The following is a 285,779-nucleotide window of genomic DNA, read 5'->3' on the forward strand; positions in this document are numbered from 1 at the left end:
GATCAACATGGACGACTCTAATTCGCGGGTTCACTCGTCCAGTGCACAAAAAACGAACTCATGATAGTGGGGGAGGTAGTTTAGGAGAAATTTTACGTGGGGAAGGATTACATAATTTCGTTATTAATTTTGTAAAATATTAAATTATTATTAATTTGAATATTATGTTATAATTATTTTTTCTATTTTTAAGAAAATTAAATTTTATTAAACAATTTCATTATTTTAACTATTTAAAATCTAGTTATATTACATATCATTAATTAAAATATTTAAATAATATATAAAATATTTAAAATTTGTGATATTTGAATTTTATTTCTATTAAAGTTATCATATAATATTAAATATTTTGTTATATAATCATTTTATTTTTAATATTTTGTTATTTAAGATATTTAGTTCTTGAAATATTTAAATAATATTTTATTTTTTACCATCAAATTTTTATTATTTGAATAACATTTAAATTGAATAATCCAGAAAACCCTAATTTATATTGTTAGTACATAATTTCGTGATGTATTTTTGTAAAAACATAAAATTATTCGTAATTTTAATATTATAATTATTTTTTTGTATTTTTAAAAATATTTTAAAGCTATTTTTAAGTGCATATTTTAAAAATAAGGGCGTATTTTTTAAGCCCAAATTTCGAACTTTCATTTAAGTGCTTACAATAAGCACTTATTCATTTTTTTCTTCCAAAATAGTCCCTAGTTGAATTTTAAAATATCACTTATAAAACTATCCCTACATGAATTTTATAAATGTACTTTTACAAAAGTACTTCTGTAAAAGTGCATTTGTAAAAATACTTTCATACAAGTACTTTTATAAAAGTGCTTTCGTGCAATTTGAAAGAAAATGAAGGACAAAATAGTAAAAAAATGCTTATTTAAGTGTTTATTGGAGAAATAGACCACCAAACACAAAATATGAAATAAGTGATTATTTTTTAAAATACGCACTTGAAAAAGTTGGGTACCAATTGCAAATAAGTGCTTATTCGAATAAGCACTTGTTTTTAAGCATTTATTCAAAGCACTTATTTTTAACATAAACACTCCCAAACATGGCCTTAGTATGTTGAACATGCCAACATAGGGCAAATACAATCCTGCATGGGTCGAATTCGAATATAAATTGATCTGATCTGCCATGACCCAATTCGAGAGTTATGAAATATTGTATATTATATACTATTTACATATTATATATGTATATTCTATATATTACTTATATAAATATATATCATATATTATATTACATCATCAAGTTTTTTATTACAATTCTAATTGAATCATATCCGAATAAGATATCTGATAATATATTCAAATTCGGATTAGTTGGGTTTTCTTAATGGATCGGATCAGATATACCCTTACCAAATCTGATCCAATTCGTTTGTTGCCCTACCGACCCAACATAAAATATTGATGACCTCGAGGACCTGATAGGGTTTATAATTTTTAAACCCAAAATCGAACCGACTAGTTCTCGAGACAATTGGAATGAACCCTTTTAACCCGATTATACATATATATATATAGAGAGAGATATTATATTATATATAATTTATTTAATATATTATACATTATACATTATACATTATATATGCATATGTATTATTATGTATATAGCTTGGGTTGGATTTGAATTAGTTTGGGATAGGGTGGAACAGGCTCCAAACCGGTTATATTTAGGACACTATATCAGGGCCTAAAAATGACCAATTGGGTCCAATTCCTGGAACCAGCACCAATCCAAGACACTTTAACAAATTTACTCATAATGGTTGCACATCGACAAAAAAGAAAGGCTCAGTTTGGAAACATTACAAATACAAATATGTACATAAATATATACAAAATAATATAAAATACAATGCTTTACACTATACATATTGGTAATTGTACTCCTTCCAAAATGGTTAAGAAACAAAAATTGTGATGGACACTTTTATGCCCAAATCTATTAATGAGTATTCCACATGAAAAGGGCTTCATGTGTATTTTTATTATATATATATGCATATATATATTTTTTTATAATTTTATCATATATGTATGTTTGAAGTAGTAAATTTGATAGATAATAAATAAGATAATATTAATTAAATATATTTGACTTACTCAGATATAAATAAATTAATATTTTCTATTATTTTTATTAAGATTATAGTATCAAAATTTAAAGTTTAAGTTATTATTTGAATAAATAATATAGTTATAGTTATTTTATTTAACAAAAATAATTTAATTTATTATTGTATCTTTTGATGGCATTTTTTCTATCTAGCCCCTGCGAAGCAGGGGTTCCCCGCTAGTATTTCATTAAAAAACAAGAATCGATAGAGCCAGAGATTTGACGTGGAGAATCGATAGAGAGAAGAGGAGGAGAATTGATAGAGACGTGAAGGAGAGGGTAAAGAGAGAAAGTGAGAGAAAATCGAGATAGAGAGATGAATTGAGAGACAAGAAACAGAAGAGAGGGAGAAGGGGAAAAAATACGACAGAAAATTAGACTATGCCCGTCACTCGAGCCAAAGAGCATAGCACGTGTCAACCTCTGGATGTCAACGTCCGTTTGCAATCCAAATCCGATTCAAATCCCGTGTAATCCGGCAGTAAGATTTGATATATAAACGAATCAAACCAAATTTACTATACCGTTTCGATCCGATCCGTTTGCAACCAGCAGCCCTACCAATGGAATGTTTCTATTTTCGATGGAGGTTTTTCTATCGACATTTAAGAAATTTAGAGCATTCCAATCAATCAAATGGGTTCCGAAATCCGAACATGACTCCAGCTCCAGGAATTGAACTTCTCTTCATTTCATAACTACCCGCGCACCGCTAAGAAAATGTTGCCAATGCATTAAATTCTTGATGAATTCGAGCTTTTCTGGGCAACGGCTCGAGGCCGAACATGGGCGAGGGGTTGCAATAAAGATATTCCAGGCCAAGATGACACTCGAATGCTTCTTTTTTTCATTTATTTTGTTTACCTTACTTCTCTTCTCCTCTCAAGTGGGGAGGGAAGACAACACAGCAAGAGAGGCAAGATTTCTCTCTACGTCTATGGTTCCTGGTTTCCTCATTTCCTGGATATTCGATCTCTCTCTCTTTCTCTCTCCCCGTCATCATATTCTTGTCGAGATATCCGATTAGACAGGGTTTTAAATTGGATATGATTTTCTGTATTTCAATCAATTTTCTCGTCAGTGGGAGTATCTTCTTTCAGGACGATAGTGTGATCAGAATCGAGGTAATATTTCTTTGTTTCCTGCGCTTTATTTTGAATTTATTGCTTTTAATTGCTGGTTTATTTGAAAGTAGTTTAGATTTATTGCGTAACGAATGAATGGATGCCTTTCCAATTTACATATGGGATCTCTTTTGGAAGTTTCTGACTCAGTAGGGCATCCTGTGGTTTTCTTTTGTTGGCTTCTTGAATACATTTCTCAGATTTTCCTTTTTTATAGCGTGGAAGTTAACTTATCCTAACTACTAATGTTTTCCTTCGTGCTTTACTTTACTCCTTATTCTTAACAAGGAAACCTATTCGTCTTATAAATATCTCTCTGAAATGCAGTTTCCTTTTGAGTCTCTATCATATTTATCTTGTGTTTAGCAGAACTTCTAAACTTGAAAGGAACTTAACTATATTTAGTTAACACATGAGATGATGTACAGTAGGGAAACAGAAACAAACAACCACAAAGCTACATAGGAAGAGATCTATCATTATAAAGAAATTCCAAACGAGAACTAGATTTGGCTAGGCCCTTTGCAGTTGTGCTTTGTTACTTCGGAATCCATTACAAAATTATAACCACAGAATTCAGAGTATCCCTGGTTTCAATTTGATAATGTGCCGGTTTCCAAGGGTCAGCTTCTTCCTCACTTGGACATTTGATAGTGTTTGCTTTGTTTCCTCCAATGCTTAGACGACAGATGGCCAAATCTCTAGCATTAGTGAGAGCAAACGGGTTTCAGACCTTGCAGAGTTGGCAATCCCAATTGGTCGACTAAAAGTCCAATAGATGCTTCCATCCCAATTTATAATTACTCCTTCAATTTCAGCAACACTCAGATTACCGAAAACACTTCTATTGAAATTAAGACCCATCACCTCTTCCTCCAGGTTACTTGGGACCCAAGGGAGAGTCTGGGGCATAAGAGAGGGGAATGCCAAGTTCACCACATTTCTATGCAACTCATTAACTGAGATACTTCAAAAGACTGTGACTTGGTAACCCACAAAAAGCATTTGTGAGTAATTGTGAGAAATCGAGTCCAACTAAGATTTGGCCATATTTTCAAATACCTGGTATTTCTTTCTTCCCAGTTCCCTCACTCATCATATCAGAAGAACATGACTAATTGTTTGCCAAAAGATATTACCTCTTTTGCTAAGTCCTTTGCCTTGTCATTGTCACAAGAAGTTTTGTAATTAGCTCAAGAATAACCCAACAATACCCAATTTGGTTGAGGAAATGGTGCCAACTTTTTATAGTTTCCTGACAATGGAGAATGAGGTGATCCATAGATTCCCCATCACTAAGACATAAACTGCAAGTCAGTGAAGAAAGAAATAACTTGCCTTTGTTCTTTCGGATAAAGTCACAAGTGTTTATTCTCTTCACACTTGCATTCTTTGTCTCTAGGATGGGAATCATCTGGGCATCTTCTCCTTCATTGCTCTGGCACTAGGAAAGTTTGGTATCATTTCTTAAACTTGGTTGGTTGTGGTTGGGTTTCCCTTGAACGTATTGTTGACTTTTTCTCACAATGGCAAGGGAGAGGCCTGAGGCCTTGGTAGGAGAGGAAAAGTCCATTGGGAAACAATAATAGCTTATGCGGTGATGTGGGGGGAATGTGAGGAAAGCAATAGCCACATATTTGATAATAAGAGTCAATCTCTCAAAGACTTAACTTCCCATATTTTTCACTAATGTAATTTGTGGGCTATTAATTGTGAGACTTTTAGAGGAATTTCACTGAATGAACTACATAGAAATGTGTATAGTGTTCTACTTCCCCTCTTAGTAATAATTGCGTCCGGGACATTTCCTTTAGATTGGAGTGGGTGCTGAAATTAAACTTTGAAGGAAGTGCTGATAGTAACATGGGAATAGATGCATTAGGTGTAATGGGGGTTAGGGAGGGCAATACTTGCTGGGCATTTAATGGATTGATTAGGACAGTTGGGTCCATAAAAGCTGGGGTGAGGGCAGTTGTCATTGGAATTCACATAACAAGAGACTTGGGCATCTCATTCCTTACCATCATTTGAGGTGATTATGCAAATACAATCGAAGGGCTAAGAGAGAAGGGTGGTCTACTAAAATCCCAACATATGCTACCATCCCAACTTCTAATTACTCTTTCAATTTCAGCAACACTCGGATTACCAAAAGCACTTCTAACAAAATTAAGATTCCTCACCCCTTCCTCCAGGTTACTTAGACCCAAGGGAGAGTTAGGGACATAGGATAGGAGAATGCCAAGTTCACCGCATTTCTATGCAACTCATTAACTGAGATACCTTCAAAAGACTATAAGTTTGTAACCCACAAAAAGCACTTGTGAGTAATGTGAGAAATCAAGTCCAACTAAGATTTGGCCATATTTTCAAATACCTGGTATTTTTTTCCTTCCCAATTCCCACACTCATCATATCGCAAGAACACGACTAACTGTTTGCCAAAAGATATTACCTCTTTTGCTAAGTCCTTTGCCTTGTCATTGTCACAAGAAGTTTTGCAATTAGCTCAGGAATAACCCAATTATGCCCAATTAGGTTGAGGAAATGTTGCCAACTTTTTCTAGTTTCCTGACAATGGAGAATGAGGTGATCCATAGGTTCCCCATCACTAAGACAAAAACTTCAAGTTAGTGGAGAAAGAAATAACTTGCCTTTGTTCTTTTGGATAAAGTCACAAGTATTTATTCTCTTTACACTTGCATTCTTTGTCTCTAGGATGGGAATCATCTGGGCATCTCCTCCTTCATTGCTTTGGAACTAGGAATGTTTGGTATCATTTCTTAAACTTGGTTGGTTGTGGTTGGGTTTCCCTTGAACGTATTGCTGACTTTTTCTCACAATGGCAAGGGAGAGGCCTGAGGCTTTGGTAGGAGAGGAAAAGTTTATTGGGAAACAATAATAGCTCATGTGGTGATGTGGGGGGAATGGGAATAAAGCAATAGCTGCATATTTGATAATAAGGGTCAATCTCTCAAAGACTTAACTTCCCATATTTTTGACCAATGTAATTTGTCGGCTATTAATTTTGAGACTTTCAGAGGAATTTATTTGAATGAACTTCATAGAAATGTGTACAGTGTTTTACTTTCCCTCTTAGTAATAATTGCCTCCGAGACATTTCCTTTAGATTGGGGGTGATTATGCAAATACAATCAAGTGGCTAAGAGAGAAGGGTGGTGTACTACAAGCCCAACAAATGCTACCATCCCATCTTCTAATTTCTCCTTCAATTTCAGCAACACTCAGATTACTGAAAGCACTTCTATCAAAATTAAGACTCATCACCTCTTCCTCCAGGTTACTTGGGACCCAAGGGGAGAGTAAGTTCACCACATTGCTATGCAACTCATTAACTGAGATTCTTCAAAAGACTGACTTGGTAACCCACAAAAAGCATTTGTGAGTAATTGTGAGAAATCAAGTCCAACTAAGATTTGGCCATATTTTCAAATACCTGGTATTTTTTTCTTCCTAGTTCCCACACTCATCATATCACAAGCACATGACTAATTGTTTGCCAAAAGATATTACCTCTTTTACTAAGTCCTTTGCCTTGTCATTGTCACAAGAAGTTTTGTAATTAGCTCAAGAATAACCCAACAATACCCAATTTGGTTGAGGAAATGGTGCGAACTTTTTCTAGTTTTCTAACTTTGGAGAACGAGGTGATCCATAGATTCTCCATCACTAAGACATAAACTGCAAGTCAGTGGAGAAATAAATAACTTGCCTTTGTTCTTTTGGATAAAGTCACAAGTGTTTATTCTCTTCACACTTGCATTGTTTGTTTACAGGATGGGAATCAGCTGGGCATCTTCTCTTTCATTGCTCTGGAACTAGGAAAGTTTGGTGTCATTTCTTAAATTTGGTTGGTTGTGGTTGGGTTTCCCTTGAACATATTGCTGACTTTTGTTGCAATGGCAAGGGAGAGGCCTGAGGCCTTGGTAGGAGAGGAAAAGTCTATTGGGAAACAATAATAGCTCATGTGGTGGTGTGGGTGGAATAGGAGGAAAGCAATAGCCAGATATTTGATAATAACGGTAAATATCTTAAAGACTTAACTTCCCATATTTTTACCAATGTAATTTGTGCGCTATTAATTCTGAGACTTTCAAATGAATTTCTTTGAATGAACTACATAGAAATGTGTATAATGTTCTACTTCCCCTCTTAGTAATATTTTCCCCGACACATCTCCTTTAGATTGGAGTGGGTGCTGAAATTAATCTTTGATGGAAGTGTTGCTGGTAACATGTGTGTAGTTAGAATAGGAGTAATGGGGGTTAGGGAGGGCAATATTTGCTGGGCATTTAGTGGACCGATTAGGATAGTTGGCTTCATAAAAGCTGAGGTGATGGAAGTTCTCATTGGAATTCACATAACCAGAGACTTGGGCATCTCAGTCCTAACCATTGGAGGTGATTCTGCAAACACAATCAAGTCGCTAAGAGAGAAGGGTGGTGTGTCTTAGTGTTTGGCCCATTATCTTACTGAAGCAACAAGTGACTTCTTTGCTCTAATGATTACAAATCTGTTGTGGATTGATTGATTCCTAGGGAATTGAATTTAATAACAGATGGCCTTGCAAAATTTGGTGCACCTTTAAACTATTTGTATAGTGATCAGCATTTCTCTTTGTAATTTCTGAGGGGAGTTCGTTTGCTCTCTATTTCTGCTGTTCGTTTCATCATGTACTCTCTTTTTTTGCAATAAAAACTATCTTTTCTCAAAAGCATGCTTCCCACACAAAAAATTTATACTCTAGGGGGAATGTTGGAAACCTAAATCTTCTTGCTAGGAAATTGGGGAGTTTTATACTCTTCAGCAGTTAGGGCCTTAAAAAAGGACTTAATTGAGAACTTTCCATGTTGGTGAAGGGTCCAGTTTTGGTCTATGGTCAAAACTGGGCATTGTTAAAGATGATGTTTAGTTTTGTTTTAGTTGTTTGTGTTTGATGTAATTTTCCACTTTTAGTAGTATCTCTTCAAGTTTACCTTTTGTACTGTTGCATTTTTTTCTTTTACTAAAATTTTATCTTACTATAAAAATATAAATTAGGTATGAAGGGGAGAGAAAACAATGTGTAGACTACGGTAGTGTTTGCTAGTGGTTAAGCTAGGGGCTGAAGGCTGAATTTTTGAAAAATTGCCAATTTGAAAAACCCATATATCCAGGGTTATCATTGACATCTAATAAACACCCTGGAGTAAAGTTGTCACCCTAACATTATGTTCTCAGCATGTAGCAATAAGGATGGTATTCATTGCTCAGAACTTTAATCTTCAAATTTGGATTTTTTTAGCATGAAATGAAGTCCTAGTTCAGCCATTATCAAACACCATCTTAGGTTATGTTAGAGGCATCAAAGGTGGAGTACCAAAAGGTTTTGGTGAAGGCTGAGGAAATGTAGAAAACTTAGAAAACTATAATAGCCTTAAGAAAGAAGTTAAAAATAAAGTGAATGAAGCTAAAAACTTAAGGCATATGAACTCTATCATAAATTGGGCATTAAAGTGGGAGAAAATGGAATTTATAAACTAGCAAAGATGAGAGAAAGAAAACTAGAAATGCTAGAGATTTAAATGATGTTAGAGGAATCAAAGAGGTAGACTAAAGAGTCTTGTCTTGATAAAAGATGAGGAAACTAAGGAAAGATGGAAAAACTATTTTGGAAAATTACTCAATGAGAACATGTAAAGGGTGCTAACTTCTAATGAAGGAGGGTATTTAGTAACTATAATAGTACTAAAAATAACGTATACCTCCATAAAATTAGAATCACCAAAGTGAAGGAGGCATTAAACAAGATGAAGGAAAAGGTGTTAGGATATGATGGTAGAAGAGGTATGGGTGAGTCAGGGTTATTATGGCTAAATGAACTATTTCATGATATAATGAAAGCAAAAAAGATGCCAAATGAATGGAGAAGGGGCACTATGATGCCTATATTTAAAACAAAGAAACAGACAAAGTTGTAACAATTGTAGTAGGATTAAACTCATGAGCCATGCTAAAAAAATTAGGGTGAGAATAATTGAACAAGGTTACAACATGAAAAAGGTATATTGAAATTCCAATTTGGGTTTAATGACAAGGAGATCAACCATTGAAGCCATCTTTCTATTGAGATGATTGTAGAAAGGCTGAGGGAGAAGAAGTGAGATCTTCATATGGTATTCGTTGATCTAGATAAAGCATATGATAAGACCCAATAATTAATTATGTGGACCTAATTAATTATATAAATGAAGATCCAATAATTAATTATGTGGACCTAATTAATTATATAAATGAAGACCCAATAATTAATTATGTGGACCTAATTAATTATATAAATGAAGACCCAATAATTAATGTTGGAACACTTGTGGGAGAGACATTAAATTTCATAATTATGGTGGGTCTTCGCCAATGTTTAACACTTACTACTTATTTATTTGCACTAGTCATGGATGAATTGACTAATCATATTACATATTTAGGAGGAGATACCATTGTTCTTATTGTTTGTTGATGGAAATATTAATCGATGAAATTAATGAAGGATTAAATACAAAATTAGGTTTATGGACAAATACCTTATAAACAAGAGGTTTTAAACTAAGTATGACTAAAATAGGATATATGCAATGTAAATTTAATGATAATAGGGTTGAAAATCAGGGTACACTTTAGATCCTGAGGGGGATGTCACCCATAGAATTAGAGCAGGATGGGTAAAATGGAGGGGTGCATCTTGGGTTTTATGTGAAGGTGAATGCTACTTAGGCTAAAATTATTATTTTTTTGATAAATGAAGAAATTTTATTAGAAAGTGTATAGATAGGTACAAGTGTCCCATGGAGAGGCTCGAGCTGTGACCTCTCCAAGGCATTAAAAACAAAAGCGTACTACAGAGATGCCCAATACAATTGTTCCCTGTTTGCCCCTTGCTTGGCTAAGCTATCAGCCATAGTATTTGTTGATCTTCCCACCCAACATATTCTAATACACAGACTTCTGAAATTAAGATACAATACTTTCCATAGCAAAGTAGTTTACAATACTTCCCAAAATAAGGATGGTCTAGCTCCCTGTTTGGCTAATACAGCTGCCAACCCATTAGCTTCCCTTTTAACCCAATTGAAAGAAGAGTTGAATCTCTTTGCAAGTTGGTTAATCTGTCCAAAGGTGAATCTTAGCTTCTAAGGTGCCGACTCAATTTGCTTTGCCCATGTTATAATCAGAGGTGAGTCTCCTTCAATTTCCAGTTCTCTTGCCCCCAGTTGTTCTGTAAGCTTCAGTCCTTGCCATAGAGTTTTTGATTAAGTTTGGATTGAGTCTGCAAACCCGATTGGTCCTGAGAACAAGGCCAACACTACTCCATGATGGTCTCAAAAGACTTGCCCTACTCCTGCTCTTCTTGGGTTGCCAAAGGAACTCCAATTGAAGTTTAGTTTTAGTTTATTTGTCCCTGGTGGTTTCCACTCCACTCTTATAGTTTCTCTATGTGGTTCTGAGAGTGCCACTTCTGTCCAATTTCTTAAGAAGTCGTCCGTGGGAATACCTTTGAACAAATCCAAGGTTTTGACCCAATGTACCGATCTGATTTTGATGGCTTCAATCACCTCCGCTAAGGATTTAATTTTTCCATAGAAGATCCTCTGATTTCTCTCTTCCCAAATCGGCCAAACCACAACATCACATACGGTCTTCCACATGCATCTTCCCCTTTTCTTATGCTGTCTTAGGAAGGTTGGGTTGAATAGACTCACTATGTCTTGTGCGGGTCCATCTGCATCCAAAGAGAGAACTGAAATAGTCCCAAATAGCAGAAACATATGAGCAGGAGAGCAGTGAGAGAGAACACACACATGAGGAGAAAGGCACATGTTTGGCCTTCTTTTCTGGAGCACGTCAAAGGTGTTTACCTTCCCTAGAAACATTTCCCAACAAAGAGCTTGTACTTTAGGAGGAATTGGTTTACACCAAATTTCTCTTATAGGAAAGCCCCCTCCGGCTGGCCGATTGAGCAAGTAAGTTGAAGAAAGAAGAATAGGAGAATAAACAATCTGATGCTGGATGCCAAATTCTATTCTCATGGCTACCTTGGTCCAGGTAGACCACTTCCAACTTTGAAAAAAGGACAAGGAGAGAATCAAACTCATTATCTCTCAACTCCCTTCTAAACCCTAAATCCCAGTTTAACCCAGATTCTGAGGGTGTAGCTACCCTTGCTATTGGTTCAGCCTTTAGGTTTGACAGAGAGTAGAGATTAGGGAATTGCAAGCTAAGAAGTTGGTTTCCAAGCCAAAGGTCTTCCTAGAATAAGGCTTTATCCCCACACCCAACATCAAGGCGAATGAAGTTGGAAAACAAAGGTAAGATGTCATTGATTGCTTTCCAAGGGGAGTTGGAAGCTACATTAGCTGCTACTTTTGCATCCCAACCATTAGCTGTTGTGCCATGAATGCTTTCAATGACCCTGTGCCATAGTCTATCTTCCTCACGGGGGAACCTCCATAACCATTTTCCTAGTAGGGCTGTATTCCTCTTCACTAAATTCCCAACCCCTAGTCCTCTTCACTAAGTTCCTAAAGGTGGACAAGAAGTAAGTGGGCAAGTTTGCTCAGGTGGACTTAATCAAGGTAATCCTTCCCCACAAAGAGATGTAATTTCTTTTCCACATGGCTAATTTCTTGGTGAATCTTTCTAGACAGATTTCTAAAAGCCCTCATGTTTTGGGTTGCCACCCAAAGGCAAACCAAGGTACTCCAATGGTCACCTTTTCACCTCACACCCAAGTAGTTGTGCCACTGGTTGGATTTCACCCTCCTCCATATTAACTCCTACCATGCACTTTTTCCCCATTTAATCTTTAACTTCGAGGTCCTTCGAAATTCTTCCACTAGCATTTTCAAATTCCTCAAGCTATAATCATCAGCCTCCTCACAGAAGGTGATAATATCATCTACAAATTGCAGGTGAGTTACCACCACCTTAGATCTCCCTACCCTCCAACCTTTGATAAGACCTTCTAGATCAGCCTTTATGATTTGCCTACATAGAACCTCAGCCACAAAGGTGAATAAGAAGGGAGAGAGAGGATCTCCTTGCTTAATTCCTCTTTTTGCTGGTACGAAATCTTTTACCACTACATTGATTAGGATAGAGAAATGCACCGAACTAAGACAAACCTTTGGTCCATTTTCTCCATCTTTCTCCCAAACCACTTTTCTCTAACAAACATAAGAGGAAAGGCCAATCCACCATATCGTATGCTTTCTCCAAGTCCAGTTTACAAATAATGCCCTGCCCTCCCTGCTTTATCTTTGATGCCACACACTCATTTGCAATTAGGATTTGGTCCACAATTTGTCTCCCTGCAACAAAGGCCCCTTGGTTTTGGGAAAATACTAAGGGTAAAGCATCCTTTAACCTTTTTGCCAACACTTTTGCAATGATTTTGTAAAGGCTACCAGTAAGACTTATAGGTCTGTAATCCTTGGGGGTTCTAGCATCTTTTTTCTTGGGAATTAATGCTAGGAAAGTAGCATTTGCTCCCGGTGAGATTTTCCCTCTATGATGAAATTCTGTGAATACAACCATTAAGTCATCCTTTATGATTTCCTAGCAATCCTGATAGAAAGCCATTGAGAAACCATCAGGCCCCGGGCCTTTTGACCTTTCCATATTGAAGACTATTTTGTGGACCTCATCTTCACTGAAGGATCTTTCCATGAATGCAGCTTTATGAGCCAACACCTTGTCCCAACTCAAGTTCATCTAAATCCATAGATCTTTCTTCTAGGGTGGCAAAGATAGGTTTAAAATGATCCACAAAGCATTTTTCAATTTCCTCTGAATTTAAAATCCAACCATCACTCACCACACTTGAGATAATATTCTTCTTTCTTCTCCCATTTGCCAAAGAATGAAAAAATTTTGAATTTCCATCTCCGTCCATTAACCACTTGCACCTTAATTTTTGCCTCCAAGAGATTTCTTCCTTCCTTAGAATTTCCTCTAGCTGCACTTTCAATTTCCACTTTTCAGATCTGTCTTCCAAACTACACTCTCTTTGGGCCTCTTTTTGGTTTATTTCCTCAATCCTTTTGGCAATCTTGTCTTTATTTTCTTCTGATCTCCCAAATTCTTCTATATTCAATACACAGACTTCTTATTAGCGACTTGAATTTGTTAATTTCATTCCTAAAACACAACACCACCGACTTTGGTTTTTGTAACCACCCCACAACCACCTTGGAATCTCCTATTATTAGATATTCCACTCCTAGCTGCACTACAAACTGAACCCCTTGAAGGGCAGCTTATAATTCTACCCTAGTGGAGTCCCCCACTCCTAAGGGGCCTGAGTATAATATAACCACACTTCAGGGGGAGTTCCCAACTCAAACACAACATCTTCTTAAGGAAGGAGGAGCTTGCCACTACTGTACAACTCCTCCAAAGATCATCAAAGGAAAATTGATGAAAAAGATCCAGAGATTTCATCCACAAGATGGCTCTATACAAGACACACTCCTTCAGTTCTTGTGGGCTTCTCTCCTTCTCTTGGAAAATCCTTGTGTTCCTTTCTTCCCACACTGTCCATATTAGGCTAAAAGGAAAATTCTATAAAACATTTTAAGGCCAACAATGTTATTGGAGAGGAATCTTGGGCAATAGGGGTGGACACAGTTTGAGATTTTCACGAGCTATTTTTTTTTTGATCGATAACAGGAAGTATTTCATTAATAAGAGATTAAAATACAATGGAGGGGAGATAAAATATCTTAGCTCTCCTAGGGATCAGAAGAGAAAAAACAGTTACAATTGAGCCCAGAAAATAGAATTCCTATGCACCCCTTGCCTAGCTAAACTGTCAACGAAGGAGTTGGAACTTCTCTTTACCCAAATTCATTTTACATCAATGTCCTTAGTCAACCACTTAAACTTCCTCTTCTCATTGTTGTAGTCCCAAAGCCCAATCTTGTCTTCCTTTAACCAGCCCATTACTATCTCAGAATCACCTTCTATGACCAACTTATTGATATTCAGGTCCCTTGCTCTTTTTACCCCTTCCATGACTGCCATTACCTCAACCCTAAGGGAGTCGTCCACTCCAATTGGACCAGAAAAGCTATTCAATCTAGTGGCTCACAGGCAAGTTCAAGCCGAATTCCAACTCAATCTTTAACTTGAATTGAGCTTGAGATCAAACTTAAGCTTTGTGTTTTTTTTTTTCAGTGAGCCTTGAATAGCTGGATATTTGGATCAGCTTGCTCAAGGTCCCCCCCCCCCCCCCCCCCAAATGGGCAGTCAAGAAACAACACCTAAAAAATGAGCATGTAGTAGAAAATGATTATAAGTGCTCATAATTTAACAATAGATATGACACTGAACAGAATGGAATGGTGAAACAGGATTCATGTTGTCAACCCCACATGGTTGGTACAAGGATTAGATGCTAATGATGATCTGTGTATGTTGATTAATTTCTCTTCTTTTTTTAAGGGATAAATAACTTGTGCACTGGGTGGATAACAGCCAATTTTTTTATGATTGTTTTGAACTACTACTTTTTGTCTGAATCTATGTGATTTCATCAATTGTTTACGTATTGTTTAAATTTAGGTTATATTTAGTTGTTTACATATTATACATCATGGCATTTTTATTTCTTGATCATGGCTGCTTTCAGATTGAAATATTTGATTGCCTTTCTTGGATAATCTGATGTCAATTTATAGTCCTCTTATTTTCTGGAATTTGTTTAATTGTTTGCCTTTTTTTCTTCAGTTGTGCATATAGTTCTTGAACTTGATAGCTTGTCTAACTTTTGAGCATTATTCTTGGTTGTGGAATTGGATATCTTTTGCTTTTCCTATTAGTGTATAGATTTCCTTGGACTCAATGGAATATACACTTAGAATGGGGGGAATGGCTGCCATAGTGAGAATTTTGGAAACTAGAAGTTTCTCAAAAATTTTGACAGGTACCATAGGAAACCTTGTACTTGGATACCTATGTTTCTAAGAGTATGTTTTGTGTGGTTTCTTTCTGTAACATGAAAATGATTGTCACAAAAAACTATCAGCTGCCTAATACATATACTACTTACAAAGACCAAGCTATCACAGCCAGCAAGCTAAGACCATGTTAGTGGAAAATTTTTTTAGTATAATTTTTCACATAACATAATTCACCTAATTAGACTAATAGCTGGGCTTTTTGATATTTGGGTAAGTCCCATTCAGGAAATCATGTAGATGTTCCTTTATTTACATCTCTACTAAGGGAAAAGAAAACCTCTTAGTTATAGCTAAAATGTACAAGTGAATAGACTAAACTAAGATGGATTTTCCTACAGAATTTTCCTTTGAAAATTCTGGTATATATTCCCTCTTTATTTGAGATAAAACTAGCATATATAAATAAATAAGTAAACTTTTTTATATGTATAACAAGAAAATAGGGATTATAAGTAGCTATATTTCATGAATAAGGTTGTAGATGGCCATTTAAATAATGGTTATGTGCATTATCATGGTCTGGGGAACCATAATCAGGCAAGTTGTTTTTTTTTAACTAGGTTGTAGATGGTTTTATCTCCTCACACAAAGTAATGATTTTATAGGTTAGTATGTTGTGAGGAACCATAATCAGTTAAATTTCATGAACAAGGCTGTAGATGGTTCTCCCTCACATTAAGTAATGATTTTATAGGTTAATATGGTGTGAGGAACCATAATCAGCCAAGTTTAATGAACAAGGCTGTAGATGGTTGTCTCCCTCACGTATGATTAAATGTGAGACAAGGAGAGAAAGAGAAAAAAAAATAACAATAAAGAAAGAAAGGGTGAAAGAAGAAGAAAATACATAGTTCTCATGAAGGAAGTTGTAGGAGTACCATAGTGAAGAGGTGGAGGAAAACTTCAATCCCTACCATCCACTTTCTCATTTTCTTCTTTTTCTTCACACCACAATCTTCTCCTCTTTCTCCTCTTGTTTGTCTCTTATTGTTGGAAATTCTATTAATAGAATATCATTAGCCAAAAAAAATGGCATTAACCCTCCCTCCTCCTACAAGGAGAGGGGTTTATATAGAGGGAGGTGGTTAGGTAACTCCCCACCCCTCTCTTCTTAAGGTGCCAAGTGTGTCACCCCACTTAAAATGGGTTAAGGAGGAAAGGAAACCTCTTCCCTCCTAGGGTAATGTATGTCACCCCAATTAAAGTGGTTAAAGGAGGGAAAATAACTCCTTCCTAGGGTGACATGGTCACACCACTTAAAGTGGCTAGAGGAGGGAAAAGAGTCTTCTCTTCCTAGGGGGACATGTGTCACCCCACTTCAAGTGGCTAGAGGAGGGAAAAGAGTCTTCTCTTCCTAGGGTGACATGTGTCACCCCACTTCAAGTGGCTAAAGGAGGGAAAATAGTTCTCTTGTTAGGATAGGACAAGTGGCATCCCGTTTATAAATAAGTGGGACACCTCATAAGATTATTAATTAATATAAATTTAATTCTTTTAGGGTTTGTCCCATTAAATGGGCTCTACTGTAGGCCCATTAAATGCCTACTGCATTATAAATAAGGCCCAATTAATTTAGGGTATGTTGTTCATTAAAATGGATTGCATACCCCTTTTTTTCCATAAATTATTTCAGCCCACCCATAGGAATGATTGGGCTTAAAAGATCAAGTTGGAAAGAAAGCCCTTTTTCCTTCTTTTAAGCCGTGAGTGGGAGTATCTTAATAACCTGCTCCTAGTTCAGCAAAATTAATGACTTAACAATGCCTCCTTGAGCACTATGGGCTCAAGAATAACTTGAGGTTACAGTGTTCAAGCCATTTCTTTTTAAAATTGATTGGATTAGATTCTTACAAGTTAGGCTTAATTAGGACTTAAATCTGGTAAAATATGTTGTAAGCCCCTTCAATTGCAAAAGAAATGGGCCTACACATTTATTGTGAGGATTTCCTTTCTTTTTAGTATCTTTTTTTGGTAATTGAAGCGTGATTTTATTAACAAGATGTGAACACTATTACGGGTGTGGCTACTCAAACCAGAGGGAGATGATGGAGTTGCCACCTAAATTTTTGTAAAATGGGAATTTAGGAAAATTTGAGATTTTTCAAGAAAAACAAATGTTTTCTTGGTGAGTCATAACCCGATTGGAATAGAGATTCTTAGGGTTCAAGGACCAAGGTTCAGTGTGGGAAGGTGTTAGGCACCCCACACACGCCTAGCTAAACCAGCCTCTACTTCACCAATGTTTCAAGGAAAATTAAAAAAAAAAATGGGCTTCAAATTTTAGCACACATGCACACTTGCCAAAGCACAAAGAATGAGAGATGAGAATTACCCAAAAGAAAGCTAACAACAAAATGATCAAAGTGAGGGAATGAAATAAATTTAAGCATTAAAGATTGACAAATGAAACAATGCTGAAAAGACTAATGGATTGCATTACTAAGTTTGATCCTAAAGCTGCTAAATGTATATTCCTTGGTTATGCACATAATCAAAAGAGATATTTCTGCTATGATCCTAGTCTTGGCTCTCGGTTTGTGTCCATGGATGTTACCTTTTTTGAGGATGTCCCTTATTATCCAGGTGTTGCTTCTTAGGGGGAGAATAATGAGAAGGATAGTCCTTGTCCTGAAGTTCCTCTACCTATTCCTATTCTTGAAGGAGAGTTGTGTAATGAGGGTACTAGTCAGAGGTGTAGGGAGTTGAGAGTTTACCATAGGAGGTGGAGGCATGTTGATTTTGGTGCTCATAATCAATCCAGGCCAATTCCTCTCTCCTCGGCAGTTCCGGATTCAGTTATTTCTCCCTCCTTGCCTGTTGATACATCACCCTCACCTTCTGATCCCCTACCCCCTCCAGATGATCTTGATCTTCCCATTGTAGTCCGCAAGGGAAAGCGTCTGTGCACTTCATCTACTGCTCATTGCATATCTCAATTTATCACCTATGATCATCTTTCACAATCCTATAGGTCCTTGGCATCTATCTCTGCTATACGAATTCCTAGGTCTATCTAGGAAGCTCTTGCAATACCTGAGTGGAAGAATGCAATGGAGGAATATATGGGTGCTTTCATTAAAAATAAGACCTGGGAGCTAATTGACAAGCCAGAGGGGAAGAAACTAGTTGGGTGCAGATGGGTGTTCACTGTGAAGCATAATGTAGATGGCTCAGTTGAAAGGTATAAGGCTCGGCTAGTTGCAAAGGGGTATACTCAGACTTATGGCATTGACTACCTAGAAACCTTTGTACCTGTTGCCAAGATGGACACCATTAGAGTTCTACTATCCCTTGCAACAAATTTTCCATGGCCTCTGTTCCAACTAGATGTCAAGAATGTTTTCCTTAATGGAGACTTGCAGGAAGAGATGTATATGGAGCTACCTCCTGGGTTTTATGATGAAGCTATAGGGAAGAAAATTTGCAAATTGCAAAAGGCTCTATATGGTTTAAAGCAATCTCCAAGAGCCTAGTTTGATATATTTAGATCGGCTCTTGAATGGTTTGGCTATGTATAGGCCCACTCCGATCACACTCTATTCATTAAGAGAAATGGTGCTTCTCTCACCCTTCTTATAGTGTATGTTGACGACATTGTTGCTGGTTGTGATGTTGATGAGATTGATTCTCTCAAATTACTTAATGAGGAATTTGAAGTGAAAGACCTTGGTGATCTGCGATATTTCTTGGGAAATTGAAGTGGCCCTCTCTAGACATGGTATCTTCATTTCATAGAGGAAATATGTCCTTGATCTCCTCGAGGACATTGGGAAACTAGGGGTTAAACTAGCAGACACACCTATTGAATTGAATCATAAGATAAGCGTCGAAGGGGGTGAGCCTCTTGAGGACAAAGCAATGTACCAACGACTAGTCAGAAAACTCCTTTATCTATGTCTCACTTGTCCTGACATCTCCCATGCAGTTAGTGTTGTCAGCCGATACATGCATTCTCCTAGAACCACTCATCTATTGGTTGTGGAAAGAATCCTTGCTTGAAGAAATGGCCAAGTCATGGAATACTCTTTAAAAATAATGGTCATATGAAAATCGAGGTGTATACTGATGCTGATTGGGCCGGATGTGTTGATGGTAGAAGATCGACTTCAGGGTATTGTGCTTTTGTTGGAGGTAACATTGTGTCATGGCGTAGCGAGAGGCGAAATGTTGTTGCCCGTTCAAGTGTTGAGGCAGAGTACAGGTCCATGGCCCATGGTGTAACTGAAGTATTTGGCTGAGATTCCTTCTTGAGGAACTAGGGATCGAGTATGGGAAACCACTGATGTTGTATTGTGATAACTAAGCTGCTATCAATATTGCTCATAATCCCTTCCAGCATGACAAAACTAAACATATTGAGGTTGACCATCATTTCATCTGCGAGAAAGTTGCTTCTCAAGATGTTTGCTTGCCCTATGTCACCTCTGATATGCAGCTTGCTGATCTCTTCACCAAAGCAGTCACCAAAGTCAAATTGGAATCAGATTTGTGCAAGTTGGGAATGATGAATATTTATTCCTAACTTGAGGGGGAGTGTAGTGATACAGTGGACCAGACCTGATATTTTTATGTGTGGTCCCATAATCAGTCTTTTATTTCTTATTTTTGGCTTTATGCTTGTTTTCTTGTACTGTTATAGGTAGCAGGGCAGTTTTGTCCTTTTACCTAATGTTATGTTAAACATATAAATAATACTGCTTAGGGCAGCAGTAAGTGATTTTCGCCCATTCCTCTCTTGCTCTTCTTCTATTCTCTTTTCTCTTATTCTCTCTTCTTCTTCCTATCGATTTCTGATTTTCTCTTCTTCCTAGAAGTTCTGCTAACAGCAGTAACTTCAAGTTAGTCTACAGTCCATCGTGGCAGGATCATATGGAGTACCTTCACAACACTCTAACTCTTCTATGTAAGCACCAGCTTTATGCGAAAACCAGCAAGTGCTCTTTCGGTCAGACCCATTTCCAGTACTTAGGCCACATCATAGAGGGCGGAAGAGTCTATACAGACCCAGAAGAAAAAGTCAAGTGCATGGTTAACTAGGCCGGGGCCCACATCTCTGAAGTCCTTACATGGGTTTTTGGATCTGATTGGCCTACTACAGGCGGTTTATTCAGGGATATGGCACCCTTGCAGCACCTTTAACACAACCATTGAAGAAGAATACGTTTGAGTGGAACCCCCAAGTTGAGCAAGCGTTTCAGTCCCTTGAACAGGTGGTTACCTCTCCCCCCCACTTTAATTCTGCCAGATTTTTCTAGAGAGTTTAATTATTGAAACTAATGCTTCAGGTCATGGTGTGGGTGCTGTATTGATGCAAGGAGGTCAGCTGGTCGCTTATTTCAGCAAGGCTTTGTCACAGCAGGCCCAGTCCAAGTCCAATTATGAAAAAGAGTTGATGGCTACTGTGCTTGCCATCCAAAAGTGGCGGGCTTTACTTGTTGGGCTGAAGGTTCACAGTCAGGACAGACCACGGAAGCATCCGACATCTGTTGGATCAGCGTATTCTCAACCTGGAATAGCAGCGATGGGCTTACAAACTACTGGGGTATGATTTCCAATATAGAGTATAAACCGGATTCAGCTAACTCAGTGGCTAACACCCTGTCCCGAGGTGCGGAATTATTGGGTCTCTCCCAACCTACTTATCCTCTGCTATATCAGATAAAGGCAGGGGCTCATCGAGACCCAATTCTGTCACAGATCCGCTCCAAGTGGGAACTATATCCAGCTTCAGTGCCTGGGTATACCATATGGATTCTACTCTATTTTACAAGAGGAGGTTAGTTGTGGCATCACCCTATGTTCATTATGGGGATTTGCTACGTATTTTCCATGACTCTGCATTAGGGGGTCATTCCGGAGTATTGCATACCTAGAAGAGGCTGTCCAATCATTATTATTGGAGAGGAATGAAGTCCATGGTCCAATAGTATGTGGCCCAATGCTCCATCTGCCAGCAACAAAAACATAGTACTCAACTTCCTGCAGGCCTGTTACAACTTCTCCCCATACCGGACAGGGTTTGGAACGAAATAACCATGGATTTTATCACTGGGCTACCTAAGTTTCAAGGGAAATCTGTTATACCAGTTGAGGTGGACAGATTGAGCAAGTATGCCCATTTTGTAGCTCTCCCACATCCGTACACAGCATGATGGTGGCCAGAGCCTATGTTCAGGAGGTAGCCAAGCTACATGGCACCCCCAACTCTATACTCACTGATAGGGACCCATTGTTCATGAGTCATTTCTGGGAAGCTTACTTCCAAGCTCAAGGGGTTTGAATGTTGCACGCAACTAGTTACCATATTCAAACTGATGGACAGTCTGAAGTGGTCAACCGCTGTCTGGAAACCTATTTACGGTGTTTCATAGGTGACAGGCCTGAATAGTGGACTACATGGCTCCCATGGGCTGAATTCTGGTATAACACCTCCTTCCAGGTATCGGCAGGTACTACTCCATTTAAAATCCTTTATGGGCGCGGTCCTCCCATTGTGTTACCCTATGATAAGGGATCTATTGTTGTAGCTGAAGTAGAAGAATAGCTCTCCACTAGAGACAAGGTGCTCAAGGACCTGAAGTTATACCTGCAGGAAGCCCAACATCGCATGAAGCTATCCTATGACGAAAAAAAACAGAGAGAATTGGAGTTTCAGGTTGGAGCCCTTGTTTACCTTAAGCTTCAGCCATATAGACAAATTTCTGTGGCATCTCAACCCCAGCAGAAACTAGCACCATGCTACTTTGGACCATTTAAGGTAGCTGAGAGGGTGGACAGGTGGCCTATAGGTTGGATCTACCGGTTGGTTCCAAATTGCACCCAGTGTTCCATGTGAGTTTGCTGAAACCATGCCTATCCCCTTCATCCAGAGTTGACAGTTCTCTACCTCAGTTCTCAAACGAAGGGTCTCTCTTGCTGGAACCCCAGTCTGTGCATGGCTTCAAATGGGTGACACCTGGTTTTAAAGAAGGTCCAACAAGCTCTGGTTAAGTGGAAGAACCTTCCTGTTGAAGATCCAACATGGGAGGACATCTCAAGACTGCAGCTACAATTCCCTGACTTCAACCTTGAGGACAAGGTTGATTCTGAAGCGGGTGGGGTTGATAGGATCCTGGACCAGCACAACAGTATGCAAACAACAACCAAAGCCCAGGCCCAGCAGCCTCCATGTCTGATCACCGAAGGCAGCAACTCAGGAAGAGTATTCCGTGTAGTCCAGCCCATCAAGTTCGTCTACACCAGGAGGCCGCATCAGCATAACTAACTCGACAGTCCCATGTGCATGGAGGTAGCTTGACAGTAACCTGTTTTGATTCAATATAAATAGCATGAAAAGCCCTATGAATGCATGGAAAATATCCGAATCACTTTTTCTTCTTCAACCTCTCTTCTTCTTCTTCTTCTCTCTACTATTCCATTTCAGGAGGAAGAGCTCCCTCGAAGAAGCTCAATAGAAGTGTTCTTATCAGCTTCCTTCCGTTCGTAAAGTATTCCAAGAGAGCAAAAAAAGCATCCTTTGGCATTCTTCTACATTCCACCACATATCTTCTCCCTGATTCTACTAGTCTCTCCTTCCAATAAGTCTGTTTACCCTTGGAAGCTGCCTCAGACACAAACGTACTGCCCCGTTTGGTTGGAAAAAGATCTAGCCGCCAAAAGATGTCTCCCCGAAAAGACGTGTGAAGCCCGTTTTGAGCTATTTTCGGGAAGCTCTAAATGGAGCTTTTCATATTTTTTCTTTGCATCTTTGCGTGGGAAGACGCACCTTAACCAAACGGACTTCAAGCTGCTAAGATCTTAATGCAAAAGTTCACATTTTCCTTTGGCTGGCAGGTCTGTGGGAAGATCTTTCAAAAAGGACTTGCCAAACAACACCGTAGTAAGCCACTTTACCGTCTCTATACCTTCTACCATGACTATTGCCTTCTTAGCTTCCCTTATCTTAACACTGCAAGAACCTTTCATCCTTAATTCTTTGAACAGAAATTCCTTTGCTTCTATCTTCAAATTTTTTCTACATCTCTTAGTCTCCTTGAAGCTTCAGATTGGTGGATGCTACTAGTGGAGCTCATTGGTCCCCCTCTAAAGGCCTCCATGAACTTCTCAGCTCCTACACTTCCTTGGTTACAGGAACTTTTTTGTGTTGTTGTTAGAACCAGTAAAGGTTAGCATTAAAGCTTTAAAAAGTATCACGATGAATAAATGAATTTCAAAGATTAATTGAGATCAAGGTTCTGATGATCTCAAAGTGTAGATCATCATATAGAACCTATCAATAATTAAAATCAAGATCAAGAATTTTAAGAACCTATCGAAGCGCAGATCATCATATAGAAAGAATTTTTGAAACAAACTATTAAAATCAATTATAGGTTCTTCACTAGTATCCAGAAAATTAGCATACCCAATTATTTGGCTGTTGCTCTGGATGATGTGATTGTAAATTTTTGCAAATCAAATGACATCCTAGTGTACAAAGGAGACCCTGATGAAGGTATTGATTCTATTGCAAGGACGGGTTACAGAGTTCTATTGCAAGGTATTGATTTCCTTTCTTCACACAATATGCTGTCTCAGGCAGTCAGGCTTGAAGTTCCGTATCTTGAGAGAGTTCTTGCAGCTGGGTTACAGAGTTCTCCTTTCTGATGTTGATATTATATACTTGCAGAACCCATTTGATCATCTTTCGGGATTCAGATGGGTCTATGACTGATGGCTATAATAACATGACTGTCTTTGACGAACCCGCCATGGGTTGGGCTGATATGCACATACCATGTGAATATGGGTTTACAATTCTGTCTTGTTTTATATAAGGCCCACGATTCAAAAAGTATACACGTAGGCCAGTTTGATTTCACCTTTCAAGAGCTCCGTGAATTATGTCTGCCCATTTCCACTGGGTTTATTTCCACTATGAATTTTGATTTCTCGGCCGTAATAACTGATTTCTTGTTTTCATTTAGTTATGCAGGGACAGAAAAGGATGAGTATGTTGTTTTGTATTTCTGGATATAGATGAGTGTTCCCTGTAATGTGGTGTAATGTACTTCAATAGTCTTGTATTAGGTGAGCCCTAGTGCATCTACTTGAGCATGTCAACTAGAAGTTTGCTTTATCTGAATGTCCACCATACACACACCATCCATTTTATATGTTAACTTTAAACAGAAAAAAGTAGCTGAGTTTTACAGTCCACATTGTAGGTGAAGCATGTTTCATCTCCTCAGGGATCCTAAAAGTATGTACCGAGTATTTACCTACAAATTTCCAGACATGGTCTTAGTGAAAACCAAATGAAATTAGGATTTAATGATTTCAACATTTATGCATAAAGCCAAATGATTTCAACCATGGTTTTTAAAAACGAACCGGTGACCGAACCGGTCAGGGGTCCGGTTACCGGTTTGAACGGTCCGACTGTTCGACCCAAACGGCCAACATGTTCTGACAAAAAATAAAAATTTTTAAAAAATTGGAAACGGTCAAAACCATCTAACGGTTAACTGGCCTTTTCAGTGGTTTAATGACCAAAATCAACGGTTTTGGAGGAAAAAGCGGTTTTGGAGAAAAATGGAACCAATCAGGTAACCGATTCCCAGTTTTTATGATCTGACCGTCCGATCCAGTCCAATTTTGAAAACAGTGATTTCAACATTCCTGCGAACCAAACAGGGCCTTATTTTACAGAACTCTTTTATTCCTCACCCTATAGGCAAGAAGGGACCCATGCTTGATTTTATCTTATAGAGTCACATTTATGGTTCCGGTCCTGACATCTTGCTCCATATTTCTTACGTTGTGCGCGAAGATAGAGCTTTTCCTGTATTCAGAACCAATGTAATCAACCCTAATATTATATTAGGGTAAATTGCTCCCCTGAAATTTATGATTGTTGCAGAAATATCCCTTGAAGTTGGGTAAATTGCTCCCATTTGTCAGAATCATCTAACATGAGTCACGGAAATGTCAATTGCCATTACCAAATTTTAGGAGAGATTTCAGTAATGGTCATAAACTTGAGTGAGAGGTTTCAGCAATTTACCCATTATATTGTTATATTTTTCATATTTTTTATTTTCTCGTCGTCTATGTGTTTTTTTAATCCTTGTCAATTGCCATTACAATATAAAAGTGCTTTTATAAAACCAAAACCGAATAGAAACCTTTTGATTAATCGGTTGATCAATTTGGTTTATCGGTTCGTTTAACCATCGGTTTTCTATATTGATTAACTGAAATCAAACTGATACCTTCAATTATTTTAAAACATCAAATTGAAATTAAACCAATCAATTTTTTGATTCGGTTTTGATCGATTTTTTTTTTTTATCAATTCGACTTTTTAGTTTTCTTCTCACTCCTAGCCCTGCGTATCAGCTGGTTGACACTGATCATAACTTAGAACCCGTTAAGACATGGTATTATAGTCTAACCTTTTTTATTTGAGAAAATATATGATACCAGATAACAACGGGGAGAACGGAATAATGAAGTTTGGAGATTAAAAATGCCCTCCTAAGGTTAGAGTTTGGGGCTTGTTCAGTTGCTTGCAAAGGCTTATAAGCTAGGAATTACCAACATCAATGTGGCAGAAGCTCGGGTCCCGTGGGAGGCCCATAACATAGCTCTCAACTTCAAGCACTTTCCGATCACTTTGGAGGGTGATTCGAAATTGATTATTTCTTGCCTCAACCAGACCATTCAAACCTGATGGAGTGCAATCCGGTCGGTCCTAGCTGTCAACGATCTTGCCTCTGACTGGAGCAAAAGGTGCCTGAAACGGGGAAGAAAGCGAGTATCTCTGGGGAGGAACCCGGTGAGAGTGCTCCGAAGCTCAAGTTAGTATTCTTTCAAAGGCAAGATAAGAAACCAGATGGCGCAAAGTTATCACGTACCTTCCTTCTTGGGGGGAAGAGGGCCTTTTATAACCACTTCGCGCACTCATTCCCAAGCTCCTGTCAAGTCGGGTATCATTACCTCTGCACTTCTGCCAGTTCGGGTGTCATCACCTCTGCTGGGGCAGACAACCGCCACTGCTCTCTTTGTCGGAGTCGTCTCTGTGACTGGAGGTGGCGGTGGCAGGTGGTCGTTGAAGTGCGGCTGTCAAGCGTCAGATCCTAAGTCAGTCAGGTGCGTCGCCTCAGGATACGGACTCCTTTGGTGTCAGGTACGGTTGTTCAGTTCGGCGTCTTGAGTTCGGATGGAAGTGTGGCCTGAGCTGCCCTGGGGTGGGCCAGTTCGAGTTGTTGCCCTCTGCGCTCCTCGTAAGGCTCGGGGTCAAAGGGAGAGTTCGGGCTCCTTTTGGGGAGCTCGGACCGCTGGTTCCTCCTCTCAGAGCTCACGCCTTGAGCGTACTGCTGTACCGAGTTGTTGCTTCTGCCAGGTCACTATCGGTTGCTTCCACGTGTTGGGTGGTCAAGAGGTCGGGCCAAATCTTCATCAAAACCCATGGACAATGAGGAACATTATTTCAAGTTGCCTGGAGCTGAAGAACGAATTCAACAGAGGTCTCACCTACAAACACGTGTTTCGAGAGGAAAATCAAGCTGCAGATTAGGTAATCTTCCTTGGGCTTTTATCTTTCATTTGTTTTGCTGATTTGCGGGAACGCGCTACTCCCATCTTGTGTAGCCCTCTCATTGCATAATAATAAAAAAAAAGACATGGTATAGAAAAAGCTTTGAACAATCAAAGCATCCTGTGAATTTTGATAAATACCCTTGATCAAGGTTCAAAATATCGATAAGCCCGATACGTCGGTAGTGGCATATTGGGCAGTATCGATAGTTTTTTTTTTCTTGAATATGATTCAGATGGGCTGGTTTAAGATTCATCCACCCTTTGAATCGGTCAAAACCCCAAAACACCCCTTATTGGGGCATATTAGGGAGCCTTCGATACGATACATATCGGCTGATACAGCCCCATACTTATCGATACTTTGAACCTTACCCTTGATTGGTCATCATTTTTATGATACTAATTGATTCGTGTATGTTTTTCCAGGTCCAGTTTTATAGTCTAACCCTTTTCGTTTTTAAGTAAATGTGTGAATGATTTCATCTAGCTGAGGTCAGATTTGCTCCTTAAAGAAACACTCCTGGCACCAAACCTCGCAAAAACATTTAGTTGTGTATTGGGAATATCTTCTGTAATCTGTCCATATACTTTGCCATTCATGTGAAGATGTTCTCAATGCATGGCAGTGATGTGATATTTGAGGAGTAAATCCTAATTCATTAAGGATGCATTTGGGATGATTTTTAATAAGCATTTATATGACATTTTTATTTATAAAAAGCCAAAATCACTAAAAAAAAAAGATATTTAGTGATAAAAAAGGCCTAAAAGGCAACTTTTTTGGTCATAAAGATCCTGTTAGAAGAAAAGAAGAAAATTTTAGGATTAAGTACACTGTAACCCAAATACCCAATGCAGAATTCTGATTGACAACCCCCATAAGTCTATTAGTAGACCCCTTATAAACCTCATCCTGCTTATAAATTTGGTATCAATTCACAGTCAGGATTTATCCCCTTGTCCTCAAGGTTCAAAGTATCAATACCGGTATATCGGCAGTATTGTATCGTTACTTAGAAACACACAAAACACTTTATTTTTTAGGTTTTTTTTTTAAACATTGGTTTTTGGGAAGCTAAAAATAGGTTCTTTTATTAAAAAAAAGGTGGGATTCCCGAAATATTGTTTTTTCAAATCTTGGTTGTACAGGTGTTTCGGGGTGTATTTTGGAGCGTATCATATCGATAGTTTGAGTCTTGCCTGTACGGTGAGACTAAAAAGTTCTGACAGTGACTCCCAAAAATTTTTGACACGTGAATTTTGATTTGTTTTAATTTTAGCGATAAAATGGCAATTCGGTAATTTTCTTCATGTGGAAGCGGACATAGCAATATAGGCTATATATATAGCATACCTTTCCTGGACGATTATCTGCCATGCATGGTGTGGCATACATGATACACCTCGTCTGGACACCGTCGATCGAGTACATGAAATGGGATCCAGTATTCAGAGGTATAACGAATATCTACTATATTTGGTTTTCGAATTTGATATATACGAAAGAGATTGTAAAAAAGTTCACATCGGCGCCCTAGCACATCTCCATCATGTATAGGAATATCTTCTTATGAGATGTTTTCATTTAAGGGTGAGTATGAATCAGTTTGGTTTCATGGTAAACCTGAATAGTTTCAGTTTTTTGGGAATTAGAACCTATTCTACAAATGTCGATTTTAGGGTCAATTCTGGCCTTGTCGCCTTAGCAGGGTCTAATTCTAGGGTCTATCTTATAAATTATCATAATATGTTAATATATGATACAAAATTTATTTTTATAAATATTAGATTATGTATATACATTCAAATATTAAATGAACAGGGATTCAGGTAAACCCTTAGACATTGGAACTGACCTGAATAGGGATTGGTTCAACGCCAATTGGAGGTCTATATTACATTCGGTTTCAAATTTGATGGAAAAAAAAAATAAAGAAAGAAGCAAACAAATAAGAGAAAGGATTAGTGGGCGCCAATATAGAAGAGAATTTAGAATACCCGGGAAAACTATATGGTTCGTAAGCCGTCTTATCTGTTCGAAAATCCAATTTGTGGCTCCGGTCTCACTAAACCCACTATCTTCGTCTTCTCTTGTGAATTCAATATATATATTTTTTTCTCTATTAAATATATAATTTTGTCTCATTTGCTTCTTAAGTATGAAATCTCTATTGTTCATCTCCCTCTCTGAAACTTCTTCTGTGTTCATCTCATTCTTATTCCAATTTCCAACTCCTACGGTCCTACCCCAGACACCCTACCCCCCCTCTCTCTGTTGTGTTTGTTTTTGTCTGAGTTTTGGTCTTTGAAATTTGAATCCAGTACAAAAGCTTATAACAATCACTAGTTCGATGTTTCGGATGATAAACCATTTTCAGTAGTTGGATGTAGTGGAAAGTGGAAACGATTTATTTTCTTGTATTTTCTTTTTTCAGTTCTCTTGTTTGGTTTCGTCAGCTGTAAGTCTATTTCCCGCCTTCTCTGCTTCCGAGATTTCTGGCTGAATAAGTGTGATTTCTATTATCAGCGATTTTGATCTGAATTGTTGTTTGTTCAATGGGGTAGAGAGCTTCTATTCATTTCAATTCCGTCACAAGGCTTCTCTTAATCAGAAGAAACAATCTCATTTCGCCCGGTTCACTCTTTTAACTGATGCATTAAAATGGAGAAATTTTCTTATAGAGATCATCAAGTGTTAGGTCATAATAGTCCACGGAAATCGTTTGGAAACCTTGGCTCGTCGCCAAAGATCCCATTGGCAAATTCAGAAGTTGATTTTAATGACGTATTTGGTGGCCCTCCGAGGCGTTCTTCAGTCCATGAGACGCGGTACAGCTTTAGTGAAACTCTGGATTCCTATGCATTTAGAAGAGGTGGGGAAGGCGCATTTGGCTCTCGCAATTCATGGTCTCTGGGTGAGAAACCGGTGTTTGGCGAGGACGTTGCGAGCCGCAGGAGGTACCCAAGTGGTGACTTCTTTGATGACATATTCAGAGGTGACGGGTCTTCAAGCTCCACTCCTAGAAAGCCAGATCGGGATCCCTTCTCTTCCACCCCGGCTTCTAGGATCCTGAGTCCAGCCCGCCCCTTGCCACCCAAATCTGATCTTTTTGGAGCTTCATCCTTCCCTGCACAACTCAGGTTTTTCTCTCCACATAGTCTCTTCTGCTAAATTGAAGTTAACACAAAACCACCTCCAACAGTCAGAAACTATAAGTCATCACGTTTCTATATTGCAATGTCAAATCAATTTCATTGCAACCCAGTAGTAACCGATTTTGCATTTTAAAAGCTAAACTATAAAGATACGCATCTGAATTTTTGAGTGGTTAGATGGAAAAGGAAAAGATAGCATATGGATTCACTTTGGTATAATAGTGAACTCCCTCAGCTTTTTCCTAAGAAAAAAAGATGATACTATTGCAATTTGCAACCTTAAAAAGTTAACATCATATCTTCAAAAGGGTGGTATGGTTCCAGAACCATACCAATCTTTTTTCATTTAATGACATTTTTTTTTTGGAACCACACAATGCAAAAGAGGCTGTTCTGTTCATGGTTCATTTTTTTTTGATGAATAATAATAAATTTATTGATTCAGAAACAAATTTAGAGTGAGTTCATACATCATCCCAGCGAGAGGCGCGAGCTGCAGCTCCTCCTTGAAACTTACAAGTAAACTAGGAAAGAAAAACAAGAATCACAACTGAGCCCAAAATAATTCTTCCCTATTTACCCCTTGCTTAGCTAACATATCTGACAAAGTATTTGCTGATCTCCCCACCCACTGTATAGTGACCAACATATTTCTTGTCAACCAACTAAATTTCTTCATTTCATTCTTGTATCGCCACATAGCCTCTTCAGAATTTTTCAACCAACCCACCACCACTTTGGAGTCCCCCTCAATTATTAGTTGTTATACCCCCAGCTGGTTTGCAAATTGCACCCCTTGTACAACAGCCAAGAGTTCTGCCCTGATGGAGTTCCCAAATCCCAAGGGACCTGAGTAAAGCAACAAAATCTCTCCCTTCGCATTTCTCAAAGCACCCCCCATTCCAGATAAACCTGGATTACCCATACTACTTCCATCAAAGTTCAACTTTAGTGAGCCTTCGGATGGAGGAGACCAGCTTGTAATTGATTTGTCCTTTAGAAATGAACACCTCGCTACTGCTGACCAATTTCTCCAGAGGTCATTAAAGGAGAATTGATGAAAGATTTCCAAGGTCTTCAGCCAATGTATTGCCCTATTTAACACACAGTCTTTCAAATCCTGGCTGTTCGTTTCCTTTTCTTGAAAGATTCTAAGATTTCTTTCTTCCCAAAGAGTCCAAATCAAAGCAGCACGAGCACATCTCCACATAATTCTCCCTATTTTTGTAGGCCAATAAAAGGTAGAATGGTTGAAGAGCATGTAAACTTCTGCTGGTAGACTCCAACTACCCCCAAACAACGAAAGTAGCCAAGCCCAAAGGTCTGATAAAATTGAGGAATTGAGGAAGGGTGTTGTGAATAGCCTTCCAAGGTGCTGCAAGGTTAACTTGCCTCGATACACCAGCATCCCATCCATTCTCTGACCTCCCATGAATGCTTCCCACCACCTCATGCCATAATCTCTCTCTTTCCAAAGGCCATCGCCATAACCATTTCCCTAACAGGGTTTGATTTTTTCTAGTTACCCTCCCAAGTCCCAAACCCCCATCTTTTTTACTTCTGCACACAATTTCCCAATTAACCAAGTGATCATTTTTTTCTTGTCCCGGCTCCCATAAGAAATCTCTCATCAACTTCTCTAGTTTCCTAGCTTCCCTAACTGGTATCCTAAAAACAGACAAATAATAGGTAGGTAAGTTAGCCAAGGTAGCTCTTATTAGGGTAATTCTCCCTCCTAAAGAGATATAATTCCTCTTCCATGAGGCTAATCTTTTTTCAAACTTTTCTATCACTGGGGTCCAAAATCTACTCTCCCTAGGATTTGCCCCTAAAGGAAGCCCTAAATATGACATAGGCCAAACAGAAGTGGAACACTCAAGACACTCCGCAATAGCCTCGACCTCCCCTACCTCCAAATTTATACCCACTATGCAGCTCTTTTCCAGATTTATTCTCAAGTTAGAGATACTTTCAAAACCTTTTATTAGCTCTTTTAGGTTTGCTACCTTTTCGCTAAGACCTCCTTCACAAAAGATCATTAGGTCATCTGCAAACTGAAGGTGGGTGATGGAACTTGGTGTCTCCCTATTCTCCAACCCCTAATGGCATCTTTGCTGTCAGCCTTAGTAATGATCCTACTAATCACATCAGCTACTAAGGTAAAAAGGAAGGGTGAGAGTGGATTCCCTTGCCTGACACCCCTGCAAGCTGGAAAAAAGTCCCTCACCATACCATTTACCAGAATAGAGTAGTGACAAGTACTAATACACCCAAAGATCCAATTACACCACTTGTCCCCAAACCCACAAATTTGCATAACCTCTAATAGAAACTTCCAGTCCACCAAATCATAGGCCTTTTCAAGATCCAATTTACGAATAAATCCTCTCTTATTAGACCTTTTCATTTCCTCCACACACTCATTCGCAATTAAGATCTGATCTGTTATTTGTCGCCCTTGAATGAAAGCCCCCTGTGTTTCACTAATGATAGAAGGGAGGACTATTTTGATCCTCAATGAGAGCACTTTAGCCAGAATTTTATAGATGCTTGTCACCACACTAATAGGCCTAAAATCTTTTGGGTGGTTGGTATCAATCTTCTTAGGTATCAGGGCCAAAAAGGTGGCATTAATTCCAGGGCTTATAGTGTGATTTCTGCAAATTCCTTAAAGACTTCAACTAAATCCTCTTTCACCACCTCCCAACGGTCTTGATCAAAGCCCATCGTATAGCCATCTGGACCCGGAGCCTTGGATCTATCCATTAGAAAAACAACTTTCTTAATCTCTTCTTCCTCGAAATCCCTTTCCAGCCACCTTGCCACTCCATCCTCAATTCTTGGCCAATCCACCATTTCCATGACTGCTCTCTCACTCAAAGGTCTTCTATAAATCGATTTGAAGTGGTCCACAAATTTTCTTGCTACGTCATCCTGGTTGGTAATTACCTCCTCTCCTATCTCTAGCTTGGTCACAAGATTCTTTCTTCGTCTCCCATTTGTCAAATCATGGAAGAATCTAGTGTTCCCATCGCCTTCCTTAATCCACTTGTGTCTAGATTTTTGTCTCCAACTGATTTCTTCCCTCAATAACACCTCTTCCAAATCCTTTTTCAATTGTCTCCTTAACACTGTGTCTTCCTCGGTCAGCCCATTTTGAGATTCCTTTACATCCAAGTTCTCTATGTGAGACATTAGGCACAATTTTTGCTCCTCAATTCCACCAAACTGATCTCTATTCCACTCTTTTATTTTGGCTCTCAGCCTTTTTAATTTCTTATGGAACTTGATCTCCTTCCATCTTACCCCCCTCTCCTCCTCACCCCACCATTCCTTCACTTTTTTCACAAAATCTGGATGGGTGAGCCACATATTTTCGAATCTAAAAGGTTTGGGTCCTATAGAAAATGACTCAATACCTATTTGGATAGGACAATGATCGGAGGTGACCCTGGGTAACGCTTTAGCAACCAAGTTTTCCAAACTATTCTCCCAGGCAAGGTTAAATAAGAATCTGTCCAGCTTCGAACACAAAGGGGTCCTGAAGGTTGGACCAAGTGTAATTGGCTTGCAACAGAGGTATTTCCTTCAATTCACATTCTTCAATAAAACCATTAAATTTCCTCATGCTTGTTGAAATTACCTATTGGGGATTACTGGTTTCATCAGAGAATCTAATGCCATTAAAATCCCCGCCCAGGCACCAAGGACCATCCCATAGCCCCTTGATTGCATATAGTTCCTTCCACATCTCATTCCTCTCTCTATAGGAATTAGGGCCATAAACATTGGTTAAGACCCATACACACCCATTCTCTACATTCTTACACTTAACGGAAACTGAGAATCTGCCTATCAATTCTTCCACTACTTCCACCACATCCTCCCTCCATAGTGTTACAATCCCCCCCGAGGCTCCCCAAGAAGGAGACAAGCTCCAACCTAAACCTCTAGATCTCCAAAAACTCCTCACCCATCTCCCATCTAATTCCATCAATTTGGATTCTTGTAACAGCACAATATTGGGTTTTTCCCTCCGGAGTAGGTCTTTGATCACCCTTCTCTTTCTTGCACTCCCTAACCCTCTTACATTCCAGCTAATAGTTTTCATCGAGACAACATAGCAAAAAACCCATGAAAAGGCCATAGTCTCCTCATTTTAGGCCCTTCCTCCTATCCCCTCTACCATTGAATTCTAAATCCCCCTCAATGTCTGAAATTAGCCTTTCCACTTCAGATCTTTTTTTCTTATTTGTTCCTTTTTTCCCTCCCTTCCTAATATAACAATCATCCTTTTTCTTTTCTCCATCCTTTCCAGCCAATGTCTGAGGAAGAATTTGACCCTGCTCACACTTATTTTGGCTACAACATCTTTCTAAGAGTCCTTCCTTTTTTTTTTCCCTCCATCATTGTACAAATCATCTCCCAAATTCTGTCCGCCTCCCCCTTACTACTTCCTTCCAACACCCTCTCTCCTTCTTCCACTATCACCCTCTCTCTTGCATCAGAACCTCCTGGATGGGAAGTTGGGATATCTGTTACAGGCATAACAAACAAGTCAGTACCTATAAAAGAATTGACACCCATACCTGGTAGGACGGGGGTAGGACTAGAAACATTGGAATTGAAGTGCTGACAGGCGACAAATGGTTTTAAGGCCTTTCCCTTTTTTGGACAAGGTTGTGAAGTAGACATAGTGAAAGAATCACTTCCTGACGACCTACCCACTTGGAAAACCTTTCTCAGTGTTTCCGACACTGGAATACCCACATCCATCCTCACGGCCGATTCTTGTCCCTCTCCACCAACATCCTGTAATTCATTAGACTCAGGGTCAGCTCCCTTGACGAAGGGAGGAGGAGTTTTCACAACTTTAGAACCATTTTCTTCACCATTTCTAGTCTTCCCGCCACCTACCTCTTCAGTCTCTTCCTCTAAAAACAACAGCTCTGTATGCAAACTTTCTATTTCAAGTAACTCATTGTTGCTTTTCGGAGACAGACTTCCCAAACTTAACGTTTCGTCTCTATCAGAATCGTCACTGCTGTTTTGTTCACACAACCAATCTTCAGACCCTGTTCTGTTCAAATCACTAGGCTTCATGTATCTCGGGTTGCGCCTATCTGGTGAAAGACGGTTCGCCAGGTTGGATGGAACCCACTGTAGAGAGCTTCGAGACTGAGAGTCTTAGTGCTTACTTAAAGTGTCCCTCGGCCCAACTGTCTTGTAATGGGCCTTGGGCTCAAGATTATAGGAACCCAACTTTAAGACCTTTACTTGAGTTGCCTTCTCCAGCCCACCACAAAAGGGATCCACTCGATTGGGCCCATTTTCTAATTCTTTTCGTCCCACGTGACCTCTTAAAAAGTCACGCCCCCTTGTTTTATTGGTTGAGCCAGCAACCTTCCCTGTCTGAGGTTGCTTGTTCAGCCCTCTCCCTTTCGCCAATGGTAAGTTTTTGTCTGTTTCCCCTGACACCACCTGCGCAAAGGATCTGCCATTCGTCATATCCTTATCTTGCTTTCTCCAGGTTTGACCTCCCAACTGCCCCAAAACTTTTTGGCTTCCCAGAACTTGTTGGCCCTTTTTAGTGAAACATTCCTTCCCATTTGAATTACCCAATCTCACAGGTCCACGTAGTGCTTTTTCTTCCTCCTTCTCCCCTCCTACCATACGGGCCTCCTTCCACAGCCTTGCTTCAATGGAGGAAGCTAACCACACAGAGACAAAGCTCCCCTCTATTCGTACCTCTATCTTTCGTGGAATGTCTTTTGGCTTCACACCACTTAACAGGATTGCTACTGAGTAAAGATCACCCCAGAAAGCTCCTTTCAAGATTCCTCCACACAATACAGCTATAGACTCTGCTATTTCTTGTTTCCATAGATGAAATGGCAAGCCTATTACACGCATCACCACACCATCTTCGACAAAAAAATCCTTGGAGTTGGATGTTGGATTCCATTTAAAGACTGTGAATGATCCGAAATCAGCCTGAACATTGATAGCTGATATTTCCAAATCATTCTCTAATGGATCTAGGATGGCTTTACAGCTATCAAAGGGGGTTACTATGAAGACACTCTTCAGCTTCAACCTGGTTGCCAGTAAATCAGCTACCCTCCAATCATTAACCTTTTCCTTGGCTTGTATCACAAACTTACTATCCCACTCCTCTCTCTCTAGACCTCCCACCATTCTGCATTGGCCTTTTGTTTTTGCCATGACCACTGGCCCTTGTTCTACCCTGCTGTTGCTGAGATATGCCTTCTCCTCCCTTATGGAGGCATTTTTACCATTTGCTACTCTTTGGACTAAGAACTCTTTGAGCAACCAGTCAACTTCCCCCCAACCTTGGTTCTGTTTTCCTGCTGGTAGACACACCAGTTGCCTTCGTCCCTTACCAAAAAATTCAGCCAAAGCTATGAAGAAACCTTTTCTATTCCTCTTACATTCAACAACATATCTTCTCCCTTCTAATGTACTAAAGTCCTGCCAGTTTATCTGCTTACCTTTTGAACAGGCTCCAGCTATGAACTCTCTTAGCCACTCGATCACTTCTAATCCTTCCAGCAATATTGTACCCTTTTTCGCTTCCCTTACCCTCAGGCTTACCTTCCCCTTGATTCTCATCTCTTCGAACATGAGATTTTTTGCTTCTATCCTCAAGGATCTTCTCCACTGACCTGCCTGCACGAACTCCATTGTTGCTCTTTTGAAACCCTCCCAAGATTCTCTCCCTCCCTCCTTCCCTCCCTCCCTCTCTCCCTCCCTTTGTAGGTCAATCATATGATATTCTGCAATATCTTTAGGTTTGGAGAGAGAACATTTTAAAGCCCCTAGTAGGAGGCTTTGCAACTATTGAAATGATATCACAAGAAAATTGGCACAAGAATGTTTCGTTCATGGTTCATTTTTTTGAACCACTATATGTGAGCATTGGTTGTATGATTCATGCGTACATGTACTTTCATTATCTACTCTTGATTGTACAGCATAATCAAATAGAGACATTATGGCTGGAGCCATATTGGTGTGTGGGACACACCATATAACTGCCATGCCATGCTTACATCAGAAAACCATGTTTTCTAGTTGAGAAAGCTATAGAAAGTTGAGTTAAAAAAAGCCATTTTGTTGGTTCTGGAACCATGGTTGCTTGTTCCAGAACCAGCAATAGCTTACAAATAAGGTACAGAACACTGGTTGTGTTTGTGAACCAGATGAAACATGAACACAGTTTCAATAGTAAAAACTAAAAAGTATGTGGTTATTATTAATTCATCTGGTTTTTCCAGAATTTTAAGTTAGTACCATTAAAACTCCGCTAGTGTGAGCCTGTCTTTGACTGCTGGCCCTGGCCCCAAGCCCAGATGGAGGAGGGTTGTGTTAGGTTGGCAGCCAGCATTAAAGCTTTTGCCAACCCCTTGTGGACATGGAGTAGCCAACCCCATACAGTTAGGACAAGGCTTAGTTGAGCTGAGTTGAGTTATAGTATACTGTATATGTAAACATTAGCATCAGTATCTTTTATGGGAAAAGTATTTCAAAATAAGCAAATTGATTTTGCTATGAAGAAAACTCTAAGCATTTCATTTTTTTTAACGATGAAAATTCTTTACAGTCTACCTTATTTAACTTTCCTGATTTAGATGCTACTTTTTATCTCAAGGCCTGAGCTAATGCTTTGTTTAGTTCTTTAAACTGGATTTCTACGCAGATAGCTACCTTCTAATTATATAATGCATTGCTTTCTTTATTTACAAAAAAATTCTAGTTTTGAAGTTTTCCTTGACTACAACTTATAAAATTTCCAGCCTCCCTCCACGATTGGCCAAAGGGATGGACTTTCCAGCATTCAACACCAATCCCAGTCGTAGTCCACAGAGAAACAATGATGGTGCTTTGAGTATTGCTCTTCCATCTCCCCAAAGTGCTTTCATGCCAAGAGTTTCAAATCAAGCAATCCAAGATAACCCAAAAAATGATGCCCGACCTTCTTATCGCCAAAGCCCTTTATCATATGAGTTCTCTTTTAACAAAGAAGGGTCATTGAAAGCTGCTAAGTCTGATAACGAGGACATGGGAGGCATCAAGGAAAAGGATTTGGGTAGTACACAACTTAATAACGACAGCAGCCAATTTCACTTCTCTATATACAAATGGGCAAGTAAAGGAGTACCATTAGTTACTCCACTTAGGGGACTAAATGGTTCAATGCCAAAAAGGAAGGGGAAAGGTGAAAGTAGTTCAAGCTCAAAAGAGAAAGGTGACAATGAAAGCAATTCAGGCTCAATCGAAAGGGGCAACAATGAGAGTAGCTCAAGCTTGGTTGACAGTGACAAAAGTGAGAGTATGATAAATGAATCATCTGCATCAATTTTGCAAGGTGTTGGATTTCTGCTTCCTGAGGAAAGAATGTCAACAGTGGCTAGCTCCTCTCAGATGGGACTTGAAGACCAAAAGAATGGTTCACTTGATGGTACACTTACCAAAGATCGAACAGATTCATTTAGAATTTCTGTTAAACTTGGATTAAAACCCCTTGATAGTCTTGAAAGTATTACCACAGAAATTCCTGGTAGTTTTGTTCATAATGCAAAAAAGGAAATAGAACCTGGTTCAGGTTTGTATGGTTCTCTGTCTGAAATTGGTCCATTTCAGAACACGGAGAAAGAGATAAATGGTTCTGCACATGAATCTTGCAAACCTGAGTTAGTACCATTATGTCCCCTGCTCTATGAAAATTCTTCTGGACAAGGTAATGCCTGTAACATTTAGTGAAATTATATTATTGCGAATGGTGTACTTGTAAAGTTCTTTTAGCACTTAATCTATTTTATTGTTTGTAGGAACGGTCAGTGAGATAGGAGCAGCAAAAGCCAACGTTACATCATCTGTAAATGTTGATGATGGGAAAATCCTAAAGAAACATGATAGCAAAAGAAACATCTTCAATATTGCCGCTAACTCTAGCTTGCAAGATTCATCTATAGATTCAGAAGAAAAACGTGGTGGAAAGAGTGTCAAGGGAAAAGTCAAAGAATTTGTGAAAATTTTCAGTCGTGAGGCTTCTTCAAAATCCACAACTGATATTGACATGCAAGGTCAGATCTCTAGATGGAAAGAAATCAATACATGTAAAGCAGAAGAAAAAGTAAGTAACCATGCAACCAAGACAGATGGGAAAGTGAACATAAGGAACAAGGAAAAACCATCAACAGAAACTTTTTTCATGGTATGTAACTCCAATTCCTATTTTGATCTACTAGAATTAATTATATTTACAGTCAAAAAACATTTTCTGTACTCTCATTTCTAATCAAATGAATGTGGAAAGTTATTGAATTCAAATATTTGTTCCAGGTGGATCAAGCTCTGAAACAGTCAGAGAATCCGGACATTGAAATAGACACTGACATTCATAAATTTCATCATACTTCCTCTGAAAGGAACAATAGCTCAGCATCATTATCAGGTCAATTTCATTTCTTTAGAATTTTAACATACAAGAAATTTTTGTTTTCAAGAATAGTTATTTTGTCTTTTAGCTGGATGTTAGTCTCAAAACTATCAAGTACCTATCAAAAAAAGATTGTAAACCTATTAAGAAGATGGTAAGCTTATGCTTAAGAAGGTGTACAAGGGCCATTACCCAATGTTGGTACTGGCCATTCAGGATATTGAGAGGGTTGGACTGGATACAGGCCTAACCTTTGGTATTTCTTTTTTGCACAAAGTTGCTGCTCTTTGACTTGAAACTCCATTCTCATGATTGTTAACCTTGGTATATTTTGTACACTTTTATAACCTACATTGAGGAATAGTGTCAAGGACTCAAAATTTTAAAGCTGTAAGCCTGTAATATTGGTTGATGTATTAGAGTCACATTACTGTCATAGTCCTTGAGTTTACCTATTCCAAAAGGAGGTTATGAAACTTTAAGTATTAATTTATTTGATTGATCATTAGGGCATAAACTGCTTAATTCATCTATATGTTTTCTCAGAATCTATACCTGCAGGTTTTGAGGCCGCACTTGCTCATATGGAGGAATCTCATTGTGAATATCTCCATGGAAACTGTCTGGTATGTGTATCTTCTATTCGAGAGTGATATATAGCTTTTGTCACTGGTTGCCATAGATTAATCTTTTTGTCTGTTAAAACCTGAAATTTCATAGCAATAATATGTTGTCAGATTTTATCTAAATATTAATAGGGGAAATCTTGACGTTTTATATTCCATTGCTGAAACACAGGGCAAGAACAATGCTAGTGACTTGCCTTCTGATGAATTTTCATCCACTGAATAGTTAGTTAGCTTGATTCTATGAACAGGGAGAAGATTTGTCTCTTGACAAGAGCAAACAACAACTTGTTGAATATCAAGAAGAGATCCAAGTAATGCAGAAATACATTATAATCTTCTTTAAATAAATAAAGGATGTAATATGTTGTTTACTAGATGGCATTACTTGATTTATGCAGGTTTCAGATGCTAGAATACAAGAGTGGTCAAATGGGAAGGAAGGAAATATTCGTTCACTGTTATCAACCCTACAATATGTATGCTTCTAGGCCAAAATCTGTTAACTATCTCTGTTGTCAAACTTCTGTGAATGTTCTTGTCTTTTCTTACATTTTATTTTGTGCACAAAGTCCCTTTACAGTGTTTATTTTGGTCCCAAGCATTACTGAAAGCTTCTAAGGAATTTTGACATCAGACTACTAACTTCTTTACTTCAGTGGGGACTGGGGTAGGGGTGCTCAGGGTTCGGTTAACTGAACTGGTACCACTGGTTTTTGGAAAATCAAGAACTGAAACCGAACTGAAGCCAATCAGTTAACCTGGTTGATTGGTTCGGTTCATTGGTTTTTTGTTTTTTTTGATATTTATAATATATATTATAAATAAATATATAAACATATAATAAAAATACTAGAAATGCATTATACACACACACACTGGTTGGTTTGGTTAGCCGAAACTTTCAGTTCAACTTCATCGGTTTGGTTTGGTTTTTTTTCCCTTTTTGGTTTTTTATGATCACCCCTAGATTGGGGAGCTCTTCTAAATTAGGCTCTTGGTGGGGTCTGTGGTGTACACTTGTCGCCCATTGGTGTTGCTTAAGATAATGTAATTGATAAATATTTCAAACTTTACGAAATTGCATATTAGAGTGTAAATAAAAGAATAAGCTTGGTATACTTCATTACATTGTAGTTCTACTTTTCTAGATGAGACGAGTAAATGTGGTTTGGTAATTGGTTGGTGGTTATTATGAAATTGTTGGCTTATGTCCACTTTTTTTTTTTTTTAAAAAAAAACAAATCATGTTGTTGAATTCTTGTGCATAAATGGTCAAATAAGAATTGAGTTTTTTTTTTTTCCTTAATTTCCTTTAGGAAATTTAGGGGATCCACCAGAAGTTCATGAAATACAAGCCTACAGTGTGAGGCTTCATGTATAGGGTCCACATATGTTAAGGGAGTTAAATTTGTCAATGAGCTGTTTTCCTACTGGGTGGTGAGTTGAACAGGCCTTCCTATCAGATTGGAATCCAGTTTGTTCCAGTCTGATAAATTTAAAAGAACTAAAATTAAAAAAAAAAAGTAAATAATTAAACATATAAAATGTATACATAACATTTTAATGATAAGAAAAAAGAAAATAACTTATGCTGAAATAAACCTAAATCTATAGATTATACTTTTTTAGCATACACAGATGCATATGCATATATGCGCACGTGTATATGGAAAAAGATTCTCTGATCAAGTCAAGTGAGAGCTCCATGATAAGGGATGGGGATAGGAACATAGTGACTCCCTTTGAGTTGTTGCCATGCACAAGTTTTTTTGGGCCATTTTAGACTTCATTAAATGATCCAACTAGCAAGCAAACCCACTTCAGAGATAACTGCTGTAATAATGAAGGTTCCACCTATCAGATTTCCTCAAGCCAAAAAGTGACCTAGTTGAATGATTGGAACCTTCCAATCTATTCCCTTCTCTTGGATGGTCAATAGTTAGAAGTGCAGTGACTACGAGTGTTAGAATTCAAGTGGTCAAAGTTGATCTAAAATTTCCATTTTCTAGTATTGGGACTAATTCATGGAACAAATAAAATGGCAGTTCTAAATCTCCTAGTTGTGTCATATGTGCCATTCATTGTTTATGTTTGCACTATATATATATTTTGATTGGAAACGGTAACTTCATTAAATAACTTTAAAATAACTTTCCAGATTTAAGTACAACTGTCAACCCCTAAGTAGGTGTTGAGCCCCAGTTATCTTTCTTACAAAACTGCCCAGAACATACTCTCCCTCACAGTCCCTTGTTTAGCCAAAGATGTACATTAGTCCTCTAATATCAAGATTAAACTTAGTGATTAGCAGAATAAAACAGGTATGAATAACTGTACAGGAGAAGAAGATGGTGAAGAGAAGAGGTAAGAGAAGAAGGAGTCGAATCATTCTCCATTCTCCTCTAACCCTATTTTATTAAGATCTAAAAAATTGATGATGACAAGAATGCCCTTAAGTGGGCGGCCAACTTGGCAGTTACATAAAGAAAAATAAAACAAGAATAAATAACAAGCTCATTAAGTGTGGCCCATCAACATAAAATAAAAGATATTACAAGAGAGGCTGTTAGGGCCCATTCGGCCCAGTCTCTTTACACTCCCCCTCAAGCTAAGCATAGATGTCAATCATGCCCAACTTGCTTATATAGTGTGCCAATTTCCCCCTTGGAACTCCCTTGGTCAAGATATCAGCCAGTTGCTCTTCTGATGTGATGAATGGTAAACAAACTTCTCCTGAAGAGACTCTTTCCCTTATGAAATGCCTATCAACCTCAATGTGCTTAGTTTTGTCATGTTGAACAGGATTATGTGCAATGTTGATAGCAACTTGGTTGTCACAATAGAGCATCATTGGTTTCTCGTAGTCCACCCCCAATTCCTCTAGAAGGGATCGTAGCCATAGTAATTCTGACACACCATGAGCCATTGCCCTGTATTCTACTTTGAGGATCTAGCAACTACTAATTGTTTCTTACTCTAAGACACAATATTCCCAACAACTAGAGCATAATAACCAAAGGTGGACCTTCTGTTATCAATACATCCTGCCCAATCTGCATCAGTAAAAGCTTCCAGCTTCATGTGACCATGCTTAGCAAATAGAACACCTTTCCCTGGAGTACCTTTCAAGTAGCACAGAACCCTTTCTGCAGCAGCTAGATGAGTATCTCTGGGAGAATGCATAAATTGACTAATAACACTTACTGCATAAGAAATATCTGGCCGAGTCATGCAAAGGTATAACAACTTCCCAAGCAGTCTCTGAAACACTCCCTTATCAGGCAAAGGTTCACCATCTGTGGCAGAAAGCTTATGATTAGGATCAATGGGAGTGGAGATGGGTTTAGCGCCAAGTTTACCAGTTTCAGCAAGAAGATCAATGACACATTTGCGTTGAGATATGAAGATACCATCCTTAGATCGAGCAACTTCAATGCCCAAGAAATACCGAAGATCTCCCAAGTCTTTGATTTCAAATTAAGAGTTGAGAAATCCTTTTAGTTTGCTGGCCTCTTCAATGTCATTACCCGTAACTACAATGTCATCAACATAAACAATCAAGAAGGTCACTAGAGAGTCATTTCTCTTTAAGAACAGTGTATGATCAGATTGTGTTTGAATGTAGCCAAAGGAGACAAGAGCAGCCCGAAATCTCTCAAACCAAGCCTGAGGAGATTGTTTGAGACCAGAAATAGATTTATGTAGTTTACACACCTTGCCTTTCATTTCTTTCCCATACACTCCTGGAGGTAGAGACATATAGACCTCTTCATGTAGGTCTCCATTCAAGAAGGCATTTTTAACGTCAAACTGGTGTAGGGGCCAGTCAAAAGTAGTTGCTAGAGAAAGTAAAACCCTGACTGAAGTCATCTTAGCTACAGGAGCAAATGTCTCAAGATAGTCAATGCCATACATTTGGGTGTAACCCTTAGCAACCAACCGAGCCTTAAACCTCTCAACAGAGTCATCAGAGTGATACTTAATGGTAAATACCCATTTACAACTCACTGGTTCCTTCCCTTCCGGCAAGTCCACAATATCCTAGGTATGGTTCTTATGCAATGCATCAAGTTTAGTCATCATAGCATCCCTCCATTTAGCTTGAGATAATGCTTCCGGTACAGACCTGGGTATCACATGGGAAGAAACAGAGGCAAGAAAGGAGTAGTAGGAAGGGGAGAGAAGGCTGTAAGATAAGTTTTTGGAGATACAGTGGGCTGTACACTTCCGCTTGCCCTTGCGAAGAGCAATAGGAAAGTCAAGGTTTGGGACAGTCAGAGATGGGTCAGTAGAGGGCTGACCTGTTTCCTCAGGAATGATGGGAGTGGAAAAATGCTCTTCTGAAGGAGTGGAAACAACCTGCACATGTCTGAATCTCTGCCTTTGGTACCACCTTTGGAGAGCAGGAGTAGAAGCAGGAGGAGCAGGGATATCAGAGGTAGGTCCAGTGGAAGAGGTGGACACCCCATGATCGGACTCACAAGGGATGGGAAGAGGAACAGCTGGAGACATAGAAAAGGGCTCATCAGATTTCTCCCCCTTAGGAGGAATACTAAAGAAGGGAGTCAACTCGGCAAAGGTGACATCCCGAGATACAAAACGGGTGCCACGAATTGGATCAAAACAACAATAACCCTTCTGTGTGGAAGCATATCCCAGAAACACACACTTATGAGCCTTAGGTTCAAACTTGTGCCTTTGGTGACTATGAATATGCACATAGCAAGTACATCCAAACACGGAGAGGAAGAGAAAAGAGATCCTCATCCGGGAAGAGAAGACTAAAAGGAGTTTTGAAGCCAAGGACCTGGGAGGGCATACGGTTGATCAGAAAGGTAGCAGTAAGAACATCATCTCCCCAAAACTTTACAGGAACATGGGATGCAAACAAGAGGGATTTGGCAACCTCAACCACATGCATGTTCTTTCTTTCCGCCACCCCATTTTGTTGTGGAGTGTAGGAACAAGAACTTTGATGAATAACCCCAAAAGTTTCAAGATAGGTGGAGAGGGTTCTCTCAAAATACTCCTTAGCATTGTCAGAGCGGAATATTTTGATACGAGTATTAAACTAGGTGATGATGAGTTCATGAAAATTTTTCACAATAGCTGGTACTTCATCATTGGATTTCATGAGATAAATCCAAGTGTAACGCGAATAATCATCAATAAAAAGGATAAAGTACCTGTAACCCCCCATGGTTGGCATGTGATATGGCCCCCACACATCAGAGTGAACAATATGGAAAGGAGAAAGTGATATTTTATTGCTAATTGAATACGAATGTCTACAATGCTTTGCCAGCTCACATGATTCACAATGAAGACTCGATAAAGACACTCCTTTAAACTTTAAACATATCTGGGAACAGATGACTCAAAGCAGAAAAAGACAAGTGACCAAACCGAAAATGACATAATAAAATTTTGTTAACAGACTCTGACACGACTGACTCTAAGGCAACTCCATGAGGTGGTCCCAAAGCTTGATCCGGTGTGTCCAGCAAGTATATTCCGTTCGCCTCATGGCCACTCCCAATCATCCTCTGAGACTGCAGGTCCTGAAAAACACAATGAGTGGGAAAGAGGGTTATGTTGCAATTCATGGACTTTGTTAAGCTACTAACAGATAAGAGGTTTGTGTTAAGCTTAGGGACATGAAGAACAGAAGATAAGAACAAGGTGTCAGAGGTCTTTATATCACCTTTACTAGAGATGGGGGCAAGGGATATTTTCTCTTTCCCAGAGAGAAGGTGATATGAGCAAAAAAGGTTAGATAGACTGGTCATATGGTCTGATGCACCGGAATCGATAATCCAAGGGCTTTTATGATTACCTGAAATTGAAGCATGATTTGCAGAAGCACGAGTACCTGAGTGAGAAAAAGCCGATGAAGATGATGTACTGTTAGAAGGGTGAGATGAAGAAACTGTAGCTTCCAGGTGATTTAGGAGCCTCCCATACTTCTCAAAATCCAGCTTCATTGCAGCCAACTGGTCAATGGTTGATTTCTCTTCACTCTCCTTACTTCCCCCTTCAGGTACTGTAGCAGCATTAGCAGTCTTGGGTTTTCCCACCTGATTGCCCTTCTTAGGGTTATTATTGTTCTTAAACCTATCAGGGAGAAGTCCAGGATGAAGCTTCCAGCAGGTGTCCTTTGTATGCCGTGGTTTCTTGCAATATTCACACACCTGCTCTCTTTTCTCAGTAGGGCCCTTTGGTTTCATTCCCGCATGTGCAAAATGTTCTGTAGGTGGACTCTGCAACTGAACCTACCGCCTACTCTCCTCACTACTTATCATAGCATATGCCTGTGAAAGAGTAACCTCATCCCTAGCCAAAATATCCTGTCTGATAATATCAAACTCAGGGTTAAGTCTAGTGAGAAACTCAAACACCCTATTTCTCTCTACCAACTTTCTATACATTCCAGCATCCTTTTTACTCTCCCATACCACTGTCTCCATAACATCAATTTCCTGCCATAGGGATTTTAGTATAGAGTAGTAGATTGCTACACTCTTCCCCCCCTGTCTCAGGTTTTTCACATCACTTTTCAATTTGTACGCTCTGGCTACATTCAGTTTTTGTGAATAGGTCTCAGTTACACTGTCCCATATCTCCTTAGCCGAAGACATCCAGAGATAGTGCTGGCTTATATGGGGTTGCATGGAGTTGACTAACCATCCCATAACAATATAGTTCTCTTGCATCCATTTTTCAAATTCAGGGTCAGTCTCTTCAGGTTTCACCTTATTGCCTGTGAGATACCCGAGTTTTCCTCTACTACAAACATAGATTTTTATAGACTATACCCGAGCAAGATAGTTCGTCCCATCTAGCTTAATTGTGGTAGCACCAGTCAAAACGGAATCTACTGAGGCAGGTCCAGAAACCGACACCTGCTTGAACTCACTTCCGTATGTCTCCATTAATCAAACGGAAATCAAAGAACAGAAATTTTGACTATGTAAACTTTCTTGAAGTCAAACCAGAACTCGAGTGCTTGAAAAACTAGGGTTTTGCTCCGTCCAGCAGATGGGAGGAAGAGAGAAGATGCTGCCGCACCTACCAGACTAACCCAAACTCTTCCAAACCTGAACCGCCCTCCTTTAGAAGTCACAAGACACCTTCCAAGCACAGAGCGCCACACCCGAGCTTCACCTTTCCTGGTAACCTCGAAAATCTCTAGTCGGCTAGGGTTTCGGGCAGTAGCAGAACAACATCACTTCTTCGCAAAATCTAGCCAGAACTAAACTCTCCAAACCCTTCTACCAACTAGGCAAGTGATTCTCTATACTATAGAGAACCTATCTCTCCATACACTCTTGATTTTAGAGTGTATAGGAACGAAGAAAAAGAAGGAAGAGGAACTAAACCCGCTCTGATACCAAGATGTAAATTAGTCCTCTAATATCAAGATTAAACTTAGTGATTAGCAGAATAAAACAGGTCTGAATAACTGTACAGGAGAAAAAGATGGCAAAGAGAAGAGGTAAGAGAAGAAGGAGTCGAATCATTCTCCATTCTTCTCTAACCCTATTTTATTAAGATCTAAAATTTTGATGATGACAAGAATGCCCTGAAGTGGGCGGCCAGCTTGGCAGTTACATAAAGAAAAATAAAACAAGAATAAATAACAGGCCCATTAAGTGTGGCCCATCAACATAAAATAAAAGATATTACAAGAGAGGCTGTTAGGGCCCATTCGGCCCAGTCTCTTTACAGCCAACGTGTCAGCTAAACCATTAGCTGATCTCCTTGTCCATTTGAAGCATGCACCGATCTCCCTTGTTGTACTGTGGATTTCCCTTATGGGCTGTCTATAAATCCAGGCTCCCAACTTACCAGATTGCAGCCACTCGATCAACAATTTAGAGTTTCCCTCAATCTCAATTTGGTGTAACCCCAACTGTTTTGCATATCTTACACCTTGAAGCAAGGCCATCACCTCCGCTCTCAATGAGTCCCCCACTCCTATTGGTCCTGAGAACAAAGCCACAATTCTGCCATTTTCATCTCTGAAAACTCCTCCTCTACCTGAAGGGCCCGGGTTACCTCTTGAACTCCCATCAAAATTCAATTTCACTCTTTGTTGTGTTGGTGGGGACCACAATTCCTGCACAATAGGTTTCATTGCACTATATTCAATCTGAACAAATTTCCTCGTTGCATTTTCTACCAATACTAGTTTCTTAGCCAGTGAGTCCTTTTTTTTCCTGGATTTTTTAGGACAGGAATTAGTTTCTTCTGCTCAGTTTAACTTGATTCATGGCCATAAAAGCTGCACTTTAATGTGCTTTCTTTCGTATCTTTCATTATACCATAAAGTAGGTGGAATAATTTCACATTGTTAACGTAGTTCAGGAGAGAATATGTTCTAACAGTTATTTTTCTCTCAAATGATATATGCACAGGTTCTTTGGCCAGAGAGTGGATGGAAGCCTGTTCCCCTTGTCGATATAATCGAAGGAAATGCTGTGAAGCGAGCCTATCAAAAAGCATTACTTTGTCTACACCCTGATAAACTACAGCAGAAGGGTGTTGCATTGCATAAAAAATATATTGCTGAAAAAGTCTTTGACATCCTGCAGGTAAGCAGAATAGTTTACCCTCAGATAGCACAAGTATCAGGGCCAATGATTTCTTTGCTGTATCTCAGTTAGGCAGTGATATCGCAGGGAAATGGAAATTCATCCATGCTCACTCAGTTTTCTTTCAATTGGGGGGTACAAGCATTCTTGCACCGGGACTCCCTTTGGGAGATTTTCTGCACAAACAAGCTGATCAATTAGAGTACCCTAACAGATGGTGGCTGGATGATTTGGGTGACATGGTGCATCACATATTTGCACCATTCTGTGATTATAGAGGCAATGCTTTTTTTTTTTCACAAGCAAAGCCATAGATCAGGGTACCCCCAATAAACTAATAAGATGTGTGTCTAAAAAGTATACAAATCAGTTTAGGCTGTTGATATTTTTCGCCCGCATAACATTACCAAGCACAAGGTTGTCCAGGTCCTTTAGTTCCCAAGTTCATAGAATATCCAAATTCATAAATTACACTAATCTGCATTCTATCTTCCAGATTTACTATTCACTTCTAAATTCCAAGGTGTCACTATAAAAGCATTCATGATACTATATTTTAAACTCTCCTATGCCTGTCAAAGAGTACAAAGATACCTTTATTAACAGAGATACAAGGTAAAGCATAATTCTCTTGGTTGAATGTGTGTAAATTATAATTGCTGTTTTAAGCATACTAATGGAAGCATAGATGTAAGTGTTTCTGATGCACCATCTGGTGGGTTCTTTCTAGGAAATGAAAGTCATCATGATCTGATGATTATAACAATCTGATCTACCACTCTCTATTGAAGGTAAAAAAGAGAAAAAAGAAAAAAAAAATCTGTCAACCATTTTTAGGAATACACTGATTGGATAGTTTAGCATCGAGTCAATTTGCTCCTGTTCTTTTTTTTTTTTTTTGCTGTTCTCCATTGGATGGCAGGTCCTGAAACTCCACACTGGCTTTTCATATATATATATTTTTTTTTATTTATTGCTAACATTGAGAATTCTATTGATAGTGAGAAAAGAATAAAAAGATCATTACCCAATGTTAGTCCCAGCTATCTGGGGTCTTGGGAGGGGTAGACTGGATACTATCTTAACCTTTTGCTTAAAGTGGTAAAAGTTGAATAATGACTCGTGAATAACAAAGGTGATTCTAATTGTCACTACAGGAAGCATGGAATCATTTTAACTCACTTGGATCGTTCTGATTGTGGAATCTTCACTGGCCATCTACCTCTAATCTACAAAACAAAACTCTGGTGTTCACTCTCACTCAGTGGTGGTGACTGTATTTTTCAAGGTCTGTTAGTATGGTTAAAAGTGTACCTATTTCCCTCTTGGTAAATTGATTGATTTGTTGCATAATATAACTACTGTATATAGTTATATATGATTGATTCTTGAAAGCTTTCATATATTGTAGTGTACTTTACTTTTTTGATCATCACCATCCAAGCCTTATCCCAACTGTATGGGGTTGGCTTTTTTGATAATAAGGCTGTGTTTGGTTGCAGTGCAATTTTATTTGCACTAGTACAAATGCATGGGGGTGCATTGTGATTTGTAACCCAAACCAACCTTCAACCTTCATTCACCTGTTTTTTCTTTTCTATCTCAATCCAAGGACCCAAATAGAAAAAAGAATTCACTCTTACACCAAGAACACCTTTTTTTCTCTCAATGTCTCTTCTTCTAGAAGAGCACACACACACACACATACTCTCTCTCTCTCTCTCTCTCTCTCTCTCATACATATATTGAAATTAGACCTGTTCACAGGCCAGGCTTTGGGCCTGACTTTACACTGTTGGGCTTGGGCTTCGAGCTGGGCAAAGTTTGGCAAAAGCCAAGCCTAAGGCCCATGAACAGATCTAATTGATATATACCTAAAGGGGGACCACACCCACTGTTATCCAATCTAATGGTTGAAAAGTAAGACACAAACCCAACAGAACATGCATCACTACCACCATAACCCCATTAAGCTGCTAACTACAAGTCTACCGTATATCACCTTGCTCTTATGAGCTATGAGGACCAAAGCTGCATTGCAATAAAAAATGTAGTCTCAATTAGTAGGTGCAATCAAAACACTATACAAGGTATCATTTGGGAGATCACATCTGCTATGACCACCATTGCAGACACAATATCCCTTTGTTTAAATTCAAAACACCATGTGATCTGCCTTTTTGTTTTCAGTCATTGACTTGTCCATGTTTGATTGGGTGATTGCAAGTGCTGCGACTGATCAGAACTTGTCAGTTAGAGCCATTTGACACCCTGTTTTTTCCATTTAATCCCCTTTTGACACCCTATAAGTTGTACTAATTGCAGCTAAACGTGTGGCTAATGGGCACATGTTGATGCAACGCACTTTACTGAATTCTGACTTGTTTAGAGATTAGGGTTCAGTGGGGCTATCTTTTTACTTAGTGCCCGAAATACATACTAGTACTCCTATTAAATGATTTTGTTTGATCGTTGGAGAGACTTACTTTCATGCTTCTACTAGGTACTGGTGGCAATTGGGCGGGTTGGGTTGGCTTTGGTTTGGGTTGAGTTTCAACCCAACCCATTTAACCTGCCAACCCGTTAATGACCCAGTTATATCTTATTAAATGGGTTGGGTTCAACCCAAACCCGCTTTAACCCAATCCAACCCGCCCAAACCCATTAATCTTATATTTATGTACTTAAAACAAAAAACTAATTCCTTTTTAACAAATAAGTTAGTCATAGCTTAGTGGTAATAGTAGTTGCTATTTACACAAGTGGTGAAGGTTCAAATCACATTACATGCATGTTATTTTTATACAAGCAGTAAAGCCATTTAACTATGTTCGGGTTTCGGATTTGACGAACCATATAGGTTCAAACTGGTCAGACCAACTTGAACTATCTAATTGGATTGTCTTCGAGGTAATCACATCAAGTTCAGGAGTGGTTGAACTGTTTAGATCCAGATCAGTTCGGTTGAACTAGACCCCACCCAAACCGGTTCAGTCTGGTAGAACAAAAACTTGATCGGACCGGTACTAGTTCAGTTCGGTCGGGCCAAACCCCGACCGGGCCGATTCAATCCAATCGGACTAGACCAGACCAGTTTAGTCAATGGTGGATTGACTTGGGTTGGCTCATATTAGTTTTGTGCATGGGTTTGGGGCCGAACCGATTGGCCCAAAGCGGGTCAAAAGAAGTAAATCAAACCATACTAGATTCGGGTCGGGTTCAACGGATATGAACTAAACTGGACGATCCAAAGCAGACGAAGCGAGCAGGGTGGTTTAGGGTTCGGACCCCACCCAGTTCGATCTATTTTGGATTCAGGTCGGCCTGGATCAGTTTGTACCGGCTCGAGCCATACTATGTGAATAATGGTTGGACCGGACGACCCAAGCTGGGCAAAGCAAGCGGTACCAAGCCATCCTGTCCAAGGTTTAGTTCGGATTCAGGTTGACCCGGATCAGTATATGTTGGACCGGGTCAGATTGCATTGAACTGGTTCGGACTTGGGTCGAATTGATTTGGATTTATGTTGGGTGAAGTGTGTTGATTCAAGACAAAACTAAATTTAGTCAATAATTAATAGAAAATTAATGTATTAATTATAAATTATTTAATTCAAATGAAGAAAATAAAAAAAATGCTAAGAAATTAATACTAATGTTTGTAATGGTTAACCCAATGGTTATTCACAACCCAACCCATTTAAATGGGCGGGTTGGGTGACGAGTTGATCACACAACCCGCCAAGTAAATGGGCAGGTTGGATGAAAAATTGCCACCCCTACTACTAGGTGATCTTTTAGTTTTTGTTTTGTACGCATAATTGTGAAGCTGATATGGAAGTACTTCCGTTCTTCCACCAGGAGTATTTCCCCTTCAGATGATATGCGAGTCTTGTTTTATTTTCTATTCTCAGTGGTTCACATTGTTCAGAGGAAAGGCAATAGAGAAAAAGAAAAGCATAAAACTGTGGAATGCATGTCTGAATGGGTCATAACCATTGTCGGCTGCCTGTCTGAGAAGCTGAGGCCCAATTAATCAATTGGATCCTGTCCCTGAATCTTGGCCCAAAAATGAGTTTGAACTCCATTGGTAGTGCTGACCGTCTTTATGCAGTCATATTACACCCGTATGCCACATAAAGCAACTTTTCTTTCTTTTTTGAAAACCTTTAGACTAATTCCATTATTCAACCAATAAAATCAATTAAATTCCTCCAAGATATGCTTGGTTAAATCAGGTTAGGAGGGTTCAGTATCCATTCAGTACAAACAGTAAAGTTAAAAAACTGACGGGCTAGGGTGTGAACTACCCCTGTTACAAGAGCGAGAAACGTATCTGAAGGTAACTGAACCTATCATTCATCCGTCTCCTGCAATCTGAGATCAAAGCTTGGATCCACCAAGGGACAGCAGGAGATTGACGATCCTTAGATTCTTTACCCATAAAAGAAAAAAAAAAAACTAACAAAGAACGAGAGATTGACGATCTGTATTCTGTAGGGTATCATTTGATGCATCGAATTTTCCTTGATCATTATGATGATTGATGTCAAACCCGGACTTGATCGTAGCTTAGGGATGCAATTTGGGTCGGGTCGGGTTGGCATTTTGTTAAATTTTCAATGGGCCCGAACCCAGCGTCGTTGAAATTCAAGTTGGGCTACCTGACTTGCAGCCCTACTGACAAGCTCCATCCACATTGGGTTAGGAAGGTCTTTTGTGGTAAGTGTTTTTAGCTTGTTTTCTTTTTACCCTTAATGGATATATTCAATAGATATTTTCTTTAACAAATACTTGAGGACAATAAAAAGTAAATTTCTTTTTCCATCCCTTTCCCATTTCTCCTTAGCCTCCGACTGTCAGCAGTCCAAATTTCATCTGTATTGATGGGAAGGCATGGAAATACAAACGAGTAAACGACAAAGTGCAAGTTCTCGTTCACTTCTGATTCAGATTTTGCTTTGCTTTGCTTTGTTTGCTTGAAGGAGCAAAATGGGGAGCAAAACAATTTGTGATTCCCGTTTTATTTGGGAGAGAATGGATGTGAGAAGAAGAGGATGTGCACAATTAGGGGTGTCAATGGACTGGTTTTGGGTTGGACTCTGTCTAAATCATAATCCATTTGGATGGATTGGACGGACCAATATGACATATTAGATTAGACTTGGTCTATCCATAATGAATTTATATTGGATTGAGCCAATATCTGGTCTATTGATAGAAAATAAGAACATAAGTATCAATGGACTAGGTTTGAGTTGAAACCAATCTAAATTAACAGGAATTTGAACAGATTAGACAGTCTCTGGACTAATCCAAAATGATTCAAAATGTTCATTAGACTGGATTGAACCAGGTCCATTTGTAATGGATTCACATTAGACTGGACCGGATTGGTCCAATTGACACCCCTGTAGCACAATCTATATAGCCAATTAATATAAATAAGACTAAAAATGCACAATTTGCATCACCAATTAACATATAAATAAGACTAAAAAAATACACAATTTGCATCTGATTTGAATTTCAATTTAACATACAAACAAATAAGCCTTGAGAGACGCAAGGAAGCCAATCTCCTTCCTGCTATTATAAATCTGTGTTAGCAGTAGCAGACAGCTTTGCTACACGCTGCTTAGCTGCACGTGCGATGCGCCACAGGCAGTGGGCCCTGCAAATCGATGCATGAAAGACGAGATTTTAATGGGGTCCACTACCTCTACGGCACATTCTGCAAATAATATAAAATAAAAATAAAATAAAGGGGGTGATTCGTGATTGATGGAGTGTTTGGCTTAGAGGAGAGAATGGTCTCGAATGATCCCACATTGATCCTTACTGGATCCTACTTTTACCTAACTATTTAATATCAAGCACATGATCTCATATTTAAATAAGTCATTAGCAACATTAAATCTTGAATCCTTTGCTTCAAGGATACGACAGCTCTACCGAAGGCTCCAATGATGCCTATAAAAAAATAGTTTGAATCCTTTTGATCATTTTCTTTTGGTGCAGCAGTTCTATTCTATGCTCCCTGATTCTCCAATGGCTGATGATAATTCCTTCCAATGTATTGCTTTCTAATACTGAAATCTAAATCCATACCCATACCCAGCTTTGTAGCTTTGTAGGAATGTCAATGAGCACCAATGGGTCGAACCTGGAGCGGGCCGATGTAAATGGGCTGAAATCCATTGGCTGGTTCAACTTGTTGTCAGGTTTGTGTTTGGTTTTGATATAAGTGAGTTTATAGTTTATACCCGATGAGCAATACAATGATGCTGATCGAACATATGAATTCAAGGGGAAGGGCAGGCAAACTTATGTCGTGTTTGGTTGCAGTGCAATTTTATTTGCATTAGTGAAAAAAAATGCAAACTTTGGTTTAATTTTTGTTTTGGGTTTTACTTTATTCTGTTTTACGTCTTATTTTACTTTATTTTTAATGCAATCAAACAAAGTAAGGTAAAACTTGAAACAAAAATAAATCAAAACTTGCAGTCAAATCATTTACACTACCATAATTTTGCATCAGTTCAAATGAATTTACACTGCAACCACACACAGCCTTAATGTTGCGTTAAGATAAAGTTCAGGATTTGGGCTCTGGGACTTAAAAATGTTTTAGCTTCAGATTGTAATGTTTTCAAAAGAAACTCTTACTAAATGCTCAAAATATTTTTTGGTTTAAATTTATTTTTCCCAACACAAATCTTAAAAAACAAAAGTTGATCCAAATGGAGCTTTATTTTTTATTTTGAAATTCGTTACACTTGTATGCAAGGATTAAAATATTAAAAATTCATATCCGTGTATTCAAAATTTCAAATATGTACAAGATATTGAAACATTTAAAACTTTAAAATATTAGGTGGACCTTCTAATACCTACTAATACCAAAAGAGTTAAATAAAAAAATAAAAAAACCAATGATATGCACCAATACCCACTTGAGGATATCGGGCCTGTTGATTATTTTTTATCTTTGCTTGTGTGATGTTTATTACAATGTAATGTATCCACCAATTGGATCCGGGCTGGGTATGCAGGATGTCCAGGTAATTGGGTATCCATTTACGGCTCTGATAAATGTATGGTCGCTTTGACATGATTACCCCTGATTAAGACACATTACGAGCAAATTTAACCAATAGAAAGCGTCCATTGAGTTAAATAAATGATGGGTACAAGTGGGACTCCAATAAGCCATAAAGTCTCTCTTGCTGATTCTTTTCCCCCTTTTTTGGGGGTAGAGGCCTTTAGTTGAATTAAAATCCAAAATTTCCCTTTCTCTTGTGTCTATCTTGCATACCAACCAAAAGTTATATTGACTCAACATATTTGACACCCTTAAGAAACTAAGAAAGAGAGTTACAAGTAAAACACACACAGACACACACTATGTGATTAGCATTTTTCATTAGGTTATGTTTGTTTCCCCATGAAGTGAACACAATTTTTTCACCCAAAAAAGAATAAAAATTTTGGGCCCCATTTGTTTTTCGTTAAGTTATTTATTCAGGTAAATGCACTTATTCAGGTAAGTATTATTTAAGAAAAACTTACCCAGGTAAATGCATTTACTCATGTTCTTTAATTTCTCATGTAAATACGGCAATGGTCATTTTAACCATAAAAATCTATTATTAAAAACATTTTTTTCCCATTCAAGTGTTGGCAGTAGGTGGAAAAGTTATTCACCACCTAGAAGATGGCAAGAAAATAAATTTTCTCTGATCTCTACATAAATCTGATAAAAGAAAATAGATTTCTTGAGATATCAAAATCCTATTGACCAATTTTCCCTCTTTCAAAATCCAAAGAAAGAACACCCCCTTGGAAACCAAATATCCCAGCTATCATTTCTTCTTAAAAACCTTCATTTTTCTTGTTATATACAAAACAATTCAAGAGTGGAAATTAAAACAAAGTTCACGTTATAAGGGAGCAAAATCATTTTTTATGGTCAATTTGGAATGAGTACAAATACAAATATGTATACTGTACAGTGCAAATGCATATAAAATACAAGATTTTACAATCTACATATTTATATTTATACTCTTTCAAACTGAGCATTAAGAGTTTTTTTATTTGTATTTATAGCACAGATGGAGTAAAATGAAACCTGAAACAGTTAAATAAGAACTGCAGTAAAAATGGAGCAACATTTACAATATTTTTATTTATAAATACAAATAAAATTGCAGAGATAAGAAGTTCCCTGCACGAGGGAGAAATATTCACCGGTTGATTGGTGACAGCTGACGGGAATCTAGTAGGTATGAAGTAGATTCCATTCTTCTCTGTCAGAAAGCTCCCTTCCCCCCTCGTGTGAGGGGCCCTTATTAAATCGCTATCCTACTTCCAAACCTCGTGACAATCTACCCATTCAGCGTTTGGCTAGTGGCAAAAATCTGAATTCTCAATTCTGAACCCATTTTTACTTCTGTTTCATTTCATACACTTGAGCCAAAAGATTGTCTGCTCTGTTTCGTTTTTATTTTATTTTATTTTTTGAAGAAAAAATGTAACCCACAACCACAATAGTACAAAGCACACGGCCCGCAGCTTGAGCCAAACGAGGCATGAGAAGACCCAGACGACAACGAATGCAGTATTAAAATCAAGTTTGCCAGCACATAAAAGTTCGCAAGAGGTTGAGCTTAACATTGTCGTTTCTGATTTGCCGTACCAGGAAATCATGGCGCTCTGTTCTCTATATATACTTCGGCATCTTCCTCCAGTTTTTGTTATTATATTTATTTATTTGAATCACAAATCACAAATCACCAAACCAAACATGAGTACAAATTTGTCCACCCCATCTCTAAAATAATCAAGCAATTTGATCCCTTACTGTTCTTGCTTACATGGAATACTATATATGTTTATTACATACTCCCATTATCCCATATCATGTTTCTGATTTTTCGTTCATCCCCCGGCCTCAAGTTGATTCAACTTGCATCAATCTTCTCAAGCTCATCTCAAAATGTAAATGTTCCAGGTTCTACGCCATGGAGGCTTGAACCAAAATCTATGATAAATCTATATCCATATTTAGTATGTGTTTGGAATCGTGGATGTTTATTAATTAAATGTTTTGTATTTGATTTACTTGAAAAAATTAAAAAAAAGCAAAGACGAATTTGTTTTTTAATACTTAGGTGTCTTATAAACGAAAGTCTACTTTTACAAGTCCCTCTGTGTACAGATTTACATAATGGGAGAAATAATGAAGTGGCATATATGTACCGGTGTTTATTCGATAAATGTCCACGATTTCAAACACACGCTTAATGTTTTTCTCCACATATCTAAACACATTTCTCTCCTTTTTTTTTCCTGTATTTCATTTGTTTATTTTCTTTGTCTTCTTCTTTATTCAAAATTTAAATCTCCAAATAGCCCCATGTCCGATTTATTCCAACCTTTATCCTATCCATGGGCCTTTTGTTAGGGGGAAATCAGGTCTGAGTTTGGCTTGTAGTTTAGCTACTACCCTGTTGTCATGGTGGTGTTCTCCAATATAAATTGTTTCTTTATTTATTTGTTGTTGTGAGTTTCAAAACAAAACAAAACCAATTGGTTATTAAAAGAAAATAAAAAGTACAGAAATCATGTTCTTGATTATATATGTGTTTTCTTGTTTTCAAAACACAAATTGAAAACATGTTCTTGGATTTAAGATCTAAATAACATATTTTCATTTGATTATTTAATATCATGTTCTATAAATCGGGAATGGATAGACTCAAGACAAAATCATGCATGCCGTGCTATGCATTCTATCATGAGTTGAACACTGATATGCTCACTTGTGATAGGTTCCCCAGCTCGAGCTTGGTGTTTATGATTTTGTCTTCAGTCATTTTAGACTCCCATAAATTATATAGTTTCTATTTTTTATACTACTAGACAGTTGGATTGGGAGTTCTGATCTCGAATTCTGTTAGCACGAGTAGAGATAAAAAGGTATCATTACTACAGTCATCTGTTGTGTTCTCCCACAAACGCAGGCGTGGACTGTTATGCTTTGGAAGGACAAACTCCGCTTTTTATCTCTATCTCTTTGTTTATGGAGCAGCATTCAATGAAAAATTGAAAAGACCCACCACATACATATACATCCCTTTTAATTTTAACCATTAGATTGATTTAATTTCAAACGATATCAACACCAGTATGTGGTAGGAGACTCTGACACTCACTAAGGCCCCATTCGTTTTTACTTGATGACTATAAGTAGTTTATTGGGCAAATGTTTTCTATCCAAAAGCAATGTTTTGAAAATTGACCGGGAATTAGAATCATTTTGACCATCAGTTCTGAGTTGGTGGTTCGACTGTCTGATTTGAATGGATAGTTCATTTCAAATTAGAAATTAAAAAAATTAAAATAAGAAATAGCCAAAAAACCGTTATTTAGGTTGAATGGTTTGATAGATCTCATTTGGGTCAGTGGATCGCTGATCAAGTCAATGTTTTTTGGCCTTAAAGGTGAAAAAGAACCGATTGCCTGAATGGTTTTTAGGCCAAACAATTTGAAACTTTTACTTATAATGGAACCAGTATAATAGCATATGAATGAGAGAATGGTGGTCAATTACCTGAGACCAAATCAGCCCCCCACAACGTCCCACAGCACATCCCCGCCATGTATTAGTAACATCTTCCGATGATAATATCTGGAATGATGATATCATCATCTATCAAGAGATGTTCTCAATACACGACGGAGATGTACCGTGGGCTGATTTGAACTCCAATTACCTGATTGACCAAACTTATCCGTTAAAATACCGGCAAATGAATAGAGCCTAATAACTTGAGTTGAGAGTTGAACTCACTATCAACCCAACATCAACATCAATGTTGAGTTGTTGACCCTAATTTGAATAACACTGACCAAATGATTCCCAAGAAAAAGAGATGAAATAAAAAGAGTGAGACACAAAGAAACAGTTCTTGAGAAATGGTTTTCCTTTATGGCCCGTTATGTAGGTAAATTTGTAAACCTGAAGCTGTTCTTCAATCAAACCAACTGAATGCTAAATGCTGAACGCTGGAAACATCACAGAACAACTACTACGAACTTGAGATGATGGCCCCATAAAACTCCATTTGTCTTTCGGCTGAATTTTGTTGTTTTGTAACAGCAGCAGACAAACTGCAAGCAAGGCGCCAAGGCCGTTTGCTGTGAGTCTTGAGAGTCTGGGATATCCCATAGGCACGAGCGTGGGTCCCCTTGCAAAAGTTCATGTCTTGTCAATGTCAATCCCCCCCCCCCCCCCGGTCCCTTTCTCGAGATTCTTACTCGCATCTTGCTATTGATGTACTTTGGACATAAATTTCTCTTTAACTACGACATTGCCATTTGTGGTTTATTTTGCCCCCTATTTCATTAATGGACAATTACTAAATTGTCCATCTTAGATTCAATCAACCGAAAATGACGAAAGTAAGCATACTAAAGCATGGGCTATTGTGTTTTCAAACCCCTGCTGCCGAAGATGAGAGAGATATTGGGTAAGAGAAAGACGAGAGAAATGGATAAGAGATAGAATTTAGAAAACAACTAAGTTGAAAGAGCAAAATAGTCTCATAATCATAAAATAAGATAAGTATTTTGGGATTTTAAAAATGTTTAATCCTGCATGTAACAATTACATATGGCTCTTTTTGAAAAGAATACAAATATAAAAATATAGTATAAATACATATAAAATATAAAATTTTGCACTCTATATATTTGTATTTATACTCCTTTTAAATTAAGCCTAAGAATCTGTTTGTGGAATTAATGAAATGTTAATAGTGGGGATTAAGTGTTAGAATCGTGAAGTATAAGGTTTTTCTTTCCTAATTTTTTCAAAACAAAGTTTGGAGGGACTAACTATCACTACTCCCTAAGTATAGGGTGGGTTCTTGTGAAGAATTGGAAATGTTTTGGTTAAATTACAAGCTTCACGAGAAATAAAAACAGAGGAAGAAAAAGAGAAAAGGAGGAAAAAAAAAAAAGAAGAAGAGAGGGTTGCGATACTTGCTACAATGGCCATCACTCATTGCCGTCATTTCTCTCTCTTAAATTTTCTTTGATTTTTGAATGTCTTTTCTCTCTTTATTCTTTTATTTTTAAAATATCTCTAACATCATCATTATCATCATCTAAGTCTTATCCCAATTATATCGGATCAACTACATGAATCTTGTTTTATCGGTCTATTCTATTTAGGGCTATATCCATCATCAAATTATTTCCACCCAAATTATTTGAACTGTGGCTTGTGAATGAGTTGAATGATTCACCAATTCAACTAGTTGGGTCAATATTTTGTTTTAACTAAAGGCAATGGTTTTTTGTCTATCAACATATTTAAGAAAAAATAAACCAACATTTAAATACGGCTGATGGGTTGAATGGTCCAACCTTGTACGTAAGGAGTATAAATATAAATTTATAGAGTACAAAACCTTACATTTTATATGTATTTATACTGTATATATTTATATTTGTACTCCTTCCAAACTGAATCTTAAGTCCAAACAGCATATACCTAAAGTGGGATTAAAGTCTGAGTTTTAAAACTTAAGGGGTTGTTTGATTTATTAAACATGTAATTATAAGCACTGATACTTAGATTAGATATAAAGTAGTTTAATACTTTTAATTAGAGGCATGACCAAATGTATTAGAAGGGCGTTCAAATCAATCCCCCATAAGACTGCGCCCCACGACATCCCACATCACATCCCTGCCATGTATTGAGAATATCTCTAAATGATGATATCATCATTTCTGATATATCATCAGAAGATATTCTCAATACACAACGGGATGTACTACGAGAGGTTGTGGGGCGCAATCTTGTGGGGGACTGATTTGATCTCATTAGGAGGCCAACAACCTAAACCACCTACTGAATGTCACAGTCCAGCTATTCCATCGACATCATTCCCAAAGTTGAAGCACAGGGTTGACCCTATGCACAGCTGGAGACTCTTCATGACATGGCCAGTGGCCTCACGTGCAATCTGTGTTGTCCCTAGGGCCCACCCTAGAGTCTCTACTAACACTGACCAACTGACTTCTGTTTGGGTCCCACCTTCAATCTCCTCATTCTCCTCTCAAGAGTGCCTAGAACAATGCTTAAGAGGGATTTAAAATTTAAAAGAGAAGAAATGAGGCTAAGGCTAAGAATAGCTGTCCATATCGTAAGTGTTTCTTCAGTTGACTCTGGGTGCTTTATGTATTCTCTTTTTCTTTTTTTTTTTTTATCTCTGAGATGAGAGATACCTATTTACCCACATACCTGACCCCACTTGCAGGGTTTGGGTCCACCAAACATTGAATTCTGTAATTGGATTCTTTACGTCTCAGACCTGTTAGGGTTATGTCCAAATCTGTACTTGATTTGCAGGTACCCAACATACATGTTACTATGACTCTTGAAATTTAAAAAAGGAAGCAAATAAATCCACTTATTTCATTTTGTTTTTAATTGTATACAAGAATTATAAAATTATTGTGAAACATCATTGTTCTCTTACATAGTTACATGTTCTCAAGTTAGTATCATTTCCAAAATACTTTGTAGGTATCTATCTATTTATATCTATCATAAGCTAAGTAAAATTGCAATTTGAGTCAGAAATGAATCAATTGTTTATTCTTCTTTTAAGGTCTATTTGATTTGTAGCTGAAATCAGAATCAAAATTCATTAGAATCAGAATTGGAATGGTCTATTCCCATAACTTGTTTGATTCAGATGGGAATCAGAATTAAAATTGAAATAAGTTGAAATGATATCTCATTCCTAAGGGAGGGGGAGGGAATGACCATTCCCTCAAATTTGAGGTGGACCCTTAGAAATTATTTTAACCAAAGAGACCAGTCATTTTACCATTGCAGCATATATATGTAGTGTAGTCCATGCCTATTGTCCTTGAAGCTTAAGATGAAGGCTTACTGGTGATACTCATCTCCTACGTTGTTAAATAACTTTATTACTTGGGGAAAATTGCCAACAATTGAATGGGATAAAATTGCTCCTTTTAATAATAACTTTTTATGGCTAAAACAGTCATTATCTTATTTATCGGGAAATAAAAGAATATGAATAAATGCATTTACCCTGATAAGTATTTCCTAAAAAACATTTATCCAGAAAAGTAACTTCCCAAAAAACAAACGGGACCCAAGAATCAGGGAGTATAATTCCTTTGAATTAAGCGATACATGAAAATTGATACAGAACCGTATCAATATTTTCTTTGAACCTGGAAGAGGTACACGCTTTACTATTTCTCTTTTGGGTGGGTAGTTCCATTGCCTGTTCGATATCATTGTAGATGACATGCATGAAGGACAGAGGTACCAGAGTGTGCTATATATCGTAGAATGTTATTGTTTGTTCAAGCAAAGAACCCTTTTTCTCCTGTGCGTTTTTATTCAGTTTTTCGAAAGAAGTTGGGATTGATTTGGTTTTTCTTCACCTTCTATGATATAAGACTAGAAGTTCTTTTGTCAATCTAGAAAGGTGTTTGGCAGAACTGTGATGTGTGGTGTTTCCAATGTATGAATTAGTCATGTAAAAGAATTGGAGGAAGCTAGGGGGAGTCATGTTGGCTAATCCTCATTTCATCAAAATCAGCAATGGAAATGCTTATTTCACCAATTTGATTTTATTGCAATGTCCATTGTTAAATTGAGAGAGCAGCACTTAAACAATTTCTACACTTTTAGCCCTTTGGACTTGCAACAAATGTATGCAGATCTACTATCTTATAGGTTTTGTCTATCCATGTAATCAGACCATCTTGATCTACTATCTCTTATTATAGGATCTATTCCCGGGTCCGGGTTCCTTTGAATAAATTCATTTCTGACCCTATCCGTTTTAGACTTAATATTGCATTGCATGGACTCTTGTAAATGGGAATAGACTTGTATAGACAAGCCTAGGAGTTCAACACTCCCTGAATTCTTTTGGTCACTCTCACTTCCACATACAGGGTTGGCTACACAAATCCTATTCAACCATGTGTCATTTCAATTATTCAAGTATTGGCGGTAAATTTAATTTTTACTATTTCAACTCATGTCCTTTTGGGTCTTTCTAGACCCTCTAACTTGTAGCAAAATAACTTATTCTTAATGGTTTTGTAGATTGTCTTCTCTACATGTGTCCAAACCATTTTAGTCTACTTTTTCTCATTGGGTCATTTCATGTAAACAAACAACTAATTTGGCAAGATAAATGCCATTCTTTTTTGTATCAAACATTATTTAGTGATAATGTATTAATATTTTTATACAGATATATAATTAGAATTCAAAAAATATGGACAATTCTAGCGGCTTGTACTTTTCCTTAAATGGCTCCACAATAAATCCTTATTTTTTTATCATTTTTATATTATTAAATATTACACATTACCCCTCAATTTGGAAGGAGTGCAAATACAAATATATACAGTATAAATACATAATTTTGCACTCAACATATTTGTATTTATACTCCTTCCAAACTGAGCCTACAGGGTGCACATAAGGTCCACTAAGCTTGAGAGTCTGAATTCGGGTTGGGTCAATGCAACGCCTGCTCGAATAGTCTTTATAGCCTTGCATTGAAAATATCTTGGTAGTTATATATTTTATGTCATGGAAAGATATTCCCAATGCAAGATTGCAAGAGGCTGTTCGAACGGTATAAGCACGGGCTACCTATAATGTGAATTTAATCCTGTACTCTGTTTTTTGAGGGACGCCCACTGACTATCTCAACTATTGTTTTTACCATGTCATGCCTATACTGCAATATGGCATATTGAACAGCAAATACCAGACTAATTCTAATGACTTATCACATGCATCCTGAACACATCATAATTGGAAAATAAATGACAGTGACGCTTTAAAACCCTTCAACATTGTTTTTACCAAACAGGTCATCAAATATTGTGACAATATTTATGATGTTGGGTTGCTGATTAAAGGAGAAAATGCCAATGCTAAAATTTGTAGCCATTCCGATTTCCAAACACCATTCTGATTACTTGTTTTCACAACCGAAAGCAACTTCCAGCTCTGCCTCTGCATTCTTTTACATCTCCATGTTCATAAATGGATAATTAAAAACAATAGTATGGAGGTTGATAAAACCCCAAGTGGGAGGTGGGCCCCTTTTGATTTGTATACCTTAATCAGGGAGAATCAAAGACAACATTAAATGTGTGGGTACACTCTTTATGTAAGCATTTGATGTTGACCATCCTTGTTTCTGAATTTATTATTATATATACATCTGAATTATTATTGACAGAATGTGCCATCAATTTTGCTAAGTACTTGCTTCATGAATCATGAATGACAAATAGATCAATTTGGATGTGGGACCTATCGCCATTATTCTACCTCTTTGATGAAACTCATACAATTCTCGGTGGAATCGACCAGTATGGCACTTTGTTTGATTAGGAAAATAAATGGGTTCATTCTCTCCTTTTCCCTTTTTGATTTATTGATCATTGATGTGCAGCCATGCTTCCTCCACCAATTGAGGGGCTGGAAGGTGATGATAGTGATTTGTAAGCAGAGGGGCGTTTGATTGGGGCACGCCCCATTTTTGGTAGTGCACACATCAATAGACAGGGCTTTATCTGTCTTTTCAGTAGGGATTTGACAGATATTAACGACCCCAGATAGGGAAAAGAGGGTATTTTAGTTAATTACACTAGAAACGGGGACATAATAGCCATTTGAGGTGGTCAAGGAGGTTTCTAACATTCTATCACGTGGAAGGACGGATAAAGTAAAAGAATGAGAGAGAGAGAGAGAGAGAGAGAGTAAAATCAGATTTACTTTAGCGGAGAGAGAGAAGAGGGAAAGGGAAGGATCCGTGCATCGTTAAAAAATTTACTGGTGGGGTTCTCGAAATAAAAATGTATAAAATAATGTTAATAAACAAATAAACACAATTTCTTTCTCCCATATAGAATTAGTATGAATAATTAAATTGAAAATCCAAGGAAAGTTCTTTCAAGAAAAGGCTTTAGTCTGTCATTAAGCAGTGAATAAACGAAAGTTGATGATACACGAGAACAAACTCACATACAGATACAGAGGGAGAGAGAGAGAGATTCTGTATGTAGCTTGGCTTCCAATTTCCTGGAAGTTTTCTTTTCCCTGTTTTGAGCTGTAAGGGTTGTGGTTTCTGGAATCTGGTTTCCGGTTTTTGTCAGAAATGTGTGGGTAGCAAGCACAGTTACACCGCTCTCACTTGGGTTTTCACCTGTGAAAGATGGTTTTGCATGCTTGCTCAAGGTGGTATTCGTGTGCTTTGCCGCAATGATGGGCGTTTTCTACTGACAGGTAAGTGGGTGTCTCTTGTTTTCCATTTTCTTTAATGGATTCTTGTTGTTTTTCTTTAATTTTTCTCCCTGTTTCTTGCGGCATTGCTACAATTCCACCGGCTCTTTACTCTGTTCTTTATAATTTTCTGTTAAACTTACCCTTTTATGTTCTTGTATTTGGGTGAGGTAAGTGGTTTTTTGTTTATCAACTTCTCCTAGTGTCTCTGATCTGTTCGATCTGTTGTTTTGAAGCATGATTCGGTTGTTTATTCTTTCTAACATGTCATGTATTTAATTTCGAGATAAGTGAGTTTCTCAGTGCTTCTCCTATCACTCACATTTCTATTTTTTACTTAATGTTGGGTTGTTTTTGCCTTTCCTTAATTTTGGTGATGCCAGGTTATACGACATTGCATGTTTCAGGCCAGTTCTTTAGCTTCTTTGCAAAATGCAAGATTTGGCATTGTCATTTGGAGTAATGCTAGGCATTTATTCTTTTACTTCTTTTTGAACTAGACTTTTTAGTTTGGCAGTGCGAAACAAGGCTAGCTTCTGATAGATTTAGAAACCTTTCAAAGTTCACTTATGAGAAATTGTATCCTATCGTAAGAAGATTTGTGGTTGTGAAGTAATATTTCATTTACACATAGTGATCTGGAACAATTTAGACAGAGTGAATTTCTAACTAAAAATCCACCTTCAGCAGGCAAAAAAGGACGGTATCTACTAAAAATATCTTCTGTTTACTTTCTTTATCGTTTAACTATTCTAACGTTTTGTTATTTATGCTCTTTCATTATTTCTGCTTTCCTGTTGTGGTACTTTAGTGCTTGGTTGACTGTTTGTTTCTTGCTTCCTCTTTGGATCTAGGGTTTTCTTTTCACTGTGATTTTGTTGACGAAACCCAAAGATGTTTGCGTTACTAATTATTAGGAATAAAAATTACATCATTGCAATAACTCCAGAATTTCATTGGTTCTTTCCATAAGATCTGCAGTTCTACACTGTATGTTCATTTTTAAACATTAGTCTTACCAATGCGTAACAGACGGTAGGAAACTTTTAAGTGGTTTGAGATCAAGCTTCAAAGTTAGTGGTGGCATTGGCAAAGAGTCCTGAAAATTTTCTTGTCTGATAAATTGGTGAAATAACTTTGGAGAATGTGATCAAAGGAAACTCCAATCATGTGTTGGTTGCTTCCCTGATGGTTCATGTCTGTTATGACATGTTGTAAAGGAAGCTGTTTCCTTGGAAACTCAGAGAATGAATTATTCAATTGGGTTCTGTGATCAGTAATTCCTTTGTGGAGAACCTTGCTGGGTGGGGGAGCTGGAGAAACGCTATTTATTGGGGAACAATGACTCAGATAAGAGTAACTGATAATAATTTGCCAAGATGAAACTGATTCTTAATGGTGTTGAAGGTTAATCTGCATTTTCTGGGAGGTAAAATTAAAGTTGATTTGCTTTATGACAAGAGATCAATGAACATCTATAAAATGGTTAAGTTCATAATGCAAAATGAGGTGCAGAGATACTCTTATCAAGTAATTTTTAATAAGCACGAGCCAGTCAATCTTGCAATGGTTGGTCAACTCTGACATCTGGAATGGCTTTCATCTATTTGAATATAATTCTTGATGATGTCGACAGGAATTCCTGTTGACAAAACAGTGTAGACCCCCCAAAGATCTGACTAAACCAATTAATATGGTAACAGAGCATTCCTCTTGCTGTTGCTGGAGGACAAAGATAGGGTTCATGGAGATGGATCCAACTAGAAAAATACTTTTGGTACATACAGTTAGTGAATCCTGTGTCAATATAAAGGAGAGAAAAGGCATTAGTATTGAGGTAGAAAATAGACTACAGCTTCAGAAACTTAAGATGATACCAACTTAAAAGATGTTGAAACATGGTAAGGGAAGAAAACACACTTGTTATAGGCAATTCTTTAAGACAAGGAGGTCATGTCATAACTTATAAGGAGATTTCCGTGGGTAGCATCTCTAGTTGTTTCACCTTTTTTTCTGATCACCTGCTGAATTCTGTAAATTCACTTTTCTGAATAATTGTTACATCATGTTTATGGGCTAAGGCAACTGTCCTTTTCATTGATAGATGTTAAATTGGTTAGTTTGGACAATTTGTTGAGAAGATTCTAAATTGATGGAGACATAACTGTCATGAAAGCACACCTTTCGGGAAAAAAAATAAATAAATTAGCAACCATGAAGTTACTTCTGTGCATCAAGGTTATGAAACGGAAAGCCAATCTCCTTGGACCATAATGTGAATGAAAGGTTTAGGAGAAGTCAGCGAAGAGTCAAGTACCAATTCATTCAAACTCGATGTGGAGGGTGAAAAGCATATATGATAATGTAAATGTTTTAATCTACTACAGAAGACAAAGAACTATCTTGCTAGGGTATGGGGATTCAGCAATTCTCATTAATTTGTTAATCTTTATTTTATGTAAATTTGAATTGAATTTTTAGATTAAAAAATATTTTTAGTTGAATCCTTATGCCCTTTCTGTGGTTTTGAGTTTTGTGAAGGTACTCCAATGGTGTGAACATGGATATGATAATAGGGTAGTAATGCATTCTATAGTATTTTTCAGCTAAATAGAGTAATAGACAGTTCATTTGCATGGGGGTTTATAGCATACAGTCAAATGACTTGCTGTTGACATGTTTTTATCTGGTTATGGTTGAGGAAATTTTGCATGGCAAGTGCCTAAACAGATTCTTATTTTTCCTTGTGCATTTTAACACAATTCTTGTCCATACTCAACCATAATTAACAACAAAGAACACCATGATAAATAAAGTTGCACCTTTAGGTGTCTTTGCTGCCAAATGAAAGCACAGCCATTTTAGATGTCACAAGGAAAAATCATCTCAAGTAAATATTTACAAAAAAGTAGAAGTAAAACTATGTCCAAGACATATGAGTTATCCTCTTGCAAAAAATCAAGTGTTGACCTTTCAAATGATAAAAACAGAGCTAGGTCTGCAGCTTTTCTTGAGAGACTTTCAGGCTAACTCTTACTAAATGCTTGGATGGTTAACTGTTATTAATTTCCTAGGATTCAAGCAATACAGTTCTACCTTGTATTGTAGATACCTTTACGTTGAAATTAAGATGGGAATATCAACCTCTTGTTATTCACCAAATCATAAATTATGTATCTATGTCACATTTGTATTGTTTTTTCTTTTTTTTTTTTTATATAGTGGATGCCTAGCCGCTCCCATATAGTTGGGGCAAGGCTTAGGTTGAGTTGAGTTGTATGTAGTGGGTGCCTAATATAATTTTGTCAAAATGGATAAGGGGGACTGCAGGAATGTCCTTCATGTGGTCGTATTTCTTGTGTGGTTTGCATACTTAGCCGCTCCCATATAGTTGGGGCAAGGCTTAGGTTGAGTTGAGTTGTATGTAGTGGGTGCCTAATATAATTTTGTCAAAATGGATAAGGGGGACTGCAGGAATGTCCTTCATGTGGTCGTATTTCTTGTGTGGTTTGCATACTTAGCCCCCTTAAGTTTGATAAAACATATTTATATTTTGTCTTCCCCTTTCCCGTGGTGGAGTTTCTTGTTGTGGTTTGCATAAGGCTAATATTTTTCTTTTTTTTTTTTGTTTTTTCCCCAAATGTATGCAGATCAGAACCATGCATTGACCATATCCTGGTTTCAGCCTTGAAAGAAAAATATGAAATCAGGATCAAAAGGCTGGAAATCCATCATGCCTCTTCGTCTGCGAGGCAAGGCAGCCACTCGCTTCTGCATGTTCCCAAAAGTGAAGTCAGCAGGCTATGGTCCAGGTGACATCCCCGTTTACCTCAATGTTTATGACTTGACACCCATGAATGGCTACGTCTACTGGGCAGGCCTTGGGATCTTTCACTCTGGTGTGGAAGGTATTACTTACATTTTAGATTAGTATAATTTTTTAATTGTGTGACCTACAATACTTGTAGTCCTTAGCATAAATTCTTGATCATATTTGAGCCTTGAGTGACCTTAATCTACTGTAGATTTTTGAAATGATTATACTAACTGCATTTTCTCCCCTGGTTACTGGTTATCTTTCATGCCATTTTATAAGCACAATTAGTGAGGACCAGCTGCATTAGCAAAGTTTGACTATTGTTCTTTATAAAGCACTAAAAATGCATGTGTTTCTGCTGAGATTTGTCTCATCTCCACATGTCCAGGATCAGAGTGGATTTGGAGTCAGGAAGTTGACTTGGGGAGTCATGTTACAATTTTAGAATTTTATGAATGTGGTTATAGTAAAATATATTTTGTTCCTATAATAAAATTTACACAAATTATATATTTTTTTCATTGTTCCTATACTCATCATTTGTTTGTCTGTGTGCTTGTCTTATTATTATCATCATTCCCATTAAATTTCTACATGTTTGAGTTTGGGTATATGAACACTGTTTATTTTGGGGAAGGGCCCATCTATAAGTGAAACATAAAAGCTGTTGTGGACAAGTAAATCAAACATCTGACCAATTTAAAGTGTTCTCTTGTGATTTCCAGTTTCTGGGTCCCACGAATTCACTCCATGTGGCTGAAGAAATCAATTAAGTAGCACACATATGCTAGATGACCAATTTGCAGGCAGTGCTGTCATGTGGTGAAGTTATAACTGGGTGTTTTGGCCTCCTTAGTTGATGTAATGACCAATTGATGCTAGGTGCTGACTAGTCAGCTACAAAAAAAGATACATTCTAAATTGAAGATATTGACAAAATTTGATATATAAGTTATTATATGCAATAAAAGAGTGGAATAGAACATTTAGCTTACAGTTTTTGTTTTAGAAGCAATAAGGGAAGCTGGATAGGCTAAGATAGGGAATTACAACCTTTGTTTTGCATAAATAAAGAGCTAACTTTTACTTTTTGATGGTGCCATACTGCCATCGTAAATGCTTAAAGCAATAAGTGTGTGTAACCTTTAAAATAACTTTGTGGCTGATTAAGTTGATTAGTCATTAGTTGACTAATTGAGTAGTTGATAGCATCTGAGGTGACTGCACGCACCATGAGTATCAACTAACTAGTATGAGATTTTTCTGTTAGTTTCATGAAAATTCTACAATTTTTATCTTCTCATTTCAAATAATCTCATTAAGATGAATTACAAACTTACTGATTGCCTGCATGCATGTTTTTAGTTCATGGTGTAGAATATGCCTTTGGAGCCCATGATTACCCAACAAGTGGTGTCTTTGAAGTGGAGCCTCGGCAATGCCCAGGATTCAAATTTAGGAAGTCAATATTCATGGGGACAACATGCTTGGACCCGGTTCAGGTCAGGGAGTTCATGGAGCGCCACTCTGCAAACTACAAAGGCGATACATATCACTTGATTGTTAAGAATTGCAACCATTTTTGTAAGGATGTTTGCTACAAGCTGACTGGGAACCCAATTCCCAAATGGGTGAATCGACTTGCAAGAATAGGTATCTGATATAATTGCTTATCATACCACCAGCTACTTTGTTGTAGATTATTGACAATGTTTACACAATGTTCTGCCTATTCTTTTAATTTATAGCATTTCATATTTGAACTCTTTTTATATTATTGGTTTTCACAGGTGATCAAACTCCTAGACTATTTTGCATTTACCCATGCATGGTGTTCTATATTTCTATTGAGTATACATTCTTCTTTCAAAGTTCCAATATTTTCTTCACCCATGGAACATTTTCAACAGTGTATAGGTATCTAAATTATTCTGTTTCGATGCATACTCTACTCAACTCAACTCAGCCTTAACCCTGACCATTTTGGGTCAGGTACAGAAATCCTGTCCCACCATTATGCTCTATGAAGATCCATGCTTTCTGTCAAATTACAAGTCTTTAAATAATATTTACCATATTTTCTTTTGTCTTCCCCTTGCTCTTTTAGAGCATTCTACTTGCATAGACGGTCTTTATACAACTATTTTGCCGCATGGAATTCTTATTTAATATAATTATATAAATAAGGGGTTTTTATCGTTCACTCCATCTCAGAATTCATAATACAATCACAATACAATCATACAGTTTGGGTCAATATCATGGGGGGGGGGGATGGTGTTTATAGGGGGAGCTAGGCATAAATACTTTGGGAAAATTGACCGATTCTGAGGTGGACTGAACCGTAAAAGTCCCTATAAATAAACGCTGTTTTCTGACCAATTTCTCTACCAGGGAAATATTCCCATGTCCCATGCACGAATGGAGGTAAGCATATTGTTTTGCATTTTCATTTAAAGTTTTTTACCGATTTCTCATAGAACCATATTTGACTCATGAAGAGGAAAATGCTGTTTCAATTGTCTCTTCTGTGAAATGGATAACAAACTTTCAAACATTCAATTGTCTTTCCTCACCAAATGAACATATGCCATTTCGTATGGTTGTGTTTTTTATTTATCAGGTTTTCTTTGGATGCTCTCTTGCCAGGGGGAGGGAAAATGATATTTCTCAGACTGTGTGCATTTTTAACCATTTTTATGACTCCATTCACTTTTCTCATCAAGTCATAGTAAATGGTTCTGGTGAAGTATGCTTGAGCCATGCAAGTATGTGCATTCATGGTAGAAAAGAGTGGTCCATTCTAATACCTTCTAGTTGATCTTGTGAAAAATCATTGTCAACATATGATTGGGTGGAAAGTTACTTGTAGTGGTAAGGCTTATGGTGTTTACATGTTTGAATATTGGCTCTGTTTGTGTGCTACTGAAAATGGGATGGTGGATTCATTATCAAATCAAGGGGTTAATAGGCAGCAATTATTTTAGGCAAACGTGTAACTCATTCTTGTTGTAAACATGAGCTGTTGGAACTTTCCAACTTTTTGCTTGTTCTAATTCAGATCAAACTTAATTAATAAAATTCTTTTTTGACTATCAAGAAAAAACTCAAGCAGTGAAACCCTAGTGATCAACGCATACACTTGAAAATGGATAAAACACAAGGCATTTTTATTCACCAAAGTGTCCCTGGCATATTGCTCTTCTTTTCATAGATGCATTGACAAGAATGTCCATAGGTTTGGCACTAGTCGAGTTACTTGGCATTCTGATGCAGGAACCAAAGAGTCAAAATTGCACTAATCTAACCTAATCAATCTCTGCTTTTAGTCCTAACATCACCTCTAAATATATCCTAATCTTTTTAGACTCAATTCTTTGGTCATTCAAGTCCTACATCAATTGGTATCAGAGGTGGTGATCCTACATCACATTCTCCATGGTTTACATTATTTGGCTTGGAGATTGGGTTGGTTGGGTTTTGGTTATTTAATGTCTCAAGTAAAAAATTGGTAGTTCTGATGGCAAGAAAGGAGCTAGTATTCCAATGCCACCTACATTCTTCGAATCAACAATGAAACTTCACTAATCATCCAAAGAGAGGCAAACAGTGTATAAATATCTCAAGTTCTCAACTTATGCATTGACTGAACGTTGGTATTAACATGGGGACAAGTAAATACTATATTACACGAATAATCTAAGACTGCAGGAACAATGAAATTTCATAAAATTGATAAAGAAAACAATGAAATTTCATAAAACTTGGAAAGATTATTAGATGTTGCTTTCCTCATGGTCCCTTTTTTAAGAGTTTTTTAACAGCCAAGATTATTACTGATTCTAACTCAAGAGCATCATCATGTTACAAGTTAACCTTACTACATATAAAGTCCTTGGATTTGTAAATTTATTGAACCTCTTTTCTCTTGGTCTATTTTCCTTTTATTGTTAATACTAGAAGTTTAGAACTATGACTGTTTACTTCTCTACACTATAGAGGCCCTATAACATTGTAACTATAAAATCATTCACTAAGATGTTAAACTCTACAATTTTCTGTGTAGTACACATTGTTGTCTAATATTCTTTCCACTTGATCTATTGAATTCTTTCATATGGCTGACAAACACATTAGAAAGAATGTGTGTGTGTGTGTGCATGTGCGACACACACTATGGTATTACCTTCTCTTGTCTTTTGGGGGTTGGAATGTCTGGTGAAATCTCCCAAGTGTGAGTCTAAACAGTGGGCCCAATGTCTGATGCGTGCTACATTTACTTCTATGCTGTTGGTGAATTGTTTATTGGTTTTTCATATTGCTTTGTTCGCTGCTATGTTTCAAACAATCATATATGTATCAACGGTCATGATTTTGGTATTTGAGCCTTTTTTTCTTCTCTTGGTGCATAGGTTCACTTTGCAGTTGCTTGCTCCCTGAGGCTCTCAAGGTATCTGCTGTTCGGCATGATCCCAATTATCAAGAATATGATGACAGTGAAAAGAGGCGGCTGAGAAGTGCCTTCAGTTGCTTGTCTTCAATTTCAATGCGGCAGAAGCAGTTGTCTACTTCTTCATTGTTTCTACATTCACCCTTGAAAGGGTGCCTTCCACCATGGGAGTTCAGAAGATCTAACAATGGCTCCTTGAAGGAAAGGTAAGAAGGCTGCTTCTTTCTTTTTTTTCCTCATCTGGAGTGATAGAATGGTTACAATCATCTTTTCATAACTAGGAACAATTGGAGGATTTCCATTGCTTCTAGTTATTATTGGTAGTTTGGTTTCTCCACAAAGTTTTAGGATGGAAATTTCTCTCTCTCCCTCCCTCTATCTCTCTCTGCAATGTTCTTTCCTATTTTTTGGGGCAAATCTTCTCTTCTTTGTAAAACGGTATTCTACTTTTAAAAGTTAAAACCCTTAAGGTGCAAGTTATTTTCTTAACAGGAGAAGAAGCAAGAGGGATCGCAGTTTTGTTCTCAAGCCATTTTCTTAGCAGGAGAACCCAGATGGCGGATGGCAACTCTGTTACCTGAGTTCCTACTGGCTTCCCAATGTCTCCGGTTTTTTCATGCTTGTGAAAAGTTGTTTCAAGTTTCAATGTATTTGTTGGGGAAACCTTCTCTCTCGTTCATCCAGTCTACTATGTGGCTTGTTCATGGACCAGAGGTCTAGTTATCCAGAGTTTCTTAGGCCAAAATGAAGCCAATGGTTCAGACCTGCCTGCCTACTGTATGAAATTTTGTCTATATGGTACTACACTTGGATTAAGGCTCATTTTAAGGTGGTACACTGGTTCTAGCTAGGTTTCAGTGGAGCCTAGAGACACAAAAGGCTGTTTTATGTCACTGAATTTCCTGTTGATATTTGTCACGAACCAATGGAACGTTGTGGTTTGAATTGGATGCAGGATTAGTGTTAATTGAATGTTATAGTTGTTTCTCATGAATATACTCAGATTATTTTCACAATGCGGTAGAAAGTTTGTATTTTGGTCGAAAGCAGGGTAGTGTCCCGTCAAGCTCCAGTTCCCAATTAAAAGATGCTCTTCCTACTCCCTTACACCATTTAAATATGTCTACCCACCATGCAACTTAAATGCAGTCTTGAGTTGCATGTAAATGAAAAAAATGATGTCTAAGAAAATGAATGATAATCTTCGGATGTTTCACTTGGAAAACATAACCTGAATATAGAAGGTAAATATACTAATGTTGCAAGATATGAACCAAGATATTCAAATTCTTTTTTTTTTTTTTGCTAAAAGAAGATATTCAATATCTGACGAGAGGATTATTTGAGGAAAATGAGGTATGTCGTTCTTCTATAATTAGTATTCATTCTTTATGGAAAATATTTAGAGCCATTTTATGTGTCCAAATACTATAAAATATCACTTAATCCACCTTTGCAGTAGGGGTGTCAATGGACTGGTTTTAGATTGGATCCATCCAAATCAAAATCAATTTAGACGGATTGGATGAACCAATAAGACATTGAATTGAACTAGTCCAAACTTAATGGTCCAAAGTATTTATTGAAATGGATTGGACCTGATCCATCCATAACGGATTTATATTGGATTGGGTTGGAATGAGCCAATATTTAATCCATTGATAGAAGATAAGAATATAGGTGTGGAAGGACCAGACGTTGAATTGGACCAGCCCAAAATGGTCAAATATTTATTGGATTGGATTGGACCAAATCCAGTGCAATTGACACCCTTAGTTGCAGTTAGTTATATCTATATAAAAAAAAAAGTAATTTTCAGGAAATTAGTATGGATCTAACCTCATAGCATTTGCAAATTCAGTTTTATTTTTATTTTTTGGTTATACAATGGAGGATAATGACAGACGGGGCACTTCATTATTTTCTTATTTTTGGGTTCATGGCACTTCCGTTAATTGATGCATACAATTCAATGGATGCTTTCTGCGTGTGAACATTGATCTTTCACGCTCCAGCTCGTAGCGTACCTTATTCATGAGTTGAGCTAGCAGGTTCTGGGCTTCTGGGGTAAAGACAAAGCTTTCATCTTGTAGGTGTACTATTTGAGTACTGTCTCTTCTCTCTTCTTCACTCTACCTGTAGAGTCTGTAAATTGAACAGAGTTTGTTCCGACAACTTCAGTCACCAGGTGCCAACAGCACAAGGTGTCTGCAAAAGCTGACTGTTACCAGTAAGTGGAAGGTGCTGGGTTGGAACTTTTTCTGTGTAGGATTGATGGATCATGGGTATATTAGGCTTCTTCACATCACACACATATGAACGACTATAGACCCATGTACGAATACCATTTCTTCCAAAGCTTCCGTGTCTGTTCCCAGGCGACCTATAAACAAAATAATCCTGGGTGGCTATACTATAGAGAGAGACTCGCCCCAACAGCCAACACATCATCCTATCAAGAATGAATCCCTACAATTTAAGGTTCAGCTGAAGATAGCCATATAGCCTGCTGTCCTGCTAACAATAATACCAGAATCTCCTTAGAGAAGGAGCATTTTCAATTGAGGCCCACCCAAGAACTGATACGCTTCTGTTCTGCCACAATAAACCCTTTTCCAGTTCTGGTGGGAAATGGAAGTGGGTGGGGTGGGAGATGTTGATATAAGGAAACTTCTGTACATGGAAAGCAAAGGCAAGGTTCTTTGCATTTTCTTGTTTTTTTTTCCAATTTGCATTTGTTTTTTTTTTTTTTTTTTTTTTTTTTTTTAAGAGTTAAGACAAAATAGATGGTGAATATATTTATGGGTCCACCAATTTTGGCTGCTCAGGTGCTAGTTGTGAGGATAGCTTATTTTCCGGATAGGACCACCACACAGCAAAAGACATGGATGCCGTTTTCCACGTACAATAAAAGACAGATTTGTTATAAGACCTTTCACTCTAACAGCTTAGATCACCAGAGTCATTTTCCATATATTCTTCAAAATTAAGTAGTGGGTTGTCTCTTGCTGCTAGATCCATTTCTACACAGAATGTGGTCCAAGCTAGAAAAGGGATAAATCATCTCCAGTAGTAAGAATTTCATCTGGTCGCATTGATCAGTGACAAGAGCAGAAGACATGGAAGGAAGCCTAGAAGTAGAAGATAATTAATTTACATTAATAGAGGGGTTAATACATATCTACATGATAAAATCAACAATCACAAATACAGATTTCCCCATTCCATGCCATGAATATAATTCTCAGGTATGTAAAGAGGGTTATCAAATCCCTCCACTCCAAATTCTCCTAGAAAAGGTGGGTCTGCTTCCATAGAAAAAGAAGAACTTGGGCTACTGCTTGAGACCCTATCTGAGCGCTCTGAGAGCCTTTGTATCTCCTTCTCTGCCTCAGAAAGCTGCTCCTTGAGCTTTAGTACCTGTAACCAATAAAATTCTCAATTATTAAACTAAGCAACTTTCATTTTGTTATATGGAAGCCAGAGGAAATATATATTGCAAGTAGGGAGAATACCCTTGAAAGATAATTTAAATTAATCTTATTTATTGTCTGTGGGTCCACAGTTCCAAGTATCCAACACTTAATGCATTTAGTAGTACAAATGAAATCAAAAAGCAAAAAATCTGATTCTGAGGCTCAAACAGCAACAGCATCAACCATTGCTAACAGCTTACAGTATTAATGCTTGTTTATTATCTCATCAGACTAAATTCAGTCCTTACATTTGAGAGAATCTTCATGGTGGGACCATCAATGGTTGTATCCACGTGCATGTGTACCACAGAGGTGCTAAAATATACAGCATTAGTGCACATTTAATAGCTATTTTAACAAATAAACCATTCTCAGATAAGCTTTGATCCAGCTGCATGCTGTCGATTTGCCTGCACAGCCCAGAGATCGATCATGCAGCTACTGATTCCAATACCTACCACCTTAACTAAGCAACTTTGTACGGACTGATAAGGATTGGATATGTGGGGACATGTTTATCAGTTGTCGTCGTTTGCCCAATCAGTTTGCATTCTTCCATGAAAAGGCATGATCATCATCATCATCATCGATTAAGATACTAAATTCTAAGAACATTTGCACCACCCTGATTGGTTTAGTAGAAGCTCCTCCCCGAAGCTCTACAAAAACAAAAGCAGCTTCTGCAAACGAGTTCATTGCCTGCGAGGGGAGCAGGGAGCTGAGCCAATCAGGATAATGTATGTATACGTACATCTTGGCAAAGGTTTTCTTTTCTTTACCCATTTTTTGATGGTATGCGTGCAAATTACGACTAACAGTTCTTGTTCTCTCTCTCTCTCTAGAGTAAGTTGACGAAGGGAAAGCTGCTTAGAAGAAAAAGGGGGAGAGAGAAGAAATTTAGAGGCCATTGATTATTGGTTCCTCCAATTAAAACCTTCTCTTGCAAATAAACATGGAAGCCTTACATTACACAGCTCACAGAAGCACAGAAACAGAGACAGTGACTCGCACGCAATGGTAAAAGAATGTTAGAGAAATATAATAAATGATTATCGCTTCGTAATAATTAACCTAAACAGTAGTAGTTTACAAGTTTCGAAGTTGGAAAAGCCAGAGGAGGAACACATCTTCATCTCATCGCTGGATGGATGAATTAACGAAAAGGATTACTAGTTAACACAGAATTATATATTGAAGCGTCACGTCAACTATGAATGAGTGGATCATTAATGGGGTGAGTTAAGAAAGCTAAGATCAGAGTCAAAACTATCTACGAACTGTATTGTAAGTTGTAACAAATACGAGAGGGAGGGAAAGAGAAGGACCTCTGTTTCAAGTCGGCATTTCTCCACGACTACACTTTCGTGTGCTGTCTTCAGCTTGGAGTATTCTTCCTCCAGCTTCTTATTCTTCCATCGAGCCCTTCTGTTTTGAAACCACACAGCAACTTGCCTGGGATCTAATCCAAGCTCCGAAGCAAGTCGGTCTTTTCTCTCCGACTCCAACTTATGTTCACTACCAAAATTCATCTCCAGAAGGCTAACTTGCTCGGCGCTCAACTTCCTCTTCCTGGCTCCGACGTTGGTGGATTCTCCTTTGTTCTTCTTTCGCCTTCGACGTGGTCTTGTTTCTCCTACACGCACCCACAAGATCAAATGAGTTTACGACCAAGAAGAAGAAGAAGAAGAAGAAGAAGAAGAAGAAGAAGAAGAAGAAGAAGACAGTGTGTATTCATCTATCAAGCTAGCTACTGACCTTCTACTACTGGAACCACTTGAGCATATAAGCTAGGATAGAGTTGAGAGATGAGCAGCATTTGATCGTCAACTTGAGGATTCAAATTGCTTGTCATCCTCTTCCCTTGTTCCTGCTCTTCTAGGTTTTTCTCTGCTTTAATCCTTTTTTCTGTTCTTTTCAAGTTACTTGTTTGCAATCTTGCTTACACACTAAGCTCTCCACAGGCTTTAATGGCGACCCTTTTTTCCTTTACCAGGGGAACTGAGGGAATGGATGGCGTAAGAGCAAACAGCATGAAACGATATTTATAGTGCCTTAGTTACGAAATCACCCTTGGCTTTCGTGTAATTAACACCTTACGGCACGGGTTGAGAAGGGGCTCAAAGGACCTTAAATGCCCTTGGGTGCATAATGACATTTTTCTGTGTTGGGTGACGCTAAAGGGGTGTTTCGGTCATTTTACAACCTGTCACCTGAGGACAAAAGCATGTTAATGCAATATTCTCCTTCTAGAGAAACAGAAAAGAATGCCTAGTAGGGCAATTTGGGAAGCAGAAAAAAAAGGAGGATGGCGTAGTGGGCAGTACGTAAACAAGCTTCCTGATGTGATGACCATCAAGGCAATAAAATAGAATAAAATATAAAATAATTAAATGAATGAATATTGATTATTGAACTAATGAAGCAAGAGCTGCAAATATTTTTTTTTTCTTCCTATTTTGACCTCCAGTGGTAAAAGCCATTGTAGTTGTAAGGTTAGGCTGGCCTACAGAGGGTGAAAAGACGAAAGAGGACAGGGATCGGCGTGAGAGAACCACAATATTAAAGAAAGGTTTGGAGGTGGGGTTGGGATCCCGAACCTAACCACCTCGAAGTTCTGAATCATGACGTACGGATGACCTCTGGATTAGAATTTGTAGTCATCCTTTGTTGTCCAATGGGGTGGTAGTCTCTCTTTCATTCCGCTTCTCTCTCTCCTTCTTTTTGTCTCTAAGATGACCAAAATACCCCTAGCTCAAGTGGTCTCGTGGGTGGGTCGAGAAGGGTGAGAGACTGAAAGTGAAACCCCTTTTGTGGGCCATTGGCCGGGTTATTATATTCCTGTTCTTGGATTGGAAATTTGAAATAACTCTTCATCACAACAATCAAAAATTCAAGGACAAGACAAAGGGTGGGGTGGGGGTGGGGGTGGGGGGGAGTTGAGACAAAGCTGACCCGGGTTAGTGGGGGTATTTTGGTCAAATAAAAAGTTCAACCCAGTGAACCGGAGCGGAGAGCCGAGTGAGGAGGGGATGAAAAGAGAGTGAAAAGGACAGGCTCCAGGCCAAGGGAAAAAGCACATGCAGTCCAACCTAAACCTTTACACGAAGCACCACCCCATGCCCTGTAGGGGGGACCACTGTATTAAATCGTCTGTGGTGGCACTCGCTGATTAGATCTAGACGTGGCCGGTAGCTAACCAAGGAGAAAGCAATCCCTACAAGGCTGCTAATAAAACGTAGCCGTCACTTAGCCATATTTCCAAGAACCCATCACTGTTGGGATGATCTAAGCTTCTGTCATGCATGCCTCCCTTATTATGTGGTAGAACTTTTACTTAAATAAGGTGACTAAAATCAGAGAGAACAGATATGTCAATACAACATTGAAAGTTGAAGCAAAGGTTATCCATGTTTGCTATATGTAGTGTTATGACCTAATTTCTCTAAATTTAGAGGAAATATAAACTGGGTTCGTTAATGGATAATGTTTACTTGGACTTTGGTGGGGACTCACTCTGCAGTCTGCACACTGCACTCTTCATCATCCATGATGCTGCTGATGCAACCTTATCTTATCCTTCCTTCATATGACCTGCATCTGGACTGTGGACACCCCTTATACACCGGAAGAAGAAGAAGAAAAGCTTTATCCTTGTGTTACATTTTAAGTAATCTCCACCAAATTTGTCAGCTGCCACTACCTTTGGAGAAAATTTAGCAAAGGATGGGTGTGCCCTGATAATTTGCATGTGTGTGAGGGAATCTGAATTCACTGGATAGGATCAATTTTTTCTCTACTTGCCCAATTGAGGCAGTGGAAACAGATGGGATACTTGTTCAATTCAGCCAAATGGTTTCCCCTCTTATGAAAAAGAAAGGAGTTGGTAAGCGACACGTGGAAGCAGGCGGGTTGATGACGTGGACCCATGGCAAAAGAAACTGACAGGTGGAATCTTGTAAATAATGCTCCCAATTTAACACGTAGAATGGGCCATGGGGGGGGGGGGGGTCAGAATTGAGGAGTGCACTGATTTTGGGTCCTATGTGGACTACACAAGTGTCGCTGTACCATAGGCATTAAGTCAAAAACCTCCCCACAATTGATTGTTGACATCATCTTCTTCTTTCATTCTATAAGATAATGGGATACTCATTGGGAGGGAGATTTCTATTTCAAGTTGGCTCTAGTTTAAGCATAAAATGTATAGTTTATAAGAAAGATTTGGTTGGGATTGTGAAGATTTCATCTACTCTATATAGTAAAAAAGGATTAAAGGATTAAAGTAAAGAATGGTGTGGTAAGAAGGGATAAGGATCAGAAGAATGGCAGAGAGAGAGAGAGAGAGGTCTAATAGGTTGGAAATGTAGGTTAACTGTGTCCTACACAATGGTAGTAGTTTAATGAAGAAATAGTGAGATGGGTGGAAAGAGGATTTGAAGAAGATGCGCATGGGGTGGGGTTGGATTCCCCATCACATGGTGTGAGGAGTTGTTTAATAGGATTAATCAGCTTTTCTTGAGCAGGAAGAGTAGAGGAAATTAGGGATTTAAAAAAAGGGGGTGTCATGTTTATCCCGACACACCCCAGCCCCTGTTTCCCATCTTCCAACTTTCACATGAAATGCTTTAAAGCTTAAACAAGTACACATCCAGGCATCATCCATGTAGATTAATTAGCTAATCAAATGCCAATTGGCAATTGCTTGATTAAGGTGTGATTAAGTGGGTGGGATTAGCCAACATAAATTGCCTTTACAACTAAGCTTAAATTTGGAACCATGCGATGTGGGGTGATTGGTGAGAATAGGAGGAGCCCTTTCTTTGGCCGCTTGCTTCCCTTTTAACTACTTTAACAAATACTTTTCTTCTCAGATTGTCATCGAGCCTATTGATTGAATTGAATATTGATAAATAAAATTGATTCCCCTCAGACCTCAGTAGTCAGGCCTCAGCTCAGCAGTCTGCCTCTGCTTCGGTGCTTCCTGGTCTCCTGGCTTCCACCAATGACACCCCCAACGTATAGGCCGTACACCACAGCTTGCACTCACGACCGTTGGACGATCCGAGACCGTCCGTCTCGCGGCGGCCTCTCTTGGGCCTTGGCTAGCCTTTAGCCCGGAATATGCGTACAGTTGGTGGGTTCCATCACCATCAACCCACTCATCCCTGTTCTGATGGTGAGAAACTGAGAAACTGAAAAACTGAGAATGAGACGAAATGACCCACCCCACCCATTTCAAATTAGGTCTGTAAATAAGTGGGATCATATTTGATTTGAATCCGAATTTGATTCGGTAAGAACCGGATAGCAAATTGGGTCCGATTGGAAAAATTGATTCATTTAGTTAGCAATCAAATACGAATACCAAATACCCTGAATTGATCCATCACAACCCGATCCAACCCATTATATATATATATATATATATATATATATATATATATATATATTTTATCATGTTTTTATTACAATTTAAAACCAATAAGATATTCAATTTCGAATCATAATGTTGAAAATCTGATAAATCCTTATCGAATTCAGATCAGCTGGATTTTTTATCTGATCCCTTTATAACCCTATCTGAAACTATTATGGGACCCAATCACCTAGTGTCAACCAGTGGAATTGGAAATTTGGAATGAATTCTCAATTCCCCATTTCAATCAAGCCGCTGATGGCATTTTATTTATTAAGGAAAATTTATGATTTATCCCCCTCTCCCTTTTTTTTGTCAAAAAAATAGGAGATTTAATTCATTAATTGAAGAGATTATTACATGAGGGGAGCTGGCCGAGTTGAAATATATACTAAACTGGCCTTTACATGATATATAAGAAAAAAGATGGGCGGTTGGATTGAGATATCCCTCCTTACAAATTTCTATTGAATGTAATGTATTGTTCCAAACTCTCCTCATTTGTGGCTTTATATCTATAAAAATCCCATTAAGCCGAGAATCTGAGATGTCCCACCCCAACTCCTACCCGTTGTGGGACCCTCAAGAATGATCGATCATCAGTGATCCACACTTTCAGTTTTGAATGGGTAGGGAATAGGGAATAGGGAATAGGGAATAGGGAATAGGGATGTGTGCACCTCTGGATTAACGAAGGATAACAGATCAAATATTTCATCACACACACTGATGGGAGTTGGGCGATGTGTCTCTTCTCCTCGTAGTCAATTTTGTCTGTGTTGTACATGCCAGTGCCACACAAACAGTAATCTTCCGTGTTTCCCTCCTCCCATACTAACTTCCTAACTGATCGTCCTCCTCCCCATCTCCCTTTACCTCTCTCTCTCTCTCTCTCTCTCTCTCTCTCTCTCTCTTCACCCTCTCTGGAAAGCCGTGCTTAATATATTTGTTAAAGGGTAAAGCCCTAACACGCGTAAGGGGTGCGTACTGTACAGGGGGGGTCAGGATATTTTAACTTCGGATTTCAACAACCCTTGAATTACGCCATGATTTGCGCCATGACTTTGGTGGGGTTATCTGTAGTAAGAGCACCAAGTTCAAGGTGCGTCGTTTAAGCTATTAACCCACGGAGCGCACAGTAGAGCATGAAAATTAACCTAACCCCATATTACCCTGTCACCCATTAGTGACAACAACGTCCCTCAGCGCCACCATTGAGGGAAGGAGATTAAAAAATAAGGATAACATAGACTGGACTGACTGAGCTTTTCGTTTTTTTGCTATTGGAAGGGAAACCCTTAGACCATCGGCTTCACTAAAGTCTAAAGCCATGTAGTAGTCCACATTTATAACATTATTAAAGCAAGGCGGATTGTAACAAAACAAAGGAGATCTCTGTAACAGCTAAGTTAGATTTTTAAAGCATTAATAAATAAAAGATTCTAAGTTCTAACAATAAAAAAAAAAAAGTGAACAAATTTTATTAATTATATAATAATGGAGTACGTAACAACGTGGAGGGACGACAATCGTTACAGTCCAATGGGAGGGGATGTGTCATTTGTATCTTTCCTTGGCTATCCATCTTTTGCGGATTTCGAGCTGTCTTTCTTTCCTCCATTCTCGATCTGTAAGCTACCACCCCCTCCCCTCTCTAATGAGACTAATGATATGAGATGTGGAGCACATGCTGCTCACTTACTTTTATAATTTTATTATTATTATTATTATTATTATTATTATTATTATATTTTTTTTCTTTGTCAAGAAAGGTGTCGAGCTGACATGTTCCCATGCGTCATTCGAGCATTGGCGATAATCTATGGCAGCACTGATGATTTCTGGAAGGCCGGCCGTCTTAAACAGTTAAAACTGTTCTCAGTCGTCTCGTGATCCCAAGAAGATGGTTTTCCCTTCAATCGTTACTCCCATACAGCCTTACTAGTTAGGAGTGCGACTGAGTGAGAGAGAGCTGTCATACTCATACTCGTTATCATAGGGTGGCTCGTGAATACCGTGCGCCTCAGCCCTTTTAGAGTCAGGTTGGTCCGCAGGGCACGCACTCACACGCCAAACCCCTTCATTTCATTTTTATGTTCACAATAAAACCAAAAAAAAAATAAGGAAAAAGATGTCACTTTCTGTGGTGAGTGCTGTTGGCCCACGCCTTCGTTTCCAAATCATGTCAGCCCTGGAAACAGTTGCTCTGATTGGCTGATTCTGAATGGACGTTATATGATCCATTGAAGGTAATAAACCTAACATGAGAGGCCTAGCAAGGTGCCAACTGGCTTGTTGGTAAGGCTTCCTGCTGGGGTGTAGTGGAGGAGGCTTGGGGACCCGCTAGCACCGGGGTTTTAGGGGCCCCGGCAGCGTGACAATGACCAAGATGGTTTCGGCGAGACCATGCATATGGCAATTTTACAATATACTGACAGGATGGTTGAGTAAACATACAGTGCTCCATCAAAGAGTGCTTATCAATTGAAAATGTTTTAACTCTAAAACAATCAACTCCATCGTTTTCATTCTTTTTTTTTTCTTTCTTTTATGTTGTTTTTCTCCAGGCAATCACAGAAATCCCCCCAAATCTGAGGAAATAGCTTCCTAGTTCTTACTTTCTAGCATATCCATAGATGCATCACTCGTGAAATTGATGTTTAATTCTTCTTTTTTCTTTCTTTTGTTCACGAAATTACAGAAATATGGACCTTTTACCAAAAGGTTAAAAAATTAAAAAATAACCCAAACAACACAAATAACCCCTTCTTCATGCACTCTGACCTCCACCTCCCATCTTTACACATTGACCAGCTCAGACACCTGCTAATGCACATTGCTGCCACCTTCGAGCACATAAAGTTGATAACAGAATTGGGTACAATTACCATATTAGGAGAACAAATATGCTTTACAAAGTTTGAATGGGCAATATACCGGACCAAAATGGGAATGATAGAGGTGTAGGCATGGAAGAGAATTACTATAAAGCACAGGACTCTGGTAACCGAGAGTGGAGATATAAAACCAACCACCTTGGAAATAGCTCCAGAGGCCCATAAGCTTTTCTTTTCCTTGTCTTTTTTTTTTTCAGAACTCTAAACATCTCTAATCTACAAGGTAGGACGAGAAAATTGCTCAATACGGCCATAATTTTCATTTTACTTTTTCCACCCCCACCCCAACAATAGGATTAAACAAAGAGAATTTACAGATCGCGAATCCGATTTAGCGTTGGCAAAACAAACCTGCAGAACACCAAAGAGAGGCTTCAGTTTTACAATGCAGATTTCTGTCTCACAAGGTTCTAGGACATTTAACAATCTATAGATAACACATTAAGATCTGATTGTCACTTTATCTGTCACATAAAGCAAAGCTGAAGCTTTGGGGTTTGGATGCTTAGGTGAGAGAGTGCATAACCCATGAAAATGTTATATTAGATACCAATACCAAAAATAAATGTCACACAGGCTAAATTCAAACTCCAGGCAAGTGGATTATAAGAATATTACACCAAAATGTTTAACACACTAATGTTGTTTGAATTAGTGGGTGGAGACGAACCACCCCTGCTGTGGCTACGCCAAGAGCAAATGCCTAAAGAAACCAAGCAACCCATCTGGGACCAGAAATGAACTGGGAGCAAGGCCATGTATTTTTCATTCTTCTTTCTGATGTAAAACATTAGCTAGGCTATTATTACCATGAAGTGCTGCATGATAGATTCGCTTCTCAGGGAGGCCAATATCTGACAAAATAAGATTACCCTGTAGACCAGAAGAAACAACATCAGCACTCGGTACAAAACCCGATTAAGTTTGAAGGCTAAAATGCTAGTATAAACCCTAGAGCCATGTTTTCACCCTTAATGTGCATTTGGCCCACCAAGTAACCAACTTATGTCTTCAATTTACTTGGAAGCCCTCTTATATGAGGGCATACGCACAACCAGAAAACTTTCTACCAAAATGTGGATCTTGTTTAACTTTTTGTTCATGTGTGGACATGGGTTTGCATGTCTTCCTTTTTGTGTTTTTTAATTGCAAAAGTTAATCTGCAGTGCATAAATTGGGTCAGCAATAAATAAACTCTTTTATGCTGGGATATAAAAAGATGGGCAAAAAAGGCAAAACTCTTTGGAGTTCTTCTGACTCATACATATGGTAATAGTAGAGTGCAAAATTTTTGGCCCTTTGAGCATTGATGGGTTCCACTGTATGACAGCTTGTTGAAAATAGCCATATACACAAGCATCCATTATTGAGAGCCTAATACCATTTCTTTTACAGTTTCAAATGAAAAAAGTATGCATGTAACTTTCACATTTGCTTATTTTTAAATTGTTATTTTTTTAGGGGTGGAGCTAATTCTTGTGTTGCATGCAGTAAGGAAACTTGTAGCCTTTTATTTTGTCAATCACAAAAAATTTATTCATACAAAGAAAGGACTGGGGCCACAAACCTATGACAGAATGCCACCCTGAAACAGTAAAACCATATGGTTGTAAGGATGAACTGTTTCTTTCTGTGACTTGGGAATCATAAAATTCTAGAGATAATTTAGGAAGCTAGCATCCCCTAGTATTTAATGGGACAGAATCAAATCTCTGGAGCAGGCTCTAACAGACGTCCTAGCACCATCAGTGTAAAAGCCATTTTTTGAAATCACTTTAAAAAAGTTAATAAGAGTATAAACTATAAAGCATTACAATTGAATGGCTATATTACTATGAACAATTTAATTCCAGTCTATCATGGTGAACAAAGCTTGGTTTTATCTCCATTTTCACCTTATTCTAGCACCGACAACAATCTGTATCAGAAAGAAGAATCCAGAAATTAGACATCTGGAGATTATTCACAGGTGTTACTGTTACTGGGATCCCTGTGCACCCAGATAGATTTATTAAAGATGTATACAATTGATTTACTACAGTTAATAATTGTTAGTGTTTGGTCTGCCTGTTAGACTGATAACAGTCAAGGAAGAGAGAGAGAAGAGAGAAGGAGAGAAAGAGAGAAAGGAGAAGAGCAGAAGAGAAACAAGGAGAAGAGATTCTGGTTCGAATGAGAGAAAAAGTTCACTCTCCCATTCGGCCAGATGTATTTTACATTACTAAAATAATGTGGAAAAGTCACATATGCCCCTATTTAAGTTAGGGACATTAAATCTAACATAAACTTACACATCAGCACCTAAACACAAGCACAAAGACAGAATTACCCCTACATACTCGAAACTAACACTCCCCCTCAAGCTGGAGAGTATATATCATATAATCCCAACTTGTTACATATGTAGTCCACTCTCCCCTGACTCAACCTTTTAGTAAACAAATCTGCCCAGTGGTTCCCTGTGTTGACATATGCAATGTCTATCACTCCACTCAGCACCTTCTCTCTAACAAAGTGACAGCCAACCTCTATGTGTTTGGTTCTCTCATGAAACACCAGATTAGAAGAAATGTGAACTGCAGCCTAATTGTCACAGTAGAGCTTCATTGGAGTATCAACAGTGTATCCCATCTCCTGTAGAAAGTTCCTTAGCCACACTAATTCACAAGTAGTATGTGTCATAGCTCTATATTCTGCCTCTGCACTGCTTCTTGCCACAACTATTTGCTTCTTGCTTTTCCATGTCACCAGATTACCCCCAAGAAAAGTGCAATAGCCTGTGGTAGATCTCCTATCAGATACAGAACCAGCCCAATCAGCATCAGTATATCCTTCTATTTCAAGTTTTCCACCACTTCTGTATATCAAACCGCGACCAGGAGCCCCCTTTAAATACCTCACAATCCTTGTAACAGCATCCCAATGTGGAACCAGAGGTTTCTGCATGAACTGACATACCACACTAACTGCGAATGAAATGCCTAGCCGAGTGATGGTTAGGTAGTTCAGTTTACCTACCAACCACCGGTATCTACCAGGGTCTTCAAACACTGCACTCATATCACTGCTCAGCTTAGTGTTTGTTTCCATAGGAGTTTCAACTAGTTTAGCACCTAACAAACTTGTTTCTTCAAGCAAATCAAGAGCATATTTCCTCTGACACAAGTTAATACCATGCTTGGACCTTGCTACTTCTATCCCCAAGAAATACTTCAATTTACCAAGGTCCTTTGTTTGAAAATGTTCCTGCAGAAAGATCTTCAACCTATCAATGCCCATTTTATCATTCCCGATAATGACAATATCATCTACATACACCACTAATAGGATCTTCCCTGCCTGAGAGTCATGACTGAAGACGGAATGGTCAACTTGGCAATATTTCATACCAAACTTCTTTACTATCTCACTAAATCTGTCATTTGTTGACTCGGGCTTAAACAGTCTCCTCAAGCCAATCCCCAACCTTGACTTGGGCCCATAAATGGCCTTCTTTACTACCTCACTAAATCTGTCAAACCATGCTCGAGCAAATCACCATGCAAGAAGGCATTCTTGATATCAAGCTGATAGAGGGGCCAATCATACATCGCAGCAAGAGAAATCACAACACGGACTAAACCAATCTTAGCAACCGGGGAGAACGTCTTTGTGTAATCAATACCATAGGTTTGGGAATACCCTTTGGCAACCAATCTAACTTTCAGCCGCTCTACACTACCATCAGGTAAGTACTTAACCGTATAAACCCACTTACAGCCAACAACTTGCTTACCAGGAGGAAGAGTGGCGAGTTCCCATGTATGATTATGAGCCAGAGCTGAGAGTTCTTCTTCCATCGCATGGCACCATCCTAGAGAGGCAAGGGCTTCTTGGACATCCTTAGGTATAACAACAGAGGATAACAAAGAGATAAATTGGCGATGGGAAGTGGAAAGGTGAGTCAGTGAAACATAATTAGAAATAGGATGAAGGGTAGAATTGCGCTTACCTTTCCGCAAGGCAATGGGAAGATCAAGATCAGATACTGGGGTCGGAGCTGGTGTGGTAACAGCTGTCGGATCTGTCGACGATGATGAAGTTGGAGGTGTCGGTACATGTGGGCGATGTGTATACACGTGATGGATTGGTGGTCGTTCAACAGGTGGTGGCACCGGAGGTAAAGACTTGGTCACTGCGGGAACAAGAGGAACAGAGTCCACAACTGGAAGAGGAAGGGGAGGAGGTGATGAGGAGGAAGAAACATCACCAGACCCCAAGAAGAATGGAGTAGACTCAAAGAAAGTAACATCAGCACATACAAAGGAACGCCGAGAGCTAGGGTATAACACTTATACCCTTTCTGAGTCTGGGAATAGCCAAGGAAGATGCACTTAATAGACCGTGCATCTAACTCGTCCATTCCTGGCCCCAGATTATGAACAAAACAAACACATCCAAAAACTCGAGGAGAGAGAGGAAACGGAGACAAGGTAGGAAACAATGTGGTGAATGGGGAATGACCATCAAGGATAGACGTGGACATCCGGTTAAGCACTGCATCACTCCAAAAGGATTTGGGAACATTCATGTGATGCATGAGGGACCGAGTTGTTTCAAAGAGGTGACGATTCTTTCTCTCAGCCACCCCATTTTGTTGTGGGGTGTAGGTACATGAAGTCTGATGGATAATGCCATGTTGGTCTAGGTAGTCCTGAAATGATGAAGAGAGATATTCACGGCCATTATCAGAACAAAAAATTTTAATGTGAACACCAAATTGGTTGCGAATCTCAACATAAAACTTTTGGAAAATGGTAAACAATTCACTTCTTTCTTTCATTAAATAGAGCCACGTCATCCTTGAATAATCAACAAAAATGACAAAATATTTATATCCATTGTATGACACCACTTTATAAGGACCCCAAACATCTGAATGAACCAAAGAAAAAAGACTCAATACATGATTATCAACTCTAGGACTAAAGGGAATACGATGATGTTTCCCCAACTAACACGACTCATAATCCAAAACAGAAAGATGACTCAATGAAGGAACCAAAGACTTCAAAACTTTCAGTGAAGGATGACCAAATCGACAGTGCCATAGGAGAGGAGAGAGGGACGATTAGAGAGTTGTTGACGTACTTCCACCAACATCAAGATAATACAATCCACCAGCTTCATGCCCTCCACCAATCTTCATCCCCGTCTTGAGATCCTAAAAAACACACAAAGAGGGGTAAAAGGTAATGAAACAATTAAGAGACTTGGTCAACTTACTAACAGACATAAGAATAAAAGGAAATTTAGGGACATACAAAACTGAGGATAGGGATACAGGGTCCAAGTCAACATTAGCAACACCACAAATGAAGGATGTGGAACCATTAGCAAGGGTAACAGATTGTGATGTTGAGCAATGAGAGAGGGAAGAAAACACACCTAGAGTTCTAGTCATGTGATCGGATGCTCCAGAATCAATAATTCAGGGATGGGGTTTGGATGCCAAACAAGCCATACCTAAGTGTGCGGGAGTGGCCGTGTTCTGTTGAGATGTGGCATGTACTAACCTCTCATACTCATCACGGGGAATACTCATCACCTCCTTCCCAGCAACATCTGTGGATGTAGGAGGTACCTGATCGGCTAAATGGCTCTCCTATCTGAAGCTACTGTCAATGGTCACGGCATGATTGGCCCAAGTTGAAGGTGGACCATGCAAATCATAGCAATAATTGATGGTATGTCCATCCATACCACAGTGTGTACACCTCCTTGGACTCGAACTATGTCCTCTGCCACAGGCTCCCCTTGAATCTCGACCTCCAGTACAACCACCACCACGATTATATGTAGGTCCACTACCACCACTCCAGCCATGTGCCAGTCCACTACTACCACTACGGCCAGACTGAGCTCCCCAAACTCCACCTCTAACACCACGGCCTCTGGATACTGCTAGGGCTGATCTATCGAAAATATTAAGGTTCTTGGTAGATCCAATGGAAATCCTCCTGAGTCGAGCAAACACCTCTTCTAAGGAAGGGAGAGCTGACCCTCCTAGTATCTGAGCCCGCACTGGTTCATATTCAGATTTCAGCCCCACCAAAAACCGAGTCACATCAAGTTGTTCTCTCTGTTGTTGCTGAATTTTGACATCAGAAGTGAGGGGGTGATAAACATTCAACTCATTACGAATGTTTCTCATACTAGCATAGTAATCCTCAAGACTCTGATTACCCTATTGTAGATTAAAGTATTCCTGGTACAACTGATATACTTTGGTTGTGTTGTCTTGACCCAATACAGCTTCTTAGCATGGTCCCACACTTCTTTGGCAGTATCAAGGAACATGAAATTTACACTAATCTTGGGTTCCATACTATTCCATAACCATGTGATGATCTGTGCATCTGCCTGCTCCCAATCATCATACTCGAGAGAATCGGTGGAAGGTTTTTCATCTCTTATGTGCTTCACCTTCTTCTTTGCCTTAAGAAAGACTTCTACAGAGTTGGCCCAAGGTACATAATTTTCTCCATTCAGCTTAATGGAGGTCATTTGAACATTCAAGTAGTCAGTAGGGACCACCACACTAGTCTTGCTATCACTGTTGTCTCCAATTGCTGAATTCTGATATTGCTGAATTCGGCAAACTGCACACTAGATTACACTACACCCTGATTTCAGCACTTACTATTGCTGCAAATTGCACTCTTTACACCACAAACCCAACTCCACGACTGCCTGAAACTTCCCAACACTGTTTGAGGAACATCCCCCCTTCGAATCACACTAAAGGGTGCACAAACCCTAGCACACTACAATCTGAAATCCCACCATACAGTCTGAAGTAGACTTCTCATTTTATTCACACCAAAAAAAAAATGATGCATAAAACCTCTTACCTGATCACCGAAAATTAGACCACACAAGACACCCACTGCACCACACGAATCAGCCCTCTTCTCTTCATCGATTAGGGGAGGGCTTCTTAGAAACTGCAGCAACCGACCACAAACACCACAACTGGAGGCATAGAAACCTCCAAGGGAAGAGGGCGATCACTCCTTTTCAGCCCTGTCCCTTATCTCTAGCTGATGGCGAAGAAAATAAGAGAAAACCCTAGGCTGGGTGCACAGATAACAGAAGTCTGGGCAGATCCGATTTGCTCAGTTTAGCTTTGATACCATGTTAGTGTTCGGTCTGCCAATTAGACTGACAACAGTCAAGGAAGAGAGAGAGAAGAGAGGTGAGAAAGAGAGAAAGGAGAAGAGCAGAAGAGAAACAAGGAGAAGAGATTCTAGTTCGAATGAGAGAAAAAGTTCACTCTCCCATTCAGCCAGATGTATTTTACATTACTAGAATAATGTGGAAAAGTCACATATGCCCCTACTTAAGTTAGGGACATTAAACCTAACATAAACTTACACTTCAACACCTAAACACAAGCACAAAGACAGAATTACCCCTACATACTCGACACTAACAATAATGAACAAATTCTACAATTACATGACTGGTTGTCTTTTTTATGTGGGCAATGTAGGATGGAAAGGATTATTATCTTACAGAATCAGGAAGGTGTGCTATTGAGGCGGTTTGATTTGAAAAGGAAGAGAGAAAAAATGAGATCCCCCCTTCCGCTTCGACAAGATCCCCCCCCCCCTTTCTGCTAATGTTATGTATCTTTATTCTTCTTAATATAAAAGATTTTTATTAAAAACAAAGAAAAAATGATATCCCCCCTTCCTCTTCATCCTCCTCCTAACCCCCCTCCTCTTAAGGAGGCTCCTCCTTGTGTTTGGGAGGCTTACGCCTCTTGCGTTCTGAACTATGCCCCACACCTCTAGGTAGTGGAACGCCTCCGCGTTTTAAAACATTGGTCATGGTTTGTCTGTTGAATATTCATCATAAAGAGATAGCTGTTATCAGGTATTACCAGGTTAGACCTGATTGCCCCGATTAATGATTGGTTCAGTACTGGTTCCAAATTCATAGACCCAATAAGGTCTGATTTGGTAGCGGATCTGCACATTTTTGTACTCAGTTTGGGACTGCTCTACCATGTTCTGAACCAGACCTGGCCCATTGACAGTCCTATATTAGACAGCAAGGTTGGCGACTGTTACTCTGATCTAAAAAGACTACTAATATAGTTAGAAACTCTAGGACAAACTAACTTAAGGCCCAAGTCAACAAATGAATCCCACCCCAATTTAGATAACTACTAGGAACTATCACTTCTAGACTGATAAGTCCGCTTTGAATCTTGAGAATCTGAGCTGGTTCGAGGGAGCACACCCTCCTGAAACGGAGTAGAAGAGTGGAAGAAGAGAAAGGAAGGAGTAGAAGAGGAGGGAAGGAGGAGAATATTAGAGTTTTCTTTTTCATCCGGAATAGATGGGGGTTACAATTATTTATACTCTCTCTTCAGTCTCTCCTGCACATGGACTAGACTGCGACTGCTAACCAACTGGAGGGACGTGGCCTCCTCACGTAAATGAACCTCAGTGGAGGTTGCACATGGGTGATCGGGTGTTTCTTTCGTGCCGGACCTGGTTGCTGTGTGTCTTGGCCTGGGTCTCATGTTGTGGGCCCAAATGGGTAGTTGGGGCCTATCAGTCCCACCCTCTTCAAGAAACACCTTGTCCTCAAGGTTGATGTGGGGATACTGATCTTGTAGTTTGACATAGTCCTTCCAAGTGGCATCTTTCTAGTGGCAACTTTTTCCACATGACTAAGGCCTGCTTGTGTAATTTCCTGCCTATCTTGACCCATCTTACATTTCTGATTTGTTGTGGTTCAATCAGTATATCCTCGTCTTCTGTGAATTGCGGAAGGGTCGGGCTGACCATAGTTGTAGTGCTTAGGCAAGGCTTCAGCATACTGATATGGAAAACCGGATGTAATTTCGAGGAATCAGGAAGCACTCATGTGTAAACCACCTGTCCCACTCGTTCAATCACCATGAATAGGCCAAAATACTTAGGAGCTAGCTTCTGCCAAACTCGTCGGGCTACTGAAGCTGGCCGGTAAGGCTGGAGCTTCACAAATAGACCCAATCCCCCACTGCAAATTCAAGCTCCCGGTGATTGCGGTCGTAGGCCAACCTCATGCGCTGTTGTGCTCTCTGCAAATGCGATTTAAGGAATCTCAATATCTCATCTCTGCTCAGCAACTGGTTTGCTACCTCAGCCACTGTAGAAATCCCCTTTTTATATGGCAGCACTGCTGGAGATTCTCTCCCATATACTATCTTAAACAGAGTGATTCTCTCCCATATACCAATATTCTGCCCACGGCAGCCAGTAGGCCCACTGTTTGGGCTTCTCCCCAATGAAGCAACACAAATACGTTTCAAGCCACCGGATGACCACCTCGGACTGCCCATCAATCTGGAGCTGGCAGCTGGTTGTGTGGAGAATGTCAACACTATCTACTTGCAAAAGCAAATCAGCTGTTGAAGAGCTTCTAGTGTGCAATTCATCAAAAAGCCACCGATAAGGGTTAAGACAAAAAACTTGTAGGAACACACTACCCAATGTGGGCCCCGTAAACATGTTTGTCTTGAATCTAGGCAAAACCACTGTAGAATGAATTACGGGTGGGTTTTCTCTGATATCATCAGAAGGCACTTCCTTCAAAAGAGTGAGGGCCAACTCTAAGAACTGGCATATGTGACCATGAGTTTTTGGGTTCCTCGAGATGTTGTGGATAAACAGGCCTTTACTTGTCTCAATAGATGGTCCTACTTGCCCGCCTCTTTGCGAGTTGCTGGATTCTTGATTGCAAGGAACCACACCCATAGGAAAATATCCATCTAACTCCCAAAAAATAAAAGAGAAAGGGACTCAAATTACCTTCTTTGGTGAGGGCGTAGCTGAGGCAGGGACAATGACGACAATGACAAATCTCTTCTTTGTAGCAACAAGACAAGCACTAATTAATCCAACTCCAAACTGCCTGAGCATACTCACAACAACATCCACCCAGATATAGGATATGGCACCACTGGAGATGCTAGAATGGACAAGGTGAACAACGACTACGTTAATGATGCTTGGATTCTCACCATTACCTATCATTCCACCCTTTCGTTGTTGACCTGTGTCTAGAGGTCCTGTTGGAACCAAAACCTAAACCATTGAGTCTGGCTTAGCTATTTCTACTTCACTATCAATGATCGAAAGAATCTGCCGACACCGTAACATCTTGGTGGAAGCAAGCACACGTCCAATGTGATCTTCATTTTCAAAGGTTCCGTGACCACCGGGCTTAACTTCAACAATGAACCAGAACTCATGGTCACTAGGGAGCAAGGGTGTGTTCACCGTTACTAGTCTGTCATTAAGCAATCTCCTTACCGCTTGAATTGTATTGAAAATAATAATTCGGACTGTGAGTGGGATCGAAGGATGCCAAGGGACGCTGTACAGAGGAGGGTCCCACCCACTAAAGTGGAAGGGAAAAAGAACAGGGATCTGTAAAACTGGAGGGTAGGCAGAGATGGGTTTCAGGTAGCATGGTGAGATGGGTCGGGTTATGGTTGCTGCCAACGAAAATGATGACCAGAGGTTGAGCAAGTGAGGCGGACCTTGGCTGGGTATGGACAGGCTCGATTTAAGGGAGAGAGTGAGAGGGAAGAGAACAGGGACCAGGGGTCGAGCTACATGGATAACGATGGATGGAGTGACGAATTGACTAGGGTTGGGATGCTGGTAGATCTCGGTTGGGGTTATAATCTTCACACTGCCCTTCTGAACCACCTCCCCTATTCTGTCACCTAACATCGCTGAGCTCAGTGCTAGGGTTGAAGTCTCAACTTCTGTTGATGATCTTGCTGTAGTTATTGGTTTTCCTACGCTCTCTATCAGCTTCGATCCTCCATCTTCTTCAGAATGAGTGTTGACATAAGGAGCTCAGAAACTACGCTCTTCTAGAGAACCAACCATCGTGCCAAGCTTGTCTAAGATCATCTTCAGCTCGGCCAGAATCCCTTTCTGAATCCTCTGATTTCTCTCAAGACGACTGAGACTATCTTCAAGCCTGGTCAGCCACGCATCCATGGATCTGGGTGGCTCTGATACCAATTGATAAGTCCGCTTTGAATCTTGAGAATCTAAGCTGGTTCGAGGGAGCACACCCTCCTGAAACGGAGTAGAAGAGAGGAAGAAGAGAAAGGAAGGAGTAGAAGAGGAGGGAAGGAGGAGAATAGTAGAGTTTTCTTTTTCATCCCAAATAGATGGGGGGTTACACTTATTTATACTCTCTCTTCAGTCTCTCCTGCACATGGACTAGACTGCGACTGCTAACCAACTGGAGGGACGTGGCCTCCTCACGTAAACGAACCTCAGTGGAGGTTGCACATGGGTGATCGGGTGTTTCTCTCGTGCCAGGCCTGGTTGCTGTGTGTCTTGGCCTGGGTCTCATGTTGTGGGCCCGAATGGGTAGTTGGGGCCTATCATAGACAATCTTAAATGCTTCTCTAAAGACATTAACAACTCTTTAATTATTATAATTATAAACTTAAAATAAAGGAAAACTGTCAACTAATTCAAATCTGGCAGAAATTACAATGCTGTCCCTTCCAAATCTGAGAGCAGTCACTTTGTGCAAAAAATGCCAAATGTTAGGACCATATCCAGTCTACCCCTCCCAAGGCCCTAGTTAGCAGGGACCAACATCGGGTAATGGCATCTACTAAATTCTTTTATGTGACCAAAAGGCTTCAACCTCACATGCCTTCACATCCTCTTAAGATCACCAAAGCATGTGGTCCCTCTAGGTGCCTAATGAGCCCCATGTGAGAAAACACATTTTTGTCTGCAACTTAAAAAGTCATAGATCCAGACATCGGTGGTTCTATCATGTGGTTCTCTAGATATCCCTATTTGCCAGAGAAACAATGTCATGTCATAATATGAACAACAGTACAGAAAGATTTAGGCTTCTCTATGTAATCTCTTGGTTATTTTTGAGTATCAAATGTACAACTACAATCAGTAGCAAATGATTAATTGAGATCATTAGGCTAAAATTAGAAATAGTAAATACCTCACTAGCCATCAACTTGCGGACATTATTAGCATAAAGTTTTGGATCCTCTTTTTCTTGCTCTGAAGGGTGGTACACAGGTAATCTTGTCACCTCAATGTGATTCACAAATTGACAAAGAAGCAAAATCACATGGCGTACCTGAAAATAATATAAACACTAGATCTTCAAATATCATTCCAAATAAAGGCATCTAATCATGGATGGCATAACAACAACAAAATTGAAAAAGCTATTAGCGATATTTGGAGCACAGGTAACATTGATGACAAAAAAATCAGAAATTAGAGGATAAGAAACCACAAGGGCAACGAAAAGAGTTCATTGATTCATGCCAAGTGTTAAAGGGTTACCTGTGTTTGGAAGTCACTTGCTCTCTTTAAGTATTAGACATGTAATACCCATTTAGGTTTTGATAGCATATCTTCTATGTAGTTGTATCTTTGTGTTATAAAAGGGGAGATACCAACAACATATGAATTGCCCAAATGGATGTGGTATCCTTCCATTTGAATTGCCAAATATACATCTCCAGGGCATAAGAATGATTGGCCCCAGGCCCAAGAGTTCAACTTATCCTATATTGAGAGAAAATAAACCTAGGAATCTAGTCTAGCGGTAGAATTTTTGCAGGGAATGCATACTGATAGCATTCACCATGCTGGACATGTGGATAATAAAACAAAAAGGGACTAATGAGTAATGACATTCTTCAACATCTCAGGCTGTCTTTCCTTTGGGGCAATTCAGATTCACATGGTCAAACCTCCAAGCAAACCCTATTTGCTCCAAACTAGACAGATTTCTTCTATCCTTGGATTGGGAAGAACATTGGAGTGGACTTCTGGGTAGGATTCTGCCTAGAATTACCTCAGATCACTGGCCTATTTGCCTTTTCCAACAGAGTGCTTTAGGAGGTCCTTCCCCATTTAGATTTGAAAATATGTGGCTTTCTTATCTGGAGTTCAAGGATAAGGTAAGAGAGTGGTGGGAAATACAGCTTCAATACCCGAAGTGGGAAGGGCCAAAATTCTTGAACAAATTACAGAGGCTAAAAGAGGAAATTAAAGAATGAAATACAGTGAAGTTTGGGAGGTTGGAGGAAAAGAAAGCAAGTTTGACTCTACAAATTGAGAATATTGATAGAAAAGAAGAGGGGTCATTAGAAGGGGACAGAGAATTGAGATGGAATCTGAAAAAAGAACTTGATGAAACCCTCTTGAGGGAGGAAACCTGTTGGAAAGAAACTAATATATAGAAGGCCTATCAATGAAAGATGGTCGGTGGAAGGAGAGAAGCTTAGAGGTGATAATTGATTGCATTACTCTTAAAGTATCTAATTGGGTAAAGAACTTTGAAACTATTTTCAGACTTTGGAGTGGAGGATATTATCTAGAATCGGGGGGGGGGGGGGGGGGGGGGGGGGCAGTTGCGAGCTCTTCCTCAAGGAAACAGAAGATTCTAGAGGTCTGGTCTCCCCCAATGGTTGGTTGGAAGAAGCTGAACTTTGATGGTAGCAGTATGGATAATCTAGGTCCTTCAAGTATTAGAGAACTTATTAGGGATGATGGAGGCAACATTAATGCCTTATTTTCAAGCCCAATTGAGCAAGGTAATTCAGCGAAAGCAGAACTCTTGACAGCAGTTTATGGGGTAGAGAAGGCTAAAGAACTGGGAATTGATAGCTTGCATGATTATTGAAGGGGATTCGAGCATTGTTGTGGGATGACTTGGGAGCTAAGGAATGATTTCCATAGATTTTTGTGGTTGTCAAAAGACATGATCATCCAAGTCCGTTGGGTTAGAAGGTCTGCTAAGAGCTTGGCTGACAACTTAGCCAAGCAAGGCATTCAAACACAATTTATGTATTGGGCTCAATTGTAATATGGGTTGGGGGGTCTGCCTAGTATTTGGCATGCTTTTTGTTCACAACTCCTTGTTTTGTCTTCTTCCTTTAATTTAATAAATCTATTCTTTGTGGTTGCTGATTAAAAAAAAGCTTGTTGTGCCATTTTTTGTTTGGAGAAAGGGGCAATGGAATGCAACTCATCTACATTTATTGGGTGGCTTCAGAAAAGAAATGCATAGTGCAAGGAGACACCACGCTGAACATGTGGATTTTAAGACACAAAGAGGTGCTAGTAACATTTCTTCACATCTCATATTGTCTTTATCTTTTTTTCTTTTTTAATATTCTTCAAGGTCTTAGATTGTCATTTACTTTCTGTTTGGAGAAAGGGGCCTTGTAAATGAAATTATGGAAAGTAACAGATCTACATTTATTAGGAGGCTTCAGAATTCAAGAAGCTCCTGAAGATGGATATACTTCATTATAAAGGCTCACTGAAGATGGATATACTCCCTGTTTAATTGTTTGAAGCTGTTTTTCTTCTTAGTTTAGTATTGTTGGCTGCTCCAGGGTTCCCTTTATGGCTTTCTATTGCTTTGTATCCAGATTTCCTTCCTCTTCTAAGTCAAAAAGAAAAGAACAAAGCAAACTAGGGTTTTCCCTTATGACTTTGACTTTCTTTTCTTTTCCCTTTACAAGTAAAAGAAATGCATTACTACACAAAAGGAGGGGCAAAAGAGACCACCTGTACAAAAAATAAATGGCCTGTTTACAATGAATCGCCACAAAAAAGAATACAAGCAATAGCTAGGAATAAAAAATAGAGTAAATTACAGATAGCCACCCGGTACTTGGGGGTGGTAACACTTAGACCCTGAACTTTATTTTGTTAATAAACTACCGATCATTGCAGAAACTGAGGAAATTCATCCTATCAAACTCCTTGAGAATAGAAGGCTGACTGTTTTCCTTTCTCCTCACTGATGCTTCTTGTTCCCTTGTGACTAAAATCTGGGAGTTCTTCAATTCTCTCTTTGGAAAGCCACAACGGCAACGGTTTGTTGGGTGGTGCAGGAAGAAAGAAATAATAGAATATTCTTGCAGAATAGGACTCAGGAGGAAGTGACTGATAGTATAAAATTAAAGGTAGCCTTTTGGGTAAATGCCTTAGACATCTTCAATTCCTTCTTGATAACTGACTTCTCAAGGGCTTGGGCTGAAATAGAAAAATCTTCAAGAGCCAAGGACAAAGTTTGGATGGAGTGGAAACCCTCAATAGGTAATAAAGTAAAATTGAATTTTGATGGGAGCTCCCTCAAATAGGGTTGCCACTTGGGTGGGGGGTGGGGGGTGGGGGGGGAACCCGAGCCCGGACCAACCCAACCTGCAATTCTACACAAGCTGGGCTTAAATTTTTTATCCTCGGGCTGGGTCCGGGCCCAAAAGTTCAGGATTTTAAATTTTTCAGGTTGGGCTCGGGCCTAGCCCTTAGGAAGCCTGAACCTGGCCCAACCCGGGTCGATTATTTACATGTGTATGTGTATGTGTATGTGTATGTGTATGTGTATGTGTATGTGTATGTGTATGTGTATGTGTATGTGTATGTGTATATATATATACACGTACTTGCATGCATACATCTACACACACATGTATATCAATTTTTAGTGTGGGCTAATTGACCAACTCAAGCCCAACCTGAGTCCAGCCCAGACCCGACCCCAACCCAAGTGCATCAAATTTTAATGCGGGCTGGGCTCGGCCAGGCTCGGGCTTTAAGTCCAATTCTTAGGGTTGGGCTTGGGTTGAACTAAAAGTCTAAAACCCGGCCCAGCCTGCCCAATTTGCATCCCTACCCTCAGAAACCAAGATATGGCTGGAATAGGAGGGGTTCTTAGAGATTCAGAGAAGAGGATTGTGGCAATGTTTTCAGGGCCAATCGGGTGGGGAAACTTCTTGAAGGTTGAACTGTTGGCTCTTCTGCAAGGTCTCAGGCTAGTTAAATAGTTGGGATTCATAAGGATTGAAGCTGAAGGGACTCACAGGTTGTTATAGCTTAGGAAAAACCCAACAGGTGTATTCCCTGGACCCTTTAGCATGTGCTAAGAGAAGTGGAAAAGACTGCAAGAGAAATAGAGGTTGAAGTCAAGTGGGTTAGGAGGAGTGCAAATGGATTAGCTGACTCCTTAGCCAAACAAGGGGTTATGACTTGTGAGGCAGCATTTGTTTTGAGCATAATTGTAACTTGAGCTTGTAAGAGGGATCGACACTTTGGCCAATCAAGTTGTATCACTCATACTTTACAAGTTAATATAATAAGCCTTACCTTTGCTGATTAAAAAAACAAAAAAAAAATCCTTGAGAATAGAAGCCTAAAAATAGATCAAGCACTTCCAGCTTGCCAAGAAGAATCTTTGGTTCTTATTTTTTTTCTTTCAAAATTCCTATTTCCTCTCCATGCATGAATTCAAACAAATAGCTACAAGTCAGATTCCAAAGAATGTAGTCCTACTTGCTAAATCCCTTAACAAGCTAAGCCGGGATCAAAGACAAGACAATGCCTGGAATAACCCATTTCTTCCCAAGCAATTTGATGAAGCAGGACCCCATTATAGTGGGGAAAAAACATGATGGAATTGTATTGATACTGATTTTGCAAGTCACTCTTCCCAGAGCAATTATTGCCAAGATTTTATTCAAGTATACCATGCTTTAATAGTGAAGATATTCTATTCAGGCTATATCAATTGCCAGTATTCTATTATTACCAGTCCAAACTATCATTCTGTGGCTAGATCAAGGTCACATCTTAGCCAATTGATTATATGCCACTCTAAAGGCTTTTTATTTAAATTGAACCATAAACTGTCAAGATGCAGAAGAAATAACAAGAAGTAATTTGAAGTGGTGATGCTGATTTTTATCATGTTGGCCATATTAAATTGTCCCAACAGCATTTAGCAAGACCATATCTGTGTTACCTGATGTCCTTTTAACCAAGCATCACATGTTTGCTACTTACTACTACTCCCTAGAAATCACAGAAATTTCATACACCCTAAATTGGGCATTGTAATGTAAATTCAGAGTTTCCATTAAGGATTGTACCAGTCCTAAATGTACTATTTAAACAGATTCTTCAAAAAGAACATTTGTAAGAATTTTAATTCATGTATCATATTTCAAAAGTACCAGCTCAATAGAACATCCAGCCTTGTTCCACTGTATAATAGAAATCAGATATAAAAGTTTAGAAACATTTATATGACATGAAGTATGAATGGCTCAATGGCTGCATACCCCAGATATGGAGTCCCAAGCTGGACTGAGTCTCTTGTATGGATATCTTAAGATCACTGGAAGCACTGGGGCCTTTGATAAAAAGGCACCAGTCTTGAACGGGAGGAGAAAGTCCCCATTTGTGGTTGTGCCCTCTGTAGTCAATAACAAATTATCAATCAACAAGTGACAAATGATAATGCAGAAAAGCACCTGTCTGGAAAGTGAACAATGATCTAACTCTGAAAAATAGAAGGCAGAAAGAAGTTTAAATGCTTAACAATTAACATCTTGAAATGGTGATACTCAAGTTTCAACTAGCAATATTTGGTAGCACTATATTGCCTACTCCCCTGTCCCTTTAATTAGATCTTTTGTTTGGTTTACCTTAAAAGTAACAAGAGCAGGAAAGCTACATCATTGAGCATATTATAATAATTGATTTATGTAAAACATGATTAAAAACTTAGAAGAGAAACGTACAGATTTAACAAGTTCAGAATCGGATAAAATGCACAAGCATGTATTAACAAGGGCTGTCACACAAAATTCAAAAATCTAAGCAGAAAGGCTCTGATCCCCTGTCAAACAGTTTAAACAACCCATATGAACAAATAATGAAAAGATAGTGTAAAGCATTAAATACCTCTTTTTGTACCATAATGCTGAGAAAGGAAAAAAAAAAGTTGGCTCTATTAGGTAAGTGGTTGTGAAGGTTTCCATTAGAAAAAGAAAGTTCTGAGCTAAGATAGTAGTTAGTATTCATGGGCTTGCAAATAATGGATGGGACTCTGGGATTTTGGCTAGGACTACAAGAGCATCACCTTGGAAAGCAATCCAAGCTATCCTGCCCTTGTTTTCACCCTGGATCAGGTATGACTTGCACTCATAAAATCTTATCAAGTTTTGGGAACAGGTTTGGGTTGAGGGTTCTCCTTTGAAAGACCCATTTCCAGCCCTATTTGCTACCTCTAACTTTAAAATAAACCTATTTCCACTTTCCTTGTACTCTCTGACTCAAATTCTGGGTTTGGATGGAACTTGGGTTTGAGAAGAGCTATCACGGACACAGAGTTGGACAGTATTTTGACTCTCTTGAGCATCCTTGATGGGGTTTTCTTGGAACCCACAAAGCTAGATAGCAGAATTTGGACCCCTCTCCTTCAAGTTCTTTCACTTGTGCTTCCTTCTTTAAAGCCCTAATTCAACCGATTATCCCTTTTGGGTTGTCATTCCCTATTAAACAAGTTTGGTGTCAGCCTATCCCACCAAAGGTTGAGAGTTTTTGTTGGGAAGCTTTCTTGGAAAGAATCAACAAAGGAAATTTGCTTCAAAGAAAGAGACCCAACAGATGTTTATCTCCTCATTGGTGTGTTCTTTGTAAAGCTGATGGTTAGTCTGGTTGCCACTTACTAGTATCCTACCAATTTGCAAAAAATAAAAAATAAAAAATATTTGGGAATGGTTTACTTCTTTGTTTGGGTGCAGGTGGAAGTGGAATCCCCCACTAAATGTGCGAAGCTTGTTTACTTCCTCTTCCTTCAACTGGCCAACGAAAAGAGGAAAGATTATGTGGAGATATGTACAGGTTGTTGTTTGCTGGACTATATGGGAAGAAAGAAACTCAAGGATTTTTACAGACAAGGAGAGAAGATTAGAAATTGTGCTAGAAGTGATCCATGTAAAGGTGATACATTGGCTGAAATCACTGGAATTGTTCACAGAATTTTCACTGGATGATTTGCTAAGAAAATGGAAAGAAATTGCTAGTTCAGACCCAGTTAAGAAGACCTCAAGTCCTTTATGGAACCCCTCCACAGGGCTTTATTAAGCTGAATTTTGATGGTAATAAAATCCAGGGACTTCTGGTATTGGGGGAGTACTATGGAATGAGAAAGGAATGTAATAGCTATCTTCTCTGGCCCAATCAGAGTGGAAGACTCTCTTTGGGCTGAGGTACTAGCAGCTTTGGAAAGGGGTAAAAAGAGCTAAAGACCTGAATATTAATAAGCTGGTTATAGAAGGAGATTCTGAGATTGTAGTGGGCTGGTTAAAGGAAGACAAGTCTAGGCTCTAGAACTACAGCAATGAAAAGAGAAGGTTTAAGTGGCTGACTAAGGACATTTAAGTAAAAATGCACATGGGTAAAGAGAAGTGCTAATTCTTTCACAGATGGGTTAGCTAGGCAAGGGGTGAATAGGGATTCTGTTTTCTGGGCTCAGTTGTAATTGTTTTTTTTTTCTTCCTTTTGGGTGTTTTTCGACATCCTTGGGAAGTTGATGTAGTTTAGCTCCCCTCCCATGTAATTTAAGTTTATTCTATTAACAAAAATTCCTGTTATTGATAAAAAAAATAAGGATGATTATCGTGACTCAACTCAGCTCAGCCTTAATTCCAACTATTTGGGGTCAGTTACAGGAAAGCTGTCCTTTTTTATTTGTACTTACAGGAAAGCTGTCCTGCCATTTTGTTCTATAAAGAGCCAAAGCTCAAGATAGGTAGTCATATTGGATTTGGTTAAATGTATATAATATCTGCTGCTAACTTGACAGTTGACACAGCGCTCCTTTATCCAGGCTTGGGGCCAAAAAATATGATATAAGAATGTTTATCATGACATGGATCAATTAACAAAAGAAAATTAAGCAGCATGGTTTGCAAATATTGTTAAGATTTTGCAAAATCTCCCCATTGCACTAGGGATCAATACATAATATTCATAGAGCATTCTTTTTTTCTTCACATCCCAATATATCAGGGATATTTCAAATGCCATTGATAAACTAAACATCTAAGATTTAAATTTTAGAACATTGTTGAATCATTGGAAATTTTTGGAAACCTTTTCTAAAAAGAACAAATGGGGATTTTGTGATTGGATAACTGGCTTACCATTATGAATATGATTCACTTACTAAACCATTATAATTCAAAAAAAAAATAAAAAAAAAAAGGCAAACAACTAGAAAACAGGATTCTCAATCTAATCAAAACATATAATAACAAAAAAAGATAGAAATCAAAATGGCAAGTAAATGAAATATGTATAGAAGAGATGGCTAAAAGTCTAAAAGGGAGATAGATGCCTATTTAAGTTTCTTAATCTACCCTTATTTGATATATGCACTTGTTTGCTACAGGTTTTTTTTGAAAAAAAAAGGTAATTTTATTCAAGAACCACAACAAGCTTGTAGAGCAGGCTTCCACACTTGGAACCAAGGCTCCACAGGCTACAAGACACATCAGTTGCTCCACAAGTTTACATTTTGCAATAAGCCACCCCCCAGACTGATAAGAGAACTCCTTAGAAGCAGAAACCCAAAACCGAATTTTACCTATAGCTAAGCTAAGAAGCTCATCCTCTACCCTTCTCATATTGTGGAACACCCTCCTATTCCTCTCAGCCCACAAGGTCCACAGTCCACACAATATCAACAGGAATCATCTCCCGCATGAACTTACCCTTCCTACTCAAACCCTGGATTGGCCAAGCAAGAAGCACCTCACCTCATTTAGAAACCTAGATATCACCCAGTTCAGATTAGCAGTCCTTAAGAAGTGGACCCAAAGGCCACATGCTACCTTACAGTGGACAAGTAAATGATTAACACTTTCTGCATCCAGTCGACAGCCTGCAGGAACTATCCTGAAACTGTAAGCCTCTTCTAAGAAAGCTGTCCTTTGATAACACACCCCCAATTAGTGCCAACCACAACAGGAAACTGACCTTGGAAGGAACCAGGTGCCACCAATTCAACTTTCTGGGAAACAAGGAGTTTCTGGGAGCTCTCAAGTTCCTTTCATAGGATCTGACAGTAAACACATAGTTGCCTTCCCACTTCCAACACCACCCATCCTCCTGCCCTGCTTCAATAGTTATGTTTCCTCAACAATTGCAACAAGTCAAGCACCCCTTCCAGTTCCCAATCATGCATAATTCTCCTAAAATTTAGAGACCAAACCACTCCCAACCGTGCCTATTTCTCCTAATAATCCATTAATTTTTGTTACCAAATTCCATGCTTTTATTAATTGTCCCTACTCCCTAATTTCTTCAGAGTTTCCAAATATCTTATCAAAATTTGCGCAATATCCTCAAAGTTCCCCATGTTTGCATGTTAAAATGCCCAATAGTATAAAAATAGCAAACCATGCTAACAAAACAACTTTTCTGGAGATGGGAGGACTGCCAACTGCAGCATATACAGTGATGTCAAGTGATTCATTCAATGTAAGGGGTTTCCAATACAGAGATGGAAATCATGGGATAAGGCTTCCCCATGGCAGGAGAGTATGTTAGGTGCACGACTCCCATTTTTTATTGGAAACGGTAACTTCATTAAAGCAAATTAAATATATATATATATATCATGTACAAATGTCAGCCCCTCAAATAGGGTGCTAAACCCATGATAATCCTTATTACAATTCTGCCCAGAACAGATTCTCCCTCATTGTCCCCTGTTTAGCTAAAGTATCAGCTAGGTCATTAGCTGACCTTCTAGTCCACTTGAAAGAAGCCCCAGTTTCCCTTGTTATGTTGAGGATTTCCTATATGGTGTGTCTATATATCCAAGCCCCCAAACAACCCAACTTCAGCCAATCAATGAGCAGTTTAGAGTCTCCTTCTATCTCTATTTAGTGTAGCCCCATCTGTTTGGCATATCTTACACCTTGAAGCAAAGTCATCACCTCCGCCCTCAAAGAGTCACCTACTCCTATTGGTCCTGAATACATAGTGACAATTTTACTATCTCCATCTCGGAATACTCCCCCAATACCTGTTAGCCCCTGAAATAGGTGCATGATATAGTGATGCAATTTTCTCCTTACTCTTATAAATAAAGAAATTGGTCTGCCTTAAAACCAGGACTAATGATATCTATTCTAGGCAGTAAATTGGACATCAATCCATAATTTCCAAAACCTTGACGAAACCCTAGTCAACAAGGTGAATTTTAAGTTACTCAAAAAATTGATCAGTTTCATTTTTTTTTTTTTTGTGGGTGAGGTGGGTTGGGGATAGGGAACATCCCAGCACCCTATATCCAGCCTCACCTTTGACCTTCCTGCACTATTTCCAGAAACAAATGAAGATAACAACAGACACCCAAACTCAACAAACATAGAATCAAAATAAATACAAAACTGAAACTGAGCCCCCAAAATCACCAAAAAGAGACTCCGAACTCACTGACCCTCAAGAATCATATGCTGCCCTTTGACCTCACTGACCCTCTCCATACACTGCCCTTTGACCTCCAAATACAACCCCCTCAAAAGGTCCTAACAAATCATGAGCGCACTCACTCAACATTGCCTTAGGTTGCAGTAGGACCCTCTGTACTTCTTTACCCTTTTTTTGGGTCCAATCCCAAATAATCCCCCTTTCAATCTGGTAAAAACTTTTGAAACAAGAACAGTCTGACAATTCTTCTAACTTCTAAATCTTTTAACTAGATTTGGGAGATTCTCATGAGCCTTTGAAACCTTAGAATTTTCATTAATCCTTCTAAAACCACTTTTTTTTTCAAAAATCTGTTCTGCCACCAACTCACCAGCCTCTTTAAGACCATCTCCACCTATTCCAACAGGCTTCAGATAATTGTTTTCAACATCATTTATTTCATTGCCACTATTCTTAGTATAAGCCAGTTCCTCTTTGCCCTTCTCTTTCGTAGGCATGCAATATTTTTCCTCCAACCTCCTAAAAGTTTTCCTTGCATACTCCTCCCCCCCCCCCAATAAATCTTGATCCCAATATTTTGCTCACCTCCACCTCTTTGTTTACCACCATCTCAAAATCAATAGATCATCCCATTTCACGAGTTTCATCAATGACAATTTCCTCCTCATTTGATCTCTGAGCTTCATTGGTTTGAACTTCTTCCACCTTATTTTCCTGCATCGATTTGGTCCTATACCCCTCCTTTTCCTTCTAAAAACTTTTGTGCAAGAAACCTCACACCCTTCTTTCTCTCTATTTTCTCTCCCTCCTTTATCAAATTCTTTCTCAACCTCCTGTTCCTCTGGACAGATCTCACCAGTTACCATTACCCTTTTCCTCCCCATCTCTTTCTTTTGATGCCCCAACTAAACCACCTTCAACCCTTTTCTGTTTTCCACCCCTATCTACACCACCATCAGTATTTCTCTTCTCACCCCCACCAAATACCTCCTTCTCACTCCCTTGTCTATTTCTTCCCTCCCCAAAACATTCATGAGCTTACCATTTGAATCATTCTCATCTGCTAGAGCCAACCCCCTCTCTTCCCCTCCTCTTTCCACCCTCTTCTTATCTTCTTCATGAGCCTATTCAGATTGGGATTAAGAGGATGAATCGTGTGGAAGTCCACAAGAGCAGTAGTTTTGTGGACTGTTTGGGAAGAAAGGAACAAAGCTGGACAAAGGAGGCAATGATTGACAGCATATCTGTGAAGGTGGTGTATTAGATCAAAACTATGGAAGACCAAAGACTTCAAAATATTCTCAGCAGATGAGAATTTAAGAAACTGGAATGAAATTGCAGCTTCCTCAACTTGTAGGAGAATACCCCAGCAGTCATGAGATCCACCAAGTAGCAACATTATCAAATTGTAGTATTGTACTTTGATGGAAATTCAATTGGCAATCTAGGACCTTCAGGGATAGGAGGTGTCTCTCATTGATGATAAAGGACATATGCGGGCACTGTCCAATTGGATAGATATTCCTTAAGGGAAGAGATAACATCTGTACTTCATTGATTGAGATTAGCCAAGCAATAGAAGTATAGAACTATAGGAAGATTGAGGTGGAAGGAGATTCACAACTTGTGAGTTGGCTGAACACTAATAGCCAAGGAGATTGGATTTATAGGCAAGTGCTGAGGGAGATTAGATGGATAGCAAGGGAAACTGTTCAGATGGGTGAGAAGATCGGCTAATTGTTATGCTGACACGTTAGCCAAACAAGGGATCAATAGGGAGCAAATTTTTCTGGGCATCAACATAATGTAATGTATTGTGATTTGGGTTAGGTATCCCTCCAGCAGCCGGCCTATATTAAGGGTTGCTTGGCATAGTGTAACAATTATTTCTGTTTTAATAAAGTTCCTATGTTAACAATCAAAACATATCAATTTAAGTAATTCAAAATTTATCTTACATACATGTAAAATACTAAAAATACAAGTTTTATAATAAACGAAACTTCTCAAGATCAAAGTAATTGATAAAAAGAATAGCAGGCATTATGTGAAGCACTAATGTATAATGTATTATTTAGCAAAACCCAAGCAGGGCACCGCACAACTATACAGATGTACTAGGATACAAGGATAACCTGGAAAAAGCATCATCATTGGAGCAAATTTATTCTGATGGGCTTTCTGAACTCTGTCTGTCACAACCCCTGCAAGCAAAAATACATACTTTTTAAGCATAAAAGACATTGCAAAAACTATTCATAAATAATAATAATAATAATAATAATAAACTATTACTTCCTATAAAGATCTCATTGTTTTTTGTCTTTTTACAATGGATGGCCTGGTATCATTTTTCATGCTGTCAGATAAGCCCTGAGATTGCATGAATTTGTGGCCCTCTACCAGGTTTATACTGTTTAGCAATCATTAACTTATGGTTGTTACCACCTATAAGGTTACAATATATTTGTCAAGTACAAAACTATTGAAGTTCTTCCATTACTTAGTAGGTTCCATACCTTCTTCCTCTTTCAATAAGTATCAAAGAAATTATTGCAATACTTATCAGGAAAAAATAAATGTCAAGTTGACAATAGTTACAACAATAATAATAATTGTGTTTGTATGTGTACATATCTAAATTAATTTACCTGAAACACCCTTAAAGTCAGATGATTTTGACTCCCGCTGGACATAGACACAACCAAGGCATTTGCTGTGGTTGGAACATGGAAAGAAAAAAGAAATCCTATTAGGCTCCATATTGTCAAATATTGCATACAAATATTCATCAAGTAACAAAGCTTGCGAATGAAATAGTCTAGAAAAACGATACAAGTTAGAAATATACATTTCTGGATGGATAGTTTAGTTTCATTCCAGGCGTAGAACTAAAAACCATCTATTTTCCTATCTCATATTCTTTTCCTCTTATTATCAACGACTCTCAATCAAAGCATTTTATAAATGGTAAGATGAAAACAAAGGGGAACTCCTGCACTTCAGGAGTTCAAAAACAAGGGACACTAAAACGGCATAAGCTGGTTCTTAACAAGAAAAAGAAAATGCAACTAACCTCCTCGATAAAATCCCTGGCCTGGTACTCCCCCCCCCCCAAAAAAAAAATAAAAAAAAAAAAAACATTTCTTACCACTCCTATTGTTAGTGCATCAGCTATGCCATTAGCTGTCCTAGAGATCCACATGAATGGGCTGCTCAGGCTACTTGCCAAGGCCTTCTCTCCATGATGTCTTAGGGTCCAAGGGCCCTCAATGTTGACAAGTCTCCAGCCAATGGCCATGCTACAGTCCCCTTCAATATCCAAGTTATTCTAACCAGCAAGGCAAGTTTAAGATCTTAGTGATGAAAAGAAGAAGTTCAGTTCTTAAGGAACTCCCTTCCCCTAGTGGCCCCAAGTAACTCACAATGATGGCTCCAATCCATTACCATTCTAAAAATACCTTCTACAACAGATGACCCCGAATTGCCTAATGAGCACCCATCAGAATTGAGATTTATCCTCCCATTCTCAGGTGGAGAGGCCTGAATGATGGATGGAGTATATAGGTCATAACCACCTCCACCTGCCATCCCCTAATGATGGAGTACATTGATAGTTTGATACTACCTTCAATTCCTCCCCTGTGGAGACCCAATGGCTTGCTGTTGATACATTAACCACATTATCTTTATTAAAAAAATCATGAGGTTTCTTTTATATCCCACTCACCATAAAATTGCTGCAATAGTAAACCTCCACATAACTTTACCTCTTTTTTATCAGAGAGGGAGAAACTGCCCAAAAAGAGCTCCAAGATATTTCCTGGTGGAGACCAGCAAGTACCAAAAAGAGGGACACAGTGGTTCCATATGGTCAATATAAACAAAATATCTTTAAATGATCCATTTCACGTGTATTGCCTCATGGAGCTATTGCTTGGTGCTGTGGTAAAATCTTTGGCTGACAGCTAAAAGTGTGATAATGGGGGTTAAAGTCTGAGAATGGCTATTTCATGCTAATATGCTGGAGGTTAGGTCCTTATCCAGTCCACCGCTCCCAATCCCTCAGATTGCAGGACCAGCATTGAGTAATGACCGTTTTCTGTATTGTATTCCCACAATGGAACATGAGCATGAGGAAAGGTTCATTTTGCAACTTAGAAAAGTCCAGTCAGGTAGAAAACAAATTTTAAACAATGCTTAGAGCATGGACAGTATTGGTGCAAAAAAAATTAAGTAGATTTCTCTCATGACACAATTCACCCAATTAAACTAGTAACTGAGTTTTTATAATTTGGGTAGCCCCAAATCAAGATGTCTTATAGACATTCCCTTAATTACATCTCTGCTAGAGGCAAAGACAACCTTTTGGTTCTAACTTAGAAGTGCAAATGAACAGAGTAGACTAAAAATATTCTAACTGCAGAATTTCCTATTGAAATTTCTGGTCTATATTCTCTCTTTAGTTTGAGGGAGAAAACACGAGTATATAGATGAAATGATGAATAATATTTTTATGTATACTAGTTCAAGATAGGGCCCCAAACCTGGCTTCAAATTTAACTACAAGAAGTTGCTATACCAAAATCTCAACGAGAACAAAGAACCATGAAAAAGAATATTCCTTGACATTTCCACACAATAATATCAAAAAGTTAATTAACATAGGGTCTTCTGAAAGCAGATATGTGGTAGGCTGATCTATGGTGAAATAAGACTTGGATAGGTTTTCAGTTTAAACCAGCTGAGAGAAGCCGGTCTTGTTTAATAATTTAAATGCTCAAATTTCTTGAAAGCAACTAGATGTTAGAAAGAAAAAGAGAAGCAAGACAACATGCATATGTAATAGAGAATAGTTCCAGCGAGGAGAAAACATAGAATAGAGAAGAGGAGGCGGAGGAAGAAGACAAGAGTAGTTCTGCAGGCATGGGGTGTCATAACTTACAAGGTACCAAAAACACAAACCTCAATTCAATTCCACATTCCAACTCTCAATCAATTACAACAGGATCTACTTAGAGATTGAAATCCATCTACCAGCCAGCGTTACAGCATATTTCTAAAAAAAATAGTAACTAATGAAGGACTAAATGCTAAATTAAGCTTATTCCTATGTATCTAATTACTTGGCATTAATGAAACTAATGAAGAATTAAATACATAATTAAGCATATGGAAAAAATGCCCTAGAAACAAGATGTTTTAAAATACGTAGGAATAAAATATAGTACATGACAGGTAAATTTAGTAATAATAGGAGTGTAAATCAGGATAGACTTAGGATTGGAGAGCAAGAGATAATTCAATGTGACTATTTCTAGTACTTTGGTTCAATAATTCATAACAAGGGAGAGATTGAGGAGGATGTCACCCAGAGAATTAGAGCAGGTTGGGCAAACCATAGGGGTGCATCTGGTCTTTTGTGTGATAAGAGAATATCACTTAAATTAAAAGGAAAATTATATAAAAAAAAAAAGTTGTAAGGCCAGCTATGTTGTATGGAGCATAGTGTTGGACAGTCAAGAAGCAACATGTTCAGAAAATAAGTGTGGCAGAAATGCACATGCTAAGATGGATGAGTGGAAAAACTATAAAGGATAGGATTAGGAATGAAGCCATCCATAGAAACCTAGTAGCATCTCCAATAAGTGATAAAATGAGAGAGAGTAGACTAAGATGGTTTGGTCACGTGCATAGAAGACCACCAATAGCTCCAGTTAGAAGAAGTGATTTGTTACGAGTGGAAGGGGCTAGAAGAGCTAGTGGTAGACCAAAAAGGGCATGGGTAGAAGTAGTCAGAAATGTTTAAGCAGTAATAATTTAACAGTGGATATGGCTATAAATAGAATGGATTGGCGAAACAGGATTCATGTAGCTGACCCCATCTAGTTGGAATAAGGCATGGATATGATAATTATTTGGCACTTAAATTACAATCATCTACCCAACTGAAATTATCTAGTGACACCAAAATCAAGTCAAACTATTAAGTTCAACACCAAAACTTAAGACATGAGAAACATGTTACGGCCTCAATGTTTTTTTGATAATTTTTGTCTTTTTAATAAATGTGATAACCTCAAAGGTTTATACAAGACACATTCAACTAATTTAACTCCTTAAGACCAATTCAACTTATTCTAATGACAACTGCCAATCAGGTAATTTTTCCATAAAACTAAAATTGACAGAAAATGAAAAATCCAAAAATTAGGAAACTACCACTTGAGGAGGATTGAGAGAAATATGATTTATTTCTCCATGGTTCTTTTTTTTTCCCAATGTCTGCATCAGAGAGAGAGAGAGAGAGAGAGAGAGACCTGCTTTAACTTTTCAGTTAAAAATCCTAGAAAATTAAATGCTTCTTCACTCTACCAGTTGCCAATGAGAGTTTGAAAGCTTGAGAGTGCTCTTACTCTTGTTTCTTTCTGTCTAAACACAAATAGCAAATAGAATTCGGAATAATTTCCTATAAGATATACCATTCATCTATAGACCTAATCTACCGTTCATCTATGTTTGCTTGCTATGCACAGTTGGACACTCTGTCTTTTAATGTGACGATCATGCTTAGTTATTCCCACCCAATAATACTTAACCATGTTCCACGATATACTTAAACATGGAATCTCAAAATTTTTAAAATAATGAGTAAAATCACCTAAATGGTCAGTCCCATAAGAACAAACAAAGAATTGGAGCCAGCACCACAAATAACTAATTAGTGCAAGTAAATGCACAGCTCAAACCAACTTGATAGACATAACAACCATGAAAGGAACATAGAATAGAAATTAGAAACTATCAGCAATCAATATTTGACACAAGATCAATAAAACATTACTGAAAATCCCAGTGAAGATTAGGTGATAATCCCAAGAGAGAGAGTTTCTGGAACCCGGTGATGGAAAGGTTTGAAAAAAGATTGGTATCCTGGAAAAAGAATTACCTCTCTCTTGGCGGGAGAATTACATTAATTAAGGCCACGCTTGCTAACTTACCCATCTTCTTCATGTCGGTGTTTAAAATCCCAGTGAAGATTGCTAACAGATTAGAGAAGTTAATGAGAGATTTCCTGTGGGAGCCAGGAGAAGAGAAGAGGGATCATAGAGTTAGCTGGGAAATAGTGTGCAGGAGTAAGTCGTGTGGTGGTTTAGGGCTTGGGAGTATTAAGAGAAGGAATATGACTCTGCTGGGGAAGTGGTTGTGGAGGTTTCCTATGGAGAAGGAGAAGCTATGGGCTAGAAGAGTGGCAAGTATTCATGGGTTGGAGCACAACGGATGGGACGCTGGAATCAGAGCTAGGATCACAAGCAACTCTCCTTGGAAAGCCATTCATGACCTGCTTCCAGTTTTCATTCCTAATATTAGGTATGACTTGAATTCCGGTAACTCCATAAAATTTTGGGAACAAACCTGGGTGGGGAGCGCCCCTCTAAAGGATCAGTTTCCGTCTTTGTACGCTCTTTCTGATTTGAAAAATGAGTCGATCTCGTCTTTCACCACCCTGTCCTCTTCCACTTCTGGGATTGAGTGGAACTTGGGTCTAAGAAGGGATTTGAGGGATTCAGACTTCGACTGTATTTCGAGCCTTCTTGCACTTCTTGATAACGTTGTCTTAGACCCCACTAGGGCGGATTCTAGAATTTGGACACCTAACCCCAATGGCATTTTCTCTTGTGCTTCGTTCTTCAAAGTCTTAAGTCAGTCCACCAGTCCTACTCTGTCCCCTTTTCCCGTTGGTGAGGTTTGGTGCAGAGCTATACCTCCTAGGGTTGGTAGTTTTTGTTGGGAAGCCTATCTGGAAAGAATCAACACTGGTGATCTACTCCAAAAGAAGAGACCCAATACTTGCTTGTCACCTCAGTGGTGTGTTCTGTGTAATGTAGATGGGGAGACTGGTTTTCACCTAATGGTGTCGTGCCACTTCGCGAGGTCATTGTGGGATTGGGCTTTCTCCTTATTTGGATGAAGTTGGAATCCCCCATCAGACATGCAGGGCCTTTTCGCCCCCTCCTTCTTCAGGTGGTGATTAAAAAGGGGAAGGACAATGTGGAGAGGACTAAGGGCTGCAGTATGTTGGACACTGTGGGAAGAAAGGAACTCCAGGATATTCTCAGAAACTCAAATAGGGACAGCAGATTTGAGGGCTATCATACAGTTTAGGGCAGTACAGTGGCTGAAATCTCTGGAAATATTCACAGATACACTGTGGATGACATGTTGAGGAAGTGGGGTGAAATTGCAAGTTGCACGCAGACCAAGTCAGTAATGAGTGTGGCTTGGACCCCCCCACCTAGTGGATTCTTGAAATTAAACTTTGATGGATGCAGTAGGGGAAACCCGGGACAATCAGGGATCGGGGTGTTTTCAGAGATGAAAATGGGGTCATCTCTGCTATGCTCTCAGGCCCAATTGGAGTGGGTGACTCCCTTAGAGCTGAGATATGTGCAATTATGGAAGGAGCCCGGAAAGCTAAGGAATTGAACATCAAGAAACTTATAATTGAAGGGGATTCAGAGGTGGTGATAGGGTGGCTGACCAAAGAACAAAATGATCTTTGGAAGTATAACAATGAGAAGAGGAAATTCAAATGGCTGGTGCGGGAGATGGAAATTAAGACATGTTGGATTAAGAGATCAGCTAATTCCCTAGCTGACGGTTTAGCAAAACAAGGGGCAGAAAGGGATTCCTTGTTTTGGGCTAAGTTGTAATGTTAGTGTCCTTGTATCTTTGTATTTTCTTCTTTCCTTTCTTGAAGTTCTTTGTGACTCTTGGAAGATAAGTGTGTTTGTCTTCCACTTGTAAATTTTCTACTGATGAATTAATGAAAGTGTTATTGATCAAAAAAAATAAATAAAACATTACTGAAATAATTCAAAACTGGAATTCAGCTTATGCCCAACTTATCCTAATTGTTGTAGATATCCTGCAGTCATGATCATGTGATTTAATTTGTTAGGGGACCTTAACGAGATCTTTGTGCAGCCCAATTCTCCTTTTTTTTCTTATTTTGAATCTTGAGGCATATTTACATGTTATTTACATTTGCATGATTATTTACATTTGGAGTTTAAAGCTCTGAATATTTTTTTGAAGGAAAAAATGATTATTTACATTTGCATTAAATATACAGGAGAAATTCACTAACAGATTAAGCATTCAAGGTAATAATATGAATGAACTAAGGAACAATAATTTAGGAAATAACTTATATGAACAGACCTGATGAGACCAACGAGGGGAAGTTTAGCCACTGATCTCTTCGGCAATGAAATCCAGGATTAAAGTTAACAAAATAGAACAGAAACATGTCAATACCAAAAATATAAGTAGAGAAGTATGATCATAAATTCTATGTAGTCCGAAAAGTCAATAGTATTAGTTAGTTGGTCCACCTTAGCAACAAAGCTTGGAAAGGAAGAAGACATGTGGTATAAAATATCCAAGTAGGAGACATGGTTAGATATGATAGCCCCAGGTCTTTCAGGTTGTTCAGACTGTTCATTGCACTCATTCTAACCAATTAGAAAAACGAAAAGAGGTCAGAAGAAAGAAAAGATTGATCACTAGAACATAAGCACTGGATTTCCAAAATAAATTACACTAAAAGTATGCCAATAAGAGCAATTAAATGCATGTTTAGTTCTTCTCCCCTTTAGAAGAACTTCCATAAATGAAACGTTCTTTTTTTATAAGCAACTTTTTTCTGATAAGTAACTCCCATAATGAAACTGTTATTTTCTTTAAATAGTTAATCATATTCTTGAACACAGTCCCCCTCCCTCTTAGGGAGCCAGTGGATTCAGTTAACCATACAGACATTGCAATCTGCTGTTTAGAACATTTTCAAACATATTCCATGGTTTGCATGCACTTCACCAGAAAGGGAGCCCTAAGAGTTTCTTCTACTCCATTCTTTTCTTTAAATGATAAATCAAATTCTTGAACATAGTTAGTCCCCCTCCCTCTTCGGGGATCAATGGATTCAGATAGCCATACAGATATTACTTTTGCTCAAACATATTTCATGGTTTTCATGCACTTCGTCCATAGAAAGGGAAGCTGCATTAAGAGTTTGTATTGCATGATGTATCATTCAGCAGTCAGGAAATATATAAGAACTAGTAAAGTACAAACACCCCAAGAATTATCTAAGTACAAAACCCCCAAGTCTCATATCACATAAGGAGCTGCCCAATGGCCAATATCAAGTCCCGTACTATACCAAAAACTTACAACCGATGTCCTCCCCAGCAAAGGCAACCTTAATCTGGAAGTAAGCTCAATCATCATTGGATGGTCTAGAAAGCTAGGTTTACTTAAACTGGGCTTCACACAACAGTTTCCATTTTCCAACAATACATAAGAAAAGTAAAATTAAAAACTACCACTAGCTGCAGAGAATTTGGGAGATTAAATATTTGTATTAAAATAGTGAAAGAATCCACGAATTAACGTAGCCAACCAAGCCTAAGGGATACAGCAATTATGGGCCCTATGAAAGTAACTCAACTTCACTGCTCAAATTTCTCTTTCTCACTCCAGGAATTCTTCTCTTTCTTGTGTTTGTATCCCCAAGTCTCCTTGGCCAGCTGGACCTGTGCCTTTCTCTTATCCATCCTATTACAATCCATGGCATGATTGTCCTCAATTTATATCCTCTAGCAATCCGCCGAGATGGAAAATCTAAGACGCTGTACTAATAATAAAATAGTTCAGCTCTTGTTGAATCTCTCGAGGCTGAAAGAGTAATAAAGAGAACGTGGCATCATGAAGAATTCCCACAAAGCATACGCTAATACTAGCCCTAATTTCAGAATAAGGAAGTAAAAGCAAAGTAACCAAAATAAGAATAACACAGACTATTAGCATTTATTTGACACGTCTGATAAACCCATGTTTTGCTTTTGCAAACCTATAGCTACATTGGCAATTCAAATAATAAGAGTGAAATATAAACTAAATTATACCAAGATTTGTCCTAATTTCCTCTAATACAATTGCTCGTATTTCTGCTAATAAAACATTCAGAACGTGCAATGATATTCAGATGGCAGAAAAATGATTAAAAATCAGAATTTATTTTACCTCGCTCGCCAATTTATCCACTGCAAGAGGATTCCGATACGACTCATTAATCCAGTAAAAACCTAGAGTGAAGAGCAATGCCCTCGAAAGAAACCTCCCACACTGAACAATCACGGCTCTTCTCCACCCAACCATGTGAGCATAATCCTCCTGCTCGTCGTCCCGATTCGGGACGGAGAAAAGCGTACAGAATCGACAAATCAAGTAATACAGGACCAGTATAACGATTCCGAGAACTAAGCGGATGGGGACGAGCGTGACGAGAGCGAATCCCAGCAGGAATTTCTCCAGCAACGGCAATTCACCTCTGCCCAACGTCCCGTAGACATCTTTCCGAACGAAGGCTGCGAATTTCTTATCAAGCTCCTCCAAACTCTCAGCAGAGATGGTAGGAGAGCTCACGCTTGAATCAGATTTCAACAATGGGCGGTCGTCTTTACCTGGGACCTCCTCGTGAGACTCGTCGACTGGCTCTAGAGTTTGATTGGTCGAAGTGAGGTCTTTGAGCTCAGACTCCATTCTGAAACCCTAACCCCGATTATTTACTCGGACACCATGGGATTAGACTAGAGAAGCTCCGGAGGTCGGAAAGGGGGAGGAGATGAGGATCCGTAGAAGTGTCGCCGTCTCATCGTGGAGTTGCGGATATTGGTGCTCGTGAATGCTTAAAAGCGGCTCCATCGGACCATCTCACATGACATGACAACGCACATCAAACCGTAATGTAGGTTTCTTGGGCATCGGGGCGGGGCCATGGTCTGGCGTCACCGTCAAGCCCCGTAGTACGTGGTCGGACATCGGAGTCACAAGATCAGCGCTTTAATAGGACCCACACGAGAGAAATCGTCTGGACCAATTATGATTGTGAATTTGTGATGTAATAATAATTGCCTTATTATTTTCTTTTCTTTTAGGGCAATGATTTGGGCCGGTTTGTTTGCGGTGCAATTTCATTTGCACTCATCCAAAAGCATGACGGTGTATACATACAATTTGGGTGTATATTTTGATTTAGGTGGAATTTGGGAGTGCTTATTTGAAAACCAATCGTGCTTATTTTAGCAAGCGCTCATGAATATTTGGTGAAAAGATACTTGTTCCAAATAGAGCTAGTTAACATTATGGGTGTCAATAGGACAGGATCCAATCCGGTTGAACCCAATGTGAATCCATTATAAATAGACCACGTCTAATCCAATCCAACTAATATTTTAGATTATTTTGGACTGGTCTAATTTAATGTTTGGATCATTTAAGTTTGTTTTAATTTAAATTGGTTTCAACCTAAACATGATCCACCGACACCTATATTCTTATCTTATATCAATGGGTCAAATATTGGCTTAGTCCAACCCAATCTAATATAAATTTATTAAAGACGGACTAGCAATCTAATCTAACTAATACTTTGGACCATTAAGTCTGTATTGATCCAAACCAATATGCCTTGTTGGTCCGTCCAAAACCGGTTCATTGACACCCTTAGTTAACTTGGCAGGGCAAGACAAGTCATAAAATAAATAAACACTTAAAAACAAGCTCAAACGTTGGGATTATGAAATACGTGATTATTTGAATAAACACTTATTTTTAAGTACTCCCAAATGTAGCCTATCAACTTTAATCCAGTTTTGTTTCAACTTGTACCCTATGTTAATGCAAATGGGATTGCACTACAAACAAACAATGCCTTGGGTGCATACCATTTTTTTCAAAAAAAAGGGAAAATTGGTTATTCAAAATGTTTTTTCATGAACATTTGCCATGTTTATGAAAAAAAAAATGGCTAGCTCAATCCCTTTCTTTTACTTGTACTTGTGGATTTTTTGTTTTTTCTTTTCAAATTTTTGGAACGTTCCAATTTTTTGGGTAAAGAATAATATGTCATGAGAGCCCATTAGGCTTGAAGCATGGACAACACAAGCCCACCCATACCTTGTGCTGAAACTTAATTAATTATAATGGGGGTGATGAGAATCGAACACTATACCACTTGGTTAAAATGACTCTGGTACCATCTCAAAGAACCATTCAACCTAAAAGCTTAACCTGTTAAGTGAGGTCCTTGAATAGGTTTTAATCTCTTACAACATACATAAACATTAAGCTGAATACCTCACTCAAATTATGGAATGTTTTGGTTTATACCTGATGTGGCTTTTATCACCCAATGGATCATGATTTCTTTCTTTGCACGCACGCATAGGGGGGCAACTATGATACCAAAAAGATACGATATTAGAAAAGCTCACAGCCCCATCAAATGGTACCATAAATAAAATAACCAATCAAGTGGTATTATTCAAAATTTCCTTATTTTAAGGATTTATCTCCTGTTTGTAGTTAAAACACAGTATTGATAGGGGCATTTTAACTGCAAAAAAGAAGTAAAGATTTAAAATAGGGAATGCCAAATGCAGCCTTATTATCCACGATTAACTTATAAGCTGTTGACTATTCTTCTTATTCTCTTTAATCTTGTTTCTTTGCAATGCAATATTATTTGCATTAAGCACAAATGTAAGATAATGCAAGTGAGAAAAATGCAAATGCTAGTTTATTTTTGTTTTGAGCCTTACTTTAATTTATTTCATATATTAGTTTACTGCATCTGCAATGTAAATGGAAAAAAAAAATAGACAAAATTGCAAGGATGGCAATTTCTATCCTACCCAGTGGGTACCCGCCCCTACTCTCTGACGGGGGGAGGGGGTTGCTTAAATGACGAGTTTAGGGGCAGGTACGTGGTTGGGATTCTACAACCTGTACGGGTACAGGTACGGGTACCGTATTAGGCTAAACCCTATCCTCCCCGACCTGCATATTGTTGGAAAACATATAAACATTATGTATTAGGTGTTGAATTTAATAATAATTTAAATTTTATGTGAAAGATAATTGATAGTTTATGTGTTTTTTACATATCTTAATCAAATAATTAGAAATCTTGATGTTTATTTGTATTATTTTACTTATTTATTGCTTATACATGACAATAAATAATAGGAAATTAGATGTGGGTTTTAAACCCAACCCGCCCATACCCTTAAATGCTGGGAGGGTTTTGCACTTTCATGTGTGGGGAGGATTTCGATTCTCAAAATCTAACCCACTATAGGTTTTGGGGCAATTACAGGTTGGGAGGTAGGGAGGCCGATAGCGTCTAGAATTTATAAAACCCTCCCCAAATCCGCTCCGTTGCCATCCCTACAAAATTAAAACAAAAATAAATCAAAATTTACGATCTTCATTGGTACAAAAGAAAAAAAAAATATTGCAACCTTAAAAAAAAGGCTTATTCTTTTTAGAAGTACCTGGATTTATTGGAAAGCAAGTGAATACTTTGCAGTATTTGCATTCCTAGGTTTGGGATCCACGCCATTATTTTGTGCCAAAGAAACGGCATGCCATATTCCCCAAGGTCTTCTATGATTAGATATTGAAGTCTAATACATTAATCCAAGGGCGGAACCAAGTTATTGGATGGGGTCTCTTTGCCCCCTCCTCAAACTTTCGTAGTTCTGTACTTTTGTTAGATTGGGAAAACTTTGCTTCTTAATAATCACCTATTAAATCTCACATGATAGTGAGTTGGTGACATCCCAATTCCCCATTAAAATGTTATGGTTTCACCCACTTAACACTTAACATCTCACATATTAAAAAAAAAAAAAAAAGTGTTTATTTTTACATTCGGGCCTTTTGTAATTGATCCAAACCCTCTCACCCTCTCTCTCCCCTTTCATCTCCTCCCACCCTATTTTTGTCGAAACCTTGTCTCTTCTACCCCTTATTTTATATTCTTGTTCTTGTTTTTGTTCTTGTTCTTGTTAAGGAAAAAAAAAAACAAAATAAAACATAACAAAAGCACTCCTATAAAAGAGTTAAGGGTCCGATGAGTTTCTCTCTCTCTCTCTCTCTCTCTCATGGATTATTTCCATACAGAGTGTTTAGGCCATGTTTGAGAGTGTTTAAGTTAAAAATAAGTGCTTAAAAACAAGCGTTTATTCAAATAAGCACTTATTTGCATTTGACATCCAAATTTTTAAAGTGTTTATTTTTTAAATTAAGCACTTATTTTATATTGTGCGTTTGGTAGTCTTTTTATCTAATGAGTACTTAAATAAGCATTTGTAACTATTTTGTCCTTTATTTTTCTTTCAAATTTTCAAAATATACCCTTTGAAAGCACTTTAAAAAAGTACTTTTATGAAAGCATTTTTACAAAAACACTTTTATGAAAGCACTTTTGTGAAAGTACTTTTATGAAAGCACTTTATAAAACATAAAAGTGTTTTCATAAAAGTATTTTTGTAAAAGTGCTTTCATAAAAGTACTTTCGTAAAAGTGCATTCGTAAAAATGCATTTATAAAAAATGTTTTCATAACAGTACTTTATAAAAGTGTGTTTATAAAAAAATGCTTTTTTTTAGAAAAGTTAACAATTTTATTGAAGAAAGGAGAGGTACACAAGAATGTGTACAAATACAAAAGAGGGGCTAGCCCCCTGAGAATTACACAGGAGGACAGGAATCACAGTACAAAGTCTCTAGAATAACTCCTAATTTTGCTAGACCATCTGCTATTGCATTTAGTTCCCTTGGGATCCAGGTTAGAGAAACATTCAAAGGAGCCGGAAGGTCCCTTGCCTCTGATAGGAAGTGACTAAGTCTCCAAGGTCCAGTTTCCTGTTGTTTCAACCATCTTATAGCATTGGCTGAGTCACCTTCAACTGAGATGCCTTGGATACCCAATTTGCTGACTAGGCGAATCCCTATTAGAGTGACTAACACTTCTGCCTTTGTGGAGTTAGCTATCACAATCGGACCATTATAAACCCAGCATGTGTGACCATTCTCATTTCTTAGAATTCCTCCAATGCCGGCAGCTCCGGGGTTATCATAAGCACTTCCGTCAAAGTACTTTCTTAAAAGTGCTTTCATAAAAATATTTTCTTAAAAGTGCTTTCATAAAAGTACTTATTGTATAAAAGTACTTTCTTAAAAATCAACTAAGGATAAATTTGAAAGAAAAAAAATGAATAAGTGCTTATTGTATAAACACTTAAAAAAAGTTGGAAATTTTAGCTTAAAAAATAAGCCCTTATTTTTTAAATAAGCACTTATTTCGGGCTTACTTCTCAAATACCAATAAGTGCTTAATGGCCAAAATAAGCACTCCCAAACATGGCCTTAATATAATGTAATATAGCCTTTCCATTACCATAAGCCAAAAAAAATGTTATATAACCCCCCCCCCCCAAGAGAAAATTCCTAGGCTCCTAGCTTCACCATTGCACTCATCTTCATATTAACAATACTTTCTTCGCCCATGCGCAGCAATTTGGTTGTCCTCTCTAAGTGTGCTCTATAACTTTCTTTTAAGCTTCCATTTGTTTATAGTACAAATTTCATTTATGTTGGTGTAAATGTAAGTTATGATTTACTATTATTTTAGATTCGACATTGTTTTGTTTGTTTGTGAGAAGTAAAATGATATGACCCCCACTTTATAGGAACAAAGACAATGGAAGCAACATGATGTGATCCCCACTTTATATGAGAGAAGACCATAGGAGAAAGGCAATGAGAATATTGCCTCAATTTTTTTGAATACAAATTTTGCACTTCCAATAAATGCAAATATTGCATCAGCTAAGACTGTAAGAGTGCAAAACATAGTAAAGAACATATGTAAAACTGAACTAGGTGCAAGATTCGTATCTAGCTCACATGCGCACCGCAAACAAATAGAACTATGGGGTAGTGATGATACGCAATCCGGCCAATCTTAGCTGTCAAGGACCTTGCCTCTGAACCGAGTAGCAGAGAACCTGAAACGGAGAAGATGAGGAAGCTCCGGGGGGAACCCGGTGTAAAGGCTCCGAAGCTCAAGTTAGAATCCTTCAAAGGCAAGATAAAACCAGATAGCGCAAAGTTTGCATACCATGTTCTCGGGGGGTAGAGAGCCTTTTATAATCACCTCGCGCACTCACTCCTAGGCTTCTGTCAGGTCAGGTATGATTACTTCCGTGCTTCTGCCAGTTCGGGTGTCATCACTTCTGCTGGGGCAAAACCGCCACTGCTCTTTTTGTCGGAGCCGTCTCTGTAACCGGAGATGGCGGTGGCAGGTGATGGTGGCAGGTGGCCGTTGAAGTGCGGCTGTCAAGCGTCAGATCCCAAGTCAGTCAGGTGCGCCGCCCCTAGATACGGACTCCTTCGGTGTCAGGTACGGTGTGGTTTGTCTAGTTCGGTGTTTCTGGAGGCGAAGTGCTGGAGCGGTGTGCGAGGCGAAGTCTTGAGTTCGGATAGGGGAGTGTCCCGAACTGCCATGAGGCAGGCCAGTTCGGGTCACTGCTTTGTGTGGCTTGGGGCCAAAGGGAGAGTTCGGGCTCCTCGTGGGGAGTTCGACCTCTTAGTAGGGAGTTCGAGATCTTAGTAGGGAGGTCGGGCTCCTCGTAGGGAGGTCGGGCTCCTCGAAGGGAGTTCGGGCTCCTCGAGGGGAGTTCGGACTGCTGGTTTCTTCCCTTTGGTGTTTGCACCCTGGGTACGCTGCTTTAAGTGCCGAGCTACTTGTTTTTTGTCACGTGGCGTGGTTGCGAGGTCGGGCCGAATCTTCCTTCATCAATTGCCCCCCACTCCTCGCGCTAAGGGTCTTGCCCTGGCGCGGGGAGTTCGCAAGGTGTCAGGTAGATTTGCCCTGTACTTTGAATCTTGGTTCTGACGGTGCAAAGTGCGTTGTCAGGGTTCCTTGGGTTTCTTCTAGCGTCCAAAAAGCGGGAAGCGTGCCAGCCTACCTAAACGCTGATAGATGTGGCGGCGTGCACTTTATTTCGAAATTTCAAAAAAGCGTGCCACTTGGGAGGCGCGATAGCAGGCGTCTTTTCAAATTTGAAAAAACGTGTCGCTGCCGCTTTTATTGAGGAGACGTGTGCTGGCGTTCCGTCAATTTCGAAAAGACGTGCGCCGACGCTCTATCAATTTCAGAAAGACGTGCGCCAATCACGTCTCGGTCTCAGGGGACGTGCGGTCAGTGCGGCTGTGGGCCGTCGGATGGGCTTTGATCTAAGCCGTCGCCTTTCGGTCACTGTGAGTGTAAATAGCAGGGGGGACCCCAATCCCTATCACTTCTGTATTTCTCTCGAGCTCGCATCCAGTTTGCGTCCAGGTTTTTTCAGTTCGCGTTCAAGGTCTTCTGCTCGTCCGAGCTCCTGTGGTCTACAACCTTTTTCCGGGTGAGTACTTTCCTGGATCCCATCTCACTCCCTGATGTCTAGCTTGGATAGCTCAGATAGTCCTTCTAGCGGGTCTGATGCAGGTTCTACGAACCGAGTTGCATCCCCTGATAGCCCTAGCGAGCCGGAGGTAGAGCTCGAGGAAGAGTTCGAACTCATAGGCCGAGGCGATTCGGGTAGTTTGGCATCCACCTCTCGTCGGGGTCAGATGTTAGACAAGTTTGGTCCTTCGATCATGACGCCCGAGGGGCTCCAATCCCTCATTACCTACTATAACTTGCCCGGGGAGTACGCTTATTTCATACCTTCGGGTAGCTTTCCTTGGGAACACGGTCCTGATGAGATCGTGATATTCCGGGAGCAGCTCGCCGCGGAGCTGTGATTGCCTTTCCATCCCCTCCTTGTCGAAGTCTTGAACCACTTCGGCGTGACGGTCGGCCAGCTTCACCCAAACTCCATTCGAAATTTGGTGGGGACAATCTCCTTATTTTGCGAAAAGAGCTTTCCTTTGTACTTGGAGATTTTTTCATCAATCTTGATGCTTAAGAAGCAAGCGGGTCCCCTCCCCGGGCGTAGGCGGGCATACTACTTGTCTCATCGCCCGGGCTTTAAGCTTTTACATGAACTCCCCAACAAGGTCCCAGCATGGAAGCGGGACTATTTTAGGGTGCGAAGTGTGCTGGGGTGGCCGTTTCAGACCAGGTGGGGGATGGCCGCTCCTGACTCCGGGGTCACGCTTGACAAAGAGACGGCGAAGGGCCTCCGGCAATGGGCGCGGCTTGGGCTGAAGTGTCAACAGTATCTAACGGAGACCAAGCTCATTGCAGCCGGGCTGAGCTCGGGTAGGTTCTTCACTTAGAGATTCTGTCTTGCTGTCTTTCTTGCTTTTTACTGATGGCGAACTTCTTTTTGCAGGTGTGATGGATTTTCGAGGGACCCGGGTGGGCACTTGTTCCAAGGCATGAAGAGGAGAAAGCGGGTTGCCAAGCGAACTCGTGCCGAGATGCCCCGGGATGCGGAGCCCGAGGTGCCGGACTATCCGCCAGAAGATCTGCCCAGGGAGCCCGAGATGGTTCCTCCAATGCAGGAGCCGGCAGGGGGCCCTTATGCTGAGACTACTTACACAGGGGCTCCTACATACTCCGGTGCTCCTGCTTACTCCGGGTCTGCTCATACGCGAGCTAGGCCCTCGGGCTCAGGGGCCCCGAGGGATTTCAGGAGTGTGCTGTCGCCGACCCATGCTCTTCAAAAGAGTAAGGAGGCTATTTTCCCCGAGGAGGTCGCGGCGTGGACTGATCTCCCTCTGCATCAAGTGGCCTGTCGTGCCGTTACCCATGCCATGGTGGTAAGTGTTCTCCCTTTTTTAGAGCTCTTTGGCTTTCATTTTGTTGGTTCTTTTGATCATTCGGTTCCTTTTGGTAGGTGAATTCTTCTATTCACACCTTGGCGGCTCAGGTGGAGAGGAGCTCGAGGCAGGCACGAGCTGCCGAGGAGGCTACTCGTTTTTCACGGATCAGGCAGGCGATGTCTCAGAGAGATGCCGAGGCCATGGGAGTGGTGGTGAAGCACATGGCGGACTTGAGGCTGGATCTGCAGCATCAGGTCGAGTACCTTCAGGAGGACATCAGGGAGAGGACGCAGATCTTTTCTCAAGGTATCGAAGATGCCAAGGAGAAGGCGGTCGATGAGTACATTGCTTCGTCGGGCTTTGATGATTTGATGGTGGATTCATACAGGAGGGGTTTTAAACTAAGCCGGTGGATGATCCGGAATACGTACCCCGAGCTCGATATTAGCGTCATATCCACTTCGCGCATAACTCAGGAGATGGCCAATGCTGCTGAGGGTGAGCCAGACTCCGAAGGCGAGGCGGGGGCCTTCGGGTATTGTTGAAGTGCCTTCTAATAATGAAGAAATAGCTCCGAGCTTGTAAATTTTTTATTTTTTTTTAAATGTACTACCTTACTTTTGAAATGGAATGACTTTTGGTTAAGTGTTGGTTGTTCTTTCTCCCGAACTGAGCATATTTGCCGAACTAATCATACGTCCGATCTGTTTCCTGTCCGGGCTACCACCCTCGTGCGGCCTGTTTTGGTGGTGATTTTATCCACTTTGCTTGGCGGTCTATAGGTAGTATCGCCTTAGGTTGACGATGTTCCATGCTCGGGGTACTTACTTACCCTCTAAGGTTTCGAGCTCGTATGCCCCCCCGAGTGCTTTCTTTACTCTGTAGGGTCCTTCCCAATTTGGTCTGAGTTTTCCCACGCCGGGTTCGGGTACCATGATCTTACGGAGAACCAGGTCGCAGACGCAAAAGCTCCTCTTCTTTACTAGGGCGTTATAGTACTGAGCTACCTTTTTCTGGTATGCCGTAGTTCGGATGTGCGCGAGGTCTCTTACATCATCCAGTAGGTCGAGGTTGGTGCGTAACTCGTCTCCGTTTGTCTGCTCGTCGTATGCTTCTAGTCGCAGTGTAGGTACTTCGATTTCCACCGGGATTACCGCTTCGGTGCCGTAGGTGAGGTTAAAGGGGATCTCTCCCGTAATGGTTTTTCTCGTGGTTCGGTGAGTCCACAAGACACTTGGTAGCTCGTCCGCCCACAACCCTTTAGCTCGGTCTAGTCGTGCTTTCAGTCCGCGGAGGATGGCTCTGTTCATTACTTCTGTCTGACCGTTTGCCTGCGGGTGTGCAACCGACGTGAAGTTCTGATGAATTCCCATATTTTGGCACCATTCTTGGAACTTGATATCCTCGAACTGTTTGCCGTTGTCGGATATCAGTACTCGAGGTAGCCCGAAGCGACATACTATGTTCTTCCAAAAGAAGTTCTATATGTTTCGGGCTGTAACTGTTGCCAGAGGTTCAGCTTCTATCCACTTTGTGAAGTAATCTACTGCCACCACTAGGAACTTTCTCCCACCTGTTGCTGGCGGGAATGGCCCCAGAAGGTCGATGCCCCATTGTGCAAAGGGCCATGGACTGGTGAGGTACTTGAGGTCGGCAGCAGGCTGATGGTGGATATTGGCATGCTTCTGACACTTGTCGCATTTTCTGACGAGCTCGACGGCCTCTGCCTTCATCGTTGGCTAGTAGTAGCCTTGTCGAAGTTCCTTTTGAGCGAGGGCTCTGCCCCCCAGGTGTCTGCCGCACAAGCCTTCATGAGTGTCGCGGAGTACGAGCTTGGCTTCGGCAGGTCGCAAGCAACACAGGTAGGGGAGCGTGTAGGATCGTCGGTACAACCGTTCGTCTATTATGACGTATTTGGCTGCCTGGCGCTGCACCCTCTTGGCTGCATTGCGTTCCGCAGGGAGGGTTCCATCTAGCAGGAAGCTCGCGAGTGGGTCGATCCAGCTCGGCTCTGCTTCAAGGACGGGAGCGACCTCTTCTGCCCCATCGAGAATGCTGGGCCGAGGTAAGTCCTCTATGTACACAGTTCTCATGGCGTTGTGACTCGTGCTGGCTAGTCGGGACAGGGCGTCAACCTCAGTGTTCTCTGACCTCGGGATTTGCCTGATGAAGTGTGTCTGGAAGTTGAGCAGAGCCTCCTTTACTTTTGCCAAGTATGCAATCTTAGTGAGCTCGCGTGCTTCGTACTCGCCTGTAACTTGGTTAACCACGAACTGGGAATCACTGCAGATAACTACGTGCTTTGCTCCAACCTTGTGTGCTAGGTTCAGCCCGGCTATCAGTACCTCGTACTCCTCGAAGGGAGTTCGGTCTTCTCGAGGGGAGTTCGGACTGCTGATTTTTTCTCTTTGGTGTTTGCACCCTGGGTACGCTGCTTTAAATGCCGAGCTACTTGTTTTTTACCACGTAACGTGATTGCGAGGTTGAGCCAAATCTTCCTTCATCAGGTATATATACACTTACGGCTGTCATGGGGTGTTATTGTTTGTTAAACAACTCTTAATACAGCCATCAAGTGCAGCTCATTCTGAAAATTGGCATCATTAACATTGAATTAATTTGTAACATGTTGAATTGCATCTCATCTAATCTTGAACTTGTAGACTCTTTGGTTTGAATATGAATTCATTTCTATTTAGTTCAATTACGCATAATAAGGTTATTTTATCCGTTCGCCACTATCCATATCATTTCCACTAATTTGGCTCCATCAAATTGTTTATAAATTAATCTTTTGTTCCAGGGGTAAAGAGGTTTTGGTAGTCTATATCCTTGATGTTAGATAGGCAAATATCATTTCATAAAAGGCCAAGCCTTCCCTACTTAATTATTTCGATATAAATGGTAGGGATTCGGATTTTTGGCTTTGACAATTCATGAATTTTGAGAAAAGGCCAATTTTGACCCCAGAGGACTTTGGTGTAAAAGGCCATTTGTAGACAAAACATATAATGTTTGAAATGATGTCAATAGATCCATTAGACAACAAATAAAATATAATAAAAACATGCTTATGTTGTACTGTTAAAGTTTGAAAATGCCACTTTAGATCCCAAATTTGAAAATGAATCACTTTAGATATTAAAATATAAATTTTATTAATCTTTAAAAAATTACTTCGAGGATTTTATCAAGTTACAGTCATTAAAATAACAATAGTTAATTTAACAGTAAATAATTAGCAACAGTTAAGAGTAATTTATTATCTAAACACTAAATTAATTAGCATAGTTAATAATAAACTAACAATCACTTTTTTACTTATTTAACTTAACTTAGCAACTTCGTTTTCTAATTAAATTAATTTACCTAGTTTCTTTAAATACTTCAATTACTTATTTTAGTTTATTCGATTATTAGTAATTTAATTTACTTATTCACCTTATTTAGCTTTGATTGTTTAATTAGTCTATTTACTTAGCTTAATTTGCTTAATTAACTTAATAAATTAGTTAATTCACTTAGTTGACTTGATTTACTTATTTAGTTTAATTAACTTAATTTCTTTAATTGCTCTATTTAATTGACTTAATTTACTTAATCAATTAGTTAATTTTCTTAGTTGACTTATTCAATTGGTTAATTCACTTTGTTGACTTATTTTACTTACTTAGTTTAATTAGCTTAATTTATTTAATTGCTTTATTTACTTAATCAATTAGCTAATTCACTTAATTGGCCTAACTTACTTATTTAGATCGATTAAATATGTTTATTTAATTTAATTTACTTATTCAATTGTTTAATTTACATCGTTGGCTTAATATACTTATTTAGTTTAATTATCTTAATTTCTTTAATTGCTCTATTTACTTAGCTTAATTTACTTATTTATTTAATTAATTAGTTATTTCAATTAACTGCATTATTTTTAAAATCGTCGTTGACCTGAGCAGTCGATTGAATCGCTAACCTATTCAATCTGGTAAATGGTTTTTAGATCATTTTTCATTTTAATTATATATATTTTTTTTCAAAACATCATGAGTTGGTATATTCGAGGCATACAATCAAACTGTTGACCTAGAAACTAGTAGCCAAAGCAATCCATTTTGGGTTGGTTTTTGAAACACCACTTAATTGGCTTAATTTATTTATTTAGATCAATTAGCTTTGTTTGTTTAATTTAATTAACTAATTTCATTTCCTTAATTAATTTAATTTACTTACTTAAATGCTTAACTTTATTTAATTATCTTAATCAATATAATTTATTACTTTATACGACCATATATCCTGGAGTAATTTACTTAATTAACTTTATTAAAGCAATTCATTTTCACACTTTAGGGTCTAAAGTGACACTTTCCAAACTTTAATGGTGCCACATAAGCATATTTTTATTATTTTATTCATAGTTTAATGGATTCAACAATGTTGTTTCAAATGTAGTATGTTTTTGCCTACAAATGGCATTTTTTATCAAAGTTTTTTCTTTGGAGTTAAAGCTGGCCTTTTTACAAAGTTTAAGAGTTAACGCCAAAAATCTGCAAGAATACTTTGGACTATCCCCTAAGTGAGAATTCTTGGTGTTCCGCTTCACCCCATTGACTTAAATAATCCATCTAATTTGTGTCTTTGGCATGTAATGAAGTAACGGACCTTTACAATGAAGGTGTTTTATAGCCCAATTATCTGTCCAAAAGGATATCATTATTTCATTGTCTATCATCCACTTTAAGCCCTTGACAAGAAGATCCCTAGATTTTAAAGATATCCATATGTTTCAAATACATCTTTTGTTGGTGGTCTCCTCGAGAAATTTATAGTTGATAAGATATTTATTGACGACCTATAACCAAAGTTATATATGGGAGTTCAACTATTTGGCCAACCACGGGAAACTGGGAAAGACAGCGGATGTAGAAATTCACTGCATGCACCTTTAAATCTAATACCTTTGTTGTGCATTAAGAGGAACTAACAAAATTAATAAACAAGCTCTGTGCACAAGAAATGTATACAAAATTAACAAGTATGCTTTATCCATTGAGTTGTGGACTATTTCTATACAAGTCATTTGTATCTCTTATTTTGTTTGTCCAAACGTGTTACAAACGTGTTTAAGGTGTAACAGAAAATCAAAGTTTTGATTTATTATGTGTTTGGAATCGTGGATGTTTATTCATTAAATGTTTTGTATTTAGTTTGTTTGAAAAACCGAAAAAGTAAGGATGAATCCGTTTATGAACACTTATGCGTCATTAGACGTCACATCAACAAAACAGTGAATAACATTGAAAAAATAGAGATGTTTGATTCCGTTTACATTTATCAGATAATTTTGGCACAATAAATGTTTATTGGCACCTTTCCCATTTTTTCAAGTAAGTTTGAAAATAAACGTTTTCCCATTTCTCGCTTCCCCCAACGGTTGTGCATTTGTGGCACCCGCAAGTTTTGATCCGATGCAACCCAATCTACCGTCCCATGATTTTCTTCTTTTGTTTCTCTATTCGTTGAAACCCTGACCACGAGCAAGCTTGACGTCGCCCGTAGATAGATGATCGGAGGAGTGAGACTGGAGCCCGGAAGAGCAGTGGACGTCGTTCTTCGTCGGCAAGGTAATAGATCTATCGTTTTCTATTTTTTCGATTTTTCCCTCTGTTTTTTCCTAAGTTCTCTGTCTATCGTTTTCTTCTTTGAGCCTGTGTTCTTCTTTTAGCATGCAGACAGATCTATCATTTTCACTCTTTACTCTTCACCATATATTTCTTCTTTGATTTTGAGCTTGAAAAGATACTCATTGATTGCATCTATTACACTGTCATCTTGCATTTCTTGATCCTTGTTAGAGATGGACTGAGAAGCAAATCCGTTTTGGCTATAGTTGATTTTACTTGTTATACTGCAGATTATTCAGTTGATTTCGGTTACTGTTGATTTCACTTGTTGTACTGCAGAAGCAATTCGGCTAATTTGAGTGTTTACTTTAGCCATATACAAGTAAAATAGAAAATCACGATCAAAAACTCAAAAAGGCAATAAATTCCCAAAAGAAAACAAGTAGAAGCAAGGCTGCCTCTGTCAAACCAGTCTCTCGGACAATAGGCTTCAGGACAGATGTGTAATGGACACCCTGCCTCTGTCTCTGTGCCTTCATCTGTTTCTGCACCTACATCCTGCATTTCTTCGAAAATTCTTGGTGCTTCCTTTTGGCCTTCAATTTTGGGCATAACCTATGACAGTTGCCGCCCATGCCACCATGTATTTCTCAGGCAAATCGTCAAACAACTCTGCAACTTGTAGATATATACATTTTGTTGCATCAAATATTCAACAACCACATTCTAGATATATACATTTTGTTGCATCAATAAAGATCTAACTCAAACCTACCAACCAAAATAGTTTGGCAATGTATTTGCCACCCAGGATTGACATCGAGGGCTGCGGTACAAGCCTTAAAAAGGGTCGAGAAAGTGAAAAATACAGGGCCTGTACCTCCCCTTCTCGTGCACTTGTAGAGCAAATATTGACTCAGTGAAGGGATTGTAGAGTAAAACCATTTAAAGAAATGGATTCAAGTGCTGGACCTGGTCAAAAAGGATATGGGGGATAAGGGTCCATGGATAAATAAAATTTAGTAAAGCATCCAGATGAGCTTGGCCAAGTGAGAATTGAGTATTCATATGGAATAGTTTTTTATAAAAACTTTGTTAATTTATAATACATTTCCTTATTTTCCTTTAGCAAGAAAAAGGAATGCCTCCTAACCCAATTAACAAAATATTAATGAAATAACAAAATAGAAGAGAGAGAGAGAGAGAGTCATATATCCACCGTTGAATGTGGATTATATCATATTTTCACCGTTGGATCTAAAAATCGGTCTTTAAATACAAGCACATGTAATTTGGACCGTTGGATTGACTAATAGATCCTATACACCAAAGTTAAAGTCTCACACTGAAACATCCATATGGTTGTTTCTTGAAACGTTCCACCAAACAGCATGAAATGAAAAAAAGTTTATTGTGCTGAATTATAAAAGGGCATTTTTTGAAACACCTTAACCAAACAACAAAACAAAAAACGTTTAAAGTGGATGTTTATTAGATAAACGTTTTTCCAATAAACAACCACCCAATAAACATAAAGGGAACCAAACACATACTAAAATGAAGTTTCCCCCAATAGATTAACATAATCAGAGAAATGCTGAAATGATACCTATATGACAGAATTTATTAAATAAAGGCCCATGATTCCAAACACACAATTACTTGTTTCAGCGGAGCTGTGTGGGTTGATAGCATTTTGGGTTGAAACATGGAGTTTAAAGTACATTGAGAATAGATATAATTACCTTACCCAAAAAAAGAGAATAGATATAAATATAAGGGATAAATATGGTGGATCAGAGAATTGGATAATTAGAGATCAGAGAATGTGGTAGATCAAAGGAGGATAATTAGAGATTAGCAAGCGTGGATCCTGTAGCGGCCCATTTGGCCATTTACCAGTTTCGTGCAGCTCGGAAGTTGTTTACCTATTACCAGTCGGCTCAACGCATTTTTTGACTGCCTGCGGCTGATAAGTGCAAACCCTGCGCATGATATGCTGAAATTGCCCGAGTAAATCCTTCACCTTGGAGTTTTACGACGGTTAAAACCCTCGAGGAGGAAACTCGCAAAAAATTCTAACCATGGTTGGGATCGGAGAGCCCTGCAAGCTCAGGAGTTAGGTCAAATGACTGAAATCAGTTCAATTGGCATTTGTAATCGTATTGGCAACGAATTCGCTCAGTGAGAATATTGGGTTTTTATGGGGAAAGGAGGTGGCTGCGTGCCGAGCAAAAAGCGATTGCCGTTAGTTTCTTCCGGTAATCCTCCACAAACGGCAAGGGAGGCGCCATTACCTACTGAAGACAGGAGCCCGACTACTGATGCCACTGTTTCAGTTGAAGATACGGCGTCGCTGCCGCTCCATAAGTTGAAGATATTCATTGTGTTCTATTCTATGTATGGACATGTAGAGAAGTTGGCAAGACGGATGAAGAAAGGTGTGGATGGGATTGAAGGTGTCGAAGGGGTTCTGTTTCGTGTTCCGGAGACATTGCCGGATGAGGTTCTGGTGCAGATGAAGGTTACTCCTAAAGATGTAGACGTTCCGGTGATATCTGCCGCGGAGCTAGTAATGGCTGATGGGGTTTTGTTCGGATTTCCTACAAGGTATGGATGCATGGCAGCACAAATGAAGGCTTTCTTTGATTCTACAGAGCAATTGTGGAAGGAGCAGAAGCTCGCCGGGAAGCCAGCTGGGTTCTTTGTGAGCACCGGTACGCAAGGAGGAGGTCAAGAAACCACTGCGTAAGTCTACTACTCTCCGCTCTATTGCGTGAAGAAGGAGAGCCTATTTTCTTTTTCTTTTTTTTTTTTTTTGTTGTCCCATCATGCTAAGGTCTTATTTCCTAATGTTTGGATGCATGTTATATACTTATATGTAGAAGAAGTTTGTGATTTGTTGCTTAAAAAAAGGTAGGGGTACTACTTTTGATTTGATACACTTTACGCAGCTATTATCACTTTTCATACTTGGAAGTTCGTGGAATATAACTGACGCAGGTGAGTCATGAGTGCCACTACAGTAACCTCAAGTTGATCTCTAAAAGACCTCCTTAACCCCAAGAGATCCTGTGTAGGATCCATCTATGCCAAATAACTAACTAGCCACAATTTTACCTGTTTAGTATAGCGACCCAAGGGTCCCTAGTGATCAGATAAAAGAGGCAAGAAAAAAAAAATCTATGGTGAACTCCTTGTTTGATTGGATTGCAGATTGACCAATTCGAGAAATGATAACTTTGCCTAGTGCCTTGTATTTTGCATTTACTTCATGCTTCACCACTAGAAATATATTGACTGTTATAGATCAAAAGATCTAAAAGAAACAAATACTTGCCAAGGCATCGCCTAGGCGACTAGGCAACCTTGGCTGGGTATAGAGGTGTCAATTGGACTGGTCCAACCCAATCCAGTCCAATGTGAATCTACTTACAAGTGGACTGGACCCAATCCAGTCCAAATCCAATCCAATATATTAAAATGTAAATGAATTGGATTGGATCCAATCCAAACCCAATGAAATATAAAAAATTATATAAAAAAACAGAACATATAAAAAATTACAAACATATATTAAAATGAAGAAAATCTGAAAATTACAAAAAAATACTCTTTTGGCATTGAAAAAACACTTTTGTAAAAGTGTTTTCATAAAAGTACTTTAATGAAAGTACTTTCGTAAAAGTACTTCCGTAGAAGTGCTTTTATAAAAGTACTTCCGTATAAGTGCTTTTGTAAAAGTACTTTCGTAGAAGTGCTTTCGTAAAAGTGCTTTTGTAAAAATGCTTTCGCAAAAATACTTTTGTAAAAGTGCTTTCGTAGAAGTTCTTATTATAAGTGCTTTTGTAAAAGTATTTTCATAAAAGTATTTTCATGAAAGTGCTTTTATAAAAGTACTTCCATAAAAGTGCTTACGTAAGTAAAAATACTTCCATAAAAGTGCTTTTATAAAAGTACTTCTGTAAAAGTGCTTTTATAAAAGTACTTCTGTAAAAGTGCTTTAATGTAAAAGTACTTTTATAAAAGTGCTTTCGTAAAAGTGTTTTGTAAAAGTGCTTTCGTAAAAGTACTTTCATAAAAGTGATTTTATGCCGGCTTCAGTTTTGATTGCTTTCAAATTGGACAAGGGTTTGGCCTCGTGATCGGATTATTGGAAATTTGGTTTAGATCCAATTCAGACCAATAAGAATATGGACCAATTTATTTTGGATTGGACCAATCCAATAATTATAGCGGACCGTCCAAATCCGATTTGATAAGGTTTGGATCGGATTGGATCCAATCCAAAACCGGTCAATTGACACCCCTAGCTGGGCACCTCACTTGAACACCTTGACTCATGGCAACAAGGTGCCAATTTAGTACGACAAGGTGGGTGCTTTATTATAATATCTATTATTCATATTGATACATCTTTTTTTTTCTTTGATAAGTATTTATATTGCTACATCTTACTAATATGTATGTTTATACATTCTATTATATACTATATTATTATTTATACCTTGTTTTAAAGTTTTACTATTGAAATTAAAAAGATTCGGTGGTTTTGAAAACGGAAAAATAAAAAAGAATAGAAATATAAATATGTTTCTTTTTTTGTTCTCTCTCTCTCTCTCACACACACACATTAAATAAAACAGCAGCTCCATCCTTGTTCTTTTTTTTTCTCTTTTACTTATTCTATTTCTTAAATTTAATTGTATAAAAATACAACCATATTTAGTTGCTATATTGAGATTAAAAAGTATTGAAATTAGTATTATTTTAGAAAGTATTGAGATTAAAAAAAAATGAAATACTATTGTCCTAGATATGATTAATTGGCATGTTTTAAGAGGAGATTTAATGTTCTTAATAAAGAGATGTTTTTTTTCCCAATTATATACATGCTGAATGGTATATAAAACTAGGGAACTAGGTAAACTTAGTTTTTTATTTTGTGAAATTCTTATCACTTAGGGTCGCTTAGGTGATTAGGCACTTCACTGTCACCAGAATCGCCTAGACACCTTTGACAACTATGAAATTGATTGTAAACAGCAGGACAATTCCTATTCATTAAAAAACAGGTCAATTCCTTATTGGTAGACCATGTCAAACATTAAAAATAACCTTTGCAATTTTTTTTGATAAGCTGTTTTTTATTGCCTCTATCATGAATAACTGCATCTCATGCTTCCTATAACCCTGTTCTATGATGGTTTAGACAAACTAAGAATATATTTAAAAATGGAAATGGTGTAATCACATTTATGGAGGTCATACACATTGTTCAAAACATGTATCTATAGAACGTTTCCTGTTTGTAGGTCACCTTTCAATAGATAAACCTATCTCGAGTTGTTAACCTGCCAATTATCATAGGATCATTAAGTGATGAAACTTTAGGGAGAGTTTGGGAAGAGTACAATGTACAGGACAACCTTGTATTTGGTTATTTTCACTGTACATATTTGTATTTGTACTCTTCCCACACTGAGCATTACATTCGTATACACTTCTTAAACTAGGAGAAACTAAACAAGGTAATCTCAGTATAAAGTGAAATATTATATTATGAACCTCAAAAAGTAATTACAAAGCCACTCCTCCAAGGAGGAGATGGAGACCCCGTATGATTTCAACTATATACTGTGATCTGTTATGTACAATATATTCTTGAGCATGTACCAATTTCCCTAAACCAATAATTTGATTCCATTGATCACAAAAGTGTTGGTAGTTGAGGCCATGAAAATCCCTCCACAATCCTGCCTGTCCGAAGACCATCCTCTCCATCCTATCCATCACTCTCTCTGCTGGGGATGCTATCCCTTGAAATACTCTGCTATTTCTTTTTATACACAGGTTCTAACAGATTGCCATAAGTACCAGCATCCATAGAAACCTCCCCCTTCTGTTAAATCTTTGTGCAGGCCATTCAGAAGTAAGTCTGCATGCCTGCATACATTCTGTGGGGTTAATCAAGTCCTAAAGAGGTTCAAAAGGTGTACCCACAGAGTAAGAATATGACAAATGGATCAGTAAGTGGTCAATCGGTTCCATGTCACCTAAACAGAGACTGCACCTGTTGATCAACACCATGCCTCTTGCTCTCCATTTTTGAGCCAAGCCACCATCAGGTGGTATGTGATTGAGGTTCTCTGGCGGAGAGCTTAGCTCTTCAGCCTCCCAATAAAAAATGTTTCTTCTCAATCTAGGTGCCCACACTGCTTGCCCTCCAATCAATTCACTGTCATTGTTTCACCAGTGCTTCTTGATCAATTGCTAATGCAAAAATGCTGTGATGAGAGACTTCCAAGGGATTGGGCCCACACCATACATCCTTCCATAAATTCACCTTCTCACCATCATCCACCTTGAAAGCTATCAATTTCAAGAACAGATCTTTCTGCTGTATAATACCTTTTCAAATGCTTGATCCATATGGCTGCAAGACAGGGTTAGTTTCTCAACCCCTCCCTGAGTCCCTGTATTTGCAATGAATTATCCTCTATAAAGCCTCCCTTTCCACTCATTACCTCCACAGCCATTTGTCCAACAGGTTCACTGTGGATAATGATCTGATGCCAATACCTCCCCCACCAGTTGGTAAGCAGACCTGTGAGTCTGTGACCATGCTACCAAATGGTACTTCCCTTCATCATCTGTAGCATTCCATGAGAAATAACACCAGGGCTTGGTTCACTTTGGAGGACTTAATTTTATGTTGAGGAATTCTCCTAATTTGCAATGTCAATAGGTTTCCTAGGAAGCCAAGGATTATATTTTTATCCCCAAAGCCAGTTTTAGAATTCTCAGATTCTAGTAGATTCTCTTCAAGGAGAAGAGGATCTTCACATCCCCAGTGGTATATCATCCAGGCTCGTGGAAAGGATGAGAGACCAAGCTGATTCACTAGGAGAGTAATCCCTTCCCATGTGTCAAGTTGAATAAATAAATGCAGCCTCAACCACAGAGATCAACCTGTACCTTTGATTTGATGGAAGGAACTGATACAAAATCTCTCTGCAAGCTTTAACTCAATCCCATTTATAAACCCAACCTAAATGCCAAGTCTTTTGCTTCTTTTCTGTGTAGAAATATAAACTGAATTATTTTGATGTTAGAAGAATGTCAAAGACTATTATTTCTTTCTGTTCTTTTGCCTTTAAAGAAAAATTATTTCTGATTTTTTCAATGTGTATATTTTTTTTTATGAATGCTGATGATAATTAAGTTCCACTGTAATTGATAGAAGAAAAAGTTAGGTTCAACATGGATATTACTACTTTTCGATCAAAAAAAAAAACATGGATATTACTTATGATGGGGAAAATCCTCTCACAGCAGAATGTCTGCTTACTGCCTTTGACTTTTCTGGACCCTTTTTTTTTCTGTTGGAGCTGCTTCCAGCACGCCATATGTGGACCTCTGCTCCGGTGATTCATTTTAGTCAATTATAAGTTTGACTAATATTGATATAAGTTCAATTGATATTGAGTTTTTTTATCGACAATATAAAAAATGATCTAATGTATGAGATGGAATAGAAATCCTAGATCATCAAAAAAGTTTGGAGTTAGGGAACAATACAAACATAGCAGATGCTACATTGAATTACTCTTCTTTTTTAGTGCGTCTGTTGTTTTTTTTTTTATTTTTGGGTTTCTGTCAATTTATATTGAACTCCTGCAAATTTCTTTTGATAATTGGGATTCGTGCAGGTTGGGAGGTCCAAATTTATTCAATGCTTTACTTGGGTGGGAGGCAAGCATCATCTGGGATTTTCTTCATAGCTTGCTCTATGTTTTTGGCCTTGCTAGCTTAACAAGTCTTTTTACCTTTTTTTCTGTCTTTTTCTTGGTAATGAAATTTCTCATTATCTATGTGTATACCTTTTTTTTTTATCAATATGTATGTGTATACCTCTATGACAACATCAACTAACTTGTAAGATTGACTGGTTTCTCTCTTCAGATTTCTATACCAAAACCACACAATTAAGTCCTAAACCTTCTTTTCTAAGTTGGTTATTTAATGTGTTTTTTGTAATTAAAAATAATTTATCTTTTCATTTGTTCCTTTTGAGCAGAACTTTCAATATCAAGATGGGGGTACAGTTAATCTTATTTTTATGAGAAGAGGTCATCAATCTAGATTCAAATTGTTTGTTTTTTTTTTCTGGTTTTTTTCTTTTATATTTTAAAGTCAGCTATAATGAAACTGGCAATACAAGCTGCTTTGTTTTCCAAATACATGCTGCAGAATTTAATACAACTTCCTGTCTGTCTTCATTTTTCATCTTCTCATAGATCTTGTAAATAACAAGCGACTTAGCTGGATATTTTTTTTTTTTTTTTTTTGCATGTGAAGTATATTTTTGTATTTGTTTTTTTTTACAAGATGGAAAATATCAACCAACCTTACAAGTCAGTTGATACATATATAGAACAAGCTCTTAAAAAAAGCCTAGATGAAACTTGCTTCCTACCCAATAGAGCATTGAATAATTTTGGACCTCGCAACTTGCATCCCAATTATCAAAAGACTTGCAGGACTTCCCATCCAAAATATACTTTTGTTAATTTCATAATTCTTTCAGTTTGACAGTCTCTTGCAATTAGAGAGATAGAATTGTCTGGTGGAGTTTTGAATTCACTGCAATTAGTCAATGACCTGCTAGTGTCCTTTGTTTTGCAACTTATTTCTTTGCAGTTGGACTGCAATCACCCAGTTAGCCCACCATGGGATGCTCTTTGTTCCTATTGGGTACACCTTTGGAGCTGGAATGTTCAGAACGGACTCCATTAGAGGAGGTTCTCCATATGGTGCTGGAGTTTTTGCTGGTGATGGCACAAGAGAGCCAAGTGGGACAGAGCTGGCGCTTGCAGAGCATCAGGGCAAATACATGGCAACATTTGTCAAAAAGCTTGCCCAAGCATGACTTATATTGACCAGATTGTTATCTCTTCCATTCTCTCTCCTTGTTTATTGATTTGAAGGATAATTATATATTATGATTCTTAGCGTGTGTTTTAGATTTTAGGACAGTCAACATACTGTTCTTGTCCTGTTCTTTCTATTTTATTGTTCTGGCGCATTGTTCAGAAAGTTGTATATGGTTCAAAGACTCCTTGTTTCATTACATTTTTAATAATGATGAGTAGTTGGATGTAGATGTGTTGCTCTTTGAATGGTTAAAACACTTGCTCCATTTGAAAACAATGCCAAACTATATGCAATTCATCCAGTGGCTCATCATTGGTTTATATATTCTGTTCACAAGCACAATCATGCCATGCGATTGTTAATCCCTATATCCATGTAAAAGAGCTCATACAACTATGTGTCATCTTTATCTATGGCCTAGCCAAGACCAGGCTTCCAGCCAATTCCAAATTTTGTGTTTCTGCTAGTCAATAATATTCTCCTTTGACATTTTTTTATGTAAGAAAAACAAAAGAGAAACCTTGTAACACAATTCTTCTCTCAGTCATTACCTGAAGGGGATTCTTCCTTAATCCTGTCTGATTACATTTCAGTCTTTGGGGATTCACCAGGTCCCTCAGATTGGATGCTAGAACTGCTCTTCAGCATTAAAAAGAAGGGTTGCTTTTCTTTTGATTGATCACATCTTGGTCCTGGGCCTGTTTGTTTGCATGTTATGCGTGGTGCTATCACAGGAGTTCACAATCTCTACCATCTCTACTTGGATAATGTACCTTTGCTGTGAAGTTTAATCTCAATGGTGCTAGGCACTGATCAAGGAACTAGCTGAACTACTTCCTTATCCATGCAGGTGAAGAAAAAACGGTATGTTTACTTTCATCATTCTCAACATAAGCCTGACATTTTCTTTTTCTGCATCCTTCCATTTGTACGTGTGTCCAAGCAAATCTTTGTTAACAAGAAAGAAACAAAACAACAAAGTGACAAACTAGAGATTATGCCCTTTCGGCAGAGGGCTTGACCAACTAGGGGCTGGGGGACCCTTCATCTGGTTGGGCCACTGGAACTTTGAGACACAGACTTCTAATCTTTATTTCAAATCCCGATTTTGGTAACTTTGACATTTTTATCATGTACCAACACTAAAATGTCTTAAAGAAGGATTGATGCATTATGTCCTGCCCGGGAGATATACATACATTAATCTTGGGTCGTTTGTAAGTGATGAGTAGGATGTGATCTATTTTGCCTTTTTCCCCAATTGACCTTGTTGATCCGTTGATTCTATTTTTCCTTATAATTTAGGGAGTGTTTGCCAATATATGTTTTTGCTGACAGCAGTTGTTTTTGTTTAAAAAACATACACATCAGTAAAATACCCCCTCATGTTTCATCTTATAATACTTTTGGAACTAGTTTACTCTCATTCATAAGAATTAAAAGTATATAATTGATTTTGCGTCTCAATTTGTACAAAGTTATCCAGGACTTTTCTGAAGGATGGCACAGGAATTCCATAGCCACGGAGAAGCAAGACTTTTTTTTTAATGAAAGAGAAGCAAGGTTTTTGCTCTTCACAAATCACAATGGCCTTTTCAGGTAAGAAACTCGACTTGCAATTTGTATCAATGTTTCATATATGCAAAAATTTTTCAATCCTGGTAAGATGATCATGATGGTTTCAGATTTTTTTTGAAGAGTAATAATAAAAAAATTTATTAATAGAAAAAATATTTGAAGGTACTATTTTGGGCTCTTTAATATCACAATCCATGGTTGGCAAACAATACAAGAAGTCAAAGACTTGTTTAAGGGCTTAAATTTGACGATTTAGGGCTTGATCTGCAGTCATATAAACATGGTTCCCTTGTTTTTTTTTCTCTCCTTACCAGCAGCTTGTTATAGGCGTGGGTGTTAGATGGCAAATAACCTATCTATTCTTACTCATTGTTCACTCATTTCTGTATCAATTTTTCATTTTTATCATGTACCAACACTCATTGTTCACTCATTTTTGTATCAACTTTTCAAATTCTGAGTCTGGCTTTTCTCTTCTTTCTTTTTTTTTTTCAGGTAGCAGCATGACATCATGCAAATAACTGGATCATGTATAGCTGTGAAGTTAAGATTGTTTATGGCTGGCATATTTTCTTTCTACTCATTACTTGGTGAAATTTAACTGGCATAATTTGTTTATTCTCATCATCATCACCATGAGCACAATTAATTGAGCTATAGTCCCTATGCATTTCAATTTCTCACCAAATGCAGATTACAGTACCATTGTCATCTTTCTGCTTCAGAAGAATGGAGGGGTCCCGTTTCTTTTCTATCATCCATCCCCCACTCCTCGAGTTATTGCTTTGATATCTATGAAATGAATATTAAATATTTTGTTTGTTACTCAATATTATAAACAATAAATACCTTTCATCACAGAGATGTATATGCTGATCTTACATATTCCCTCCCTGTCTTTTGCTGATATTTTCTCTTCTTTGCCGCATGTAAATCTGGGTCTGAGTTGTCATTTATTGCTGTCAGCTTAGGGTCAGCCTAATGATCAGACTATGTAAATAGCAGAGTTCTCCTCCGGTATGTTATTACAGTTCTGCTCCTGTAATGATATTCCATTCACTTAGATCTCTGTTCATACTTTTACAGAAACAATAAAGATATCTGTTCATACACCTGCTCCAGGAAATTGCTAACCTTAGATATGGGCAGTACTCAAAACGAGAGTAACCAAAGCACCTTAGTCTGTGGATTTAGACAAAACTCTGCATAAATAAAAAGGAAAAAGTTAATGGCAATCAAAAAAGTTCGTGGTAGGTGATTCATGTAATTTTTTCATACCATTCAATAGGCTTTAGTTTCACGGTTTAGATTGATGAGTTCATACTGTCTGGTCGATACTGGATATGTCCCATCAAAGAGGACTCAGGTCTGGATATATCCCAGATCTGTTCCAGTTTCCAAAAGCTTCATAGAGGGGACTACTAACTCATACTCCAAAAATGCATATCCACGATTCTTTGTACAGTAAGTTCAAACCCCCAAAAAACCTGCACTTTGCAATAGGTTCTAAAGTTCAAACGCTTTTTTTTTTACAGTAAGTTCAAACGCTAAATTAAATATCACTTCTCGAAAATGTATTCCACTAAATTAGTACATTCTTGCTAGTTGAGAGTTGAGACTTGAGAGTGTTCTCATCATTGTTCCAAGTAACTACAAGAAGTCCAGAGTCCAAACTGAGTTAAAAGATAATAAGAAGACGACATGAACAAGAGAGAGGCTTTTATTATTTTTTTTGGGTTTTTCAGGAAACCTTGATGAGCTCAGATCGTTTCTTTATCTCTGTCCCTATAACTATCCACCTTGCGTGATTTTCTGCTCCTTTTATGTTCACTATTATAATCGACATCGACAAATGGCGACTGGTGAGTCGTACCTCAGCAAGTAAATTCCAACTCAGCTCAGCAAGACAGCCAGTTCTTATGCGTACTAATTAGAGCCGATAGAAGCCCTGCCGATGCCAACAAAAGGGGATCCGATAGGAACCCCTTACCATCCCGAACATCCGAAAAGGTCATCAACCAATCCGCAGCATCTTGAACGATGGAGAGCTTCTTTATCAACTTCTTCTCCCCCAGTTTACGCATCTCCTCCGCTTCCTTATCGTACCCATGGCCCGTCGATTTAGCGAGCTCGATACGAGACTTCAAACTAGTTTCTTTCTCAATGATCCTTTTCAAGTCTCTGGTTTTCAAGGTAGTACTACCGAAAAACCCAATGAATTCAGCCCAGGCCGCGATCTTCTGCAGCTTCAACGAATATTTACTATCGAGGAGACCCGCTTTATTCAACCAAACGAGCTGCTCGACAAAGTAATAAAAACCCTCACCTCCATAAGCGAGAACAGAAAGGATTCTCTCTACGTTGGAATCGAAACTGGCGTTCCTCAGAGCGTTCAAGTCCTGAACGAATTTACCTAATCGAAAGGCTTTTCGACTAACGCCGACACTGGACTCGAAGCTTCTTAGGCGACGATTTAAGGGTAGGGATTGGGGAAGAACCGAGGAAGCGAGGATGATCTTCGTAGCGTACCTGGAGATTTTAAGTAGCTTGTCGACGCCATCCCTCTTCGCGAGGTAAGCTTCGAGATGATTCAAGAAATCTCTCTCTTTCTGTGTATTAGGGACATCATTGCTAGGCTTTTGAGCAGGAGCCATAGGAGGGGGAAGAGCCTTGGCTTCGAGTGGAGGTGCGGAATGGCGGTAAATGACCGAACGAATTGCTTTAATAGTTTTAGCTTACGTCATTGCTTTCTTCATTACAACATGCACAGTTCCCGTTCACGTTCATCAATCAGAGCCGTGCAAGCTCTGCCAACTCCCATGGTTTGCCGCAGAACCGAAATCCACATCGATGACCGTCTGATTAGAATAACAATAATTTTGTTACAAAGAGCCGTTGCAAGATCCACTCTCTCTTAAAAGGAATTTTGAGTTGCTTTAGAACTTCAACTTGCTTTCTGTTCTCTCCTGTTCCCCGTCAAACCAAACACAACCTAAAAGAAGGTCCATGGTCTTCAGAACTTAGAACTTAGAAGGTGAAGACCGAGGAGGGCGCAGTAATATGTCCATGCCCATAGTTATGGAAACAGTCAACAGAACATGTTTTGTCTTATGCCCCTTTTGGTCATTTACTGCGACCACAGTCTGAAGCGGTCCGGTATTTGAAATCAATGTAGGGGCGGCATTTTTAAGAAAAAAGGTGCTACATTTTTTAGGCTTTCAAAAAAATGCTGTTTTTCAGAAAACGTTTTCTTTGTTTGGGGCCGTTGCCGGTTGTGGTGTTTTTTAATATTAAATCGATATATTATTGAATTTGGCTTCAGTCAGGACAAAGCCTGTTCAAACACGCTTTACAGCCTTTCATTGAGAATATCTTCATGCTTCTATGTTTTATTTTATAAGGAGATATTCTCGATGCAAGGGTGAAAATGGCTGTTAGAACGGTGTCGGTACAACTTTGCCCTGATAGAAACCAATCCCTATATTATTGCTGCAAACAGTAAAAACGAGAAAATACTACGAATTATATTTTCTCACATTTCTCAATTTCTAAAGATGGTTTGAAAAACGTTTTTTCAGAAAAGAATAACAACCAAATATTAGGCATGATCTGAAAAATAAATTTTAAACGTGGCACTACTTTTCAAGAAAAGACATCTGTTCAAACACCGGTTAAAACACGAATACAGTTCCCTTTTTATCAAATTCAAAACGCCAGTTGATCTCTCTATTGGACGGCGATGGCGGTTTCTGCCACATTGGCTGCATCCACTGTCTAACAAGTCTGGACTATGCTACAAGAGCTCCAATTTTGAGATTTATGTGGAGTGTGTGCAATTTTATTTTTGGGGTGGGGACCTTTGTAATTTGGGTTTAGTGTTATTTGGTTCCCGAATTTTAAAATGTAACAATTCAGTATTTGAATTTTTAAAATATGATAATCCAGTATTTGTCGTTAACTAACTGTTAATTAACTGATAAGTGATATTAAAAAAACACAAATGCCTTTCAAGTATCATCTTATTTTCTTTATCAACCATCCAGGCATTGACAAAAAATTAACAATCCCAAATTCTTGTCTCTTCTATTCAAGAAAGTTGAGGTCATTAGAATGCCCATTCAAACGTAACCCCAATCTTCTTGAATGGAAGAAGCAAGAATTTGGGACTGTTAATTTTTTGTCAACGTTTAGATGGTTGATAATTTTGGGGACCGAAGTGACACTAGGCACAAAATACATGGTACTAATCGGGAATTTTCCCATTTTTGTGTATATTCAATCGTCAAGCTAATTGCGATACACCATGTCATCTCTATTAACGTGAATTTAATGGTTTACCATCAAGTTGACTGTTGACGACTTATTATCTAATTAGTTCCGGTAGAGATTTGGATTAGTCCTGTTGTTAATGGATTTATGACTTTATGTATTGATTCTTACATTTCAGATAGCGACGGCCAACAGGTATTGGTTGAGATATTTCGATTATGGATCTGCTCCTCGAGAGATTTTTCTAATATACGGTGAGATGTGCCTGTGAGGTAGATGCGACTTGCGCTCTATGAGGAGCAGATCCCAACCCAGATATTTCATGTGACATGCTGACATAAAGTGTCATGGGATTTTCTCCTAGCACACCTCACAGCTCCATACCATCATGTATTGGAGATGTTCCCGATGTGTGGTTGGAACACACTGTGATGGTGGTGAGAAGAACGTTCTATGAGGACCATATCCGAATTCTTCATTAATGCTTTATTCATGACTTAGTAAGTCATTTATCTTGGCAAACATTTGCTTGGATAAGTGTATTTATCATTGTTCTTTATTCCCTAGTTAAAATCGTACAATGAATATTTTTGCTAAAAAAAGTGATATTATTGAAGGGATAATATTGTCTTCTCACATATTAATAGTTTTTTTGTGCAGATGGATACATAATTTACCTAAATCTTAAAAAGGTACTTGCCCAAATAAAATTGTGTATTTTTGCTATAAATTTTCAATAATTATTTGAGATTAAACTATTGTTATTTGTCATAGATGAGACTATTAATTTAGCTGAAATCATGAGCTTTCATGAGTTGGTTCGATTCGGTCGTAGGCTATTTGGCCAACCAAATTGATATGGTCAGGTTAGGGAGTTGGTCAGCTAAAATCGACTAACTTTTTTGTGAAAATCGACCTACTCAAGTTGTATCGATTTGGATCGATTTTTTTGTCTGGTCAGTCGGTTCAAAAGATTTAAACTTAAAAATTTAATTTTATTTTAAAAATTATAGTACAATTATTAAAAATAAATTTAAAAATTATATTTATGATATAAAACATTTTAGACTATGAAATATGAGAAGTTTCTCACTTTTCCATATTAAAAATTATATTTAAAATATAAAATATTAATATATATCCATGGTTAGGTCATTTGATTTTGGTGAGTTTACAAATGGCCAAAGTGAAATTGATCCAACTTGGTCGAATTGGGAAAATTTTGAACCAAAGCCAACCTAAAATACTAGAAAACCGACCAACTCGAGTCGAGTTAATCGGGTATGTCGATTTCATTAGTTTGATGAATAAACCTAATGGAAAATAATTATTGTTATTTCAGTATTATAAAAACTTTATTAAAAGTAGTATATAAAATATGAATAATTATTAATTATTTATAAAATTATAAATATAAAATAATTGTATACTCTTATGTGTTTCTATTATGGTCATTTACTATAACACATCTTTAGGAATGACAATTTTCCCCATCCTCGATAGGGACCCAACTTCGCCGACCCGATGGGGTCGAGGATAGGGATTGTTTTGGCGGGGTGAGGGCAGGGACAGGGATTAATAGGAATCCCCGATCGGGGTTGGGGATGGGGATTGTGGTCCCCACCCCGCCCTGACCCCGATTATATCTATATATATATTAAATGTTATTTCTATTAAATATACTATTATATTATTTATATTATATATATCAAAACATATTTAAAATATTATTTATAATTTTTATTTTTATTTACTTTAAATAAATTTAATTAAAAAAACCATTGTTTGAAAACACTATAGGGATTTGGGTCCCCACGGGGAACCCATCCCCATCGGGGATTGGGGATGGGGGTTAATTTCAGAATCGGAGTCGGGGACGGGGAATATGATCCATGCCCTGTTGCCATTCCTACACACCTTATAGTTTTACATATTTACTTAAACCTACCTTATAGTTTTCATTTTACTAAAACATCCCATATATTTTACAACTTATTTATTTAATCAACCTTTCATTAAGGAGTGTTTGTTTTTCCATTAGATCCATGATTTTTTATTCCAAAAATACCCTTAACACACTTTTTTGTATAAAAAACAAAATTGAGCAAATATAACCAATATAGTGGTTGCCCGTGTCTTATTAAGGGCAAATTTTTTCTCATTTTTTGTTTTTTTTATTCCATGTCATTTTTTAAACAACCAATGAGATGCACTTTCCCAATAACCTAAATAATTTATTCTCCTAAAATGTATCCTAAACTGCCTCCCCCACTTTCTTAGAATTATCTCTAATTATAATTTATCTTCTAAATTATCTCTAATTCCTATTTATCTCCACAATTATCCCTAAACCATGGAATTGACGTAGGTGGGGTTGGCTCCAAGAATTTAGAACCAAACTCTACCCAGTAACATATTGGATATGGTTAGTTCATGAACAAGTCCATGTCAATTCAAGATTGGTTCCTGTAATGAAATGGTGGCCTATGAGCTTTCCCGGCCTCTTTGCTATTAGATGGCCTATAATGCTTACAAGGTCATTATTTATGGTAGGGCTGTTCATAAGAAGGCCCAACCCGATCAAACCGACCAACCCGGACCGACCCAACCCGAGTCAGCCGAGTTTTCATCAGCACCGGTCGGTTTTGGGTTGTACAAATCCATAAACCGAACCGACTTAGTTCCTACTGAACTAAAAACTGAAATATCTGAAAATATATATTCCAATATCTATATCTAAAAAATATATTATGTAATATGTCATATATATATTTCCATAAAATATATATTCCAATATATTTGTATGTATATTTTTGTTTATATATATATATATGTATATATATATATATATATTTATAAAATACATATTTCAGTTTTAAATATATTTTCAGAAAACTAGGTGGCCATGGGGGGCATGGATGAACTTAGAGCCGAAACCGACCCAACCCGACTTAAACCGACTAGGTCGGTTTTGCTTAACATTGGGTCGGTTTCGGTTTCCATCTCAGGTAACCCGATTAGGTTGGGTCGGTTGGAAAAACCTCAATAAACCGACGCAACCCGACCCGTGAACAGCCCTAATTTATGGAAGTAATTTAGGTTACATTCGGTGTGCCTTTCCGTATGGGCTATTGGCTGTTTAGAAGCTCGACAACTTACATTTTTGTCTTTTCCCATTTGGTTAAAGGAAGATATAGCCACCGAAAGACTCCACCATAAAAAGATACAGAAGCCTATTTTGGGCTATTCAAATGGAGCTTTTTGACTGTTATTGTATTGTTTTTACATAGAAGGATACACAGAAAAACATGCCTCCAATCAAACGCTCTACGGACTACCAAGATCTTTATTTAAATCTCCACTACATCGACAGTCAGATTTTTCAAAAGATATTTAAAAAAACAATGCCAAATGACACGTTAATTTGTTGATGATTACAATAAATTTGCCATTAACCTTAAAAAACGTTAAAAGTATGATATAATTAATTACTTGTATTGATTTTTTAAGGGCAAAAACATTGTTGATCTTTTAAAAATAATATCAATAATGGGCAAAAACGCTGTTCATCTTTTTCTTATTGCCATTTGTTCATCAGAGCTACCGCCCACCACCACCCGCCACCGCCGTCCATTGCCGCCTCCACCCACCTCTGCCTCCGCCTTTGGCAACGTTGCCGGAGGTGGCGGCGACTTTGATGAACAAATGGCAATATGAAAAAGATGAACAATATTTTTGTCCTTTATTGATATTATATTTTAAAAAAATTAAATATATTATTTTTATTGATATTAAATACCAAAAGTTACCCTCATAGGCTATTACCTCATTTTTTAAACAAATCACAATGACAAGAGAAGTTTTGATTTCCGGTTCCCTATCCACGTTGCCGAGAATATTTATTCGAATTCAACTGAAGTTGCACTATACGTGCCGACAAAAAGTATCTAATTTTAATATGAGTGAGTATTCATGGAATACAGAGAGATCGGGCCGATATCTCTTTTAAGATAATTGATCGTGCTGGTTGATATCATCATACTGTTAATTTTGAGGATTGATCAAGATGGGACCCACCGCTTATATTTTACGCAAATAATGATGCCTGTGCATGTCGGACTTCAATTCTGAATTCCGCAATCCCTATCGGAGCCTATCATATGTGGACGTGGTAAAGCGCGGATTCGAACTTGATTATGATACGTGTCAAAAATATTAAAAAGTAAAGGCAAAGCTTATTGGGCGTTATTTTGGGTAAATTACATATAATTACCCTCTGGATCTGGAGTAGTGTTAATCACCTCTTAAATTTTAATTTGCAATAAAGTACCCTGATTCTGATAAATGCGTCGGTGAATTTTGAAAAAGATTGTAATGTGATTGTTTAAGCTTTTCTAAATCTTCAAATTACACTTTTTTTCAATGATTTTTATTTTCATTTGTTACCGATTTTAGTTGATATTACTTTTATGGTGTATTTATTGTATTTTTATAAGAGTTTTTTTTTTTAATTTTTTGTTAAAATTTATATTCTATAAAAGTTTCTGAAGTGCGATGTTTTATAGAAGTTTCTTCCATCATTCAACTTATAAATGAAAATTTAGGGATAATTGCCACTAGCTAGCACAGCTGTACACTTGCACAGGTAGTTATCTGTAATTTACTTTCTTTTAGATTGATAATGATAAAAAGACCGGATTCAATACTCACAAAACGGTGCTCACACCGTGTATATGTTTTTATTGATAGAGAGATATTCCCAATCAGTTGCAAGTGGCTGTGAGCAGGATGTGAGAACGATTTTGTGAGTACTGAAATCCGATTACGGTGTGAGAACGATTTTGTGAGTACTCAATCCGATTTCAGTGATGGTCTTATAAAGCTCCCATCATTCTGGTTACAGGTTTTTCCTCCATCATCGGAAATTCGTCGGAAAACATACACATTCAGAGAGAGAAAGAGACAATGGAAGACCCTCTCGACGCTTTGAGGCCTCTAATGGCTTCTCATTCTCCTCCACTCGATGCCTTAATTGTTCCTTCTGAAGACTATCATCAGGTCATCCCTACTCTCTTCCGTGCGTGTATGTTATGGTGGTGTGCAAGTGTCTTTGTGTTTTTTGACTTCAATAATCAAAATCAAAATGTCTAATCTGATGAATATATCTGTACTAATCTATCGTATTTTTGGAAATCCAATTGCAACTGCGTTGGAACTCGTTTTCTTAATAAACTCTGTTCCTTGACCATCACAAAGGTCATCCGATACTTGTGTTCATTAATTTCAATTAATTCACTTAGGGTTTCTTTTTATGTGCTTTAGTTTGTTTAGTACTTTTAACAATGTATTCTTTTGTTGATGGATATTTGTGTGGCAGAGCGAATATGTGTCTGAGCGGGACAAAAGGCGCCAATTTGTTTCTGGATTCAGTGGCAGCGCTGGTGAGTTTATCTAACTCTATCTTTCCGTTTTAGTGACTTTTGCTCGATATGAAATACGAAAATACTAATGACTTATTCAAAACTATGGGTGGTAATGATAAACTATTCCGTCTTTCAAAACCGATATTCTTTTCCTTCTCTATTTAATAGTTTCTGAATTTATAAATACTTAGCTGGTAAAACAATTCGTATTCCAAGCCCTTCATGTACCGTGGTTTGATAATTGTAATTTACTGATCAGTAAGTAAATCCCACGATGCTTTATAAGCATCGCTTTCAGAAGCCAGTATTAGCTAAAGTCCATATGGACTTGCATGTCCAGAGGCTTCAAGAATGTTTTGTTACAGAAGGAATACTTGTTGAAGTTTTACATTTTTCTTACGATCAACAGAATGGTCATTCTATCCATCTTGATAATCTTATGGAACAGAATCTGGGTTGTTTCTTAGCTTTTTGGAGTGAAATGATTGATGCTACAATGAGAGTCTATTCGTTTTATTCTGTATCTCAAATTTTAATTAGCAAAAAGAGAAGAGATCAGAGAGCATTCTGAATGAGGAAATAGGAGTTGAGGTGAAGTCATAATCCTGGCTGGCTCCTGAACTTCTGGAATCATAGTTTTTTTCCCCACTTTCTCCTTTTTTTGTTGGGTTGAAAAAAAAAGAAACCCAGAAAGCCTTCTAAAATTCCAAGTGAGCAGTAAAAAAAAATAAGGTATGTCAACATTCTCTTCCTTGAAACAAATAGAGAGGTATTCTTCATTTGAAAAGTATTCGATTTATTTGAAATTGGTTTTTGGTTCAATATGAATTTGGGAAAAAGTATCCCTGTAACTTAAGGTTGAAGGATCTGAGCAAACCTGACAGTTTTTGGATCTTATGGTAGAAAGACTTGGTAAGTGGCTGGCGTCTTGAAATGGAAATGACATATCCTTTGGAGAGAGAGTTCTGTTGATGAAAGACATCTGACATAATCTCCTTGTTTATTATCTATGAACCTCTGAAGGAGTTAATTAGTGTGGTGGAAACATTGAAGCATTTTCAGATACAGAAGCCCACAAAAAAATCGTCTTCTTAAATGAAGATATGTGATTAGACCTAGGGAGGCAGGTTTGTTGGGTACTCGAAACTTGAAAGGGAAATCTTTCATCAGCGAATGTTTGTGTGGATTCCCTCATTAATCTAATAGTATCTGGTCATTAATGATTCTCAATAAACGAGGTTTTGATTCTATTGGGTGGGATTCTAAGGATGCCCCTTTTTTTCCCTATGACTTGTTTTCATTTCTCCTACATTCTCCTCTTGTATGTGTTATATATGTTTCAGGAGAAGAGTGTGCCACATTGAGAAAAGACATGTTCATCCAATCGTGACGACATTGGTTTCTTCCAGAAGTGTTCTCTGTTTTCTTTTTAATTTTAGCTGAACTGATATTAGTAGCATCTCAATGCATTCTCTTGCTGCCTTGATGATGTGAAGTTGGTTCCTTTAACATTGCTATATGCATTTATTTCATTCTGAATTCTTATCAGGTTACATATATGCTTTTGAAGCCTCTATTTATTTGAACCTTTCATTCAGGTTTGGCACTTATAACAATGAACGAGGCACGACTTTGGACCGATGGGCGATACTTCTTGCAAGCAATGCAGCAGCTAAGTGACCGTTGGAAGCTTATGCGCATTGGGGAAGACCCATCTGTGGAGACTTGGATAGCTGATGTGAGTAGCCATTTTACTGAAAGTTGTATACATTTTCAAATGGGATTCTTTTAAGTTTTTTGTTTTTTGTTTTGTTTTTTGATGAATACATGGAATGCTTATAAGTTAAAAATAAATTTCCAATTTGTAAGGGCCTTGACATAATTTTTGTCTAGCCTAGCCCACAAATTTCTGGGCTTGGACCTAGTTTTTGTGTCCAGTCTTGATCCAGTCTCAAGCTCACATTAGGCCCAGAAATTTGTGGGCCAGGTCTAGGTCCAATACTTTATGCCTAGCTTGAACCAGATTAGATTACAATATGATACATGTAGTATATATTTTATTATGTTAAGTGTAACATTAATTTTGTGTCATATTTTTTCCTCGTTATTACTTATGAGGCTTCTGTTGTTGGAAGCTGTTGTACTCTTTTTTGATCAGCAAAGGTAGAATGTATTAAGTATATAATTAAACTGGAGGTTACATTGCTGTGAGTAAATTACCCACTTCCAACTGATTATTTAAATACAATTAGAACACAAAACCCTGAACAAGCATTCCAATCAGGTTTAAAGTAGTGATACAATACTCCCAATACGGGGTGTATTGTATCTGTATCCATGGCCATGGATACGAGATACACCACAACTAGATACATATCCCATGAGTCGTGCATGTGGGCACAATACACCTCCATATTGAGCCGTATCACATTGTATTAGTGGATACGGTCCGATACGCACTGATACAAAAGCATATTGGTGCCTAGTTTGATGAAACTATGTATTGACTGCTTTTTGATTATTTTTGAACTTTAATAAAATTGAAAATTATAATCATAAAAACTGAAATAGTTAATTTAAGATTTAATTTTCCTCCAAAATTTAATAAGAACTGAATGTTAAAAATGACTTATTTTATCTACCTTAAATGATTTATATGTTTGATTTTACATATAAATTATATGTTAAAAATAAAAGCATATTTATTATTTGAAAAGGTAGAGTTATTATTTATATGAAAATATTAAATAAATAAAAATTCCCAACAAAATTAATAATTATTGAAAATTATAATTATAAAAACTGAAATAAATAATTTAAGATTTATTTTTCCCAAAATTTAATAAAAACTGAAAGTAATAAAAATAATTTATTTTATCTACCTTAAATGATTTATATGTTTTATTTTACAATTATATTTTAAAAATGAAAACATATTTATTATTTGAAAATAGAGATTGTTTATGTAAAAATCCTAAATAAATAAAATTTCCCAAAAATTTATTAAAATATGAAAACTAGAAGTGAGAATTATTATATGACGTGTACATGTTTTAATGTCCCGGTCTTGTTGTTTGCAATGTTTCTCTTCATATAACCTATTAAAGTGTGCATTTCTCATGTGTTTATACCTTATTCACAGATAATTTAGCTTTAGATTTAGTGTTATTAATGTATTTATGTGCTTTGTATGCATTTCCTAGCGTATCCAAGCGTTCCGATATCTTTTGTCCATATCCATGTGTTTTCAAAGTGTATCCGTATCCATATCTGAACTATCCGATACGGTACTCGATGCCGATACTTTGATCATTGATTACAATTTAGCCCAAAATATCTGCTACCTATTTGCCCCTTGTTTAGCTAAAGCATCTGCCATGCCATTTGCAGATCTTACCCATTTAAAAGTAACATTTAGTTACCTTGTTAAACATTCAATTTTCCGGATCTTGTGCCTTTAAATCCAAGGCATTTGGCTATGAAATTGTCTCAGAAGCAACCATCTGGGAGTCCCCTTCCACTTCCAGCATCTGAAACCCAAACTGTTTTGCAAATTTCAGCCCTTGAAGCAAAGCCAATGGTTCTGCTGTCAACGAATCTCCTTGCTCTACATGATCCGAATATATCGCTAGTAACTTACCTTCTGAATCTCGAAACCAGCCCTTGCTTCACTTCCCAAAAAGTTCCATCAAAGTTTAGTTTCACAGCATTGGTTGTTGGTGGTTTTCCATTCCATAATCACTCTCTCCTTCTCTTGAGCTGAATTTGTCACTTCCTTCGATGATCGCAAAATATCATTAAAGGAGAAACCATGGAAGGTTTCCAAGGTTTTTATCCAATGTGCAACTTTTATCTTAATTGTATCTATGATCTCTAATTCAGACCTGCTGTTTCCATCGAAAGCCCTCCCATTTCTTTCTTCCCAAATAGTCCAAACCAGTGCTGCTCTCATTGCTTTCCACAAAATTCTTCCTCTCTTCTTTGGCTGTCTCAAAAAGTATCAAAGAGACCTGCCACATCTCGGGGAGGAGTACATCCACATCCAAAAAGAGAATAAAAATGCTCCCAAGTCCCAAGTTCAACGCACAAAAGTACAGTGAATAAATAAATGAGAAATACTTTCACCACTATCTTTGCAAAGGCAACAAAAATGAGGGGAAAGGCATTTATTTGGCCTTCTTTTCTGTAGCAAGTCACAAGTATTTATTTTTCCAAGAAAGATCTCCGAACAAAGAGCTTGAATTTTTGGTGGAATCGGCTTGCTCTAAATTTCTTTCACTGGGAGGTTTAAACCCAAGGTGGTAGGCTGTATTAGGTTATTGAAGAAAGAAGCACATGTGAATATAGAATTAGTAGTAACTGCCCAAACCTTTGAGTCCTCTGTTCTTTGGTCCAAGAAGACTGAATCTAACTTGGCCAAAAGAAGTATGCGAGTCTCACATTCCATCTCTCTTAGACCCCTTCTGAAACCAAAATTGCAATCCAAGAATACTGAATCTAACTTGGAAGCTATTTTACTTCTTGGACTGCTGCCCTTTTGTTTTGAGCAGCTGGTGTTTGCTTCTGGTTAATGAATTGATTTCTGTTATTTATAAAAAATAACATTAATTTTGTGTATATGTATATATTATATGTATCATATAATATAAAAGACTATATAAATATATATATTAAATATAATATATTTAAAGTCTATAGGCCTAAAAGCCCAGCCCATGCCCATGTAGGTGGCCTGAGACTTGTATTTCTGGACTGGGGTCAGGTTGTGGTTGTGGGCCAGGTCCTGTCTATGCCCCTTATTATAGGTGCCAAGCCCTGGCCTGGCCCATGATCACCCCTACTTAGATGGCTGTAAAGAAATGATCTGTATTCTTTGTGTTAAGTTGGATATGTTTACATTTGATAATTGTATAAGAAATCTTACAAGGTGTCTCATCCTTTCTGTTTCTCTTGGAATCTTCATTGCAGGGTGCCATCTCTGATATTTAAAGGATCCTGACTTTCAAAATATCCAGAAAGAAGAAGCTCTAATATTTTGAGAAATTAAGATTTCATGCTAGATATTGTTTTACCAATTTTGTTTTAAAAATTTCATAAGAATGATATGTTTACACTTTAGAGTGTTCTTATGTTTGAAATCCAATCTGAAAACTAGTGGGCTTTTCAGTTACAACTTACAAGACAAAATATGCACTCTCTTTTCTGCTTTTTGCATTTCCAATTTTTTTTTGGTGGTAAAGTGAAATTTCATTAAAAGAAAAAAGAAGTACATTCTAGCAGGTGATAAGGCATCACCATAAACATGAATGCAACCAGAAAATTACCAACTTATCATATAAGGTTTTCCAGATTACACAATTGGAACCCCAACACTTCCCCAAGCTCAATCCCCCAGATCCTCCCTAGAGACTTGTTTAAAATCTGGTAATATCAGCATCCACTCAGCAACAGGTTTGTTGATTGCTTCCACAAGCCTGTCCATTGACCAAGATTTATCTTAAAAAATTCTTCTGTTCCTCTCCTTCCAGATATTCCAGCAAATTGTGAAAGGGATGCAGCTCCAAATTATTTTTGCTTTCCTACTTCCTCTTATCTTTTCCAATTTTTTCATCTTGATAAAATCTTCTAAAGGAAAACAAAGTTCCCCATCAGTTTTTTTTTTATTTTTTTTATTTGAAACCTTTATTTAGATGACTCATCTGCTATAGGCTTTGTTTTCTTTTGTACAATCTGAACATTTTTACAAAGCCTCATTGTACATGGGGTATATGGGTTGTGGTGCACATGAAACATTTTGATATATAAATACATTTAACATTACTTTCCAAAAGAAAAAGGAAAATAAAGTGTAAAATCATTCATGTATACTATTACCGGATCCTGGAAAACGATATTATGACCACTATGTATCTCCATAATCATTTCACTTGTACTTGTTCTTAGTCATCAGTATTCATTATGGATTTTAAGGTGTGTGCTTGGCTTTTGTGATGATTTCTTAGAATCTGCCAAAAGATACTGCTATTGGGGTTGACCCTTGGTGTGTATCAATAGAAACTGCACAAAGATGGGAGAATGCTTTCACGAAAAAACAACAGAAACTGGTCCGGACATCCACAAACTTAGTAGATGAAATTTGGAAGAACAGGCCTCTGCCAGAAATCAAGCCTGTAATTGCACATCCATTGGAATTTTCTGGTCGTTCTGTTGTTGAAAAGTTGAACAATTTGAGAGAAAAACTTTCACAGGAGAAAGCTCATGGTATTCTTATTACAGCACTTGATGAGGTAACTCTGTCTCAACCCTTCCCCAAGAATCTGCACCTAACTGCTTGTTTGCTTTCAACGTTGTATTTGAATAGGGCGCTTCTGAATCAGTTATCTTTCTTTGATTGCCATAGAACCTATTTCTGTTATTACTGTTGATATGCAGGTAGCTTGGTTGTATAATGTTCGAGGGAATGATGTATCTTACTGCCCGGTAGTTCATGCTTTTGGTATAGTAACATCCAACTCGGCATTCTTTTACGTGGACAAGAAAAAGATGTCTGATGAGGTTAGTTTCTTAATGTGGGATTTTTATTGCTCCTAATGTATTCTTATACAGGATGGAACTTTGCATTGCTTGGATATGTTGTCTGTCCTACCTCCTAATGATGAACAAGTAGGATTCAAGCAAAATCATGGCCACATCATCATCTAAACACTATCCCAGCTATACGGGGTCTGCTACATGAATCATGTTTTACCATTCTGTTCTGTTTAGTGCTATATCCATTGTTAAATTGTGAGCTCTTAAATCATTCTTACTACTTAAACCCATGTTCTTTTTGGTCTGCCCCTAGCCCTTCTAAACCCTTCAACTTGCTGCTTCTTTTTGGTCAGTTTCCAGAGCGCCAGGTGAAACTTTTCTGAATCCTTCCACCCAGCTCACAGGAATTCATGTTTTTTCTTGATTTTTTCTGCCACCTCTCTAGGAATTGAGAATGGGGACATGTAATATGCTGAACACTGGCTAGCGTGCTCCTGATAAGTGTTAATTTGCCTTCTTTAGACAGTGAGTCTCCCATAGGGCTAATTTCCTGTTAAACCTCTCCAGAATAGGATTCCAAATGCACTTTGAGGTACCCCTTGCTCCCAGGGGCAGGCCTAGGTACTTGGAGGGAAGGTGGCGAGTTTTGCAGCCTAGGTCCCAGCTAGTTCCTGCAAGTTGTCAACTTCACCCACAGCCATCATCTCACTTTTTGCCAAATTTAATTTTAGGCCCAACACAACCTCAAACAGCACAATAGATATTTTAGGTGGGTGATCTGGTTCATCTTGTCTTCACAAAAGAAAAGTGTGTTGTTGGCAAAATGAAGGAGAGCAATCTTGGACCCATCACTCTTCACTTCAAAACCTTCCAGGAATCCACCACCAGTAGCTCTTACTGTCGTTTTGCTTAGCCCTTCCATTACGATAAGGAATAATAAAGGCGATAATAATTATGGTAACAGTGGCAGCAATAGTTCCGATTCAAGTGTTCTTTGGTTATTTGTCTTCTTATTGCTCACAACAAAAGGCATAACATACAGTGTTTCATTTTGAGTTTTAGCTCTTATTTTGAGAAAAAAGTATATATTATAAATATAACTGTAAAACAAAACAACTAACAAAACACTTTTCTTTTGAGTCTAGCTCTTTAAGAGTCACTTAACAGATTAACAGACTCTGAAGGCTAACATGTTAAGGACAGACCTGGATTTGTGCATTAACAGTAAGAAAACTTTCTAACAGGTTTATCTGATTCCTTATCAGACTTAAGAAAGCAATGCATTGAAGAAGACATAGAAATCACTCATCAGAACCTAATAACATAAAGTAGAAGTTAACTAAAAAACTCTAGTAAAGTAGGGAAAATCGATAATTTGTCCTTTTCCAGCAACAAATTTGATTAATGCTGGATATTATACTTGTTGACAGTTGATATAATTTCCTTCTTTGCTCTGCCTTGGATGAATTTCATCATAATCATCATCTACTCATAGTTGTCATGTTGTCATTGAGGAAACAGGGCCTTGGTGGGTGCCTAGCTTAAATGTCATGAGTTAAATATAAGTTAATAGAAAAAAAAAACACTCTTCTAGGTGACAAGGTGGTTGGCTAGATTACAAAAATAAAGAAGTTAACACCTCGTTGTAATTTTATCACCATAGTTGAATCTTATCAATATGTGTTTTGATATTTGATACATCATTTATAATATACTATTGTATATTATTGATGTTCTATTTTAGGGTTTCATACAAGGCCCAATACTTTTGAGGAGAGAGAAAGAATTGAAGAACAAGAGAGAGCCCCTTTGTTTTTCTCTTCTTCCTCTTCTCCTTCGCAATCTCTCTCTCTCTCTCTCTCAAATTGAAGAAAGCAAGGGCTCTGGCCCCTTTTTGTTTTTGTGTGTGTGTGTGTTTTATATTTCATTATTTTCTTTCCTTCTTTCTTTCTTAAATGTTAAATCATTTATTAGAAAAAATTATTGAATTCTTTATTTGCTAAATTCTTCTTTTAGTTACTTTTACTAATAAAAGTATTGTGTTTGAAATATTGAAACTAATAGACTTAAAATGCTTTGTCTTTTGGTATGATGATATATGATGTTTTGATATAAAATTCAATATTATTTAGTAAAGAACTTTGCTATTTTTTATTTGTATGCTTGCTGGTGGGTACATAACTGTTGGTGTGAAAATTTTAATAAATTCTCATGCAACATAATTCACTCAATCAAGTGATTGAGTTTTTATTATTTTGGGTAAGGCCCATTCAGGGAATCATATGAATTGTTCCCCTTAATTACATCCCCACAGGAAAGTAGAGAACACCTTTTGATTCTGACTTGGAGAAATGAACGCATAGAACAAAAGAAAAGAACAATAGGATACTTAAAAAGAACTTTTCATTTGCTTTTCTTTTACATCAGGTGTACAAGAATGAGAAGAAAGAAAAAGAAAATACAATTGAGAAACTATACAGCAATACATTTCTCTTTTCTTTAATACCCTTCTCACTCCTTTCTTCATAATAAGTTGTAGTCAATCAGATGAAATTCTGATTGTAGACGGCCTTACTCGGAATTTTGCATACAAAAATGGAACCGTAGTCAATTAAATTGAATATTTGATTGTAGACGATTTTCATCCCTCCGTTCTTCATTTTCATTTGAAGGGAACCGTAATCAGCCTTTGAGATTTAGACTGTAGATGGTTTACTCCCTAACTTTGTCTTGAAAGAGGGACCATAATCAACCAAGTAGAGGCACCTGGTTGTAGATGGTTCATTCCTCCATACTCTTCATTTTCATTTGAAGGGAACCATAATCAGTCTTCGAGAATTAGACTGTAGATGGTTTAATCCCTAACTTTGTCTTGAAAGAGGGACCATAATCAACCAAGTAAAGGCACCCGGTTGTAGATGGTTTATTTCCATCTTTTTCCTTTCTCAAAAGTAATAACAAAAGGGAGAGAAAGAAGGATACATAGTAGAAGACATAAATAGGAAGTATTCACAGAGAGGACTTTCCTTTTCTCTACCTGTATTAGTGAGACTCTTCCTTCCTTGGCTTCCCTTGAGCACTTCACTTTTCTTCTCTCCTTATCTTTGCCTTTCTTAAGAATCTCTTGTGAAAATTTTCTCCGAAGAGTCTCTGTGTGTGTCTCTAGCTTCCCCTTAAGGAGCTTAAATAGGGAGTGGGGTGGTTATGTAACTACCCCCTCTTCCTAGGTGAAGGACACCTGTTCCTCCCACTTAAAGAGAGAGAACTCCCCACTTAAGAGGGGGAACTCCCATATGGGATACTTTTTTATAATTTTAATGATTTGGCTAGTAGACTAGCTAGCCCACTTATTACAAATTATTTGAATAAGAAAATGACTTTAACAATAACTTAGGTCACTTATACACCTTGACAACTATGATCTACCTTGTTCTGTCTAAGGGCAGTAGATAGCACAAAACATGTTCCTTCTGTGATCTTTATTAATACCTTCTATTAAATAATATGCTGAGCTAAATCTTTTCTAACCAGTTGAACCCATGTTCCTTTCAACAGTTGCCTTGCCCTTTTAGAAATTTCAACTTGCAATGAATCGTGGGGGTGCTCACGGTTTGGCTAACCAAACCATGAGCTATTTTTTTTTTTTGAAACCGAACTGGTACCACTAGTTTTTGAAAAAACTGTGAACCGAAACCAATTAGTTTACCAGTTGATCAGTTCAGTTTTTGACAGGTTTGGTTCTTTGGTTTCTCAGTTTTTTTTTTTTTTTATATATTTTCAATATATGTTATAAAAAGTATATAAACATATAAATAAGTACTATAAATATATAATATATACTTTATTTAATATGTTATAAATAGACAATTAAAAATATAATATATTTATGCATGTATTCCAGTCAGTTCGGTTAACTGCCAGTTTTTCTTTCAGGTTAACTGGAAACCAAACCAGTATCACCAGTTTTTGTAAAATACCAAAACAAAACCAAACTGATCAGATTGGTTCGGTTTGGTTTTTCAGTTTTCATTGAGGACCCCTAATGAATCATTTCTTCTATTTTTAATTGGGGCATCTTTATTCCATATGTCCTAGTCATGCAGTCTGCCTTTCCTTAGCCTGTCACCTATTAATTGTACCCTTAATTCTCTTTAATATTCTCATTTTAAGTTTTATTCTATAATACTTTTACTCCTAATCTATCTAAATATCCTTTTCTCTGCTACATCATTCTGTGAAAATGATTTTCTTTACATTCTACACTGAAAAGCATGGACAGATCTATACCTGTATTGTGAGGCATCATCTTCTAAAGCATGTTTCCTCTATCCACCCACATGCAATTTTATGGGTGACGTACTCTTCAATCACTCATTCCTTATGCAGGCAAACAGATCTTTGAATTAACTCTTTGGATGCAAATTCCTGTCAACATTACAATCTTGTCTCTTCTTGTCTATTGTTGCCCAAGGCGCTTGTAGGGCACTAAAACAATGCTTTAGTGTGTGTGTAGGCCCAAAATGGCCCCAACAAGTTCCTCTTGCCATCCTTTATTGGTAGGACCAATTTGAATCTAGAAATCCTTGCCATGTGGTCAGAATAAACTCCTCCAGGCAAGTTTAATATTGAATTGCTGAACTTGTGAAAGAGACTAATAGGTGGACAACAGTTTCATGCAGACTTAGATTGCACAGATAGCCAACCTAGAGGGTTACCTACTTGGTGAATGGCTTGGATTTGCCACATTATCCCTCCATGTGGCAGAAATGTGACAAATTGCGTAGGGAAGCTCCCTACTTGGCTCAATCACAAAACCTTTATTAACAAGATTAAAAGAACTTTGCTAATCATCCAAACTTAATACAATCATCTAATGCTAAACGTGTTAGATACAAAGCTTTCCTAAGAGGAAAGACGGATCCAATCACACAAAGTACAAACTAAGGTAGTTATCCTGGAAGTGTTGCTCCTTGATACAATTTTCATACTCCACACCATTTATTCTGTAAAAGAACATATATTTTTATCCTCAATCTCATTTTAGTAACCTCTCCGTTTTTTCTTTTGATCAACTACAACATCAGTTCTATTTCGAAAAATGAACTAGAAACCTGAATCTGTATGTACTAAATGGAAATCAAATATGATGGGGATGAATGCAAATTCATTTCTCATGCATGCCCATCTCTTCACTAATTGCTTGGTCAATGCCTTTAACTATTGGTGGAAATTATAAATTAAATAGTCGTATTTCAGTTTCCCTTTGATATTAGAGCACATTTATGTTTGTCCCTCACTTTTCATGCTATTGTCTATATCCCTGTCAAAGGATAGTGCCATCTTTCCCAGGTACTTGTACTTGTCCCATAATTATTTTATGGTGTGTAGGTGCACTCTTACATGAAGGAGAATGGAATTGAAGTCCGTGATTATGATACAGTGAAATCAGATACTGCTTTGCTTGCATCTGGTCAGCTAAACTCCTCTTTGATTAATGGAGCTCATGTTGAATGTCTAAAAGATGCAGAAGTGACTTCTGAAACTGGTTTGGTGAGGAATGGTGAAAATGAGGCAGAAGAGAGTAAGAAAAGCCTCATATGGGCTGACCCTGGTTCATGCTGCTATGCGCTCTACTCAGTACTGAACTCTGATCAGGTTCTCCTACAGCAGTCACCTTTAGCCCTTGCAAAAGCTATCAAGGTATATGTAACCATATAGGATCTGATTAATGATATTAATATAATTATTCTATGGACATTCTCTTCTTGTATATTTGACTAAAAATTCCAAATAAGATTTAATCATTTAACCCATGATATCAAACATGCAGAGAGTGAAGTTGTTCATCAAGAGAGAACTTGCAGAGTGAATAATACTTGAGAATCTAAATGGATTTGCAGTCTACTGTCTTTTATTTTAATCTAGTGATCTGTTGGTGCTTTTCACATCTATGGCATTTTTGTAATATTAGATGCTTGTTCTAAGTGGTGTGTTTTATCAAAATGTTAATTGTCTGGATTAGACTTGTGTTTCCTGTTGGATTTGGGGAAAGCTTGCCAAAGCTTCAGTTTGGCATCATTTTCTGTCTTTTGGGGTGCAAGAATAACAAGAAAGAGGACCGGTAGGTTTTTTGATTATTGTGAGAATTTTATCAAGTGAATAAAATTCTTATTTTTATTTGGTAGAAAGAGATGCATACTATTTTCTTTTGATTCAATACTTACCTTGTTAAAAAGAATTTTATTAAATGAATAAAAGAAAGAAAAAGGGAAGAAGTAGTTCCTTCTATAGGTTTCAATACAAAGTTACCTGTACATATCGTATTATAATTTTGTACAGCCGTGCCTTTCTCATCCTCTTTCTATCTCAATATTATCTGCTAAAGTCATCTCAAGTAATGAACCCAAAGCAAAAAGGGACATGTTAATGCTTTCTGATACTGTTAAAAAATCATACAATTAGGTTGACAAACTAGAACATGTATAGTTATATCCTGATTAAGTTTTTTGTGGATGCCAACTAGGCTAGCAGTATTTCATGCACATCTTCACAAAATAGAAGTTCTGTTCCAAAATTTTTCTATGGAGCTGATCAATTGAGTTTTAGTGCTTCCTATCTGCTATCTACATATTCATGTGTTATATGTTTCATTCAGCTTCTTAGGTTGCATTTGGTTAGAAGGTTTATGATAAGTTACTTATGAGAAAGTGACTTATCACATAAGTTATTTATCATCAGGTATAAGTAAGTTCTTTTTACTTAGGTTAATTTACTTAAGCTTAGTTATCAAATCTATTTTATAGATGTGAAACCAAACTTACTTACACTTCTGATGGTCAATTGATATCAGTAGAAAAGTTACTTGTCATTAGTGAACCAAACATCCCCTTATTGTTACTTGATTAATGTTATTTGCATCATACTAACTTTTTGATTATGAACTGTTCTCTATAAAATCTAGAATCCTGTTGAGTTGGATGGCTTAAGAAAGGCACACATTCGTGATGGTGCAGCCGTTGTCCAGTATCTTGTCTGGTTGGATAAGCAGGTGGGGCTGTTGAGCTGGGACTCTTTTGTAACTTTGTAGACAAGAATATTTTTATGACCAAGCCACTTGCATCTTGATACTTCAAGCCACTGTAGACAGAAAACCTTATTAATGTATTGGTTTCAGGCTATACATTCCTATTTCTTTTCTTGGGAGGTGTCCTTTCTGTTAGACTTGCTATGCTTATTTGTTGAATTACTTTCATTGGTATGCATGGATGTAAATTTCCTCCTCATTTACAGATGCAAGAGGTTTATGGGGCTTCTGGTTACTTCTTAGAGCCAGATGGAACAAATAAGAGGAAACATACGTAAGCTTGTTTATCCCTTTGTAGCTGTAATATACTGCATTTTATCTGAAGTTTATCATGTCTCTTTTCTGCCCTTCTAAGCTGCTCTTTGTAGATGAGTCGGGTGCCTGAATGGGCACATTATAAATTTCATGGTTTGATAGGATAATTTGAATCTGTAGTAATCAAATTGGCTTGAACTATGGTTTGGAGTGCTTCACGCACACTTAGGTTCGTAATTGAGGTTCATTTTGTGTGGTGTGCCTCTCTTGAACCCAAGTGTGCCTCACCTGGGTTGTTGCAAGTTCTGATGAGTTAACTTAGACATTGATGTTAAATACATAATTTACTATATTGTAGGGTGTATCTTGATGCTTAGGTTTTAAGCAGTTTAGCCTATGTAGGACTTGAATATAGTTACATCTTTGTGTTAATAGGACAATATTTGAAAATTTGAACCAATGGGCTAGCAGTCCTTTTATTGAAGATATTTAAATTAGAGCAGGATGGGCAAAATGGAGGGGTGCATCTGGAGTCCTACGTGACAGGCAAATACTACTTAGATTAAAAGGAAAATTCTATAAAACAGTTGTGAGTAGACTGTTGGGTAGTCAAGAAACAACATGTACAAAAAATGAGTGGCAGAAATATGTATTCTGAGATGGATGGGTGGAAAAACTAGAAAGGATAGGGTCATAAATGAAGTCATTTGAAAAAGTTTTTCAAAGGAAGGTGTTTGGGAAGTTGTTGTTCCTTAGCTTTAGGTGGAGGTGTTTCCTCAACACCTCTCTAGGTTGTATTTGTTTTTTCTTATTAATGAATTTTCTTTTTTACTTATAAAAAAAATGAAGTCATTTGAAGGAGAATCTAAATGTAGTTCCAATTGTTGGTGATAAAATGAGAGAAAGTAGACTGAGATGGTTTGGTGACAGGTATAGAAGGCCATTGACAGCACCTGTAAGGATTCATGTGGCCGACCCCTTATAGTTGGCTTAAGGATTGGATGATGATAATGGTTTATAAGTAGCTTTTGTTCTATCCAGATTTTGTGGTTAGCAGTGCATGATATACATACATACATACTGACATGCTCGCTGTTCTGAATACATGCATATGTATGTGGGTGTGTGTGGCACAGCTTATGGCATTTTGTGTTGTGCTTTATTTCCTTGTCATTTTTTTTTTGATGAATAATAATAAGTTTATTGATTCAGAAGCAACTTTAGAGTGAGTTCATACATCATCCCAGCGAGAGGCACGAGCTGCAGCCCCTCCTTGAGTCTTACAAGTAAACTAGGAAAGAAAAACAATAATCACAACTGAGCCCAAAATAATTCTTCCCTATTTACCCCTTGCTTAGCTAACACATTTGACAAAGAATTTGCTGATCTCCCCACCCACTGTACAGTGACCAACATATTCCTTGTCAACCAACTAAATTTCTTCATTTCATTCTTGTATCGCCACATAGCCTCTTCAGAATTTTTTAACCAATCCACCACCACTTTGGAATCCCCCTCGATTATTAGGTGTTGTACCCCCAACAGGTTTGCAAATTGCACCCCTTGTACAACAGCTAAGAGTTCTGCCCTGATGGAGTTCCCAATTCCCAAGGGACCTGAGTAGAGCAACAAAATCTCTCCCTTCTCATTTCTCAAAGCACCCCCCACTCCGGATAATCCTGGATTACCCATGCTGCTTCCATCAAAGTTCAACTTTATTGAGCCTTCGGGTGGAGGAGACCAGCTTGTAATTGATTTGTCCTTTAAAGATGAGCACCTTGCTACTGCTGACCAATTTCTCCAAAGGTCATTAAAGGAGAATTGATGGAAGATTTTCAAGGTCTTCAGCCAATGTATTGCCCTGTTTAACACACAGTCTTTCAAATCTTGGCTGTTACTTTTCTTGTCTTGAAAAATTATGAGATTCCTTTCTTCCCAAAGAGTCCAAGCCAAAGCAGCACGAGCACATCTCCACATAATTCTCCCTATTTTTGTAGGCCAATAAAAGGTAGAATGGTTGAAGAGCATGTGAACTTCTGCTGGTAGACTCCAACTACCCCCAAACAACGAAAGTAGCCAAGCCCAAAGGTCTGCAGAAAAGGGACAAGATACTAGTAGATGGTAACAATCCTCACCGTGAGCTCTACAGAGGATACACCAATTAGGAGAAATACAGAGAAAAGTTCTTCTCTTTTGTAGGTTGTCTAAAGTGTTTACTTTCCCATGGAATACTTCCCAACAAAAAGCCATAATTTTTGGGGGGACTGGCCTGCACCAAATTTCTTTAGACGGAAAGGGTTGGTGAGAAGAAAGTTGAGAGATGGACTTGAAGAAAGAAGCACAAGAGAAGGTTCCAATGGGTCTAGGAGTCCAAACTCTCTTATCTGGCTTGGAGGGATCCAAACAAACCTGATTAAGACAACCAAGCAAAATAGAAAGAGACTCAATTTCAGCATCCCTAAGTCCTCTACGAAACCCAAAATCCCAAGTAGGATCTAAAGGTGTTCCCAAAGGTGAAACAAATTTTGAGACCACCTCTTTTTTGTACAAAGAAATAGAAAAAAGCGAAGGGAACAAGTCCTTTAACGGTGAGTCTCCTACCCAAATATCCTCCAAAAAAAGAACAGAGTTGCCAGAACAAAGTTCATACCTGATAAAATTGAGGAATTGAGGAAGGGTGTTGTGAATAGCCTTCCACGGTGCTGCTAGGTTAGCTTGCCTCGATACACCAGCATCCCATCCGTTCTCTGACCTCCCATGAATGCTTCCCACCACCTCATGCCACAATCTCTCTCTTTCCAAAGGCCATCTCCACAACCATTTCCCTAACAGAGCTTGATTCTTTCTAATTACCCTTCCCAATTCCCAAGCCCCCCTCTTCTTTACTTCTGCACACAATTTCCCAATTAACCAAGTGATCCTTTTTTTCTTGTCCCAGCTCCCATAAGAAGTCTCTCATCAACTTCTCCAGTTTCCTGGCTTTCCTAACTGGTATCCTAAAGACAGACAAATAATAGGTAGGTAAGTTAGCCAAGGTAGCTCTTATTAGGGTAATTCTCCTTCCTAAAGAGATATAGTTCCTCTTCCATAAGGCTAATCTCTTCTCAAACTTTTCTATCACTGGGGTCCAAAATCTACTCTCCCTAGGATTTGCCCCTAAAGGAAGCCCTAAATATGACATAGGCCAAGCAGAGGTGGAACACTCAAGACACTCCGCAATAGCCTCGACCTCCCTTACCTCCAAATTTATACCCGCTATGCATCTCTTTTCCAGATTTATTCTCAAATTAGAGACACTTTCAAATCCTTTTATTATCTCCTTTAGGTTTGCTACCTTTTCACTAATACCTCTTTCACAAAAAATCATTAGGTCATCTGCAAACTGAAGGTGGGTGACGGGGACTTGGTGTCTCCCTATTCTCCAACCCCTAATGGTATCTTCGCTGTCAGCGTTAGTAATGATCCTACTAATCACATCAGCTACTAAGGTAAAAAGGAAGGGTGAAAGTGGATCCCCTTGCCTGACACCCCTGCAAGCTGGAAAAAAGTCTGTCACCGTACCATTTACCAGAATAGAGTAGTGACAAGTACTGATACACCCAAAGATCCAACTACACCACTTGTCCCCAAGTCCACAGTTTTGCATAACCTCCAATAGAAACTTCCAGTCCACCAAATCATAGGCCTTTTTAAGATCCAATTTACAAATGAATCATCTCTTACTATACCTTTTCATTTCCTCCACACACTCATTCGCAATTAAGATCTGATCTGTTATTTGTCGCCCTTGAATGAAAGCCCCTTGGGTTTCACTAATGATGGTAGGGAGGACTGTTTTGATTCTCAATGAGAGCACTTTAGCCAGAATTTTATAGATGCTTGTCACCAGACTAATAGGCCTATAATCTTTTGGGTGGTTGGCATCATTCTTCTTAGGTATCAAGGCCAAAAAGGTGGCATTAATTCCATGGCTTATAGTGTGATTGTCTTCAAATTCCTTAAAAACTTCAGCTAGATCCTCTTTCAACACCTCCCAACAGTCTTGATAAAAACCCATTGTAAAGCTATCTGGACCCGGAGCCTTGGATCTATCCATTATAAAGACAACTTTCTTAATCTCTTCTTCCTCAAAATCCCTTTCCAGCCACCTTGCCACTCCTTCATCAATTCTTGGCCAATCCACCCTTTCCATGACTGTCCTCTCTCGCAAAGGCCTTCTATAAATCGATTTGAAGTGGTCCACAAATTTTCTGGCTATGTCATCCTGGTTGGTAAACACCTCCTCTCCTATCTCTAGCTTGGTCACAAAATTCTTTCTTCGTCTCCCATTTGCCAAATCATGGAAGAATCTAGTGTTCCCATCGCCTTCCTTAATCCACTTGTGTCTAGATTTTTGTCTCCAACTGATTTCTTCCCTCAATAACACCTCTTCCAAATCCTTTTTTAATTGTCTCCTTAACACTCGGTCCTCCTTAGTCAACCCATTGTGAGATTCCTTTACATCCAAGTTCTCTATTCGAGAGATTAGGTCCAATTTTTGCTCCTCAATTCTACCAAACTGATCTCTATTCCACTCTTTTATTTTGGCTCTCAACCTTTTTAATTTCTTGTGGAACTTGATCTTCTTCCATCTTACCCCCCTCTCCTCCTCACCCCACCACTCCTTCACTTTTTTCACAAAATCTGGATGGGTAAGCCACATATTTTTAAATCTAAAAGGTTTGGGTCCTATAGGAAAAAATTCAGCACCTATTTGGATAGGACAGTGATCGGAGGTGACCCTGGGTAACGCCCTAGCAACCAAGTTTTCCAAACTATTCTCCCAGGCAAGGTTAAATAGGAATCTATCCAGCTTCGAGCACAAAGGGGTTTCCTGAAGGTTGGACCAAGTGTAACTGGCTTGCAGCAGAGGTATTTCCTTCAGATCACAATCTTCAATAAAACCATTAAATTTCCTCATGCTTGTTGAGATTACCTGTTGGGGATTACTGGTTTCATCAGAGAATCTAATGATGTTAAAATCCCCGCCCAGGCACCAAGGACCATCCCATAGCCCCTTGATTGCATATAGTTCCTCCCACATCTCATTCCTCTCTCTATAGGAATTAGGGCCATAAACATTGGTTAAAACCCATACACACCCATTTTCTACATTCTTGCACTTAATGGAAACTGAGAATCTGCCTATCAATTCTTCCACTACTTCCACCACATCCTCCCTCCACAGTGTTACAATCCCCCCCGAGGCTCCCCAAGAAGGAGCCGAGCTCCAACCTAAACCTCTAGACCTCCAAAAACTCCTCACCCATCTCCCATCTAATTCCATCAATTTGGATTCTTGTAATAGCACAATATCAGGTTTTTCCCTTCGGAGTAGGTCTTTGATCACCCTTCTCTTCCTTGCACTCCCTAACCCTCTTACATTCCAGCTAATAATTTTCATCGAGACAAAGTAGCAAAAGAACCCAATAAGAGGTCATATTCTCCTTATTTTAGGCCCTTCCTCTTATCCCCTCTACCACTGAATTCTAAATCCCCCTCAATGTCTGAAATTAGCCTTTCCACTTCAGATCTTTTTTTCTTATTTGTTCCTTTTTTCCCCCCATCCTAATACAACAATCATCCTCTTTCTTTTCTCCATCCTTTCCAGCCAATGTCTGAGGAAGAATTTTACCCTACTCACACTTATTTTGGCTACAACATCTTTCTCCGAGTCCTTCCTTTTTATTTTGTTCCTCCATCATTGTACAGATCAACTCCCAAATTCTGTCCGCCTCCCCCTTACTACTTCCTTCCAACACCCTCTCTCCTCCTTCCACTATCACCCTCTTTCTTGCATCAGAACCTCCAAGATGGGAAGCTGGGATATCTGTTACAGGCAAAGCAAACAAGTCAGTACCTAAAACAGAATTGACACCCATACCTGAAAGAACGGGGGTAGGACTAGAATCACTAGAAATGACTTGCTGATAGGCGGCAACTGGTTTTAAAGCCTTTCCCCTTTTTGGACAAGGTTGTGAAGTAGACATGGTGAAAGAATCACTTCCTGACGACCTACCCACTTGGAAGACCTTTCTGTGTGTTTCCGACACTGGAATACCCACATCCATCCTCACAGCCGATTCTTGTCCTTCTCCACCAACATCCTGTAGTTCATTAGACTCAGGGTCAGCTCCCTCGGCGAAGGGAGGAGTTTTCACAGCTTTAGAACCATTTTCTTCACCATTTCTAGCGTTCTCGCCACCTGCCTCTTCAGTCTCTTCCTCTAGAAACAACAACTCTGTATGCAAACTTTCTGTTTCAAAAAATCATTGTTGCTTTTCAGAGACAGACTTCCCAGACTTTGCGTTTCGTCTCTATCAGAATCGTCATTACTGTTTTGTTCACTCGACCAGTCTTCAATCCTTGTTCTGTTCTCATCACTAGGCTTGAGGTATCTCGGGTTGCGCCTATCTGGTGAGAGACGGTTCGCCAGGTTGGATGGGACCCACTGTAGAGAGCCTCGCGATTGCGAATCTGGAGATTTTTTTGCGCCTGAACTGTTCGAGTGAGAGGAGGGGTTCGGGGTAGAAGAAGATAGACGCTTAATTTCGTCTATCAGCTCGTCCCTCCTCCCAGTCACGTGCTTACTTAAAGTACCCCTCGGCCCATCTATCTTGTAATGGGCCTTGGGCTGAAGCCTATGGGAGCCCACCTTTACAGCCTTTATTTGAGATGCCTTCTCCGGCCCTTCATCAAGTGGATCCACTCGATTGGGCCCTTCATTTCATCCCACGTGACCACTTAAAAGGTCACGCCCCCCTGATTTAATGGTTGAACCAGCAACCTTCCCTGTCTGAGGTTGCTTGTTCAGCCCTCTCCCTTTCGAAACTAGTGAATTTTTGTTTGTTTCCCCTGACACCACCTGCGCAAATGATCTGCCATTTGTCATAATTTTTTCTTGCTTTCTCCAGGTTTGACCTTCCAACTGCCCCACAACTTTTTGGCTTCCCAGAATTTGTTGGCCCTTTTTAGTGAAACATCCCTTCCCATTTGAATTAACCACTCTCACAAGTCCACGTAGTGCTTCTTCTTCCTCCTTCTCCCCTCCAACCATTCGAGCCTCCTTCCACAGCACTGCTTCAATGGAGGAAGCTAACCATACAGAGACAAAGCTCCCCTCTGTTCGTACATCTACCTTTCGTGGAATGTCTTCTGGCTTCACACCACTTAGCAGGATTGCTACTGAGTAAAGATCTCCCCAGAAAGCACCTTTCAAGATTCCTCCACACAACACAGCTATAGATTCTGCTATTTCTTGTTTCCATAGATGGAATGGCAAGCCTATTACACGCACCACCACACCATCTTCGACAAAAAAATCCTTGGAGTTAGATGTTGGATTCCATTTGAAGACTGAATGATCCGAACTCAGCCTGAACATTGATAGCTGATATTTCCAAATCATTCTTTAATGGATCTAGGATGGCTTTACAGTTATCGAAGGGGGTTACTATGAAGACACTCTTCAGCTTCAACCTGGTTGCCAGTAAGTCAGCTACCCTCCTCCAATCATTAACCTTTTCCTTGGCTTGTATCACAAGCTTACTATCCCACTCCTCTCTCTCTAGACCTCCCACCATTCTGTAATGGCCTTTTGTTTTTTTCCATGACCACTGGCCCTTGTTCTACCCTGCTGTTGCTGAGATATACCTTCTCCTCCCTTATGGAGGCTTTTTTCTCATTTGCTACTCTTTGAGCTAAGAATTCTTTGAGCAACCAGTCAACTTCCCCCCAACCTTGGTTCTGTTTTCCTGCTGGTAGACACACCAGTTGCCTTTGTCCCTTACCAAAGAATTCAGCCAAAGCTATGAAGAACCCCTTTCTATTCCTCTTACATTCAACAACATATCTTCTCCCTTCTAATGTACTAAAATCCTGCCAGTTTATCTGCTTACCTTTTGAACAGGCTCCAGCTATGAACTCTCTTAGCCACTCGATCACTTGTAATCCTTCCAGCAGTATTGTACCCTTTTTCGCTTCCCTTACCTTCAGGCTTACCTTCCCCTTAATTCTCATCTCTTCAAACAGGAGTTTTTTTGCTTCTATCTTCAAGGATCTCCTCCACTGACCTGTCTGCACAAACTCCATCCCCTCCATTTTCCCTCCCGTCAAATCAGACATCTTTCAAATGAGCAATAATCAAACCTTCACGTCAATGTGGGGGAAATAGAAGAGATTAGCAATGAGATAACAGAGGGGGAACGGGGAGTGAATTAGATTTTGGTGACAGCATCTGTGGATACCACAGAGAGACTTCCACCTAGTTCAAAATCCCTTGACATAATAGCATAAAATATTAATAAAATTGGGGTGCATCACGAGGACTTCCTAGGAGGTCACCCATCCTAGTACTACTCTCGCCCAAGCACGCTTAACTTCGGAGTTCTGATGGGATCCGGTGCATTAGTGCTGGTATGATCACACCCCTTTATTTCCTTATCATTATAAATGCAGAAATGCAGAATTACATAATTACAAATTTTTAGTGAAAATAAGTTCTCTTGAAGCAGTATACCAAGTCCCAGAAATGCTTCCTCAACTGTATGAGATCTTTGAAAATAAGAAAAACTAATTTGAAAAACTTGCAGCTCAAGCATTTCTATTTGGAAAAAAAAATATCATGCTGGATAGCTAGTGAAAGAAATCAACTAATAAAAAACATGGAACAAGTTAAAAGTAGAATTTTAGTGCTCAAGCTTATATCAATGAGAAGTATAATGCAATGCCTTTATAGGGAAAGAAAAAAAAGGAATTGTATGAAATGAAAGAAAGCGATGCCATAAACTAAACCAAAATTTTACACTCCATTCTTAATAGCACCGAGATCTCACTTGTGCATTTGTTTGGTTGATAAGAAAAGATATATATTGACCAAAGGAGAATAAATGGAAGATAGCAAAGCGGGCTGAATGGCTGAACCACCAGATATAGTGATACTTACTGCAGACCTCAAAAAGGTAAAAGCCTGAAGCAGTACAAAGCAAAAGATAAAGAAGCAATAGAAGAAAAAAATTCCTACTATGGTAAATGGGAAATACCAAAACAATCTTTGATTACGATTTTGTCATAGGAAAGACTATCTGCAACCAAGGACTAGGGATCCATCTGAATTCATTTTGGATACCAGGTTTCTCCCCTCCCTATTGTATTTTCTCAAACCCCAAGGGCTTATGGTGATAGGAATGGCAATGGGATGGGTTTCTCCCCTCCCTATTGTAGTTCTCAAACCCCAAGGGCTTATGGTGATAAGAATGGCAATGGGGTGGGTTCGGGGCAGGGATCATATTCCCCGTCCCCGACCCCAATCCCCGTTGGGGATAAAATTTATCCTCCATCCCCAATCCCCAATGGAGGCAGGTCCCCCGCGGGGACCCGAATCCCTGGAAAAAAATTTAATTAAAAGTATTTTTTGAAAAATAAATTTACTTCAAATAAAATTTTAAAATATCCTCCATCTCTAACCCCGACTCCTATCAGGGATCCCTAGTAATCCCCATTCCTGTCCCCACCCTGCCAAAGCAATCCCCATCCCCAACCCCATCGGGTCGGGGAGGTCGGGTAACTGACGGGGATGGGGAAAATTGCCATCCCTATATGATGATATGGTCCATCTCTCATCTGGTCAATGATCAGCAGAATATCCACCTTAATGCATCCAAAATCCAAGAAGTTCATCAAACCTTTGTCCCTGGAGAAACATTTACATCTTAGCCCTAATGGAATTACCATCTCCAATCAGGAATGAGTAATGAAGGACCATCTCTATCCTTGACTTTTAAAAGTGCTTATATCTTATACATTTCCTCCAATGAGGTAATGCATATAGATGGGGAGTTCTCTTCCTTACTGTTTCGTTCTATTATACTCTACTTAACATCATTGTAACTAATGAAATAGATAAGGAATTTGTGGACTTACAAATCATGCTCTCTCTTTCTCTCTCTCTCTGGAAATATTATGAGTAGTCAAATTGCTGTTTTCTCAGGATTTTGCTTCACAATTAAGGGACTATATGGTTATGATTTTATTGTCTGGGCTTGTGCTTGCATTCCATATTGATGCTGATAAGCTTTTTTGAATGAAACATATAACTAGTTTATTGGATATATATTTGAACTTCAAAGTCTGCTGTCGGGTTGCATGTAATTGTTTTTTGAGAGGAAATATGAACTTTATTACTCAACTTTTTTCTGACTTGTACTTATTATACTGAGACAAACAATGGCAGGGAAACTATGAAACTGACTGAGGTGACTGTAAGTGATAAGTTGGAGGGCTTCCGTGCTTCAAAAGAGGTAAGTGTTTTGTTTAATACTTGATTAATATATGTTGAAATTCAAGAATAAAGTTTTTAATTATGAGATCTCATATACCTTCTGAACTTTTATAAAGGCTTCTGATTCCAATAATTAAATGCTGACACTTCTGTAGCCAATTTCTCTGTCTCTCTTTCTCTTGATCTGTTTTTTTCCCCCACTTGGTATTCATTTTGAATTTTCTTCTGTTCTTTGATTACATTATCAGTTAAATAGAAAACAGTTCTTATTCTTCTTGTTTTCTATTTGAAGATTCTAAACTTCCTTCTATTGATTGTCAACTTCGTGATTCCTTCGCTGTTATTTCTTCAAGTCATAAACTTTTTTTTAACAGCTCACTTTTCCAATACCGATCCAGGTTCTGTTAATCTTTCTACATTTGTATATCTTTTGTTATGGTTGGGCTTTGGCAAAGTCAAATTATTACATATATAGGGAGAAAACGAATAACTGTTCTGCTAAAGCATGAAGTAAAAAAGCATTGTGAGTCTACCTTCTTTAGTAAATAAATAAACTATGTAGAGTATGGTAAATGTTCTCATTCATGTGTTTTTTTTTTTTTTTTTTTGGATTGCTAACAGATTAAGATTTTATTAAGATCTATATGAACAAGATCTAAGCAGTTTGCTAAGCACTGCTCTAGGTAGCTAGCCTTGGTTAGCCATCATTCTTAGCTGCCTATATGCAAAAAGATGTATAGCAGTATTCTCGTTTGTTTTTCAATGGGCTGTTTTGTGTATTATACGGCTAAAACTAATAACAATCTTGGTCAGATTTGTCAACTAAGAAAAAAATTATTCTTTTGAAGATTCTTAGAGACCTTTCTCAAAAAAAAGTTACTTTTGAAGATTCATATTCCTTTTCAAATTCATATTGCATATTTATGAGGTGCATACCTCTCAATAGAGGTGGAAAAAGGTGCATTTCTCATAGCATGGAAAAGGAATGTGCCTGTAGTGAGGTCTATGTTTCATGACTATGCTGTTTATACTTCCAGTTTATGCCTCTTAACACCTGAAAACACTGAAACAAATGTACTGGCCTTTTCCAGATTGTCTTGTTCTGATTCCATGTTTATGGTTTTACTGCAGCATTTCAGGGGTTTAAGCTTTCCTACCATTTCATCGGTTGGTCCTAATGCAGCAATTATTCACTATTCTCCAGACTCAAAAACATGCTCTGAGCTTGATGCTGATAGTATCTACCTATTTGATTCAGGAGCACAGGTATGTCTGAGCTTGCTGATAGTAGTTTTTCAATCTGTTGTTAATGTGGCTAGGTGGACTGGTGACCTGGTCAAAATTCATGTTTGGGTCAACCTGTAACAAGTCAAATCACAAAAGATGTTGACTTAGTCATTGACCCATTGAGCTCAATGATTGGGACATGGACCTGTTCACCTGTTCAATGGGTTGTCATTTTGTATTTTTTTTTTGAAAAATTTTATTGTTATGATATCACAGGTCAACCCATTGACTCAAAGAGTTGAACCAGTGATCCATTCACTAGGGGTTATCATTTCTAGCCTGGCCTAGCCCACAATATATATATATATATTTATTATATGTATAATGTATGTAATATAATGTATATACATATATATGTTTTATTTTGTTTTATATAAAATATAACATATGACATATATACTTTATACATATTATATATCATATGGTATAAAATATTATATATATGTTTAGCATAATATATTTAAAATTATAGGCCTAGAAGCCCAGCCTGGCCTAGCATGGCCCATGATCACCCATATTGTCCACCCGGAGGGAGAAGCAGTTCAGCCTTCAGGCTAGATTTTAAAACGTTGTCGTATGGTCAAAGTCTGGAGTAATGTTGTCTTACCATATAAGGAAAAAACTCTTGTTTAAAAGATGTTTAAGGATGTATACATCCATAGAGTACTCCCTCTACATGATGGAGATAACATGGCTTATCTAGATCACTCATCTAATAGATTGGCTATATCCACAGTGCTTGTCCACATCAGAACCATTGCCCACCTGTGATGACGTGTTTCCCTTTAATGAGTAATGGCAAGTATTGAAATTTTAAGTTTCAAAAAAGAAAGGTTAGAAAAAGGCTATTTTCCATTTTGCCAGAGCCATTTAGCTTTAAATTGCTATAGACATATAGGTTGAGGTGTCAAACAATGGATGTTTATTAAACCTCTACCTGTCTGCTACATGTGACCTCAGTATGTTGAAGTCCTTTTTCTAGATGGGCCGTCTTAAACTTTTGTAGTTTAGGTTTTACTTGTATTAATTTATTTTCCTTACTGAAATTGGTTACGGTGATGTCAAAGTATCTAGATGGAACAACTGACATAACACGGACAGTTCATTTTGGCAAGCCTTCTGCCCATGAGAAAGCATGTTATACTGCGGTTAGTGTGCTTTTATAATCATTCTAATTCTAATCTTGTTCCGTCCTATATTTGCTTCCAGTTTAACCATGATAATGTGTACTGTAAATGAGGTTGCCCTACTTTTTGTTTTTGCATTAATCTTTAATTTGTGAGCTATTTATTTGTACTGGGATTATTTGCTTTTTATGAAATTTCTTGACAAATAATTTCTAATTTTGCAGCACATACAGAATTATTTGCATCTGTGCATGTAGTTTTCCCTATTCTGTGTTTTAATCAAATGATTGCTGATCTTTTATTTGATGGGTGCCTTAATGACCATGAATGCATGCCCTTGTTTAGACATTTTCTAAGTAAATGAGTTATCATTAGTTTTTAGCCATCTCAATATCAACAATTACTTTTCAAAGTCTAATGAGTTTGGATACTAGAAGGTTTAAATTTTCAAATCTATAATTTATTTTGGGCAAAAATCCTGCTAGATAAGATCACTAACAAGTGCTTTATTTGACTGGTGGAAATATAGGTTCTCAAAGGCCACATTGCATTGGATACTGCCAGATTTCCCAATGGCACCAATGGTATTATCAAGTTACTTTTTTTTTCTCCAAAATTTTCTTGGAATTTATTGACCTGGTGTATACTTTCACAAAATGCATCATGCATGTAAACATGTCTATCTGCTTAGTTGGACTTTGTATGTCCATCTTAACTGCAAATTGCTTTGTGGCAGGACACGCTCTTGATATTCTTGCTCGTGTTCCATTATGGAAGGATGGTCTTGATTATCGACATGGTACTGGCCATGGCATTGGGTCTTACCTTTACGTTCATGAAGGTATGTAGACTTTTAGCAGTGATTTTAATTTTCTTTGTTAATGTCACCTCTACTTGATGTGCCTGTAGTCTGATGGGTGCTCCTCGTTTCATTATGTGTATGTTGTGCAGGACCTCATCTAATTAGTTTCAGACCACAAGCTCGAAATGTGCCATTAAAAGTGTCAATGACTGTAACAGATGGTAGGTACCATTCTTTTCACTATTATAATTCTTTGTTTGTTTGTTTTTTTTTTTTGAGAAAAAGGTAAGGTAAGTTTCATTAATAGAAAAAAAAAGTATGGACTTCTGTGGAGAAATCTTGCCTTGAACCAGTGATAGCTGCAGCTTCATGTTTGAATGTATTGGGCCTTACCCTTAGAATGTTATCCCACTAGATAATAATCTCGATGACTTGAAGAGAGTAGCAGAATGGAGGGTTTCAGGGAGGCTGCTAGGTGGAGGAAGACTGTTAAATTGGAGGCAAAGGTTTTCTTACTTGAGGAGTTGATGAGTCAAGGATACCCAAGCTTGAAGATACGAGAAGCAAAGAAGGCAACCATTCTGCTGGTTGGGTTAGAAGTGATTCAATGGCTGAAAGACTTCGTTCAAGTGGCAAGTTTAAAAGGCAAGCAACCAGTCTGGAAGGAGATGACCACTGATACAGGTAAACGGTACGTAGTTGAGTGTAAGAAAAATGCTAAAGGACCTTTCCTAGTTATTTCTGAGTTCCTTGCACAGGGGAGGAAGCAATTAATTTGTGTTCCTGGGGGGAAAAGGAGTCGGGGGTGGAAAGTAATGGCTGAAGCTTTGGATGAAGGATTAGAAAGATTGCAAGTAAATAAGGTAAAGGTATGTGGCGGCTCAGAGGACTCTGGGAAGATGAGGGTTGATCAGATAGCTGATGTACAAAATAGATGCGACTTGCCATCGGTGGCTAGTAAATCCACTTTGCTAGTGAGAAGTCCAGTAAATGATTGGAGAACAAATCCATTTGGGAGAACAAATGGGTTGTGCAAGTGAAAAGTCCAGTAAATGATCGGAGAACATTAGCCAACTTGGTGGCTTCGAAGCTAAAACTGAAGTCCACCTTTGTGCTAAACTCCCTTTGATAGTTGCAGGGCATTATTAGATCCCCTTGAAAATTCCCTGGAGTTCAGGGCCTCGCACTTTCAGGAAGGGTTTGGATCTTTCTGTTTTTAAGTGGACCCCTGTGTCGAACTCAAAATCCTTTTGACATAGTAGATGGGGTGGTAGTGCGTGTTATTGGACTGCCTTTTCATTTGTGGAAGAGTGAAGTAGCAGAGCTTATAGCAACCCTTTGTGTAGCCCGGTTGGAAGGAGCCTTCTGGGGTGACTTACGTTCAGCAGCCATCTTAATCAGCGGAGTCAACCCAGAGGAAATACCCAGAAGGGTGGAAGTGAGTGCAGATGGACTGCAAGTGCCTGTATGGTTGGCTTCCTCCATTGAAGCAAACCTGTGGAGAGAAGCTCGGAGGGAAGGGATGAGAAGGTAGAAGAGGAAGCCTTACGTGGCAGGTTGGGAGTGGAGGGATCAGAAAGAAACAAAGGTTTCACAAAAAAGGATAGACAGACTCTGGGATACACAAGAGGATTAGAGTTTTTAGAAAGTCAGAGACGTGAAGAACAAAGAAAAAGTTCGGTGATAGGGAAATCCTTTGCTCAGGTGGTAGCTTATGGCGCCAAAATTAGTTGTTCAAATTCTTTCTCACGGCCACGGGGGCAAGAAGACAGATGTTTGGGTAAGCACTCCATGGGCCTTTAGTCAGGTTTTTTAGAACCTTTGGGCCAGACAAGTTGTGACCCAGTAATTGGTCACGTGGGAAGTTTAAACCGGGGAAATGGGCCTTTAATACAAGATTCGCAAGGAGTGGGTTAAAAGAAGGCTTCTGGGCCAAGGTCTATGGACTGTTTGAATGAATCAAAGAAGGCACGTGCGTTCATTAAAAGTCACATGACAAGGGATGTCCCTTTGATAGAGGATAGGAACCCTCTACCGTCTTCTTCGTCGAGGTCTCCGTGTCGTTCAATTGAAGGTGCAGCTGTATCGAAGATGAGTTTGTCGCTCCAACTCAACCAAGAACCTAAAGGATCTTTTGCCGGACAGGAGGAATCCTAGGTGTGTTCTCCGGAGTGATTTGGAGAAGCTAGAACTTGACTTCCCCCATGAAGAAGAAGATTGTAGTGACTCTGACGCAGAGCTTTCTGGAGATACAGTTAGCCTAGGAAGCTTTGACTTGAGCTTGTCGAGGAGTGTGCTCGAAGAGGAGTTCTTTGGGACGGAGATTCTCTTCTTGGAGGACAGCTCTTCCGACTTGAAATCTGGTAACGTGCTTGTTGACTGTGAAGTATTGGGGTAGAGAACTTCTGAGCTAGATGTAACTGCGCAGACGAATCCTTCTCTGGTAGGGGAATCCGCTTGGAAAGCTCAGATCGGTCAGGATAGTGGCAACGGGGGACAAGACTCTACCAAAAAGACTAGCTCGGGAACGCCAAAACAGGGGCAGCTCTATAAGCCAGCCTCTGATGTAACCTCCAGTCCAAGTTTCTCCTTCCCCTTGGCCCTAGTACACAACAAACACAAGCATAGGGGTCCGGAAAAATCCAAACCTCCGAAAAAAGTGGTCAAAACTTTCGCGTTCACCCTTCGAACCTCGTCAGTTCAAGTAACCTTGTGATTTCAGTTTTTGGTATTGACCTCTATTCCATGCCTGTGACAGATGCGCCAGCATCCCAGCATCAAGACGTTGTTGCTGAAGCCAGACCTGAACTTGTTGGTGAGTTTGAGAGGAGTGCTTTTATTCTCTAGGAGAGACAAAAAGGATGAATTGGAGAGAATCTTACAAGAAATTTGTGTGTTATTAGAGGAGTATAGTGCAAAGGAGGAAGCTATGAGCCTCAACAACCTTATAGGATCCTCAGAGAAAAATGAGATTATAGATGCAGGAAAAATAGGGCATGAGAATTCAATTAGAAGTCCAAACAAGGTATTTACTGGGAAGTCTGGCAAGGTTATGGAAGAGGGAATAGAAGTGGGGAACTCAAATCAATGGGGAGGAAAAGGAAAAAGAAATAAGAAGAAAAGGTCGGAGGTAGAGAGGTTAATTTCAGATATTGAGGGTGACATTGAATTTAGTGCCCGAGGGGATAGAAGAAAAGAGGCAAAGTAAGGGGACTTTTGGTGGTAGAACAAAAGTTACAAGGGTTAACTAGCAAGTTTTTCTCATGAAGATTGTCAGCTGGAATGTTAGAGGTCTAGGGAGTGCCAAGAAAAGGAGAGTAATTAAGGATCTGCTAAAGAAAGAGAGGCCTGATATAGTCTTGCTACAGGAAACAAAGCTACAAGAGCTCGATAGGAATTGGATTAGAAGTGTGTGGAGAGCCAGAGGAGTGAGTTGGTCCTCATTGCCATCGTGGGGAGGATCTGGAGGTTTGGTTACCATATGGTGGGAACCATATAATTTCTTCCACAAACCTTGTATTTCCATCTGGAGGTTTTGTCCTCCCACAAACCTTGTATTCCATACAATTTCTCCCACATCTCAATCTCTTTAAAATTCAGAAATGTGGATGATGGTTTTATCTGGGTTCTAACCAATTTGTACGAGCCAAATAACTATAGGGAAAGAAACAAGATGCGGGAGGAATTGTATGGAATACAAGGTTTGTGGGAGGGGACCTTGGTGTGTGGGTGGGGATTTTAATGTAATCAGATTTTGTAATGAAACCAGCAACCCACGTCAGACTATCACAACTAGCATGCGAAAATTTAATGAGTTCATCAGTACTTGTGAGTAGAAGGAGATTCCCTTGTTGCAAACTATGTTCACTTGGTCAAATTTTCGAGAAAACCATGTCAGCTCTAAGCTGGATGGATTTCTTTTCAATGAGGGGTGGGAGAATCACTAGAGGGATTTAGTGGCTAGAGCCCTACCTAGAGTTACTTTTGATCACTACCCTATTAAACTCGGCCAAGAATCCTTTGGAAATGGACCAAGACCCTTTAGGCTTGAAAACATGTGGTTAACTCACCCGGATTTTGTGAATAAGATAAAGGAATGGTGGAACGAAGATTTGAGAGGAGTCAAGTGGAAGGGGGTTAGATTCCACAAGAAATTAAAAAGGCTTAGAGCCAAATTGAAGGAGTGGAACAAGGCCCAGTTCGGGAGAGTGGAGGAACAAAAATCCCTCCTAATGACTCAAATTGAAGAGTTAGATGAAAAGGAGAATCAAGATTCTTTGAGTGTGCAAGAAAGAGATATGAGATGGAACTTAAAAAAAAGAGTTGGAAGATGTCCTCTTGAGTGAAGAAATTTCCTGGAGGCAAAAATCAAGGAATTCTTCCATTCCTTAGCCAATGGGAGGAGGAGGAAGATTTTGTGGGTAAGCTAGAGGTCAGTGGTGAAGAGGTTTCCTTTCGGGATGGGATAGCATGCATTTTTGTGGAGCACTTTAAAGCAATATTCAGGAGGCCCTTGAATACTAGGTAGAATCTGGGAGTTTTTGAATGGCAAAGATTGGGAGAGGACTTTAATGTTTGGTTGGAAAGGAGCTTTGAAGAAGAAGAAATAAGACAAGCAATTTTCTCAATGGATAGGTCAAAGGCATCGGATCTAGATGGGTTCACTATGGTTTTCTATCAGGATTGTTGGGAGGTGATTAAAGATGATGTTATTAAGGTTCTTAAGGAGTTTGAAGATGGTTTTAAGGTTAGTCCAGGAGTCAATGCCACCTTCATCGCCCTAATCCCCAAGAAAGGCGAAGGTGCTCTCAAGAAGAATCAAAGTGGTGCTTTCCTCAATTGTTAGTTAGGCTCAAGGAGCTTTTGTACAAGGCAGTCACATAACTGATCAGATATTGATAGCTAATGAATGTGTAGAGGACTTTCGGAGGAGTGGCCGACAAGGGTTTGTATGTAAGCTGGATTTAGAAAAATCCTATGACTTGGTGGATTGGACCTTCCTAGTGGAGGTACTTAGGAATTGTGGTTTTGGAGAGGTGGTGCAAATGGATTTTTGGGTGCATAAGCTCTTTCATTACTTGGTGTTAGTTAATGGCGTTGTAAGGGATTTCTTTCCAGCCTTTAGAGGACTAAGACAAGGAGCAAAATACCAATTACCCACCTCCAATTTGTTGATGATATAATAATCTTTTGTGAAGGGGATGATTTAAAGAGGGTAAGGAACCTTAAAGATTTGATCCTTTTATTTGAAAGTGTTTCCAATTTGAGGATTAATTGGGCCAAAAGTTTGTAGTAGGCATCAATTTGGAGGATAGGATGATTGAGTCTTTTGTGGAGTGCTTAGGTTGCCCCATCTCCTCTTGGCCTATGTCCTACTTGGTCCCCCTCTTGGTGCAAATCCTAAAGAGAGATGCTTTTGGATTCCAGTGTTGGAGAAGTTTGAGAAAAGGTTGGCCTCCTGGAAGAAGAATTACATCTCCCTGGGCGGTAGAGTTACCTTGATTAGGGCCACTTTAGCCTACTTACCAGTTTACTTTCTCTTTGTCTTCAGAATCCCTATCAGGGAATCCAAGAGGTTAGAGAGACTGATGAGGAATTTTCTTTAGGAACCTAGGGAGGAGAAAAGGGATCACTTAGTAAGTTGGGATTTGGTCTGTAGGAATAAAGAACAGGTTGGTTTGGGCTTAGGAAATGTAGCGTGTAAGAATACAGCTTTGCTGGGCAAATGGCTGTGGAGGTGGCCTCAAGAGAGAGGGTCCTTGTGGCATGTGGTTATAGGTAGTATACATGGTTGCTTGGACAATGGTTGGGATGCTGGCTCATCTAGTCAGGCTACTTTGGCTTCACCATGGAAAGCAATTTCAAAGATCCTCCCCGAATTCCTTCGTTATATAAGGTATGATGTTTGTTCTGGGAATTTAGTAAGGTTCTGGTAAGACATTTTGTTGGGTAACTCAGCCCTAAAGGATCTTTTTCCTTCTCTCTATTCAGTTTCCCTGAGGAAAAATGAGATTATGGCCAGGTGTCTTTCTTTTCCTATCACCCCTGGTTCTTTGAATTGAGATTTAGGGTTTAGAAGAGGTCTAAGGGAGGCAGAATTGACTTGTGTGACAGACCTCTTGTTTCTCTTGGCTAATGTTTGTTTGAACCCCCTTAAGTCAGATGAAAGGATTTGGTTCCCTTTTTCTAAAGGTGCCTTTTCAGTTGCTTCTGTTTTCAAAATCCTTTGCTTGTCCTCTGTCTATGTACCCTTTCCTGTTAAGGAAGTTTGGACTAAGCTCATTCCCCCAAAGGTCTCTGTTTGTTGTTGGGAAGTGTTCCTTGGGAAGTTAATACTTTGGACAAGGTGCAGAAGAAAAGGCCTTACTTCTGCTTGTCCCCAAACTGGTGCTCTTTGCAAATCCAATGGTGAGGACTGTTTCCATCTGTTCTTATCTTGCCCTGTTGCTACAGCTATTTGGGGTTGGATTTTGCCCTCTTTCGTTGCAGGTGGCTGCTGCCAGTGGAAGTCTCTCAGTTGTTTGAACCCTCAGTCCTTGGCAATCAATCAGAAAGAGGAAGATTAATGTGGAGATGCATTAGGGCAGCTTCCCTTTGGACTATTTGGGAGGAAAGGAACACTAGAATCTTCCACAATAAGGAAAGAAGCCTTTCTGAGTTGAAGGATTGCATTTTCTTAAGGGCGATACAATGGTTGAGAACAACCTCTTTAGCCCAGTCTTTCTCCTTTGATGACTTATGGAGGAACTGGTCAATGATGGCTAGTACTTCTCATCTTCAAAACAGAGGTTTCTTGTAGTTTGGGTCCCTCCTCCTGAAGGGTTTGTTAAACTAAACTTTGATGGAAGCAGCCAAGGTAAGCCTGGCCCCTCTGGTATAGGAGGAATCTTGAGAGACAAGGACAGCAATATCTTAGCAGTATATTCAGTTCCAGTCGGCTTGGGAGATTCTACCAGAGCAGAGCTATTAGCTGCTGTACAGGGGATTCAGCTAGCCAGCCGACTTGGTATTGAAAGGCTGATAATTGAAGGCGATTCCTAGGTTGTTGTGGGATGGTTGCTGGATCCAGATTCGACTGTCTGGGGTTTCAGAGATCTTCTTAATAAGGTGGCTTGGGTAACTAGGAATATGATAGTGAGGATCCAATGGGTAAGAAGATCGACTAATGAGATGGCTGATTCTACTGCACAGCAAGGGGTTAATAGGGTTTCTCTGTTCTGGGCAGCTTTATGATTGTGTATAATCTCTCTTCTAATGGTAACTAGTATCTCATGTAGTCCTGATTTGTTCTTAAAGAGTGAGGCTGCACCTCGAGCCTCTCTCTGGGCTTATTTGTAACATATCTTTCTTTGAGTAATGAGTTAAATTTTCAATTAAAAAAAAGTATGGACCTCTGTACAATGAAGTTCTGTACATGTATATCTATTTAGGGCCCTTCAAAAAAATCTGCCCTCAAAACAGAAGTAGAAAAAGCATCGTTATTATGCTTTGAGAAGTTTGAAAAGGATTATTCTTGTGATCTCTTCAATCTTTGCACATTTCTTTGTCTTGGATTTTAATTATTCTGTTGTATCTAGGAGTTGAAATGGGTACATCTATCAAAAAACAAAAAAGATAATAGTTAAAATTGGTCAACATGTGCATGTAGTTTTTCTTTTGTATATGCACCTTTTATTCTTTTAGGGCATGCTTTGTTGTAGGGATGCAGGAGTTCCTATGAGTACTCTCTTCCTCATCCTGAACAAAGGGGAAGGAGCTTTTTTTTTTTTTGTGAAAAGGTAAGGACGTAAGGTAAATTTTATTGATATAAAATACTAGTAAAAAGGGACCCCCCAAGGAAAACACCTTAGCAGGGGAAACAGCCCAAACAGAACAAGATTACAAATGCCAAAGGCTCCTAGAATTCATCCTAGCCCCCAACCGAGAAGCCTGAATCCCCTTCGAAGCCGAGACCTAAGAAATCAGCTTTCAAAAAGAAATGGATATCAGGCCCTCCGGTTCCTTATAGATATTTTGGAAGAGCCTTTTGTTCCTTTCTGCCCAAATGGTGCTGATAACTAGGGGTGGCCACGAGCCGAGTGATCAGGATAATGATAAATTAAAATTGTAGAAAATAATATATATAATAAAAATATTATATATATAACATTTTTATTTTTATATATAAGAATAACTAATTATTATAATTCTTGATTTTTTGAATATCAAATAAAAAATATTTCTTTATATATAATTTTTTTATTTTTATAAAACATTTTTTCTCAAGTCAAACTTGAGCCTTGTACTACCTTGGCAAGCCGAGCTCGAGCCTCGTACAGTTTGGCTTGGCTCGGCTCGGCTCAAATCCACCCCTACTGATAACTGCAGTCGGAATGGGCATCCACACTGCTGAAGCAAGCTTTGACAACCCTTGTAACCCCCAGCTCCAGAACATCTCTTTCACTGAAACTGGCATAGCCCAAGCAAGACCCAACGAAGAGAGAAAATGATTCCAAATTCTAGCAGAGATAGAGCAGTGCAGAAACAAATGGCTGTTGTCTTCCACTTCTTGATCACACAACACACAACTCTGATCCTGAAGCTGGATCCCTCTCTTAAATAGATGGGCTTTAGTTAAACATCTGTTTAGAGCTGCAGCCCACATCAGAGCATTGATTTTTGAGGGAGAGGTTGGATTCCAGATTCTGGAAGCAGGCATGTCTTCTGAAAAATTTGCCGTCAGGTTTGTGGCAAAGGACTTGACTGAGAAGAGACCATCTGTGCTTCAAGTCCAGGACCAACTATCTTCTTTGACCAGATTCAGGGGTTGGAGGGATAGCAGCTCAAGTAGATCATCCAGGTTTGCGATTTCCCAATCCTGAAAATTCCTTCTGAGAGGACACCATGCTACTAAATTCCCAATCACCTCAAAACAATCAACAATCACTGCATCTTGGTGATCAGCTAACTGATAATTGTGGGAATAACTCTGATAAAGGAGTGTTTCCACACGAAGGATCTTTCCAAAAGGACAACCTGCCACCCTTCCCTGGATGGGATTTAAACCTCTGCTGAAAATGGGGAGAATGTCCATTATTTTCTATTCCAACTTTAATAAAGAAAAGAAAAGGTGAAAAAAAGGATAGAAGAAAGAAAGAGAAGAAGATAGGAAGAGAAAGAGAAGGGAAAGAGAAGAAAAGAGGGAAGACTAGCAAGGACAAATCTAATCCACCTCTCCTTACTGTCAACCCAGGTTGTATTAGCATTCTACTAAAGCTGAAATGGCTACAATACCCTTCGGTAAGTTACATCAGACATAAGATAGAAAATTAACATGAAAAGACAATAATGCCCCTATTAACTAATTCTAACAATTCTAACATTTTCCTCCAAACGGAGCAGCCTAAGGAGGGGAGAGAAGTGGTAATCCAGCTCCTCTATCTGTGTTGTATTTAGTTGCCATTAGCTTCCTCCACCAGTTGTTTCTTTCCAAACCAAATCTCCAGATCCACTTCCCAAGAAGAGCCTTATTGAAAATCCTCATTCGCCTGATGACCAATCCTCCTTTAACTTTCAGAGAGCACACCTTATCCCAATTAACCAAGTGGATTTTCTTCCTGTCCTCCTCCCAACCTTTTCATAAAAGTCCCTCTACAGCCTCTCAATTCTTTGGGCCACTTTACTTGGAATTGGAAGTAAGGAAAGATAGAATGCAGGCAGATTGGACAGGGAGCTTTTTAAAAGGGGAAGGAGCATTTCATGCCCTTCTCTTATCTGATGAAGAGATGCATGAATATACATTTTGGTTCTAAATGTATTTCTCATCTATTGTTTTTCTGTCAGCCCAACAGTTGTAATTTCTTACCCTAGACTGAACACAGAGCTACTACTGTGGCCAAACCTCCTAGATTTTGGTGGTATTTTATATTCTTTGTGTAGAGGATTGAAATGGTTACTGGGGGTAAACAAGATAAAACCTATGGTGCATAGATAGGGATAGAATTTTGAGTTTTTAGGCTAGGCAAGAATAACCAGAAATTTTGGTTATGGTATTTTTTGATAAATAACACAATTTATTAATTAGCCCCTGCTATCTCTCCCCACTACAAATTTTGCATTTGAGCCCAAAATAACTGTTGCTTTATTCACCCCTTTGTTTAGCCAAACTATTATCTGACCTTTGGACCCATTGAATTTCCAATTGCATATCCTTTGAAAACTATTTAAAACGTCTGATTTCATTTCTATAACTCCATAAATGTTTCTATCATGAAAACGAAATCTGGTGCAAGAAATGATATTTGCTGGTTCTGCATCAGGTGTATTTTATTCATTGTGGCATGCTTGTCTTTTCAATAACCAGAAAATAGGTATGAAATGGTTGATAAACAATTTTTATATTTGGATTTTCAGAACCTGGTTACTATGAAGATGGGAGCTTTGGTATTAGATTGGAGAATGTGCTTATAGTCAAGGAGGCAGACACAAAATTCAATTTTGGGGATAAAGGCTACTTATCATTTGAGCACATAACTTGGGTAAGTTTTAGTTTTGTCATTTATTCTCATTATTTTGTATGTAATTCTATTCCAGTTCATAATAATAGTGGTTTAATAGGCCTGACTAGAATTGTTTAAATTCACAAAAAGGATAAGTAAAAACACTAAAAAGTAAGTTTCTTCAAAAATTTGAAGAGAACCTTCAATTTTGCTTGGTTGGGGCCAAATGAAAATCCTATTTTGTTTGACATTGTCTTCAATTATTTTCAAGTCTTTGTCATTCAATTTTCTGCATTAAAAGATAACCTTACAAGAAAATTTTGTTGTTTTTTGGTGGGTGTGTATGGGAGGTTGAAATTCAAGCAAAGAAAAATAGTATCGAAGTAATCAAATATAGGTAACTAATATTTTTTAAGGTTCCTCATGGATGATTGTTTTCTTGGTCTTATTCTTCTGCATTACAAGCATCTTTGTTTCAATGCTTGGAAATTTGCCAGCCAGCAGCTGGTTTTGGACATGGTTTAAGTCTCTAATCACTGCATTACAAGCAACGTATGATGTCCTGCATGAAACCAAAATAATCTTTTTACAATTTTATAGTGGGGAGGTTTGAAGCTCCTTTCCCTAGTCAGGCAGTTTGGGGGACTTTGTCTTCTCCTAAAGTCAAGTTTTTTGTATGGGTGGTGGTTCTGGACAGGTGCTTGTCCAAAGAAATGCCGCTGAAAAAATGGCTCTTTTTGTCAGATTGGAGGTGCTATTTTTGCAATGAGCAAGTGGAATCATCTGGGCATCTCTTCCTCCACTGCAAGTTTAGTTCTGCAGTTTGGTCTCACTTCTTCAAATCTCTGAATCTAAGTTGGTGTATGCCAGCCTCAGTTAGAGCTCTGTTTGAGGAATGGCAGATTCAGGGGATGTCTAAAAAAGGAAAATTATGCTGGAATTCCATCCCTTTGGCAGTGCTGTGGGCTGTGTGGTCAGAAAGAAACAATAGGATTTTTGAAAAAAAAATCTTCTACTGAAGCAGAGGTCATTAACTGGTCAATAGAGGTTTTGAAAAGTTGGATGTCTATACATACTGTTTTAAAGATAGTTTTTCTGATTATACTTTTTTGAGGATGGCCTTCTTTTGAGGTCCTTCTTTTGTACAGCTACCCAATGTACACAGGGCCTATTATTAATATAATCATACTTTACCTTTTCTCAAAAAAAAAACCCAAAATAATATTTTCTTGATTCTTGGCCAGCTCATTAATTACTCAGAACATGCTGATTCTAGTCCAGTTCCACATCAGCAACAATGATGTCCAGATGACATCTTAGAATCCTGATGAACTCCAGACATCAATTTCAGTCATCAACTCTATATTATGATCCCCCTTAGTATTTCATCAATTTCAATCCTGATGCCTAATAATTTGGGGCTCCAACAATCTAGATGCTCAACACCCTTGAGATCAGCAAATGACAAGGGAGACCTTATGCTGACTTCCCAGTGGTTACATATCTTTGGCCAGTTCTTGACTGGCCTCTAGTGTTGGTGAAGTCACTTTGGCTACCTCTATGAACTTCTCAATACTTTCCAGTTGTTAGCTTGCCTTGTTACTTATTTATGGAACCACTTTGCCATCCTTTGAAACCTCTCAGTGCATAAAAAATACTTCAGCTTACCATGGTGGCACCATTAGCAATCATTTAGGCACCTACCAGTGACATCCTGAACACATTATGTAGACCTGGTTAAACCTAGCCTTGGATTGCCTTACAGTGTCACTCTGGTTCCTCTTTTTGCATCCTTTGCATCCTCATCCTCAAATTCTCACCCTTGCCTTGGTGCATCGTGATACTTATCTGACTCTTGGCTTGTCTTAGTGTCATTGTCATGCAGTGACATTCTCAGCTCCCTTCATGATCTCTTTCGCATATTACATTCAATTTGGATAAATTTCAATATTAGTCTAGAATTATGAATGAGGACAAAGTGATTGTTGGTACTGATGCCAAGAAGAGAGAGAGACATTGGCTATCATGGTGAACTTTGAGAAATTTTGAGTCTTATTCAGCGTGTTAAAAGTGTGTTCTTGGGTACATGTAAATGGTGTTAGCATTCCTTGAGACAACAATGCACTCACCTTTGTGTAGATTGGCTTTATAGAAATCCTTGACTCTTTGTGTTATCGCTAAGCACGGTTATTGTCCTCTTTGGTTCTCCTTCCTCTCCATCTCTTAGTGTAGTCAGTGTAGTGGTAGTTAAGGGGGTGTTCACCAATATGAATGATCTTATTTTTCAAAACAAAAACAATATGACTTTGCTGATGTGACAGTTGTTTTGTTTTAGAAAATCAATGATACAATGTAGAAAGAAACTTGCGAGACACTGTAAAAAGCAAGTTAAAGGGTTTGTTATGTTCCTAGTTAAGCATTCAAACTCCTTTTCATGGGGTCTTGGCCATCTGACTTGGTGTTTTTTTTTTAATGCCGGATCCTTATTTTCTTAATTATGTTCTTTTGCTTTGTTTTTGTATATTCCAATTGTACAGCATCTGTGTACATGGGCTGTTTGTAATTTGTCTTTTTTTTTTTTAATGAGAGATATTACCTTGCCTGTTGAAAAAAAAAAAAAAAAAAAAAAATCTATGATACACAGATACCTGCACATGCTTAGCGTACCAGTATCATATCTAATAATTATTGGATACAGTACTAGATATGTATGGCTGTTTCTAGATGTATTCTATGGCATTAACACTTTAAACATATAAAATGGTATGTCTAACAAATTATATTATGAAAATATCTGCACCTGTTAGAAATTTAGGTAAATATGGCAAGACATGAATGTGACATTTGGCCCTGCATTGTTCAAGAAAGAATCAAAGTTGATGAGGTGTTTGCGATGGCTAAATGAGTTTTTTTTTCCTTGGTCTAGGAGATATTCTGTTTGGGGTTTGTTAATTAATCAAATGAGTAATCTAGATCACCCTTACTTGTGTGTGTTCTTGTATGCTTTATTAGATGGGGAAACCCGTTCTATTTTACTCATCCTTTTTGAATATTTCTAACAGGAGTGTCTAATATTACCCGCAGGCACCGTATCAGAAGAAGTTGATGGACTTGAGAGTCCTAGCACCTGAGGAGATAGAATGGGTGAATACATACCATGCCAGATGTAGGGAACTGCTGGCGCCATTCTTGGATGAATCCGAGATGGCATGGCTGAAGAAGGCCACCGAACCCATTAGCGTCTAATTGGTATTCTCTTGGAAGCCCTCTTGCAGTGCCATTCATCGCTTGAGCTATTATCATGCAGGGGGAAATACTGGTATTAGGGGCATTTATGAATTTAATTGATATGAAAATCCAATTGTGTCCAACTGTCGTGCCTTGGTCCATGGTAATCCAGTTAGTTACAAACTTGATAATATTGAGGAGTTCCTCTCTTTTAACTTCTTAAATTATGGTGAATAAAGGATAATCAAGTGCACGAGGAGCTTGGGATTGTTGAATGGTCCATGACTCCATGTACATTATCTTGTGTACCACTATAAAGCTCTTTGCCTCCTTCGCATCTTTTTGGACAGAGTGATTGAAGTTCCCAATGCATAATAAAATTAAGAAAAAGAGTTACTTACCGGATTTACCGGTGGGACTGTTAATTGGGATGGACATTTACTAAGGTACTCCACAAAGAATGGATAGTCCCAAGGGTAAATTTAGTATTTTAACTCCCCAAAAGTGCTAACTTGGTTTGAATTGATATCCTCAAGGGTGCTAAGTTAAAACCCCAAAAATTGTGGAGTTTATGGCCTTTAACCATTTGGAAATCAACCTCAGATATCTTCAGGGGTATTTTAGTAATTTTGCATCTGAATACCCAGATTGCAATCAGGAAAGGTTTTTAGTACTTATATGCCCTGTACATTTGAAAAACTACTTTATATATACCCCGAATTTTCACAATTAACTTTGCCTTATTGACCAGCCCTATATAGCATAAACAACGTCATTGCACCGTTTGAAACCCTTAAAAGTGCACTCTAAAAAATTTAAATACCAAAATTGCCCCTAAAAATTCAAAACTTGGGCAAACCAAATCATTTAATCTTTCTTCATGGTCGCCAAACCAACCAGAGAGGCAACCCCTCAGTCCTCTCTCTATTACTTTTCAGGAACTTACTTGCCGGATAGTTTGGGGATGATGATGAAGAGAGAGTTCGGTAACCCCCTATTATTTTTTAGGCAGAATCCATTTTGGATAACATGCATGGTAAAAGCTTGGTAAACCCATATCATATGTAATACCAAAAAAGGGTCTTTGAACTCTTCACTCACTGAACCTTGGGAACGAACGGAGTGGAGGCCAGAGAGTTCCTTCTTTTACGACAATTCATTTCTCTCTTCCGAGCACCAAAGTCCCCTGTGCATCAGAGACTGAATACTTCAGGCTTCTCAGTTACCGACTCCATGTGTTAGTTTTGAACAAACAGTTACCGGATCCATGTGTTAGCTTCTCAGTTACCGTATATTATAAGCTTTTCATATTTTATTTGAACAAATTTCTTCAACTATCCTTAAAAAAAATTGTTTTAGTATACTTTTACCTTTACTGTTTTAGTATTGTCTTAAAGTACCCTTTCCTATTAACTCTTCCTTTTGATTTAATGTTTTATTATTAGAAATGCACTTTTCACTTAACTAACGCACAAAGAGATCTATTGTTCATTCTCTCCTTCCTCTCAACCACCTCTCGGACCCAAAATCTCCTGTTTGTCCATCTCCTTTCTCAGTCATAAGTTGTTTCTTTCAAGTCATACACTCTATGCACCCCCGATTTGGAGAGAAATGGATTGCACTCGGCTATGGCGCAACTAGTAGCTTCATGGAACACCTTGCACTTAGTCTCATTTTATCCGACAGTAAGATCTGATATATGGATGGTGATATGTAAATGAATCTCTATCCAACAAACCGAGAAAACTGAAAACGTAAGCAACCTTCTTTCTCGCGGTGCTCCACTTCTTGACATCTTCTCATTTCCCTGCAAATGGAGCTAGAACCCTAAGTTCTGTCTCTGTAAATTCAGCCATACCTCCCAAAGCGCTCCGTCAGTTGACTTCGATTTGCAACAAAGACCTACTAAACTTTAGCCATTAAACAAAGACCCCCCTCCGATAGTGCTCCGTCAGTTGACTTCGAAAAGATTCTCATTCGGTTGTATAAAATTCTCTAAATGCCCAAACTACTCTTTTCTAATTTATTTTACCCTTAAATTTATGAAATCATCTTACCAATTTTACACTTTGCAATGTTCATTGTCTTCTCCATGGAACTTAACTACTGAAATGGTTTCTCCATTGTTCATTGTCTTCTCGATGAAACTTAACTATTGAAAAAGTTTCTCCACTATGCATTGTCTTCTCCATTGAAGTTCATTGTCTTCTCCATAGAACCAACAAAAAAATTCAAATCTTTTTATTCTCATAGAAATGAAAAAAAAATCTCATAGAAACCCTGAATTGTCTTAGTAGGCTTAATGATTGCCCCGAGTAGAGCTTTAATCCTCTTCAACTTTTGCGACTCATCCCCCGATCGGAAAGTTTGATTTGCTAGAAGCCACCCATTCACTTCAGATGAAATCTGATGTAGGGCGATCTGAACGCTCTCGTGTGTTAGGTGGCTTGGACGCTGATTCGAATGATTACCTTGTCAGGAACGAGCTGTAGATGGCCGAGCTATTTTGTTTTGCAAGGACATAATTAGAGTACCCGGGGTGGGCACTCCAATGCTTAAGTCAGAGAGTTGTTTCTGAAAGTTCATTAGGAGATAGGAATGCTTGAGAGCTTAATCACACATACCTTCACTGGTAAGAATGAGGACTTTATATAGGTGTGAGTGACTTGAGCCTTCTCACAACGGGTTTCATTGCTCTCACGGAGCTATTTCCGCTTGGTCGGGCGAGTAATTATGTCGGTTACATGATCTACGCGGGGGTTACGGTCTATCCGATTAATTCAGATGCATGCAATGCGGTAGGCCGGCCTATGGTCGATGCATTAATGCTTCAGAGATCTCGAGCTAGTAATGTATCTACGAGACAAGTCAGTGCGCTCGACTTGCAGGTCGCCATAGGTTCTTACAGCTCGGTCGGTCTTTGAGGTAGGTCACTATATATTGGGAGACCTATTAGCTCGGCCCGGCCTAGGTAGTAGACGTCGGCCTAGTGAGGTGTTTTAGACTGACTTGCCAAGCTGGTTCACTTATTCAATGCCGAGGTATCGCTTGAAGGTCACGTGTCGCGATATAATTCGGAAGACCAAATTACCCCTCATCAAAATCGATATTGAGACAACAGAACCAACAAAACCGATAAACATGAAAATGATCAGGTAGATCCTACAATAACGTTGCCATGTTACAGAAATTTATGTGGCTTGTTTCTTCTCTACATGTGTTTGTATTTTTATACATTGGCATTCGAGAAACCCAACTTGCTATCTCACCATTTCCAAGGCTTTTAAAACTCCAAACTCTATCATTATTTCTGTCATTTTCTCTATTTCTCTCAAAGTGATATACCTTAGGCTCAGTTTGGAAAGTACAAATACGAATATGTAGTGTAAATCCTTACAGAATAATACAAAATATAAGGTTTTGCACTCTACATATTTGCATTTATACTCCTTTCAAACTCAGCCTTAGGGCTTAGAGCTTCTCTCTCTTTCTTTCTGTTGTTTCTCTCCCAAAGTAATCTCCCTCAGAGCTTAGAAATTCAATTAGGTTGGATTGGTGTTCTGGCACAAGTTTTGAACTAGAGTCTGAGACAGGAGAGACCGAGAGAGAGTTTGAGCCTACCACTCTGTTTTCGCTCTGCAGGTGTGCCGGAGACTCTACTCCCGCTGTACTGGTGCGCCAGAAAATAAGTAGAAAGGCAAAATTGCAAAGGGTTAAGGGTGAGAGCAGCGAGACGAGACTCTTTTTCAGACAGTGAGGTATTTTTTGGATTAGTTGGGTTTTAACAGAAAATGGGCAAGAAAAAGAAAATAAAAAAAGTTTAGTAAACTATTTTGGTAATTTAACGATTTTTACTATTGGATTTAACGGTAAAAATGTATTTGTCATAATGTAAAAGTTCAACGGCAAAAAAGTTTAATACGGATACAACCGATGAAGAATTCTGAATTCCAACCCCCTATTAACCCTCTCCCCCTATAAATCACATCCTGTCCGTGAATTTAACATCAATTCACGATCAACGGTCAGATGCATTCCCCCTGTATGGGGCTATAAAATTCTGATCGGCTTCAGTCACTGCAAGACCTGTTCGAACAGCTTGCCTTGCATCGGGAACATCTCTGTACTTTTATACTTTATTTCATGGACCCAATACAAGGCTATGATAGTGATTTGAATGGGCCTTCCAATGACTGAATCCCATCTCCGAGAAAGCAGATAAACAAACAACAGTCAGAGTAAAGTCCTATAACCTTGCATCGGGAATATCTCCCTACTTTTATCCTTTATTTCATGCGGAGAAATTCCCAATGCTAGGCCATGATGGATATTCGAATGGACTTTGCTCTGACTGATATTGATCAATATCAACACAAAAACAAAAAGAAAAATACATATTATAGTATTATACTACAATATTTAAGTCGTCGTTAAACATAGCAGCAGAGATATATATTCACTAAATGGAACCAAATGACTTGTATTTTTGAGTCTGAAAGTACGTCGTCATGGGCTCTGATCAGCATTTTTCTTTGGACTTTGGAGTCTTTTCCTGCTGGCTCCTCTCCAAGCTCATCTCACAATCTCGAACAAACTGCGAGAGTGAATTATGCACAGATCCACCATCACCCATAGCTCTTAATGCACTAATTTGGAGCTCCCTAGCTCTGCTCCGTAACGCTTTCCCCTCTCCACTGCCCAACACCAACTGAACCAGTCTCCCTATCTCCTCGCGACCTATCAAACGCTTCGTTGGTAAGTGCTCCGTCCGGATCGCCATGCCCCAATCCTCTGTTAGCATCGTTGCATTCAACCTTTGCTCGGCGTAGAGTGGCCATGCGATCACAGGCACTCCGTTGGCTATGCTCTCCAGAGTCGAGTTCCACCCACAGTGACACAGGAATCCGCCTATGGATGCATGGCGCAAGATCGCCGTCTGCGGACCCCACGTGTTTACAAAAAACCCTCTTCCCTTGATTCTAGTCATGAACCCCTCCGGCAGGTACTTTGACGGGCCACAGCTTACGTTGCCGGACGTGAAAAAACTCGCCGCTGTCTCCTTCCTGGCGGGTGGCCGTACCACCCAGACGAATCTTTTCTGGCTCAGTTCCAACCCCAATGCGAATTCAGTGAGCTGCTCGTTTGATAATGTCCCCCCGCTTCCGAGGGAGACGTAAAGCACTGATTCAGTGGGTTGTTCATCTAGCCATGCTAGGCACTCTTTCTCCTCTTGGCCTGTAAACTCGTCCAAAGATCTGACTATTGGTCCCACCGGATAAATGGGAGCTTTCGAGATCTGTCGTAGAACAGGGTCCTCTCTAAGAGCTTTAAGCGTTTCCGGTTCCAGATCCTCCGTCGAGTTCAGCAGAATTCCTTGGGCCAAAGCATACCTGGAAGCATGTGCCAAATACCAAGCGTACTGCTCGTTCGTTCGATCCAACATGGGATCAACAATGTCATCCACCGGAACCGGCTTACAACCAGGGACGTGGATCGGCTCTTGCAGGTCGACGTACTCGCCTTCTATCTCCTGATCAAGCGTTGGCAAGTAGAGGCTCAGCGCCAATAACCTTGCCGATGATGTGATGTACACGTACTTGGGTATTCCAAGCTCGTCGGCGACGTCAAAAGCATCGGTGCAAAATAAATCAACGATGAGGGCTGTAGGCCGTGACGCCATAGCAGTGACCACTGATCGAAAGGCCGGGATGGATTCTTTCACAATCACACATAAACGAGTTACCGGCGCCGCATCAGTGGACAGTCGGCCTGAGATATCAGCTGGTGGGAGTTGGATAGTCTGGAGGCAGTCGGAAGCTGTAAGGGATTGGAGGAATTGGGATCGAGCGGTTGAGACAACGGTGGTGGTGAAGAAGATGGTTACGTTAACGCGGTGACTGTGAGTGGTGATCAGCCATTTGGCGAGCTCCACTAGAGGGATGACTCTAGTGGAGCGTCTCAAGATAGCCGGAGCACGATCAGGTGACAGATCTGGAGTTGGAAGGGGCGGTGGTGAATGATGTCGTTCATACACATATCCAGGCTTGAAACGTTCAGGAGAAGAAGACGATTCATCAAAGCTAGGAAGAATAGCGATATCGGAAAATGACTAATCACAAGTTGGAAAGAAAAACTGATTTTCAAAGAAAACAACATTGCGAGAAACACGAAGCTTCTTAGAAGAGGAATCATAACAAACAAAACCTTTATGATTTATACTATATCCCATAAATGCACATTTAACAGATTGAGTAGAAAGTTTATGACGTTCAAGAGGAGGCAAATGAACGAAACAAACACAACCAAATGTATGTAAATGCCCATACTGAAGATGTTGTTGATAGAGATGAAAATAAGGAGACTCAAGGTTTAGAGTTTGAGAAGGCAGTTTATTAATAAGATAAACTGCTGTAGATAAAGCTTCTACCCAAAACTGAGGAGGAACGGAAGACTCAAGTAGCAAAGTACGAGCAACTTCTAAGAGATGACAATTCTTTATCTCCGCCATACCATTTTGTTGAGGTGTGTGTGGACAAGAACGTTGCGAGAGAATACCTTTTTCATTTAAAAAATCATGAAGTACATGAGACATGTATTCTCCACCAGAATCAGATCGAAGAACTTTGATGACAGTAGAAAATTGAGTTTCAACATGCGCAACAAAAGTCTTGAAGACCGAAAAACAACAGATTTGGAACAAAGAAGATAAATCCAAGTAAATCGACTATAGTCATCAATAAATGTCACAAAATACTTATAATGTGCATGAGAGATAACATGTGTAATTTCTCATACATCACTATGAATAATATCAAAGCATTTATCTGCACGACTACCGGGAAGAGGAAAAGAAAGATTTTTACTTTTTCCCAATTTACAAGTTGAATAATCAAAAGCAAGGCGTGAAATTTTATCATTATTGCCTAATAAACCAGAATTCAACAAATAAGACAATATAGTAGAATTGAGGTGTCCCAAACGTTTATGCCACACCTCATTTTTATTACTAACAACAGAACATGCAAAAGAAACATTACTAGGAATGGAAATGTGCGGAGGAAATAAATGTCCAACTTTAGGCCCCTTCGCGATCACCGTCCCCGATTCCTGATCCTGCACACAACAACCATTACAAGAAAAATGGACATTATATTTATTTTCTACTAATTGGCCAACTGAAAGAAGATTATCAGAAAGTCCAGGTGATATAAGAGCATTGTTGAAAACCGGAGTAATATCACCAACACCAGTAATGGGCAAATGATTTCCATTAGCAACTTGAATATTTTCTGAACCATGATAGGACCGAACATTTTGTAGCAAATTAGCAGAACTAGTCATGTGATTTGATGCGGCAGAATCAACAAGCCAAGACTTAGATAAAGAATTACCATTACCTTGGAGTCTTAGAGCTGAGAGGGCTGGAACTATCATTTGTTGCACCATTTCAGGAGTAAGAACAGTGGATTGAGCATTTTGATTGACTGGTGACATAGTTGAGGGCCCAGTTTGAATCTGATCCGTAGAAGAATTGCCAACTGTTGCTTGAAAAGCAGTGTTTTGACGATTTTGAGGGCGAGTTAAACAATCTTTGAAGATGTGCCCATGCTTTTTGCAATAATTGCAAAATTTCTGGGTACAATTTGCTACAATATGCCCATAATTCTTGCAACTAAAACACTGAACCTTACTCATATCTTTACCCTTGCTTTTTCCGTGAACTGAAAATGCCATGTGTGTTGTAGTCATTTTCTCCTGTTCAAGAGTGGTTTGTGTAAGAAGACTTTGTTCCTCACGAAGCAATTCACTGAAACACACATCCAAGGTAGGAGGAGGATGACGATTCATCAAATTAGAAAGAGCATTTTCAAAATCTGAACGTAGCTTCATCAGAAACTGATCGCGCTTGCTAATTTCATAAACAACTAATACATCAGCAAGAGAAACTTTAGACACTGCAGCACACTATATCAGAAAACTCAGCCCATAAATTTTGAAACCAGAATAGTAATCTTGAATAGAGAGACTCCCTGTGTATAATTTGCAATTTCACACTCCAATTGAAATCTCCTGGCTGAATTTGTTTGATTATAAACATTTTTCAAATATTCCCACATGGTTTGAGCACTTTTATAGAGGCGTAAATTAAGAACAATTTTAGAATCACATGACCCGGTAATCCAAGACATCACCCTAGAATTTTTTATTTTCCATTCAACTAATTTAGTAGCATCTGTTGGAGCTGGAGTAGTACCATCAATATGTCCCCATAACTCTTTTCCAGTAACATATAAACAGAATTGAAATTCCCATGCCGAATAATTTTTTCTCGTAAATTTAACACAAAATTCTGAGTGGTTACTAGCCATTTTCAGCAGAAAACAAGACAAATATAGATAGATAAACAACCCAAAATATGACCAGAATGAAATTACCAAAATACGTGAGCTTTCTGAAAAAAATCACCTAGATGGAACTTGCAATCTATGGCGGCCTGAAGTTCCAATGTCACCCAAGAATAACCAGAAATTCCAAAACTCTAAGACAATGGCTCTGATACCATGATAACTTTTCCTTCGAAAGAATTTTGATTGAATGGCTCAATGCCTTTTCTTTCTGATTTCATTGAATATATAGCTGAATATACAGTAATTTAAGGCCTGATTTACACTGATTTAAGGCTGATTTATCTCTACCTACAACTATACAATCTACTTACGAAAGATAATATGAATACAAAATAAATAGGCTGTACAAAATAAATGTTTGCTTTATAAGGTGTTTGCTTTATATGACAACAATCTCCACCATCCTCAAGAGCAACTTCAAGCTCTACGGTCGCGATTTCCTTGGAGGAAAACCCACAGGACGATTTTTCAACGGCCGAATCCCATCGGACCTCATCTCCGAGGCTTTTGGAGTTAATCCCACCATTCTTGTCTACTTGCCACCGGAGAATGCCACCTCCAACGTGTGCAATGATAGCTTGCACCCAAGAGACACTCCATCAACAACAGTTTCAGAAGTAGATGTGGTTGCGTATACTACATGACATCCGGCCTGCACTACGGCAGGTAACCTCTTGCCTATTAAATGTCGCCTTTAACCTTAATCTTTTTCTAATTCAGGTTATTTTAAAGCTTTTTTCTTACTAACATTTTAACATGTTTCTATTTTAGAAATATCTGCATTTGGGAGATGTTTAATGGTTTCGACGGAAGTAAAAGATATCTTTATAATTTTTTTCTTCACGGAAGCTCTTTTTCAGCTCTCCTCTGTTACTTCAACTTGATAGCATTTACTAGTAGCGTTCCTTCCATGTATTATTATTTATTCATTTACTCTTGGTGTTACTTGCTGGATTTTCTGAATAGTACTTACAGCTTGAGAACATTCCAGCAAATATCACTCAAACAAGGTTCCTAGATTTTCAGCGGAAAACAACTAGAATTAAAATCAATTAAAGTCCAGGGTTTTCAGCAGCAATTGGTTAGATATGACTAAGGTCTGTAAAGGATAATTATATTAAAAGGGAGGGCTGTCAATTAGCATGGACTTTATTGAACTTCAGTCAGTAAACCCTGCAATAGCTGATGATTATTGTTGACAGATATTCTGTTCTTTTCAGGAAAGTACATCAGTAGTTATTATGAAATATAAGTAATTATTTTGATTAGATATATTTTAATTGGCCTTCTAACACTTCATGTTGTCTTGATCCAATGATGCTTGGTCTTATCAAGCTTCCTCTTTATGTAATTACTTTTCTTTTGCTCTATATCTTCCTGAAATCTGCATATGACTGTCTGATATTACATGTTTGACAAGATAATCTTGATTTTGGTTCACTTAATATGTGGCTTGCTTGGATATTAGAAAGAGATTAGGTCTCTAAGATGTAAATATTGGTAGAAATGTGATTTTGATTCACCTAATGTGTGGCTTTGCCTGGATATTAACAAGAGATTTAGAGGAAGAGATTAGGTCTCTAAGATGCAAATACTGGTAGAAATGTATATCATATCATTGGTTGAACAGAGTCATCAAATGCGCAGATCATAACCCTATTTAGCCCTTCTTCTTGCATTGAAACTTCTCTTCTTTAATTTCATGCAGGCAGTTTTCTATCTAGGTTGTTTTGGTCAAATTATTAGTGATCTATTTATAATTTGTGACTCTAATTTGCATATTTATTCTTTGGCCAGTCTTTCCATTTCGGTCGAGGTAAAGCATACTTTTTTCAATATTGCCTGAGTTCTCTATGATTTTCTTATGTTCATGTTCTTGATTGATGCGTGCTCGTAAAGTTGAACTCCCACATATTTATTTCTCTCTTTAAGTTCTGATTCTATTTTTATGCAACTTAACATAATTAATATGTAGCCGTAGATATACACCTTAATATTTGAATTTCAGTGTGCCTTACTATTGAAGTTTCAAATGTTATTAACTAATTATACTGAAAATTTGCCTTTCATGATTAATTTTTTTGAAACAATTGATTCAGTAGCTATTGGAAGTGTATCCAAATGAGTTTAGATTTTAAATCCTTTCTCAGGTTTTAGGTTTTTTTTCAAAATCGAGTTCCAGCCGAACCAAGCTCAAGCTTATGAATCATTATTGACTCGAGTAGAGCTCGAGTTCAAGGTTCTGGCTCGAACCGAGGCCAAACTCGAACTCAAGCTCAAACCTTATATAATAGTCTCAAGCCGAACTTGAACCTCGTACTATTCAGCTTGGCTTGCCACGAATCCACCCCTGTTTATCAATGCATAAATATAATATTGTGAAACACATGCAAAAGTGAGTCTGAACAAAGAACAACAATTAAGTTAGAAAATAAATAATTTCTCAACTGCGTTTCTCTATATTTTCTCTTTCTTTTTGACTTTCTTCTAATAATAGGGGCAGGGTTCGATCAAAACATTTAACAGTAGTTTTGGTGTTTGCTTACCGAGTAGACAACCGAGATGAGTTTTACACCTGGCTCTAGACTCCAACCACTAGGATCTCTTTCTACAATCAAAGTACTGCAGTTTGGATGGTCCCAAAAAATGTATAGAAAGAGAAAGAGACAATGGTCATCCCGTCTGGGTACCCTCTAACAATCACTGCCTGTAAGGTACAAGAGGAAGAGTTATTAGGGTATGAGTCAGAACCAAGATTTTTATTTATTTATTTATTATTTTCATTTTTTTTTTCTTGTACCTGAAAAGTATTCCAAATAGAAATTGATAAAGAAGCAACTGCGAAGAATAGTCCACCAAGGATCCAATTATTTTCAATCAGGGATAGAGGAAGTGGTGGTGAAGATGGGGTGGTTCCGAATCTGATGGATGGGCCCTTGTACAGGGTAACTATCAAAACCCCTGAGATGGTCACTAAAGTCCCCACGATTTCAAGTTTATCATATCAATTTGTTGCCATCTCTTAACTTTAGTTCATAGAATATGAAAACTAATTTTCGTTTAGCTTGCAACTAGGAAACACTCACGAAATAGGTGGTTATTATTTTTATCTTTCTTTCTTTCTTTCTTTATTTATTTATTTTTTGTTTGATCAGTAGCATTATATTGGACAGGGTTGGATCATAATGTTTGCTGTAAGGTGATTGCCATTGTTTTCTTTATTCATAAAATCTTATTCTTTGAGTCGAGGCACCCGCAATAAGTTGATCTTGTCATTAAGGAAAGGAAATTCATACTGTAGTGAAATATGACCAATGTGTAAATAACTGGATGGTGGGTTAACCATTTTCTCCATCAGCAAAAGTGAGATATATTGCTTTCGATGATATATATAAAAATCTGGTATGGTTAATTTGCTAATGAACCTTTTGGTCTAGTAAGCAAGAATTGAGTGGCAAAATTCATCAAAATATAAATTACTTTTCTTTTGCTCTGTATCTTCTTGAAATCTGCATATGACTGTCTGAATACATGCATCATTTTGTTATTGGGATCTCTTAGGTAAGGGTGTCAGTTGGGATGTTTATGCACGATGTCAATGAACCGGTTTTGGATTGGACCCCGTCCAGTCCAAATCCTTCCGTACGAACTGAAGACTAGGGTGAACTGAGAGCAGAGAACGTCAATCTGCATTAACTGGCCATCCATCACCTGCAGCCGATTGAAAATTTTTAAATAAAAAACAAATAGATTATCTGTATTCAACTAGCGAGAGGTTGTCTTCCGTTGTGGCGACGGAGGGTGAGAGAGAGTAGCGTCTTCAGGTTCAAGGGATCCTCGATCATCTTCGCCACCTCCGACATCGTCGGCGTTTTCTCCGCTGCCAGCCCTACGTGCAGCATCGCCATTACATCCTCCTCTATGTTCTTGTACCTCAGAAGCTTCGGGTCGAACACCTCTGCCGTCCACTCGTCCCTCACCACCGACCTTACCCACTTGGGAAGATCCACTCCCTGCTCCTCCGCCCCCCGCGGTCGAATTGGGGAGCGATACTGCAGCGGGAGCCTCCCCACCAACACCTCCAGCAGCAAAACCCCAAAATGTATATCTCTGCCTTTTGAGACAGCCTCTTCGTCTCCCCCTGCTCCGGCGCGCTATACCCTCCCAATCTCTCCCTGGGCTCAGAAGCAGAGCCAACCCGAAATCAGAGATGAAAGCTACGCCGTTCTTGTCGAGGAGGATGCCATGCGCGTCGGTCTGAGAGCAGAACTGAAGGAGCGCGTCGTATCATTGGGGAGCGGAGCAGCAGCGGAAGCAGACGACGAGTACAGGAAAGAGACAGCAGAGAAGAGGAAGGCGAAGGCATGATCCTGCATTTTGGGCAATGGGCACCTTGAAGGTGTTCTAATCTGTCCGAAGACGAGGTCTGATAGATCCATTGCTCTTGCTTGACAGTGCCAAAACTTATTTTCCCTCTAATAGCTCCAGCGACGAAAACTAGGATTTTTGTGGGGTTTAGATTTTGTCAAATGTAAGTTGAGAAATTTCTTTTCTTTCTTTGAATCAATGTCAAGCGTACGTTAGGGTTTAGATTTTGTCATCGTCCCCACCAGTTCACTTTTCTCTGATGCTGATAATCTAGGGTTCATAATCCGGTAGTGAACCTTAAATAGTACGGTTTTATCTATTTGTTTGTAGATTCTGGTGCTCGGATCTTGAGCATTTTAGGGTTTAGTCTTCGGGTTCCCTTTCTTATGAGGTTTTGAGAGAGAAAGCTAATAGAGATTGAACTGAAACGGAGCTTTGGTTCTGGTCTTCAACCAGTCTTTAAGCCTTTATTATTTTCTCCCTTTTTTCGTTTTACTCTGAAAAACGAACAAAATGGAGGATACAGAAGAAGCTCGTAATGATATGATGCAGCGGCTTCAATCGTCATTCGGTACTTCGTCTTCTATTCCGATACAACATTCATCGACCAGTCGGCCTGATGTTCCTCAGTTAAATGCTTCGCAACTCCGTCTTACCCGCATGCATATCCCTCCCGCCTCACCAACTGAGTCTCTGGCTCTATCAGTTGGTATCTACGGGAAATTGATTTAAGGATAATATGCGAATGGGAGGGGGGCTAAACATATGTGCGTGCACTAATTTAATTTTACATGTATTCTCTGTTTGCTTTAATAACAAAGACAGAAGAAAAAAGGCAAGCCCATAAAGCAAGCACGCACTAGGGTGATGTAACAGACCTTCTTCAACCAGGGTTTGGAACCCATCATCTTATTGTGGAAGAAATCAACGGCTATGAGCTCCACAAGTCTCGATGTATATCAAAACACGTGAAGACAGAGAACCCAGGAGCCTTCAAGTATTAAGGCTTTAGGGTTGCTATCATCGTAACTAGTCATGTAGAATATCATCAGCCCCAAAACATGACTCTCCTGTAAGCCATCGTTCCCATGCTGAAGCCCGCCTGTCCATCATCATCATCACCATCGTCAAAAACAATTGATTCATCAAACAAAATCATTGTTTCAGTCCTCATTTCTGAATATCGTGATTCATTCTACCAATTTTCAACATGCTACTAGACTTGATTAAAACGTGTAATACCCTTCATCACTATCCGTTAAGTATGCACACCCAATCCAATAAAATGAGTAGCACCTAAGTTGCTCATCAAAGCACACCAAAAGGTTAATACTACAAATTAGAACCAAGTTTTGTCGTTGGCTGATATGGACCAAAAGCATATCGATCATCCGAAGTTCTTTTATTTTTTCATATGGGATTTTCTCCCAGGTCTGCCGACACCGATCCTATGTGGTAGTACCTAGGTTCTTTAATTATAAAGCAAGAAGAATAGGTCAGAGGTGGTTCTTTTCTATTTGACATATGCTTGGCTGAAAAACAATCGTCTTTACAGGTCAAGTCAGTATATTTACTTGGGGGAGAGACTTTGCAGATAGAATAGAATGAAGAAAAGAACTAGAATTGATTATTTAAACAAAACTAATGGGATTAGATGAATATTAGGAGGTGTCCATGGAATAGGTACAGTAAAGTTTTAGGAAACAATTATACAAGTACCCATGAATGGGTATTACTATTTTCTTTATCAATCTATATAAATTAGGGAAAATGCTTGATGAATATGACGACAGAAATTAAAGGACATTTTGTATGAGGTTGCTGTAAAGGCCCACTCTAGGACTGCCAGAAATTTTTGTCAATGCTTGCTTGGGGATGCCCAACTCCCCTCCCCATCCCGAGTTAGCAATGCACCGGTTAAACAGTTACTGGGCTTTATGTGTTAGTGTATGTAAGAACAACAAATTCCTAAAAAGATGCAGAAGGTAAATGGGCTTAGAAAAAACGCGGACGGAGTGAGAAGAGGGAAGAGGATAATTAATTAATTCATATGAGTCATTGTTATTAAGGGCCACTTGTTAACTCGTAACAAAAAGAAAATAAAATTTTTATTGAATTTTTGAAAGTATTGTCGAAAGACTTTAGGTATATTACAGTAGCATTTCTCCACTTATTAATATTTTCAGCTATACAAATTTTTAAAAAGTGATGACACAGAGAAAAAAAAATTGACCACTGAACCAGTAAAATATTATATAAATTGGATGGATAGTAGAGGATTCTCCTCACAGCCGCCTTCATATTTTCTCTGTGCTGACGTTCTTAACCTGCACACTTATCCCCTCGGTTGAAAGTTTTTGTGGAAATCTGAAAAGATAGGTGTAATGGCAGAGTTGGGATCTCCTGCCCATAAGAACTCTCCTCACGTCTATTCACACATAACATTACAGTCATATATGGGGAATATTTCATCCTTCCACATAATATCAAGCATTGGGAGATGTTTTGAATGCATGGAGGTAGTGTGTTATGAGTAGACATGCGCAGAGTTCTTCTGTGCAAGAGATCTAGAACCATAATGGCAATGGTTAAAAATAATTTTTGTTAATTGAATATGAATATATATTTTTTAATAAATTTAGTTTTATTAATAATTTGTAGTAATTTTAATAAATTTTATTCTTTTTAAATAAAATTTTGATTAATTTTATATAAATAAAAATAATTATAAAAGCTAACATTTTTATTAATTCCACAAATAATTAATAATTATATAGGAATGACAACGGGTTGGGTTCAAGGTAGGGCACCCCATCCCTTTCTCTGCCCCATAGTCAAGACACTTTACCCCATCCCTGCCCCATCCCCAGTGTTACATGGGTTAACGGGGGGTGTCAACAGTATTCAAAAATCCGATTTCAAATTCGATATTCGACATAATAGAATCGAATTTCGATAATTTGAATATCTAATCAGTCGAATTCGGATATTCTATTCTTACTGAATAGTTAATCGGATTCAAATTCGGATGACCTGATTCGATTCAATAAATATCCGAATTCTACCTATTATTTAATTCTTATATATAATATATAAAATATTTTATATAATAATTAAGTTATATAAATAACTTATATATTTATTAATTATCTAAAATAATTAATTAATCAAATTTGAACCGAATTGAATATTCGAATATTTAGTCATATTCGAATTCGGATATTAATTTTCAATGTCCATCGGATATCGAATCAAATTCGGATATTGGATTCTCTAACTAGATTCGAATAAGATCCATTTACACCCTAGTAACCATTCCTCAATGTCAGGCGAGTTCAGGGGCAAGGCATCCCACTCCTCATCAAGGATGGAGAATCCTCGAATTTCCATGCCCCGTCCCTAGTATTGGGCAAGTTCAAGTAAAGGTGTAAATAGGGTCATGCTGGGTCGACACAACATGACCCGCATGTGGCCCGCACAAAGTGTGAGCCGTGTCGTGCTGGCCCACGAGGTATCCCGGGTCGTGCCTCCCTCTAGGATAATTTGAGGAGTTGGTTCGGCACTGCCCACAGCCCAAGCCCGCATGGGCCCGTGCTGTGCCGTGGGTCAGGCTGGTTCATGGGCTGGGCCTTGGGCCAGACCATGCTGCACACCAAGCCAAGCTCAAGGCAAGGCACCCACTCCCTGTCCAAGGTTTTTAAAATTGGATTGGACAGGGAACCATTTTGGTGTTGAACTGTCCGATTGTTCAGTCTGAATGGATGGCCCGCTCTAACAAAAAAATAAAAAATTAGAACAACAAAAAAGGTCAAAAACTATTATCCGGATTGGCGGTTCGACCACCTAGGTCAGCGGTTTGCTAACCAAATAAGTGGTTTTTGGGAAAAAAAAAACTGTTTTGAGGAGAAATGGTGTTTGGTTCCCAATTTTTCCAGTCTAACCATCTGGTTTGATCCAATTTTGAAAACACTATCCCCGTCAACCCAATATTCAATTCGATGATAGAAATGATCAAAACGATATATTGAGTATCAACCACATGGTAAATTTCTAAAAGTATACTAAATTATTTTTAATATTAAAAAAATATAATTTTATGAAAATTTTGGAAAATTTATTGTACTTGTGTAATTTTGAAAATTTATTCAAATTTATTTAAATTTTATTAAATAATTTATTTTCTTTTTAAATGGTTTACTTACAGAATTATACTAATTTATCTTAACAATTTGTGTAATTATTTGTCCAAATTATAGTTTTCCATTTCCTAGAGTCATTTATCTTTAATAATTTTCAATGAAAATTACATAATTTTTCAATAGTTTTCCAAAATCTATCAAATGTAATAAAATTTCTTAAATTTTCCAAAATATTCTAATAATTTTCAATAATTATTTGATGCATTTTAAATAAACTTTCAAATACTTTGTCTTTTAATTTCAAAAATGTTATTTTACAAAATTGTAGTTTTATGAAATTTTTTGAAAAAATTGTTACATTTGTGTAACTATGGGGATTTATTCAGTTTTTTAAAATTGTTATTAAATATATATTTTTATTTGGTAGTTTACTAACAAAATTACACTAATTTATCTTTTATTTTTCAATATAAATTAATTAATAATTTCATTTTCTAACATTATAATATTTTGTTCCCGCATTTGTATTTGGTTATTAATTATAATAATAACAATAACAATAACTAAAATTTTATACTTTTTGATAATTCTTAAATATAATTCTCAATTTTTTAGAAATTAGTTAAAGAGTTTTCAATTTCTATAAAATGTTGCTAATGAGTTAATTAATAAAAATATTTATTATCTTTTATAATTTACTAACCGTACTAATAAGAATATTTAATTTTTGGTAATTTACTAACTGTATTTATTAATTTTTGGTAATGACACTATTTAATACTCATTGAATATGGGTGGGATTAAATATTAACAGTATTTAACCATTTATTAATTAATATGAATATTTTAAATGAAGGGAAGTGGATATAGATTGGGGGATGAATTTTAGGAATTGATTAGGGAGGCAATATGATAATTTTCTATTGGTTTAAATGAGATACTTTAGGAGAGAGATTATGGAAATATTTTTAGGTAGTTGGGTGACATGGCTTAACTGGAGTGGTGGGAAGGGGAGAGGAGAGAAAGTCAAAGAGAATGCATGGTGGGATAATGGAGCAAGGAGAGACATGGTGATGGGGACCCATGGGGCTTTGTTAAGCGAAAGTTAAACAATAGAAATAAATAAGAGTATATAATTGTTTTATATTTTAACTTTTTATTAAACAATCCAATCATACTCAACCCGAGTTGGTCGGTTTTCTAGTATTTCATATTAGTTTTGGTTTAATAAATATATTAATATTTTATATTTTAGTTTTTAATACGAGAAAGTAGGAAGGTTTCGAGTGACAAACTACGGACTTGACTAGATCGATTTGGTTGGCGAAACAGCCTGCAATTGAACAAAACCAATCATTGAACACTCCTAATTTCAACTAAAGTTATAATCCAATCTCTAATAAATAACAATAGTTTAATATCCAATAATTATTTAAAATGTATAGAAAATGTACTCAATCATTGAAAATAAGTGTATTATGAAAATATAATAGATATAATACAAAAATATAATAAAGACTGAAAATATACTAAATTAGTCAATAAATAGTGTAATCTCAAATAATAGTTTAATCTCTAATAAGCATTAATCTATAAATAATAAAAAATATATAATTACTAAAAATAAATTTATAACAAAAATACAATAAACACAATAAATTAAATTTCAAAAGTTAAATAATAGTTGTATAATCTCCCATAGTTATTGATAATTTTCTATTAAATAACAAAATAAAAATACATTTATAAATAATTATTGAAAGCATGTTTATAAAAAAATAAATAATTACTAAAAATAAAATAAATATTAATTATAGTATATATAAATATATAATGGATATACACTATTATTTTAAAATTATTACTAATAAATATAATTTTGTTGATAGTTATTTTATATAGTTATTAATTGATATAAGTGAAATTAGTTATTTACAATATTATTTAGTTATTGAAATAATATCGTTATTTAAATTCTTAAAATATTAATTATTTATTGAATTTAACAATCCCTAAAATTGTAATTGTACTATTAATATGAATATTATGAATTCTATTGTAATTATTTTTCTACTTTTAATTTTTAAAATTTATTACATAGTTTCGTTATTTTAACTATTTAAAATTTCGTCATGTTAAATATTTTGTTATTTAAATATTTAAATAATATGTAAAATATTTAAAAATTTTCATTATTTGAATTTTACTTATTTTAATGTTATTACGTAATATTAAATATTTTGTTATATTATTTAGCTATTTTTAATGTTTTTTATTTAAGATTTTTAGTTATTGAAATATTTAAATAATATTTTATTTTTTATTGTAAAATTTTTATTATTTGAATAACATTTAAATTGAATAATTTGAAAAAATTATAATTTATATTGTTACTACATAATTTCATGATGAATTTTGTAAAAATATTGAATTAGTAATAATATGAATATTATTAAATCTATTAATTTTTGTGTTTTGAATAAATATTTTAAATTTAGTATATAATTTTTCTATCACATTTAAATAGTTCTGAATTTTTTTAATTGAAACTTTCTTTAGATAGATATAGATAAAAAGTGGGGGAAATGATAAATAAGAATTAGAGATAGTTTAGGAGAGAAAATCTCTACTAAATTGTAGATCATTTAAGAGATAAATAGGAGTTAGAGATAATTTAGGAGATAAATAGAAATTAGAGGGGTCTTGCCCACGAGAACCCTGCCCACATCTATCGCAGCCACACATGGAGAACATCTCAACCTCTGCATAGTATTATGTAGGGGGGAGATGTTTCCGATTCACGAGGGGTAGTGTGTTGTGGGTAGATGTGGGCAGGAGATCTTGACTCGAATTAGAGATAATTTAGGAGGAAGTGGGGGAAAGTGGTGCCACTTGGCTAAATATTAGAAAAGCAAATCCCTCTTTCTTTATGGTTGTTAAAAATAGTTAAGCATATGTGATTTCTTTATTGGTTTAATGGGAAATTATGAGAGAGAGAGAGAGGGAGAGAGAGAGAGAGATTTGGAGCCCAAGTGCAGTGGTTGTTGACCATGCGCGTGTGTGGCTTCTCTGGCCAAATGTGCTTACCGATCACAATTTGTTTGGACATTATTGTTGATTTTGTTTGTAGCATAAAAGCCAAATTTTGTTAATAGCTTTGCACAATGGGAGGAATTGATGAAACAATATATAACAAGGTTTTTAAAATCGAACCCGACAACGAACCGGTCAGGGGTCCGATTCCTGGACCAAACGGTCCGACTGTTCAAACCGAACAGATAGCCTGTTCTGACAAAAATTAAAAAATAAAAAAATATATAAAAAAGTCAAACTGTTAGACGGTTCAAACGGTTCGACCACCCAAATCAACGATTTGCTGACCAAATTAACAGTTTTTTGGCAAAATAACAGTTCTGGAGTAAAACAGAGCTGGTCACTTGCAAAAACTTTTTTTTAGAAATAGGACTGCCAAATGCAGTTTTTTTTCTTGATTCTGTTTAATTGCTGATGTGGCATGCATTTCTCTTTGAATTTGTTATGCTCATGTTGTAATATGTACATACATAACACAATGGGGTACTTTAGTCTTTTTCACTTTATATATGTATCCCTAATAAAATAAAGGGAATGGGCGCTTCTAGCCACTCTTGATTCCTCTCCAACATTTTTTTTTCTTCTTCTCTTCTCCAATAGGGGGCATCTTTATCTCTCTTGGAAGAAGTATATCCTAAATCTTGTATAGGATTCTAGTAAGTTGGGAGTCACGCTAGTAGACACTCCCATTAAGCAAAACCACAAACTTGGAGACAATGACGGAAAAAAGCCCTTCCAAACATTAAGTAATATTAGAGATTGGTTGGGAGGTTACTATACCTCTTTACATGGTTTTTAAAATCGGATTGGACCATACAGTTGGATTGGAAAAATTGGGAACCAGTTAGGTGATCAGTTCTATTTTACCCTAGAACCATTATTTCACCAAAAGCCATTGATTTGGTCAGCAAACTATTGACCTGGGCAGTTGAATCATCCAACGGCTTGATCGTTTTTTTTTTTTATTATTTTTTATCAGAACGGACCATCCACTCAGTTCAAACAATTGGACCGTTCGACCCAGGAACCAAATCCCTGACCAATTCGTTGTCCAATTCTATTTTAAAAACCTTGCCTCTTTATGACTAGCTAGGCCAGATATTGCCTATGTTAGAGGTGCTCTAATCCAACACATGCAGTCTACTAAAAGGACCCACCTCTTAAAGGTTCTTGGATATTTGAAAAGACATCCATGAGGTATCTTTCTTTTAAAACATGATCAAATGAAAGTTGGATACATTGGCTGATAAGGCTGGATCTATAGATAACCAAAGGTCTGCTTCGGGTTACTAACTTATTTGTTGAGAGTAACTTGGTGATATGGAGGAATAAGAAACAGTTTGTAATGACCAAATTTAGTGTTTAAGTTTAATACCGTGTTATGATTCATGGTATAGCTTAGGTGGTGTGGAAGATGAACTTGTTGGAAGAAATGGGTTTTGATGTAGATGGTTCCATGTTTCTTTATTGTGATAACAAGGCAGCTATTACCATAGTTGTGAATTTTTATCTTTGCATGATAGTTTTTTTTTCCTTCATTTGACAAGTATTGTAACAGATGGACATGTTACACATTAGAATAGAGGGAGTGGGCGCTACTAGCCACTCTTTATTCTTCTGCAACAATTTTTTTAATTTATCTCCTCTTCACTCTCTTCTTTTCTCTTTTCTTACACATTCACAAATATATATATATATATATATTTATGTTTTTCACCTCCTTCCTTAGAATGAAATAATTAATCCCTAACATTAAAAACCAATTCCAAGTTCCGATCATTTGCTGTAAGGCTGTATTGGTACCATTGCTGTTTCTAACAGGGTTGATCAATATGAGAATCACTTCAGCCAAAAATATGAATAGTCGCATCAAGATATGAGAATCACTTCAGCTAAAAGAATGCATGTATTGGTCTGACCTTTGAGCTTTGTTTGGTTTGGCAGGTCCTTTCCCTACCCTTTCTTTCAAACCAAACAGCCTGGACAAAATAGTTGAAGTTAAGGTCAAATTGGCAATTGCATTGACACAGCAATTTGTTTTTATTTTTAAAACCATTACTTTGATGATTTTAAGAATATGTATTGTTTTAAAAACATTTTTTTTATTTATGATGTGACGAATTCAAAACAAAAACATTTATGTTGTAGAATAGCCCCTAAAAGGCAATTAGCTTTTCAATTCAGCAACTTCAGCTATTATCAAATGATTCCTTAGATTTATTGGGGCCGCCTCAAAATACTAGAGGTTGCTGCAAACCTTGACTCGATAGTTTCCTTTTTTTATTTTTTTATTTTTTTTGCGATACAATTCTTTTGTTTTGGAACAAATCGGATTTACCACTTAACTAAATCCATTAATGTCATGGAATCCAAACATTTTATGGGCTTGTTCGTTTGCTCTTAATAGCTCTCATCTCTTATCTCTTAATTACTTTAAGAGGTATTAAGAGTGTTCCATTCTCACTTTGTTTTCAGACTTAATGCAATGTACAATAGCAATAATGTTCACTTTTTCTTTGTAAAATTATCATTTAAATAGTGAATACTAATTACTTAGTCATATGAATATATAATTATTAATGAAATAATATTTAGAAATTATTATTATTTATTAATTATATATGTATTATTTAATTACCTATTTAATTATTTGATTATAATTAATTATAAGGATGATTAATAATTATAATAAATTATTAATCATTAATTATTTACTTTAATTAATAATTATGCAAGAATTTATTACTTATTAATTAATTAATAAATGATCAATTATTTAAAGATATTTAATAATTTATAATATTTATCGATTCCACTTTTATTAATTATTTTATATTCATTTAGTTAATTTATTAAATAGTTAAACAAACTTTCCATACCCAAAGTTAAAACAGTGATTTGTTACTTTTCATAATTCAATATTTTAATTTTAGAACAATATTCTTCACATTCAGATTTTAAAACCAAAAAAAAAATGTTCACTAACTCCAATGCACCTCTTAAAGTAATTATTATAAATTTAAATACATTTAAACTTTAAAATTCAATACAAACAAACAAACCCTAACTTTTTAAGAAAGTGCTTTGCGAAAAGAACAATTAACGGGTTGGATCTACCTTAAAAAGAATGGACCAATCCCAAATTATTAATCAATTCTATAATATAGATTATAGACCTAGAGCCAAATGAATTATTAATGGGGATAATAAGACCTGACCCAATTATACCTGGCATCTATAATTACTATGATAATTATAAGTTATAACATGGAAGTCCAATTGTGGTATTATGAGCTTATTAAAAATGACAGTAAGTAACAAATTGTTTATATATTAACAAAAAAGCATTTTTAACCAAAATAAAGTTTATCTTTTTTTGGACATAAAATTAAGGCACTCATGCATGAGCCCCATGTATACTGAAAAGTGGCGTGTTGACTTGTGATTGATACTTAATTGCTTATGCACAGTGGTAGGAGCAGCAGATGTGGGCTCATTTATTAAATGTATAATCAATTCGGGCATCAGGATTGGGGGTTATGGATTTGGGAGATGGGACCACCTGACGTGCAGTTTTTGAAATACACAGCAGACTATGGAACCAATAATAACTCTTCACACCAGTCCTAAAATACATGAGGCACAACTATTCAAATCCCTCACTGTGAGGCCCATGTATTTTATCACTGAACATGGGGATTGGGGAACTATCATTGATTCCACATACAAAAGCATTTAGCAAATCCGAATTCAGTTCAGTTAACCAAACTTGGGTTTCATCTTAGATGAAGCTGATCTATTGTTGGGTTGGGCTTGGGGAGTGAAGCTGTCTTTGAAGAGTCCGGAACCAAGTTTCAGCCCAACAGCCCTTCATTTTATTTATGTTCACTAGAGCAGCAGCTAGACTGAAATTCTTGCTCTTGGGCATTTTTTTCTGAACACCTAATATGTGCAACTCTTGGGTACGAGATGCCTCGACCAACAGCCAAGGTGGGACCTGCATAAGGGTAAGTTTGGAAGGAGTACAAATATATATAAAATAAAATAAAATACAAGGTTTTGCAATCTACATATTTATATTGTATTCCTTCCAAACGAAGCATAATTGATTTTTAGTGTACTCTACATATTTATATTTGTACACCTTCCGAATTGAGTTTAATTAAATTTTAGTGTGGTATGCACGAGTTGCAATAAACTGATTATTTACTCTTCAATCAGGAAAAGAAAAAAACAAAAATGTAGTTACCTTCTTCGCAACTAAAGCTGTAAGTTTTAATGACACCTCACGCCTTTTATAGCGACTCTACATCTTTCTTTCTGTACGTGGAGGAAGTTTCAGACGTTCAGTCTGAAAACTCCTTTGAGGAGTTGTACTGTAGGGAAGTGTACATGTGTCATTAGGGGTGTTAATGGACTGGTTTAGGGTTAGATTCCATTCAAATCAAAATCAATTTAAGCTGATTGGACAAATCAATAAAACATTGAATTGGATCAGTTCAGATTTAATGGTCCAAAGTATTTATTGGATTGGAATAGACACTTGGTCCATCCATAATGGATTTAATTGGATTGAACCAATATCTAATCCATTCATAAAAGATAATACTACAAATGTTAATGGACAAGGTTCGAGTTGAAACCAATCTAAATTGCAACTAATTTGAACAAATTCAACGGTCTGGACATTAAATTAGATTGGTCCAAAATTGTCCAAAGTATTCATTGGATTGAATTGAACCTGATCCATCTCTGATAGACCTATATTGGGCTACCACGAAGGGTGTCCGAGTCCAACCCACCGCTTTCAAGGTTTGGGCTACTGCTTTCGGTCTTTTAGGTTGGGTCCTGTAATAAACTTAATATATTATGGCCCATGTATCAAAACGGGTTGGGTTCAGGCTAAGGCGCTAAGCTTGTTATCCGAGTCCAAGTGCTCAAGGAACCATTGTAAGCAGGTTACACTTACAGTTAATTAGTCACCGTTTTGTTTCAGTAATTTCCAGATATTATTCGTTACCTTCTGTAATTAATTATGTAAGCTAAACATTTTCTCCACTAATAATTTGCAATTAAAAAAAAAAGGAAAATCTATGATGCGGAAAAAAAAACGGGAACTTGAGTGGGCCAGGCTGGGTCTATAATGGGATAAATTCTGGGCAAAAAGCATAACGGAATTTGGTCTCAGCTGTGGGAAAGATGAGAACAGATTTGAGTGGGCCTTGGATTGGAATTGTTGAAGATGTACGTTGCTGGATCACATCACAGCATATCCCACTAAAACTAGATATTTGTCATTCAGTTACCATGAAAAAATGCCAATCCATAACAAATCAGTGTTTTCCGCAAATTAGGTAATGCAGGGGCCCAGTATTCATATTTATCACCTCGGCCCACTGTACCAAAGCTTTAAGCTAAGGTAAAGACCACAATCAGTCAACCTCGCTCACTCTCACATGGGATAGGATGGGAGGACTATAGGAGGAAAAGTGAAGGATAAACTAGCCGTTGTATACCTACTTTCTTGTTCTATTTTTACTTTTTTGGGGGGAGTTTTGTGTGGTGGTGGGGTGTTATTTGGTCCTTGGCATTCTTTTTCGTAACGGTAAGGAACTTGCCAACCAAGTTATGTGCCTCCAACCGATTTCTCCACCAACTGAATAACACACACAGCCAACCCCACAGTTACCGGCTTCCTTATCCCTTGAACTAAAACTGCATGCCCCCGTTGCTTTGCATAATAACTTAAAATACCCCGCCTCTAAATTATTCTTCATTATGTTTACTAATGTAGTGTGATCCGGTCACTCCTAGCTGGCGGTGGCCTGGATCTTAACTAGCGAAGGATAGCATCTGAGACAGAGAAGACAGTGAAGGATTCCCGGGGAATTTGCCTGACGGGAACACTCTGACGATCAAGTTAGAATTCTGAGAGAGAATTGCAAAGAATACAAGGAGAGCTAAGAGTGCAGATAGTGCGAAATCAAATTACCTTTCCTCTCTGGGGGTTGGAGTTCTTATATAATGGTGTCCTGTCAAATCTGACATAACCGCCTCTTATTCTCTATCGCAGCCGTTACTTGCCAGGGCTGCGCAGGTCACTGTTGTAGGGTACGGCTCTGTCAAATGAGGGACACCTCTCAGGTTTGGCAGGCACGACGCCGTCTGGCGAGAGACGTGGGTGCAGGGCTCCAGGTTTGGCAAGTACGATTGTCAGGGGAGATCTTCTTGTGATACGCCAAGTTGCCTTCCTGCGAGCTACCTTGCACCAAGCTACTTTGTGCCGAGCTGGAGGTGCCATGCTGAGGTTATTCTACCCGAGGCGGCCTACTTAGGCTTGTTGGAACAAATTTATTAGGAGGCTCCCGAGCTCACCCCGAAGTGCCTTGAGCTCGGGAGATCCCTGTCTTGCAGTACCCTGGTTTGGGATACCTGTGGAAGAATCTTAGCTCGGGGTGTTCCCTTGAGGAGGAGCTCGCGGCTCCTTACTGTGGAGGAGCTCGGGGGCTCCTTTACTTGGGAGGAGCTCGGGATCTCCTTTATGTGGGAGGAACTCAATTGGGGGCTCCTTTACTTGGGAGGAGCTCGGGATAATCGGAGTGTCACCTGGTGTTGAGCTGCCACGTTGGACCTTGACGGATTGATCGCGCTGAGCTGTCACTTATGCTGAGTCACGCCCACGTATCCCACTATGATGAGGTCGGGGCAAATCACCCTCCATCATTTACCGTTGAAAGCATTTAAAATGTAGCATTGGATACAAAAAGGACTAAACTTCAATGTGGTTTGCATGATCTTTCGATGGTTAAAAATGGTACAAAGAAGAGTTTAGGTTCTGTTTGGTTCGAGGGAATAGGAGTATGTTTGGTTAAATGGAATAGAATTCTCATTCCCATTTTAGACGGAATGAGATTCTCCTATATGGGGGAATGCCCATTCCTGACCCCACTCCAAGAAATGCCATTCCCATGTTGTGTTTCACTTCCGCATGGGAAAATGGAAACCTCCAGTCCAGAAGGTTAGTTTGGAAATTTCAATTGAATACGAATGGTATTGTCGGTATTTCGTCGATGTTCCAACCGTTCAAAACAGTGGTCAGAAAAGGTTCTACCGACACGGGAGCAGTGTGACTGGCTATCATCGGTCGCTATTTGGATGGTGGTTTCCTCTGTTTAAACCTCCAAAACCCGTCCGTTTTTTCGTCGTTTTCCGGCTCTGTGGTCTCTCCTCCCGCCCTCCTGTTCATTTCTGTGCATTCTCTAAAGCCTAAGCCCCCCTAAATCTTTACACATTTTATTTGTGTTTACTGCAGATTTTTAGGGTTTCTTCTCTACTTTAATTTTAAGGCACCGGATATGTACCCGGTTCCTCTCTGAGCACCGAAATCGAGAGCCAAAACTTGTCGCAGAGCTTTCTCAGAGGGTACATTAATGGAAAGTTAGCTACTTTGCTTGTCGTTGGATCTTACGTCGGGCGGAAAAGGCTTAGACTTGAAGAAAGAGAGTTTTAGCAATGTCTGTGGCTACTGAACTTCAATCATCAACCGAACAGGAGACTGAAGGCAGACCTGTTCTGGGACCAGCTGGAAACAGAGTTAGGGTTTCAGAATCAAAAGATGCGAAACGGAAAAAGGATGGTCTTAAGAAACCACAAGAAACGAGAAGGTTGCCGGAGTCTGTTATCCAGCGTAATGTTTCGGTCGACAGTTCATGCTCCTCGGATTCTTCTTGCAGCAGCTCTTCCTTGAAAACAGCGAGCATCATGAGAGTCAAACAGAATGGCTTGAAGTCTGAGAAGGTTGTTACTGAAGGAGCCAAGGCCCTGACGGGCTTGAGGATCAAAAAGAATGGCTCAAAGCCTACGAAGGTTGTTCCGGATGGAGTTGAGGTCCCTTCCCCGACGCCACCAGTTCTAGCAAAGCGGTGCGATTGGATTACACAAAATTCTGGTAAGAGATATGTGCTCTTCACACGTTTCCTTCTTTTGATATATATATATATATATATATATATATATATATTTTGTTTGGATTCTTTCTTCTTCGTTGTTTGAGACTTTGAGGAGCTTATTTATTTATCATTATTATTTTTCGGTGAGAGTATTTGCTATGCTTCGTTCCATTTGGAATTCAAACTTTAATGCGTTTATCTTTAACTCCATTTTCTTAAATAAAAACATGGAACTGTTGTAAGAAACTACATAGGCAATAATTATCAAAAAAAAAAAATGCTACATAGGCAGTCCTGTTTTTTAGGAATTTGAATTCGTGTATCTAAGTCCGTGGAAATTCTGGTAATTTCTAAAAATAATGAAACTTAAGAGAGCTCCCATCTTAATCTCCCATATGCGGAAACTTAAGAAACTAATTAAACATCAAAACATAGTTTTCTCCAGCGATGTTATACTCCACAATTTATGACATTCAATACCAAGTAAAGGTATACATGGTGGGTATCCAGGTCATAAGTGCGGAACAGTTCTTACATATTATGAGAAATGATGATCCGTGTGACATATTAGTTACATAGGTGATACAAGTATCTCTTAATTCAGATGAATCTTGTTTAAAACCATACTTCTAATGGTCCATAAACTGAAGTTCTTCGTGATCAATAACCCATTTTTCCGATGCAGGGACTTCTTTGTTCTCCTTTTTCACCTGGTTTTCTTACTAGTCCAGAGCTTTGCAGCATGTTGCTATTGCTGCAATATCAGCAGATGTCACATCTCTGACTCAGTCAGACTAGGTCATGGGCATGCCACATGTGGCATTAGCTTTGAGCATATGATTGATCCATGCACCTAGATTTACCCAGGTTTCCCCTTTACATCAAAGTTAAACGGGAAGGACTCACAAAGGTGAATCCTTCATCTTAAGAGGTGAGACAAAACAGTATGTAACCTTGATGATCCAAAAAGAAAAGCAAAATGTAACATTTATTTTTCACTCCTCTCACACTTTTAGCATTCAACATTATCTATAGAAAACACACGCAGACAATTACATGAATCGAAGGACTTGTTTGGGTGGACAAAGAAGAAGACTGAAATATCGTATTTGATCAATTCATTAAAAAACTTAGCGGTTGATGTTTCTTACTGATTGTCCTCTGTTACATGTCAGTAAGGACACATTAAGGTTTCTCTTGGTTTCCGGCAATGTGAATTACCAAAAAAGTTGCTTGTACTGGAACCATATTGATTTAAAATTTAGAATAATGTATTGCTTAGGATTTAAGAACATTTCGAACAATGACTCATCAAAAAGCAAATAGGAGTGTTTTGAGCACATGTAGGATTTTGAAGTTTGACAAAAATTATATGATATCTCAGGGTGTAAATCAGTTGGACTTTTAGGGCTGACTTTTGTTGCAAATGAAATTTGTACAAATTTTATTGCTTGCATTAGCATTATTTTGAAAAGATGCTTAATTTATAGAAAGCCAAGAACACACAGCTAAATTGACCTTAGGAATTAGGCAATGATCAGATGGCAGAAAACCACAAGTGCTCCATTAGGGGTGAAATTTTCTTATATGTTTGTTGTATACATTTCTGAAGGAGTTAAGGTATGAATTTGGATCCTTGAGGCAAAGTTTGGATGCATATTTACAAGGAGATCTTGAACTCTGACATGTTGCTAGTTTGGGGATTAGCCTTGAGGATATACATTTTTCTTGCAAGATTTCAGTGAATGGCCATAAAAGTTGCACTTTTAATTGAGATATATCAGTCTTAGGCATATTTCAAAGAAATGTCTATTGTTTCATTGGTTTGAATTTGTGATCCATGGGCTCAATCATTCCTATATGTATGGTTAAGACAATGCTCCTATGCCTTTAACTTATTTTGGTCTTTGCATCATAGATCCACTTTATATTTCTTTCCACGATGAAGAATGGGGTGTCCCAGTCCATGATGATAGGAAGCTGTTTGAGCTGCTTGTCTTATCAGAAGCATTAGCTGAACTCAGCTGGCCAACTATTCTTAACAAGAGAGACATATTCAGGTATATGACTCTAGTGCCTCCATTTAAATTCAAGCCTTTATTGGGTGTATGTTGTCTGACATTTATTGGATCTTTTGCCAGGACGCTTTTTGACAATTTTGATCCTGCAACTATTGCACAATTTACTGAAAAGAAGGTGCTATCACTTAAAACAAGTAGCAGCACCTTGCTATCTGAGCCAAAGCTTCGCGCTGTTGTAGAGAACGCCAGGCAGATAATAAAGGTAATAAACACTTGTGAAAAGGCTCCATCCTCTGCTCACACTCATTTTTCAACTGCATCATGTGGATCATATATGTGTGGTAAAAAATGGGACGTTGCCTTAAAAGATTTTGATTGAATGAAGAGGTTAAAAACTTGAAGCAAAACTTCAAATTTAATACACTTCAGATTGTCTCTTCAACTTAGCAATTGTGTGTTTTTTGTTTACACGCATAGAATTTATTTCGGACTCAAATATTGTATCACACTAAACACAACCAAAGGATGTTTTTGATCTTATAATTTGCTCCTCTTCTGCAGGTTCAGCAGGAGTTCGGTTCATTTGCCAACTATTGCTGGAGCTTTGTGAATCACAAACCTTTGAGAAATGGATTTCGTTATGCACGGCAAGTACCAGTTAAGACACCAAAGGCCGAGACCATGAGCAAGGATATGATGAGGAAAGGCTTCCGTTGTGTGGGACCCACTGTTATTTATTCATTCATGCAGGTAGCAGGGATTGTAAATGATCACCTTGTCACCTGCTTCAGATACCAAGAGTGCAACTCAAACATCCAGAAGGATTTAAAAGCCAAGACTGAGAATATGGAAGTAATGGCTAAGGCTTTGGAGAAAACATGTTTATCTAACAACTGAATTTCCGTGTTGCCTATTTCCTGCAATCAAACAATCTGTAGTATGGAATTCATCAAAAAAAAAAAACAATCTGTAGTATGGAAGATGTAAAAGATGTGATGGGAGTGTTTTTTTTTTCTTCTTTTTCCAGTCTCAGGGGACTGGGGAGTGTATCTTTTGATGTTCTGTTACTGTTAGCACGTTTCTTCATCTGTTGTGTATAACTTGAACCACCCAAAATAATAGTTTTCAAGGGGAAATTTGTATTTAATCCATGTAGTTGAGGAGGTTATGCTTTTCAACGATCCATCAAAACCGCTGTTGCTTTGAAATCAAATATTAAACCATGGTCCTATTACTGCAAACCCTTGTAGATAGTCTTTATATTTTGTTTTGAGAAATAAATGGGCTGCAATAAGCAGAGCACGTTCGGTCAAACTGAACCCTTCAATTTTGTATGTCTCGTGAACCTGAGAATGTTGAGAATCATCAACTGGTCTTAATGCCAGGCAAATTCTCCTCCTGCTCCTGCATTTCCAGAGGGGATGCCATTGCGAAACCCAAGACATTTGTATCATGATCTCAGCCGTTGGATCCTGATCCCATCCATATTAGCACATGCTAAAGAGCTATTTTATTACAGCAGATAAGCAGAACGAATACAGTGGTTGTGGTTCAATTGTCATTTACATTTGCAGTTCTGTGACTTCTGTCCTAACAATCAAGCTCTTCTTTACTTGGATTAGCTTACCCAAGATACAGAGTTGCGATTGTTGTTACAGTAGTAGAGCGATCGATCTCTCAAGTTGAATTTTTCATGGCTATTCACCATTGTTTAGCGACAGAAAAATCCCCAACAGGCCTACAGCAAGAGAAGGGGAAGGGACTGTACCATGTACATTAAAAACAAATAAGCGTGGTAGAGGTCTCTCGCACAGTCTCTCACATGCTTCCATGAAAAAAGAAAACATATGTCACATAGGGAAGGGACCGCAGTTTTTTCTGTTCTGAAATGCCCGTTTGACCAAAAGACCAAGTGTAAGGGCAATTTAATAGAAGGCTCTGCCGCTCTGTATTGCAGATGGATAGATAGGAGCCATTTGGTACTCAAAGGCTGTATTGTATTGTATTAGTACTCAAAGGCTGTATTGTATTAGGAGCCATTTGGTAAGTCTTTTCATTTAAAAAAAAAAAAATGGTAAGTCTTTTTGGGAAGATCTTCTGGTAGTTCTGACAGTCAAAAGACACATTGAGCTTTGGAATGAAGATCTGAGCAGTCCGAAGCTAGTTTGGCTATCACACATCTTTCCATGCCTTTTCGCATGAGAATAAAGCAAGAAATACATGAAAAGTTCCACTTAAAGCTTCTCGAAATCAACCCAAAATGAATTTCTCACATCTTTTTTGTGCACCAACTTTTGGCGGCTAAATCTATTATGAATCAAATGAAAAAAGACCACGGTGCGATCTGCGACACTCATATGCCCGACTTGTAAACAGTGGAAAGACCATACAGAAAGACGTGCAAAACGGGGCCTTAGTCTGTCTGCTTCTGCATCTATGTTCGTGTCTATGGCTGTGTGGCTATGGTGGGTATGTAATAAAATGCCAGTCATGCTCGTATATCATATGGACCACCCCAATGCCTCGTGGGTGAGCTGCACCCCCAGTCACAGTGGAGTCGACTCTGGAAGTGTGTGGAGTGGTTAAATTGGAGAATCACAGGCATGAACTCGTAGTAGTCTCGTACTGACCTCTTAACTGCCCAGATGAAATGTAACGATGGATGAATACATAGGACCAGTAACTTTTGTTCTTTTCTTTTTCTTTTTTTTTGGTTGATTTTTTGGGGTAAAAGGGGACCAGTTAGGTCCATGATTAGACACTGAATAATGGCTCATTACAACAGTTAGTCCGCTGATTGGACACTGAATAATGGCAGTGGTTACCATTTGCCAAACTACTAATTTTGCATGGAGCTCGTGGACATGACATTGCAACAAATAAGCAATGGTGAGTGGATCCATGAGAGTTTTTGTTCCGCTTGGAATAGTTCTGAGTTTTCAGCTACTTCCTCTCCTCATCAGTCAGTCTGCAAAGAACCGCCACCATTTTTGACCAACTACATGAGCTTTAAGGATTTGAATTCCTTACTTTCCTCAAAACCCTTTTTCTCATCAATGGGTCACTTAAAATATTTGAATGAAAAGGGCTACCACTACAAGTCTGTTTACATTGTTTTTCTGGGTTGAAGTGTCAAGCGTTTATTATCTTTTCCTAAGTCCGTTTACGTTGTTTTTTTGGGTTTAAGTGTCAAGCGTTTATTATCTTTTCCTCTCTTGCATCGTCGTCCAAGGAGTAAGGATCATATATTATATAAGGGCATAAGTTCCTAGGAGGGTTTTTTTATGTTCATTCTGTAAACAGTTCCCTAGGAGGTTGGGCATGATATTTGATTTGATGCAATGTATCTTTGACTAATTTGGAACCCTAAGCAGAAATTGTTATTTTAACCAAAAATATAAATGTTAGCCCACAGGTTTTGCTTTCAGACTTGCGGGGTTTTTTTGGTAAGAATGATCATTCATTCAGCAAACAAACTTAGGATTGAAGTTTGTGTTTCTTACACAAGCATCCACACGATGGAAATAAGGACTCTGTTTATTTATTTTTTTCTCTACAAGTACAAATGTAAATCAACGGTTGCAGGGGGGAAATACGTCTATCATCAACGTCTCTCAACCTTCCATAAAGGCTTCTGACTGTGTTTTCTGGGTTTATTTGAGGCGCAATGGGGAAATGGAAAACTGCCGTGAAACCACAACACATGAACACATCCCTTTTATCAAACTAGTGTTATGTTTCTTTTCTCCAACTGCGTTGTCCAGCGTCCAGAAAGCAAACAAAACAAGAAGTCCTCGCTTTCAACGCAAAGACTGTGTTTCTTTGTGGATAGAAAGGAAATAACTCAAAAAGCGACTGAGATTGTATTCCTACAGATTTGAGTCGTTACGCAAAGAGAGTAGAAACAAAAGAAGTAGCAACTCTATAACTTTTTGAAGTAAAATAGTTCATTTCTACATTTAAGCTTTCAACCTAGTTGGATCGTCTGATCACTTCTAGTTCAAAGGAAGAGAAGAACACAAGAAACCTATGAAGAATAGAAGAAAATGAAGCTCTAGCATCCCACCTCACTCCCCTTGTTCCTTGCCATTGAGAAAGCCGTCAGCACTTCCCTGAAACATCGACCTGACACAGAGATGGAGTCCATCTGCTCGGTAACCAGGACTGTTGATTATCCTCCAATAGGCCATGAATCTGGGTTCTGGCGCTGGCATTGTGATTTGGCCCAGAACACAGTGAGTGAGAACAAGATGCATTTGGGCACCAAAGCATAAAAACCACCACGCCGCTTGCCAACACCTGGCCGAATGAAACCAACATCCAATTGCATTGGGTGGTGAAAATGGCTACCAATGGGAACAAGCTCTTCTTTTCCTTTTTAACATCTTCAGTATCCCCCACTGAGTTGCTTAACTCCGAGTTTTTCCACTCCCAAGCGTGAGTTCTAGATCATCCACTCCTATTTCGTGAATCCTCTCTCCCTCCCAAGGTTTCACCCTTTCACTTTCGAACTCAAACTCTGCTGCCCGTCCCCTGTCTGCTGCTCCCCAGCTCATCCCTCCGGGACCTACAACAGCATCCTTGCTAGAGTTTTGCTCGGTCACAGACTTCACAAGGTTAAATGTAGGCGAAGATGGAGAAGCGACAGGACCAACTGTTTGAAAACTGACCCATCGACCAGAATCAACTGTGGAGGCATCAGACTCATCACACTCGGGTATGGTGGCAGGTGGCTGATGGTGACGGCGAGTAGGGCTTGCAGGAGCAGAGGCAGCAAAAAATGGGCGACGGAAAGAGCCCAAGGAGCCGTTGGAAAGAGATTCCCAGTCAGGGTTCAGTTTAGGAGCTCTTGAAGTTGGAGAAGACAGAGGAGGAGTGACAGGAGCACTGTTAGAGATTCGGAGTGGGGGGAGAGATGAGGGAATGGCAGCCAGGTTGCGGAGGAAGGGCAGAATGTAGGAAGATGGGTTGGCATCCATTCTCGATGGGCTCGGGAAGGAGGAGGAAGTGGGACTGGCATGGTAGGAAGGAACAGGGCTCGGGAATGAGGAGGATGCTGGACTGGGTTGATAGGATGAGCATGGACTGATGTTAGTTGAAGTGCCTGCAGCTGCATCACTCGGCGGAGGCTTGCATCCCTGCGCAAGAGACAACAACGTAGAGGTTAGGTGGAAGAAAACTAAAAGAGGCAATGTTGTTACATTGGAGGGAGTTTTGAGGATCTAAATTGATAAAGCTGCAATTTTTTTTACAGAAGGTTTTCCTTTCTTTCTGAAACTCATTACCCGTAAAAGTTTAGATTTTCATGAGACCATAAGTGTTTTCATAAGTACTAAATCAAGACAATTACAAAACTTGTCAGTGAATCTCATGCATGCCAGAAGGAGAAATTGAAAGAAACCAGAAGAGGAAATCATCAACAACCAAAATGGGATTATAGTATTTTACATAGAAAACCCATAAAATGTTTTCCAGACATCTATAATCGGTAATATGATGATTTCTACGACTTAATTAAACACAAACCAATTAATAAAAAAACAAACACAAACCCTTAAAACAAATAACCCATTTAGCAGAAGTGATTTTTAAAGGGAATCCTAATTTAGAAAAGAGAATAGTGGACAAAAACATCAAAAAGGTGTTCCATTTCAACAAATCTATACAAATACCTCGGCATCAGAAAAGAAATGCATCCGTCATAGCTAGATGCAGCTCATTCACCCAAAAAAAAGAGGAAAAGGACCAAAACCCACATTAGTACCACTGATATCCTAGAAAAAAGACAGAGAAAGCAAGAAAAATACATGAGCGTAGAAATCAAGATCAAAGCAACCCCATTTTCATAGCTAAATTGAAAAAAAAAAGGATAAATACATGTCTTAAGAAGAACAAACAAAGACCTCGGAGAACACATTAACAACCCCTGACGGCCTAGATCCTTTAGATCTCAAAAGCAACGAGAACAGAAATATGAGCGAGCCCATCAGCTGCAAACAAATCAATAGAAACCAATCCCCAAAAAAATAAAAAGAAACATAGAAAAATAAGAAGAAAAAAATTTAAAAAAAAAATGGAAATACAACCTTGCGATAAGTGGTTCCATCTTCTTCGACGATCCAACCAGCTTCTGCGCAGAGAGCTTTTAGGACTTCGTTGTTATCGCAGTGCTTGGGAAGCTTGTAATTCCCATAGGCCCTCAGGCCGGAATATATCTTAGCCGCGATCGCTCTCCTCCTCCTTTCCCTCCTCTTGTTGTTCTCTCTCTCCTTCCACGTCGGCAGCCTTCCCGACGATCTAGTCGTCATCTTTCCGACCACTACTACTACCTCCAACCCCTGAGAAAATCCTACTCACAACCGCTCTCTCCCTCGCACCCACACAGGACACGCGCACAAGCAGGAGAACCTCGCCTCCTCTTATGTCCTCTTTCTCCTTCTTCTATTATTTCATCTCTTTAGAAAAAAGAGATAAGTCACGAGGAATACGCTTTCTTTACAATTAATAATTGCAGCAGTAAGAGAAAATACCCACTTGTATTCTCCTCCCATCCTCACCGTCACCACTTCTTCCCTATGCTTTCTAGAAGGCAAAAGGGTAATTTCGGAACTTCATTTCCACTTACTCCTCTTTTTTTTTTTCTAATGGGACCATCTCTCCTTAACGTGGGACCCCTCCATTGGGGTTTCGTGAATTGCAAATTTTCATCATCATTGATGATCAGAAAAACAATTCAATTATTATCATTACCGTAAATTTTGGTAAAGGAATATCTCTACTTCTCTAGGTTCATTAGGGTTAAAATTACGACACCTGTGAGTTTTTCATTACGAAAATACCCCTAGAGATTCTACCTCAGCCAATCACGACCGTCAATAAATCCGTACTCGAATATTGCCTATTTGTGGTCAATGGTAAATTATGGAAAATCATTTGAAACGTACGTTTTAACGTATATTGGACAGTCAGGATGTTCGACACGTGTAAAATAATTTTTTTCGTGGCACTCATGACCTTGGCATCGACGAATAAATGACAATCTAAGTGGCTAACATGCTTGCCACGTGTAGTGTTAAGGAGCATCAATGCCAGAATGAGTGAGACCATGGAGGCACCAGGCCCCAGATGAGTGAATAGTGAATACATGACCTCAGTCAGTACTGAAAAAATGAATCTTTAGGAGTCAGGACTCAGGCCTCCGGACTAGAGACCTTGGCATCCCAAATTACCAAATTGTCCCGGTACTTGTTATCTTTATATGGCTTCGCTAATCGCTAACACGAGTTTCGATAACAAAAAACAATCAGATTACAAACTAATTCGGAGCGTCAGATTAGACTCACCAAGGGGATTCAGCGTTCTAGATTTTCGTTACCTGAAACATTGTGGAATGACGCCTAGGAACCAGCGGTTAATGCGGACGAGGGTATATTGGTCAATTCAAACCGAACATTATCATCGATTTATGATTATATAATTTTCTTATTAAACTTTGTACTTTTAATTGTTGATTAAAATAATAATAGGATGGGAATGGGATTATAAGGAAAACATGGTATGATTGCAGATTGCAACAAAAGTAAAAAAGCTCAACCGTATATTGCCAACTATGAAGCCGAGTCGTTTGCCGATGGATATAAATAAGGTGAACCGATGCTGTGTAAACCTAAGATAGGATAAAACGCTAGGTTCGGAGAGGAAGATCATCTGAACCGTCGGACGTTGACATAAACTAGGGCGAGATGGAGCAAGAGCGGGGCCTTTCTGCGAACTTTTCCTTTGAAAGGTGAGGCAATAATGATAGAATAGAAAGAGGGCCACTTGGTACTGTGGGACACAGAGGTTTTGTTCAGTTTGAACGGGTAGAGATATGGACAAACAACGAGCTCAGATGGTGGAGCCCACAAACCTTGCGTCGCCTGGCCTATCAAACCTTGTGATATTTTCGGGTACTTTTCTTTTTTTTTTGGTGCAGAGAGTCAGTCGGCTCCACACGTGCGACACAGAAACCTAGTGGGTGTCAATAAACAAAGAGTGAATCAGTGAAACACTCGACACACTCCCCCAAAAAACCTGCTCGGGAACAACACCTCTTTGACGTGTCGATTGCAGCAACGCCCACAGCACGTGCCCGTGGTCCCCTCCATCCCCCAAAAGCAACAGAAGAAGAATCGCACGGCTTGGCTCAGCCATCGATTCTCTTCATCCCTTGTTTGTACGGATTTAGGGCAATTTGGGACTCCCCGTTTTTCTACTGGGTCTAATTCACATGAATAAATTGTCATTGGATTGCCCTAATTAACCGCTGCTTGATCACTTGGGCTATATTTGGTTTCAAGGAAAAAGTAAGGAAAGGAATGAAAAGAATGATAATTTATACAAAGTTTTTTTCTAATTTTTCTTTCTTTTTCTTATTTTTTCCTTTAAATCAAATACAACCTTAAGTTTTGGGTGAGTATGTTTAAAACCGAAATATCAAACTGAAATTTTTGGTTTTGATTTTTTTTTAGTTTTTGAATAATTTGGTTTGGTTATTTTAATTTTTAGAAATTTTAGTTTTGGTCGTCAGAGTCAAAAATTCAGTTAATAAAAAAAATGAATTAATCAAAATTTATTATATAATATATAATATACTATATATTTAATATTTATATATTAATATATTATAATAGAATTCAATTTCATAATATATATTATAGATTATAATATTATATATTATATATATATTAAAATTCGGTTTTTAATCGAAAACCAAATCAAAATTTTCGATTTCGATTATTTCAATTTTTTTATAATCCAATGCTGACTCAATTTTCATCTTTTATTTTAGTTTTTAAAATTTCAATTTATTCAATTCAATTTTTAATCGAATAGATCGAATGCTCATCCTTAAGTGTAATGTAAAAATTATTTGGACAAATTGCAGTGTTAGTGTTTGTTGACGTTTCAATTCAATTTATTCTGATAAAGACGGTGGTAGAAGATTTTAACATTTTCTATGGATAATTTATCCATCCCAGGAAAGTATTTATTACTCAACATGGCGGCAAACAAACGAGCCCTTAATTGACTACAAAACGGTGGTATATCCGGGAAGGCAGAAGTGGATAGCCCTCCCACGAACCGAAAATAGTAAAATACCCGGTATCCCGGTGAAATCGGGGCTCCATCTCACAACAAACCGGCCACGGCCAAGAAGAAGATAGAAGCTGACAATTAAAGAACTATCAGAACCACAGGGATTGCTTTGACCATTGACCAACGGAGTGCGTTGTTATTTTTGGTGAGATGCAACAGGGTCGTGGGCCCATGAACAGTGGAATTCATCGAACTGTATCAAGTTTCAACACTAGTTATATACTTGTATACAAAACAAAGCCACTAATCAGAGTTAAACTCGTCTACGGTTCCACTCCCACAACTTGATCAATCACACGATCCACCGTGTCATCTCCGTATACGTGGGTTCCACTCGCAGAGAATGCATCAAAAATTAGTAAGCTTTTACGGGTCCGGCGCGTACAGATGTGACATTTGTAATCGTGAAGAGGCCAGTATTACAAATGCAACTGTAGACGATTTGAACTACCCATGAGATCCCAGGTCTCCGTCATGTCACCTTTTTCTTCCTGGTCGATTGATAGCAAATTTGTTTGATTGCTTTTTGGTAAAGTAGGTTACAAGTTCGAAGCTCATTCATCCACACAAAGGCAAAAATACCATGACCATGAATAATCTTGAAGTTCTATGCTCCTATTAGGACTAATTGCCAATCCTCCCTGTTTTCACATTACATTTTTTAGACGAGTTCAAATAAACCCCCACAACGTCCCATATCACATCCCTGCCGTATATTGTGAATATCTCTCGATGATAACATATTGTTTTTAAAATTACCATCGAGAGATGTTCTCAATATAAGGCGGGGATGTACCGTGGGACGTTGTGGGGGGAAAATCTTCTAAGGGGTTGATTTGGTTTCTTTTTAGACATGTTTTTTGGGGGTATTGAAATGCACACCTTTTGCCTTCAAAGTGTCTTAATTCTTTTTTTTCGAATAGTACAATACTTTTTTCAGTAATAATCTAATAATCCTTCTCCAAAGGTGGTGGGAACTGATAGTGGGGCTTGAAACCGATTTCTTTAGAGATTACCCAGTTTACGTACCAATTGTATTATCACTCGATTTTCTTAAACATTTTGGATAGAAGTATATGAGTTCAGATCTACACCCCAGAACGTCCCACAGAACATTCCTGCCATGTATTCGAAACATCTCCTAATGATAATACCAGAGTCGATACACAACGGGGAAGTGTTATGGGACGTTGTAGGGTGCTGATGTGAGCTCGAAGTATATATTGATTAGGCATTAAAATCATTTCTTCTTCTTTTTTATTTTTCTAACTCTTTTTTATTACATATTACACAATACTGGGGATTAAAGGGTGGACAGAGTAATTTATGCATTAAGTCCACTTATCTTATCATAGAGAATCTGCAATTATTTGAATTTGATCCTAGGCCTTAATATTGGAAGAGATGCCAAGTGACTATCACAAATGCCAAAGTTATCAATGTATCATTTTTACCAAAAACTTCTTGCTCTAAGAATAAAGCAAAAAAAAAAAATGTAAACTATTTTTCATTTCCCCTCAATGAGCAGCTTCCTCCCTCCCTTTCTTCCACTAAGGCTACATTTGGCATTTCTTATTTCAAGGACTTGTCCCCTTTCTGTAGTTAAAAACTCAATGTTCATAGGAACATTTTAACTACAAATTTGAGATAAATCCTTAAAATTAAGGAATGCCAAATGCAGCCTAAATGGCCACAAAACATCAATTTCACAATTCTACAATTGGCTCCTTTGACAAAACTCTAAAGTATGGTTAAAGGCTGACCACTGACCATAAGCACAATGAAACAATTAAGAGGTATTCTGTAGTGTGAAGAGAAATTGGTGGGTGTGGACACACCACAGTCCACAGTTGTTCTGAAATGTGGACAAACTATGTGGACTGTTCTAGTCCACACCCACAGTGGCATTCTGTAGGCGTGGTATGAACTTTGATTCCATGTATCTCATATACATTTTTTGAATGATGTACACAGTTAATCATAAATATCTAATTTTTGTATTTATATGATAAATATATTGAAAAATGCATCAATGAATTAATATTAACCAATAAATATTAATTTTTTGTAAAAACAATAGTAAAATAATTAAAATTTTAAATATATATTTAAATATTTAAAAATATTATTTTATTGAAAAAAACATTAAAATTTAAAAAATAATAATAAATTAAGTTAAATAATTAATACTTTATTGACAAAAATATTAAAATGTGAAACAGACAATAGGGTTTCAGCCTTTCAGGGAGAGTGTGAAGCAAGAGATCAAAAATAGATTGTGGTTGGGCCCTGACCACGAGTTTTTGCCATAGATGAAAAATTGAAGTGTGGACGTATACTGGTTCCATCCACAAGATGAACACGATGCTAAACACCGCCTTAATTTGACAAAAAATGCAAATGCAGCAACACCACAATACAAAAATTCCTATAAAGTCTTCCATTTTATGGGCAATGTTCATCTAGTAAATGCTTACCCTTGTTTTAATTGATTTGCCCCACCGTGTGATGAATTCCAAGTGAGCCAAAATGTGTTCACTCATATATGGACACCATGAAAATTATTGATGGTATTGGTATAATACTTTAAGTTTTGGACATTAATCTTAATAATTTAATGTAATGAGTACCACAATATATTCAAAGCAAATTAAAATTTGTTATGTAATTAAAGATTTCTGATTTCATTAATATCATTAGAATGACGGGTCATGATCGAGTATTTGAATCAGAATTTCCCCACCCAATCACCCTATGAGACATGAATTTCTACTTTCAAACATTCAATAATGCTTTCTGTGAAAAGGGGAAAGGCTAATTCAACCTCAATAATGTCTCATCTTCTTATTATTGGTTGAAGGGCCCCGCCACAACGGTTGAATTGCTCCATTGCAATGAGGACGATCAGGATACAAACCTTGGAAACAATTGGCTCCATTGTTCCATTGTCATTTGTTATACAATCTAATGAATTAATTTTTGGTGAAGTATTAAATTTTTGTGGTAAGTATCTCGTTATTCCGTATGTTTTCAAGTGGCCGATGAATCAGATGCCGAAGTGAAGAATTTAATAGGTGACGAGTTGACCAGAGGACCGAGTTGCCTATTAGCTACCGAGCTGACCAGAGGGTCGAGCTGCACATTAGGTGACGAGCTGACCAGAGTGCCGAGCTACCTATTAGGTGATGAGCTGACCAGAGGGCCGAGCTGCCTATTAGGTGCCGAGCTGACCAGAGGGCTGCTCAAGTGCCGAGCTGGATTGATTGTTGAGGTTCGTAGTTCTTTAGAGACCTGCAAAGAATCAATGTCAGAGGACCTGGGGTGGCTAACCCAGCGAGGTTGCTCCGATGCTTAAGTCAGTACTCTCATGGTAGACTGCGAGCTAAAAATCATAGAGTATGAGAGCTAGAATATGCTTACTTGCTTCCCTATGCCATTGGGGTTGGTGCCTTTATATAGGCATAGTTTGGCGTGGGCTTCACGCATCGTATCTGAGAATTCTGAAAGGTCGCCTAAGTGGTATGAGATTCTCGGAGGCAACCGCCATGCACGTTGACCACCCTCCGGATCGTTCGTTACGTGGGCCAACTTTCAAGGATCGTGGGAGTGTTGGGATATGCATGCCGAATTTGTCGGCGAACACGTCTCGCAACTCACCAGTTCGGCGCCTATGCCAAGCCGCCAGTTCGGTGCCTGTGCCAGGTTGCCAGGTCGGCGCCTGTGCTAGGCTGCCAGGTCGCCAGTTTGGCGTCTGTGCCAAGCCGCCAATTCGGCGCCTGTGCCAAGTCGCTAGGTCGGCACCTGTGCCAGGTCGCCAGTTTAGCGCATGTGCCAAGCTGCCAGTTAGGACACCATCATCTTGGCTAAGACAAGTTGTTGCCTAAGTGGTTCCGGATGTCACCAAATTGTTCCGAGATGCCATGTGTCACAATGTCATTGGAGGGCCAAATCCGCCCTCATCAATTGCCCCCCACTCCCAAGCTGAAAGTAACTCGGTGAAGGGAGTAAATTGCTCCTTTTGGCCTGGAATGACAAATTCGATGAGCTCGTAAGCGTCGATCCAATTCGCTTCTCAGGTCGGAAGAGTCCAAGCGTTTGCAGCCTTGTGTAGGACCTCACCATCTTTATTTTCGGGGCCTGAGAACGAATTCATCTACTCGAGGAGAGGTGGAGCAGGTACCCCGAGGACATCAACCTTATTAGGGATGTGACCATCAAGAGGTTCTGCGATTTGGCTAAGTACCTCAAGAGTGAAGCTCACCATGCCGTCCTTAAGAGGGGGCTTTGTGTGATTGCTTTATCTGGTCGCTCCACCTAAGTAGACTTCGACGCAGCGTTCTTCAAACTGGCCCTAGCCAATGAGTTTGATGCGGAGCTTGCAACCGAGGTGGAGGTCGGCTATGAAGAAATCAAGTTTGCATCCATCATGGTGCTGAGAGCGAACTAGTCTTTCTTTTGTTTTCTCGTGCTGAATACGAACTGCTTTAGCCCTTAGGCTCTGGGAGCGACTCGTAGTCCACTCTCCTTACCCTTGGTTTTGCCCATGCCGAAGAGGCGACTGGGTCTTATGTGGTGCCGAGATCTTTTATCAGCTCGGTACTTTAGCCCATGGGCTCTAAGAGCGACTCACAGTCCACTCTCCTTACCCTTTATTTTGCCCATGCCGAAGAGACGACTGGGTCTTATGTGGTGCTGAGATCTTTTATCAACTCAGTACTTTAGCCCTTGGGCTCTGGGAGCGACTCGCAGTCCACTCTCCTTACCGTTGATTTTGCCCATGCCGAAGAGGCGACTGGGTCTTATGTGGTGCCGAGATCTTTTATCAGCTCGACACTTTTAGAGCTATGGCTGCGCTGCATCTGCCTCGTTATTGACGTCAGACACTCACTCCTACAAGAAGCTACTAGGAGCTCGACCTAAGGGGGCAGCACTACTGACTTTAGGTCACCAGCTCACACGGGAGCCTTGGAAGGCTCGACCGGCAAGGGGCGTCCATGCAGTCCGTTGGCCGCCAACTCCCGCGGAAGCCACGAAAAGCTCATCTTGTAGAGGATACCTCGCGAAGAGGACTGATGAGGCTTTATCCGAGTTGAAATAAAGTCGGTAGAGCTGCTTAGTCTGTTGGCCATCAACTTCCTGCATAGTCTTTGAGTTCATAAAAAATGGAAACTAGAAAGTGAGAGCTTTAGTTTCTAAAAGGTGAGAACTTAGCTTTCTGGAAGAAGAGGACTTCGTCGTTCAGAAGATGAGAACTTAGCTTTTTGTGGCGTTTCCCATAGACGGTGCCAATTGATGAATCAATTTTTTGTGCTAAGTACCTCGTCATTCGGTTTGCTTCCAAGTGGCTGATGACTCTGAGGCCGAAGTGGAGAATTTTGCTGGGTGAGGACCAGGAAGCCGAGCGGACCAGAAGGCCAAGCTGACCAGAGGGTCGAGCTGCACATTAGGTGACGAGTTGACCAGAGTGCCTAGCCGCCTATTAGGTGATGAGCTAACTAGAGGACCGAGCTGCCTATTAGGTGCCAAGTTGACTAGAGGGCCAAGCTGCACATTAGGTGACGAGCTGACCAGAGTGTCGAGCTGCCTATTAGGTGCCGAGCTGACCAGAGGGCCGATCAGGTGCCGAGCTGGATTGATTGTTGAGCTTCGTAGTTCTTTATAGACTTGCAAGGAATCAATGTCAGAGGACCCGGGGTGGCTAACCCGGCGAGGTCGCTCCGATGCTTAAGTCAGTACTCTCATGGTAGACTGTGAGCTAAAAATCACAGTTGGCTCCATTGCTCCATTGCTCCATTGTCATTTGTTATACAATCCACTAGATCTACTACACAACTTTATCATTTTCTATCCCACCCTATATGAATTGATCTTTTGTGCATAGCTAACCAGTTGGCTGCTTGATTTATACCATGGTGTTGCAACTTTCATTGAATAATGTGATTATGTTCTAAAGGGTATACACTCCCGCAACACTCAGATCCCTTTTCTAGGGAGTCGTTCTCACGTATTCTTTAAACTATATTCAACTTCTGCTGAAGATGTTCTAGACTTTTAGGTTCATTCTAAAAAAAGAAAAAAATAAAAAGCATCTTAACCAAAGAATGACCTCTTATGAAAAATCCAAGACGAAAAGAAAATGAAAATACTTGTAGATTGCCAATAGGCTAAAAGATCAACTTTCCTGTGATAAGCAATTAAGGGGGTGTTCTGTAGTGTAGATGAGAAATTGGTGAGTGTGGATTAATGCATATCACACCCTATGGCAGTAACCAATCTACACAACACCACAGTCCATAGCTATTCTAAACTGTGGATAGATTGTGTGGACCGGACCATTCCACACCCATGATGGCGTTCAGTCCACACCATACTTTTTTATTCCATGTATCTCATATACATTTTATGTGAGATCTATACAGTCGATCATAGGTGTCTAATTTTTGCATTTTATATGATAATAAATTGAAAAAAGACATCAATATGCATACAACAATTGCATTTTTAAATAATTAAAAAATATTAAAAAATAAAAAAATATATATATTTTGAAGATTATTTTATTGATACAAATTAAAAAATTAATATTTAAATAATGAAAAAAGAGTTGAGAAGGAGAACCGTCGGATTTATGCTATAATTAACATTAAAAATTATTATTTTATTGATAAAATATTAAAAATTATTAAAATATTAAATAAAATGAGAGTAATTGGACCATTGTAACACAAGTGTGTTACATTAAAACTTTCCCACAAACTGTCCACACCATAGGGTGAATCATCCATCAGAAAATACTTTGGACGATAAATTGAAATGTGGTTCATCCCTATTTACACTATTTTATGATCAGGAATGTCCACACAGAGCAGAATATCATATCTTACTGTGGATATGACTAAAATGGTCCCATCCACGATATTTACACACTTCCGAACGCCACCTAAATTAGAATGTTCAATAAATAATCAATAAATAATCGTACTCACACATATCCAAATAGAAGTTTAATTACTAATTAGCCCTCCAGGTGCAATGTACCTCATGTAAGGCCATAGGTCTCATTTAAACATCAAGCCATAGTTATTTCCTATAAGGAGGTGGAACAAAGTGGAGTTCAAATTTTGAAAATAAGAATATTAAAAAAACCATGTTATAAACAATAGCATTAAATGTGATATTCACTCTTATATGATGACGTTCAATTATTATGCTAGTAAATAAGGTTTTATTTAATGTACTATTTTCTTAATGTGGCTTTGGTTTGTTGGTGGGTTAATAAATTTTAAGAGTCCGTTTGGTTTATAGTTAGAATTGGAATTGAATTTCTTTAAAATTAAAAATGGGAATTAAAATTGGAGTCAATTGAATTGGGATTTCATTCTTATGGAAGGGGGAGAATAGCAATTCCCTCAAATGGGGAATGTCATTCCACCAAGAATAAGAATAAGATTTCAATTCTATTTCATTCCTATTCCAATTCTAGACCCCTATCCTGCAAATCAAACAGGGGTTCATAGTCGGAATCAAAATCAGAATCCAAATCCAAATAATCTATTCATCTGTTTGGTTCAAACAGGAATCAGAATGGAAACAAACGTGTCTTAAGTATTGAAACGAGGAAAATTTTCACTATATCCCTCTCATGCATATGTATCGTGTGTGTGTGTGTCTATTTGTACATGTTAGTTAATATTCAATCGTTACAAACCGATACTCGACTATCTACACCAAACACAAATTTAATTTCTACAAATCATTGCAAATTCATACCATGTTAATATAAATCCATACTCAACTAGTAGAAACTGTTAAGTTAGTGGGTAAAAAAATAGTACAAACCATTAATATAAAATTCATACCATATTAATGTAAATATCGAGCTAGTAGAAATCATTCAGTTAATGGATAAAAAATAGTATAAAACTATTATAAACATACTAAGGGGTGTTCTATTGTTTGGATAAGAAATTGGATGGTATATTCTTATCCACACCACACCTATGGCAAGCAGTGGCCATGAGTCGAGTTTTTTATGAGCTATTCGAGTTTGTTTTGGCTTAATTTAAACTGAGTTTTGAGCCGAGTTTGAGCCTAATTTACATGCTCATTTGCTAATTGAGCTGAATTCGAACTTAATAAAACTCAACTTGTGAGCCTCGCGAGCCTAATCAAGCCCATACATACATACATACATGTAAAAATAATAAATATAAAAATATTAGACATATAGAAAATAATATATATAATAAAAATATTATATATAAAATATTTTTATTTATATATATAATAATAATAACTAATTGTTATAATTCTTAATTTTTTAAATATCAAACAAAGAATAATTTTTATATATATTTTTTAATTTTATAAAACATTTGACTCATAGTCAAGATCGAGTTTATGAGCTTTTGAGTCGAGCCAAACTCTAACTCAAGTCTCTAGCTTGAACCGAGCTCGAGCCTCATACTTTCTTGATGAGCAAAGTTTTAATAGCTAGCTATTCGGCTCAACTGAGCTTAAATCCACCCTACCTATGGAATGGACGCATAACATCCACACCATGTCACAATAGGATAGTTGTTTTACATCATGAACAAAAATAGGTGGATTGAACCACACCACACCCTCATAGCCATTCTACAAACAGTGATGCAGTTTAGTCCACACTATGTTTCGACTTCATTCATCTCACTACAATGTGTGAGATGATCCCAAATTCCCAATATTCTATTATGGGTCCACGGTGGTCAATTCCAAATTGATGATTCCCTACTTCGGAGACTGCATTTTACCCAAACTCGATAATTTCTATTATATGTACAAAAGTTATCAATTTTTATAAAATTATTTGATTTTATAGAAAATATTTCTCTTGGCAATTTACTAGTTTTAATATATATTTGAATTATTTTTATAATATTTTATTAATTTTTGTGATTTACTATTGTATTTTAATAAATGGTTTTCTCTAATTATCTTAATTATTCATGTTATATATAAATGCATTAATTTGTATTTTCATGGTTAAATTATATTACTTTATTGATAATGTATCTAATATATTGTTTATAACCTTTTTCAATATCATTATCCGGAGGGGGGCATACATTATTTTGGAAGGCATAATAGTTCCTGTTTTTTCTTTTTTTCTAGATTTGCCATTGTAAAATCATGGCTGTGTTTTCAAGAAGAAACCGTTTAGTATGGGATATTATTTTCAATTTGTACCATCAATTTGGAATCTTCAATTTATCAATATGCACGAAAAAGAGAGGGCCCATAATAGTAAATCTGGTAAAATTGGTTTGATTCAAATGGATTACATTGTGAAGTAATAAGGTTAAAGTTAATTTTGATACATCGATCGAAAAAAGGGTGATGACTTTTGCTCCATTGGAATTATAGGGAGACAATAAGTAGAAAACAATTATCATTTAGAAGCGAAAATAGTGGCCTATTCACTCGATACAGCAAAGGCATGAAATAACAACCACTTATAAGATAAAACTATAAAGCATTTGAATGAAATAACAATCAAAAGAATCTAATATTAATAAAATAAAATAAAATCCGAATAAAGACAAAAGAGTAATGTAATGGGCACCACCAAGAACACACATGAGTACATGACTTCTGTGGTTAAATTTTATTGCTTATGTCCATGAATTACATTATAACAGAAATAAAAACCATCCGTCATTATTAAGTATAAATGAAAATGAGAAACAATACATGATAATTTGGTTTTTCTCTAATTGTAAAAATAAAAATATAATTTGAACAATCATTTTTCTCTCCATTCAAATTCCTCTCATTAGGTCTTATATTTAAAGTATTAATTCCTATTCATTGAATCTTATTCTTGACTACAATACCCTTATTTTTTAATTTCCTCTGTAACTTTGAGGACACAAAATGTAATTTAATCTACTACATTTTTTCTCATTTAATTCCCTCTCATTAAGTCTTATATTTAGGGTATTAATTCTCATTATTTTATTGAATTCTATATTAATTAACCATATTAAAGAAAAAATTGTGATAAAGAATAATTATTTTTTATTGAAGATATAATTAAGATACAAATTCAACTACTACTGCTAGTAATAATACAGAATTATAAAAAAATATATAAAAAATTAATAAAAATTTGGATACATCTCTAACATTGTATATCTATTATGTTAAACAAAAAATAATGTGACAAATAAGAATAATTTTTATAAACATAGAAATACAAAAATTATTAAAAATTTTAAAAATATATAATATTTACTATCATTATCATTATCTAAAATTATCACGTACAAATTCTGTACACACTAATACACCAAAAAGAACAAACTTCATCGGGCATTACATAAGAAACCTTTTATGTAACCTTCCTTCATATAAAAGAAAGAGCACATCAATGGTTAAATTACAATATATTCCAAACTGTAGAAAAACAAAACACAACCCCAAAAACCTAGGACGCCCTTGATGTAAGGTTTTCGAATCGCCGTTGATTCGAATAGTCGGACCATTCGACCCAGGAACCGTTCAAACAATTGGTTCCGTTTAACCCCAAACCTGGTCTTTGGCAAAAAACTATTGAAAAAGTCAACAACCCGTTGACGCGGGCTATTGAACCATCAACATATTCAATGGTTTTTGGCCGCTTTTTATTTTTTTAATTTATTTATCAAAATGAGCCATTCATTCAAATCGAACGATCAAACTGTCAATCCGAAAACCAATGGCCAAAACAATTTCATTTCCAGATCGTCTTTTAAAACGTTGCGTTGATGCCTCTAAAACTGCCACTAATTTTCGAGGGAAGAATTGTACCATTGAAGAAAATTCTAGCATCATCATCAATGGTCTGAGAGAAGATTCAAGAGCCATATTGGTGCATCAAGACGCTGAGTGAGGAGTACTATATTAACCCTTCTTAACACAAATGATAATTACTTGGCCCACAATCAATGTAGATATCGCAGTAGTAGAGAAGGGTTTTAAGGGACCTGATTATTGATTACTAGGGATGCTAATGCAGCATACGGATTGTCCAAATTAGGTCATAGGGTTAATGGTATAGGGAAATTAAGGATCGTTTTCATTTTATCAAAAAAGATTTTAAGGATCGTCCATATATTTACTAAAAATACCCTTTCTGAGCGTTTTTGTCGCCTCTGATTGGCTGTTTGTTATCCTTGGGATTTCTCGTGCGGCAGAGAGGATGGGTCGGGTCGGTGGCTTGGCTTAGCGAACGAAAGTCGAAGTCCAATAAGAAACCGGTAGAGCTAGATCTGATCATAGCCGGAGTCCGGAGACCCACCTGAATGTTGGGCGGTGATTTTGACGAAATCGAAACAGATGAGCAATGTCGATTGTCCTCCTCGAGCGATGCAAAGTGGCGGTCAGGGACGACTGTGCATCCAGCTAAGCTGGAGAGCGACGTAGATGAGCTGGATTTAGGCGAAGAAAGCTACGTGACCAACCACACGTGCATCTGCACGAGGACAGCCTTGGTCGTGTGGGGACCATCCGCCGTTCTCTCTGTCCTCGAAACTCTAAACCCGCTTCCAAACACTCTCTCTCATATCTCAGAACTCATTTGATAAAGCAAACCAACCACGTGAGGACTTGAGGACTTCATAATTCAAAGCACCTTCATTTCATTTACTTTTGTTTTGTTTTCTTTCTTTTATTCTTTATTTTTTAATTTATTAATTAACATTTCTTTTTGGAAGGGAGAAAATACTAAGGTGGTCTGAGGAGCACAACATCACGTACATATATGTATACCCACTTCCTAGAGTAGAGACATGATCTGATCTGATGGTAGAGTGAGTCGTCCTCGTTCATGGTGGCGTTTCACGTGATACCTTGAATTAAAGTTGTCTGGAATCACGTTCCTTTTGGGTACGAATACCAAAGCGAAATCCCTCCCTATTCACGATACGTTACTACAAAGCACGCTTTGTCCTCCAAGGCTCCAACCCTCTTCCAAGGCAAAGTTTGATATCTTCGAGGCCTTTATCTATCTATTCCGGAACGCTAGGCAACACGACCAGGGAACATGGACTGAGGGACCCCCCTTCACTTTACATCCAAGGAAAAAAACAGTAAATAAGCCACGTGGCAAGTTATAATGCCAGATGGTTCACGTTCAACTTCCAGTCAGTCGTGCACACCTAGCTGTTGCCGACCAGTTCAGCTGGTTGAGTGTTGACTGTTGACCCATGATTTTGTAGTTTACCCTAATCACAATTTCCGGGGGCATTTTAGGTAATAATATTTTATATGGTTGGTAGGGACGCATCTTTCATCTTTGGCGACTAGCGTCTGTCTGACCCTAAGACTTCAGTCATCCGACAACGACGTCAAACAGTCCTCAAGCGGCTCCCCCTTTTTTTATTAGCCGAACCTGAGAACGATATCCATTTCATTCACATTCACACTAGATTGAATTAAGACCTGTTTTTTTTTTTTGTTGCAGAATAAACATATTATTGAGTTAATGGTCGGAGGAGGATTGAAAGTTTGAAATGTCTACCAGAAGACCGGTTTTTAAAAAACGACCCGCGAACGGAATCAGCTACCGATTTCAGGGTCGACGGTTTGACCGTTCAATTTGAACGAACAGTTTATTTTGATAAAAAAATAATTAAAAATAAAAAACAGCCAAAATTATTAAACGGGTCAATGGATCGACCACCTGGGTCAATAGGTCATTGATTGATTTAACAATGTTTGACTAGGGACCAGATTTGGGGTAAAACGGAATTGGTTGCTTGAATGGTTTCTGTAGGGGTGTAAACAGATCGAATTCGAATCGGACCAAGCAATATCCGACTTCAAATCCGATTAGAAAATCTGATATCCGAATTCGATTCGATATCTAACGGATATTGAAAATTAATATTTGAATTCGAATCCGATTAAATATTCAAATATTCGACTCAATTCGAATTTGATTAATTAATTATTTTAGATAATTAATAAATATAAAAATAAATATTTTAGTGATATAAAGTATATAAATATATAAATTATATAAAATATTTTATATAGTGTATATAAGAATTAAATAATCGGTCGAATTCGAAAAATTTATCGAATCGAATCAGGTCATATCCGAATTTGAATCCGATTAACTATTCGGTAAGAACAGGATATCCGAATTTGACTGATTATATATTCGAATTATCCGAATTCGATTCAATTATGTCGAATATCGAATTCAAAATCGGGTTTTTGAATACTGTTGACACCCCCAGGCCAAACAGCCTGACCGTCCAAGTCAACGGCAATTCAAAAATCATGTCAGAAGAAACAAATGGGAATTAGTACAAAATTTATCTATCGAATCTTATTGATCAGATTAAGATCAAGTTGGAATCAGATAAGATGGTAATGGGTCATTGCCTAATGATGGTTCCAGACTAAAAAGTTTCAATAAAGTGACCACTAGAAACACTGGCCATCATTTTCATTCACACTTGTTAGAGTTCAGCTTCAGTCAGGGCAAAGCCCAGTCAAGCAGCTTTTATTGACTTGCATTGAGAATATCTCTATACTTATGTTCTTTATTTCATGAAGAGATATTCCTAATGCAAGATTGGAAAAGGATGTTAGAACAATGTGGGCACAGGTTTGCCCTCATAGAAGCCAATCTCCACTTCATAATACAAGATTTTGCCCATTCAGAATTGATTTAGAGCTTCCCATTAATAAATTGAATTAAAACCATTAAAATACTATAAATAATTAACAAAATGACTTCAAATTGATTTTATATCATGAACAAAGTAATTTTAAAATAATCACTTCAACTTATGATTTTTTTTGTTTCCATTTATTTGCAAATTGCAATGCAATTATATATATATAATGTAAATTAAAATGGTGTAAAGTGTAAATTTTGGTTTAAATTTAGGTCCTCTTTGTTAGGTTTTTTTTTTTTTTTGGGGGGGGGGGGCGGGGTTTGGTCAATGGATGGAAAAGTTGATCAACCTTTACATATTCTTTTACTAATGAAATTTGAGTCTTATGAAAACAAAATTTTCCCATATAGGTCTCGTGGAAGCAAAACTTTCTCTTTCTCTTAGATAAGTTTTTAGCAACTTAATTGAGAAAGTTTTACCCACCAGGAGGTAGATAAATGATTCATAAAGGCTTAGTTTGAAAGGAGTATAAATGCAAATATATAGAGTGCAAAACCTTATATTTTGTATATATTTATACTATACATATTTGTATTTGTACTATTTTCAAAACTGTTTAAGACAAAAATTAAAGGTCTTTTACTTACCCATCTAACAAAAAACATAAATAAATGTATTTAACTGAGTTTTTCCACACAACATTTATCCAAAGAAGTGCATATAACTAAATAAATAACTTGTCACAAAATGAACAGGATCTTAGTTTTGAATTTTATTTAACTTTAAGCTTTCTATTATTTCATTTACACTACAAATAAACAAAACATAGTAAAATTTATAAGAAAAATAAATCATAAATTACATTCAACTCATTTATATTCCCGTACCTTTGTACCGGTGTAAATAAAATTCTAAACAGATATAACAATACCCGATGACAATGCCATTTGATCATCGACTGTCACTGTAAGAAGAAACAAATTAATCTACGACTTGCTTATTTATACTATGATATTGCACAAGTGGTGGTTCATTCAGTATCATTACAACTGTTCCTTGGATACTAAAAATTTTCAAAAAGCTCTCGGTCATGTGGCAAAACAGTAATTTTGATTTGAGAAATAAGAAAATTAAAATCAAGGGCTATTGCTAATAGCGCATTACCCGTAGAGAGTATTGAGTGGAGAGGATCATTTTCATTTGTCACGCGGGCCATTACCTTCAATAGCAGCAGCAGTATAGAATCTATAGATCCTCCCTAGTCCTACTGACTTGAATGCTCACAGTGACGGAATAGAAGAAGTCAAACTAGACGGTTCAATTCATTCAATTATCCTGTTAAAGCAAGGCGTGGTTCTATTTTTGCCAATAAGGCTTAAGAATGAAAGCTTTGTGAATTCTCTCTCTCCCTACTAAGTCTGTATTTAGTTGTAATTATGGTTGAAAGTATTGATACGATACATCTTGTATCGGGTATATTGTATCATATCTTTTGGTTTGGATACACTTATTTACAGGTGTTTTTGAAACTCTTGCTTATTTCAATAAAAAAACATCTTTAAAAATCAAAATTTGAAAAAAAACTAAAAAAAACCATTGAATGGGTATTTTTTAGTATCGATATGCCCTTGCCGATACATGGGCGTATCAATACTTTGAACCATGATTGTAATCTGAATTTATATGTACCGATGCAAAATCATGACAGTGTAAATGATTTTAGTATAAATTATGATTTATTTTTATTTCAAAATTTATCTTATTTTGTTTGATTGTAGTACAAATCAATTAAAATAGGACTTGAAGTAAAATAAAGTTAACACCCAAAACAAAATTAAATCAGAATTTGCATTATTTTCATTTGCATTCCTATATATTTATACTAGTACAAATAAAATTGCACTGCAATCAAATATAGCCTTACCGTTTCTAACAACTTGTTAATTTATATTTTCTGTTTTTACCAAAAACTTTTTGGTTGATAAATATAAATTCATGATAGAGATTGGCGCTTCAACTATAAACGTCATTGATCAGTCCAATACATACATTTTTTCTAGCTGAGGTGACTCATATGCCGTGTGATATCAATTCAAAATGTACCAAATACAACCATTATAACCACGGCTTGAAGATTGGAAAACACCCAGGTTAAGATTAGACCTTTGTTTATTAGAAAAGGAACACAAGTGAGCTTGAAGGTAGATTCAACGGGCCAATGAGAGACACTTAATGGCCTAAAGTATTTTATTGGATTGTCCATCTGTAATGGATTTATATTGGAATAGATGGGATTGAACCAATACTCAATCCATTGATAGAAGATAAGAATGCGGGTGTCAATCGGTCAAGTTCAGGTTGGAGCCAATCTAATTTAAAACCAATTTAGAGAGAATGGAGGGTCTAGACTTTGAGTTAGATTAGTTCAAAATAGTCCAAAGTATTAGGGGTGAGCAAGAAAAACCGAATCGGTCAGTTTAGTTTCAGTTCGGTATTTTAAAAAAATGAAGGTACTGGTTCAGTTTCGGTTAACAAAAATAGAATACCGGTGGTTAATCGGACCAATCGATATACATATATTTATATATATTTTATGTATATTATATATATATATTGTATATTTTCTATACATTATATATTTATAATATATAATATATTGGTTATTATTTAAAATATAATATTATATATATTTCTAGTATTTTATTATATATTTATATTTTTTTTAAATATATATTATAAATAATAAAAAACCGACAAACCGAACCAATGGTTAACCGATCTGCTTTGATTCCTTTGATTCGGTTTCAAAAATAAGCCCACAGTTCAGTTCAGTTAACTTAACAGTGAGCATCCCTACAAAATATTCATTGGATTGGATTGAACTGATCCATTTGTAATGGACTCATATAGGACTGGGTTGGGTTAAACCAATATCCAGCCCATTGACAGCCTTACTTGGCCTAGATGGTAAAACCTCAACCGTTTGTCAGTCAATGTCTCAATGATAATCAAGAAGCATTAATTACACTAAGGCTTAGTTAGTACATATACATACAAAATAATATAAAATACAAGGTTTTACACTCTATATATCAGATTTGTATTTGTATTCCTTTCAAATTGAGCCTAATGTTGTGTTTGGCTGCAATGCAAATTTATTTGCACTGATACAAAATTATGGCAGTGCAAATGTTTTAGGTGTAAATTTTGATTTATTTTTATTTCAAGTTTTAACTTACTTTGTTTGGTTGCAGACTTGCAGTACAAATGAAGTCAAATAAGACCTGAAGCAGAATAAAGTAAAATCTAAAACAAAATTAAACCAAATTTTGCATTTGTTTCATTTGCTCTCCCATATATTTGTACTAGTACAAATAAAATTGCACTACAACCAAACACAGCCTAAAGTGTCAAATTAGCCTGGTCCAAATTTGACCTGAGAACCTAATGTATGGTGAGATTTGGGTCGAAGATAATAGTGCCTGTTAGAGAATTTGCAAAAAAAAAAAAAGTGCTTTCAAAATTATAGGAACGAAACAGGAGCAATTACAAGAGATAATGCATTGAAAGTAGGGCAAAAGCAACGCTTAAAATATAAGAAGCGCCAAGTGTATTGGAAAGACAAATTTAAGAGACGTATCAAGATACGTTTTAGATACGCATGGATACAAACAAAAAATTAAGATACGCATGTAAACGCATAAAAACACTATAAGCACTCCAATAAATCATAAATATACATCAATAACATTAAATATAGGGCCTAAATGAACTATATATACATAAAAATCACATCCTTTATAGATTTTTTATGAAAAAAATGCCATAATCAACATATGGAAACTTAAGGGTATTCTCTAATAATGTTATAACTACAAAATATAAGCTGAATAATTATTTAATGAAACATTTTCTATAATTTTTAAACAATTATTTATTTCTTATTCAAACAATTATTTTATTTTTTATTATAAAAATTATAACAAAAATTAAAAAATAAAATATAACAGAAAAATAATTTTATGGATGTGGTAGATCATCCATAGATTTACTACATAGTAAATATTATGGTTAGATCACACAAAAAATAGAAAAAACAAATATTACAAAAATAGAAAATATATATTTTACAATAAATTTCAATAGATCTATGAATTAAAAATTGGAAAATTTTATTTTAAAATTACAAAAAGTATAAAAATTAAATATTTTTAGTTTTACAAAAAATACTAAAATTAAAAAAATAAATATTTTTGTTTAAAATATTACAAAAAATTAAAAATGAATATTTTAGAATTTTCAATAGATCTATGGATATGGTACATCACCCATAGATCTATGACACAATTATTCTTAATGGGCACATTGCACCAAAAATATAAAATTTTGTGAGCATATATATATATATATATATATACTATCGAATAAATTGAAAAAAGTATTTATTTTTGAATTTTTTGTAAAAGAAAAAACCCTAAAAAATCTTGAGTTTTAGAGGTTATTTTTGGGATTTTCTTTTAAAGATTTTACAATCCAAGAATGTATCCATATATTTCCATATTTTTTGTTTGTATCCATGCGTTTCCAAAACGTATCCGTGTCTGCATCTGTATCCAAGTTGTTTGACATGATACCCAATACCGATACTTTAAAATTTGCTTATGCTCTTTGTTTTTTCTCTTTATAAAATTATTTTAATTTGAATTGGGTAAGATTAAAAACACAAATGTATACAGTGCAACTACAAGGTTTAGAAATACAACATACAAGATTTTACACATATACATTTGCATTTGCACTTTTCTTAAAATGAGCCTTCAGACTTGGGCTGAGTTTGGAAGGAGTACAAATGCAACTATGTAAAGGGCAAAACCTAATATTTTGTATTATTTTGTATGTATTTACGCTGCACATATTTGCATTTGTACTCCTTCCAAACTGAGCCTTAGTTTGGAAGGAGTACAAATACAAATATATAGAGCGCAAAACTTTGTATTTTGTATATATTTGTACTGTACATATTTGTATTTGTAGTGTTTCCAAACATATGGACTCCATTTAGAAAGAGTGAAAATACAAATATGTATATGGTATTTCTAAACCTTGTATTTTCACTCTTCCCAAACTGAGCCTATAAATAATTTCATAAAAATTGTTAGGCTGCGTTTATTTGTGATAGAAACATTGAACCAGAGTAAATATGTACCTCAGTTCAACTTTTGCGGCTGTTTGCTTGAGATGAAAAAATGTACTGAAAATCAATGCAAAAATGTAATTAAGTTTGCATTTCCATCAACAATTAATACAAAGCTTACTTTGATAAAACCGAAACAAACTTTGCTTGCATTGATCATCAAGAAAAACAAGTTAGGTGGTCAAATGGGCAGGTAAGGGGCTGATCCTAGTAATGGATGACTCAAATAGGGATGTTCCTTAGTTTACCGTGGGAGCTTGTTTGCACTCCACGTAATTATAGGTTATGGAAAGAGAAAAGTGGGAGAAGAGAAAAGGAGAAAGGCAGAAGGAATTGCCGGCATTGATTGGTTAGAGAGTGATGCAGTAACTGTTATTTGTTTAGTGGGTGTTTGGTGTTGATGTTGTTTTTTGAGAAAACAGTACCATGTAACTACTACATCAGAGAAAGTGTGATCTGGAGCAATGTCAAATTCTATGTTTTTTGAGAAAATGGTGCAATGTAAGCGGTGCATGATATGGCATCAATGTGACATCATCCTGGACGTTGGATAATATAAATTAATGTTGAAAACGTTGATGCCAGCACTGGTACTAAACAAAACCAATATTATTTTCTCATAAAATGTTTATGTGACAGCACCAATTCCAAACAAAAAAATTAACACTTACAACTCCACATATCCATTACCGTTTTTATAAGAAAACGATATGATATTCCCAGCACCAATGCCAAAGACTTACTAATCTGTTCCTCCGAACTGGGGACAGGAAGGGATCGGAGGTGAGTTATAGTTCAATTTCGGGGGCTGGGGGCGATGAACATTGAACAGTGATTTGGGAGAAGTTTCGATTTAAACAACCATTCATATTTTTCATTCTCTTTGTTATTGTTCATATCCAAATTGGATGGGTGCAATTGAATTTCAAAATCTGGTCCTAGTTCGTACATAACTGAACCTCCATATATTATAAATGTACTGTTCTGTTTTGCGTTTGCATCACAAATAGATGCAATCTTACATCGAAACAAATTAAAACAAGAAAAACACAAGGACCAATCAGGACAAAGGAGTATGATTATCTCTCTGGTTTTATGCCAGGTTTGTTCTAGCATATCTAGGCCAACTCGGGCCTGAGTTTGACATTTTTCACCCATTTTCATTCTGGGCCAGACAGTCCATTAGTCCAAGATGCATAGGCTCTCCGGCCATTGGACTGGGTCAAAGAAACGACGCCAATCTAATTTGGTGTCCAATAATTATTGGGCCTTGGTAGGGATCTTGTATTTGCTAAACTCCTTTTTGATAGTTATAGAGTAGAAGCAAATCTGAACAAGCCTCTCAGGTGTGGGTTACCGGGATGCCAATTGCCCGGGTCAATCCAAACAGACAAAACCCTCTTGTCCTGCTACATAAGGTTTAAGTCTATATTTTGAGTCATAATTATTAATAATCACATTAGTTTTGGGTTTATACTTTTTTCAAATTATTAAAAATGTTTTTGCTTCGTGGGGCCACACAACGGGGTAGCCCATCCCTCATCCCCTTAACCTTTGTCGCAGCAGGTTTTGATCCAAGATCTCTGCTACAATGAATCAGAGATTCTATCAACCGAGCCACCACCAGTGTTTAATATCTTAAAAATGTTGATTTATTCAATTTTATTTCAAATCATAGTTCTGAAAATTAAGGGTATTCATGAAAAACCAAAAAATCGAAAAATTGAATCAAATTGAGAAAATCAAACTAGAAAATGCGGTTAATCGAATCGGTTGGTTCGGTTTCAATTTGGTATTTTTGAAAAACCAAAGGATCAGTTCGGTTTTTTGTTAACCTATAAAAAATAGTGGTTAACCAAATTGACCGGTATATATATTTATATGTATATTATATATATATTCTTAATATATGTCACATATTTTTTATATATTATATATAAATATATATTCATTGTATATATAAATATACATATATATTATATTTATAATAATCTATTTATAAATATATTATATATTTGTATAATATTTATAATATATTATATATCATTTATTATTTATAATATAATATTATACATACATTTATATATTATATATTATAAATATAAAAACCAAAAAACTGAAGACCCGAACCGGTCAAAACCAAAACTGATGGACCACTTAACTGGTGGTACCGATTCGGTTTGCAAAAATTGCCTATGATTCAGTTAACCAAACTGTGAACACCCCTATTAAAACCAGATTGAAAATGAAACCATTTTGACCACCAATCCTCAAATCAAATGGTTTAGGATTCAAAAACTGGACCTGGACCTATGACCAGGTCTTGGGTTAACTGGTCCAACTACCCAGTCTGGTCCAGTTTTCAAAACCATGCTTCAGATACATGTATTATGCTAGTAAATAGGGTTTTATCATGATAGTGGAAATATATGATATTATAAAAACTTATAACCAATCAACTATGAGAGAAATAGTAACCAATCAGATGGTATTTATCAAAATTCGCAAGTGGTTTTAATTGATCAAAGCTCTTTTAATATCACGTCTTTATAGCACTATAGCAGCATAGTTTTTTCCTAGTAAAATTTGTAACTTATAATGTTTAAAATATAATTAATAATTATTTTCTATTTTTTTTTCATCTTTTTGTTTCTGTTTTGCACTATGAGATCAAACTGGACCATTGGCAAATGACCCAATACCAAAATGATTCTACAGCCAATCTGACTGAGTCGAACGTTACTGATTCCAATGGTAATGGGGCCAATATTGGGTTTACCTGTTCCAGCCTAATCAAGACCCTGACGATTATGTATGTACATTGGTAGGATCTTATGGAGTAAGACCTGATAAGGCTGGTTAATTGGATAAGTTCTGGCCCTTGTACGATTTGGTTTTGGAATTGGGTCTGGTCCGTCTATTATGGTCAGCCGATACCCGAACCAGTTATAGTCATATCTCTGGTTGGGTGAAGAACTGAAGATGATCATGACCGACCACTGACTAACTGTATTATGTAAGGAGTACAACCTACGGGTCGGGCTGGGTTAGGTTAGGTTGAGGTTAATTATAGTCCAATCCAAGGTTTTGAAACCTCAACCTTAACCTTAATCTATCCTGACCAACAATCTTTTAACTCTAACCGAACCTAAAATCTCTCAACCCTTTGGTTTGGGTTCGATCATCATCTCTAACTCTGGTTTTAATATAAATTTCCATCCCCAACCCCCACCCTATCAGGGATATATATATAGTTGATATTTGATTGTTTAATGTTTTTATTGGCTTTTTAGTAGGATTGTTAATGAATCAGGTTGAACTTGATGAACCCAAACCAATTGAGCCAATTTTAATTCCTAATATATTATACCGATTCATATTGGTTTGGAACCGGTTCCATCCAGTCCTGAATTGATTCAGACCCAACATATATATATATATATAGACACATTAAATGTATAATATATTAAATAAATTAATATTATATAATATTTTCAATAGATTTATTATAATCGAGTCCATCGGGTAAGACCTAATTATTTATAGAACTGATTGGTTTAGTTCTAGGTTTAAAATTACAGATCTTATTGAGTCTAATTTGATTCCAGATCTTTGATATTTTCAAAAAAGTACTAATAGACCCAATATAGATTTCTGATTTTCACCGCAGAGCTATAAACATTCAAAATAGTAACAACCCACATTTTATGCATCCATACCCACATGTGAATTAACATCACTTCCGAACTAACACCTGGCCCAATAGTACTTTGGACCTGGATGAATCATCATTCTCCCTAATATTTTTTATTGGGTCAGACTCCCTTTCTACCCGGACTCAATCCGTTTGCATCCCTACTTTTAAGTACAAAAGTGAAAAATGACAACTTATTATTGAGGTTGGTTTAAAATGGTTTATTATAATTCAGTCGATCCGATCAGACACAATTGTTTCTATAACCGATCGATTTGATTATGGTTCTAAAATTAAGGTAAGATTCTATTCCGGATACTTAATATTTATTATTGAGTTGGTCTCTCCAGTTGTAGATAGGCCCGACCCGTTGACATTTTAATACAAAAGTGAAAAGGGCAACTTTATTACTAAGATCGGTTTTAATAGAGATCGGCTTAAGTCAGTGCAAGGCCCGTTCGAACAGCCATCGGAAACATCTCCGCACAGGGCTTTCAGCTGTGCAATGACTGAATCCGGTTTCGGTTTTTAATAGTTAAGACAAATGGATATAGCAACAGTAGAGGTGGGTTCCCCAATCCAAAGTGGAGTTGGGTTAAAACAAAACATAACCCTCCAGGCTAACCCGGCCCAAGGACGAAATGGCAATTCTTATTATCTGCATTGATCTCCACTTGCCACTTGGACACTTGCAACTCCTTTGGTTGGAACTTGGAAGGAGAGACTCGTGGCGCGCACATTTGAAAGATTGGAATTACTAAAATGGCCTTGGTTAGAAGTACAAGTACTCACATCACTGCTTTTACACGTGCTTGGTTAGAACATAATTACGAAAATGACCCTTTATAAAAAGACTTAAATGCTCTTAAAGTGGACACGTGTCAAAAGGACATTGTAGAATACACTTTTAATCCTACTTCCGACAGTGTGATTGGCATCCTTCTTCAAAAAAAAAAAAAACATAAAACCGCTGATCCCAACGTCTTGTTTGACTTTGACAATCCAATCCAAGCCGGAGAGATTTCTGTGCTGCGTCTTCGTTTTCTTTGTTTATTCCATCCATCTTAACATCACAATCGGTCTATGCATGCTTTATCTTTTGAATATTCTTTACCCGAATTTCCGGATGTGCCCCCTTGGTCTCAGATTCTTATACACCTCAAATTCGCCGCCCAAGATCCGCCATAGATGCAGGTGATCTATTTCGAGTCTATAGGCTTCCCTTCTTATAAGTTATAGCTATAATGAACCAGAGGACCCGTGCATCGCGTCCTGTCCGTCGATCTAAAGAGTTACTACCTTCAAGGCACCCAATAGAGATGAAGTAAGTTGAATGTTTTTTTTTTTCGGTTCAACTAATATCTGTTTATTATTCTCTTCCCTTTTTTGACCGGTTGTTTGTTTTGTTTCTAATCCCTGAGTTTCTGTATCCTGTTATATGTTTTTCTTTGTCGACTGTTTTGAGTTTCCCCACTTTTCGTCATGTTTGTGTGCTTGTTTTTACTGTTCAATCCATGATGGTTGGAAAATGGATCCAATTGTAGTGTTTCTGTTTTTTTTTTTTTTTTTGTCTTTATGGTTGTAATAAATAAGTGCCAGGTAGAATGATTTTCAGACTCATATATGTTAACATTTGTTGATTAAAATACGAGAATTCCCGCGAAATTTTGCAAGAGGTTGTTTTGGTTACTCTATTTCAGTATTTCTCCACGTAATATTTTGTGCTGAAAAAAGGAGAGGTCTTTCAATAGGATTTTGCAGATAGAGTGATATGATATCTCAGAGCCATGCGCCTTACTGGTCCCTCATGAGCTTTGCTTTTGTTCCTTCTTGCTAATTAATTAAATATGCGTCTAATGTTTTGTAAGCCCTCGCACATAACCTCATTCTTCGAGGAAGGTAGTTGCTTTATTATCAGCACAGGTTTTCTGATTGGTGTTTTGCCCATGAAACTGACTATCTTCAAGATGCATTGGCCTGGTCAATGTTGCATGGGCACGAGCACAGAGTCGGAATCCGACGTGTGTTCAAGAGTCTGACTCCACAATATGAGCAAACATGGATTTACAGACATGTCTATGGACAAGTATATACTATTAAAATGATTCATATTTTTGGAACTCTAACATTATATGCCTGCAAAAAAAATGTTGCCTTTGTTACTAAGCAGCATTTGATACAAAAATTCGCATTCATTTTGTACATTAGATATTCATTCATGACAAATAACTTAGGACATAAAAAAAGGGAAATTGTTACATTTATAAAAAAAACAAGGGAATTGTTACGTAGAAATATCTTCAATAATCTTGGACTGTCGGGATTCAATGCTTGCCCATTTAGCAGAGACTAGGCAACACTGGGCCTGGTACTATTTCAGTATAATGCCTCTATTTCTTGTTCCCAATGGTTAAGGTATCGGCGGACAAGGTAGGGTGACAGTGATTTCTGGAAACAACATCATATCTGTGGATTTTTATCATTCATATCATTATTTCCTTCATCAAAGCAAATGAAAGAAACAGAAGCATTACACATGGAAAGAAAAACAAACAATTTACTTTCACATGTTTCTGACCATTTTCCTTTTATAGAAGTGATAAACTTGGCACACTATACTCTACCAAGCATAGATAGATTGTTTTTCTATCATCTGTTCAATATCTTGGCCAGCCTTTTAAGGCACTAGGATGCGAAGGCTTCCACTGGTCAATATGGGAGATGGGCCCCTTCAAAATTTGCTGCCTTCCTCACAAGAAGGCACACTCAAGGTTATTATGTTGCAACTTTGATCAAATGCATCCGTTTTTCCTTTTAGAAACTGGAAAATTCCCTAGTTGATTTTTTTTCACAATTAACCAACCTTCTCTTGCAAAAGTTGCTGCCCACATAGATGAACAAAAGCTTTAGAATGTGAGGTACTCACTCTTGACGACTAAACAAATGCAAACTTTGATTTATTCAATATTCCGATATAGGAGATGACTGTAGGATATCTAGGGTCTTTTGAAAAACTAGCTATTATAGCTATGATGCCCAGATACAGATAGGCACAAATTTGAAAAATGGATATGCAACTCTTTTTCCTAAAAATTCAGATATAGATACAGGTCTGGGCATTCCATCTGATGTGCTTATATCTAATTCTATATGTAGATTTTGAAGCCAAGTGTCATTTCTTAAAATTTATATATTTCTAAATCTAATTGAACTTCGAATATTTACATACTTTTTATACTCTTATTTGTTAGAGCATACCATTTTACATATTCAAAAGTGTTAATGTTATACTGTTATGTACTCTAGAAGTGTCTGTACAGTATCCAGCATCATATGAGATATGTATCAATTCCACATGCTGGCATGTATAGCTATTTAGGTATCATACCAGAGCATTGTGGTAAGAAAGCACTCTTAACAGATCGAAATTAAGAATATTTCCTTTATAGATCCTTCTTTCTTTCACAAGAAAATTTAGAAATTCATAGATGCAGGGAAGAGAGTTAACTTATATAGAATGGTATCTGTTTTCATCATATGGCTGGTCTGTTTATGCCTATATACCTTCAATAATATGTTTCTGGACTTTCTCACTGCTGAACTATATGCCATGCTTTTTTTTTTCTATGTTCCAGGAAGTATTTTGAAAATCTTATTGTGTTTGTGCATTGTCTTCCATATGCTGATATGTATACTTTTATTGGTTTCTCACAGAACAAAGAAGATATTTGGAATTTCCCTCTCACTTATTCTTATTAACATGGCTGCAATAATGGAACGTGCTGATGAGAATCTTCTCCCAGCTGTTTACAAAGAAGTTAGTGAAACTTTTGGTGTTGGACCTACTGATCTGGGATACCTCACATTTATCCGGAATTTTGTTCAGGCGATGTCATCACCCTTGGCCGGGATATTGGTTCTTCATTATGACCGCCCCACAATTCTTGCAATGGGCACTGTATGCTGGGCATTATCAACAGCCGCAGTAGGTGTCAGCCAGCTTTTCATGCAGGTTGCATTCTGGAGAGCAATAAATGGCCTTGGACTGGCCATCGTTATACCAGCACTTCAGTCTTTCATAGCTGATAGTTACCTTGATGGTGTGCGAGGGACTGGATTTGGGGTGCTGAACTTTGTTGGTTCTGTGGGTGGAATAGGAGGTGGTGTCCTGGCAACAGTTATGGCTGGTCAGGATTTTTTTGGAATGCCTGGATGGCGCTGTGCCTTTGTTATGATGGCATTATTGAGTTCACTAATTGGGTTCCTTGTCTTTATTTTTGTTGTTGATCCAAGAACGCGTAACATTAGTCATGGATCAAGTGAGAGCTCTGAGAGGTACCAACTATTTTCTTGAGCTTCCTGAAAGTTGAGATCTGATTAACCATTGCAATCTATTTGCATTAGTGCTAAGTAATTTGGATACTCAATGCAACTAACCCCAACTCCAACTATTTGGATAAGCTACAAGAATCTTGCTCCACAATTCTGTCTCTTCTTACTGCTTCCATCCATGTCCTTTCTTTGGGTTTCCCCATATTCAATATATTCATTTCTAATTTTGTTCTCCCAAGTGTTGCCATTCATTTCTCGGTGAGATGTGAGAATGTGGATTCAAGTCATTGGCCAGCCACTTCATGCTAAAATGCTCAAGGTTAGGTCTGAATCCAGTCCACCCCTCCCAAGATCCTAGATAGCCAAGAATAACATTGGGTAATGGCCTTTGTTCAAGTCTTGCCATGCATCCATCTTAACACCCCCATCTTTGGTACCCTTTTGCTATGTAGACATAGTTGTCAAGGTGATGCCTAGGCAGGCGCCCTTGGAGTCTCACCTTTGCATAATTGCCAAGCAGTTTTCTATAGCGCGTTATAACAAACTTTTATATTCTAAATTTTTTGAGGTTATAATTATAAAATAGACATTTTTAAACTAAAATATTCATTTGTATGTTTATATACTAATTTCTTTTTGTTATTTTCTTATTTGTTAGGATTTAATCAACACAAACATTGCTAAATGCTGTATTGAACCCTCAAAGACTTCAAAACCTGAACCAATAAGTAAGAAAGAACATAAAATATTGTCCAATCAACACATTTTCTTCTTTTTCTTCTTTTCTTCTTTTCCTATAGCAGAAATAGGGGTTCAGCCCCTATATTTTCGGATTTTCTTTTCTTTCTTCTTTTTATTCTCATGAATATGTTGAAATATGTTGATTTTCTATACTTTAACATGAAGTTTATACTTTTCTTATGAAAATTATGGATATTTATTAAGGAAATATGATTATGGAACCTAGGGAACTACCCTAGGATACATGTTTTTACTTAAAAAAAAAATCCATCACCTAGGAGACTAGGCAACTAGGCGCCCCCCTGTCGCCTAGCCTCGCCTTGGCGCCTTGAAAACTATGTATGTAGGTATTCTTAACATTTTGATTGTATAGCATGCAGATTACTATAGTATTCTTTTAAGATTTTTTAACCAGTGTAATTTGTCACATAACATTGCAAAAGTACACATTCACTTCATTCATGTTTCTTTAATCCTATGGCAGCACTCTTATCCTTGCTCACTTCGTGGGTTAATTGAACCTAGCATTGAAAATCATCATGTTGGGGTATTTGTTGAGCCGAGTGTAAGTATGGAGGTGAGGCTAGGTAGGGTGGTCTCTTTGAAGGACGAAGAAGGATCAGGACTATGGCCGCAAAGGGGAGATGATGGGTATGCTTTCGCCTGTTGAGAGTTTCAATAGAGTCGGGGGTGTGAGAGCAGTAAGAGAATGTGTTCCAATTATACTTTATTCCCCTCCTTTTATAAGGGGGATCCCAAGACTTTATGGATAAGTATTCCAAAAAAGGTTTGATTCCCATTAGGAAAGGGGATCCTCCTCTTTATGTCGGTTATCAAAGAGATGCCACTAGGGTTTTGCCATGTGTCTAACGAGATCCTCTAAGGACAAAGTTTCCTTTCCCCTGGCCCCTGAGGATTCTCGTCTGGCACGTGCAGGCTACACCCCATCATGGGTTTCCTCATGGCCACATGGCAAAGGCGGGACTTGGGGTCTAACTAGCGTGTTTGGTTGTGTGCTCAATTGCCCTTGAGGCACTGCGTCACAACTTCCTCGAGCCTTAGGTTTAGGGAAGCTCTTTGGGCTCATAGCAAGCTCAAGATAGCTTATTGAGCTTATTGCAGACTCGGGATGGCTTTCCGAGCTCACTGCAGGTGTATATGTGGTTCTGTTTCAATGCTTTCATCATGATTACGGCAATGGAGGATTACATGTACTTACACTGAGCACCAAGTCTTATCATTTACTCATTCATACTAATTGTTTACTAAAGGGTGCACTCTTTATGTTTTTTAGCTTATCTTGAAAATTTTTTGTTCTAAAGCACCTTCCTGTGGACTGACCCAGGTTAAGGGGTCAGCCAAAGTCTAGATCATCGAACAAGTTTTGGTTTTAAGTTGGGCCAGGGTCCAAACCAAGCTGAATCTGTTGAACCTGTATCCAGCCCTATCTAATAAGATGGACCTTAGGCCATGGTAATTCTTCAAGGGATGGACCTAATGGCAGTATTACAAGGATTCAAGCTGGCAAAATCATTCGACTTTAGAATTATGTTAGTTAAAGGAGATTCAAAAGTGGTGGGGATCTGGCTTAAAAATTATGTCCTAGTCCCATAGCAGTACAAAAATTATGTGCGACAGAAAGGGATATGGTTATCAATATTAATTGGATACATAGATCAGCCAATAGGCTAGATGGCATTATGGCAAAATATTGGGTTAATAGAGAACATCTGTTTTGGGGGTTGATGGGGAATATGTAATGTAAAAGGATTTGTATAGTAAATAGAAAAAGAAGGGTGAGGTGGTAATGCCTAGCTTAAGATGGGGGGTGCCTAGCATCTTTGTATATATCTCATTCTGTACTTTCATAAAATTTTAGTTGCCAATTAGAAAAAAAGAAAAAGAAATATGGGCCTTAAGCTGGACCTAGCTCTCAGAACATCCCTATCTCGACTTCCTAGGATGAACTATATGAATCCTATTTTGCAATTCCACTCTATCAAGATCTATATTCTCTGTTGAATTAAGGTCCCACAAAATATTTCTCACTGCATTAACTTGTGTCCTTTCCGCCTCCCTCTTGCTCTTCTAGAACCATCAACTTGCATAAGACCACTTATTTTTGGTGTATTAGGTACTCTTCTATGCACATATCCAGACTATCTTAGTCTACTTTCATAGATACCCTCATATTCTCAAAAATATGCTCATTTCTAATCCTATGATCCTATTCATTCTAGACTTTTGGGTTTTGCACTTATCCACCTCAACATCCACATCTCTGCTCTTAATACCTTTATTTAATTTTTTCTATATGTGATACATCTACCTATATACATATAGATGTCAATGTACAGTCTGTATGTATCCCACATAAGATATACTAAAAACTACATACGCGTGCTTATGTAGGTTGTCTCAAGGTCAGCCAAGATCAGCAGGGGCCTAGCCAAACCAAAATATAGTCTATGCAAGTTAGGCTTTGGCCTAGCCTGGCCTAATTTATATCTTGCTTCTACCTTGTGTATTTAGCCCTCTAATTTATATAATATGTATCACGTACTCACTACTATTCTTTAGAGAAGTCTAAACAATGGCTTGGCTAGTAATGGGTGAGATTTGAAAGAGCTTCAGATCTCTTATGGCTGTGGACTGTGGAAAGGCATATACAAATCCAATGGGGGAGAGAACCAGTTTCAGGAAAGACTCTGTGTGCTGATTTCCCCCTGAAGGACTTGTTTCATTCTCTGTTGCAGGCTGGCAGCAGTAAGGATATCTCTGTGGCTGATTCATACAGCTTTTAATGGGGGTAGACTGGTGTGGAACCCCTTATTCAGAAGCCATTTCAACGATTGGGAGTTAGGGCAGGTGGTGTGGAACCCCTTATTCAGAAGCCATTTCAACGATTGGGAGTTAGGGCAGGTCGCATCACAGAGATGTTTTTTCAGTAAGCTCCTACAAGATAAATCTATCTAGAAGAGGTTAGACTTGGTATCCTATGCCCTCTGAATGATCAGCAGGCTGAGACATCTAGCCTTTTATTTTTGCATTGTGGTTTCACTTGCAGGGTGTGGTAGCATTACTTTCAATGTATTTATCTTGTGGGTTGCCATCCAAAATCAATGCCGAACACTATAGAATGGTGGGATATAAAGGGTATATGTAGAAGGGGTAAAATTTGCTGGGCTGCAATTCCTATGGCTGTTATTTGGGCTGTGTAGATAGAGAGGAACAAGGGGGTGTTTCAGGAAAAGGCAAACTCTGTAGAGGCTGTAATTAATTCATCCTTTGATTTACTAAGAGACTGGTTGAAATCACAATTTCTTTGTTGATATTACGAGCCACAGTTTCATGGCTTTGGATTTAGTCTCCTTAGTTGCCCTATGACTCTGTACAGATCCTGATTGTACAAAGGGCTTTAATTACTTTATTTTTGTGAATAATATAATGAATCAAGAATTTTCTTATTACATTAATACAGTTTGACCCATACATTCCCATGAAAATTCATTGTCCTTGCGACAAGTTTTAGCACACTAAAGGGTTGTAACATTAAGCACTTTTTTCCTAGGAACAGTTTTGCAACTAGGTCATTTAGCAGTTCATGTGGCTACATTGGTTGAGGGCCTAAAAGGGCCTTGCATGTTCCTTTGACCATCTCCTACTCGTATAAGTTTCAGGGCTTTTGCCGATACATACAGAATTAACATTGTGTTTTTTTTTTACCAAGTGGCTGCTCCCATACCTGTTTTCTGACACATATCAGTCTGAAGTTTTATCATTAGACCAAGCAGTGGACCCTAGACATCCTCTTTCAGGGCATGTTTTGAATTCAAAATTGGAAATTCTGACAGTTAATTTCGTTTGGGAGGTCTCTCCAGTACAAGTTAGGGTCTCGGCTCTAGGGTTCACATGGAATGTTGGAACGAACACATTATCAATTCAAAGGGGTCCCTTGTATCATCTGGGTGTTCTGGATTGGTAACATCATTCTTCCATGAGGCAGAAACAGAGGTGGGTCTTGTAAGCAAAGGCTATTTGATCCGACTTATGCTACTAACTTTTCCATGTATAGACATGTCTAGATAAATATTATTGATCAGGTAGATCTTTAACCTTCTAAAATTATCTAATATGGCACTGGTATTGGTGCAATGAGTATGATAAGTCACTGTTCCATTTGCAGGGATGATTTGGTAGAGAAGGGCGGTGCTAGTACATCATCAATTTGGGCTGATTCCTGGATGGCCATGAAATCTGTTATGAAGGTTCAGACATTTCGGATCATTGTATTGCAGGGAATTGTTGGTTCACTGCCATGGACAGCCATGGTGTTCTTCACAATGTGGTTTGAACTAATTGGTGAGCATGGCAATATCTGGCAAATGGCATTACTAGATGTATCAAGTGCAATAAAAATTGAAATTGGAGATGATATCTTGCTACAAATACACAACAATCCAGATTACCTCAATTAGAGTAAAATACTATAACAACTATAGTAGAGTTAAAAAAAAAATTATACTAGAGTTAAAATAATGTGATGAAAATTATACAATTCTTGAGATAATAATCCTTCTAATTACTAAATGAGAAGCATTATGAGAATTTTTCCTAGTGTACTGATTTCATCCCCAGAATCCAAGTTTTGGAATGGCAGATCCTGCTCAAGATACTTGATCAATTATAAGAAGAATACGTTAGATCCTTTGGACATGCTACATTATCTGCTGTTGCATACAAGAAACAAAAAAGAAATGCTATCTGCCCTTCTAAAAAGATTACAGGATTAAGAGATCCTTGATTATTCAATCAGCAACATAACTAGGATTGTCCAATTGATCCATTTTGACCAAATGCATGTACATTGCAGAAGATGAATGTGCAAAATTCAGTTGTATGCACATTTTGCATAAATAATCTTGCATCAACTATACTGTACATATAAGATATTTGCTTAACATATGATTTCATTGGATTCTTTTTTGCAGGTTTTGATCATAACAAGTCAGCTGCTCTCCTCAGCCTTTTTGCTATTGGATGTGCTATAGGGTCCCTGCTTGGTGGATTAGTAGCTGATCGGATGTCAAGTATCTATCCACATTCAGGTCGTATCATGTGTGCCCAGTTCAGTGCTTTCATGAGTATACCATTCTCATGGTTCCTCCTTACAGTGATCCCACAGACGGTAGATAGCTGGTTCACCTTTGCCACCACTCTTTTCCTGATGGGACTCACCATCAGCTGGTGTGGCACTTGTGCAAATAATCCTATATTTGCTGAAGTGGTCCCTCCAAAACATCGTACCATGATATATGCATTTGACCGTGCCTTTGAAGGCTCCTTCTCTTCATTTGCAGCTCCAATTGTTGGAATCCTTGCAGAGAAGACATATGGGTATGATCCCCAATCTGTGAATCTAGTGTCAGGGTCCAGCAAAGAGGCATTTGCACTCTCAAGAGGGCTTTGCTCGATGATGGCAGTTCCATTCGCTTTGTGCTGCCTTTTTTATAGCCCCTTGTATCTCACTTACAGGCGGGACCGTGAAAATGCTAGAAATATAAGCTTGAAGGAGCAAGAAATGACATGAGAAGCTTTACCCGCATTCCACGGGTATCGGTATTGATTATCTTGTTGTAAAATGAGTAAATGACTGGCGTTAGATGTGGATATGCTCTAACTTTTTCGACTTCAGACTGTCGTCTCGGAGGTGGTGGAATTGCAAGTATCCCGTACATCTGCGGAACTTTTGCATTATTTGCTGAGATCCAGTAGCGGATTTGTGATTTTATGTTTTACATTTGATGGGAAAAGCGAGTGCTGTAGGTGATAATGTAAATTCAGAGGCAACTGTCTTCTGATCGTTGAAATCACTGTTTTATTCCAGGATCTCGGATTCTCAGGTAACAATGATGTTTCAAATTCTCCCTTGTACATACAGCAACAAATAAAGCATTGATTTCAACTCCCCCCCCCCGGGGTTTTCCATCAACCCCTTCCAAGTGTAACACTATAGGGTCCACAGTAAGTGATTACCCGCTTGCGTGAACCCAATAATGTAGCTCAATCACAAAGGAAATTCTAGAGATGTAATTACAGGAAGGGAATCTGAAGCTGAAGTGTATAATTTTATTTGCCTCCACTCAATAAATTAAATTTGTTTTTAGATTATAAGCAAATTTGTTCTTAGCATACAATAGCCTCAAAGAAGCCTCAAGCAAGGCTGCTAATAGGTGTAGAATAAAAGAGCAACGAACCAAGTTCGGTTGAACTGAAACGGCAACTATACGTTTGTAGCATGAAAGGCATACAAGCCTCCTCTTCTGTTGTCTCAAGCCCAAATTTTCCCCATGCTCCACTTCCACATGATGTAAACAAAGAAAAAGGAAAAAATGTCTTTCCCACTTTCCCAAAACCAAATAATTGATAAATCGTTTATTGATATAACTTTTATTTATTTAATAAAAGTTTGTACTTAATTTGTCTTCAAAACCAAATACTTGATAAATCGTTTATTGACAACTAGACACCACATCAATAGTTGAATGAATAAATGCTTAACAATTGGGATAAGTGTTAAAATGAAGTTTCTCCCAACAGTTTGGTGCATACATAAATTAAAACCCACTTTTGTGAATATAATAAGTATGTATAAATATGATAAGAAAATGCTGATTTGGTGATGCCATGGCGACGTTTTGATAAACGCTTATCATGAAACATCTGTGGAACAAAACACATGCATTATCACAAACGTTTAATGAAGTTACATCAGGGCATTCAAACACGTTTCTGTGAGTTTCAGTTGTGGGGGCTTCCAAGAAGTTGATATGCCTTACTTTCATACAGGAAGAAAATTGGCCATAGTGGAGATGCTTTTCGACCAAATTTACAGCCTCTGGAGCTTGAAGCATTGAAACTATTATTTCAACTGAGGCTCGATGTCACCCACTCACCACTGCTACATGCACCTATGGAAAAACGTCTGACCCACATATCCACCAGCCATTGCCCTTCTCACATTGGATTCAAACATCTTAGGATTGTCCCTCAAGACTGCAGCTGCATCATGATTCAGGGGGTCCTCATGATTGGGTTGCTGAAAACAGAAACGCAATCAATAGGTTAGTGTGATCACAACCAGAAAGACCAGCCCGGATGAGCTGGAGACAAAATCATGCACACTGGGTTGGGCTACCTATCACGATTGAACACACCAGCTACCTATCATCTACTGAACACTGGCATGATTGGGTCCAATCGTGATAAGTAACCCAGCCCGGTTTGCATGATTGTCTCCAGCCAACCCAGGCTCCATAAAGACCAACGTCTACAAGAATCGCATACCGTGAAAAGGTGATTTAATCCATAGATTATAGTATTTATATTCAGAACTGGTTTCCAATCTTCACGAAGAATGTTGAGACAGACATTTCCCTCCAAGTCAATGTTAGGATGGTAGACCTGTAATGCGGATGCCATAGAATACCATATCATAACAATGAAGTAACATTGAGACAACACAGAATTTATTGGAAGGACCATGCATCCCACCTTTGTCTTGCACTTGACCTTTGGTGCCTCATGAGGGTATACAGGGGAGACTTGGAAAGTGAAAACAAATATACCACCTCTGTGTCAACAACAAATATTTTCAATTATTATATGAAAATAATACAAAAAAAAGTTTCATATAACATCAAAAAAGGCTACCTTGCACTGAATTATTTAAAAAAAAAAAAACTATGCCAAATAATTAAAAGGCACAAAGGTGCCTGCAAAAAATTAAACTCACAAATAATATCCTTCATCTGGCCGAATGGTTATCTCAAAGTTCATCAGGTCATCCTTTCCGTTGGGGAATGATATGGTAGTTGTTTTTGGTAGGTTCAGCTCACTGATATCTATGACATGAGAAATGCTAAACCCAAGTAAGAAACGTCAATACGTTACAATCTGATATTAGGAATTAGAAAGGTAAGATAATAAGATGATTTTGACAACATCAAGGACATGTATGAGGTGATAATAACTAGCTACTATAATAACCTAATAACACTTATTGATATATAATATGAATGCTCTCATATTATAAATGTATATGTTTCTATGGGAATAAGGCAACCGACTCGAGAGTTTGGCCTCCAAGAACCAATTTGTACATTGTGATAGTTTTCATTATCAGCTTCAAGTTAAAAAAGATTTGAGAATGGACAATAGGAGGAAGAAAGGACATGGATTAAGGTATTAAAAATATCAAAAACCACAAGGGGAATCTTCATTTACCCCCACCTCATAAATTTTTACTTCGCTGTGCAATTGGGAAACAGTGACACTAGGAGTAGTGATGCCAATACAGGGGTAGGGTGCCATAAGGGGGGTATTGGAAGTTTTAAATTGTTGTGTATGGTGAAGTAAAAATTTGTGGGGTGAGTTTCAGTGAGATTTTTCTGAAGCACAATTTCTTAGAAGAGATGGTCCTAGATCAACTATGAGAATGAAGGAGAATTCATGCATCCCACCATCCCAAATACTTAAATAATAATGGTGACAATGATATTTCCAAGTATGCAACCCAATTTTGGCAATGGAATTTCAGAAAAATAGGTAGGCCTAGTTGATCAAGAGATGATAGTTTCAGAGAGCATTACCACTAAACAAAGACCGAATATAATGTTTGCAATCAAAAAAAGGGGACAGAATTGAATGTTTCTCATAGCCAAACTGCTCTAGCATGTGGAAAACTGCCTAAGCTCCGTTTAGTTGTGCAAGAAAAGAAAATATTAGATTATTTTTATCCCTAGCCACTAAGCCACTAATCTGATATTTTTATTTTTCTGGCTTGATAACTTCCCTGCACTACATAGACTTCCCAATTATTGAGCCAAAAAACAACTTAATTGGAAAATATGAGTTATATACATAAGTAGATTACACCATACAAATCTCCTTTTCTTTGAAAAAAAAAAAAAAAGATAATTCAATGCACCAAAGAAGTGTTTTCTTGCATGTCCCAGACAACCAAATGAAAACAAAAAATAGAAAATTCAAGTTACAAGCTCTTGACGATATAAATGCAAGAAAGACAATACTATACTAACCACTATATATGGTAATTATACTTTTCCGTATATGCTTTGTAAAGAGTAAACAAAATGGTCAGCTATACCTTTCTAGGTGTTTTTTGTCCAATGGAATTTCCTTCATTTAAAAAATTAAACTACATAACATTACCTTTATCTAACAAAAGAAAGGAAAAAAAGAAACTACAAGTGGCACCAAACTAATGTCCACTAGAATGAAATCAAGCTAATAAAAGTTAAATAATTAACTACCAGAAGATTTTCAAAGCAAAAGCAACATATGAGAGGAACCATAGCTTGAAGGGTAAGGGTTCAGTCACCAACTCCTTTTCGCAATTATGCCATAGCAAGCAAATAAGGTTCTTGGAAAAAAAACTCTGACATAAAAGCTTTTCAGTTACTGATAAAAAAGAATCTTGAAAATATCCTTATTATGGTTGGCTAAGAAAGCAACTTTCTAATATGGGCAGGTCCTAGACAACAACACAGACCCTGAGGGGCCATCTCCCCCCCCCCCAACAACAACAAGGAGGCCCCCCTACAAATCCCCAAAAATTTTTAGATTTCAGCAGCACAACCAGGTCTTGGTGCTGGAAATCCTTTACAACCAAAACCCAGGAGACAAGTTTAGCAAACGACAAAGTTATTAGCTCATAAACTGCAGGAATTGAATGCCAAACACATTTTCCTTTCTTATTCAGGCCCAGAAGGGTCCAGATCCATGACAGCTCCTTGATGGACCTTGGCATAGTCCAGCACACCCCTACAGCTTTTAGGAAATGCCACCAGAGTTGGGAAAGAAAAGGACAATGAAGAAAGAGATTATCACAATCTTTTTTTTTTTTTGATAAATGAGTAAGGTTTTATTAAACCAGCAAATAAGTAGAGATTATCACAATCTTCGGTAACAAGATCACAAAAATTACAATTCACATCCTGAATCTGTACCCCCTCCCCCTCATTACCAAACTATCCTTTGTCACTTGTTAGGCACCTATTCAGCACAGCAGCCCAGACCAAGACATTGATCTTTGTGGGGGAAAAGGTTCCAGGCCCTATTTGATGGAAAGGTTACAAGATTGTTCTCACTTCTCAGACAGCTTGTGGGCAAGAGACTTCACAGAGAACATACCATCAGAACTCCAACTCCATCTCCAATCATCTCCCTCGCTAAGGTTTACAGATTGACTAGAAAGCTGAGTAAGCATCTCAGCAAAGAACTCCACCTCCCAATCTTGAAATCTTCTTCTAAACTTTGGAGACCAAATAATATTATTACCTAGGGATTCCACACAGTCAGCAACCATGGCTCTTGGTCTTCAGCAATTTCAAACAAAGTGGGGAAGGTTTCAGCCAAAGGGGTATCTGAACACCAGGGATCTTTCCAAAACTTATTCTAGTTCCACTATCCACCTTATAATTAATACCCCTGCAGAAGCTAGGGAAACTTTGATAATACCTTTCCAGATATAACAGCCCAACATTGGCAAAGAGGATGCTGTGGCCTTTTCAGCAATCAAACTTCTCCACCAGCTATCACTTTCCACTCCGAACCTCCACAACCATTTACTAATAAGGGCTTACTAAACACTTCAATTCTCCTGATACCCAGACCTCCCTTATTTAAAGGAAAGCAAACCCAGTTCCAGTTAAATAGGTGGATTTTCTTCTCTCCCCAACCCGTCCAAAGAAAGTCTCTTTGCAACATTTCTATTCTTTTAGCTACTTTCACAGGAATTGGGAAGAGAGAAAGAAAATAGGTTGACAGATATGCCTATGTGCTCTTAAGGAGAATGATTCTTCCACTAAGTGATAAGTACTTGGCCTTCCAAGAGGTGAGTTTCTTTTTCAAACAGTCTAATACCTGGCTCCCAAATAGCAGTGGATGTACATTTTGCACCCAAAGGAAGGCCCAAATACTTAGTTGGAGAGTGCCCACTTAACAAGCCAGAGTATCAGTCAACTCCACATTCTCAACATTCCACTCTTAGACCTGAATCTTCACCCTCCTCACAGACCTTCTTGTCAAGCTGGCACATAGCCACCATGAGTTCCTATAACTCTTTCCTTCTCTCCAGCAACCCCCTGACACCTCACTCTCTTCCTCTTCCACTAATATCACCATTGTTTTGCTGGTCTCCGGTCCCAACCCCACAACTTGGCCCCTTGTCTTCCACCCCATCTTCTTCAAGCAAACTCTTCCTTGCTTCCACATAGGGTTTTCTCTCCTGCCAAATCCAGACACAAAAGGAAGCCTCTCCTACCACAATCTCTACTTTCTCTAGAATTACTCCTCCCCCCCTTCATCTTAATGTGTACCCCATTCACAAGCTTTTAACTCCTCGGGGGAATCATTGGTCCCCAGGAAACCACCACAAAGATCCCCTAAAGCTCTCATGACACTCAAGCACAAAAGTAATAAAGGTAGACCAAACACTTTGATCTAGATGTATTTTGATTCATAAATTTCCTCCATCTCTAGGAAAAAACAACCTGCACTTGCCGCTCACTAGTATATCATAGGAGGGTTAGTACCCATCCTCCAAGGACCATTTCTCAGCACCCAATCTGCAACTTCCCTCGAAGGGAAAATGAAAAGAAGCAGCCCCTCAATCAATTTCTTCACTCTTACTCTTGCCTCCTTCCCCCACACTCTAAAGGCCCGATTCTCCACTTCTTCAACTTTTACTTCTTAATTCACCATACAATTTATCAGAAATTCTCTCCTCGCATTTACTCCCTTTTCCTCCATCTCCAAGAAGGCGCAACCATTCACCTTTTTCAACAAAGTTCCCCGAAAGCTCAACCAAGCTCCCATTGTCCCCTCACATTCCTGTAGGAGAAGTTTCATTAAATTCCGACTCCATTTCTCCTGGAGTTGTACAATGAGTCTACCCCCATCTTCTATCTCCATTTCTATAACCCCGAAAACCTCCTCTGAATGCCATGAAAATTAATTGAAATCAGAGCGAAGTTAAATTCTGAACGCCGAAAAGATAATCATCACAGTTGGAAAGAAATGAAACAAGAATTTTTAGTAACAACGCAAATCAATATTGTGTGGAGATAATCAACCTAACATGGGTTTTCTATGGAACAGAAGGTAGAAATGTAGCAGAAGAGAAAGCTTCGCTTAGTCAAACAAAAACATGTTTGCATTCTAAGCATCTAGGGGCTTCGGCTTTCCAAGAATGAGTAACACGAATAAAGTCCTTTGGAGAAAAACAGTTATGGAGATTCCAAGAATTGGCAATTTGTATTTTGGAGAAGGGTGGTTGCTGCTAAATATAGGGAATCATCTAATGGTTGGGCAACCACATTAGTGTCTTTTATAATTCAACTTATGGTGTTAATTTTTGGAAAGGTATCATGAAGATCTATGATGATTAAACTCACCAAACAGAGTTTAAGATGGAGAAATATGGGACCAAAATCAGATACGAGGAAGATGATTGATGTGATACAACTAATCATTGTTTTCTTTGTCCCAGACTACATAATTTCTCATGCTTAAAGTCCTTAGAGATGAAACATCTTGGAAAAAAGATCCCAAAGGAAGCTTTCTGTCCATTCCTACTATGTTGCTAGGATAGGGGTTTAAACAGAGAACAGATTTAGGATGCATTGGGGGGGAGGGCATGTGGGCGGTTTTTATTGATAAGGAGCTTATGATTGATTTTTATACTAAAAAATTACATCAAGAGAGAGAACTCAAAACTGATCGTCTAAACAAAACAATAGGGGTTTGCAGATCCATAACTGTTGTGCAATGTGCAAAGCAGCTGAAGAATTGGTCAATCATCTCTGTTGTTTGTCCAGCTACTTTATTCCTATGTGAGCTTTTCAGCTAAATATTTTAGGTTTCTTAGGCTTGGTTCAATTAAAGGAAGCGATTCAGGTCTAGCCTTTAGTTGCAATTGGTAGTTGTTGGGGGTGGGGGGGTTCAATTGACCGGTTTTGGTTTGGATCCAATCCGATCCAAACCTTATCAAATCGGATTTGGACAGTTCATTATAATTATTGGATTGGACCAATCCAAAATAAATTGGTCCATACTCTTATTGGTTTGAATTGGACTTAAACCAAATTTCCAATAATCCAATCATAAGGCCAAAATCCTCGTCCAATTTGAAATCAATCAAAACTAAAGCCAGCATAAAATCACTGTTATGAAAGTACTTTTGTGAAAACACTTTTACGAAAATAAAAGTACTTTTACATGAAAGCACTTTTATGAAATCACTTTTATGGAAGTACTTTTACGAAAGAACCTTAGGGAAGCACTTCTACAAAAGTACTTTTACAAAAGCACTTCTACAAAAGTACTTTTATAAAAGCACTTCTATGGAAGTACCTTTCTAAAAGTGCTTTTACAAAAGCATTTTTACAAAGTACTTTCAATAAAGTGCAAACACTTCTATGAAAGTACTTTTAACAAAGCACTTTCAATAAAGTGCAAACACTTCTATGAAAGTACTTTTATCAAAGCACTTCTACAAAAGTGCTTTTTCAATGCCAAAAGTGCTTTTATATAATTTTTGATATTTCATTCGGTTTAGATTGGATCCAATCCAATCCAATCCATTTACATTTTAATGGATTGGATTGGATTTGGACTGGATTGGGTCCAGTCCATTTGTAAGTTGACTCACATTGGACTGGATAGGGTTGGACCAAATCAAGTCCAATTGACACCTCTAGGGGGGACCATAGATATCTGCTGTTTTATATGGAAGAAGTGCAAAGGAATCTTTTTGAAAGGATTTTAGGGCCATGGACATTAGCAATTTTTTTTTGAAGATAAATAAAAAATAAACTTTATAGATAAAGAACGGAAAAGAGAATACAACAGGGTGATAAGGAATCACCCAGCAAATTTATCATGTACGGGGATCGTGTCCTTAGTAACTTCGTCTTTCAGGGATAAAGATTTTGCTTATAATTGGTTAAATCTTCTAGTGTAGGAGCAGCATACTACACTATCCATTGGTTAAATTCCGCAATTAAGTTGGGATGTTCATCCATTTCTAATGGATTTGGCTGCCCTGTCCATTGGTTAATTTTTACATTTCAATATTAAATTTGTATTTGTAAATCCAAGGGAAGAGGGTATTCAAAACCAACCTCAATTTTTTTACCCAAATAACCAATAGAACAATCCTAAAGAAATAAATACAACTCACCACTCACCATTCACCAACCAGAACTTCCTTAGCTCCATAACTAAAACAAAAACCCATCCAAAATTAATTTCTTTTGTTAAGTTCTATTGCCATTTTAATATCAACAATCGCTGCATCAACAATAAAAATGAACTTCCAAAAATAGAACAGTATGATTTAATACCATGGTTTCAAATATCGCTAATGTCGCCCGACATATGTCGATGTCGAGGCTCACTGATATGAAAGTGGATGGTAATATAAAAATTACATTATGTTGGTCGACATTTCCAAAATATAGGAAATGTCGACCAAATCGGTCCAAATAACCAAAAAAATACAGTTTTTCCTATTATGTGGACAAGATGTCGACTAATGTCAATAGGATGTCGACTAATGTACATTAAAAATATAATATATTAGTATATTATATTAATATAATACAGTATATTAATATAGATTACTCCATTAATAATTTCTATTTAATATTTCAAATAAAATATTTATAAAAAGAATTAACAAAATATAAAAACAAAATAATAAATTAATTACTTCATAATATAAAACATAAAATATTTTTTAAGTAATAAAAAATTAACTAGTTAGTATTTTTTAAAATATTTATAAAAATCAGAAAATGTTTCTTAAATTTTATAAAAAAACCATATTCTACATTTAATATAAAAAAATCAGAATAAGTTTAATAAATTTTATATAAATCATAATTTATTATAAATTTAGTATTAAAAATCATAATAAATTCATTAAGTTTTATAAGAAATCAGAACTTATCATAATCTTAATACTACAAAAGGGAAAATCAGTTTATTAAATTTATAATAAAACATAATGTATTATAACTTTAATATTTAAAAAATCAGAATAAATGTATTTCTATTTACTAGTGTGAAATAAATATATTAGAATTTATAATAAATCAGAATTAAAAATAAGAAAAGAAAATATCAGATAATCTTGTAAAAACATCAAAATGCATAATAAATCAGTAAATCGTCATTTACTAATTTGTTATTGATCTTAGTTTCTTAGCTTTATATAATGGTTGGGAATAAGATAATAGTCTAGAAATATGTATTAATGCTTCTTTTTATCATTTTACAAAATATCTTTGCATATTTCCACAATGTCCCTAATTTTTACAATATTTCCCCTCGACATTTCCGACATTTCCAACATATGTCCTATATTTTGGTAAGCGACATTTCCATCGACATCGACATTTTAAACCTTGTTTAATACTGCTAAGAGTAAATAGAATATCAGCTAATTTATTATACAATTTTTCTAAAGATAAATAAAAAGGTAAAGTTTATAAAAGAAGACCTTTATGAAGACGCAATTCCCCTGCACTTTGCTTCTTGACAGGTGCCCTTCCATTGGCATTTTCAGACATTTCCCTTTGCTTTTCCTTGACTTTAAAGAGCTTAATCATTGTGTCTACAACTAAAAGAACAAAAATTAGTCCCTAAAATATCCCAGATACTTCCGCAAGATAGTGCACTTGTGCAGTTTATAAACTTTGATTTTCTTTCACTTTGGGAAGTTTCTTTTTTTTTTTACTTTTAAGAACAAATTACCTCTATAAATAAATGGAGTAGAATAAAGGGAACCACAATTCTTGTACAAAACAAACAACAAGCACAGTACAATTCAGAGAGTTCTAATTAGGACTCAAAAGAACAGAAGCAAAGGAAAACATCATATTCAAATTCTTATCATCATTTCTACAACTGACAGATTTAAAAATAACAAGTACATGACAATGCCTCTCTCCAAGAAAAGTGCAATGTACCAGAAGCAAGTTTAACATACATGCTCAAATGAGCAAAAAAAGTACATCCATGCCACAAAAGATTTTTATAACTTCAGCAGAGACCCTTTCAAGCAAAAATATAAAAGAGTGGATTAATCAATAAATTAATTAGAATAGGTTCAAAGCAGAAGGTGCAAATTGCTATCATGAACAACACTAATAATATCATGTCAATAAGACTTCTTAGCACAGACATTATTTAAGCACAGGACATTACACCAATCATAGCAATATAGGGCTCCTAGTGGCCCATATAACTGCAGGTAGCCAAATATTTTGGTTCCTGAATCAACTAACTAGTTCTTGTTCCTTTCTTTTGCTGTGTCTTATCATTTTGGTTGTTTGGTTTTGATTTTCATGAAAATTGGCACACCAAGACAAGTTAATGATTGAATCTTGCAAAGGCATGAGGATATTAGGAGAGCCTATGCTACCCGTATAAGACCTGTGTACTGAAATCTAAAAAAAATGCATGACAATGCTATACCTGCAGAAAGCCAATTTTAATAATTCAAGAATGAGAGACATACGGACTTCTATAAAGCAGTCCTCAATTGGACAACTAATGATTATGCCACCTATGCCCTAGATATTAGCATTTTCAGAATTTTTAGATTCTGTCCAAGCAATGTTAGTCATTACACAGCTGATGGCAACTTGGCGTTGACTTTCCTGACAGATGAGATAAAAGCCAATATTAAATATTTAATTTCCCCCTCCTTTCTTTATAAGAAAGGTAATAAATTCTAATAAATGAGGCAGGGAAAACCAGTGTCAAACAAAATGTAGCCACAAGTGGTGTCCATATGTAGTGACGTATATTTGTCATCCCACCCAAACAAAGAGATGCTCTCAAATTTAATCTTTCAGTCTTTCATAGAACTAAGCATGAACTTTCTGATGCCATCAACCACTTACAAAATATTATGTTTAATTATAGGAACCCTAGCATTCTTCTCTTTCCAAATGCCATAAGCAGATAATTTCTTATCATAATTTTTTTTGAGAAAAAAATATCATAAATTGCAGCAACCCCTAAATGATCATTCCCCTCAGATTAAAGCATGGGCTTTACATCTTAAAACGAGCTCCGTCATGCTTCTTAGTAAAACCCAAGTCATGACAAATAAGTTGACAGACATAAAGAACATCAGATGGTCTCTGAAGAACACCATGGAGGAATAAATGCTCCACTGACTCAGAAACCATGTTGCACATAAAACATATATGGATATGAGCATCTATTTCCTTGAGATGAGGTTATCTAAATCAAGATCTGGTCAAGCAAAAAAGTCCACATAATCAAAGCCCCATTAGAAAAGAGTTCCATACAAACCCAGATGGATAATACTAGTGACCTGTTTCAAAACAACAGGTCCTTTAGAGCCTAAATCCAATTAATTCAGATCATCTACATAGATCCTGTTTCACAATTCCACTCTATGCAACCTTGCAGCAATTTAGCCTTTCTCACCATTACCAGACAAAATGCATGTCTGCACCACTCATCTAATTCACTGTTGGATGCACTAAATTACACAACAAAGCCGAAAGAAGGCACCAAATATATACTTGACACTTATTAAAAACAGTCAATGAAGATACTTAATTGACTTTCTAGTGTTGTTTACTTTCCTTTTCATGCTGCTTGAATTTCAGGCTTTGTAATCTGACTATCTGAGGCATTTATGGATGAATGAAATTTGCCTAGCAGGATTCAATAATAATAATAACAACAACAAAGATACTGAATTGACTCTTCATACAGAATTCTTTAAGTTGAACACTCCAAAATTGTGGAATATACCGTAAATCAAATACAATAACCTCTGAAACTATATATCACCATCATCCAAGCCTTATCCCAACCATATGAGGCCGGCTACATGAATCCTGTTTCGCTATTTCATTCTGTTTAATGCCATATCCATTGTTAAATTACGGGTGCAACCTCTGAAGCCATATATAAATATTATTCAAACCATTAGTCAAACATAAAACCCATCTAAACGAGTAGGAAATATTTCCTATTATCGATCAACCTCACCACAAATAAACGGTATAAACAGATCATCCAACCAAATCTATCTTCTAATTTTATCATTTGAAGAACTAAGAACACATAAAGCAATTAAACGAATAATGCTAACTATCATAACAACTTCCATCATAAAACCTCCAAAACAATAAATAAATAAATAAATAAAACAATAAAGATATGAACAAGATCAAACTACACAAACAAGAACTCGATAGAGTGTATTATGGAACGTAATGAAAACCCTAAGGAGCCCATGAAACATAGCTCCAGAGGAAATATAATAATAATTAAAATGAACTTGTGAACCTGAATCGTTTTGGCGGCAGAGCGTTGTCAACATTTAGGGTTCCGAACAAGCATACACAAGAAATACCCAATTGGAAGCAGTGAAGCAGTAATCGAATAAAAATATATGAGAGGTCCCAAAGATAATGAATAGGAGGTGGCGCTAATTACCTGGTTGAGGAAAAACCGCAGATAAACAAGGGAGAAAGGACAGAATCTAGAACGCGGACGACGAGAAAAAGGTGGAAGTTTTGGGAAGCACTCTTGAAAGAAGTCCGTCTGTGTGTGTTTAAATAAAAAGATTTCTTCTTCTTCCTTCTTTCTCCCTCTTGCCTTCTTCTCTTTCTATTCCCCTCTTTTTTTTTTCTTCGGTATTTTATTTTTTCTCTCCTCGTCAATAATCGACTGGTCATGTCATCCACCAGAGCAATTTTTGTTTCACCAGGATCGCCCTAACATTTTGGTGCAATGACAAGAGTGCCCCCTCCCAGTACTCACTTCTCAGGTGAGCATTCCGTTTATTCGATTAAAAATCGAATCGAATAAATTAAAATTTTTAAAACCGAAATAAAATAATGAAAACGAAATTAAAATCGAATTATAAGAAAATCGAAATAATCAAAATTAAAATTTTCAGTTTCATTTTTAATTAAAATCGAATTTAATTAATATATTATATAATATAATATATATTATGAAACTGAATTTCATTATAATATAATATTATATATTAAAATTCGGTTTTTTTATTAAACGAATTTTTAATTCATCAAAACTGAATTAGAATTTTTAAAAATTGAATTAACTAAAAAAAAAACAAAACCAAAACTTTCTATTTAATTTTTCAATTTTAACGGAATAATGCTTACCCCTTGTTCCCACTTCCACAGTTTCACTGTTGCGCTGGTCCTGGTCTGAGAACAATTAATGGTTCAGAGTTCAGTCGATATTTGGTTTGATAGAAAACAAGAGATACCGAAAATTGTTTAGTTTCTCTGTTCGATAATAACTTTCCCTCAATGTTCTGTTTCTTTGGTATTTTCTATCAAACCAAACACAGTCCCAAGAAAAGAAAGGAAACATGATTAATGTATTTTGGGAGCATCTCACAACGCTTCTACAACATATCTCCACCGTGTATTGTGAACATTTCTCGATGATATATCTGCCGTGCACTGTGAATATCTCATCGGGAGGAGGCGTTGTGGCGAGCAATCTTATGGGGGCTGATTTGAACTGACGGATTGGAACTTTAGAAGGGGCCCACATTAATATACAGTCCAATCAAGACGTCTCATGATCTGATGTCAGGACGGTGTCGGAGTCACGTGACGCCATTTCCATTCGGATGGAATCCTCCTCCAATAATTGAAAGTTTGAACAACGTCGTAACTCGTAAGGTAACTTCATGCTGGAGCCGTTAGATTGGAATATTTTCTTACGAGAGTTGATACAGTAAACCATGATAAAAAGGAAAAACAATACTGTAGATCGCATCTCAGTTTCTTCACTAGGCAGTAGGCACTGTGCACTAGCTGCCGTGAAGAAGTGTAGAAGCCCATCCAAGCACATGATCCTCGTTCACTGGCCCTAGTCATCTAGTCAATGGTATTATGCATCTCAAACGGATTTCTGATTCAATCATCTACCATGATACTATCTTTCATGATCATCTGATACCTTTATTTTACATGACATGATGCTGAGTTGGCATTTCCAATGTTTTAAAAATCGGCCCGGAACCGAAATTGCTTTATTCACCGGTTTAAGTTAATCGTCCGATCTAAAAATAACAAAATAATTAAAATAAAAATAGCAAAAAACTGAGTTAATGATTCCACCACCTGATCGAATGAATAAATAAATGACAAATCAACAATTTTTGACAAAAAAATAGTTTATAGGTGAATAGAAATCGATTGTTTAAATGAATTTTAAATGATTCAAAAATCATCAATATTTCATCCGAAGCCCATCCAATCATTCATCTATAGCCACCTCTCCCCTAGTAAATACATAATAGGGGGTGGTACTTAAAATGAGAATGCTGAGGGCATAAAGATGAAATCCCCCAAACACAAACAAACAATTGATGAAATTGATGTTTCTGGGATCATCCTTGTATTTTTGGACTGGAGTAGTAGACTTCTCCCACATGATTCTTTTGGACAGCTGTGCTTAACTTTTTTAATATCTGTTTCTCCACCATTGTAGATTTTCCAATGTTGTGGTGCATGGAACAGTGATATTTTGATTTTAGTTTATTAATATTGTATACTCATCAATATAATTAGATAAGCTTCTGTTTGAATAATAATGACACTAAATGGAGCAGAATGGTCATACAAAATTCTGATAACCGACTCATATAATTGGGATTCCGAGTCATCAAGTAGATATTCTAAGAAAATGGCATCTATCGGCAATCAAAAATATCTCTTTTATATACATACATGGAATATTATCATGTGCCGCTTTCGATGTATTCATATTTATAGAATTTTTACTTTTCAGGAGATCTTATCTTTGTAGTTGAGATAAGGATTAGATGATGATTTTATGTTGAAATGGATATAAGCTTAAATATTAATGATTTCATTTTTCTTTTTCTGCCTCAACAAAAAGTGCTTCAAGCAATTAAATGGCAGCTCAAATACCATTGCATCGAAGAAGGAAAGAGGATTCTGTCTAGGCATATGGTGACATGAAGATTCTAGGGCATTACTAAACTTCTAGTGACGGTGGATTTTGGAATTTTTGTACTTTAGAATAAAGTATTTCATTACTGCTAAAAAGAAGAAAGAAAGAAAAAGAATAAAGCATTTCATGCTTTTCACAATAGGTGGCAAATTCTTATCTTTCCTTTGTGGTGGGAGGTCTTCACTCCTGGAGCTGTCTTGTGTCCTACCTTTGAGAAAATCTATGATGGTAGAAAGATATTATATTCTAAGGCCTTGTTCGTTTTTCGGTAAGTTGTTTACCCAGGTAAATGGATTATTTGGGTAATTTTTTTCTAGAAAACACTTATCCGAGTAAGTGCATTTACCCGTGTTTTTTTATTTCTCATGTAAATAAGGCAATGACCATTTTAGCCATAAAAATTCATTATTAGAAGGGGCATTTTTGTCCCATTTAAGTGTTGGCAACTTTCCCCCTATGTGGGAAACTTATTGCCCACCTAGGAGATGGGTATTACTTACCCAAGTAAGTGATACCCAGGAAAATAAACTTTCCCTAATCCCCACAAAAATCTAAAAAAAAAAAAAACATGGGATTCTTGGTCAATGGGAACCAAAATCCCATTGACCAACTTTCCCCCCTCTCAAAATCCGAAAAAAGAACTCCCCCTAAAGGCTTTGACCAATTACAACCCTCATAAATTTTCCAAAAAATTCGCTTGATTGTTTCCTATTTTTATAATCCAAATCGCGGCCAAGGGAGAAAAATGGGTCATATTAGGATCATTGATGAAGGAAATAGCCTGTAACGAGTCTAATTCAATGATTACCCTCGAAATGTTGTATCTACGAATCTTCTCCCAAACCGGCCTAATTTTAGAGTTCATGCACACAAAGCAGAGTCGCAGGACAATCTTTTCCTATATGTCCAGAGGATCAAACCTGTATTTGATCATGCCATCGATGAATGGGATGGAAACTAGCATCACAATTAATCTATATCTACTATAGTGGAGATGCATCCCAATGGTGGAGCCAATTAGATGCCTGCCTCGAGGGGGGAGTTCCCGTCACCAAAGACTTCTAAACATTTTGCTATGAGTGCATTAGTTTGTCAACAGGTTTGGATTGGACATGGGTGGCAATTCTTAAAAACAAAGTTGTTCCTTGCAATCCAATTTTTCCAACAAAGAATAGCCACCTAGAGTAACCAAACTTTTGGGTTAATGGACGCACCTCTATTTACTTGAACCATCCAAAGTAGCCACTCATTGAAGTTTCTAGTATAGGAGTTTTGAGATTTGATGTTTACCGTGGAGGCAATCCAAACTGCTTTGGCAAAATCACACTGCATCAAGCAATGCAAAACATCTTCTTCAACATTTTGGCAAATTTGACAAAGACCACATTCTTTAATTTTCTTTTGATGAAGAGAGTTGTTAACAACCAAGGCATTTAGACATGCACATGATGATGCGCGATTTGGTCGCTCCCTGCTAGAAGACAGTTCGGACGACAGACTGCTATGTGGCTGGGTCGAATTGCAAGGCAAGAAGATTAAAGTTCCTAGGGTGCTTTATCCGGTGTGAGCACTTCGATGCTTAAGTTAGCGAAAGAGATTGTAGAGAGTTGATTGCTTTAAGAGTACTAGATTGCAAGAGATAAATCACGCATACCTTGTGAGGATAGAGGCGATGCCTTTATATAGGTGAGCTACCATAGGCCTCATGATGCGTGTCCGAGCACCAACCCGTTTAACCCAGAGTCAGTTCCGCACCCAAAGATGAACTTTGAGTAAGCTGATAAGGCTTATCCAGGTTTGTCCAATTTAGGCATGATGAAGATAAGATTCGTTGGCGTGCAGCATGATCTCGAGGAGATTTGAGACAATTGGTTCGCTTCTAGAAGGAGGCTACGTGGTAGTGGCACCTCAGCAAGTCGATGAGTGTGTCAAGTTGCTCGGGCCCCAGTCTTGGCTAAGTGACCTGTGGTGCCCGAGGTGATTAGGACTGCTGAAGTGTCGCCAAGTCATTGCGTCGCTCCAAGTGTCATCGTGTCATTGGACAGGCCAAATTATCCCTCATCACACGCCATATGAAGTTTTTGATTTTCATTTGGGGCTTTCAACTTTCATAGGTGCTTCCACATCTTGATTTGATCGATGTGATCATTACTAGCCGCCAGGTGTTGTCTATTTGGAATTATTTCTTCATCTGAATTCCATGCTAAGTGATAATCAAACCTTACAATATACTTTTCATCGGAAGTAAACCTCCATATGAGTTTATCTTCTGATTCAATCCTAGAGGAATATTAATGAAATTCTAGCACTCCCTTCTATTGAACAAAGATCTGATTAGTTGGGTATTCCAATGTCTGGACCCGTCTAAAATAAAATACTTAAAGATGTTGACATTACAATTTGGAGGCTTTATGGAAGTACTTTTATAGTCTAGTAAGTTGGGAACTCAAGGATCGGTCCATGAGTCCATAAAGCAAACTCGTCCATCCCCAGGAGGGGGAACTCCCACGTTTAACCTATAGGAGGGAATTGTGGGGATAGTATATGCATTTGATCATAGTAGCCCGAGCTAAGGATTCTCCCTGCAGTAAATGCCAAGCTGATTTGGCCAGCAGTGCCTAGTTAAAGAGGTCTAACCATCTGAAACCCAAGCCTCCTCTAGATTTTGCAGCACAAAGAGGGTCCCAACTCAACCAATGGATGTGACTCTTCTCCAGCCTCTAGCCTGAGAAGAAACTTGCCAATCGAAAATTTAATTTATGGCAGATCTTAAGGGGGACTTTGAAGTGGTTCATTGTGAAGAAAGGAGTCAGCGAAGCCACTG

The 285,779-nt window shown here is 37.9% G+C and overlaps 12 protein-coding genes, 2 long non-coding RNA genes and 1 other non-coding gene across 36 annotated transcripts; 8 read left to right on the forward strand and 7 right to left on the reverse strand.

Annotated features, from left to right (window-relative positions):
- Positions 1-2,494: 2,494 nt before the first annotated feature.
- On the forward strand, positions 2,495-25,428 carry LOC104595752 (uncharacterized). Of its 3 annotated transcripts, none has more exons than XR_016076351.1 (3): positions 2,495-3,272; positions 20,116-20,499; positions 20,575-25,428. It is a non-coding gene; the product is annotated as an uncharacterized LOC104595752 (long non-coding RNA). The 3 variants fall into 3 exon arrangements; XR_734941.3 differs by having other exon boundaries at positions 2,496-3,272; positions 20,101-20,499; XR_002022589.2 differs by having other exon boundaries at positions 2,496-3,272; positions 20,104-20,499; positions 20,575-25,427.
- A 2,757-nt stretch (positions 25,429-28,185) lies between these two features.
- Positions 28,186-50,117, forward strand: JAC1 (J-domain protein required for chloroplast accumulation response 1). 2 transcript variants are annotated; one of them, XM_010256621.3, is made up of 9 exons: positions 28,186-28,327; positions 37,846-38,789; positions 38,881-39,266; positions 39,395-39,506; positions 40,053-40,117; positions 40,369-40,431; positions 40,519-40,596; positions 48,538-48,714; positions 49,872-50,117. In XM_010256621.3, exons 1-9 carry the CDS (start codon positions 28,308-28,310, stop codon positions 49,908-49,910), a joined length of 1,884 nt encoding a protein of 627 aa, XP_010254923.1. In that variant the 5' UTR covers positions 28,186-28,307; the 3' UTR covers positions 49,911-50,117. The 2 variants fall into 2 exon arrangements, with proteins under 2 accessions (XP_010254923.1, XP_010254922.1); XM_010256620.3 differs by lacking the exon at positions 28,186-28,327 and adding an exon at positions 28,854-30,013.
- A 15,610-nt stretch (positions 50,118-65,727) lies between these two features.
- LOC104595753 (PPPDE putative thiol peptidase family protein) lies at positions 65,728-75,354 on the forward strand. 3 transcript variants are annotated; one of them, XM_010256623.3, is made up of 5 exons: positions 65,728-66,096; positions 69,744-70,001; positions 71,276-71,563; positions 74,323-74,566; positions 74,853-75,354. In XM_010256623.3, exons 2-5 carry the CDS (start codon positions 69,794-69,796, stop codon positions 74,899-74,901), a joined length of 789 nt encoding a protein of 262 aa, XP_010254925.1. In that variant the 5' UTR covers positions 65,728-66,096; positions 69,744-69,793; the 3' UTR covers positions 74,902-75,354. The 3 variants fall into 3 exon arrangements, with proteins under 3 accessions (XP_010254925.1, XP_010254927.1, XP_010254926.1); XM_010256624.3 differs by lacking the exon at positions 65,728-66,096 and adding an exon at positions 66,132-66,263; XM_010256625.3 differs by lacking the exon at positions 74,853-75,354 and having other exon boundaries at positions 65,797-66,096; positions 74,323-74,570.
- A 2,132-nt stretch (positions 75,355-77,486) lies between these two features.
- On the reverse strand, positions 77,487-79,864 carry LOC104595754 (homeobox-leucine zipper protein ATHB-40-like). 2 transcript variants are annotated; one of them, XR_016076485.1, is made up of 4 exons: positions 79,592-79,864; positions 79,162-79,469; positions 78,085-78,535; positions 77,642-77,780 (listed from the first exon to the last, which is right to left on the reverse strand). XR_016076485.1 is itself a non-coding variant. In XM_010256626.3 (3 exons), the coding sequence occupies exons 1-3, from the start codon at positions 79,686-79,688 to the stop codon at positions 77,562-77,564; spliced, it is 624 nt and encodes a 207-aa protein (XP_010254928.1). In that variant the 5' UTR covers positions 79,689-79,864; the 3' UTR covers positions 77,487-77,561. The 2 variants fall into 2 exon arrangements, 1 of the variants encoding a protein (XP_010254928.1); XM_010256626.3 differs by lacking the exon at positions 78,085-78,535 and having other exon boundaries at positions 77,487-77,780.
- Positions 79,865-85,905: 6,041 nt separating this feature from the next.
- LOC104595755 (Phospholipid/glycerol acyltransferase family protein) lies at positions 85,906-120,294 on the reverse strand. 2 transcript variants are annotated; one of them, XM_010256629.3, is made up of 9 exons: positions 119,599-120,294; positions 117,906-118,025; positions 117,733-117,770; positions 111,159-111,223; positions 110,643-110,711; positions 103,341-103,474; positions 98,192-98,332; positions 86,959-87,022; positions 85,906-86,500 (listed from the first exon to the last, which is right to left on the reverse strand). In XM_010256629.3, exons 1-9 carry the CDS (start codon positions 120,115-120,117, stop codon positions 86,481-86,483), a joined length of 1,170 nt encoding a protein of 389 aa, XP_010254931.1. In that variant the 5' UTR covers positions 120,118-120,294; the 3' UTR covers positions 85,906-86,480. The 2 variants fall into 2 exon arrangements, with proteins under 2 accessions (XP_010254931.1, XP_010254930.1); XM_010256628.3 differs by lacking the exon at positions 85,906-86,500 and having other exon boundaries at positions 86,672-87,022.
- Positions 120,295-133,548: 13,254 nt separating this feature from the next.
- Positions 133,549-145,349, forward strand: LOC148791283 (uncharacterized). Its single transcript, XR_016076565.1, has 3 exons — positions 133,549-133,804; positions 143,476-144,340; positions 144,815-145,349. It is a non-coding gene; the product is annotated as an uncharacterized LOC148791283 (long non-coding RNA).
- On the forward strand, positions 133,829-142,968 carry LOC104595758 (putative NAD(P)H dehydrogenase (quinone) FQR1-like 2). 2 transcript variants are annotated; one of them, XM_010256632.3, is made up of 2 exons: positions 133,829-136,552; positions 141,517-142,203. In XM_010256632.3, exons 1-2 carry the CDS (start codon positions 136,008-136,010, stop codon positions 141,737-141,739), a joined length of 768 nt encoding a protein of 255 aa, XP_010254934.1. In that variant the 5' UTR covers positions 133,829-136,007; the 3' UTR covers positions 141,740-142,203. The 2 variants fall into 2 exon arrangements, with proteins under 2 accessions (XP_010254934.1, XP_010254933.1); XM_010256631.3 differs by lacking the exon at positions 141,517-142,203 and adding an exon at positions 142,508-142,968 and having other exon boundaries at positions 133,846-136,552.
- On the reverse strand, positions 144,969-147,027 carry PEX11A (peroxin 11A). Of its 3 annotated transcripts, none has more exons than XM_019197506.1 (4): positions 146,193-147,027; positions 145,454-145,521; positions 145,202-145,358; positions 144,969-145,111 (listed from the first exon to the last, which is right to left on the reverse strand). In XM_019197506.1, exon 1 carries the CDS (start codon positions 146,971-146,973, stop codon positions 146,218-146,220), a length of 756 nt encoding a protein of 251 aa, XP_019053051.1. In that variant the 5' UTR covers positions 146,974-147,027; the 3' UTR covers positions 144,969-145,111; positions 145,202-145,358; positions 145,454-145,521; positions 146,193-146,217. The 3 variants fall into 3 exon arrangements, with proteins under 3 accessions (XP_019053051.1, XP_019053050.1, XP_019053049.1); XM_019197505.1 differs by adding an exon at positions 145,598-145,806 and having other exon boundaries at positions 144,969-145,358; XM_019197504.1 differs by having other exon boundaries at positions 144,969-145,358.
- Positions 147,028-153,122: 6,095 nt separating this feature from the next.
- Positions 153,123-195,460, forward strand: LOC104595759 (aminopeptidase P1-like). 4 transcript variants are annotated; one of them, XM_010256634.3, is made up of 18 exons: positions 153,157-153,233; positions 153,338-153,392; positions 153,492-153,646; positions 153,966-154,029; positions 155,610-155,749; positions 160,014-160,298; positions 160,444-160,566; positions 165,931-166,242; positions 167,504-167,590; positions 167,833-167,900; positions 178,152-178,218; positions 179,331-179,465; positions 180,554-180,634; positions 181,143-181,197; positions 181,350-181,454; positions 181,565-181,636; positions 191,808-191,932; positions 194,978-195,460. In XM_010256634.3, the coding sequence occupies exons 3-18, from the start codon at positions 153,554-153,556 to the stop codon at positions 195,137-195,139; spliced, it is 1,974 nt and encodes a 657-aa protein (XP_010254936.1). In that variant the 5' UTR covers positions 153,157-153,233; positions 153,338-153,392; positions 153,492-153,553; the 3' UTR covers positions 195,140-195,460. The 4 variants fall into 4 exon arrangements, with proteins under 4 accessions (XP_010254935.1, XP_010254936.1, XP_088743744.1 ...); XM_010256633.3 differs by lacking the exon at positions 153,338-153,392 and having other exon boundaries at positions 153,123-153,233; XM_088887618.1 differs by lacking the exons at positions 153,157-153,233; positions 153,338-153,392 and having other exon boundaries at positions 153,432-153,646; positions 194,956-195,460.
- Positions 176,231-176,349, reverse strand: LOC148791284 (5S ribosomal RNA). The gene has a single exon (XR_016076823.1). It is a non-coding gene; the product is annotated as a 5S ribosomal RNA (ribosomal RNA).
- Positions 195,461-199,008: 3,548 nt separating the features above from the next.
- Positions 199,009-201,092, reverse strand: LOC148791285 (anthocyanidin 3-O-glucosyltransferase 5-like). Its single transcript, XM_088887305.1, has one exon. The coding sequence runs from the start codon at positions 200,799-200,801 to the stop codon at positions 199,641-199,643; it is 1,161 nt and encodes a 386-aa protein (XP_088743431.1). The 5' UTR covers positions 200,802-201,092; the 3' UTR covers positions 199,009-199,640.
- Positions 201,093-222,330: 21,238 nt separating this feature from the next.
- LOC104595760 (DNA glycosylase superfamily protein) lies at positions 222,331-226,277 on the forward strand. Its single transcript, XM_010256636.3, has 4 exons — positions 222,331-223,077; positions 224,997-225,138; positions 225,220-225,361; positions 225,661-226,277. Exons 1-4 carry the CDS (start codon positions 222,642-222,644, stop codon positions 225,994-225,996), a joined length of 1,056 nt encoding a protein of 351 aa, XP_010254938.1. The 5' UTR covers positions 222,331-222,641; the 3' UTR covers positions 225,997-226,277.
- Positions 226,278-228,998: 2,721 nt separating this feature from the next.
- Positions 228,999-231,639, reverse strand: BZR1 (Brassinosteroid signaling positive regulator (BZR1) family protein). Its single transcript, XM_010256637.3, has 2 exons — positions 231,186-231,639; positions 228,999-230,237 (listed from the first exon to the last, which is right to left on the reverse strand). Exons 1-2 carry the CDS (start codon positions 231,405-231,407, stop codon positions 229,509-229,511), a joined length of 951 nt encoding a protein of 316 aa, XP_010254939.1. The 5' UTR covers positions 231,408-231,639; the 3' UTR covers positions 228,999-229,508.
- Positions 231,640-257,763: 26,124 nt separating this feature from the next.
- On the forward strand, positions 257,764-267,840 carry LOC104595762 (Major facilitator superfamily protein). Its single transcript, XM_010256638.2, has 4 exons — positions 257,764-258,101; positions 260,492-261,112; positions 266,037-266,212; positions 266,842-267,840. Exons 1-4 carry the CDS (start codon positions 258,022-258,024, stop codon positions 267,438-267,440), a joined length of 1,476 nt encoding a protein of 491 aa, XP_010254940.1. The 5' UTR covers positions 257,764-258,021; the 3' UTR covers positions 267,441-267,840.
- Positions 267,841-268,388: 548 nt separating this feature from the next.
- On the reverse strand, positions 268,389-280,652 carry LOC104595763 (NEDD8-conjugating enzyme Ubc12-like). Of its 9 annotated transcripts, none has more exons than XM_019197500.2 (7): positions 280,427-280,652; positions 277,440-277,553; positions 276,117-276,156; positions 269,646-269,771; positions 269,405-269,483; positions 269,198-269,314; positions 268,389-268,949 (listed from the first exon to the last, which is right to left on the reverse strand). In XM_019197500.2, exons 2-7 carry the CDS (start codon positions 277,546-277,548, stop codon positions 268,812-268,814), a joined length of 609 nt encoding a protein of 202 aa, XP_019053045.1. In that variant the 5' UTR covers positions 277,549-277,553; positions 280,427-280,652; the 3' UTR covers positions 268,389-268,811. The 9 variants fall into 9 exon arrangements, with proteins under 9 accessions (XP_019053045.1, XP_010254945.2, XP_019053043.1 ...); XM_010256643.3 differs by having other exon boundaries at positions 277,440-277,559; XM_019197498.2 differs by lacking the exon at positions 280,427-280,652 and adding an exon at positions 280,277-280,418 and having other exon boundaries at positions 277,440-277,559.
- Between the last annotated feature and the right edge of the window lie 5,127 nt (positions 280,653-285,779).

This window comes from Nelumbo nucifera, chromosome 5, assembly GCF_055504915.1.
Source record: "Nelumbo nucifera cultivar China Antique chromosome 5, China Antique-T2T, whole genome shotgun sequence".
NCBI lineage: Eukaryota > Viridiplantae > Streptophyta > Magnoliopsida > Proteales > Nelumbonaceae > Nelumbo > Nelumbo nucifera.

What these genes read in the sequence shown, in the direction of transcription:
- JAC1 (XM_010256620.3), top strand. Translation starts at nt 29,535, where the DNA reads ATGGAGAAATTTTCTTATAGAGATCATCAAGTGTTAGGTCATAATAGT. An exon ending in TAGCTCAGCATCATTATCAG is followed by an intron (nt 39,507 to 40,052) that starts GTCAATTTCATT and finishes CTATACCTGCAG; the next exon opens with GTTTTGAGGCCGCACTTGCT. An exon ending in ATCTCCATGGAAACTGTCTG is followed by an intron (nt 40,118 to 40,368) that starts GTATGTGTATCT and finishes TTCTATGAACAG; the next exon opens with GGAGAAGATTTGTCTCTTGA.
- LOC104595753 (XM_010256623.3), top strand. Translation starts at nt 69,794, where the DNA reads ATGAAATCAGGATCAAAAGGCTGGAAATCCATCATGCCTCTTCGTCTG. An exon ending in CTTTCACTCTGGTGTGGAAG is followed by an intron (nt 70,002 to 71,275) that starts GTATTACTTACA and finishes GCATGTTTTTAG; the next exon opens with TTCATGGTGTAGAATATGCC. An exon ending in GAATCGACTTGCAAGAATAG is followed by an intron (nt 71,564 to 74,322) that starts GTATCTGATATA and finishes CTTGGTGCATAG; the next exon opens with GTTCACTTTGCAGTTGCTTG.
- LOC104595754 (XM_010256626.3), bottom strand. Translation starts at nt 79,688, where the DNA reads ATGACAAGCAATTTGAATCCTCAAGTTGACGATCAAATGCTGCTCATC. An exon ending in AGTGGTTCCAGTAGTAGAAG is followed by an intron (nt 79,470 to 79,591) that starts GTCAGTAGCTAG and finishes GGGTGCGTGTAG; the next exon opens with GAGAAACAAGACCACGTCGA. An exon ending in AATGCCGACTTGAAACAGAG is followed by an intron (nt 77,781 to 79,161) that starts GTCCTTCTCTTT and finishes TATTGGTTACAG; the next exon opens with GTACTAAAGCTCAAGGAGCA.
- LOC104595755 (XM_010256628.3), bottom strand. Translation starts at nt 120,117, where the DNA reads ATGGAGTCTGAGCTCAAAGACCTCACTTCGACCAATCAAACTCTAGAG. An exon ending in CCCCTCGTTGGTCTCATCAG is followed by an intron (nt 111,224 to 117,732) that starts GTCTGTTCATAT and finishes TTCCAACCACAG; the next exon opens with CAAATGCCTTGGTTGTGTCT. An exon ending in AATGATGATGCTTTTTCCAG is followed by an intron (nt 103,475 to 110,642) that starts GTTATCCTTGTA and finishes TATTGACTACAG; the next exon opens with AGGGCACAACCACAAATGGG.
- LOC104595758 (XM_010256631.3), top strand. Translation starts at nt 136,008, where the DNA reads ATGGGGAAAGGAGGTGGCTGCGTGCCGAGCAAAAAGCGATTGCCGTTA. An exon ending in GGAGGTCAAGAAACCACTGC is followed by an intron (nt 136,553 to 142,507) that starts GTAAGTCTACTA and finishes ATTTCTTTGCAG; the next exon opens with TTGGACTGCAATCACCCAGT.
- PEX11A (XM_019197506.1), bottom strand. Translation starts at nt 146,973, where the DNA reads ATGGCTCCTGCTCAAAAGCCTAGCAATGATGTCCCTAATACACAGAAA.
- LOC104595759 (XM_010256633.3), top strand. Translation starts at nt 153,554, where the DNA reads ATGGAAGACCCTCTCGACGCTTTGAGGCCTCTAATGGCTTCTCATTCT. An exon ending in CTTCTGAAGACTATCATCAG is followed by an intron (nt 153,647 to 153,965) that starts GTCATCCCTACT and finishes TTTGTGTGGCAG; the next exon opens with AGCGAATATGTGTCTGAGCG. An exon ending in GTCAATGACTGTAACAGATG is followed by an intron (nt 181,637 to 191,807) that starts GTAGGTACCATT and finishes TTGGATTTTCAG; the next exon opens with AACCTGGTTACTATGAAGAT.
- LOC148791285 (XM_088887305.1), bottom strand. Translation starts at nt 200,801, where the DNA reads ATGGCGTCACGGCCTACAGCCCTCATCGTTGATTTATTTTGCACCGAT.
- LOC104595760 (XM_010256636.3), top strand. Translation starts at nt 222,642, where the DNA reads ATGTCTGTGGCTACTGAACTTCAATCATCAACCGAACAGGAGACTGAA. An exon ending in AACAAGAGAGACATATTCAG is followed by an intron (nt 225,139 to 225,219) that starts GTATATGACTCT and finishes ATCTTTTGCCAG; the next exon opens with GACGCTTTTTGACAATTTTG. An exon ending in ACGCCAGGCAGATAATAAAG is followed by an intron (nt 225,362 to 225,660) that starts GTAATAAACACT and finishes CCTCTTCTGCAG; the next exon opens with GTTCAGCAGGAGTTCGGTTC.
- BZR1 (XM_010256637.3), bottom strand. Translation starts at nt 231,407, where the DNA reads ATGACGACTAGATCGTCGGGAAGGCTGCCGACGTGGAAGGAGAGAGAG. An exon ending in ATGGAACCACTTATCGCAAG is followed by an intron (nt 230,238 to 231,185) that starts GTTGTATTTCCA and finishes TCTCTTGCGCAG; the next exon opens with GGATGCAAGCCTCCGCCGAG.
- LOC104595762 (XM_010256638.2), top strand. Translation starts at nt 258,022, where the DNA reads ATGAACCAGAGGACCCGTGCATCGCGTCCTGTCCGTCGATCTAAAGAG. An exon ending in TCAAGTGAGAGCTCTGAGAG is followed by an intron (nt 261,113 to 266,036) that starts GTACCAACTATT and finishes TTCCATTTGCAG; the next exon opens with GGATGATTTGGTAGAGAAGG. An exon ending in AATGTGGTTTGAACTAATTG is followed by an intron (nt 266,213 to 266,841) that starts GTGAGCATGGCA and finishes TCTTTTTTGCAG; the next exon opens with GTTTTGATCATAACAAGTCA.
- LOC104595763 (XM_019197498.2), bottom strand. Translation starts at nt 280,310, where the DNA reads ATGTTGACAACGCTCTGCCGCCAAAACGATTCAG. An exon ending in CCAGATGAAGGATATTATTT is followed by an intron (nt 269,484 to 269,645) that starts GTGAGTTTAATT and finishes TTGTTGACACAG; the next exon opens with AGGTGGTATATTTGTTTTCA. An exon ending in GATTAAATCACCTTTTCACG is followed by an intron (nt 268,950 to 269,197) that starts GTATGCGATTCT and finishes TTCTGTTTTCAG; the next exon opens with CAACCCAATCATGAGGACCC.